Source organism: Eschrichtius robustus, chromosome 8 (assembly GCF_028021215.1).
Source record: "Eschrichtius robustus isolate mEscRob2 chromosome 8, mEscRob2.pri, whole genome shotgun sequence".
NCBI lineage: Eukaryota > Metazoa > Chordata > Mammalia > Artiodactyla > Eschrichtiidae > Eschrichtius > Eschrichtius robustus.
The window spans coordinates 32,065,464-32,353,821 of NC_090831.1; positions in this window are offsets into that span (position 1 = coordinate 32,065,464).

Here is a 288,358-nt window from a genome sequence, read left to right on the forward strand (position 1 = left end):
TCTACGGGTAGCAGCTTTCTTTGTCCACCCATCTGTCGTTGGACTTTTTGGTTACTTCCATATCTTGGCTATTGTAATACTATGTAATGCAGATTTGCGTGCCTGTGTCCTTCCAATTCTGTCTTCTTTGTTTATAGGTCCAGGAATAGGTCTGCTGGATCATATGGTAGCTCAATGTTTACCTTTTCAAGGCACCTCTATTTTGTTCTCCTTAGTGGCTCTTTCCAGGTTACGTCCCACTTAAAGTGGAGGGTATGTATTTCTTCCCAGCACCTTCAGCATTTATTCTTTGTAGTTTTTGCTGATGGTTATTCTGAGTGGTGTGAGCTGATACCTCTTTGTGGTTGAATTTGCATGTGTCTCATAATGCGTTGAAATTGAGCTTTAAGACACGTCCTTTTTATTTTTCCAGCTGTGATTAGAGCTTATTTCTTCAAAGTGTTTTCTTAAAGTATGTGTCACCATTTGAAATATTTTGGCCGTTATCTCCCTCAAGACATTTTGAGGGCAGGTTTCATTTACAGCCCTGCAGTACTTGTTCACATGAAGTGACCGTTCGCTCAGGCTTTAAACCTGCTTTTGCAGGTAACAGCCAGAGAGCGGCAGCCTTTCTACGTTCCCCATGCTGGTACTAGGGAAACAGACCTACCGGCCAGGGGTGTTCTTCGGTTATAAATTAGAGTGCAATGTGCCCGGGTAAACCCACAAATGTTGATGTCTCCTTGCTTTTGTTTGTTTTTAAATTTAATTTATATTTATTATTAGAGTAATAGTCCATTGTGTACGTGGACCACTTCTTCTTGGTGCATTCCTCTGTTGATGGACATTTTCATGGCTTCCAAGTGCTGGCTGTGGTAAATCTTGCTGGCGTACAGGTTTGCCAGCCTGTGACTTTTTGATTCTCATTTTCTCAGGTGATAGGCCAAGCAGCGGTTGTGATTGATTGACTGGTAGCTCAATGTTTCCCTTTTCAAAGCACCTACATTGTGTTTTCATTAGTGGCTCTTTACATGCCCCCGCTTACAACTGAGGGTACGCATTTCTCCACACTCCCTTCACCATTTATTTTTTGCAGCATTTTTCCTAATGGCCATTCTGACTGCTGTGAGCTGATAGGTTTTTGTAATATGGGTATGCATGTCATTAAAATTTTTAAAATTCATCATATTCCTACGCCTTTTTCTTTTCTCTTAAAGGAAAAAATCGTGAGTACAATAGAGCTCTTGAAATTGTCTTCTTCAAAGGTTGCCCTCTTTTGAAATTTTTGGTCGATTTTTGACCCCAGACATTTTCTGGAGGGCTGGTGTCATTTACAGAACTGCAAGTTGGTGAAAATTTAGTGACCTTTTGCAGTGGGTTCAAAGCTGCTGTTGTGGGAAACGGCCACAAGGAGGTAGCATTTCTCCATGCCCCAATCTGGGTACTAGGGCAGCAGAGCCTTTCTGGAAGTCATTGTCCTAGGTTGTAAATTAGAATGGAATTTGCCAGGAGAAATCCCCATAAGTTTATGTCTCATTACTTCTTCTTGGTTTTTAAAATTTTTTTAATCTGGGTAAAGTTTAGAATATTGTTTGTCCTAGGTGTACACAATCTGGTTCATTTGTACATCATGTATGTCTATTAACGTACAGATCCTCTTCCCATGTAAAATATACCAGTGTTCCGTCGACCTCCCTTGCTATATGTTCGGTCTTTTTGATACATGTATATAATATGTATTTGTATATGTATAGTAACACTAATCTTCATTTCTCAATTTCCCCCCCTCCTTTCCTTTTAGATGAGCATAGTTTGTTTTCTAAGCCTGTGAGTGTCTTTCTCTTTGGAAATCTGTTCATCTGTGTCAGTTATTAGATAATGCCATAAGTGATAATATAGGCTGTAGGCCTTTTGCTTTCCGACCTACTTCATGTTCTGTGATTATCTCCAGGCTCATCTATGGTGCCTCAAAGAGCAGTGCTTCAATGTTTTCCATGGCTAATATTCCATTGTGTACATGGACCACTTCTTCTTGGTGCATTCCTCTGTTGATGGACATTTTCGTTGCTTCCAAGTGTTGCCTATGGTAAATATTGCTGGAGTGCAGGATTGCCAGCCTGTGATTTTTGATTTTCATTTTCTCAGGTGATAGACCCAGCAGTGGGTATGATTGATTGACTGGTATGGTAGCTCAACGTTTACCTTTTCAAGGCACCTCAATTGTGCTTTCATTAGTGGCTCTTACCACGTCCCCCTTAGAATCGAGGGTACGCATTTCTCCACAATCACGTCAGCATTTATTGTTTGCAGCATTTTTGTTGATGGCCATTCTGACTGGTGTGAGCTGATAGGTTTTTGTAATTTGGGTTTACGTGTCTGTAAAAATTCCTACAATTCATCATTTTTCCACGCCTTTTTCTTTTCTGTTAAAAGAAAAAAGAAAAAAAGTGTGAGTATAATATACCTCTTCAAATTTCCTTTTTGGAAGGTTGCACTCTAGAATTTTTTGGTCGATTTTCGACCTCAGTATTTTTTGGAGGGCAGGTGTCATTTACAGCACTGCAATTGGTGAATATTTAGTGACCTTTTGCAGTGGGTTTAAAGCTGCTGTTGTGGGAAACGGCCACAAGGATGCAGCATTTCTCCATTCCCAAATCTGGGTACTAGGGCAGCAGAGCCGTTCTGGAAGTCGTTTGCCTAGGTTGTAAATTTGAATGGAATGGGCCAGGAAAACCCCCCATAAGTTCATGTCTCATTACTCCTAGTTCGTGGTTTTAATTTTTTCAATTGGGGTAATGGTTAGAATGTTGCTTGTCCAAGGTATACGCACTCTGGTTCATCTACATATTCTATATACCTATTTATGTAGAGATCCTCTTCCCGTGTAAATTATTACAGAGTGTTGCGTAAACCTTCCTTGCTGTATGGTCGGTCTTTTTGATATATGTGTATAATATGTGTTTGTATACATATGGTAATGCTAATCTTCATTTATCCATTCCCCCCACCTTTCCTTTTAGATAAGCATAGTATTTTTTTTAATAAGTCTGTGATTGACTTTCTCTGTGGAAATATGTTCCTTTGTGTCAGTTATTAGATAACGCCTCTAAGTGATATCATAGGATATAGGACTTTTGCTTTCCGACTTACCTCATGTTCTGTGATTATCTCCAAGATCATCTATGGTGCCTCAAAGAGCAGTGTTTCATTGTTTTCCATGGCTAGTATTCATTGTGTACATGGACCACTTCTTCTTTATCCTTTCATCTGTTGATGGACATTTTGGTTGCTTCACTGTCCTGTCTATTGTGAATAAGGCTGCAGTGCAGCTTTGGCAGCCCTGGTCTTCTTCATTCTGGTCTTCTCAGGTGAGAGGCCCATTGGTGCGCCTGCTGGATTGAATGGTACCTCAATTTTTCCTTTTAAACGCAGCTCCTTTCTGTTCTCATTATTAGCGTTTAACCCTTTTACATCTCACCAGCAGCTAGAGGGTACACAGTTCTCTAAAACCTCTTCAGCATTTATTGTTTGTAGACTTTTTGCCAATGGTCAGTCGACTGGTGCGAGTTGAAAACTTTTTGTAGATTAGATTGCATGAGTCTAATAATTCCTGAGGTTGAGCTTTTATCCATTTTCCTTTCTTTAAAAAGAGAGTGAGTAAAACTTACCTCTTCATACTATCTTCTTGAAAATTTTGCCTGTTTTGAATTTTTTTTATCCATTCCCTATCTCAGCACAATTTTGAGGGCAGGTGTCCTTTACAGCCCTGAGTCCTTGTGAATGGTAAGTGACCATTAGCTGTGGGTTAAAAGCTGCTCTTGCGGGAATCGGCCACAAGGCGGCAGCATTTCTCCTTTACCAAATCTGGTTACTAGGGCAACAGAGCCTTACTGGAAGTGGTGTTCTAGGTTGTAAATTAGAATGGAATGTGCGAGGAAAAAGCCCTTTAATTTATGTCTCATTACTTCTTGTTGGTATTTTTAACTTAATTTTTATTTTTTACCACAGCAAACTTGATTACAATGTTTTGTTTGTTCTAGGTGTGCAAGATGTGGTTCTTTCACACATATACATATATCTGTTCTTCTTCGGATCCTTTTCCCATGTAGGTTATGACACAATGTTGAGTAGTCTTCTCTTGGTATTGCGTAGGTCTTTGGTGATTATATATTTCATATGTGTATGTATCTCTCTGTTAACCTCAATATGGTAATGTATCCAATCCTCACACCATTCCATATGGTGAACCATAAGTTTTTTTAATGAATCTATGATAGTGTTTCTCTGTGGAAATATCTTTGTTTGTATCATTTTTTAGGTAACACCTATATGTGATATGATAGGATATGTGTCTTTCGTTTTCTCACTTACTCCAAGTTGCGTGATTACTTCTAGACTCATCTATGGTGCTGCAAATGGCATTGTTTCATTTTTTCACTAGCTCATATTCCATCTGTACGGGTAGCAGCTTTCTTTGTCCACCCATCTGTCGTTGGACTTTTTGGTTACTTCCATATCTTGGCTATTGTAATACTATGTAATGCAGATTTGCGTGCCTGTGTCCTTCCAATTCTGTCTTCTTAGTTTATAGGTCCAGGAATAGGTCTGCTGGATCATATGGTAGCTCAATGTTTACCTTTTCAAGGCACCTCTATTTTGTTCTCCTTAGTGGCTCTTTCCAGGTTACGTCCCACTTAAAGTGGAGGGTATGTATTTCTTCCCAGCACCTTCAGCATTTATTCTTTGTAGTTTTTGCTGATGGTTATTCTGAGTGGTGTGAGCTGATACCTCTTTGTGGTTGAATTTGCATGTGTCTCATAATGCGTTGAAATTGAGCTTTAAGACACGTCCTTTTTATTTTTCCAGCTGTGATTAGAGCTTATTTCTTCAAAGTGTTTTCTTAAAGTATGTGTCACCATTTGAAATATTTTGGCCGTTATCTCCCTCAAGACATTTTGAGGGCAGGTTTCATTTACAGCCCTGCAGTACTTGTTCACATGAAGTGACCGTTCGCTCAGGCTTTAAACCTGCTTTTGCAGGTAACGGCCAGAGAGCGGCAGCCTTTCTACGTTCCCCATGCTGGTACTAGGGAAACAGACCTACCGGCCAGGGGTATTCTTCGGTTATAAATTAGAGTGCAATGTGCCCGGGTAAACCCACAAATGTTGATGTCTCCTTGCTTTTGTTTGTTTTTAAATTTAATTTATATTTATTATTAGAGTAATAGTCCATTGTGTACGTGGACCACTTCTTCTTGGTGCATTCCTCTGTTGATGGACATTTTCATGGCTTCCAAGTGCTGGCTGTGGTAAATCTTGCTGGCGTACAGGTTTGCCAGCCTGTGACTTTTTGATTCTCATTTTCTCAGGTGATAGGCCAAGCAGCGGTTGTGATTGATTGACTGGTAGCTCAATGTTTCCCTTTTCAAAGCACCTACATTGTGTTTTCATTAGTGGCTCTTTACATGCCCCCGCTTACAACCGAGGGTACGCATTTCTCCACACTCCCTTCACCATTTATTTTTTGCAGCATTTTTCCTAATGGCCATTCTGACTGCTGTGAGCTGATAGGTTTTTGTAATATGGGTATGCATGTCATTAAAATTTTTAAAATTCATCATATTCCTACGCCTTTTTCTTTTCTCTTAAAGGAAAAAATCGTGAGTACAATAGAGCTCTTGAAATTGTCTTCTTCAAAGGTTGCCCTCTTTTGAAATTTTTGGTCGATTTTTGACCCCAGACATTTTCTGGAGGGCTGGTGTCATTTACAGAACTGCAAGTTGGTGAAAATTTAGTGACCTTTTGCAGTGGGTTCAAAGCTGCTGTTGTGGGAAACGGCCACAAGGAGGTAGCATTTCTCCATGCCCCAATCTGGGTACTAGGGCAGCAGAGCCTTTCTGGAAGTCATTGTCCTAGGTTGTAAATTAGAATGGAATTTGCCAGGAGAAATCCCCATAAGTTTATGTCTCATTACTTCTTCTTGGTTTTTAAAATTTTTTTAATCTGGGTAAAGTTTAGAATATTGTTTGTCCTAGGTGTACACAATCTGGTTCATTTGTACATCATGTATGTCTATTAACGTACAGATCCTCTTCCCATGTAAAATATACCAGTGTTCCGTCGACCTCCCTTGCTATATGTTCGGTCTTTTTGATACATGTATATAATATGTATTTGTATATGTATAGTAACACTAATCTTCATTTCTCAATTTCCCCCCCTCCTTTCCTTTTAGATGAGCATAGTTTGTTTTCTAAGCCTGTGAGTGTCTTTCTCTTTGGAAATCTGTTCATCTGTGTCAGTTATTAGATAATGCCATAAGTGATAATATAGGCTGTAGGCCTTTTGCTTTCCGACCTACTTCATGTTCTGTGATTATCTCCAGGCTCATCTATGGTGCCTCAAAGAGCAGTGCTTCAATGTTTTCCATGGCTAATATTCCATTGTGTACATGGACCACTTCTTCTTGGTGCATTCCTCTGTTGATGGACATTTTCGTTGCTTCCAAGTGTTGCCTATGGTAAATATTGCTGGAGTGCAGGATTGCCAGCCTGTGATTTTTGATTTTCATTTTCTCAGGTGATAGACCCAGCAGTGGGTATGATTGATTGACTGGTATGGTAGCTCAACGTTTACCTTTTCAAGGCACCTCAATTGTGCTTTCATTAGTGGCTCTTACCACGTCCCCCTTAGAATCGAGGGTACGCATTTCTCCACAATCACGTCAGCATTTATTGTTTGCAGCATTTTTGTTGATGGCCATTCTGACTGGTGTGAGCTGATAGGTTTTTGTAATTTGGGTTTACGTGTCTGTAAAAATTCCTACAATTCATCATTTTTCCACGCCTTTTTCTTTTCTGTTAAAAGAAAAAAGAAAAAAAGTGTGAGTATAATATACCTCTTCAAATTTCCTTTTTGGAAGGTTGCACTCTAGAATTTTTTGGTCGATTTTCGACCTCAGTATTTTTTGGAGGGCAGGTGTCATTTACAGCACTGCAATTGGTGAATATTTAGTGACCTTTTGCAGTGGGTTTAAAGCTGCTGTTGTGGGAAACGGCCACAAGGATGCAGCATTTCTCCATTCCCAAATCTGGGTACTAGGGCAGCAGAGCCGTTCTGGAAGTCGTTTGCCTAGGTTGTAAATTTGAATGGAATGGGCCAGGAAAACCCCCCATAAGTTCATGTCTCATTACTCCTAGTTCGTGGTTTTAATTTTTTCAATTGGGGTAATGGTTAGAATGTTGCTTGTCCAAGGTATACGCACTCTGGTTCATCTACATATTCTATATACCTATTTATGTAGAGATCCTCTTCCCGTGTAAATTATTACAGAGTGTTGCGAAAACCTTCCTTGCTGTATGGTCGGTCTTTTTGATATATGTGTATAATACGTGTTTGTATACATATGATAACGCTAATCTTCATTTATCCATTCCCCACACCTTTCCTTTTAGATAAGCATAGTATTTTTTTTAATAAGTCTGTGATTGACTTTCTCTGTGGAAATATGTTCCTTTGTGTCAGTTATTAGATAACGCCTCTAAGTGATATCATAGGATATAGGACTTTTGCTTTCCGACTTACCTCATGTTCTGTGATTATCTCCAAGATCATCTATGGTGCCTCAAAGAGCAGTGTTTCATTGTTTTCCATGGCTAGTATTCATTGTGTACATGGACCACTTCTTCTTTATCTTTTCATCTGTTGATGGACATTTTGGTTGCTTCACTGTCCTGTCTATTGTGAATAAGGCTGCAGTGCAGCTTTGGCAGCCCGGGTCTTCTTCATTCTGGTCTTCTCAGGTGAGAGGCCCATTGGTGCGCCTGCTGGATTGAATGGTACCTCAATTTTTCCTTTTAAACGCAGCTCCTTTCTGTTCTCATTATTAGCGTTTAACCCTTTTACATCTCACCAGCAGCTAGAGGGTACACAGTTCTCTAAAACCTCTTCAGCATTATTGTTTGTAGACTTTTTGCCAATGGTCAGTCGACTGGTGCGAGTTGAAAACTTTTTGTAGATTAGATTGCATGAGTCTAATAATTCCTGAGGTTGAGCTTTTATCCATTTTCCTTTCTTTAAAAAGAGAGTGAGTAAAACTTACCTCTTCATACTATCTTCTTGAAAATTTTGCCTGTTTTGAATTTTTTTTATCCATTCCCTATCTCAGCACAATTTTGAGGGCAGGTGTCCTTTACAGCCCTGAGTCCTTGTGAATGGTAAGTGACCATTAGCTGTGGGTTAAAAGCTGCTCTTGCGGGAATCGGCCACAAGGCGGCAGCATTTCTCCTTTACCAAATCTGTTTACTAGGGCAACAGAGCCTTACTGGAAGTGGTGTTCTAGGTTGTAAATTAGAATGGAATGTGCGAGGAAAAAGCCCTTTAATTTATGTCTCATTACTTCTTGTTGGTATTTTTAACTTAATTTTTATTTTTTACCACAGCAAACTTGATTACAATGTTTTGTTTGTTCTAGGTGTGCAAGATGTGGTTCTTTCACACATATACATATATCTGTTCTTCTTCGGATCCTTTTCCCATGTAGGTTATGACACAATGTTGAGTAGTCTTCTCTTGGTATTGCGTAGGTCTTTGGTGATTATATATTTCATATGTGTATGTATCTCTCTGTTAACCTCAATATGGTAATGTATCCAATCCTCACACCATTCCATATGGTGAACCATAAGTTTTTTTAATGAATCTATGATAGTGTTTCTCTGTGGAAATATCTTTGTTTGTATCATTTTTTAGGTAACACCTATATGTGATATGATAGGATATGTGTCTTTCGTTTTCTCACTTACTCCAAGTTGCGTGATTACTTCTAGACTCATCTATGGTGCTGCAAATGGCATTGTTTCATTTTTTCACTAGCTCATATTCCATCTGTACGGGTAGCAGCTTTCTTTGTCCACCCATCTGTCGTTGGACTTTTTGGTTACTTCCATATCTTGGCTATTGTAATACTATGTAATGCAGATTTGCGTGCCTGTGTCCTTCCAATTCTGTCTTCTTAGTTTATAGGTCCAGGAATAGGTCTGCTGGATCATATGGTAGCTCAATGTTTACCTTTTCAAGGCACCTCTATTTTGTTCTCCTTAGTGGCTCTTTCCAGGTTACGTCCCACTTAAAGTGGAGGGTATGTATTTCTTCCCAGCACCTTCAGCATTTATTCTTTGTAGTTTTTGCTGATGGTTATTCTGAGTGGTGTGAGCTGATACCTCTTTGTGGTTGAATTTGCATGTGTCTCATAATGCGTTGAAATTGAGCTTTAAGACACGTCCTTTTTATTTTTCCAGCTGTGATTAGAGCTTATTTCTTCAAAGTGTTTTCTTAAAGTATGTGTCACCATTTGAAATATTTTAGCCGTTATCTCCCTCAAGACATTTTGAGGGCAGGTTTCATTTACAGCCCTGCAGTACTTGTTCACATGAAGTGACCGTTCGCTCAGGCTTTAAACCTGCTTTTGCAGGTAACGGCCAGAGAGCGGCAGCCTTTCTACGTTCCCCATGCTGGTACTAGGGAAACAGACCTACCGGCCAGGGGTGTTCTTCGGTTATAAATTAGAGTGCAATGTGCCCGGGTAAACCCACAAATGTTGATGTCTCCTTGCTTTTGTTTGTTTTTAAATTTAATTTATATTTATTATTAGAGTAATAGTCCATTGTGTACGTGGACCACTTCTTCTTGGTGCATTCCTCTGTTGATGGACATTTTCATGGCTTCCAAGTGCTGGCTGTGGTAAATCTTGCTGGCGTACAGGTTTGCCAGCCTGTGACTTTTTGATTCTCATTTTCTCAGGTGATAGGCCAAGCAGCGGTTGTGATTGATTGACTGGTAGCTCAATGTTTCCCTTTTCAAAGCACCTACATTGTGTTTTCATTAGTGGCTCTTTACATGCCCCCCCTTACAACCGAGGGTACGCATTTCTCCACACTCCCTTCACCATTTATTTTTTGCAGCATTTATCCTAATGGCCATTCTGACTGCTGTGAGCTGATAGGTTTTTGTAATATGGGTATGCATGTCATTAAAATTTTTAAAATTCATCATATTCCTACGCCTTTTTCTTTTCTCTTAAAAGAAAAAACCGTGAGTACAATAGAGCTCTTGAAATTGTCTTCTTCGAAGGTTGCCCTCTTTTGAATTTTTTGGTCGATTTTTGACCCCAGACATTTTCTGGAGGGCTGGTGTCATTTACAGAACTGCAAGTTGGTGAAAATTTAGTGACCTTATGCAGTGGGTTCAAAGCTGCTGTTGTGGGAAACGGCCACAAGGAGGTAGCATTTCTCCATGCCCCAATCTGGGTACTAGGGCAGCAGAGCCTTTCTGGAAGTCATTGTCCTAGGTTGTAAATTAGAATGGAATTTGCCAGGAGAAATCCCCATAAGTTTATGTCTCATTACTTCTTCTTGGTTTTTAAAATTTTTTTAATCTGGGTAAAGTTTAGAATATTGTTTGTCCTAGGTGTACACAATCTGGTTCATTTGTACATCATGTATGTCTATTAACGTACAGATCCTCTTCCCATGTAAAATATACCAGTGTTCCGTCGACCTCCCTTGCTATATGTTCGGTCTTTTTGATACATGTATATAATATGTATTTGTATATGTATAGTAACACTAATCTTCATTTCTCAATTTCCCCCCCTCCTTTCCTTTTAGATGAGCATAGTTTGTTTTCTAAGCCTGTGAGTGTCTTTCTCTTTGGAAATCTGTTCATCTGTGTCAGTTATTAGATAATGCCATAAGTGATAATATAGGCTGTAGGCCTTTTGCTTTCCGACCTACTTCATGTTCTGTGATTATCTCCAGGCTCATCTATGGTGCCTCAAAGAGCAGTGCTTCAATGTTTTCCATGGCTAATATTCCATTGTGTACATGGACCACTTCTTCTTGGTGCATTCCTCTGTTGATGGACATTTTCGTTGCTTCCAAGTGTTGCCTATGGTAAATATTGCTGGAGTGCAGGATTGCCAGCCTGTGATTTTTGATTTTCATTTTCTCAGGTGATAGACCCAGCAGTGGGTATGATTGATTGACTGGTATGGTAGCTCAACGTTTACCTTTTCAAGGCACCTCAATTGTGCTTTCATTAGTGGCTCTTACCACGTCCCCCTTAGAATCGAGGGTACGCATTTCTCCACAATCACGTCAGCATTTATTGTTTGCAGCATTTTTGTTGATGGCCATTCTGACTGGTGTGAGCTGATAGGTTTTTGTAATTTGGGTTTACGTGTCTGTAAAAATTCCTACAATTCATCATTTTTCCACGCCTTTTTCTTTTCTGTTAAAAGAAAAAAGAAAAAAAGTGTGAGTATAATATACCTCTTCAAATTTCCTTTTTGGAAGGTTGCACTCTAGAATTTTTTGGTCGATTTTCGACCTCAGTATTTTTTGGAGGGCAGGTGTCATTTACAGCACTGCAATTGGTGAATATTTAGTGACCTTTTGCAGTGGGTTTAAAGCTGCTGTTGTGGGAAACGGCCACAAGGATGCAGCATTTCTCCATTCCCAAATCTGGGTACTAGGGCAGCAGAGCCGTTCTGGAAGTCGTTTGCCTAGGTTGTAAATTTGAATGGAATGGGCCAGGAAAACCCCCCATAAGTTCATGTCTCATTACTCCTAGTTCGTGGTTTTAATTTTTTCAATTGGGGTAATGGTTAGAATGTTGCTTGTCCAAGGTATACGCACTCTGGTTCATCTACATATTCTATATACCTATTTATGTAGAGATCCTCTTCCCGTGTAAATTATTACAGAGTGTTGCGAAAACCTTCCTTGCTGTATGGTCGGTCTTTTTGATATATGTGTATAATACGTGTTTGTATACATATGATAACGCTAATCTTCATTTATCCATTCCCCACACCTTTCCTTTTAGATAAGCATAGTATTTTTTTTAATAAGTCTGTGATTGACTTTCTCTGTGGAAATATGTTCCTTTGTGTCAGTTATTAGATAACGCCTCTAAGTGATATCATAGGATATAGGACTTTTGCTTTCCGACTTACCTCATGTTCTGTGATTATCTCCAAGATCATCTATGGTGCCTCAAAGAGCAGTGTTTCATTGTTTTCCATGGCTAGTATTCATTGTGTACATGGACCACTTCTTCTTTATCTTTTCATCTGTTGATGGACATTTTGGTTGCTTCACTGTCCTGTCTATTGTGAATAAGGCTGCAGTGCAGCTTTGGCAGCCCGGGTCTTCTTCATTCTGGTCTTCTCAGGTGAGAGGCCCATTGGTGCGCCTGCTGGATTGAATGGTACCTCAATTTTTCCTTTTAAACGCAGCTCCTTTCTGTTCTCATTATTAGCGTTTAACCCTTTTACATCTCACCAGCAGCTAGAGGGTACACAGTTCTCTAAAACCTCTTCAGCATTATTGTTTGTAGACTTTTTGCCAATGGTCAGTCGACTGGTGCGAGTTGAAAACTTTTTGTAGATTAGATTGCATGAGTCTAATAATTCCTGAGGTTGAGCTTTTATCCATTTTCCTTTCTTTAAAAAGAGAGTGAGTAAAACTTACCTCTTCATACTATCTTCTTGAAAATTTTGCCTGTTTTGAATTTTTTTTATCCATTCCCTATCTCAGCACAATTTTGAGGGCAGGTGTCCTTTACAGCCCTGAGTCCTTGTGAATGGTAAGTGACCATTAGCTGTGGGTTAAAAGCTGCTCTTGCGGGAATCGGCCACAAGGCGGCAGCATTTCTCCTTTACCAAATCTGTTTACTAGGGCAACAGAGCCTTACTGGAAGTGGTGTTCTAGGTTGTAAATTAGAATGGAATGTGCGAGGAAAAAGCCCTTTAATTTATGTCTCATTACTTCTTGTTGGTATTTTTAACTTAATTTTTATTTTTTACCACAGCAAACTTGATTACAATGTTTTGTTTGTTCTAGGTGTGCAAGATGTGGTTCTTTCACACATATACATATATCTGTTCTTCTTCGGATCCTTTTCCCATGTAGGTTATGACACAATGTTGAGTAGTCTTCTCTTGGTATTGCGTAGGTCTTTGGTGATTATATATTTCATATGTGTATGTATCTCTCTGTTAACCTCAATATGGTAATGTATCCAATCCTCACACCATTCCATATGGTGAACCATAAGTTTTTTTAATGAATCTATGATAGTGTTTCTCTGTGGAAATATCTTTGTTTGTATCATTTTTTAGGTAACACCTATATGTGATATGATAGGATATGTGTCTTTCGTTTTCTCACTTACTCCAAGTTGCGTGATTACTTCTAGACTCATCTATGGTGCTGCAAATGGCATTGTTTCATTTTTTCACTAGCTCATATTCCATCTGTACGGGTAGCAGCTTTCTTTGTCCACCCATCTGTCGTTGGACTTTTTGGTTACTTCCATATCTTGGCTATTGTAATACTATGTAATGCAGATTTGCGTGCCTGTGTCCTTCCAATTCTGTCTTCTTAGTTTATAGGTCCAGGAATAGGTCTGCTGGATCATATGGTAGCTCAATGTTTACCTTTTCAAGGCACCTCTATTTTGTTCTCCTTAGTGGCTCTTTCCAGGTTACGTCCCACTTAAAGTGGAGGGTATGTATTTCTTCCCAGCACCTTCAGCATTTATTCTTTGTAGTTTTTGCTGATGGTTATTCTGAGTGGTGTGAGCTGATACCTCTTTGTGGTTGAATTTGCATGTGTCTCATAATGCGTTGAAATTGAGCTTTAAGACACGTCCTTTTTATTTTTCCAGCTGTGATTAGAGCTTATTTCTTCAAAGTGTTTTCTTAAAGTATGTGTCACCATTTGAAATATTTTAGCCGTTATCTCCCTCAAGACATTTTGAGGGCAGGTTTCATTTACAGCCCTGCAGTACTTGTTCACATGAAGTGACCGTTCGCTCAGGCTTTAAACCTGCTTTTGCAGGTAACGGCCAGAGAGCGGCAGCCTTTCTACGTTCCCCATGCTGGTACTAGGGAAACAGACCTACCGGCCAGGGGTGTTCTTCGGTTATAAATTAGAGTGCAATGTGCCCGGGTAAACCCACAAATGTTGATGTCTCCTTGCTTTTGTTTGTTTTTAAATTTAATTTATATTTATTATTAGAGTAATAGTCCATTGTGTACGTGGACCACTTCTTCTTGGTGCATTCCTCTGTTGATGGACATTTTCATGGCTTCCAAGTGCTGGCTGTGGTAAATCTTGCTGGCGTACAGGTTTGCCAGCCTGTGACTTTTTGATTCTCATTTTCTCAGGTGATAGGCCAAGCAGCGGTTGTGATTGATTGACTGGTAGCTCAATGTTTCCCTTTTCAAAGCACCTACATTGTGTTTTCATTAGTGGCTCTTTACATGCCCCCCCTTACAACCGAGGGTACGCATTTCTCCACACTCCCTTCACCATTTATTTTTTGCAGCATTTATCCTAATGGCCATTCTGACTGCTGTGAGCTGATAGGTTTTTGTAATATGGGTATGCATGTCATTAAAATTTTTAAAATTCATCATATTCCTACGCCTTTTTCTTTTCTCTTAAAAGAAAAAACCGTGAGTACAATAGAGCTCTTGAAATTGTCTTCTTCGAAGGTTGCCCTCTTTTGAATTTTTTGGTCGATTTTTGACCCCAGACATTTTCTGGAGGGCTGGTGTCATTTACAGAACTGCAAGTTGGTGAAAATTTAGTGACCTTATGCAGTGGGTTCAAAGCTGCTGTTGTGGGAAACGGCCACAAGGAGGTAGCATTTCTCCATGCCCCAATCTGGGTACTAGGGCAGCAGAGCCTTTCTGGAAGTCATTGTCCTAGGTTGTAAATTAGAATGGAATTTGCCAGGAGAAATCCCCATAAGTTTATGTCTCATTACTTCTTCTTGGTTTTTAAAATTTTTTTAATCTGGGTAAAGTTTAGAATATTGTTTGTCCTAGGTGTACACAATCTGGTTCATTTGTACATCATGTATGTCTATTAACGTACAGATCCTCTTCCCATGTAAAATATACCAGTGTTCCGTCGACCTCCCTTGCTATATGTTCGGTCTTTTTGATACATGTATATAATATGTATTTGTATATGTATAGTAACACTAATCTTCATTTCTCAATTTCCCCCCCTCCTTTCCTTTTAGATGAGCATAGTTTGTTTTCTAAGCCTGTGAGTGTCTTTCTCTTTGGAAATCTGTTCATCTGTGTCAGTTATTAGATAATGCCATAAGTGATAATATAGGCTGTAGGCCTTTTGCTTTCCGACCTACTTCATGTTCTGTGATTATCTCCAGGCTCATCTATGGTGCCTCAAAGAGCAGTGCTTCAATGTTTTCCATGGCTAATATTCCATTGTGTACATGGACCACTTCTTCTTGGTGCATTCCTCTGTTGATGGACATTTTCGTTGCTTCCAAGTGTTGCCTATGGTAAATATTGCTGGAGTGCAGGATTGCCAGCCTGTGATTTTTGATTTTCATTTTCTCAGGTGATAGACCCAGCAGTGGGTATGATTGATTGACTGGTATGGTAGCTCAACGTTTACCTTTTCAAGGCACCTCAATTGTGCTTTCATTAGTGGCTCTTACCACGTCCCCCTTAGAATCGAGGGTACGCGTTTCTCCACAATCACGTCAGCATTTATTGTTTGCAGCATTTTTGTTGATGGCCATTCTGACTGGTGTGAGCTGATAGGTTTTTGTAATTTGGGTTTACGTGTCTGTAAAAATTCCTACAATTCATCATTTTTCCACGCCTTTTTCTTTTCTGTTAAAAGAAAAAAGAAAAAAAGTGTGAGTATAATATACCTCTTCAAATTTCCTTTTTGGAAGGTTGCACTCTAGAATTTTTTGGTCGATTTTCGACCTCAGTATTTTTTGGAGGGCAGGTGTCATTTACAGCACTGCAATTGGTGAATATTTAGTGACCTTTTGCAGTGGGTTTAAAGCTGCTGTTGTGGGAAACGGCCACAAGGATGCAGCATTTCTCCATTCCCAAATCTGGGTACTAGGGCAGCAGAGCCGTTCTGGAAGTCGTTTGCCTAGGTTGTAAATTTGAATGGAATGGGCCAGGAAAACCCCCCATAAGTTCATGTCTCATTACTCCTAGTTCGTGGTTTTAATTTTTTCAATTGGGGTAAAGGTTAGAATGTTGCTTATCCAAGGTGTACGCACTCTGGTTCATCTACATATTCTATATACCTATTTATGTAGAGATCCTCTTCCCGTGTAAATTATTACAGAGTGTTGCGTAAACCCTCCTTGCTGTATGGTCGGTCTTTTTGATATATGTGTATAATATGTGTTTGTATACATATGGTAACGCTAATCTTCATTTATCCATTCCCCCTACCTTTCCTTTTAGATAAGCATAGTATTTTTTTAATAAGTCTGTGATTGACTTTCTCTGTGGAAATATGTTCATTTTTGTCAGTTATTAGATAACGCCTCTAAGTGATATCATAGGATATAGGACTTTTGCTTTCCGACTTACCTCATGTTCTGTGATTATCTCCAAGATCATCTATGGTGCCTCAAAGAGCAGTGTTTCATTGTTTTCCATGGCTAGTATTCATTGTGTACATGGACCACTTCTTCTTTATCCTTTCATCTGTTGATGGACATTTTGGTTGCTTCACTGTCCTGTCTATTGTGAATAAGGCTGCAGTGCAGCTTTGGCAGCCCGGGTCTTCTTCATTCTGGTCTTCTCAGGTGAGAGGCCCATTGGTGCGCCTGCTGGATTGAATGGTACCTCAATTTTTCCTTTTAAACGCAGCTCCTTTCCGTTCTCATTATTAGCGTTTAACCCTTTTACATCTCACCAGCAGCTAGAGGGTACACAGTTCTCTAAAACCTCTTCAGCATTTATTGTTTGTAGACTTTTTGCCAATGGTCAGTCGACTGGTGCGAGTTGAAAACTTTTTGTAGATTAGATTGCATGAGTCTACTAATTCCTGAGGTTGAGCTTTTATCCATTTTCCTTTCTTTAAAAAGAGAGTGAGTAAAACTTACCTCTTCATACTATCTTCTTGAAAATTTTGCCTGTTTTGAATTTTTTTTATCCATTCCCTATCTGAGCACAATTTTGAGGGCAGGTGTCCTTTACAGCCCTGAGTCCTTGTGAATGGTAAGTGACCATTAGCTGTGGGTTAAAAGCTGCTCTTGCGGGAATCGGCCACAAGGCGGCAGCATTTCTCCTTTACCAAATCTGGTTACTAGGGCAACAGAGCCTTACTGGAAGTGGTGTTCTAGGTTGTAAATTAGAATGGAATGTGCGAGGAAAAAGCCCTTTAATTTATGTCTCATTACTTCTTGTTGGTATTTTTAACTTAATTTTTATTTTTTACCACAGCAAACTTGATTACAATGTTTTGTTTGTTCTAGGTGTGCAAGAAGTGGTTCTTTCACACATATACATATATCTGTTCTTCTTCGAATCCTTTTCCCATGTAGGTTATGACACAATGTTGAGTAGTCTTCTCTTGGTATTGCGTAGGTCTTTGGTGATTATATATTTCATATGTGTATGTATCTCTCTGTTAACCTCAATATGGTAATGTATCCAATCCTCACACCATTCCATATGGTGAACCATAAGTTTTTTTAATGAATCTATGATAGTGTTTCTCTGTGGAAATATCTTTGTTTGTATCATTTTTTAGGTAACACCTATATGTGATATGATAGGATATGTGTCTTTCGTTTTCTCACTTACTCCAAGTTGTGTGATTACTTCTAGACTCATCTATGGTGCTGCAAATGGCATTGTTTCATTTTTTCACTAGCTCATATTCCATCTGTACGGGTAGCAGCTTTCTTTGTCCACCCATCTGTCGTTGGACTTTTTGGTTACTTCCATATCTTGGCTATTGTAATACTATGTAATGCAGATTTGCGTGCCTGTGTCCTTCCAATTCTGTCTTCTTAGTTTATAGGTCCAGGAATAGGTCTGCTGGATCATATGGTAGCTCAATGTTTACCTTTTCAAGGCACCTCTATTTTGTTCTCCTTAGTGGCTCTTTCCAGGTTATGTCCCACTTAAAGTGGAGGGTATGTATTTCTTCCCAGCACCTTCAGCATTTATTCTTTGTAGTTTTTGCTGATGGTTATTCTGAGTGGTGTGAGCTGATACCTCTTTGTGGTTGAATTTGCATGTGTCTCATAATGCGTTGAAATTGAGCTTTAAGACACGTCCTTTTTATTTTTCCAGCTGTGATTAGAGCTTATTTCTTCAAAGTGTTTTCTTAAAGTATGTGTCACCATTTGAAATATTTTGGCCGTTATCTCCCTCAAGACATTTTGAGGGCAGGTTTCATTTACAGCCCTGCAGTACTTGTTCACATGAAGTGACCGTTCGCTCAGGCTTTAAACCTGCTTTTGCAGGTAACGGCCAGAGAGCGGCAGCCTTTCTACGTTCCCCATGCTGGTACTAGGGAAACAGACCTACCGGCCAGGGGTGTTCTTCGGTTATAAATTAGAGTGCAATGTGCCCGGGTAAACCCACAAATGTTGATGTCTCCTTGCTTTTGTTTGTTTTTAAATTTAATTTATATTTATTATTAGAGTAATAGTCCATTGTGTACGTGGACCACTTCTTCTTGGTGCATTCCTCTGTTGATGGACATTTTCATGGCTTCCAAGTGCTGGCTGTGGTAAATCTTGCTGGCGTACAGGTTTGCCAGCCTGTGACTTTTTGATTCTCATTTTCTCAGGTGATAGGCCAAGCAGCGGTTGTGATTGATTGACTGGTAGCTCAATGTTTCCCTTTTCAAAGCACCTACATTGTGTTTTCATTAGTGGCTCTTTGCATGCCCCCCCTTACAACCGAGGGTACGCATTTCTCCACACTCCGTTCACCATTTATTTTTTGCAGCATTTATCCTAATGGCCATTCTGACTGCTGTGAGCTGATAGGTTTTTGTAATATGGGTATGCATGTCATTAAAATTTTTAAAATTCATCATATTCCTACGCCTTTTTCTTTTCTCTTAAAAGAAAAAACCGTGAGTACAATAGAGCTCTTGAAATTTCTTCTTCGAAGGTTGCCCTCTTTTGAATTTTTTGGTCGATTTTTGACCCCAGACATTTTCTGGAGGGCTGGTGTCATTTACAGAACTGCAAGTTGGTGAAAATTTAGTGACCTTTTGCAGTGGGTTCAAAGCTGCTGTTGTGGGAAACGGCCACAAGGAGGTAGCATTTCTCCATGCCCCAATCTGGGTACTAGGGCAGCAGAGCCTTTCTGGAAGTCATTGTCCTAGGTTGTAAATTAGAATGGAATTTGCCAGGAGAAGTCCCCATAAGTTTATGTCTCATTACTTCTTCTTGGTTTTTAAAATTTTTTTAATCTGGGTAAACTTTAGAATATTGTTTGTCCTAGGTGTACACAATCTGGTTCATTTGTACATCATGTATGTCTATTAACGTACAGATCCTCTTCCCATGTAAAATATACCAGTGTTCCGTCGACCTCCCTTGCTATATGTTCGGTCTTTTTGATACATGTATATAATATGTATTTGTATATGTATAGTAACACTAATCTTCATTTCTCAATTTCCCCCCCTCCTTTCCTTTTAGATGAGCATAGTTTCTTTTCTAAGCCTGTGAGTGTCTTTCTCTTTGGAAATCTGTTCATCTGTGTCAGTTATTAGATAATGCCATAAGTGATAATATAGGCTGTAGGCCTTTTGCTTTCCGACCTACTTCATGTTTTGTGATTATCTCCAGGCTCATCTATGGTGCCTCAAAGAGCAGAGCTTCAATGTTTTCCATGGCTAATATTCCATTGTGTACATGGACCACTTCTTCTTGGTGCATTCCTCTGTTGATGGACATTTTCGTTGCTTCCAAGTGTTGCCTATGGTAAATATTGCTGGAGTGCAGGATTGCCAGCCTGTGATTTTTGATTTTCATTTTCTCAGGTGATAGACCCAGCAGTGGGTATGATTGATTGACTGGTATGGTAGCTCAACGTTTACCTTTTCAAGGCACCTCAATTGTGCTTTCATTAGTGGCTCTTACCACGTCCCCCTTAGAATCGAGGGTACGCATTTCTCCACAATCACGTCAGCATTTATTGTTTGCAGCATTTTTGTTGATGGCCATTCTGACTGGTGTGAGCTGATAGGTTTTTGTAATTTGGGTTTACGTGTCTGTAAAAATTCCTACAATTCATCATTTTTCCACGCCTTTTTCTTTTCTGTTAAAAGAAAAAAGAAAAAAAGTGTGAGTATAATATACCTCTTCAAATTTCCTTTTTGGAAGGTTGCACTCTAGAATTTTTTGGTCGATTTTCGACCTCAGTATTTTTTGGAGGGCAGGTGTCATTTACAGCACTGCAATTGGTGAATATTTAGTGACCTTTTGCAGTGGGTTTAAAGCTGCTGTTGTGGGAAACGGCCACAAGGATGCAGCATTTCTCCATTCCCAAATCTGGGTACTAGGGCAGCAGAGCCGTTCTGGAAGTCGTTTGCCTAGGTTGTAAATTTGAATGGAATGGGCCAGGAAAACCCCCCATAAGTTCATGTCTCATTACTCCTAGTTCGTGGTTTTAATTTTTTCAATTGGGGTAATGGTTAGAATGTTGCTTGTCCAAGGTATACGCACTCTGGTTCATCTACATATTCTATATACCTATTTATGTAGAGATCCTCTTCCCGTGTAAATTATTACAGAGTGTTGCGAAAACCTTCCTTGCTGTATGGTCGGTCTTTTTGATATATGTGTATAATACGTGTTTGTATACATATGATAACGCTAATCTTCATTTATCCATTCCCCACACCTTTCCTTTTAGATAAGCATAGTATTTTTTTTAATAAGTCTGTGATTGACTTTCTCTGTGGAAATATGTTCCTTTGTGTCAGTTATTAGATAACGCCTCTAAGTGATATCATAGGATATAGGACTTTTGCTTTCCGACTTACCTCATGTTCTGTGATTATCTCCAAGATCATCTATGGTGCCTCAAAGAGCAGTGTTTCATTGTTTTCCATGGCTAGTATTCATTGTGTACATGGACCACTTCTTCTTTATCTTTTCATCTGTTGATGGACATTTTGGTTGCTTCACTGTCCTGTCTATTGTGAATAAGGCTGCAGTGCAGCTTTGGCAGCCCGGGTCTTCTTCATTCTGGTCTTCTCAGGTGAGAGGCCCATTGGTGCGCCTGCTGGATTGAATGGTACCTCAATTTTTCCTTTTAAACGCAGCTCCTTTCTGTTCTCATTATTAGCGTTTAACCCTTTTACATCTCACCAGCAGCTAGAGGGTACACAGTTCTCTAAAACCTCTTCAGCATTATTGTTTGTAGACTTTTTGCCAATGGTCAGTCGACTGGTGCGAGTTGAAAACTTTTTGTAGATTAGATTGCATGAGTCTAATAATTCCTGAGGTTGAGCTTTTATCCATTTTCCTTTCTTTAAAAAGAGAGTGAGTAAAACTTACCTCTTCATACTATCTTCTTGAAAATTTTGCCTGTTTTGAATTTTTTTTATCCATTCCCTATCTGAGCACAATTTTGAGGGCAGGTGTCCTTTACAGCCCTGAGTCCTTGTGAATGGTAAGTGACCATTAGCTGTGGGTTAAAAGCTGCTCTTGCGGGAATCGGCCACAAGGCGGCAGCATTTCTCCTTTACCAAATCTGTTTACTAGGGCAACAGAGCCTTACTGGAAGTGGTGTTCTAGGTTGTAAATTAGAATGGAATGTGCGAGGAAAAAGCCCTTTAATTTATGTCTCATTACTTCTTGTTGGTATTTTTAACTTAATTTTTATTTTTTACCACAGCAAACTTGATTACAATGTTTTGTTTGTTCTAGGTGTGCAAGATGTGGTTCTTTCACACATATACATATATCTGTTCTTCTTCGGATCCTTTTCCCATGTAGGTTATGACACAATGTTGAGTAGTCTTCTCTTGGTATTGCGTAGGTCTTTGGTGATTATATATTTCATATGTGTATGTATCTCTCTGTTAACCTCAATATGGTAATGTATCCAATCCTCACACCATTCCATATGGTGAACCATAAGTTTTTTTAATGAATCTATGATAGTGTTTCTCTGTGGAAATATCTTTGTTTGTATCATTTTTTAGGTAACACCTATATGTGATATGATAGGATATGTGTCTTTCGTTTTCTCACTTACTCCAAGTTGCGTGATTACTTCTAGACTCATCTATGGTGCTGCAAATGGCATTGTTTCATTTTTTCACTAGCTCATATTCCATCTGTACGGGTAGCAGCTTTCTTTGTCCACCCATCTGTCGTTGGACTTTTTGGTTACTTCCATATCTTGGCTATTGTAATACTATGTAATGCAGATTTGCGTGCCTGTGTCCTTCCAATTCTGTCTTCTTAGTTTATAGGTCCAGGAATAGGTCTGCTGGATCATATGGTAGCTCAATGTTTACCTTTTCAAGGCACCTCTATTTTGTTCTCCTTAGTGGCTCTTTCCAGGTTACGTCCCACTTAAAGTGGAGGGTATGTATTTCTTCCCAGCACCTTCAGCATTTATTCTTTGTAGTTTTTGCTGATGGTTATTCTGAGTGGTGTGAGCTGATACCTCTTTGTGGTTGAATTTGCATGTGTCTCATAATGCGTTGAAATTGAGCTTTAAGACACGTCCTTTTTATTTTTCCAGCTGTGATTAGAGCTTATTTCTTCAAAGTGTTTTCTTAAAGTATGTGTCACCATTTGAAATATTTTGGCCGTTATCTCCCTCAAGACATTTTGAGGGCAGGTTTCATTTACAGCCCTGCAGTACTTGTTCACATGAAGTGACCGTTCGCTCAGGCTTTAAACCTGCTTTTGCAGGTAACGGCCAGAGAGCGGCAGCCTTTCTACGTTCCCCATGCTGGTACTAGGGAAACAGACCTACCGGCCAGGGGTGTTTTTCGGTTATAAATTAGAGTGCAATGTGCCTGGGTAAACCCACAAATGTTGATGTCTCCTTGCTTTTGTTTGTTTTTAAATTTAATTTATATTTATTATTAGAGTAATAGTCCATTGTGTACGTGGACCACTTCTTCTTGGTGCATTCCTCTGTTGATGGACATTTTCATGGCTTCCAAGTGCTGGCTGTGGTAAATCTTGCTGGCGTACAGGTTTGCCAGCCTGTGACTTTTTGATTCTCATTTTCTCAGGTGATAGGCCAAGCAGCGGTTGTGATTGATTGACTGGTAGCTCAATGTTTCCCTTTTCAAAGCACCTACATTGTGTTTTCATTAGTGGCTCTTTACATGCCCCCCCTTACAACCGAGGGTACGCATTTCTCCACACTCCCTTCACCATTTATTTTTTGCAGCATTTATCCTAATGGCCATTCTGACTGCTGTGAGCTGATAGGTTTTTGTAATATGGGTATGCATGTCATTAAAATTTTTAAAATTCATCATATTCCTACGCCTTTTTCTTTTCTCTTAAAAGAAAAAACCGTGAGTACAATAGAGCTCTTGAAATTGTCTTCTTCGAAGGTTGCCCTCTTTTGAATTTTTTGGTCGATTTTTGACCCCAGACATTTTCTGGAGGGCTGGTGTCATTTACAGAACTGCAAGTTGGTGAAAATTTAGTGACCTTTTGCAGTGGGTTCAAAGCTGCTGTTGTGGGAAACGGCCACAAGGAGGTAGCATTTCTCCATGCCCCAATCTGGGTACTAGGGCAGCAGAGCCTTTCTGGAAGTCATTGTCCTAGGTTGTAAATTAGAATGGAATTTTCCAGGAGAAATCCCCATAAGTTTATGTCTCATTACTTCTTCTTGGTTTTTAAAATTTTTTTAATCTGGGTAAAGTTTAGAATATTGTTTGTCCTAGGTGTACACAATCTGGTTCATTTGTACATCATGTATGTCTATTAACGTACAGATCCTCTTCCCATGTAAAATATACCAGTGTTCCGTCGACCTCCCTTGCTATATGTTCGGTCTTTTTGATACATGTATATAATATGTATTTGTATATGTATAGTAACACTAATCTTCATTTCTCAATTTCCCCCCCTCCTTTCCTTTTAGATGAGCATAGTTTGTTTTCTAAGCCTGTGAGTGTCTTTCTCTTTGGAAATCTGTTCATCTGTGTCAGTTATTAGATAATGCCATAAGTGATAATATAGGCTGTAGGCCTTTTGCTTTCCGACCTACTTCATGTTCTGTGATTATCTCCAGGCTCATCTATGGTGCCTCAAAGAGCAGTGCTTCAATGTTTTCCATGGCTAATATTCCATTGTGTACATGGACCACTTCTTCTTGGTGCATTCCTCTGTTGATGGACATTTTTGTTGCTTCCAAGTGTTGCCTATGGTAAATATTGCTGGAGTGCAGGATTGCCAGCCTGTGATTTTTGATTTTCATTTTCTCAGGTGATAGACCCAGCAGTGGGTATGATTGATTGACTGGTATGGTAGCTCAACGTTTACCTTTTCAAGGCACCTCAATTGTGCTTTCATTAGTGGCTCTTACCACGTCCCCCTTAGAATCGAGGGTACGCGTTTCTCCACAATCACGTCAGCATTTATTGTTTGCAGCATTTTTGTTGATGGCCATTCTGACTGGTGTGAGCTGATAGGTTTTTGTAATTTGGGTTTACGTGTCTGTAAAAATTCCTACAATTCATCATTTTTCCACGCCTTTTTCTTTTCTGTTAAAAGAAAAAAGAAAAAAAGTGTGAGTATAATATACCTCTTCAAATTTCCTTTTTGGAAGGTTGCACTCTAGAATTTTTTGGTCGATTTTCGACCTCAGTATTTTTTGGAGGGCAGGTGTCATTTACAGCACTGCAATTGGTGAATATTTAGTGACCTTTTGCAGTGGGTTTAAAGCTGCTGTTGTGGGAAACGGCCACAAGGATGCAGCATTTCTCCATTCCCAAATCTGGGTACTAGGGCAGCAGAGCCGTTCTGGAAGTCGTTTGCCTAGGTTGTAAATTTGAATGGAATGGGCCAGGAAAACCCCCCATAAGTTCATGTCTCATTACTCCTAGTTCGTGGTTTTAATTTTTTCAATTGGGGTAATGGTTAGAATGTTGCTTGTCCAAGGTGTACGCACTCTGGTTCATCTACATATTCTATATACCTATTTATGTAGAGATCCTCTTCCCGTGTAAATTATTACAGAGTGTTGCGTAAACCTTCCTTGCTGTATGGTCGGTCTTTTTGATATATGTGTATAATATGTGTTTGTATACATATGGTAATGCTAATCTTCATTTATCCATTCCCCCCACCTTTCCTTTTAGATAAGCATAGTATTTTTTTTAATAAGTCTGTGATTGACTTTCTCTGTGGAAATATGTTCCTTTGTGTCAGTTATTAGATAACGCCTCTAAGTGATATCATAGGATATAGGACTTTTGCTTTCCGACTTACCTCATGTTCTGTGATTATCTCCAAGATCATCTATGGTGCCTCAAAGAGCAGTGTTTCATTGTTTTCCATGGCTAGTATTCATTGTGTACATGGACCACTTCTTCTTTATCCTTTCATCTGTTGATGGACATTTTGGTTGCTTCACTGTCCTGTCTATTGTGAATAAGGCTGCAGTGCAGCTTTGGCAGCCCTGGTCTTCTTCATTCTGGTCTTCTCAGGTGAGAGGCCCATTGGTGCGCCTGCTGGATTGAATGGTACCTCAATTTTTCCTTTTAAACGCAGCTCCTTTCTGTTCTCATTATTAGCGTTTAACCCTTTTACATCTCACCAGCAGCTAGAGGGTACACAGTTCTCTAAAACCTCTTCAGCATTTATTGTTTGTAGACTTTTTGCCAATGGTCAGTCGACTGGTGCGAGTTGAAAACTTTTTGTAGATTAGATTGCATGAGTCTAATAATTCCTGAGGTTGAGCTTTTATCCATTTTCCTTTCTTTAAAAAGAGAGTGAGTAAAACTTACCTCTTCATACTATCTTCTTGAAAATTTTGCCTGTTTTGAATTTTTTTTATCCATTCCCTATCTGAGCACAATTTTGAGGGCAGGTGTCCTTTACAGCCCTGAGTCCTTGTGAATGGTAAGTGACCATTAGCTGTGGGTTAAAAGCTGCTCTTGCGGGAATCGGCCACAAGGCGGCAGCATTTCTCCTTTACCAAATCTGTTTACTAGGGCAACAGAGCCTTACTGGAAGTGGTGTTCTAGGTTGTAAATTAGAATGGAATGTGCGAGGAAAAAGCCCTTTAATTTATGTCTCATTACTTCTTGTTGGTATTTTTAACTTAATTTTTATTTTTTACCACAGCAAACTTGATTACAATGTTTTGTTTGTTCTAGGTGTGCAAGATGTGGTTCTTTCACACATATACATATATCTGTTCTTCTTCGGATCCTTTTCCCATGTAGGTTATGACACAATGTTGAGTAGTCTTCTCTTGGTATTGCGTAGGTCTTTGGTGATTATATATTTCATATGTGTATGTATCTCTCTGTTAACCTCAATATGGTAATGTATCCAATCCTCACACCATTCCATATGGTGAACCATAAGTTTTTTTAATGAATCTATGATAGTGTTTCTCTGTGGAAATATCTTTGTTTGTATCATTTTTTAGGTAACACCTATATGTGATATGATAGGATATGTGTCTTTCGTTTTCTCACTTACTCCAAGTTGCGTGATTACTTCTAGACTCATCTATGGTGCTGCAAATGGCATTGTTTCATTTTTTCACTAGCTCATATTCCATCTGTACGGGTAGCAGCTTTCTTTGTCCACCCATCTGTCGTTGGACTTTTTGGTTACTTCCATATCTTGGCTATTGTAATACTATGTAATGCAGATTTGCGTGCCTGTGTCCTTCCAATTCTGTCTTCTTAGTTTATAGGTCCAGGAATAGGTCTGCTGGATCATATGGTAGCTCAATGTTTACCTTTTCAAGGCACCTCTATTTTGTTCTCCTTAGTGGCTCTTTCCAGGTTACGTCCCACTTAAAGTGGAGGGTATGTATTTCTTCCCAGCACCTTCAGCATTTATTCTTTGTAGTTTTTGCTGATGGTTATTCTGAGTGGTGTGAGCTGATACCTCTTTGTGGTTGAATTTGCATGTGTCTCATAATGCGTTGAAATTGAGCTTTAAGACACGTCCTTTTTATTTTTCCAGCTGTGATTAGAGCTTATTTCTTCAAAGTGTTTTCTTAAAGTATGTGTCACCATTTGAAATATTTTGGCCGTTATCTCCCTCAAGACATTTTGAGGGCAGGTTTCATTTACAGCCCTGCAGTACTTGTTCACATGAAGTGACCGTTCACTCAGGCTTTAAACCTGCTTTTGCAGGTAACGGCCAGAGAGCGGCAGCCTTTCTACGTTCCCCATGCTGGTACTAGGGAAACAGACCTACCGGCCAGGGGTGTTCTTCGGTTATAAATTAGAGTGCAAAGTGCCCGGGTAAACCCACAAATGTTGATGTCTCCTTGCTTTTGTTTGTTTTTAAATTTAATTTATATTTATTATTAGAGTAATAGTCCATTGTGTACGTGGACCACTTCTTCTTGGTGCATTCCTCTGTTGATGGACATTTTCATGGCTTCCAAGTGCTGGCTGTGGTAAATCTTGCTGGCGTACAGGTTTGCCAGCCTGTGACTTTTTGATTCTCATTTTCTCAGGTGATAGGCCAAGCAGCGGTTGTGATTGATTGACTGGTAGCTCAATGTTTCCCTTTTCAAAGCACCTACATTGTGTTTTCATTAGTGGCTCTTTACATGCCCCCCCTTACAACCGAGGGTACGCATTTCTCCACACACCCTTCACCATTTATTTTTTGCAGCATTTTTCCTAATGGCCATTCTGACTGCTGTGAGCTGATAGGTTTTTGTAATATGGGTATGCATGTCATTAAAATTTTTAAAATTCATCATATTCCTACGCCTTTTTCTTTTCTCTTAAAAGAAAAAACCGTGAGTACAATAGAGCTCTTGAAATTGTCTTCTTCGAAGGTTGCCCTCTTTTGAATTTTTTGGTCGATTTTTGACCCCAGACATTTTCTGGAGGGCTGGTGTCATTTACAGAACTGCAAGTTGGTGAAAATTTAGTGACCTTATGCAGTGGGTTCAAAGCTGCTGTTGTGGGAAACGGCCACAATGAGGTAGCATTTCTCCATGCCCCAATCTGGGTACTAGGGCAGCAGAGCCTTTCTGGAAGTCATTGTCCTAGGTTGTAAATTAGAATGGAATTTGCCAGGAGAAATCCCCATAAGTTTATGTCTCATTACTTCTTCTTGGTTTTTAAAATTTTTTTAATCTGGGTAAAGTTTAGAATATTGTTTGTCCTAGGTGTACACAATCTGGTTCATTTGTACATCATGTATGTCTATTAACGTACAGATCCTCTTCCCATGTAAAATATACCAGTGTTCCGTCGACCTCCCTTGCTATATGTTCGGTCTTTTTGATACATGTATATAATATGTATTTGTATATGTATAGTAACACTAATCTTCATTTCTCAATTTCCCCCCCTCCTTTCCTTTTAGATGAGCATAGTTTGTTTTCTAAGCCTGTGAGTGTCTTTCTCTTTGGAAATCTGTTCATCTGTGTCAGTTATTAGATAATGCCATAAGTGATAATATAGGCTGTAGGCCTTTTGCTTTCCGACCTACTTCATGTTCTGTGATTATCTCCAGGCTCATCTATGGTGCCTCAAAGAGCAGTGCTTCAATGTTTTCCATGGCTAATATTCCATTGTGTACATGGACCACTTCTTCTTGGTGCATTCCTCTGTTGATGGACATTTTCGTTGCTTCCAAGTGTTGCCTATGGTAAATATTGCTGGAGTGCAGGATTGCCAGCCTGTGATTTTTGATTTTCATTTTCTCAGGTGATAGACCCAGCAGTGGGTATGATTGATTGACTGGTATGGTAGCTCAACGTTTACCTTTTCAAGGCACCTCAATTGTGCTTTCATTAGTGGCTCTTACCACGTCCCCCTTAGAATCGAGGGTACGCATTTCTCCACAATCACGTCAGCATTTATTGTTTGCAGCATTTTTGTTGATGGCCATTCTGACTGGTGTGAGCTGATAGGTTTTTGTAATTTGGGTTTACGTGTCTGTAAAAATTCCTACAATTCATCATTTTTCCACGCCTTTTTCTTTTCTGTTAAAAGAAAAAAGAAAAAAAGTGTGAGTATAATATACCTCTTCAATTTTCCTTTTTGGAAGGTTGCACTCTAGAATTTTTTGGTCGATTTTAGACCTCAGTATTTTTTGGAGGGCAGGTGTCATTTACAGCACTGCAATTGGTGAATATTTAGTGACCTTTTGCAGTGGGTTTAAAGCTGCTGTTGTGGGAAACGGCCACAAGGATGCAGCATTTCTCCATTCCCAAATCTGGGTACTAGGGCAGCAGAGCCGTTCTGGAAGTCGTTTGCCTAGGTTGTAAATTTGAATGGAATGGGCCAGGAAAACCCCCCATAAGTTCATGTCTCATTACTCCTAGTTCGTGGTTTTAATTTTTTCAATTGGGGTAATGGTTAGAATGTTGCTTGTCCAAGGTATACGCACTCTGGTTCATCTACATATTCTATATACCTATTTATGTAGAGATCCTCTTCCCGTGTAAATTATTACAGAGTGTTGCGTAAACCTTCCTTGCTGTATGGTCGGTCTTTTTGATATATGTGTATAATATGTGTTTGTATACATATGGTAATGCTAATCTTCATTTATCCATTCCCCCCACCTTTCCTTTTAGATAAGCATAGTATTTTTTTTAATAAGTCTGTGATTGACTTTCTCTGTGGAAATATGTTCCTTTGTGTCAGTTATTAGATAACGCCTCTAAGTGATATCATAGGATATAGGACTTTTGCTTTCCGACTTACCTCATGTTCTGTGATTATCTCCAAGATCATCTATGGTGCCTCAAAGAGCAGTGTTTCATTGTTTTCCATGGCTAGTATTCATTGTGTACATGGACCACTTCTTCTTTATCCTTTCATCTGTTGATGGACATTTTGGTTGCTTCACTGTCCTGTCTATTGTGAATAAGGCTGCAGTGCAGCTTTGGCAGCCCGGGTCTTCTTCATTCTGGTCTTCTCAGGTGAGAGGCCCATTGGTGCGCCTGCTGGATTGAATGGTACCTCAATTTTTCCTTTTAAACGCAGCTCCTTTCTGTTCTCATTATTAGCGTTTAACCCTTTTACATCTCACCAGCAGCTAGAGGGTACACAGTTCTCTAAAACCTCTTCAGCATTTATTGTTTGTAGACTTTTTGCCAATGGTCAGTCGACTGGTGCGAGTTGAAAACTTTTTGTAGATTAGATTGCATGAGTCTAATAATTCCTGAGGTTGAGCTTTTATCCATTTTCCTTTCTTTAAAAAGAGAGTGAGTAAAACTTACCTCTTCATACTATCTTCTTGAAAATTTTGCCTGTTTTGAATTTTTTTTATCCATTCCCTATCTCAGCACAATTTTGAGGGCAGGTGTCCTTTACAGCCCTGAGTCCTTGTGAATGGTAAGTGACCATTAGCTGTGGGTTAAAAGCTGCTCTTGCGGGAATCGGCCACAAGGCGGCAGCATTTCTCCTTTACCAAATCTGGTTACTAGGGCAACAGAGCCTTACTGGAAGTGGTGTTCTAGGTTGTAAATTAGAATGGAATGTGCGAGGAAAAAGCCCTTTAATTTATGTCTCATTACTTCTTGTTGGTATTTTTAACTTAATTTTTATTTTTTACCACAGCAAACTTGATTACAATGTTTTGTTTGTTCTAGGTGTGCAAGATGTGGTTCTTTCACACATATACATATATCTGTTCTTCTTCGGATCCTTTTCCCATGTAGGTTATGACACAATGTTGAGTAGTCTTCTCTTGGTATTGCGTAGGTCTTTGGTGATTATATATTTCATATGTGTATGTATCTCTCTGTTAACCTCAATATGGTAATGTATCCAATCCTCACACCATTCCATATGGTGAACCATAAGTTTTTTTAATGAATCTATGATAGTGTTTCTCTGTGGAAATATCTTTGTTTGTATCATTTTTTAGGTAACACCTATATGTGATATGATAGGATATGTGTCTTTCGTTTTCTCACTTACTCCAAGTTGCGTGATTACTTCTAGACTCATCTATGGTGCTGCAAATGGCATTGTTTCATTTTTTCACTAGCTCATATTCCATCTCTACGGGTAGCAGCTTTCTTTGTCCACCCATCTGTCGTTGGACTTTTTGGTTACTTCCATATCTTGGCTATTGTAATACTATGTAATGCAGATTTGCGTGCCTGTGTCCTTCCAATTCTGTCTTCTTTGTTTATAGGTCCAGGAATAGGTCTGCTGGATCATATGGTAGCTCAATGTTTACCTTTTCAAGGCACCTCTATTTTGTTCTCCTTAGTGGCTCTTTCCAGGTTACGTCCCACTTAAAGTGGAGGGTATGTATTTCTTCCCAGCACCTTCAGCATTTATTCTTTGTAGTTTTTGCTGATGGTTATTCTGAGTGGTGTGAGCTGATACCTCTTTGTGGTTGAATTTGCATGTGTCTCATAATGCGTTGAAATTGAGCTTTAAGACACGTCCTTTTTATTTTTCCAGCTGTGATTAGAGCTTATTTCTTCAAAGTGTTTTCTTAAAGTATGTGTCACCATTTGAAATATTTTGGCCGTTATCTCCCTCAAGACATTTTGAGGGCAGGTTTCATTTACAGCCCTGCAGTACTTGTTCACATGAAGTGACCGTTCGCTCAGGCTTTAAACCTGCTTTTGCAGGTAACGGCCAGAGAGCGGCAGCCTTTCTACGTTCCCCATGCTGGTACTAGGGAAACAGACCTACCGGCCAGGGGTGTTTTTCGGTTATAAATTAGAGTGCAATGTGCCTGGGTAAACCCACAAATGTTGATGTCTCCTTGCTTTTGTTTGTTTTTAAATTTAATTTATATTTATTATTAGAGTAATAGTCCATTGTGTACGTGGACCACTTCTTCTTGGTGCATTCCTCTGTTGATGGACATTTTCATGGCTTCCAAGTGCTGGCTGTGGTAAATCTTGCTGGCGTACAGGTTTGCCAGCCTGTGACTTTTTGATTCTCATTTTCTCAGGTGATAGGCCAAGCAGCGGTTGTGATTGATTGACTGGTAGCTCAATGTTTCCCTTTTCAAAGCACCTACATTGTGTTTTCATTAGTGGCTCTTTACATGCCCCCCCTTACAACCGAGGGTACGCATTTCTCCACACTCCCTTCACCATTTATTTTTTGCAGCATTTATCCTAATGGCCATTCTGACTGCTGTGAGCTGATAGGTTTTTGTAATATGGGTATGCATGTCATTAAAATTTTTAAAATTCATCATATTCCTACGCCTTTTTCTTTTCTCTTAAAAGAAAAAACCGTGAGTACAATAGAGCTCTTGAAATTGTCTTCTTCGAAGGTTGCCCTCTTTTGAATTTTTTGGTCGATTTTTGACCCCAGACATTTTCTGGAGGGCTGGTGTCATTTACAGAACTGCAAGTTGGTGAAAATTTAGTGACCTTATGCAGTGGGTTCAAAGCTGCTGTTGTGGGAAACGGCCACAAGGAGGTAGCATTTCTCCATGCCCCAATCTGGGTACTAGGGCAGCAGAGCCTTTCTGGAAGTCATTGTCCTAGGTTGTAAATTAGAATGGAATTTGCCAGGAGAAATCCCCATAAGTTTATGTCTCATTACTTCTTCTTGGTTTTTAAAATTTTTTTAATCTGGGTAAAGTTTAGAATATTGTTTGTCCTAGGTGTACACAATCTGGTTCATTTGTACATCATGTATGTCTATTAACGTACAGATCCTCTTCCCATGTAAAATATACCAGTGTTCCGTCGACCTCCCTTGCTATATGTTCGGTCTTTTTGATACATGTATATAATATGTATTTGTATATGTATAGTAACACTAATCTTCATTTCTCAATTTCCCCCCCTCCTTTCCTTTTAGATGAGCATAGTTTGTTTTCTAAGCCTGTGAGTGTCTTTCTCTTTGGAAATCTGTTCATCTGTGTCAGTTATTAGATAATGCCATAAGTGATAATATAGGCTGTAGGCCTTTTGCTTTCCGACCTACTTCATGTTCTGTGATTATCTCCAGGCTCATCTATGGTGCCTCAAAGAGCAGTGCTTCAATGTTTTCCATGGCTAATATTCCATTGTGTACATGGACCACTTCTTCTTGGTGCATTCCTCTGTTGATGGACATTTTCGTTGCTTCCAAGTGTTGCCTATGGTAAATATTGCTGGAGTGCAGGATTGCCAGCCTGTGATTTTTGATTTTCATTTTCTCAGGTGATAGACCCAGCAGTGGGTATGATTGATTGACTGGTATGGTAGCTCAACGTTTACCTTTTCAAGGCACCTCAATTGTGCTTTCATTAGTGGCTCTTACCACGTCCCCCTTAGAATCGAGGGTACGCATTTCTCCACAATCACGTCAGCATTTATTGTTTGCAGCATTTTTGTTGATGGCCATTCTGACTGGTGTGAGCTGATAGGTTTTTGTAATTTGGGTTTACGTGTCTGTAAAAATTCCTACAATTCATCATTTTTCCACGCCTTTTTCTTTTCTGTTAAAAGAAAAAAGAAAAAAAGTGTGAGTATAATATACCTCTTCAATTTTCCTTTTTGGAAGGTTGCACTCTAGAATTTTTTGGTCGATTTTCGACCTCAGTATTTTTTGGAGGGCAGGTGTCATTTACAGCACTGCAATTGGTGAATATTTAGTGACCTTTTGCAGTGGGTTTAAAGCTGCTGTTGTGGGAAACGGCCACAAGGATGCAGCATTTCTCCATTCCCAAATCTGGGTACTAGGGCAGCAGAGCCGTTCTGGAAGTCGTTTGCCTAGGTTGTAAATTTGAATGGAATGGGCCAGGAAAACCCCCCATAAGTTCATGTCTCATTACTCCTAGTTCGTGGTTTTAATTTTTTCAATTGGGGTAATGGTTAGAATGTTGCTTGTCCAAGGTATACGCACTCTGGTTCATCTACATATTCTATATACCTATTTATGTAGAGATCCTCTTCCCGTGTAAATTATTACAGAGTGTTGCGTAAACCTTCCTTGCTGTATGGTCGGTCTTTTTGATATATGTGTATAATATGTGTTTGTATACATATGGTAATGCTAATCTTCATTTATCCATTCCCCCCACCTTTCCTTTTAGATAAGCATAGTATTTTTTTTAATAAGTCTGTGATTGACTTTCTCTGTGGAAATATGTTCCTTTGTGTCAGTTATTAGATAACGCCTCTAAGTGATATCATAGGATATAGGACTTTTGCTTTCCGACTTACCTCATGTTCTGTGATTATCTCCAAGATCATCTATGGTGCCTCAAAGAGCAGTGTTTCATTGTTTTCCATGGCTAGTATTCATTGTGTACATGGACCACTTCTTCTTTATCCTTTCATCTGTTGATGGACATTTTGGTTGCTTCACTGTCCTGTCTATTGTGAATAAGGCTGCAGTGCAGCTTTGGCAGCCCTGGTCTTCTTCATTCTGGTCTTCTCAGGTGAGAGGCCCATTGGTGCGCCTGCTGGATTGAATGGTACCTCAATTTTTCCTTTTAAACGCAGCTCCTTTCTGTTCTCATTATTAGCGTTTAACCCTTTTACATCTCACCAGCAGCTAGAGGGTACACAGTTCTCTAAAACCTCTTCAGCATTTATTGTTTGTAGACTTTTTGCCAATGGTCAGTCGACTGGTGCGAGTTGAAAACTTTTTGTAGATTAGATTGCATGAGTCTAATAATTCCTGAGGTTGAGCTTTTATCCATTTTCCTTTCTTTAAAAAGAGAGTGAGTAAAACTTACCTCTTCATACTATCTTCTTGAAAATTTTGCCTGTTTTGAATTTTTTTTATCCATTCCCTATCTCAGCACAATTTTGAGGGCAGGTGTCCTTTACAGCCCTGAGTCCTTGTGAATGGTAAGTGACCATTAGCTGTGGGTTAAAAGCTGCTCTTGCGGGAATCGGCCACAAGGCGGCAGCATTTCTCCTTTACCAAATCTGGTTACTAGGGCAACAGAGCCTTACTGGAAGTGGTGTTCTAGGTTGTAAATTAGAATGGAATGTGCGAGGAAAAAGCCCTTTAATTTATGTCTCATTACTTCTTGTTGGTATTTTTAACTTAATTTTTATTTTTTACCACAGCAAACTTGATTACAATGTTTTGTTTGTTCTAGGTGTGCAAGATGTGGTTCTTTTACACATATACATATATCTGTTCTTCTTCGGATCCTTTTCCCATGTAGGTTATGACACAATGTTGAGTAGTCTTCTCTTGGTATTGCGTAGGTCTTTGGTGATTATATATTTCATATGTGTATGTATCTCTCTGTTAACCTCAATATGGTAATGTATCCAATCCTCACACCATTCCATATGGTGAACCATAAGTTTTTTTAATGAATCTATGATAGTGTTTCTCTGTGGAAATATCTTTGTTTGTATCATTTTTTAGGTAACATCTATATGTGATATGATAGGATATGTGTCTTTCGTTTTCTCACTTACTCCAAGTTGCGTGATTACTTCTAGACTCATCTATGGTGCTGCAAATGGCATTGTTTCATTTTTTCACTAGCTCATATTCCATCTGTACGGGTAGCAGCTTTCTTTGTCCACCCATCTGTCGTTGGACTTTTTGGTTACTTCCATATCTTGGCTATTGTAATACTATGTAATGCAGATTTGCGTGCCTGTGTCCTTCCAATTCTGTCTTCTTAGTTTATAGGTCCAGGAATAGGTCTGCTGGATCATATGGTAGCTCAATGTTTACCTTTTCAAGGCACCTCTATTTTGTTCTCCTTAGTGGCTCTTTCCAGGTTACGTCCCACTTAAAGTGGAGGGTATGTATTTCTTCCCAGCACCTTCAGCATTTATTCTTTGTAGTTTTTGCTGATGGTTATTCTGAGTGGTGTGAGCTGATACCTCTTTGTGGTTGAATTTGCATGTGTCTCATAATGCGTTGAAATTGAGCTTTAAGACACGTCCTTTTTATTTTTCCAGCTGTGATTAGAGCTTATTTCTTCAAAGTGTTTTCTTAAAGTATGTGTCACCATTTGAAATATTTTGGCCGTTATCTCCCTCAAGACATTTTGAGGGCAGGTTTCATTTACAGCCCTGCAGTACTTGTTCACATGAAGTGACCGTTCGCTCAGGCTTTAAACCTGCTTTTGCAGGTAACGGCCAGAGAGCGGCAGCCTTTCTACGTTCCCCATGCTGGTACTAGGGAAACAGACCTACCGGCCAGGGGTATTCTTCGGTTATAAATTAGAGTGCAATGTGCCCGGGTAAACCCACAAATGTTGATGTCTCCTTGCTTTTGTTTGTTTTTAAATTTAATTTATATTTATTATTAGAGTAATAGTCCATTGTGTACGTGGACCACTTCTTCTTGGTGCATTCCTCTGTTGATGGACATTTTCATGGCTTCCAAGTGCTGGCTGTGGTAAATCTTGCTGGCGTACAGGTTTGCCAGCCTGTGACTTTTTGATTCTCATTTTCTCAGGTGATAGGCCAAGCAGCGGTTGTGATTGATTGACTGGTAGCTCAATGTTTCCCTTTTCAAAGCACCTACATTGTGTTTTCATTAGTGGCTCTTTACATGCCCCCGCTTACAACCGAGGGTACGCATTTCTCCACACTCCCTTCACCATTTATTTTTTGCAGCATTTTTCCTAATGGCCATTCTGACTGCTGTGAGCTGATAGGTTTTTGTAATATGGGTATGCATGTCATTAAAATTTTTAAAATTCATCATATTCCTACGCCTTTTTCTTTTCTCTTAAAGGAAAAAATCGTGAGTACAATAGAGCTCTTGAAATTGTCTTCTTCAAAGGTTGCCCTCTTTTGAAATTTTTGGTCGATTTTTGACCCCAGACATTTTCTGGAGGGCTGGTGTCATTTACAGAACTGCAAGTTGGTGAAAATTTAGTGACCTTTTGCAGTGGGTTCAAAGCTGCTGTTGTGGGAAACGGCCACAAGGAGGTAGCATTTCTCCATGCCCCAATCTGGGTACTAGGGCAGCAGAGCCTTTCTGGAAGTCATTGTCCTAGGTTGTAAATTAGAATGGAATTTGCCAGGAGAAATCCCCATAAGTTTATGTCTCATTACTTCTTCTTGGTTTTTAAAATTTTTTTAATCTGGGTAAAGTTTAGAATATTGTTTGTCCTAGGTGTACACAATCTGGTTCATTTGTACATCATGTATGTCTATTAACGTACAGATCCTCTTCCCATGTAAAATATACCAGTGTTCCGTCGACCTCCCTTGCTATATGTTCGGTCTTTTTGATACATGTATATAATATGTATTTGTATATGTATAGTAACACTAATCTTCATTTCTCAATTTCCCCCCCTCCTTTCCTTTTAGATGAGCATAGTTTGTTTTCTAAGCCTGTGAGTGTCTTTCTCTTTGGAAATCTGTTCATCTGTGTCAGTTATTAGATAATGCCATAAGTGATAATATAGGCTGTAGGCCTTTTGCTTTCCGACCTACTTCATGTTCTGTGATTATCTCCAGGCTCATCTATGGTGCCTCAAAGAGCAGTGCTTCAATGTTTTCCATGGCTAATATTCCATTGTGTACATGGACCACTTCTTCTTGGTGCATTCCTCTGTTGATGGACATTTTCGTTGCTTCCAAGTGTTGCCTATGGTAAATATTGCTGGAGTGCAGGATTGCCAGCCTGTGATTTTTGATTTTCATTTTCTCAGGTGATAGACCCAGCAGTGGGTATGATTGATTGACTGGTATGGTAGCTCAACGTTTACCTTTTCAAGGCACCTCAATTGTGCTTTCATTAGTGGCTCTTACCACGTCCCCCTTAGAATCGAGGGTACGCATTTCTCCACAATCACGTCAGCATTTATTGTTTGCAGCATTTTTGTTGATGGCCATTCTGACTGGTGTGAGCTGATAGGTTTTTGTAATTTGGGTTTACGTGTCTGTAAAAATTCCTACAATTCATCATTTTTCCACGCCTTTTTCTTTTCTGTTAAAAGAAAAAAGAAAAAAAGTGTGAGTATAATATACCTCTTCAATTTTCCTTTTTGGAAGGTTGCACTCTAGAATTTTTTGGTCGATTTTCGACCTCAGTATTTTTTGGAGGGCAGGTGTCATTTACAGCACTGCAATTGGTGAATATTTAGTGACCTTTTGCAGTGGGTTTAAAGCTGCTGTTGTGGGAAACGGCCACAAGGATGCAGCATTTCTCCATTCCCAAATCTGGGTACTAGGGCAGCAGAGCCGTTCTGGAAGTCGTTTGCCTAGGTTGTAAATTTGAATGGAATGGGCCAGGAAAACCCCCCATAAGTTCATGTCTCATTACTCCTAGTTCGTGGTTTTAATTTTTTCAATTGGGGTAATGGTTAGAATGTTGCTTGTCCAAGGTATACGCACTCTGGTTCATCTACATATTCTATATACCTATTTATGTAGAGATCCTCTTCCCGTGTAAATTATTACAGAGTGTTGCGAAAACCTTCCTTGCTGTATGGTCGGTCTTTTTGATATATGTGTATAATACGTGTTTGTATACATATGATAACGCTAATCTTCATTTATCCATTCCCCACACCTTTCCTTTTGGATAAGCATAGTATTTTTTTTAATAAGTCTGTGATTGACTTTCTCTGTGGAAATATGTTCCTTTGTGTCAGTTATTAGATAACGCCTCTAAGTGATATCATAGGATATAGGACTTTTGCTTTCCGACTTACCTCATGTTCTGTGATTATCTCCAAGATCATCTATGGTGCCTCAAAGAGCAGTGTTTCATTGTTTTCCATGGCTAGTATTCATTGTGTACATGGACCACTTCTTCTTTATCTTTTCATCTGTTGATGGACATTTTGGTTGCTTCACTGTCCTGTCTATTGTGAATAAGGCTGCAGTGCAGCTTTGGCAGCCCGGGTCTTCTTCATTCTGGTCTTCTCAGGTGAGAGGCCCATTGGTGCGCCTGCTGGATTGAATGGTACCTCAATTTTTCCTTTTAAACGCAGCTCCTTTCTGTTCTCATTATTAGCGTTTAACCCTTTTACATCTCACCAGCAGCTAGAGGGTACACAGTTCTCTAAAACCTCTTCAGCATTTATTGTTTGTAGACTTTTTGCCAATGGTCAGTCGACTGGTGTGAGTTGAAAACTTTTTGTAGATTAGATTGCATGAGTCTAATAATTCCTGAGGTTGAGCTTTTATCCATTTTCCTTTCTTTAAAAAGAGAGTGAGTAAAACTTACCTCTTCATACTATCTTCTTGAAAATTTTGCCTGTTTTGAATTTTTTTTATCCATTCCCTATCTCAGCACAATTTTGAGGGCAGGTGTCCTTTACAGCCCTGAGTCCTTGTGAATGGTAAGTGACCATTAGCTGTGGGTTAAAAGCTGCTCTTGCGGGAATCGGCCACAAGGCGGCAGCATTTCTCCTTTACCAAATCTGGTTACTAGGGCAACAGAGCCTTACTGGAAGTGGTGTTCTAGGTTGTAAATTAGAATGGAATGTGCGAGGAAAAAGCCCTTTAATTTATGTCTCATTACTTCTTGTTGGTATTTTTAACTTAATTTTTATTTTTTACCACAGCAAACTTGATTACAATGTTTTGTTTGTTCTAGGTGTGCAAGATGTGGTTCTTTCACACATATACATATATCTGTTCTTCTTCGGATCCTTTTCCCATGTAGGTTATGACACAATGTTGAGTAGTCTTCTCTTGGTATTGCGTAGGTCTTTGGTGATTATATATTTCATATGTGTATGTATCTCTCTGTTAACCTCAATATGGTAATGTATCCAATCCTCACACCATTCCATATGGTGAACCATAAGTTTTTTTAATGAACCTATGATAGTGTTTCTCTGTGGAAATATCTTTGTTTGTATCATTTTTTAGGTAACACCTATATGTGATATGATAGGATATGTGTCTTTCGTTTTCTCACTTACTCCAAGTTGCGTGATTACTTCTAGACTCATCTATGGTGCTGCAAATGGCATTGTTTCATTTTTTCACTAGCTCATATTCCATCTGTATGGGTAGCAGCTTTCTTTGTCCACCCATCTGTCGTTGGACTTTTTGGTTACTTCCATATCTTGGCTATTGTAATACTATGTAATGCAGATTTGCGTGCCTGTGTCCTTCCAATTCTGTCTTCTTAGTTTATAGGTCCAGGAATAGGTCTGCTGGATCATATGGTAGCTCAATGTTTACCTTTTCAAGGCACCTCTATTTTGTTCTCCTTAGTGGCTCTTTCCAGGTTACGTCCCACTTAAAGTGGAGGGTATGTATTTCTTCCCAGCACCTTCAGCATTTATTCTTTGTAGTTTTTGCTGATGGTTATTCTGAGTGGTGTGAGCTGATACCTCTTTGTGGTTGAATTTGCATGTGTCTCATAATGCGTTGAAATTGAGCTTTAAGACACGTCCTTTTTATTTTTCCAGCTGTGATTAGAGCTTATTTCTTCAAAGTGTTTTCTTAAAGTATGTGTCACCATTTGAAATATTTTGGCCGTTATCTCCCTCAAGACATTTTGAGGGCAGGTTTCATTTACAGCCCTGCAGTACTTGTTCACATGAAGTGACCGTTCGCTCAGGCTTTAAACCTGCTTTTGCAGGTAACGGCCAGAGAGCGGCAGCCTTTCTACGTTCCCCATGCTGGTACTAGGGAAACAGACCTACCGGCCAGGGGTGTTCTTCGGTTATAAATTAGAGTGCAATGTGCCCGGGTAAACCCACAAATGTTGATGTCTCCTTGCTTTTGTTTGTTTTTAAATTTAATTTATATTTATTATTAGAGTAATAGTCCATTGTGTACGTGGACCACTTCTTCTTGGTGCATTCCTCTGTTGATGGACATTTTCATGGCTTCCAAGTGCTGGCTGTGGTAAATCTTGCTGGCGTACAGGTTTGCCAGCCTGTGACTTTTTGATTCTCATTTTCTCAGGTGATAGGCCAAGCAGCGGTTGTGATTGATTGACTGGTAGCTCAATGTTTCCCTTTTCAAAGCACCTACATTGTGTTTTCATTAGTGGCTCTTTACATGCCCCCGCTTACAACCGAGGGTACGCATTTCTCCACACTCCCTTCACCATTTATTTTTTGCAGCATTTTTCCTAATGGCCATTCTGACTGCTGTGAGCTGATAGGTTTTTGTAATATGGGTATGCATGTCATTAAAATTTTTAAAATTCATCATATTCCTACGCCTTTTTCTTTTCTCTTAAAGGAAAAAATCGTGAGTACAATAGAGCTCTTGAAATTGTCTTCTTCAAAGGTTGCCCTCTTTTGAAATTTTTGGTCGATTTTTGACCCCAGACATTTTCTGGAGGGCTGGTGTCATTTACAGAACTGCAAGTTGGTGAAAATTTAGTGACCTTTTGCAGTGGGTTCAAAGCTGCTGTTGTGGGAAACGGCCACAAGGAGGTAGCATTTCTCCATGCCCCAATCTGGGTACTAGGGCAGCAGAGCCTTTCTGGAAGTCATTGTCCTAGGTTGTAAATTAGAATGGAATTTGCCAGGAGAAATCCCCATAAGTTTATGTCTCATTACTTCTTCTTGGTTTTTAAAATTTTTTTAATCTGGGTAAAGTTTAGAATATTGTTTGTCCTAGGTGTACACAATCTGGTTCATTTGTACATCATGTATGTCTATTAACGTACAGATCCTCTTCCCATGTAAAATATACCAGTGTTCCGTCGACCTCCCTTGCTATATGTTCGGTCTTTTTGATACATGTATATAATATGTATTTGTATATGTATAGTAACACTAATCTTCATTTCTCAATTTCCCCCCCTCCTTTCCTTTTAGATGAGCATAGTTTGTTTTCTAAGCCTGTGAGTGTCTTTCTCTTTGGAAATCTGTTCATCTGTGTCAGTTATTAGATAATGCCATAAGTGATAATATAGGCTGTAGGCCTTTTGCTTTCCGACCTACTTCATGTTCTGTGATTATCTCCAGGCTCATCTATGGTGCCTCAAAGAGCAGTGCTTCAATGTTTTCCATGGCTAATATTCCATTGTGTACATGGACCACTTCTTCTTGGTGCATTCCTCTGTTGATGGACATTTTCGTTGCTTCCAAGTGTTGCCTATGGTAAATATTGCTGGAGTGCAGGATTGCCAGCCTGTGATTTTTGATTTTCATTTTCTCAGGTGATAGACCCAGCAGTGGGTATGATTGATTGACTGGTATGGTAGCTCAACGTTTACCTTTTCAAGGCACCTCAATTGTGCTTTCATTAGTGGCTCTTACCACGTCCCCCTTAGAATCGAGGGTACGCATTTCTCCACAATCACGTCAGCATTTATTGTTTGCAGCATTTTTGTTGATGGCCATTCTGACTGGTGTGAGCTGATAGGTTTTTGTAATTTGGGTTTCCGTGTCTGTAAAAATTCCTACAATTCATCATTTTTCCACGCCTTTTTCTTTTCTGTTAAAAGAAAAAAGAAAAAAAGTGTGAGTATAATATACCTCTTCAAATTTCCTTTTTGGAAGGTTGCACTCTAGAATTTTTTGGTCGATTTTCGACCTCAGTATTTTTTGGAGGGCAGGTGTCATTTACAGCACTGCAATTGGTGAATATTTAGTGACCTTTTGCAGTGGGTTTAAAGCTGCTGTTGTGGGAAACGGCCACAAGGATGCAGCATTTCTCCATTCCCAAATCTGGGTACTAGGGCAGCAGAGCCGTTCTGGAAGTCATTTGCCTAGGTTGTAAATTTGAATGGAATGGGCCAGGAAAACCCCCCATAAGTTCATGTCTCATTACTCCTAGTTCGTGGTTTTAATTTTTTCAATTGGGGTAATGGTTAGAATGTTGCTTGTCCAAGGTATACGCACTCTGGTTCATCTACATATTCTATATACCTATTTATGTAGAGATCCTCTTCCCGTGTAAATTATTACAGAGTGTTGCGTAAACCTTCCTTGCTGTATGGTCGGTCTTTTTGATATATGTGTATAATATGTGTTTGTATACATATGGTAATGCTAATCTTCATTTATCCATTCCCCCCACCTTTCCTTTTAGATAAGCATAGTATTTTTTTTAATAAGTCTGTGATTGACTTTCTCTGTGGAAATATGTTCCTTTGTGTCAGTTATTAGATAACGCCTCTAAGTGATATCATAGGATATAGGACTTTTGCTTTCCGACTTACCTCATGTTCTGTGATTATCTCCAAGATCATCTATGGTGCCTCAAAGAGCAGTGTTTCATTGTTTTCCATGGCTAGTATTCATTGTGTACATGGACCACTTCTTCTTTATCCTTTCATCTGTTGATGGACATTTTGGTTGCTTCACTGTCCTGTCTATTGTGAATAAGGCTGCAGTGCAGCTTTGGCAGCCCGGGTCTTCTTCATTCTGGTCTTCTCAGGTGAGAGGCCCATTGGTGCGCCTGCTGGATTGAATGGTACCTCAATTTTTCCTTTTAAACGCAGCTCCTTTCTGTTCTCATTATTAGCGTTTAACCCTTTTACATCTCACCAGCAGCTAGAGGGTACACAGTTCTCTAAAACCTCTTCAGCATTTATTGTTTGTAGACTTTTTGCCAATGGTCAGTCGACTGGTGCGAGTTGAAAACTTTTTGTAGATTAGATTGCATGAGTCTAATAATTCCTGAGGTTGAGCTTTTATCCATTTTCCTTTCTTTAAAAAGAGAGTGAGTAAAACTTACCTCTTCATACTATCTTCTTGAAAATTTTGCCTGTTTTGAATTTTTTTTATCCATTCCCTATCTCAGCACAATTTTGAGGGCAGGTGTCCTTTACAGCCCTGAGTCCTTGTGAATGGTAAGTGACCATTAGCTGTGGGTTAAAAGCTGCTCTTGCGGGAATCGGCCACAAGGCGGCAGCATTTCTCCTTTACCAAATCTGGTTACTAGGGCAACAGAGCCTTACTGGAAGTGGTGTTCTAGGTTGTAAATTAGAATGGAATGTGCGAGGAAAAAGCCCTTTAATTTATGTCTCATTACTTCTTGTTGGTATTTTTAACTTAATTTTTATTTTTTACCACAGCAAACTTGATTACAATGTTTTGTTTGTTCTAGGTGTGCAAGATGTGGTTCTTTCACACATATACATATATCTGTTCTTCTTCGGATCCTTTTCCCATGTAGGTTATGACACAATGTTGAGTAGTCTTCTCTTGGTATTGCGTAGGTCTTTGGTGATTATATATTTCATATGTGTATGTATCTCTCTGTTAACCTCAATATGGTAATGTATCCAATCCTCACACCATTCCATATGGTGAACCATAAGTTTTTTTAATGAATCTATGATAGTGTTTCTCTGTGGAAATATCTTTGTTTGTATCATTTTTTAGGTAACACCTATATGTGATATGATAGGATATGTGTCTTTCGTTTTCTCACTTACTCCAAGTTGCGTGATTACTTCTAGACTCATCTATGGTGCTGCAAATGGCATTGTTTCATTTTTTCACTAGCTCATATTCCATCTCTACGGGTAGCAGCTTTCTTTGTCCACCCATCTGTCGTTGGACTTTTTGGTTACTTCCATATCTTGGCTATTGTAATACTATGTAATGCAGATTTGCGTGCCTGTGTCCTTCCAATTCTGTCTTCTTAGTTTATAGGTCCAGGAATAGGTCTGCTGGATCATATGGTAGCTCAATGTTTACCTTTTCAAGGCACCTCTATTTTGTTCTCCTTAGTGGCTCTTTCCAGGTTACGTCCCACTTAAAGTGGAGGGTATGTATTTCTTCCCAGCACCTTCAGCATTTATTCTTTGTAGTTTTTGCTGATGGTTATTCTGAGTGGTGTGAGCTGATACCTCTTTGTGGTTGAATTTGCATGTGTCTCATAATGCGTTGAAATTGAGCTTTAAGACACGTCCTTTTTATTTTTCCAGCTGTGATTAGAGCTTATTTCTTCAAAGTGTTTTCTTAAAGTATGTGTCACCATTTGAAATATTTTGGCCGTTATCTCCCTCAAGACATTTTGAGGGCAGGTTTCATTTACAGCCCTGCAGTACTTGTTCACATGAAGTGACCGTTCGCTCAGGCTTTAAACCTGCTTTTGCAGGTAACGGCCAGAGAGCGGCAGCCTTTCTACGTTCCCCATGCTGGTACTAGGGAAACAGACCTACCGGCCAGGGGTGTTCTTCGGTTATAAATTAGAGTGCAATGTGCCCGGGTAAACCCACAAATGTTGATGTCTCCTTGCTTTTGTTTGTTTTTAAATTTAATTTATATTTATTATTAGAGTAATAGTCCATTGTGTACGTGGACCACTTCTTCTTGGTGCATTCCTCTGTTGATGGACATTTTCATGGCTTCCAAGTGCTGGCTGTGGTAAATCTTGCTGGCGTACAGGTTTGCCAGCCTGTGACTTTTTGATTCTCATTTTCTCAGGTGATAGGCCAAGCAGCGGTTGTGATTGATTGACTGGTAGCTCAATGTTTCCCTTTTCAAAGCACCTACATTGTGTTTTCATTAGTGGCTCTTTACATGCCCCCGCTTACAACCGAGGGTACGCATTTCTCCACACTCCCTTCACCATTTATTTTTTGCAGCATTTTTCCTAATGGCCATTCTGACTGCTGTGAGCTGATAGGTTTTTGTAATATGGGTATGCATGTCATTAAAATTTTTAAAATTCATCATATTCCTACGCCTTTTTCTTTTCTCTTAAAGGAAAAAATCGTGAGTACAACAGAGCTCTTGAAATTGTCTTCTTCAAAGGTTGCCCTCTTTTGAAATTTTTGGTCGATTTTTGACCCCAGACATTTTCTGGAGGGCTGGTGTCATTTACAGAACTGCAAGTTGGTGAAAATTTAGTGACCTTTTGCAGTGGGTTCAAAGCTGCTGTTGTGGGAAACGGCCACAAGGAGGTAGCATTTCTCCATGCCCCAATCTGGGTACTAGGGCAGCAGAGCCTTTCTGGAAGTCATTGTCCTAGGTTGTAAATTAGAATGGAATTTTCCAGGAGAAATCCCCATAAGTTTATGTCTCATTACTTCTTCTTGGTTTTTAAAATTTTTTTAATCTGGGTAAAGTTTAGAATATTGTTTGTCCTAGGTGTACACAATCTGGTTCATTTGTACATCATGTATGTCTATTAACGTACAGATCCTCTTCCCATGTAAAATATACCAGTGTTCCGTCGACCTCCCTTGCTATATGTTCGGTCTTTTTGATACATGTATATAATATGTATTTGTATATGTATAGTAACACTAATCTTCATTTCTCAATTTCCCCCCCTCCTTTCCTTTTAGATGAGCATAGTTTGTTTTCTAAGCCTGTGAGTGTCTTTCTCTTTGGAAATCTGTTCATCTGTGTCAGTTATTAGATAATGCCATAAGTGATAATATAGGCTGTAGGCCTTTTGCTTTCCGACCTACTTCATGTTCTGTGATTATCTCCAGGCTCATCTATGGTGCCTCAAAGAGCAGTGCTTCAATGTTTTCCATGGCTAATATTCCATTGTGTACATGGACCACTTCTTCTTGGTGCATTCCTCTGTTGATGGACATTTTCGTTGCTTCCAAGTGTTGCCTATGGTAAATATTGCTGGAGTGCAGGATTGCCAGCCTGTGATTTTTGATTTTCATTTTCTCAGGTGATAGACCCAGCAGTGGGTATGATTGATTGACTGGTATGGTAGCTCAACGTTTACCTTTTCAAGGCACCTCAATTGTGCTTTCATTAGTGGCTCTTACCACGTCCCCCTTAGAATCGAGGGTACGCATTTCTCCACAATCACGTCAGCATTTATTGTTTGCAGCATTTTTGTTGATGGCCATTCTGACTGGTGTGAGCTGATAGGTTTTTGTAATTTGGGTTTACGTGTCTGTAAAAATTCCTACAATTCATCATTTTTCCACGCCTTTTTCTTTTCTGTTAAAAGAAAAAAGAAAAAAAGTGTGAGTATAATATACCTCTTCAAATTTCCTTTTTGGAAGGTTGCACTCTAGAATTTTTTGGTCGATTTTCGACCTCAGTATTTTTTGGAGGGCAGGTGTCATTTACAGCACTGCAATTGGTGAATATTTAGTGACCTTTTGCAGTGGGTTTAAAGCTGCTGTTGTGGGAAACGGCCACAAGGATGCAGCATTTCTCCATTCCCAAATCTGGGTACTAGGGCAGCAGAGCCGTTCTGGAAGTCGTTTGCCTAGGTTGTAAATTTGAATGGAATGGGCCAGGAAAACCCCCCATAAGTTCATGTCTCATTACTCCTAGTTCGTGGTTTTAATTTTTTCAATTGGGGTAATGGTTAGAATGTTGCTTGTCCAAGGTATACGCACTCTGGTTCATCTACATATTCTATATACCTATTTATGTAGAGATCCTCTTCCCGTGTAAATTATTACAGAGTGTTGCGTAAACCTTCCTTGCTGTATGGTCGGTCTTTTTGATATATGTGTATAATATGTGTTTGTATACATATGGTAATGCTAATCTTCATTTATCCATTCCCCCCACCTTTCCTTTTAGATAAGCATAGTATTTTTTTTAATAAGTCTGTGATTGACTTTCTCTGTGGAAATATGTTCCTTTGTGTCAGTTATTAGATAACGCCTCTAAGTGATATCATAGGATATAGGACTTTTGCTTTCCGACTTACCTCATGTTCTGTGATTATCTCCAAGATCATCTATGGTGCCTCAAAGAGCAGTGTTTCATTGTTTTCCATGGCTAGTATTCATTGTGTACATGGACCACTTCTTCTTTATCCTTTCATCTGTTGATGGACATTTTGGTTGCTTCACTGTCCTGTCTATTGTGAATAAGGCTGCAGTGCAGCTTTGGCAGCCCTGGTCTTCTTCATTCTGGTCTTCTCAGGTGAGAGGCCCATTGGTGCGCCTGCTGGATTGAATGGTACCTCAATTTTTCCTTTTAAACGCAGCTCCTTTCTGTTCTCATTATTAGCGTTTAACCCTTTTACATCTCACCAGCAGCTAGAGGGTACACAGTTCTCTAAAACCTCTTCAGCATTTATTGTTTGTAGACTTTTTGCCAATGGTCAGTCGACTGGTGCGAGTTGAAAACTTTTTGTAGATTAGATTGCATGAGTCTAATAATTCCTGAGGTTGAGCTTTTATCCATTTTCCTTTCTTTAAAAAGAGAGTGAGTAAAACTTACCTCTTCATACTATCTTCTTGAAAATTTTGCCTGTTTTGAATTTTTTTTATCCATTCCCTATCTCAGCACAATTTTGAGGGCAGGTGTCCTTTACAGCCCTGAGTCCTTGTGAATGGTAAGTGACCATTAGCTGTGGGTTAAAAGCTGCTCTTGCGGGAATCGGCCACAAGGCGGCAGCATTTCTCCTTTACCAAATCTGGTTACTAGGGCAACAGAGCCTTACTGGAAGTGGTGTTCTAGGTTGTAAATTAGAATGGAATGTGCGAGGAAAAAGCCCTTTAATTTATGTCTCATTACTTCTTGTTGGTATTTTTAACTTAATTTTTATTTTTTACCACAGCAAACTTGATTACAATGTTTTGTTTGTTCTAGGTGTGCAAGATGTGGTTCTTTCACACATATACATATATCTGTTCTTCTTCGGATCCTTTTCCCATGTAGGTTATGACACAATGTTGAGTAGTCTTCTCTTGGTATTGCGTAGGTCTTTGGTGATTATATATTTCATATGTGTATGTATCTCTCTGTTAACCTCAATATGGTAATGTATCCAATCCTCACACCATTCCATATGGTGAACCATAAGTTTTTTTAATGAATCTATGATAGTGTTTCTCTGTGGAAATATCTTTGTTTGTATCATTTTTTAGGTAACACCTATATGTGATATGATAGGATATGTGTCTTTCGTTTTCTCACTTACTCCAAGTTGCGTGATTACTTCTAGACTCATCTATGGTGCTGCAAATGGCATTGTTTCATTTTTTCACTAGCTCATATTCCATCTGTACGGGTAGCAGCTTTCTTTGTCCACCCATCTGTCGTTGGACTTTTTGGTTACTTCCATATCTTGGCTATTGTAATACTATGTAATGCAGATTTGCGTGCCTGTGTCCTTCCAATTCTGTCTTCTTAGTTTATAGGTCCAGGAATAGGTCTGCTGGATCATATGGTAGCTCAATGTTTACCTTTTCAAGGCACCTCTATTTTGTTCTCCTTAGTGGCTCTTTCCAGGTTACGTCCCACTTAAAGTGGAGGGTATGTATTTCTTCCCAGCACCTTCAGCATTTATTCTTTGTAGTTTTTGCTGATGGTTATTCTGAGTGGTGTGAGCTGATACCTCTTTGTGGTTGAATTTGCATGTGTCTCATAATGCGTTGAAATTGAGCTTTAAGACACGTCCTTTTTATTTTTCCAGCTGTGATTAGAGCTTATTTCTTCAAAGTGTTTTCTTAAAGTATGTGTCACCATTTGAAATATTTTGGCCGTTATCTCCCTCAAGACATTTTGAGGGCAGGTTTCATTTACAGCCCTGCAGTACTTGTTCACATGAAGTGACCGTTCGCTCAGGCTTTAAACCTGCTTTTGCAGGTAACGGCCAGAGAGCGGCAGCCTTTCTACGTTCCCCATGCTGGTACTAGGGAAACAGACCTACCGGCCAGGGGTGTTCTTCGGTTATAAATTAGAGTGCAATGTGCCCGGGTAAACCCACAAATGTTGATGTCTCCTTGCTTTTGTTTGTTTTTAAATTTAATTTATATTTATTATTAGAGTAATAGTCCATTGTGTACGTGGACCACTTCTTCTTGGTGCATTCCTCTGTTGATGGACATTTTCATGGCTTCCAAGTGCTGGCTGTGGTAAATCTTGCTGGCGTACAGGTTTGCCAGCCTGTGACTTTTTGATTCTCATTTTCTCAGGTGATAGGCCAAGCAGCGGTTGTGATTGATTGACTGGTAGCTCAATGTTTCCCTTTTCAAAGCACCTACATTGTGTTTTCATTAGTGGCTCTTTACATGCCCCCCCTTACAACCGAGGGTACGCATTTCTCCACACTCCCTTCACCATTTATTTTTTGCAGCATTTATCCTAATGGCCATTCTGACTGCTGTGAGCTGATAGGTTTTTGTAATATGGGTATGCATGTCATTAAAATTTTTAAAATTCATCATATTCCTACGCCTTTTTCTTTTCTCTTAAAAGAAAAAACCGTGAGTACAATAGAGCTCTTGAAATTGTCTTCTTCGAAGGTTGCCCTCTTTTGAATTTTTTGGTCGATTTTTGACCCCAGACATTTTCTGGAGGGCTGGTGTCATTTACAGAACTGCAAGTTGGTGAAAATTTAGTGACCTTATGCAGTGGGTTCAAAGCTGCTGTTGTGGGAAACGGCCACAAGGAGGTAGCATTTCTCCATGCCCCAATCTGGGTACTAGGGCAGCAGAGCCTTTCTGGAAGTCATTGTCCTAGGTTGTAAATTAGAATGGAATTTGCCAGGAGAAATCCCCATAAGTTTATGTCTCATTACTTCTTCTTGGTTTTTAAAATTTTTTTAATCTGGGTAAAGTTTAGAATATTGTTTGTCCTAGGTGTACACAATCTGGTTCATTTGTACATCATGTATGTCTATTAACGTACAGATCCTCTTCCCATGTAAAATATACCAGTGTTCCGTCGACCTCCCTTGCTATATGTTCGGTCTTTTTGATACATGTATATAATATGTATTTGTATATGTATAGTAACACTAATCTTCATTTCTCAATTTCCCCCCCTCCTTTCCTTTTAGATGAGCATAGTTTGTTTTCTAAGCCTGTGAGTGTCTTTCTCTTTGGAAATCTGTTCATCTGTGTCAGTTATTAGATAATGCCATAAGTGATAATATAGGCTGTAGGCCTTTTGCTTTCCGACCTACTTCATGTTCTGTGATTATCTCCAGGCTCATCTATGGTGCCTCAAAGAGCAGTGCTTCAATGTTTTCCATGGCTAATATTCCATTGTGTACATGGACCACTTCTTCTTGGTGCATTCCTCTGTTGATGGACATTTTCGTTGCTTCCAAGTGTTGCCTATGGTAAATATTGCTGGAGTGCAGGATTGCCAGCCTGTGATTTTTGATTTTCATTTTCTCAGGTGATAGACCCAGCAGTGGGTATGATTGATTGACTGGTATGGTAGCTCAACGTTTACCTTTTCAAGGCACCTCAATTGTGCTTTCATTAGTGGCTCTTACCACGTCCCCCTTAGAATCGAGGGTACGCATTTCTCCACAATCACGTCAGCATTTATTGTTTGCAGCATTTTTGTTGATGGCCATTCTGACTGGTGTGAGCTGATAGGTTTTTGTAATTTGGGTTTACGTGTCTGTAAAAATTCCTACAATTCATCATTTTTCCACGCCTTTTTCTTTTCTGTTAAAAGAAAAAAGAAAAAAAGTGTGAGTATAATATACCTCTTCAAATTTCCTTTTTGGAAGGTTGCACTCTAGAATATTTTGGTCGATTTTCGACCTCAGTATTTTTTGGAGGGCAGGTGTCATTTACAGCACTGCAATTGGTGAATATTTAGTGACCTTTTGCAGTGGGTTTAAAGCTGCTGTTGTGGGAAACGGCCACAAGGATGCAGCATTTCTCCATTCCCAAATCTGGGTACTAGGGCAGCAGAGCCGTTCTGGAAGTCGTTTGCCTAGGTTGTAAATTTGAATGGAATGGGCCAGGAAAACCCCCCATAAGTTCATGTCTCATTACTCCTAGTTCGTGGTTTTAATTTTTTCAATTGGGGTAATGGTTAGAATGTTGCTTGTCCAAGGTATACGCACTCTGGTTCATCTACATATTCTATATACCTATTTATGTAGAGATCCTCTTCCCGTGTAAATTATTACAGAGTGTTGCGTAAACCTTCCTTGCTGTATGGTCGGTCTTTTTGATATATGTGTATAATATGTGTTTGTATACATATGGTAATGCTAATCTTCATTTATCCATTCCCCCCACCTTTCCTTTTAGATAAGCATAGTATTTTTTTTAATAAGTCTGTGATTGACTTTCTCTGTGGAAATATGTTCCTTTGTGTCAGTTATTAGATAACGCCTCTAAGTGATATCATAGGATATAGGACTTTTGCTTTCCGACTTACCTCATGTTCTGTGATTATCTCCAAGATCATCTATGGTGCCTCAAAGAGCAGTGTTTCATTGTTTTCCATGGCTAGTATTCATTGTGTACATGGACCACTTCTTCTTTATCCTTTCATCTGTTGATGGACATTTTGGTTGCTTCACTGTCCTGTCTATTGTGAATAAGGCTGCAGTGCAGCTTTGGCAGCCCTGGTCTTCTTCATTCTGGTCTTCTCAGGTGAGAGGCCCATTGGTGCGCCTGCTGGATTGAATGGTACCTCAATTTTTCCTTTTAAACGCAGCTCCTTTCTGTTCTCATTATTAGCGTTTAACCCTTTTACATCTCACCAGCAGCTAGAGGGTACACAGTTCTCTAAAACCTCTTCAGCATTTATTGTTTGTAGACTTTTTGCCAATGGTCAGTCGACTGGTGCGAGTTGAAAACTTTTTGTAGATTAGATTGCATGAGTCTAATAATTCCTGAGGTTGAGCTTTTATCCATTTTCCTTTCTTTAAAAAGAGAGTGAGTAAAACTTACCTCTTCATACTATCTTCTTGAAAATTTTGCCTGTTTTGAATTTTTTTTATCCATTCCCTATCTCAGCACAATTTTGAGGGCAGGTGTCCTTTACAGCCCTGAGTCCTTGTGAATGGTAAGTGACCATTAGCTGTGGGTTAAAAGCTGCTCTTGCGGGAATCGGCCACAAGGCGGCAGCATTTCTCCTTTACCAAATCTGGTTACTAGGGCAACAGAGCCTTACTGGAAGTGGTGTTCTAGGTTGTAAATTAGAATGGAATGTGCGAGGAAAAAGCCCTTTAATTTATGTCTCATTACTTCTTGTTGGTATTTTTAACTTAATTTTTATTTTTTACCACAGCAAACTTGATTACAATGTTTTGTTTGTTCTAGGTGTGCAAGATGTGGTTCTTTTACACATATACATATATCTGTTCTTCTTCGGATCCTTTTCCCATGTAGGTTATGACACAATGTTGAGTAGTCTTCTCTTGGTATTGCGTAGGTCTTTGGTGATTATATATTTCATATGTGTATGTATCTCTCTGTTAACCTCAATATGGTAATGTATCCAATCCTCACACCATTCCATATGGTGAACCATAAGTTTTTTTAATGAATCTATGATAGTGTTTCTCTGTGGAAATATCTTTGTTTGTATCATTTTTTAGGTAACACCTATATGTGATATGATAGGATATGTGTCTTTCGTTTTCTCACTTACTCCAAGTTGCGTGATTACTTCTAGACTCATCTATGGTGCTGCAAATGGCATTGTTTCATTTTTTCACTAGCTCATATTCCATCTGTACGGGTAGCAGCTTTCTTTGTCCACCCATCTGTCGTTGGACTTTTTGGTTACTTCCATATCTTGGCTATTGTAATACTATGTAATGCAGATTTGCGTGCCTGTGTCCTTCCAATTCTGTCTTCTTAGTTTATAGGTCCAGGAATAGGTCTGCTGGATCATATGGTAGCTCAATGTTTACCTTTTCAAGGCACCTCTATTTTGTTCTCCTTAGTGGCTCTTTCCAGGTTACGTCCCACTTAAAGTGGAGGGTATGTATTTCTTCCCAGCACCTTCAGCATTTATTCTTTGTAGTTTTTGCTGATGGTTATTCTGAGTGGTGTGAGCTGATACCTCTTTGTGGTTGAATTTGCATGTGTCTCATAATGCGTTGAAATTGAGCTTTAAGACACGTCCTTTTTATTTTTCCAGCTGTGATTAGAGCTTATTTCTTCAAAGTGTTTTCTTAAAGTATGTGTCACCATTTGAAATATTTTGGCCGTTATCTCCCTCAAGACATTTTGAGGGCAGGTTTCATTTACAGCCCTGCAGTACTTGTTCACATGAAGTGACCGTTCGCTCAGGCTTTAAACCTGCTTTTGCAGGTAACGGCCAGAGAGCGGCAGCCTTTCTACGTTCCCCATGCTGGTACTAGGGAAACAGACCTACCGGCCAGGGGTGTTCTTCGGTTATAAATTAGAGTGCAATGTGCCCGGGTAAACCCACAAATGTTGATGTCTCCTTGCTTTTGTTTGTTTTTAAATTTAATTTATATTTATTATTAGAGTAATAGTCCATTGTGTACGTGGACCACTTCTTCTTGGTGCATTCCTCTGTTGATGGACATTTTCATGGCTTCCAAGTGCTGGCTGTGGTAAATCTTGCTGGCGTACAGGTTTGCCAGCCTGTGACTTTTTGATTCTCATTTTCTCAGGTGATAGGCCAAGCAGCGGTTGTGATTGATTGACTGGTAGCTCAATGTTTCCCTTTTCAAAGCACCTACATTGTGTTTTCATTAGTGGCTCTTTACATGCCCCCCCTTACAACCGAGGGTACGCATTTCTCCACACACCCTTCACCATTTATTTTTTGCAGCATTTTTCCTAATGGCCATTCTGACTGCTGTGAGCTGATAGGTTTTTGTAATATGGGTATGCATGTCATTAAAATTTTTAAAATTCATCATATTCCTACGCCTTTTTCTTTTCTCTTAAAAGAAAAAACCGTGAGTACAATAGAGCTCTTGAAATTGTCTTCTTCGAAGGTTGCCCTCTTTTGAATTTTTTGGTCGATTTTTGACCCCAGACATTTTCTGGAGGGCTGGTGTCATTTACAGAACTGCAAGTTGGTGAAAATTTAGTGACCTTATGCAGTGGGTTCAAAGCTGCTGTTGTGGGAAACGGCCACAAGGAGGTAGCATTTCTCCATGCCCCAATCTGGGTACTAGGGCAGCAGAGCCTTTCTGGAAGTCATTGTCCTAGGTTGTAAATTAGAATGGAATTTGCCAGGAGAAATCCCCATAAGTTTATGTCTCATTACTTCTTCTTGGTTTTTAAAATTTTTTTAATCTGGGTAAAGTTTAGAATATTGTTTGTCCTAGGTGTACACAATCTGGTTCATTTGTACATCATGTATGTCTATTAACGTACAGATCCTCTTCCCATGTAAAATATACCAGTGTTCCGTCGACCTCCCTTGCTATATGTTCGGTCTTTTTGATACATGTATATAATATGTATTTGTATATGTATAGTAACACTAATCTTCATTTCTCAATTTCCCCCCCTCCTTTCCTTTTAGATGAGCATAGTTTGTTTTCTAAGCCTGTGAGTGTCTTTCTCTTTGGAAATCTGTTCATCTGTGTCAGTTATTAGATAATGCCATAAGTGATAATATAGGCTGTAGGCCTTTTGCTTTCCGACCTACTTCATGTTCTGTGATTATCTCCAGGCTCATCTATGGTGCCTCAAAGAGCAGTGCTTCAATGTTTTCCATGGCTAATATTCCATTGTGTACATGGACCACTTCTTCTTGGTGCATTCCTCTGTTGATGGACATTTTCGTTGCTTCCAAGTGTTGCCTATGGTAAATATTGCTGGAGTGCAGGATTGCCAGCCTGTGATTTTTGATTTTCATTTTCTCAGGTGATAGACCCAGCAGTGGGTATGATTGATTGACTGGTATGGTAGCTCAACGTTTACCTTTTCAAGGCACCTCAATTGTGCTTTCATTAGTGGCTCTTACCACGTCCCCCTTAGAATCGAGGGTACGCATTTCTCCACAATCACGTCAGCATTTATTGTTTGCAGCATTTTTGTTGATGGCCATTCTGACTGGTGTGAGCTGATAGGTTTTTGTAATTTGGGTTTACGTGTCTGTAAAAATTCCTACAATTCATCATTTTTCCACGCCTTTTTCTTTTCTGTTAAAAGAAAAAAGAAAAAAAGTGTGAGTATAATATACCTCTTCAAATTTCCTTTTTGGAAGGTTGCACTCTAGAATATTTTGGTCGATTTTCGACCTCAGTATTTTTTGGAGGGCAGGTGTCATTTACAGCACTGCAATTGGTGAATATTTAGTGACCTTTTGCAGTGGGTTTAAAGCTGCTGTTGTGGGAAACGGCCACAAGGATGCAGCATTTCTCCATTCCCAAATCTGGGTACTAGGGCAGCAGAGCCGTTCTGGAAGTCGTTTGCCTAGGTTGTAAATTTGAATGGAATGGGCCAGGAAAACCCCCCATAAGTTCATGTCTCATTACTCCTAGTTCGTGGTTTTAATTTTTTCAATTGGGGTAATGGTTAGAATGTTGCTTGTCCAAGGTATACGCACTCTGGTTCATCTACATATTCTATATACCTATTTATGTAGAGATCCTCTTCCCGTGTAAATTATTACAGAGTGTTGCGTAAACCTTCCTTGCTGTATGGTCGGTCTTTTTGATATATGTGTATAATATGTGTTTGTATACATATGGTAATGCTAATCTTCATTTATCCATTCCCCCCACCTTTCCTTTTAGATAAGCATAGTATTTTTTTTAATAAGTCTGTGATTGACTTTCTCTGTGGAAATATGTTCCTTTGTGTCAGTTATTAGATAACGCCTCTAAGTGATATCATAGGATATAGGACTTTTGCTTTCCGACTTACCTCATGTTCTGTGATTATCTCCAAGATCATCTATGGTGCCTCAAAGAGCAGTGTTTCATTGTTTTCCATGGCTAGTATTCATTGTGTACATGGACCACTTCTTCTTTATCTTTTCATCTGTTGATGGACATTTTGGTTGCTTCACTGTCCTGTCTATTGTGAATAAGGCTGCAGTGCAGCTTTGGCAGCCCGGGTCTTCTTCATTCTGGTCTTCTCAGGTGAGAGGCCCATTGGTGCGCCTGCTGGATTGAATGGTACCTCAATTTTTCCTTTTAAACGCAGCTCCTTTCTGTTCTCATTATTAGCGTTTAACCCTTTTACATCTCACCAGCAGCTAGAGGGTACACAGTTCTCTAAAACCTCTTCAGCATTATTGTTTGTAGACTTTTTGCCAATGGTCAGTCGACTGGTGCGAGTTGAAAACTTTTTGTAGATTAGATTGCATGAGTCTAATAATTCCTGAGGTTGAGCTTTTATCCATTTTCCTTTCTTTAAAAAGAGAGTGAGTAAAACTTACCTCTTCATACTATCTTCTTGAAAATTTTGCCTGTTTTGAATTTTTTTTATCCATTCCCTATCTCAGCACAATTTTGAGGGCAGGTGTCCTTTACAGCCCTGAGTCCTTGTGAATGGTAAGTGACCATTAGCTGTGGGTTAAAAGCTGCTCTTGCGGGAATCGGCCACAAGGCGGCAGCATTTCTCCTTTACCAAATCTGGTTACTAGGGCAACAGAGCCTTACTGGAAGTGGTGTTCTAAGTTGTAAATTAGAATGGAATGTGCGAGGAAAAAGCCCTTTAATTTATGTCTCATTACTTCTTGTTGGTATGTTTAACTTAATTTTTATTTTTTACCACAGCAAACTTGATTACAATGTTTTGTTTGTTCTAGGTGTGCAAGATGTGGTTCTTTCACACATATACATATATCTGTTCTTCTTCGGATCCTTTTCCCATGTAGGTTATGACACAATGTTGAGTAGTCTTCTCTTGGTATTGCGTAGGTCTTTGGTGATTATATATTTCATATGTGTATGTATCTCTCTGTTAACCTCAATATGGTAATGTATCCAATCCTCACACCATTCCATATGGTGAACCATAAGTTTTTTTAATGAATCTATGATAGTGTTTCTCTGTGGAAATATCTTTGTTTGTATCATTTTTTAGGTAACACCTATATGTGATATGATAGGATATGTGTCTTTCGTTTTCTCACTTACTCCAAGTTGCGTGATTACTTCTAGACTCATCTATGGTGCTGCAAATGGCATTGTTTCATTTTTTCACTAGCTCATATTCCATCTGTACGGGTAGCAGCTTTCTTTGTCCACCCATCTGTCGTTGGACTTTTTGGTTACTTCCATATCTTGGCTATTGTAATACTATGTAATGCAGATTTCCGTGCCTGTGTCCTTCCAATTCTGTCTTCTTAGTTTATAGGTCCAGGAATAGGTCTGCTGGATCATATGGTAGCTCAATGTTTACCTTTTCAAGGCACCTCTATTTTGTTCTCCTTAGTGGCTCTTTCCAGGTTACGTCCCACTTAAAGTGGAGGGTATGTATTTCTTCCCAGCACCTTCAGCATTTATTCTTTGTAGTTTTTGCTGATGGTTATTCTGAGTGGTGTGAGCTGATACCTCTTTGTGGTTGAATTTGCATGTGTCTCATAATGCGTTGAAATTGAGCTTTAAGACACGTCCTTTTTATTTTTCCAGCTGTGATTAGAGCTTATTTCTTCAAAGTGTTTTCTTAAAGTATGTGTCACCATTTGAAATATTTTGGCCGTTATCTCCCTCAAGACATTTTGAGGGCAGGTTTCATTTACAGCCCTGCAGTACTTGTTCACATGAAGTGACTGTTCGCTCAGGCTTTAAACCTGCTTTTGCAGGTAACGGCCAGAGAGCGGCAGCCTTTCTACGTTCCCCATGCTGGTACTAGGGAAACAGACCTACCGGCCAGGGGTGTTCTTCGGTTATAAATTAGAGTGCAATGTGCCCGGGTAAACCCACAAATGTTGATGTCTCCTTGCTTTTGTTTGTTTTTAAATTTAATTTATATTTATTATTAGAGTAATAGTCCATTGTGTACGTGGACCACTTCTTCTTGGTGCATTCCTCTGTTGATGGACATTTTCATGGCTTCCAAGTGCTGGCTGTGGTAAATCTTGCTGGCGTACAGGTTTGCCAGCCTGTGACTTTTTGATTCTCATTTTCTCAGGTGATAGGCCAAGCAGCGGTTGTGATTGATTGACTGGTAGCTCAATGTTTCCCTTTTCAAAGCACCTACATTGTGTTTTCATTAGTGGCTCTTTACATGCCCCCGCTTACAACCGAGGGTACGCATTTCTCCACACTCCCTTCACCATTTATTTTTTGCAGCATTTTTCCTAATGGCCATTCTGACTGCTGTGAGCTGATAGGTTTTTGTAATATGGGTATGCATGTCATTAAAATTTTTAAAATTCATCATATTCCTACGCCTTTTTCTTTTCTCTTAAAGGAAAAAATCGTGAGTACAATAGAGCTCTTGAAATTGTCTTCTTCAAAGGTTGCCCTCTTTTGAAATTTTTGGTCGATTTTTGACCCCAGACATTTTCTGGAGGGCTGGTGTCATTTACAGAACTGCAAGTTGGTGAAAATTTAGTGACCTTATGCAGTGGGTTCAAAGCTGCTGTTGTGGGAAACGGCCACAAGGAGGTAGCATTTCTCCATGCCCCAATCTGGGTACTAGGGCAGCAGAGCCTTTCTGGAAGTCATTGTCCTAGGTTGTAAATTAGAATGGAATTTGCCAGGAGAAATCCCCATAAGTTTATGTCTCATTACTTCTTCTTGGTTTTTAAAATTTTTTTAATCTGGGTAAAGTTTAGAATATTGTTTGTCCTAGGTGTACACAATCTGGTTCATTTGTACATCATGTATGTCTATTAACGTACAGATCCTCTTCCCATGTAAAATATACCAGTGTTCCGTCGACCTCCCTTGCTATATGTTCGGTCTTTTTGATACATGTATATAATATGTATTTGTATATGTATAGTAACACTAATCTTCATTTCTCAATTTCCCCCCCTCCTTTCCTTTTAGATGAGCATAGTTTGTTTTCTAAGCCTGTGAGTGTCTTTCTCTTTGGAAATCTGTTCATCTGTGTCAGTTATTAGATAATGCCATAAGTGATAATATAGGCTGTAGGCCTTTTGCTTTCCGACCTACTTCATGTTCTGTGATTATCTCCAGGCTCATCTATGGTGCCTCAAAGAGCAGTGCTTCAATGTTTTCCATGGCTAATATTCCATTGTGTACATGGACCACTTCTTCTTGGTGCATTCCTCTGTTGATGGACATTTTCGTTGCTTCCAAGTGTTGCCTATGGTAAATATTGCTGGAGTGCAGGATTGCCAGCCTGTGATTTTTGATTTTCATTTTCTCAGGTGATAGACCCAGCAGTGGGTATGATTGATTGACTGGTATGGTAGCTCAACGTTTACCTTTTCAAGGCACCTCAATTGTGCTTTCATTAGTGGCTCTTACCACGTCCCCCTTAGAATCGAGGGTACGCATTTCTCCACAATCACGTCAGCATTTATTGTTTGCAGCATTTTTGTTGATGGCCATTCTGACTGGTGTGAGCTGATAGGTTTTTGTAATTTGGGTTTACGTGTCTGTAAAAATTCCTACAATTCATCATTTTTCCACGCCTTTTTCTTTTCTGTTAAAAGAAAAAAGAAAAAAAGTGTGAGTATAATATACCTCTTCAAATTTCCTTTTTGGAAGGTTGCACTCTAGAATTTTTTGGTCGATTTTCGACCTCAGTATTTTTTGGAGGGCAGGTGTCATTTACAGCACTGCAATTGGTGAATATTTAGTGACCTTTTGCAGTGGGTTTAAAGCTGCTGTTGTGGGAAACGGCCACAAGGATGCAGCATTTCTCCATTCCCAAATCTGGGTACTAGGGCAGCAGAGCCGTTCTGGAAGTCGTTTGCCTAGGTTGTAAATTTGAATGGAATGGGCCAGGAAAACCCCCCATAAGTTCATGTCTCATTACTCCTAGTTCGTGGTTTTAATTTTTTCAATTGGGGTAATGGTTAGAATGTTGCTTGTCCAAGGTATACGCACTCTGGTTCATCTACATATTCTATATACCTATTTATGTAGAGATCCTCTTCCCGTGTAAATTATTACAGAGTGTTGCGTAAACCTTCCTTGCTGTATGGTCGGTCTTTTTGATATATGTGTATAATATGTGTTTGTATACATATGGTAATGCTAATCTTCATTTATCCATTCCCCCCACCTTTCCTTTTAGATAAGCATAGTATTTTTTTTAATAAGTCTGTGATTGACTTTCTCTGTGGAAATATGTTCCTTTGTGTCAGTTATTAGATAACGCCTCTAAGTGATATCATAGGATATAGGACTTTTGCTTTCCGACTTACCTCATGTTCTGTGATTATCTCCAAGATCATCTATGGTGCCTCAAAGAGCAGTGTTTCATTGTTTTCCATGGCTAGTATTCATTGTGTACATGGACCACTTCTTCTTTATCTTTTCATCTGTTGATGGACATTTTGGTTGCTTCACTGTCCTGTCTATTGTGAATAAGGCTGCAGTGCAGCTTTGGCAGCCCGGGTCTTCTTCATTCTGGTCTTCTCAGGTGAGAGGCCCATTGGTGCGCCTGCTGGATTGAATGGTACCTCAATTTTTCCTTTTAAACGCAGCTCCTTTCTGTTCTCATTATTAGCGTTTAACCCTTTTACATCTCACCAGCAGCTAGAGGGTACACAGTTCTCTAAAACCTCTTCAGCATTATTGTTTGTAGACTTTTTGCCAATGGTCAGTCGACTGGTGCGAGTTGAAAACTTTTTGTAGATTAGATTGCATGAGTCTAATAATTCCTGAGGTTGAGCTTTTATCCATTTTCCTTTCTTTAAAAAGAGAGTGAGTAAAACTTACCTCTTCATACTATCTTCTTGAAAATTTTGCCTGTTTTGAATTTTTTTTATCCATTCCCTATCTCAGCACAATTTTGAGGGCAGGTGTCCTTTACAGCCCTGAGTCCTTGTGAATGGTAAGTGACCATTAGCTGTGGGTTAAAAGCTGCTCTTGCGGGAATCGGCCACAAGGCGGCAGCATTTCTCCTTTACCAAATCTGGTTACTAGGGCAACAGAGCCTTACTGGAAGTGGTGTTCTAGGTTGTAAATTAGAATGGAATGTGCGAGGAAAAAGCCCTTTAATTTATGTCTCATTACTTCTTGTTGGTATGTTTAACTTAATTTTTATTTTTTACCACAGCAAACTTGATTACAATGTTTTGTTTGTTCTAGGTGTGCAAGATGTGGTTCTTTCACACATATACATATATCTGTTCTTCTTCGGATCCTTTTCCCATGTAGGTTATGACACAATGTTGAGTAGTCTTCTCTTGGTATTGCGTAGGTCTTTGGTGATTATATATTTCATATGTGTATGTATCTCTCTGTTAACCTCAATATGGTAATGTATCCAATCCTCACACCATTCCATATGGTGAACCATAAGTTTTTTTAATGAATCTATGATAGTGTTTCTCTGTGGAAATATCTTTGTTTGTATCATTTTTTAGGTAACACCTATATGTGATATGATAGGATATGTGTCTTTCGTTTTCTCACTTACTCCAAGTTGCGTGATTACTTCTAGACTCATCTATGGTGCTGCAAATGGCATTGTTTCATTTTTTCACTAGCTCATATTCCATCTGTACGGGTAGCAGCTTTCTTTGTCCACCCATCTGTCGTTGGACTTTTTGGTTACTTCCATATCTTGGCTATTGTAATACTATGTAATGCAGATTTCCGTGCCTGTGTCCTTCCAATTCTGTCTTCTTAGTTTATAGGTCCAGGAATAGGTCTGCTGGATCATATGGTAGCTCAATGTTTACCTTTTCAAGGCACCTCTATTTTGTTCTCCTTAGTGGCTCTTTCCAGGTTACGTCCCACTTAAAGTGGAGGGTATGTATTTCTTCCCAGCACCTTCAGCATTTATTCTTTGTAGTTTTTGCTGATGGTTATTCTGAGTGGTGTGAGCTGATACCTCTTTGTGGTTGAATTTGCATGTGTCTCATAATGCGTTGAAATTGAGCTTTAAGACACGTCCTTTTTATTTTTCCAGCTGTGATTAGAGCTTATTTCTTCAAAGTGTTTTCTTAAAGTATGTGTCACCATTTGAAATATTTTGGCCGTTATCTCCCTCAAGACATTTTGAGGGCAGGTTTCATTTACAGCCCTGCAGTACTTGTTCACATGAAGTGACCGTTCGCTCAGGCTTTAAACCTGCTTTTGCAGGTAACGGCCAGAGAGCGGCAGCCTTTCTACGTTCCCCATGCTGGTACTAGGGAAACAGACCTACCGGCCAGGGGTGTTCTTCGGTTATAAATTAGAGTGCAATGTGCCCGGGTAAACCCACAAATGTTGATGTCTCCTTGCTTTTGTTTGTTTTTAAATTTAATTTATATTTATTATTAGAGTAATAGTCCATTGTGTACGTGGACCACTTCTTCTTGGTGCATTCCTCTGTTGATGGACATTTTCATGGCTTCCAAGTGCTGGCTGTGGTAAATCTTGCTGGCGTACAGGTTTGCCAGCCTGTGACTTTTTGATTCTCATTTTCTCAGGTGATAGGCCAAGCAGCGGTTGTGATTGATTGACTGGTAGCTCAATGTTTCCCTTTTCAAAGCACCTACATTGTGTTTTCATTAGTGGCTCTTTACATGCCCCCGCTTACAACCGAGGGTACGCATTTCTCCACACTCCCTTCACCATTTATTTTTTGCAGCATTTTTCCTAATGGCCATTCTGACTGCTGTGAGCTGATAGGTTTTTGTAATATGGGTATGCATGTCATTAAAATTTTTAAAATTCATCATATTCCTACGCCTTTTTCTTTTCTCTTAAAGGAAAAAATCGTGAGTACAATAGAGCTCTTGAAATTGTCTTCTTCAAAGGTTGCCCTCTTTTGAAATTTTTGGTCGATTTTTGACCCCAGACATTTTCTGGAGGGCTGGTGTCATTTACAGAACTGCAAGTTGGTGAAAATTTAGTGACCTTTTGCAGTGGGTTCAAAGCTGCTGTTGTGGGAAACGGCCACAAGGAGGTAGCATTTCTCCATGCCCCAATCTGGGTACTAGGGCAGCAGAGCCTTTCTGGAAGTCATTGTCCTAGGTTGTAAATTAGAATGGAATTTGCCAGGAGAAATCCCCATAAGTTTATGTCTCATTACTTCTTCTTGGTTTTTAAAATTTTTTTAATCTGGGTAAAGTTTAGAATATTGTTTGTCCTAGGTGTACACAATCTGGTTCATTTGTACATCATGTATGTCTATTAACGTACAGATCCTCTTCCCATGTAAAATATACCAGTGTTCCGTCGACCTCCCTTGCTATATGTTCGGTCTTTTTGATACATGTATATAATATGTATTTGTATATGTATAGTAACACTAATCTTCATTTCTCAATTTCCCCCCCTCCTTTCCTTTTAGATGAGCATAGTTTGTTTTCTAAGCCTGTGAGTGTCTTTCTCTTTGGAAATCTGTTCATCTGTGTCAGTTATTAGATAATGCCATAAGTGATAATATAGGCTGTAGGCCTTTTGCTTTCCGACCTACTTCATGTTCTGTGATTATCTCCAGGCTCATCTATGGTGCCTCAAAGAGCAGTGCTTCAATGTTTTCCATGGCTAATATTCCATTGTGTACATGGACCACTTCTTCTTGGTGCATTCCTCTGTTGATGGACATTTTCGTTGCTTCCAAGTGTTGCCTATGGTAAATATTGCTGGAGTGCAGGATTGCCAGCCTGTGATTTTTGATTTTCATTTTCTCAGGTGATAGACCCAGCAGTGGGTATGATTGATTGACTGGTATGGTAGCTCAACGTTTACCTTTTCAAGGCACCTCAATTGTGCTTTCATTAGTGGCTCTTACCACGTCCCCCTTAGAATCGAGGGTACGCATTTCTCCACAATCACGTCAGCATTTATTGTTTGCAGCATTTTTGTTGATGGCCATTCTGACTGGTGTGAGCTGATAGGTTTTTGTAATTTGGGTTTACGTGTCTGTAAAAATTCCTACAATTCATCATTTTTCCACGCCTTTTTCTTTTCTGTTAAAAGAAAAAAGAAAAAAAGTGTGAGTATAATATACCTCTTCAAATTTCCTTTTTGGAAGGTTGCACTCTAGAATTTTTTGGTCGATTTTCGACCTCAGTATTTTTTGGAGGGCAGGTGTCATTTACAGCACTGCAATTGGTGAATATTTAGTGACCTTTTGCAGTGGGTTTAAAGCTGCTGTTGTGGGAAACGGCCACAAGGATGCAGCATTTCTCCATTCCCAAATCTGGGTACTAGGGCAGCAGAGCCGTTCTGGAAGTCGTTTGCCTAGGTTGTAAATTTGAATGGAATGGGCCAGGAAAACCCCCCATAAGTTCATGTCTCATTACTCCTAGTTCGTGGTTTTAATTTTTTCAATTGGGGTAATGCTTAGAATGTTGCTTGTCCAAGGTATACGCACTCTGGTTCATCTACATATTCTATATACCTATTTATGTAGAGATCCTCTTCCCGTGTAAATTATTACAGAGTGTTGCGTAAACCTTCCTTGCTGTATGGTCGGTCTTTTTGATATATGTGTATAATATGTGTTTGTATACATATGGTAATGCTAATCTTCATTTATCCATTCCCCCCACCTTTCCTTTTAGATAAGCATAGTATTTTTTTTAATAAGTCTGTGATTGACTTTCTCTGTGGAAATATGTTCCTTTGTGTCAGTTATTAGATAACGCCTCTAAGTGATATCATAGGATATAGGACTTTTGCTTTCCGACTTACCTCATGTTCTGTGATTATCTCCAAGATCATCTATGGTGCCTCAAAGAGCAGTGTTTCATTGTTTTCCATGGCTAGTATTCATTGTGTACATGGACCACTTCTTCTTTATCTTTTCATCTGTTGATGGACATTTTGGTTGCTTCACTGTCCTGTCTATTGTGAATAAGGCTGCAGTGCAGCTTTGGCAGCCCGGGTCTTCTTCATTCTGGTCTTCTCAGGTGAGAGGCCCATTGGTGCGCCTGCTGGATTGAATGGTACCTCAATTTTTCCTTTTAAACGCAGCTCCTTTCTGTTCTCATTATTAGCGTTTAACCCTTTTACATCTCACCAGCAGCTAGAGGGTACACAGTTCTCTAAAACCTCTTCAGCATTATTGTTTGTAGACTTTTTGCCAATGGTCAGTCGACTGGTGCGAGTTGAAAACTTTTTGTAGATTAGATTGCATGAGTCTAATAATTCCTGAGGTTGAGCTTTTATCCATTTTCCTTTCTTTAAAAAGAGAGTGAGTAAAACTTACCTCTTCATACTATCTTCTTGAAAATTTTGCCTGTTTTGAATTTTTTTTATCCATTCCCTATCTCAGCACAATTTTGAGGGCAGGTGTCCTTTACAGCCCTGAGTCCTTGTGAATGGTAAGTGACCATTAGCTGTGGGTTAAAAGCTGCTCTTGCGGGAATCGGCCACAAGGCGGCAGCATTTCTCCTTTACCAAATCTGGTTACTAGGGCAACAGAGCCTTACTGGAAGTGGTGTTCTAGGTTGTAAATTAGAATGGAATGTGCGAGGAAAAAGCCCTTTAATTTATGTCTCATTACTTCTTGTTGGTATTTTTAACTTAATTTTTATTTTTTACCACAGCAAACTTGATTACAATGTTTTGTTTGTTCTAGGTGTGCAAGATGTGGTTCTTTCACACATATACATATATCTGTTCTTCTTCGGATCCTTTTCCCATGTAGGTTATGACACAATGTTGAGTAGTCTTCTCTTGGTATTGCGTAGGTCTTTGGTGATTATATATTTCATATGTGTATGTATCTCTCTGTTAACCTCAATATGGTAATGTATCCAATCCTCACACCATTCCATATGGTGAACCATAAGTTTTTTTAATGAATCTATGATAGTGTTTCTCTGTGGAAATATCTTTGTTTGTATCATTTTTTAGGTAACACCTATATGTGATATGATAGGATATGTGTCTTTCGTTTTCTCACTTACTCCAAGTTGCGTGATTACTTCTAGACTCATCTATGGTGCTGCAAATGGCATTGTTTCATTTTTTCACTAGCTCATATTCCATCTCTACGGGTAGCAGCTTTCTTTGTCCACCCATCTGTCGTTGGACTTTTTGGTTACTTCCATATCTTGGCTATTGTAATACTATGTAATGCAGATTTGCGTGCCTGTGTCCTTCCAATTCTGTCTTCTTAGTTTATAGGTCCAGGAATAGGTCTGCTGGATCATATGGTAGCTCAATGTTTACCTTTTCAAGGCACCTCTATTTTGTTCTCCTTAGTGGCTCTTTCCAGGTTACGTCCCACTTAAAGTGGAGGGTATGTATTTCTTCCCAGCACCTTCAGCATTTATTCTTTGTAGTTTTTGCTGATGGTTATTCTGAGTGGTGTGAGCTGATACCTCTTTGTGGTTGAATTTGCATGTGTCTCATAATGCGTTGAAATTGAGCTTTAAGACACGTCCTTTTTATTTTTCCAGCTGTGATTAGAGCTTATTTCTTCAAAGTGTTTTCTTAAAGTATGTGTCACCATTTGAAATATTTTGGCCGTTATCTCCCTCAAGACATTTTGAGGGCAGGTTTCATTTACAGCCCTGCAGTACTTGTTCACATGAAGTGACCGTTCGCTCAGGCTTTAAACCTGCTTTTGCAGGTAACAGCCAGAGAGCGGCAGCCTTTCTACGTTCCCCATGCTGGTACTAGGGAAACAGACCTACCGGCCAGGGGTGTTCTTCGGTTATAAATTAGAGTGCAATGTGCCCGGGTAAACCCACAAATGTTGATGTCTCCTTGCTTTTGTTTGTTTTTAAATTTAATTTATATTTATTATTAGAGTAATAGTCCATTGTGTACGTGGACCACTTCTTCTTGGTGCATTCCTCTGTTGATGGACATTTTCATGGCTTCCAAGTGCTGGCTGTGGTAAATCTTGCTGGCGTACAGGTTTGCCAGCCTGTGACTTTTTGATTCTCATTTTCTCAGGTGATAGGCCAAGCAGCGGTTGTGATTGATTGACTGGTAGCTCAATGTTTCCCTTTTCAAAGCACCTACATTGTGTTTTCATTAGTGGCTCTTTACATGCCCCCGCTTACAACCGAGGGTACGCATTTCTCCACACTCCCTTCACCATTTATTTTTTGCAGCATTTTTCCTAATGGCCATTCTGACTGCTGTGAGCTGATAGGTTTTTGTAATATGGGTATGCATGTCATTAAAATTTTTAAAATTCATCATATTCCTACGCCTTTTTCTTTTCTCTTAAAGGAAAAAATCGTGAGTACAATAGAGCTCTTGAAATTGTCTTCTTCAAAGGTTGCCCTCTTTTGAAATTTTTGGTCGATTTTTGACCCCAGACATTTTCTGGAGGGCTGGTGTCATTTACAGAACTGCAAGTTGGTGAAAATTTAGTGACCTTTTGCAGTGGGTTCAAAGCTGCTGTTGTGGGAAACGGCCACAAGGAGGTAGCATTTCTCCATGCCCCAATCTGGGTACTAGGGCAGCAGAGCCTTTCTGGAAGTCATTGTCCTAGGTTGTAAATTAGAATGGAATTTGCCAGGAGAAATCCCCATAAGTTTATGTCTCATTACTTCTTCTTGGTTTTTAAAATTTTTTTAATCTGGGTAAAGTTTAGAATATTGTTTGTCCTAGGTGTACACAATCTGGTTCATTTGTACATCATGTATGTCTATTAACGTACAGATCCTCTTCCCATGTAAAATATACCAGTGTTCCGTCGACCTCCCTTGCTATATGTTCGGTCTTTTTGATACATGTATATAATATGTATTTGTATATGTATAGTAACACTAATCTTCATTTCTCAATTTCCCCCCCTCCTTTCCTTTTAGATGAGCATAGTTTGTTTTCTAAGCCTGTGAGTGTCTTTCTCTTTGGAAATCTGTTCATCTGTGTCAGTTATTAGATAATGCCATAAGTGATAATATAGGCTGTAGGCCTTTTGCTTTCCGACCTACTTCATGTTCTGTGATTATCTCCAGGCTCATCTATGGTGCCTCAAAGAGCAGTGCTTCAATGTTTTCCATGGCTAATATTCCATTGTGTACATGGACCACTTCTTCTTGGTGCATTCCTCTGTTGATGGACATTTTCGTTGCTTCCAAGTGTTGCCTATGGTAAATATTGCTGGAGTGCAGGATTGCCAGCCTGTGATTTTTGATTTTCATTTTCTCAGGTGATAGACCCAGCAGTGGGTATGATTGATTGACTGGTATGGTAGCTCAACGTTTACCTTTTCAAGGCACCTCAATTGTGCTTTCATTAGTGGCTCTTACCACGTCCCCCTTAGAATCGAGGGTACGCATTTCTCCACAATCACGTCAGCATTTATTGTTTGCAGCATTTTTGTTGATGGCCATTCTGACTGGTGTGAGCTGATAGGTTTTTGTAATTTGGGTTTACGTGTCTGTAAAAATTCCTACAATTCATCATTTTTCCACGCCTTTTTCTTTTCTGTTAAAAGAAAAAAGAAAAAAAGTGTGAGTATAATATACCTCTTCAAATTTCCTTTTTGGAAGGTTGCACTCTAGAATTTTTTGGTCGATTTTCGACCTCAGTATTTTTTGGAGGGCAGGTGTCATTTACAGCACTGCAATTGGTGAATATTTAGTGACCTTTTGCAGTGGGTTTAAAGCTGCTGTTGTGGGAAACGGCCACAAGGATGCAGCATTTCTCCATTCCCAAATCTGGGTACTAGGGCAGCAGAGCCGTTCTGGAAGTCGTTTGCCTAGGTTGTAAATTTGAATGGAATGGGCCAGGAAAACCCCCCATAAGTTCATGTCTCATTACTCCTAGTTCGTGGTTTTAATTTTTTCAATTGGGGTAATGGTTAGAATGTTGCTTGTCCAAGGTATACGCACTCTGGTTCATCTACATATTCTATATACCTATTTATGTAGAGATCCTCTTCCCGTGTAAATTATTACAGAGTGTTGCGTAAACCTTCCTTGCTGTATGGTCGGTCTTTTTGATATATGTGTATAATATGTGTTTGTATACATATGGTAATGCTAATCTTCATTTATCCATTCCCCCCACCTTTCCTTTTAGATAAGCATAGTATTTTTTTTAATAAGTCTGTGATTGACTTTCTCTGTGGAAATATGTTCCTTTGTGTCAGTTATTAGATAACGCCTCTAAGTGATATCATAGGATATAGGACTTTTGCTTTCCGACTTACCTCATGTTCTGTGATTATCTCCAAGATCATCTATGGTGCCTCAAAGAGCAGTGTTTCATTGTTTTCCATGGCTAGTATTCATTGTGTACATGGACCACTTCTTCTTTATCTTTTCATCTGTTGATGGACATTTTGGTTGCTTCACTGTCCTGTCTATTGTGAATAAGGCTGCAGTGCAGCTTTGGCAGCCCGGGTCTTCTTCATTCTGGTCTTCTCAGGTGAGAGGCCCATTGGTGCGCCTGCTGGATTGAATGGTACCTCAATTTTTCCTTTTAAACGCAGCTCCTTTCTGTTCTCATTATTAGCGTTTAACCCTTTTACATCTCACCAGCAGCTAGAGGGTACACAGTTCTCTAAAACCTCTTCAGCATTATTGTTTGTAGACTTTTTGCCAATGGTCAGTCGACTGGTGCGAGTTGAAAACTTTTTGTAGATTAGATTGCATGAGTCTAATAATTCCTGAGGTTGAGCTTTTATCCATTTTCCTTTCTTTAAAAAGAGAGTGAGTAAAACTTACCTCTTCATACTATCTTCTTGAAAATTTTGCCTGTTTTGAATTTTTTTTATCCATTCCCTATCTCAGCACAATTTTGAGGGCAGGTGTCCTTTACAGCCCTGAGTCCTTGTGAATGGTAAGTGACCATTAGCTGTGGGTTAAAAGCTGCTCTTGCGGGAATCGGCCACAAGGCGGCAGCATTTCTCCTTTACCAAATCTGGTTACTAGGGCAACAGAGCCTTACTGGAAGTGGTGTTCTAGGTTGTAAATTAGAATGGAATGTGCGAGGAAAAAGCCCTTTAATTTATGTCTCATTACTTCTTGTTGGTATTTTTAACTTAATTTTTATTTTTTACCACAGCAAACTTGATTACAATGTTTTGTTTGTTCTAGGTGTGCAAGATGTGGTTCTTTCACACATATACATATATCTGTTCTTCTTCGGATCCTTTTCCCATGTAGGTTATGACACAATGTTGAGTAGTCTTCTCTTGGTATTGCGTAGGTCTTTGGTGATTATATATTTCATATGTGTATGTATCTCTCTGTTAACCTCAATATGGTAATGTATCCAATCCTCACACCATTCCATATGGTGAACCATAAGTTTTTTTAATGAATCTATGATAGTGTTTCTCTGTGGAAATATCTTTGTTTGTATCATTTTTTAGGTAACACCTATATGTGATATGATAGGATATGTGTCTTTCGTTTTCTCACTTACTCCAAGTTGCGTGATTACTTCTAGACTCATCTATGGTGCTGCAAATGGCATTGTTTCATTTTTTCACTAGCTCATATTCCATCTGTACGGGTAGCAGCTTTCTTTGTCCACCCATCTGTCGTTGGACTTTTTGGTTACTTCCATATCTTGGCTATTGTAATACTATGTAATGCAGATTTGCGTGCCTGTGTCCTTCCAATTCTGTCTTCTTAGTTTATAGGTCCAGGAATAGGTCTGCTGGATCATATGGTAGCTCAATGTTTACCTTTTCAAGGCACCTCTATTTTGTTCTCCTTAGTGGCTCTTTCCAGGTTACGTCCCACTTAAAGTGGAGGGTATGTATTTCTTCCCAGCACCTTCAGCATTTATTCTTTGTAGTTTTTGCTGATGGTTATTCTGAGTGGTGTGAGCTGATACCTCTTTGTGGTTGAATTTGCATGTGTCTCATAATGCGTTGAAATTGAGCTTTAAGACACGTCCTTTTTATTTTTCCAGCTGTGATTAGAGCTTATTTCTTCAAAGTGTTTTCTTAAAGTATGTGTCACCATTTGAAATATTTTGGCCGTTATCTCCCTCAAGACATTTTGAGGGCAGGTTTCATTTACAGCCCTGCAGTACTTGTTCACATGAAGTGACCGTTCGCTCAGGCTTTAAACCTGCTTTTGCAGGTAACGGCCAGAGAGCGGCAGCCTTTCTACGTTCCCCATGCTGGTACTAGGGAAACAGACCTACCGGCCAGGGGTGTTCTTCGGTTATAAATTAGAGTGCAATGTGCCCGGGTAAACCCACAAATGTTGATGTCTCCTTGCTTTTGTTTGTTTTTAAATTTAATTTATATTTATTATTAGAGTAATAGTCCATTGTGTACGTGGACCACTTCTTCTTGGTGCATTCCTCTGTTGATGGACATTTTCATGGCTTCCAAGTGCTGGCTGTGGTAAATCTTGCTGGCGTACAGGTTTGCCAGCCTGTGACTTTTTGATTCTCATTTTCTCAGGTGATAGGCCAAGCAGCGGTTGTGATTGATTGACTGGTAGCTCAATGTTTCCCTTTTCAAAGCACCTACATTGTGTTTTCATTAGTGGCTCTTTACATGCCCCCCCTTACAACCGAGGGTACGCATTTCTCCACACACCCTTCACCATTTAATTTTTGCAGCATTTTTCCTAATGGCCATTCTGACTGCTGTGAGCTGATAGGTTTTTGTAATATGGGTATGCATGTCATTAAAATTTTTAAAATTCATCATATTCCTACGCCTTTTTCTTTTCTCTTAAAAGAAAAAACCGTGAGTACAATAGAGCTCTTGAAATTGTCTTCTTCGAAGGTTGCCCTCTTTTGAATTTTTTGGTCGATTTTTGACCCCAGACATTTTCTGGAGGGCTGGTGTCATTTACAGAACTGCAAGTTGGTGAAAATTTAGTGACCTTTTGCAGTGGGTTCAAAGCTGCTGTTGTGGGAAACGGCCACAAGGAGGTAGCATTTCTCCATGCCCCAATCTGGGTACTAGGGCAGCAGAGCCTTTCTGGAAGTCATTGTCCTAGGTTGTAAATTAGAATGGAATTTTCCAGGAGAAATCCCCATAAGTTTATGTCTCATTACTTCTTCTTGGTTTTTAAAATTTTTTTAATCTGGGTAAAGTTTAGAATATTGTTTGTCCTAGGTGTACACAATCTGGTTCATTTGTACATCATGTATGTCTATTAACGTACAGATCCTCTTCCCATGTAAAATATACCAGTGTTCCGTCGACCTCCCTTGCTATATGTTCGGTCTTTTTGATACATGTATATAATATGTATTTGTATATGTATAGTAACACTAATCTTCATTTCTCAATTTCCCCCCCTCCTTTCCTTTTAGATGAGCATAGTTTGTTTTCTAAGCCTGTGAGTGTCTTTCTCTTTGGAAATCTGTTCATCTGTGTCAGTTATTAGATAATGCCATAAGTGATAATATAGGCTGTAGGCCTTTTGCTTTCCGACCTACTTCATGTTCTGTGATTATCTCCAGGCTCATCTATGGTGCCTCAAAGAGCAGTGCTTCAATGTTTTCCATGGCTAATATTCCATTGTGTACATGGACCACTTCTTCTTGGTGCATTCCTCTGTTGATGGACATTTTCGTTGCTTCCAAGTGTTGCCTATGGTAAATATTGCTGGAGTGCAGGATTGCCAGCCTGTGATTTTTGATTTTCATTTTCTCAGGTGATAGACCCAGCAGTGGGTATGATTGATTGACTGGTATGGTAGCTCAACGTTTACCTTTTCAAGGCACCTCAATTGTGCTTTCATTAGTGGCTCTTACCACGTCCCCCTTAGAATCGAGGGTACGCATTTCTCCACAATCACGTCAGCATTTATTGTTTGCAGCATTTTTGTTGATGGCCATTCTGACTGGTGTGAGCTGATAGGTTTTTGTAATTTGGGTTTACGTGTCTGTAAAAATTCCTACAATTCATCATTTTTCCACGCCTTTTTCTTTTCTGTTAAAAGAAAAAAGAAAAAAAGTGTGAGTATAATATACCTCTTCAAATTTCCTTTTTGGAAGGTTGCACTCTAGAATTTTTTGGTCGATTTTCGACCTCAGTATTTTTTGGAGGGCAGGTGTCATTTACAGCACTGCAATTGGTGAATATTTAGTGACCTTTTGCAGTGGGTTTAAAGCTGCTGTTGTGGGAAACGGCCACAAGGATGCAGCATTTCTCCATTCCCAAATCTGGGTACTAGGGCAGCAGAGCCGTTCTGGAAGTCGTTTGCCTAGGTTGTAAATTTGAATGGAATGGGCCAGGAAAACCCCCCATAAGTTCATGTCTCATTACTCCTAGTTCGTGGTTTTAATTTTTTCAATTGGGGTAATGGTTAGAATGTTGCTTGTCCAAGGTATACGCACTCTGGTTCATCTACATATTCTATATACCTATTTATGTAGAGATCCTCTTCCCGTGTAAATTATTACAGAGTGTTGCGTAAACCTTCCTTGCTGTATGGTCGGTCTTTTTGATATATGTGTATAATATGTGTTTGTATACATATGGTAATGCTAATCTTCATTTATCCATTCCCCCCACCTTTCCTTTTAGATAAGCATAGTATTTTTTTTAATAAGTCTGTGATTGACTTTCTCTGTGGAAATATGTTCCTTTGTGTCAGTTATTAGATAACGCCTCTAAGTGATATCATAGGATATAGGACTTTTGCTTTCCGACTTACCTCATGTTCTGTGATTATCTCCAAGATCATCTATGGTGCCTCAAAGAGCAGTGTTTCATTGTTTTCCATGGCTAGTATTCATTGTGTACATGGACCACTTCTTCTTTATCTTTTCATCTGTTGATGGACATTTTGGTTGCTTCACTGTCCTGTCTATTGTGAATAAGGCTGCAGTGCAGCTTTGGCAGCCCGGGTCTTCTTCATTCTGGTCTTCTCAGGTGAGAGGCCCATTGGTGCGCCTGCTGGATTGAATGGTACCTCAATTTTTCCTTTTAAACGCAGCTCCTTTCTGTTCTCATTATTAGCGTTTAACCCTTTTACATCTCACCAGCAGCTAGAGGGTACACAGTTCTCTAAAACCTCTTCAGCATTATTGTTTGTAGACTTTTTGCCAATGGTCAGTCGACTGGTGCGAGTTGAAAACTTTTTGTAGATTAGATTGCATGAGTCTAATAATTCCTGAGGTTGAGCTTTTATCCATTTTCCTTTCTTTAAAAAGAGAGTGAGTAAAACTTACCTCTTCATACTATCTTCTTGAAAATTTTGCCTGTTTTGAATTTTTTTTATCCATTCCCTATCTCAGCACAATTTTGAGGGCAGGTGTCCTTTACAGCCCTGAGTCCTTGTGAATGGTAAGTGACCATTAGCTGTGGGTTAAAAGCTGCTCTTGCGGGAATCGGCCACAAGGCGGCAGCATTTCTCCTTTACCAAATCTGGTTACTAGGGCAACAGAGCCTTACTGGAAGTGGTGTTCTAGGTTGTAAATTAGAATGGAATGTGCGAGGAAAAAGCCCTTTAATTTATGTCTCATTACTTCTTGTTGGTATTTTTAACTTAATTTTTATTTTTTACCACAGCAAACTTGATTACAATGTTTTGTTTGTTCTAGGTGTGCAAGATGTGGTTCTTTCACACATATACATATATCTGTTCTTCTTCGGATCCTTTTCCCATGTAGGTTATGACACAATGTTGAGTAGTCTTCTCTTGGTATTGCGTAGGTCTTTGGTGATTATATATTTCATATGTGTATGTATCTCTCTGTTAACCTCAATATGGTAATGTATCCAATCCTCACACCATTCCATATGGTGAACCATAAGTTTTTTTAATGAATCTATGATAGTGTTTCTCTGTGGAAATATCTTTGTTTGTATCATTTTTTAGGTAACACCTATATGTGATATGATAGGATATGTGTCTTTCGTTTTCTCACTTACTCCAAGTTGCGTGATTACTTCTAGACTCATCTATGGTGCTGCAAATGGCATTGTTTCATTTTTTCACTAGCTCATATTCCATCTCTACGGGTAGCAGCTTTCTTTGTCCACCCATCTGTCGTTGGACTTTTTGGTTACTTCCATATCTTGGCTATTGTAATACTATGTAATGCAGATTTGCGTGCCTGTGTCCTTCCAATTCTGTCTTCTTAGTTTATAGGTCCAGGAATAGGTCTGCTGGATCATATGGTAGCTCAATGTTTACCTTTTCAAGGCACCTCTATTTTGTTCTCCTTAGTGGCTCTTTCCAGGTTACGTCCCACTTAAAGTGGAGGGTATGTATTTCTTCCCAGCACCTTCAGCATTTATTCTTTGTAGTTTTTGCTGATGGTTATTCTGAGTGGTGTGAGCTGATACCTCTTTGTGGTTGAATTTGCATGTGTCTCATAATGCGTTGAAATTGAGCTTTAAGACACGTCCTTTTTATTTTTCCAGCTGTGATTAGAGCTTATTTCTTCAAAGTGTTTTCTTAAAGTATGTGTCACCATTTGAAATATTTTGGCCGTTATCTCCCTCAAGACATTTTGAGGGCAGGTTTCATTTACAGCCCTGCAGTACTTGTTCACATGAAGTGACCGTTCGCTCAGGCTTTAAACCTGCTTTTGCAGGTAACGGCCAGAGAGCGGCAGCCTTTCTACGTTCCCCATGCTGGTACTAGGGAAACAGACCTACCGGCCAGGGGTGTTCTTCGGTTATAAATTAGAGTGCAATGTGCCCGGGTAAACCCACAAATGTTGATGTCTCCTTGCTTTTGTTTGTTTTTAAATTTAATTTATATTTATTATTAGAGTAATAGTCCATTGTGTACGTGGACCACTTCTTCTTGGTGCATTCCTCTGTTGATGGACATTTTCATGGCTTCCAAGTGCTGGCTGTGGTAAATCTTGCTGGCGTACAGGTTTGCCAGCCTGTGACTTTTTGATTCTCATTTTCTCAGGTGATAGGCCAAGCAGCGGTTGTGATTGATTGACTGGTAGCTCAATGTTTCCCTTTTCAAAGCACCTACATTGTGTTTTCATTAGTGGCTCTTTACATGCCCCCCCTTACAACCGAGGGTACGCATTTCTCCACACACCCTTCACCATTTAATTTTTGCAGCATTTTTCCTAATGGCCATTCTGACTGCTGTGAGCTGATAGGTTTTTGTAATATGGGTATGCATGTCATTAAAATTTTTAAAATTCATCATATTCCTACGCCTTTTTCTTTTCTCTTAAAAGAAAAAACCGTGAGTACAATAGAGCTCTTGAAATTGTCTTCTTCGAAGGTTGCCCTCTTTTGAATTTTTTGGTCGATTTTTGACCCCAGACATTTTCTGGAGGGCTGGTGTCATTTACAGAACTGCAAGTTGGTGAAAATTTAGTGACCTTTTGCAGTGGGTTCAAAGCTGCTGTTGTGGGAAACGGCCACAAGGAGGTAGCATTTCTCCATGCCCCAATCTGGGTACTAGGGCAGCAGAGCCTTTCTGGAAGTCATTGTCCTAGGTTGTAAATTAGAATGGAATTTTCCAGGAGAAATCCCCATAAGTTTATGTCTCATTACTTCTTCTTGGTTTTTAAAATTTTTTTAATCTGGGTAAAGTTTAGAATATTGTTTGTCCTAGGTGTACACAATCTGGTTCATTTGTACATCATGTATGTCTATTAACGTACAGATCCTCTTCCCATGTAAAATATACCAGTGTTCCGTCGACCTCCCTTGCTATATGTTCGGTCTTTTTGATACATGTATATAATATGTATTTGTATATGTATAGTAACACTAATCTTCATTTCTCAATTTCCCCCCCTCCTTTCCTTTTAGATGAGCATAGTTTGTTTTCTAAGCCTGTGAGTGTCTTTCTCTTTGGAAATCTGTTCATCTGTGTCAGTTATTAGATAATGCCATAAGTGATAATATAGGCTGTAGGCCTTTTGCTTTCCGACCTACTTCATGTTCTGTGATTATCTCCAGGCTCATCTATGGTGCCTCAAAGAGCAGTGCTTCAATGTTTTCCATGGCTAATATTCCATTGTGTACATGGACCACTTCTTCTTGGTGCATTCCTCTGTTGATGGACATTTTCGTTGCTTCCAAGTGTTGCCTATGGTAAATATTGCTGGAGTGCAGGATTGCCAGCCTGTGATTTTTGATTTTCATTTTCTCAGGTGATAGACCCAGCAGTGGGTATGATTGATTGACTGGTATGGTAGCTCAACGTTTACCTTTTCAAGGCACCTCAATTGTGCTTTCATTAGTGGCTCTTACCACGTCCCCCTTAGAATCGAGGGTACGCATTTCTCCACAATCACGTCAGCATTTATTGTTTGCAGCATTTTTGTTGATGGCCATTCTGACTGGTGTGAGCTGATAGGTTTTTGTAATTTGGGTTTACGTGTCTGTAAAAATTCCTACAATTCATCATTTTTCCACGCCTTTTTCTTTTCTGTTAAAAGAAAAAAGAAAAAAAGTGTGAGTATAATATACCTCTTCAAATTTCCTTTTTGGAAGGTTGCACTCTAGAATTTTTTGGTCGATTTTCGACCTCAGTATTTTTTGGAGGGCAGGTGTCATTTACAGCACTGCAATTGGTGAATATTTAGTGACCTTTTGCAGTGGGTTTAAAGCTGCTGTTGTGGGAAACGGCCACAAGGATGCAGCATTTCTCCATTCCCAAATCTGGGTACTAGGGCAGCAGAGCCGTTCTGGAAGTCGTTTGCCTAGGTTGTAAATTTGAATGGAATGGGCCAGGAAAACCCCCCATAAGTTCATGTCTCATTACTCCTAGTTCGTGGTTTTAATTTTTTCAATTGGGGTAATGGTTAGAATGTTGCTTGTCCAAGGTATACGCACTCTGGTTCATCTACATATTCTATATACCTATTTATGTAGAGATCCTCTTCCCGTGTAAATTATTACAGAGTGTTGCGTAAACCTTCCTTGCTGTATGGTCGGTCTTTTTGATATATGTGTATAATATGTGTTTGTATACATATGGTAATGCTAATCTTCATTTATCCATTCCCCCCACCTTTCCTTTTAGATAAGCATAGTATTTTTTTTAATAAGTCTGTGATTGACTTTCTCTGTGGAAATATGTTCCTTTGTGTCAGTTATTAGATAACGCCTCTAAGTGATATCATAGGATATAGGACTTTTGCTTTCCGACTTACCTCATGTTCTGTGATTATCTCCAAGATCATCTATGGTGCCTCAAAGAGCAGTGTTTCATTGTTTTCCATGGCTAGTATTCATTGTGTACATGGACCACTTCTTCTTTATCTTTTCATCTGTTGATGGACATTTTGGTTGCTTCACTGTCCTGTCTATTGTGAATAAGGCTGCAGTGCAGCTTTGGCAGCCCGGGTCTTCTTCATTCTGGTCTTCTCAGGTGAGAGGCCCATTGGTGCGCCTGCTGGATTGAATGGTACCTCAATTTTTCCTTTTAAACGCAGCTCCTTTCTGTTCTCATTATTAGCGTTTAACCCTTTTACATCTCACCAGCAGCTAGAGGGTACACAGTTCTCTAAAACCTCTTCAGCATTATTGTTTGTAGACTTTTTGCCAATGGTCAGTCGACTGGTGCGAGTTGAAAACTTTTTGTAGATTAGATTGCATGAGTCTAATAATTCCTGAGGTTGAGCTTTTATCCATTTTCCTTTCTTTAAAAAGAGAGTGAGTAAAACTTACCTCTTCATACTATCTTCTTGAAAATTTTGCCTGTTTTGAATTTTTTTTATCCATTCCCTATCTCAGCACAATTTTGAGGGCAGGTGTCCTTTACAGCCCTGAGTCCTTGTGAATGGTAAGTGACCATTAGCTGTGGGTTAAAAGCTGCTCTTGCGGGAATCGGCCACAAGGCGGCAGCATTTCTCCTTTACCAAATCTGGTTACTAGGGCAACAGAGCCTTACTGGAAGTGGTGTTCTAGGTTGTAAATTAGAATGGAATGTGCGAGGAAAAAGCCCTTTAATTTATGTCTCATTACTTCTTGTTGGTATTTTTAACTTAATTTTTATTTTTTACCACAGCAAACTTGATTACAATGTTTTGTTTGTTCTAGGTGTGCAAGATGTGGTTCTTTCACACATATACATATATCTGTTCTTCTTCGGATCCTTTTCCCATGTAGGTTATGACACAATGTTGAGTAGTCTTCTCTTGGTATTGCGTAGGTCTTTGGTGATTATATATTTCATATGTGTATGTATCTCTCTGTTAACCTCAATATGGTAATGTATCCAATCCTCACACCATTCCATATGGTGAACCATAAGTTTTTTTAATGAATCTATGATAGTGTTTCTCTGTGGAAATATCTTTGTTTGTATCATTTTTTAGGTAACACCTATATGTGATATGATAGGATATGTGTCTTTCGTTTTCTCACTTACTCCAAGTTGCGTGATTACTTCTAGACTCATCTATGGTGCTGCAAATGGCATTGTTTCATTTTTTCACTAGCTCATATTCCATCTCTACGGGTAGCAGCTTTCTTTGTCCACCCATCTGTCGTTGGACTTTTTGGTTACTTCCATATCTTGGCTATTGTAATACTATGTAATGCAGATTTGCGTGCCTGTGTCCTTCCAATTCTGTCTTCTTAGTTTATAGGTCCAGGAATAGGTCTGCTGGATCATATGGTAGCTCAATGTTTACCTTTTCAAGGCACCTCTATTTTGTTCTCCTTAGTGGCTCTTTCCAGGTTACGTCCCACTTAAAGTGGAGGGTATGTATTTCTTCCCAGCACCTTCAGCATTTATTCTTTGTAGTTTTTGCTGATGGTTATTCTGAGTGGTGTGAGCTGATACCTCTTTGTGGTTGAATTTGCATGTGTCTCATAATGCGTTGAAATTGAGCTTTAAGACACGTCCTTTTTATTTTTCCAGCTGTGATTAGAGCTTATTTCTTCAAAGTGTTTTCTTAAAGTATGTGTCACCATTTGAAATATTTTGGCCGTTATCTCCCTCAAGACATTTTGAGGGCAGGTTTCATTTACAGCCCTGCAGTACTTGTTCACATGAAGTGACCGTTCGCTCAGGCTTTAAACCTGCTTTTGCAGGTAACGGCCAGAGAGCGGCAGCCTTTCTACGTTCCCCATGCTGGTACTAGGGAAACAGACCTACCGGCCAGGGGTGTTCTTCGGTTATAAATTAGAGTGCAATGTGCCCGGGTAAACCCACAAATGTTGATGTCTCCTTGCTTTTGTTTGTTTTTAAATTTAATTTATATTTATTATTAGAGTAATAGTCCATTGTGTACGTGGACCACTTCTTCTTGGTGCATTCCTCTGTTGATGGACATTTTCATGGCTTCCAAGTGCTGGCTGTGGTAAATCTTGCTGGCGTACAGGTTTGCCAGCCTGTGACTTTTTGATTCTCATTTTCTCAGGTGATAGGCCAAGCAGCGGTTGTGATTGATTGACTGGTAGCTCAATGTTTCCCTTTTCAAAGCACCTACATTGTGTTTTCATTAGTGGCTCTTTACATGCCCCCGCTTACAACCGAGGGTACGCATTTCTCCACACTCCCTTCACCATTTATTTTTTGCAGCATTTTTCCTAATGGCCATTCTGACTGCTGTGAGCTGATAGGTTTTTGTAATATGGGTATGCATGTCATTAAAATTTTTAAAATTCATCATATTCCTACGCCTTTTTCTTTTCTCTTAAAGGAAAAAATCGTGAGTACAATAGAGCTCTTGAAATTGTCTTCTTCAAAGGTTGCCCTCTTTTGAAATTTTTGGTCGATTTTTGACCCCAGACATTTTCTGGAGGGCTGGTGTCATTTACAGAACTGCAAGTTGGTGAAAATTTAGTGACCTTTTGCAGTGGGTTCAAAGCTGCTGTTGTGGGAAACGGCCACAAGGAGGTAGCATTTCTCCATGCCCCAATCTGGGTACTAGGGCAGCAGAGCCTTTCTGGAAGTCATTGTCCTAGGTTGTAAATTAGAATGGAATTTGCCAGGAGAAATCCCCATAAGTTTATGTCTCATTACTTCTTCTTGGTTTTTAAAATTTTTTTAATCTGGGTAAAGTTTAGAATATTGTTTGTCCTAGGTGTACACAATCTGGTTCATTTGTACATCATGTATGTCTATTAACGTACAGATCCTCTTCCCATGTAAAATATACCAGTGTTCCGTCGACCTCCCTTGCTATATGTTCGGTCTTTTTGATACATGTATATAATATGTATTTGTATATGTATAGTAACACTAATCTTCATTTCTCAATTTCCCCCCCTCCTTTCCTTTTAGATGAGCATAGTTTGTTTTCTAAGCCTGTGAGTGTCTTTCTCTTTGGAAATCTGTTCATCTGTGTCAGTTATTAGATAATGCCATAAGTGATAATATAGGCTGTAGGCCTTTTGCTTTCCGACCTACTTCATGTTCTGTGATTATCTCCAGGCTCATCTATGGTGCCTCAAAGAGCAGTGCTTCAATGTTTTCCATGGCTAATATTCCATTGTGTACATGGACCACTTCTTCTTGGTGCATTCCTCTGTTGATGGACATTTTCGTTGCTTCCAAGTGTTGCCTATGGTAAATATTGCTGGAGTGCAGGATTGCCAGCCTGTGATTTTTGATTTTCATTTTCTCAGGTGATAGACCCAGCAGTGGGTATGATTGATTGACTGGTATGGTAGCTCAACGTTTACCTTTTCAAGGCACCTCAATTGTGCTTTCATTAGTGGCTCTTACCACGTCCCCCTTAGAATCGAGGGTACGCATTTCTCCACAATCACGTCAGCATTTATTGTTTGCAGCATTTTTGTTGATGGCCATTCTGACTGGTGTGAGCTGATAGGTTTTTGTAATTTGGGTTTACGTGTCTGTAAAAATTCCTACAATTCATCATTTTTCCACGCCTTTTTCTTTTCTGTTAAAAGAAAAAAGAAAAAAAGTGTGAGTATAATATACCTCTTCAAATTTCCTTTTTGGAAGGTTGCACTCTAGAATTTTTTGGTCGATTTTCGACCTCAGTATTTTTTGGAGGGCAGGTGTCATTTACAGCACTGCAATTGGTGAATATTTAGTGACCTTTTGCAGTGGGTTTAAAGCTGCTGTTGTGGGAAACGGCCACAAGGATGCAGCATTTCTCCATTCCCAAATCTGGGTACTAGGGCAGCAGAGCCGTTCTGGAAGTCGTTTGCCTAGGTTGTAAATTTGAATGGAATGGGCCAGGAAAACCCCCCATAAGTTCATGTCTCATTACTCCTAGTTCGTGGTTTTAATTTTTTCAATTGGGGTAATGGTTAGAATGTTGCTTGTCCAAGGTATACGCACTCTGGTTCATCTACATATTCTATATACCTATTTATGTAGAGATCCTCTTCCCGTGTAAATTATTACAGAGTGTTGCGTAAACCTTCCTTGCTGTATGGTCGGTCTTTTTGATATATGTGTATAATATGTGTTTGTATACATATGGTAATGCTAATCTTCATTTATCCATTCCCCCCACCTTTCCTTTTAGATAAGCATAGTATTTTTTTTAATAAGTCTGTGATTGACTTTCTCTGTGGAAATATGTTCCTTTGTGTCAGTTATTAGATAACGCCTCTAAGTGATATCATAGGATATAGGACTTTTGCTTTCCGACTTACCTCATGTTCTGTGATTATCTCCAAGATCATCTATGGTGCCTCAAAGAGCAGTGTTTCATTGTTTTCCATGGCTAGTATTCATTGTGTACATGGACCACTTCTTCTTTATCTTTTCATCTGTTGATGGACATTTTGGTTGCTTCACTGTCCTGTCTATTGTGAATAAGGCTGCAGTGCAGCTTTGGCAGCCCGGGTCTTCTTCATTCTGGTCTTCTCAGGTGAGAGGCCCATTGGTGCGCCTGCTGGATTGAATGGTACCTCAATTTTTCCTTTTAAACGCAGCTCCTTTCTGTTCTCATTATTAGCGTTTAACCCTTTTACATCTCACCAGCAGCTAGAGGGTACACAGTTCTCTAAAACCTCTTCAGCATTATTGTTTGTAGACTTTTTGCCAATGGTCAGTCGACTGGTGCGAGTTGAAAACTTTTTGTAGATTAGATTGCATGAGTCTAATAATTCCTGAGGTTGAGCTTTTATCCATTTTCCTTTCTTTAAAAAGAGAGTGAGTAAAACTTACCTCTTCATACTATCTTCTTGAAAATTTTGCCTGTTTTGAATTTTTTTTATCCATTCCCTATCTCAGCACAATTTTGAGGGCAGGTGTCCTTTACAGCCCTGAGTCCTTGTGAATGGTAAGTGACCATTAGCTGTGGGTTAAAAGCTGCTCTTGCGGGAATCGGCCACAAGGCGGCAGCATTTCTCCTTTACCAAATCTGGTTACTAGGGCAACAGAGCCTTACTGGAAGTGGTGTTCTAGGTTGTAAATTAGAATGGAATGTGCGAGGAAAAAGCCCTTTAATTTATGTCTCATTACTTCTTGTTGGTATGTTTAACTTAATTTTTATTTTTTACCACAGCAAACTTGATTACAATGTTTTGTTTGTTCTAGGTGTGCAAGATGTGGTTCTTTCACACATATACATATATCTGTTCTTCTTCGGATCCTTTTCCCATGTAGGTTATGACACAATGTTGAGTAGTCTTCTCTTGGTATTGCGTAGGTCTTTGGTGATTATATATTTCATATGTGTATGTATCTCTCTGTTAACCTCAATATGGTAATGTATCCAATCCTCACACCATTCCATATGGTGAACCATAAGTTTTTTTAATGAATCTATGATAGTGTTTCTCTGTGGAAATATCTTTGTTTGTATCATTTTTTAGGTAACACCTATATGTGATATGATAGGATATGTGTCTTTCGTTTTCTCACTTACTCCAAGTTGCGTGATTACTTCTAGACTCATCTATGGTGCTGCAAATGGCATTGTTTCATTTTTTCACTAGCTCATATTCCATCTGTACGGGTAGCAGCTTTCTTTGTCCACCCATCTGTCGTTGGACTTTTTGGTTACTTCCATATCTTGGCTATTGTAATACTATGTAATGCAGATTTCCGTGCCTGTGTCCTTCCAATTCTGTCTTCTTAGTTTATAGGTCCAGGAATAGGTCTGCTGGATCATATGGTAGCTCAATGTTTACCTTTTCAAGGCACCTCTATTTTGTTCTCCTTAGTGGCTCTTTCCAGGTTACGTCCCACTTAAAGTGGAGGGTATGTATTTCTTCCCAGCACCTTCAGCATTTATTCTTTGTAGTTTTTGCTGATGGTTATTCTGAGTGGTGTGAGCTGATACCTCTTTGTGGTTGAATTTGCATGTGTCTCATAATGCGTTGAAATTGAGCTTTAAGACACGTCCTTTTTATTTTTCCAGCTGTGATTAGAGCTTATTTCTTCAAAGTGTTTTCTTAAAGTATGTGTCACCATTTGAAATATTTTGGCCGTTATCTCCCTCAAGACATTTTGAGGGCAGGTTTCATTTACAGCCCTGCAGTACTTGTTCACATGAAGTGACCGTTCGCTCAGGCTTTAAACCTGCTTTTGCAGGTAACGGCCAGAGAGCGGCAGCCTTTCTACGTTCCCCATGCTGGTACTAGGGAAACAGACCTACCAGCCAGGGGTGTTCTTCGGTTATAAATTAGAGTGCAATGTGCCCGGGTAAACCCACAAATGTTGATGTCTCCTTGCTTTTGTTTGTTTTTAAATTTAATTTATATTTATTATTAGAGTAATAGTCCATTGTGTACGTGGACCACTTCTTCTTGGTGCATTCCTCTGTTGATGGACATTTTCATGGCTTCCAAGTGCTGGCTGTGGTAAATCTTGCTGGCGTACAGGTTTGCCAGCCTGTGACTTTTTGATTCTCATTTTCTCAGGTGATAGGCCAAGCAGCGGTTGTGATTGATTGACTGGTAGCTCAATGTTTCCCTTTTCAAAGCACCTACATTGTGTTTTCATTAGTGGCTCTTTACATGCCCCCGCTTACAACCGAGGGTACGCATTTCTCCACACTCCCTTCACCATTTATTTTTTGCAGCATTTTTCCTAATGGCCATTCTGACTGCTGTGAGCTGATAGGTTTTTGTAATATGGGTATGCATGTCATTAAAATTTTTAAAATTCATCATATTCCTACGCCTTTTTCTTTTCTCTTAAAGGAAAAAATCGTGAGTACAATAGAGCTCTTGAAATTGTCTTCTTCAAAGGTTGCCCTCTTTTGAAATTTTTGGTCGATTTTTGACCCCAGACATTTTCTGGAGGGCTGGTGTCATTTACAGAACTGCAAGTTGGTGAAAATTTAGTGACCTTTTGCAGTGGGTTCAAAGCTGCTGTTGTGGGAAACGGCCACAAGGAGGTAGCATTTCTCCATGCCCCAATCTGGGTACTAGGGCAGCAGAGCCTTTCTGGAAGTCATTGTCCTAGGTTGTAAATTAGAATGGAATTTGCCAGGAGAAATCCCCATAAGTTTATGTCTCATTACTTCTTCTTGGTTTTTAAAATTTTTTTAATCTGGGTAAAGTTTAGAATATTGTTTGTCCTAGGTGTACACAATCTGGTTCATTTGTACATCATGTATGTCTATTAACGTACAGATCCTCTTCCCATGTAAAATATACCAGTGTTCCGTCGACCTCCCTTGCTATATGTTCGGTCTTTTTGATACATGTATATAATATGTATTTGTATATGTATAGTAACACTAATCTTCATTTCTCAATTTCCCCCCCTCCTTTCCTTTTAGATGAGCATAGTTTGTTTTCTAAGCCTGTGAGTGTCTTTCTCTTTGGAAATCTGTTCATCTGTGTCAGTTATTAGATAATGCCATAAGTGATAATATAGGCTGTAGGCCTTTTGCTTTCCGACCTACTTCATGTTCTGTGATTATCTCCAGGCTCATCTATGGTGCCTCAAAGAGCAGTGCTTCAATGTTTTCCATGGCTAATATTCCATTGTGTACATGGACCACTTCTTCTTGGTGCATTCCTCTGTTGATGGACATTTTCGTTGCTTCCAAGTGTTGCCTATGGTAAATATTGCTGGAGTGCAGGATTGCCAGCCTGTGATTTTTGATTTTCATTTTCTCAGGTGATAGACCCAGCAGTGGGTATGATTGATTGACTGGTATGGTAGCTCAACGTTTACCTTTTCAAGGCACCTCAATTGTGCTTTCATTAGTGGCTCTTACCACGTCCCCCTTAGAATCGAGGGTACGCATTTCTCCACAATCACGTCAGCATTTATTGTTTGCAGCATTTTTGTTGATGGCCATTCTGACTGGTGTGAGCTGATAGGTTTTTGTAATTTGGGTTTACGTGTCTGTAAAAATTCCTACAATTCATCATTTTTCCACGCCTTTTTCTTTTCTGTTAAAAGAAAAAAGAAAAAAAGTGTGAGTATAATATACCTCTTCAAATTTCCTTTTTGGAAGGTTGCACTCTAGAATTTTTTGGTCGATTTTCGACCTCAGTATTTTTTGGAGGGCAGGTGTCATTTACAGCACTGCAATTGGTGAATATTTAGTGACCTTTTGCAGTGGGTTTAAAGCTGCTGTTGTGGGAAACGGCCACAAGGATGCAGCATTTCTCCATTCCCAAATCTGGGTACTAGGGCAGCAGAGCCGTTCTGGAAGTCGTTTGCCTAGGTTGTAAATTTGAATGGAATGGGCCAGGAAAACCCCCCATAAGTTCATGTCTCATTACTCCTAGTTCGTGGTTTTAATTTTTTCAATTGGGGTAATGCTTAGAATGTTGCTTGTCCAAGGTATACGCACTCTGGTTCATCTACATATTCTATATACCTATTTATGTAGAGATCCTCTTCCCGTGTAAATTATTACAGAGTGTTGCGTAAACCTTCCTTGCTGTATGGTCGGTCTTTTTGATATATGTGTATAATATGTGTTTGTATACATATGGTAATGCTAATCTTCATTTATCCATTCCCCCCACCTTTCCTTTTAGATAAGCATAGTATTTTTTTTAATAAGTCTGTGATTGACTTTCTCTGTGGAAATATGTTCCTTTGTGTCAGTTATTAGATAACGCCTCTAAGTGATATCATAGGATATAGGACTTTTGCTTTCCGACTTACCTCATGTTCTGTGATTATCTCCAAGATCATCTATGGTGCCTCAAAGAGCAGTGTTTCATTGTTTTCCATGGCTAGTATTCATTGTGTACATGGACCACTTCTTCTTTATCTTTTCATCTGTTGATGGACATTTTGGTTGCTTCACTGTCCTGTCTATTGTGAATAAGGCTGCAGTGCAGCTTTGGCAGCCCGGGTCTTCTTCATTCTGGTCTTCTCAGGTGAGAGGCCCATTGGTGCGCCTGCTGGATTGAATGGTACCTCAATTTTTCCTTTTAAACGCAGCTCCTTTCTGTTCTCATTATTAGCGTTTAACCCTTTTACATCTCACCAGCAGCTAGAGGGTACACAGTTCTCTAAAACCTCTTCAGCATTATTGTTTGTAGACTTTTTGCCAATGGTCAGTCGACTGGTGCGAGTTGAAAACTTTTTGTAGATTAGATTGCATGAGTCTAATAATTCCTGAGGTTGAGCTTTTATCCATTTTCCTTTCTTTAAAAAGAGAGTGAGTAAAACTTACCTCTTCATACTATCTTCTTGAAAATTTTGCCTGTTTTGAATTTTTTTTATCCATTCCCTATCTCAGCACAATTTTGAGGGCAGGTGTCCTTTACAGCCCTGAGTCCTTGTGAATGGTAAGTGACCATTAGCTGTGGGTTAAAAGCTGCTCTTGCGGGAATCGGCCACAAGGCGGCAGCATTTCTCCTTTACCAAATCTGGTTACTAGGGCAACAGAGCCTTACTGGAAGTGGTGTTCTAGGTTGTAAATTAGAATGGAATGTGCGAGGAAAAAGCCCTTTAATTTATGTCTCAATACTTCTTGTTGGTATTTTTAACTTAATTTTTATTTTTTACCACAGCAAACTTGATTACAATGTTTTGTTTGTTCTAGGTGTGCAAGATGTGGTTCTTTCACACATATACATATATCTGTTCTTCTTCGGATCCTTTTCCCATGTAGGTTATGACACAATGTTGAGTAGTCTTCTCTTGGTATTGCGTAGGTCTTTGGTGATTATATATTTCATATGTGTATGTATCTCTCTGTTAACCTCAATATGGTAATGTATCCAATCCTCACACCATTCCATATGGTGAACCATAAGTTTTTTTAATGAATCTATGATAGTGTTTCTCTGTGGAAATATCTTTGTTTGTATCATTTTTTAGGTAACACCTATATGTGATATGATAGGATATGTGTCTTTCGTTTTCTCACTTACTCCAAGTTGCGTGATTACTTCTAGACTCATCTATGGTGCTGCAAATGGCATTGTTTCATTTTTTCACTAGCTCATATTCCATCTCTACGGGTAGCAGCTTTCTTTGTCCACCCATCTGTCGTTGGACTTTTTGGTTACTTCCATATCTTGGCTATTGTAATACTATGTAATGCAGATTTGCGTGCCTGTGTCCTTCCAATTCTGTCTTCTTAGTTTATAGGTCCAGGAATAGGTCTGCTGGATCATATGGTAGCTCAATGTTTACCTTTTCAAGGCACCTCTATTTTGTTCTCCTTAGTGGCTCTTTCCAGGTTACGTCCCACTTAAAGTGGAGGGTATGTATTTCTTCCCAGCACCTTCAGCATTTATTCTTTGTAGTTTTTGCTGATGGTTATTCTGAGTGGTGTGAGCTGATACCTCTTTGTGGTTGAATTTGCATGTGTCTCATAATGCGTTGAAATTGAGCTTTAAGACACGTCCTTTTTATTTTTCCAGCTGTGATTAGAGCTTATTTCTTCAAAGTGTTTTCTTAAAGTATGTGTCACCATTTGAAATATTTTGGCCGTTATCTCCCTCAAGACATTTTGAGGGCAGGTTTCATTTACAGCCCTGCAGTACTTGTTCACATGAAGTGACCGTTCGCTCAGGCTTTAAACCTGCTTTTGCAGGTAACAGCCAGAGAGCGGCAGCCTTTCTACGTTCCCCATGCTGGTACTAGGGAAACAGACCTACCGGCCAGGGGTGTTCTTCGGTTATAAATTAGAGTGCAATGTGCCCGGGTAAACCCACAAATGTTGATGTCTCCTTGCTTTTGTTTGTTTTTAAATTTAATTTATATTTATTATTAGAGTAATAGTCCATTGTGTACGTGGACCACTTCTTCTTGGTGCATTCCTCTGTTGATGGACATTTTCATGGCTTCCAAGTGCTGGCTGTGGTAAATCTTGCTGGCGTACAGGTTTGCCAGCCTGTGACTTTTTGATTCTCATTTTCTCAGGTGATAGGCCAAGCAGCGGTTGTGATTGATTGACTGGTAGCTCAATGTTTCCCTTTTCAAAGCACCTACATTGTGTTTTCATTAGTGGCTCTTTACATGCCCCCGCTTACAACCGAGGGTACGCATTTCTCCACACTCCCTTCACCATTTATTTTTTGCAGCATTTTTCCTAATGGCCATTCTGACTGCTGTGAGCTGATAGGTTTTTGTAATATGGGTATGCATGTCATTAAAATTTTTAAAATTCATCATATTCCTACGCCTTTTTCTTTTCTCTTAAAGGAAAAAATCGTGAGTACAATAGAGCTCTTGAAATTGTCTTCTTCAAAGGTTGCCCTCTTTTGAAATTTTTGGTCGATTTTTGACCCCAGACATTTTCTGGAGGGCTGGTGTCATTTACAGAACTGCAAGTTGGTGAAAATTTAGTGACCTTTTGCAGTGGGTTCAAAGCTGCTGTTGTGGGAAACGGCCACAAGGAGGTAGCATTTCTCCATGCCCCAATCTGGGTACTAGGGCAGCAGAGCCTTTCTGGAAGTCATTGTCCTAGGTTGTAAATTAGAATGGAATTTGCCAGGAGAAATCCCCATAAGTTTATGTCTCATTACTTCTTCTTGGTTTTTAAAATTTTTTTAATCTGGGTAAAGTTTAGAATATTGTTTGTCCTAGGTGTACACAATCTGGTTCATTTGTACATCATGTATGTCTATTAACGTACAGATCCTCTTCCCATGTAAAATATACCAGTGTTCCGTCGACCTCCCTTGCTATATGTTCGGTCTTTTTGATACATGTATATAATATGTATTTGTATATGTATAGTAACACTAATCTTCATTTCTCAATTTCCCCCCCTCCTTTCCTTTTAGATGAGCATAGTTTGTTTTCTAAGCCTGTGAGTGTCTTTCTCTTTGGAAATCTGTTCATCTGTGTCAGTTATTAGATAATGCCATAAGTGATAATATAGGCTGTAGGCCTTTTGCTTTCCGACCTACTTCATGTTCTGTGATTATCTCCAGGCTCATCTATGGTGCCTCAAAGAGCAGTGCTTCAATGTTTTCCATGGCTAATATTCCATTGTGTACATGGACCACTTCTTCTTGGTGCATTCCTCTGTTGATGGACATTTTCGTTGCTTCCAAGTGTTGCCTATGGTAAATATTGCTGGAGTGCAGGATTGCCAGCCTGTGATTTTTGATTTTCATTTTCTCAGGTGATAGACCCAGCAGTGGGTATGATTGATTGACTGGTATGGTAGCTCAACGTTTACCTTTTCAAGGCACCTCAATTGTGCTTTCATTAGTGGCTCTTACCACGTCCCCCTTAGAATCGAGGGTACGCATTTCTCCACAATCACGTCAGCATTTATTGTTTGCAGCATTTTTGTTGATGGCCATTCTGACTGGTGTGAGCTGATAGGTTTTTGTAATTTGGGTTTACGTGTCTGTAAAAATTCCTACAATTCATCATTTTTCCACGCCTTTTTCTTTTCTGTTAAAAGAAAAAAGAAAAAAAGTGTGAGTATAATATACCTCTTCAAATTTCCTTTTTGGAAGGTTGCACTCTAGAATTTTTTGGTCGATTTTCGACCTCAGTATTTTTTGGAGGGCAGGTGTCATTTACAGCACTGCAATTGGTGAATATTTAGTGACCTTTTGCAGTGGGTTTAAAGCTGCTGTTGTGGGAAACGGCCACAAGGATGCAGCATTTCTCCATTCCCAAATCTGGGTACTAGGGCAGCAGAGCCGTTCTGGAAGTCGTTTGCCTAGGTTGTAAATTTGAATGGAATGGGCCAGGAAAACCCCCCATAAGTTCATGTCTCATTACTCCTAGTTCGTGGTTTTAATTTTTTCAATTGGGGTAATGCTTAGAATGTTGCTTGTCCAAGGTATACGCACTCTGGTTCATCTACATATTCTATATACCTATTTATGTAGAGATCCTCTTCCCGTGTAAATTATTACAGAGTGTTGCGTAAACCTTCCTTGCTGTATGGTCGGTCTTTTTGATATATGTGTATAATATGTGTTTGTATACATATGGTAATGCTAATCTTCATTTATCCATTCCCCCCACCTTTCCTTTTAGATAAGCATAGTATTTTTTTTAATAAGTCTGTGATTGACTTTCTCTGTGGAAATATGTTCCTTTGTGTCAGTTATTAGATAACGCCTCTAAGTGATATCATAGGATATAGGACTTTTGCTTTCCGACTTACCTCATGTTCTGTGATTATCTCCAAGATCATCTATGGTGCCTCAAAGAGCAGTGTTTCATTGTTTTCCATGGCTAGTATTCATTGTGTACATGGACCACTTCTTCTTTATCTTTTCATCTGTTGATGGACATTTTGGTTGCTTCACTGTCCTGTCTATTGTGAATAAGGCTGCAGTGCAGCTTTGGCAGCCCGGGTCTTCTTCATTCTGGTCTTCTCAGGTGAGAGGCCCATTGGTGCGCCTGCTGGATTGAATGGTACCTCAATTTTTCCTTTTAAACGCAGCTCCTTTCTGTTCTCATTATTAGCGTTTAACCCTTTTACATCTCACCAGCAGCTAGAGGGTACACAGTTCTCTAAAACCTCTTCAGCATTATTGTTTGTAGACTTTTTGCCAATGGTCAGTCGACTGGTGCGAGTTGAAAACTTTTTGTAGATTAGATTGCATGAGTCTAATAATTCCTGAGGTTGAGCTTTTATCCATTTTCCTTTCTTTAAAAAGAGAGTGAGTAAAACTTACCTCTTCATACTATCTTCTTGAAAATTTTGCCTGTTTTGAATTTTTTTTATCCATTCCCTATCTCAGCACAATTTTGAGGGCAGGTGTCCTTTACAGCCCTGAGTCCTTGTGAATGGTAAGTGACCATTAGCTGTGGGTTAAAAGCTGCTCTTGCGGGAATCGGCCACAAGGCGGCAGCATTTCTCCTTTACCAAATCTGGTTACTAGGGCAACAGAGCCTTACTGGAAGTGGTGTTCTAGGTTGTAAATTAGAATGGAATGTGCGAGGAAAAAGCCCTTTAATTTATGTCTCATTACTTCTTGTTGGTATTTTTAACTTAATTTTTATTTTTTACCACAGCAAACTTGATTACAATGTTTTGTTTGTTCTAGGTGTGCAAGATGTGGTTCTTTCACACATATACATATATCTGTTCTTCTTCGGATCCTTTTCCCATGTAGGTTATGACACAATGTTGAGTAGTCTTCTCTTGGTATTGCGTAGGTCTTTGGTGATTATATATTTCATATGTGTATGTATCTCTCTGTTAACCTCAATATGGTAATGTATCCAATCCTCACACCATTCCATATGGTGAACCATAAGTTTTTTTAATGAATCTATGATAGTGTTTCTCTGTGGAAATATCTTTGTTTGTATCATTTTTTAGGTAACACCTATATGTGATATGATAGGATATGTGTCTTTCGTTTTCTCACTTACTCCAAGTTGCGTGATTACTTCTAGACTCATCTATGGTGCTGCAAATGGCATTGTTTCATTTTTTCACTAGCTCATATTCCATCTGTACGGGTAGCAGCTTTCTTTGTCCACCCATCTGTCGTTGGACTTTTTGGTTACTTCCATATCTTGGCTATTGTAATACTATGTAATGCAGATTTGCGTGCCTGTGTCCTTCCAATTCTGTCTTCTTAGTTTATAGGTCCAGGAATAGGTCTGCTGGATCATATGGTAGCTCAATGTTTACCTTTTCAAGGCACCTCTATTTTGTTCTCCTTAGTGGCTCTTTCCAGGTTACGTCCCACTTAAAGTGGAGGGTATGTATTTCTTCCCAGCACCTTCAGCATTTATTCTTTGTAGTTTTTGCTGATGGTTATTCTGAGTGGTGTGAGCTGATACCTCTTTGTGGTTGAATTTGCATGTGTCTCATAATGCGTTGAAATTGAGCTTTAAGACACGTCCTTTTTATTTTTCCAGCTGTGATTAGAGCTTATTTCTTCAAAGTGTTTTCTTAAAGTATGTGTCACCATTTGAAATATTTTGGCCGTTATCTCCCTCAAGACATTTTGAGGGCAGGTTTCATTTACAGCCCTGCAGTACTTGTTCACATGAAGTGACCGTTCGCTCAGGCTTTAAACCTGCTTTTGCAGGTAACGGCCAGAGAGCGGCAGCCTTTCTACGTTCCCCATGCTGGTACTAGGGAAACAGACCTACCGGCCAGGGGTGTTCTTCGGTTATAAATTAGAGTGCAATGTGCCCGGGTAAACCCACAAATGTTGATGTCTCCTTGCTTTTGTTTGTTTTTAAATTTAATTTATATTTATTATTAGAGTAATAGTCCATTGTGTACGTGGACCACTTCTTCTTGGTGCATTCCTCTGTTGATGGACATTTTCATGGCTTCCAAGTGCTGGCTGTGGTAAATCTTGCTGGCGTACAGGTTTGCCAGCCTGTGACTTTTTGATTCTCATTTTCTCAGGTGATAGGCCAAGCAGCGGTTGTGATTGATTGACTGGTAGCTCAATGTTTCCCTTTTCAAAGCACCTACATTGTGTTTTCATTAGTGGCTCTTTACATGCCCCCCCTTACAACCGAGGGTACGCATTTCTCCACACACCCTTCACCATTTAATTTTTGCAGCATTTTTCCTAATGGCCATTCTGACTGCTGTGAGCTGATAGGTTTTTGTAATATGGGTATGCATGTCATTAAAATTTTTAAAATTCATCATATTCCTACGCCTTTTTCTTTTCTCTTAAAAGAAAAAACCGTGAGTACAATAGAGCTCTTGAAATTGTCTTCTTCGAAGGTTGCCCTCTTTTGAATTTTTTGGTCGATTTTTGACCCCAGACATTTTCTGGAGGGCTGGTGTCATTTACAGAACTGCAAGTTGGTGAAAATTTAGTGACCTTTTGCAGTGGGTTCAAAGCTGCTGTTGTGGGAAACGGCCACAAGGAGGTAGCATTTCTCCATGCCCCAATCTGGGTACTAGGGCAGCAGAGCCTTTCTGGAAGTCATTGTCCTAGGTTGTAAATTAGAATGGAATTTGCCAGGAGAAATCCCCATAAGTTTATGTCTCATTACTTCTTCTTGGTTTTTAAAATTTTTTTAATCTGGGTAAAGTTTAGAATATTGTTTGTCCTAGGTGTACACAATCTGGTTCATTTGTACATCATGTATGTCTATTAACGTACAGATCCTCTTCCCATGTAAAATATACCAGTGTTCCGTCGACCTCCCTTGCTATATGTTCGGTCTTTTTGATACATGTATATAATATGTATTTGTATATGTATAGTAACACTAATCTTCATTTCTCAATTTCCCCCCCTCCTTTCCTTTTAGATGAGCATAGTTTGTTTTCTAAGCCTGTGAGTGTCTTTCTCTTTGGAAATCTGTTCATCTGTGTCAGTTATTAGATAATGCCATAAGTGATAATATAGGCTGTAGGCCTTTTGCTTTCCGACCTACTTCATGTTCTGTGATTATCTCCAGGCTCATCTATGGTGCCTCAAAGAGCAGTGCTTCAATGTTTTCCATGGCTAATATTCCATTGTGTACATGGACCACTTCTTCTTGGTGCATTCCTCTGTTGATGGACATTTTCGTTGCTTCCAAGTGTTGCCTATGGTAAATATTGCTGGAGTGCAGGATTGCCAGCCTGTGATTTTTGATTTTCATTTTCTCAGGTGATAGACCCAGCAGTGGGTATGATTGATTGACTGGTATGGTAGCTCAACGTTTACCTTTTCAAGGCACCTCAATTGTGCTTTCATTAGTGGCTCTTACCACGTCCCCCTTAGAATCGAGGGTACGCATTTCTCCACAATCACGTCAGCATTTATTGTTTGCAGCATTTTTGTTGATGGCCATTCTGACTGGTGTGAGCTGATAGGTTTTTGTAATTTGGGTTTACGTGTCTGTAAAAATTCCTACAATTCATCATTTTTCCACGCCTTTTTCTTTTCTGTTAAAAGAAAAAAGAAAAAAAGTGTGAGTATAATATACCTCTTCAAATTTCCTTTTTGGAAGGTTGCACTCTAGAATTTTTTGGTCGATTTTCGACCTCAGTATTTTTTGGAGGGCAGGTGTCATTTACAGCACTGCAATTGGTGAATATTTAGTGACCTTTTGCAGTGGGTTTAAAGCTGCTGTTGTGGGAAACGGCCACAAGGATGCAGCATTTCTCCATTCCCAAATCTGGGTACTAGGGCAGCAGAGCCGTTCTGGAAGTCGTTTGCCTAGGTTGTAAATTTGAATGGAATGGGCCAGGAAAACCCCCCATAAGTTCATGTCTCATTACTCCTAGTTCGTGGTTTTAATTTTTTCAATTGGGGTAATGGTTAGAATGTTGCTTGTCCAAGGTATACGCACTCTGGTTCATCTACATATTCTATATACCTATTTATGTAGAGATCCTCTTCCCGTGTAAATTATTACAGAGTGTTGCGTAAACCTTCCTTGCTGTATGGTCGGTCTTTTTGATATATGTGTATAATATGTGTTTGTATACATATGGTAATGCTAATCTTCATTTATCCATTCCCCCCACCTTTCCTTTTAGATAAGCATAGTATTTTTTTTAATAAGTCTGTGATTGACTTTCTCTGTGGAAATATGTTCCTTTGTGTCAGTTATTAGATAACGCCTCTAAGTGATATCATAGGATATAGGACTTTTGCTTTCCGACTTACCTCATGTTCTGTGATTATCTCCAAGATCATCTATGGTGCCTCAAAGAGCAGTGTTTCATTGTTTTCCATGGCTAGTATTCATTGTGTACATGGACCACTTCTTCTTTATCTTTTCATCTGTTGATGGACATTTTGGTTGCTTCACTGTCCTGTCTATTGTGAATAAGGCTGCAGTGCAGCTTTGGCAGCCCGGGTCTTCTTCATTCTGGTCTTCTCAGGTGAGAGGCCCATTGGTGCGCCTGCTGGATTGAATGGTACCTCAATTTTTCCTTTTAAACGCAGCTCCTTTCTGTTCTCATTATTAGCGTTTAACCCTTTTACATCTCACCAGCAGCTAGAGGGTACACAGTTCTCTAAAACCTCTTCAGCATTATTGTTTGTAGACTTTTTGCCAATGGTCAGTCGACTGGTGCGAGTTGAAAACTTTTTGTAGATTAGATTGCATGAGTCTAATAATTCCTGAGGTTGAGCTTTTATCCATTTTCCTTTCTTTAAAAAGAGAGTGAGTAAAACTTACCTCTTCATACTATCTTCTTGAAAATTTTGCCTGTTTTGAATTTTTTTTATCCATTCCCTATCTCAGCACAATTTTGAGGGCAGGTGTCCTTTACAGCCCTGAGTCCTTGTGAATGGTAAGTGACCATTAGCTGTGGGTTAAAAGCTGCTCTTGCGGGAATCGGCCACAAGGCGGCAGCATTTCTCCTTTACCAAATCTGGTTACTAGGGCAACAGAGCCTTACTGGAAGTGGTGTTCTAGGTTGTAAATTAGAATGGAATGTGCGAGGAAAAAGCCCTTTAATTTATGTCTCATTACTTCTTGTTGGTATTTTTAACTTAATTTTTATTTTTTACCACAGCAAACTTGATTACAATGTTTTGTTTGTTCTAGGTGTGCAAGATGTGGTTCTTCCACACATATACATATATCTGTTCTTCTTCGGATCCTTTTCCCATGTAGGTTATGACACAATGTTGAGTAGTCTTCTCTTGGTATTGCGTAGGTCTTTGGTGATTATATATTTCATATGTGTATGTATCTCTCTGTTAACCTCAATATGGTAATGTATCCAATCCTCACACCATTCCATATGGTGAACCATAAGTTTTTTTAATGAATCTATGATAGTGTTTCTCTGTGGAAATATCTTTGTTTGTATCATTTTTTAGGTAACACCTATATGTGATATGATAGGATATGTGTCTTTCGTTTTCTCACTTACTCCAAGTTGCGTGATTACTTCTAGACTCATCTATGGTGCTGCAAATGGCATTGTTTCATTTTTTCACTAGCTCATATTCCATCTCTACGGGTAGCAGCTTTCTTTGTCCACCCATCTGTCGTTGGACTTTTTGGTTACTTCCATATCTTGGCTATTGTAATACTATGTAATGCAGATTTGCGTGCCTGTGTCCTTCCAATTCTGTCTTCTTAGTTTATAGGTCCAGGAATAGGTCTGCTGGATCATATGGTAGCTCAATGTTTACCTTTTCAAGGCACCTCTATTTTGTTCTCCTTAGTGGCTCTTTCCAGGTTACGTCCCACTTAAAGTGGAGGGTATGTATTTCTTCCCAGCACCTTCAGCATTTATTCTTTGTAGTTTTTGCTGATGGTTATTCTGAGTGGTGTGAGCTGATACCTCTTTGTGGTTGAATTTGCATGTGTCTCATAATGCGTTGAAATTGAGCTTTAAGACACGTCCTTTTTATTTTTCCAGCTGTGATTAGAGCTTATTTCTTCAAAGTGTTTTCTTAAAGTATGTGTCACCATTTGAAATATTTTGGCCGTTATCTCCCTCAAGACATTTTGAGGGCAGGTTTCATTTACAGCCCTGCAGTACTTGTTCACATGAAGTGACCGTTCGCTCAGGCTTTAAACCTGCTTTTGCAGGTAACGGCCAGAGAGCGGCAGCCTTTCTACGTTCCCCATGCTGGTACTAGGGAAACAGACCTACCGGCCAGGGGTGTTCTTCGGTTATAAATTAGAGTGCAATGTGCCCGGGTAAACCCACAAATGTTGATGTCTCCTTGCTTTTGTTTGTTTTTAAATTTAATTTATATTTATTATTAGAGTAATAGTCCATTGTGTACGTGGACCACTTCTTCTTGGTGCATTCCTCTGTTGATGGACATTTTCATGGCTTCCAAGTGCTGGCTGTGGTAAATCTTGCTGGCGTACAGGTTTGCCAGCCTGTGACTTTTTGATTCTCATTTTCTCAGGTGATAGGCCAAGCAGCGGTTGTGATTGATTGACTGGTAGCTCAATGTTTCCCTTTTCAAAGCACCTACATTGTGTTTTCATTAGTGGCTCTTTACATGCCCCCCCTTACAACCGAGGGTACGCATTTCTCCACACACCCTTCACCATTTAATTTTTGCAGCATTTTTCCTAATGGCCATTCTGACTGCTGTGAGCTGATAGGTTTTTGTAATATGGGTATGCATGTCATTAAAATTTTTAAAATTCATCATATTCCTACGCCTTTTTCTTTTCTCTTAAAAGAAAAAACCGTGAGTACAATAGAGCTCTTGAAATTGTCTTCTTCGAAGGTTGCCCTCTTTTGAATTTTTTGGTCGATTTTTGACCCCAGACATTTTCTGGAGGGCTGGTGTCATTTACAGAACTGCAAGTTGGTGAAAATTTAGTGACCTTTTGCAGTGGGTTCAAAGCTGCTGTTGTGGGAAACGGCCACAAGGAGGTAGCATTTCTCCATGCCCCAATCTGGGTACTAGGGCAGCAGAGCCTTTCTGGAAGTCATTGTCCTAGGTTGTAAATTAGAATGGAATTTTCCAGGAGAAATCCCCATAAGTTTATGTCTCATTACTTCTTCTTGGTTTTTAAAATTTTTTTAATCTGGGTAAAGTTTAGAATATTGTTTGTCCTAGGTGTACACAATCTGGTTCATTTGTACATCATGTATGTCTATTAACGTACAGATCCTCTTCCCATGTAAAATATACCAGTGTTCCGTCGACCTCCCTTGCTATATGTTCGGTCTTTTTGATACATGTATATAATATGTATTTGTATATGTATAGTAACACTAATCTTCATTTCTCAATTTCCCCCCCTCCTTTCCTTTTAGATGAGCATAGTTTGTTTTCTAAGCCTGTGAGTGTCTTTCTCTTTGGAAATCTGTTCATCTGTGTCAGTTATTAGATAATGCCATAAGTGATAATATAGGCTGTAGGCCTTTTGCTTTCCGACCTACTTCATGTTCTGTGATTATCTCCAGGCTCATCTATGGTGCCTCAAAGAGCAGTGCTTCAATGTTTTCCATGGCTAATATTCCATTGTGTACATGGACCACTTCTTCTTGGTGCATTCCTCTGTTGATGGACATTTTCGTTGCTTCCAAGTGTTGCCTATGGTAAATATTGCTGGAGTGCAGGATTGCCAGCCTGTGATTTTTGATTTTCATTTTCTCAGGTGATAGACCCAGCAGTGGGTATGATTGATTGACTGGTATGGTAGCTCAACGTTTACCTTTTCAAGGCACCTCAATTGTGCTTTCATTAGTGGCTCTTACCACGTCCCCCTTAGAATCGAGGGTACGCATTTCTCCACAATCACGTCAGCATTTATTGTTTGCAGCATTTTTGTTGATGGCCATTCTGACTGGTGTGAGCTGATAGGTTTTTGTAATTTGGGTTTACGTGTCTGTAAAAATTCCTACAATTCATCATTTTTCCACGCCTTTTTCTTTTCTGTTAAAAGAAAAAAGAAAAAAAGTGTGAGTATAATATACCTCTTCAAATTTCCTTTTTGGAAGGTTGCACTCTAGAATTTTTTGGTCGATTTTCGACCTCAGTATTTTTTGGAGGGCAGGTGTCATTTACAGCACTGCAATTGGTGAATATTTAGTGACCTTTTGCAGTGGGTTTAAAGCTGCTGTTGTGGGAAACGGCCACAAGGATGCAGCATTTCTCCATTCCCAAATCTGGGTACTAGGGCAGCAGAGCCGTTCTGGAAGTCGTTTGCCTAGGTTGTAAATTTGAATGGAATGGGCCAGGAAAACCCCCCATAAGTTCATGTCTCATTACTCCTAGTTCGTGGTTTTAATTTTTTCAATTGGGGTAATGGTTAGAATGTTGCTTGTCCAAGGTATACGCACTCTGGTTCATCTACATATTCTATATACCTATTTATGTAGAGATCCTCTTCCCGTGTAAATTATTACAGAGTGTTGCGTAAACCTTCCTTGCTGTATGGTCGGTCTTTTTGATATATGTGTATAATATGTGTTTGTATACATATGGTAATGCTAATCTTCATTTATCCATTCCCCCCACCTTTCCTTTTAGATAAGCATAGTATTTTTTTTAATAAGTCTGTGATTGACTTTCTCTGTGGAAATATGTTCCTTTGTGTCAGTTATTAGATAACGCCTCTAAGTGATATCATAGGATATAGGACTTTTGCTTTCCGACTTACCTCATGTTCTGTGATTATCTCCAAGATCATCTATGGTGCCTCAAAGAGCAGTGTTTCATTGTTTTCCATGGCTAGTATTCATTGTGTACATGGACCACTTCTTCTTTATCTTTTCATCTGTTGATGGACATTTTGGTTGCTTCACTGTCCTGTCTATTGTGAATAAGGCTGCAGTGCAGCTTTGGCAGCCCGGGTCTTCTTCATTCTGGTCTTCTCAGGTGAGAGGCCCATTGGTGCGCCTGCTGGATTGAATGGTACCTCAATTTTTCCTTTTAAACGCAGCTCCTTTCTGTTCTCATTATTAGCGTTTAACCCTTTTACATCTCACCAGCAGCTAGAGGGTACACAGTTCTCTAAAACCTCTTCAGCATTATTGTTTGTAGACTTTTTGCCAATGGTCAGTCGACTGGTGCGAGTTGAAAACTTTTTGTAGATTAGATTGCATGAGTCTAATAATTCCTGAGGTTGAGCTTTTATCCATTTTCCTTTCTTTAAAAAGAGAGTGAGTAAAACTTACCTCTTCATACTATCTTCTTGAAAATTTTGCCTGTTTTGAATTTTTTTTATCCATTCCCTATCTCAGCACAATTTTGAGGGCAGGTGTCCTTTACAGCCCTGAGTCCTTGTGAATGGTAAGTGACCATTAGCTGTGGGTTAAAAGCTGCTCTTGCGGGAATCGGCCACAAGGCGGCAGCATTTCTCCTTTACCAAATCTGGTTACTAGGGCAACAGAGCCTTACTGGAAGTGGTGTTCTAGGTTGTAAATTAGAATGGAATGTGCGAGGAAAAAGCCCTTTAATTTATGTCTCATTACTTCTTGTTGGTATTTTTAACTTAATTTTTATTTTTTACCACAGCAAACTTGATTACAATGTTTTGTTTGTTCTAGGTGTGCAAGATGTGGTTCTTTCACACATATACATATATCTGTTCTTCTTCGGATCCTTTTCCCATGTAGGTTATGACACAATGTTGAGTAGTCTTCTCTTGGTATTGCGTAGGTCTTTGGTGATTATATATTTCATATGTGTATGTATCTCTCTGTTAACCTCAATATGGTAATGTATCCAATCCTCACACCATTCCATATGGTGAACCATAAGTTTTTTTAATGAATCTATGATAGTGTTTCTCTGTGGAAATATCTTTGTTTGTATCATTTTTTAGGTAACACCTATATGTGATATGATAGGATATGTGTCTTTCGTTTTCTCACTTACTCCAAGTTGCGTGATTACTTCTAGACTCATCTATGGTGCTGCAAATGGCATTGTTTCATTTTTTCACTAGCTCATATTCCATCTCTACGGGTAGCAGCTTTCTTTGTCCACCCATCTGTCGTTGGACTTTTTGGTTACTTCCATATCTTGGCTATTGTAATACTATGTAATGCAGATTTGCGTGCCTGTGTCCTTCCAATTCTGTCTTCTTAGTTTATAGGTCCAGGAATAGGTCTGCTGGATCATATGGTAGCTCAATGTTTACCTTTTCAAGGCACCTCTATTTTGTTCTCCTTAGTGGCTCTTTCCAGGTTACGTCCCACTTAAAGTGGAGGGTATGTATTTCTTCCCAGCACCTTCAGCATTTATTCTTTGTAGTTTTTGCTGATGGTTATTCTGAGTGGTGTGAGCTGATACCTCTTTGTGGTTGAATTTGCATGTGTCTCATAATGCGTTGAAATTGAGCTTTAAGACACGTCCTTTTTATTTTTCCAGCTGTGATTAGAGCTTATTTCTTCAAAGTGTTTTCTTAAAGTATGTGTCACCATTTGAAATATTTTGGCCGTTATCTCCCTCAAGACATTTTGAGGGCAGGTTTCATTTACAGCCCTGCAGTACTTGTTCACATGAAGTGACCGTTCGCTCAGGCTTTAAACCTGCTTTTGCAGGTAACGGCCAGAGAGCGGCAGCCTTTCTACGTTCCCCATGCTGGTACTAGGGAAACAGACCTACCGGCCAGGGGTGTTCTTCGGTTATAAATTAGAGTGCAATGTGCCCGGGTAAACCCACAAATGTTGATGTCTCCTTGCTTTTGTTTGTTTTTAAATTTAATTTATATTTATTATTAGAGTAATAGTCCATTGTGTACGTGGACCACTTCTTCTTGGTGCATTCCTCTGTTGATGGACATTTTCATGGCTTCCAAGTGCTGGCTGTGGTAAATCTTGCTGGCGTACAGGTTTGCCAGCCTGTGACTTTTTGATTCTCATTTTCTCAGGTGATAGGCCAAGCAGCGGTTGTGATTGATTGACTGGTAGCTCAATGTTTCCCTTTTCAAAGCACCTACATTGTGTTTTCATTAGTGGCTCTTTACATGCCCCCGCTTACAACCGAGGGTACGCATTTCTCCACACTCCCTTCACCATTTATTTTTTGCAGCATTTTTCCTAATGGCCATTCTGACTGCTGTGAGCTGATAGGTTTTTGTAATATGGGTATGCATGTCATTAAAATTTTTAAAATTCATCATATTCCTACGCCTTTTTCTTTTCTCTTAAAGGAAAAAATCGTGAGTACAATAGAGCTCTTGAAATTGTCTTCTTCAAAGGTTGCCCTCTTTTGAAATTTTTGGTCGATTTTTGACCCCAGACATTTTCTGGAGGGCTGGTGTCATTTACAGAACTGCAAGTTGGTGAAAATTTAGTGACCTTTTGCAGTGGGTTCAAAGCTGCTGTTGTGGGAAACGGCCACAAGGAGGTAGCATTTCTCCATGCCCCAATCTGGGTACTAGGGCAGCAGAGCCTTTCTGGAAGTCATTGTCCTAGGTTGTAAATTAGAATGGAATTTGCCAGGAGAAATCCCCATAAGTTTATGTCTCATTACTTCTTCTTGGTTTTTAAAATTTTTTTAATCTGGGTAAAGTTTAGAATATTGTTTGTCCTAGGTGTACACAATCTGGTTCATTTGTACATCATGTATGTCTATTAACGTACAGATCCTCTTCCCATGTAAAATATACCAGTGTTCCGTCGACCTCCCTTGCTATATGTTCGGTCTTTTTGATACATGTATATAATATGTATTTGTATATGTATAGTAACACTAATCTTCATTTCTCAATTTCCCCCCCTCCTTTCCTTTTAGATGAGCATAGTTTGTTTTCTAAGCCTGTGAGTGTCTTTCTCTTTGGAAATCTGTTCATCTGTGTCAGTTATTAGATAATGCCATAAGTGATAATATAGGCTGTAGGCCTTTTGCTTTCCGACCTACTTCATGTTCTGTGATTATCTCCAGGCTCATCTATGGTGCCTCAAAGAGCAGTGCTTCAATGTTTTCCATGGCTAATATTCCATTGTGTACATGGACCACTTCTTCTTGGTGCATTCCTCTGTTGATGGACATTTTCGTTGCTTCCAAGTGTTGCCTATGGTAAATATTGCTGGAGTGCAGGATTGCCAGCCTGTGATTTTTGATTTTCATTTTCTCAGGTGATAGACCCAGCAGTGGGTATGATTGATTGACTGGTATGGTAGCTCAACGTTTACCTTTTCAAGGCACCTCAATTGTGCTTTCATTAGTGGCTCTTACCACGTCCCCCTTAGAATCGAGGGTACGCATTTCTCCACAATCACGTCAGCATTTATTGTTTGCAGCATTTTTGTTGATGGCCATTCTGACTGGTGTGAGCTGATAGGTTTTTGTAATTTGGGTTTACGTGTCTGTAAAAATTCCTACAATTCATCATTTTTCCACGCCTTTTTCTTTTCTGTTAAAAGAAAAAAGAAAAAAAGTGTGAGTATAATATACCTCTTCAAATTTCCTTTTTGGAAGGTTGCACTCTAGAATTTTTTGGTCGATTTTCGACCTCAGTATTTTTTGGAGGGCAGGTGTCATTTACAGCACTGCAATTGGTGAATATTTAGTGACCTTTTGCAGTGGGTTTAAAGCTGCTGTTGTGGGAAACGGCCACAAGGATGCAGCATTTCTCCATTCCCAAATCTGGGTACTAGGGCAGCAGAGCCGTTCTGGAAGTCGTTTGCCTAGGTTGTAAATTTGAATGGAATGGGCCAGGAAAACCCCCCATAAGTTCATGTCTCATTACTCCTAGTTCGTGGTTTTAATTTTTTCAATTGGGGTAATGGTTAGAATGTTGCTTGTCCAAGGTATACGCACTCTGGTTCATCTACATATTCTATATACCTATTTATGTAGAGATCCTCTTCCCGTGTAAATTATTACAGAGTGTTGCGTAAACCTTCCTTGCTGTATGGTCGGTCTTTTTGATATATGTGTATAATATGTGTTTGTATACATATGGTAATGCTAATCTTCATTTATCCATTCCCCCCACCTTTCCTTTTAGATAAGCATAGTATTTTTTTTAATAAGTCTGTGATTGACTTTCTCTGTGGAAATATGTTCCTTTGTGTCAGTTATTAGATAACGCCTCTAAGTGATATCATAGGATATAGGACTTTTGCTTTCCGACTTACCTCATGTTCTGTGATTATCTCCAAGATCATCTATGGTGCCTCAAAGAGCAGTGTTTCATTGTTTTCCATGGCTAGTATTCATTGTGTACATGGACCACTTCTTCTTTATCTTTTCATCTGTTGATGGACATTTTGGTTGCTTCACTGTCCTGTCTATTGTGAATAAGGCTGCAGTGCAGCTTTGGCAGCCCGGGTCTTCTTCATTCTGGTCTTCTCAGGTGAGAGGCCCATTGGTGCGCCTGCTGGATTGAATGGTACCTCAATTTTTCCTTTTAAACGCAGCTCCTTTCTGTTCTCATTATTAGCGTTTAACCCTTTTACATCTCACCAGCAGCTAGAGGGTACACAGTTCTCTAAAACCTCTTCAGCATTATTTTTTGTAGACTTTTTGCCAATGGTCAGTCGACTGGTGCGAGTTGAAAACTTTTTGTAGATTAGATTGCATGAGTCTAATAATTCCTGAGGTTGAGCTTTTATCCATTTTCCTTTCTTTAAAAAGAGAGTGAGTAAAACTTACCTCTTCATACTATCTTCTTGAAAATTTTGCCTGTTTTGAATTTTTTTTATCCATTCCCTATCTCAGCACAATTTTGAGGGCAGGTGTCCTTTACAGCCCTGAGTCCTTGTGAATGGTAAGTGACCATTAGCTGTGGGTTAAAAGCTGCTCTTGCGGGAATCGGCCACAAGGCGGCAGCATTTCTCCTTTACCAAATCTGGTTACTAGGGCAACAGAGCCTTACTGGAAGTGGTGTTCTAGGTTGTAAATTAGAATGGAATGTGCGAGGAAAAAGCCCTTTAATTTATGTCTCATTACTTCTTGTTGGTATTTTTAACTTAATTTTTATTTTTTACCACAGCAAACTTGATTACAATGTTTTGTTTGTTCTAGGTGTGCAAGATGTGGTTCTTTCACACATATACATATATCTGTTCTTCTTCGGATCCTTTTCCCATGTAGGTTATGACACAATGTTGAGTAGTCTTCTCTTGGTATTGCGTAGGTCTTTGGTGATTATATATTTCATATGTGTATGTATCTCTCTGTTAACCTCAATATGGTAATGTATCCAATCCTCACACCATTCCATATGGTGAACCATAAGTTTTTTTAATGAATCTATGATAGTGTTTCTCTGTGGAAATATCTTTGTTTGTATCATTTTTTAGGTAACACCTATATGTGATATGATAGGATATGTGTCTTTCGTTTTCTCACTTACTCCAAGTTGCGTGATTACTTCTAGACTCATCTATGGTGCTGCAAATGGCATTGTTTCATTTTTTCACTAGCTCATATTCCATCTCTACGGGTAGCAGCTTTCTTTGTCCACCCATCTGTCGTTGGACTTTTTGGTTACTTCCATATCTTGGCTATTGTAATACTATGTAATGCAGATTTGCGTGCCTGTGTCCTTCCAATTCTGTCTTCTTAGTTTATAGGTCCAGGAATAGGTCTGCTGGATCATATGGTAGCTCAATGTTTACCTTTTCAAGGCACCTCTATTTTGTTCTCCTTAGTGGCTCTTTCCAGGTTACGTCCCACTTAAAGTGGAGGGTATGTATTTCTTCCCAGCACCTTCAGCATTTATTCTTTGTAGTTTTTGCTGATGGTTATTCTGAGTGGTGTGAGCTGATACCTCTTTGTGGTTGAATTTGCATGTGTCTCATAATGCGTTGAAATTGAGCTTTAAGACACGTCCTTTTTATTTTTCCAGCTGTGATTAGAGCTTATTTCTTCAAAGTGTTTTCTTAAAGTATGTGTCACCATTTGAAATATTTTGGCCGTTATCTCCCTCAAGACATTTTGAGGGCAGGTTTCATTTACAGCCCTGCAGTACTTGTTCACATGAAGTGACCGTTCGCTCAGGCTTTAAACCTGCTTTTGCAGGTAACGGCCAGAGAGCGGCAGCCTTTCTACGTTCCCCATGCTGGTACTAGGGAAACAGACCTACCGGCCAGGGGTGTTCTTCGGTTATAAATTAGAGTGCAATGTGCCCGGGTAAACCCACAAATGTTGATGTCTCCTTGCTTTTGTTTGTTTTTAAATTTAATTTATATTTATTATTAGAGTAATAGTCCATTGTGTACGTGGACCACTTCTTCTTGGTGCATTCCTCTGTTGATGGACATTTTCATGGCTTCCAAGTGCTGGCTGTGGTAAATCTTGCTGGCGTACAGGTTTGCCAGCCTGTGACTTTTTGATTCTCATTTTCTCAGGTGATAGGCCAAGCAGCGGTTGTGATTGATTGACTGGTAGCTCAATGTTTCCCTTTTCAAAGCACCTACATTGTGTTTTCATTAGTGGCTCTTTACATGCCCCCGCTTACAACCGAGGGTACGCATTTCTCCACACTCCCTTCACCATTTATTTTTTGCAGCATTTTTCCTAATGGCCATTCTGACTGCTGTGAGCTGATAGGTTTTTGTAATATGGGTATGCATGTCATTAAAATTTTTAAAATTCATCATATTCCTACGCCTTTTTCTTTTCTCTTAAAGGAAAAAATCGTGAGTACAATAGAGCTCTTGAAATTGTCTTCTTCAAAGGTTGCCCTCTTTTGAAATTTTTGGTCGATTTTTGACCCCAGACATTTTCTGGAGGGCTGGTGTCATTTACAGAACTGCAAGTTGGTGAAAATTTAGTGACCTTTTGCAGTGGGTTCAAAGCTGCTGTTGTGGGAAACGGCCACAAGGAGGTAGCATTTCTCCATGCCCCAATCTGGGTACTAGGGCAGCAGAGCCTTTCTGGAAGTCATTGTCCTAGGTTGTAAATTAGAATGGAATTTGCCAGGAGAAATCCCCATAAGTTTATGTCTCATTACTTCTTCTTGGTTTTTAAAATTTTTTTAATCTGGGTAAAGTTTAGAATATTGTTTGTCCTAGGTGTACACAATCTGGTTCATTTGTACATCATGTATGTCTATTAACGTACAGATCCTCTTCCCATGTAAAATATACCAGTGTTCCGTCGACCTCCCTTGCTATATGTTCGGTCTTTTTGATACATGTATATAATATGTATTTGTATATGTATAGTAACACTAATCTTCATTTCTCAATTTCCCCCCCTCCTTTCCTTTTAGATGAGCATAGTTTGTTTTCTAAGCCTGTGAGTGTCTTTCTCTTTGGAAATCTGTTCATCTGTGTCAGTTATTAGATAATGCCATAAGTGATAATATAGGCTGTAGGCCTTTTGCTTTCCGACCTACTTCATGTTCTGTGATTATCTCCAGGCTCATCTATGGTGCCTCAAAGAGCAGTGCTTCAATGTTTTCCATGGCTAATATTCCATTGTGTACATGGACCACTTCTTCTTGGTGCATTCCTCTGTTGATGGACATTTTCGTTGCTTCCAAGTGTTGCCTATGGTAAATATTGCTGGAGTGCAGGATTGCCAGCCTGTGATTTTTGATTTTCATTTTCTCAGGTGATAGACCCAGCAGTGGGTATGATTGATTGACTGGTATGGTAGCTCAACGTTTACCTTTTCAAGGCACCTCAATTGTGCTTTCATTAGTGGCTCTTACCACGTCCCCCTTAGAATCGAGGGTACGCATTTCTCCACAATCACGTCAGCATTTATTGTTTGCAGCATTTTTGTTGATGGCCATTCTGACTGGTGTGAGCTGATAGGTTTTTGTAATTTGGGTTTACGTGTCTGTAAAAATTCCTACAATTCATCATTTTTCCACGCCTTTTTCTTTTCTGTTAAAAGAAAAAAGAAAAAAAGTGTGAGTATAATATACCTCTTCAAATTTCCTTTTTGGAAGGTTGCACTCTAGAATTTTTTGGTCGATTTTCGACCTCAGTATTTTTTGGAGGGCAGGTGTCATTTACAGCACTGCAATTGGTGAATATTTAGTGACCTTTTGCAGTGGGTTTAAAGCTGCTGTTGTGGGAAACGGCCACAAGGATGCAGCATTTCTCCATTCCCAAATCTGGGTACTAGGGCAGCAGAGCCGTTCTGGAAGTCGTTTGCCTAGGTTGTAAATTTGAATGGAATGGGCCAGGAAAACCCCCCATAAGTTCATGTCTCATTACTCCTAGTTCGTGGTTTTAATTTTTTCAATTGGGGTAATGGTTAGAATGTTGCTTGTCCAAGGTATACGCACTCTGGTTCATCTACATATTCTATATACCTATTTATGTAGAGATCCTCTTCCCGTGTAAATTATTACAGAGTGTTGCGTAAACCTTCCTTGCTGTATGGTCGGTCTTTTTGATATATGTGTATAATATGTGTTTGTATACATATGGTAATGCTAATCTTCATTTATCCATTCCCCCCACCTTTCCTTTTAGATAAGCATAGTATTTTTTTTAATAAGTCTGTGATTGACTTTCTCTGTGGAAATATGTTCCTTTGTGTCAGTTATTAGATAACGCCTCTAAGTGATATCATAGGATATAGGACTTTTGCTTTCCGACTTACCTCATGTTCTGTGATTATCTCCAAGATCATCTATGGTGCCTCAAAGAGCAGTGTTTCATTGTTTTCCATGGCTAGTATTCATTGTGTACATGGACCACTTCTTCTTTATCTTTTCATCTGTTGATGGACATTTTGGTTGCTTCACTGTCCTGTCTATTGTGAATAAGGCTGCAGTGCAGCTTTGGCAGCCCGGGTCTTCTTCATTCTGGTCTTCTCAGGTGAGAGGCCCATTGGTGCGCCTGCTGGATTGAATGGTACCTCAATTTTTCCTTTTAAACGCAGCTCCTTTCTGTTCTCATTATTAGCGTTTAACCCTTTTACATCTCACCAGCAGCTAGAGGGTACACAGTTCTCTAAAACCTCTTCAGCATTATTGTTTGTAGACTTTTTGCCAATGGTCAGTCGACTGGTGCGAGTTGAAAACTTTTTGTAGATTAGATTGCATGAGTCTAATAATTCCTGAGGTTGAGCTTTTATCCATTTTCCTTTCTTTAAAAAGAGAGTGAGTAAAACTTACCTCTTCATACTATCTTCTTGAAAATTTTGCCTGTTTTGAATTTTTTTTATCCATTCCCTATCTCAGCACAATTTTGAGGGCAGGTGTCCTTTACAGCCCTGAGTCCTTGTGAATGGTAAGTGACCATTAGCTGTGGGTTAAAAGCTGCTCTTGCGGGAATCGGCCACAAGGCGGCAGCATTTCTCCTTTACCAAATCTGGTTACTAGGGCAACAGAGCCTTACTGGAAGTGGTGTTCTAGGTTGTAAATTAGAATGGAATGTGCGAGGAAAAAGCCCTTTAATTTATGTCTCATTACTTCTTGTTGGTATTTTTAACTTAATTTTTATTTTTTACCACAGCAAACTTGATTACAATGTTTTGTTTGTTCTAGGTGTGCAAGATGTGGTTCTTTCACACATATACATATATCTGTTCTTCTTCGGATCCTTTTCCCATGTAGGTTATGACACAATGTTGAGTAGTCTTCTCTTGGTATTGCGTAGGTCTTTGGTGATTATATATTTCATATGTGTATGTATCTCTCTGTTAACCTCAATATGGTAATGTATCCAATCCTCACACCATTCCATATGGTGAACCATAAGTTTTTTTAATGAATCTATGATAGTGTTTCTCTGTGGAAATATCTTTGTTTGTATCATTTTTTAGGTAACACCTATATGTGATATGATAGGATATGTGTCTTTCGTTTTCTCACTTACTCCAAGTTGCGTGATTACTTCTAGACTCATCTATGGTGCTGCAAATGGCATTGTTTCATTTTTTCACTAGCTCATATTCCATCTCTACGGGTAGCAGCTTTCTTTGTCCACCCATCTGTCGTTGGACTTTTTGGTTACTTCCATATCTTGGCTATTGTAATACTATGTAATGCAGATTTGCGTGCCTGTGTCCTTCCAATTCTGTCTTCTTAGTTTATAGGTCCAGGAATAGGTCTGCTGGATCATATGGTAGCTCAATGTTTACCTTTTCAAGGCACCTCTATTTTGTTCTCCTTAGTGGCTCTTTCCAGGTTACGTCCCACTTAAAGTGGAGGGTATGTATTTCTTCCCAGCACCTTCAGCATTTATTCTTTGTAGTTTTTGCTGATGGTTATTCTGAGTGGTGTGAGCTGATACCTCTTTGTGGTTGAATTTGCATGTGTCTCATAATGCGTTGAAATTGAGCTTTAAGACACGTCCTTTTTATTTTTCCAGCTGTGATTAGAGCTTATTTCTTCAAAGTGTTTTCTTAAAGTATGTGTCACCATTTGAAATATTTTGGCCGTTATCTCCCTCAAGACATTTTGAGGGCAGGTTTCATTTACAGCCCTGCAGTACTTGTTCACATGAAGTGACCGTTCGCTCAGGCTTTAAACCTGCTTTTGCAGGTAACGGCCAGAGAGCGGCAGCCTTTCTACGTTCCCCATGCTGGTACTAGGGAAACAGACCTACCGGCCAGGGGTGTTCTTCGGTTATAAATTAGAGTGCAATGTGCCCGGGTAAACCCACAAATGTTGATGTCTCCTTGCTTTTGTTTGTTTTTAAATTTAATTTCTATTTATTATTAGAGTAATAGTCCATTGTGTACGTGGACCACTTCTTCTTGGTGCATTCCTCTGTTGATGGACATTTTCATGGCTTCCAAGTGCTGGCTGTGGTAAATCTTGCTGGCGTACAGGTTTGCCAGCCTGTGACTTTTTGATTCTCATTTTCTCAGGTGATAGGCCAAGCAGCGGTTGTGATTGATTGACTGGTAGCTCAATGTTTCCCTTTTCAAAGCACCTACATTGTGTTTTCATTAGTGGCTCTTTACATGCCCCCGCTTACAACCGAGGGTACGCATTTCTCCACACTCCCTTCACCATTTATTTTTTGCAGCATTTTTCCTAATGGCCATTCTGACTGCTGTGAGCTGATAGGTTTTTGTAATATGGGTATGCATGTCATTAAAATTTTTAAAATTCATCATATTCCTACGCCTTTTTCTTTTCTCTTAAAGGAAAAAATCGTGAGTACAATAGAGCTCTTGAAATTGTCTTCTTCGAAGGTTGCCCTCTTTTGAAATTTTTGGTCGATTTTTGACCCCAGACATTTTCTGGAGGGCTGGTGTCATTTACAGAACTGCAAGTTGGTGAAAATTTAGTGACCTTTTGCAGTGGGTTCAAAGCTGCTGTTGTGGGAAACGGCCACAAGGAGGTAGCATTTCTCCATGCCCCAATCTGGGTACTAGGGCAGCAGAGCCTTTCTGGAAGTCATTGTCCTAGGTTGTAAATTAGAATGGAATTTGCCAGGAGAAATCCCCATAAGTTTATGTCTCATTACTTCTTCTTGGTTTTTAAAATTTTTTTAATCTGGGTAAAGTTTAGAATATTGTTTGTCCTAGGTGTACACAATCTGGTTCATTTGTACATCATGTATGTCTATTAACGTACAGATCCTCTTCCCATGTAAAATATACCAGTGTTCCGTCGACCTCCCTTGCTATATGTTCGGTCTTTTTGATACATGTATATAATATGTATTTGTATATGTATAGTAACACTAATCTTCATTTCTCAATTTCCCCCCCTCCTTTCCTTTTAGATGAGCATAGTTTGTTTTCTAAGCCTGTGAGTGTCTTTCTCTTTGGAAATCTGTTCATCTGTGTCAGTTATTAGATAATGCCATAAGTGATAATATAGGCTGTAGGCCTTTTGCTTTCCGACCTACTTCATGTTCTGTGATTATCTCCAGGCTCATCTATGGTGCCTCAAAGAGCAGTGCTTCAATGTTTTCCATGGCTAATATTCCATTGTGTACATGGACCACTTCTTCTTGGTGCATTCCTCTGTTGATGGACATTTTCGTTGCTTCCAAGTGTTGCCTATGGTAAATATTGCTGGAGTGCAGGATTGCCAGCCTGTGATTTTTGATTTTCATTTTCTCAGGTGATAGACCCAGCAGTGGGTATGATTGATTGACTGGTATGGTAGCTCAACGTTTACCTTTTCAAGGCACCTCAATTGTGCTTTCATTAGTGGCTCTTACCACGTCCCCCTTAGAATCGAGGGTACGCATTTCTCCACAATCACGTCAGCATTTATTGTTTGCAGCATTTTTGTTGATGGCCATTCTGACTGGTGTGAGCTGATAGGTTTTTGTAATTTGGGTTTACGTGTCTGTAAAAATTCCTACAATTCATCATTTTTCCACGCCTTTTTCTTTTCTGTTAAAAGAAAAAAGAAAAAAAGTGTGAGTATAATATACCTCTTCAAATTTCCTTTTTGGAAGGTTGCACTCTAGAATTTTTTGGTCGATTTTCGACCTCAGTATTTTTTGGAGGGCAGGTGTCATTTACAGCACTGCAATTGGTGAATATTTAGTGACCTTTTGCAGTGGGTTTAAAGCTGCTGTTGTGGGAAACGGCCACAAGGATGCAGCATTTCTCCATTCCCAAATCTGGGTACTAGGGCAGCAGAGCCGTTCTGGAAGTCGTTTGCCTAGGTTGTAAATTTGAATGGAATGGGCCAGGAAAACCCCCCATAAGTTCATGTCTCATTACTCCTAGTTCGTGGTTTTAATTTTTTCAATTGGGGTAATGGTTAGAATGTTGCTTGTCCAAGGTATACGCACTCTGGTTCATCTACATATTCTATATACCTATTTATGTAGAGATCCTCTTCCCGTGTAAATTATTACAGAGTGTTGCGTAAACCTTCCTTGCTGTATGGTCGGTCTTTTTGATATATGTGTATAATATGTGTTTGTATACATATGGTAATGCTAATCTTCATTTATCCATTCCCCCCACCTTTCCTTTTAGATAAGCATAGTATTTTTTTTAATAAGTCTGTGATTGACTTTCTCTGTGGAAATATGTTCCTTTGTGTCAGTTATTAGATAACGCCTCTAAGTGATATCATAGGATATAGGACTTTTGCTTTCCGACTTACCTCATGTTCTGTGATTATCTCCAAGATCATCTATGGTGCCTCAAAGAGCAGTGTTTCATTGTTTTCCATGGCTAGTATTCATTGTGTACATGGACCACTTCTTCTTTATCTTTTCATCTGTTGATGGACATTTTGGTTGCTTCACTGTCCTGTCTATTGTGAATAAGGCTGCAGTGCAGCTTTGGCAGCCCGGGTCTTCTTCATTCTGGTCTTCTCAGGTGAGAGGCCCATTGGTGCGCCTGCTGGATTGAATGGTACCTCAATTTTTCCTTTTAAACGCAGCTCCTTTCTGTTCTCATTATTAGCGTTTAACCCTTTTACATCTCACCAGCAGCTAGAGGGTACACAGTTCTCTAAAACCTCTTCAGCATTATTTTTTGTAGACTTTTTGCCAATGGTCAGTCGACTGGTGCGAGTTGAAAACTTTTTGTAGATTAGATTGCATGAGTCTAATAATTCCTGAGGTTGAGCTTTTATCCATTTTCCTTTCTTTAAAAAGAGAGTGAGTAAAACTTACCTCTTCATACTATCTTCTTGAAAATTTTGCCTGTTTTGAATTTTTTTTATCCATTCCCTATCTCAGCACAATTTTGAGGGCAGGTGTCCTTTACAGCCCTGAGTCCTTGTGAATGGTAAGTGACCATTAGCTGTGGGTTAAAAGCTGCTCTTGCGGGAATCGGCCACAAGGCGGCAGCATTTCTCCTTTACCAAATCTGGTTACTAGGGCAACAGAGCCTTACTGGAAGTGGTGTTCTAGGTTGTAAATTAGAATGGAATGTGCGAGGAAAAAGCCCTTTAATTTATGTCTCATTACTTCTTGTTGGTATTTTTAACTTAATTTTTATTTTTTACCACAGCAAACTTGATTACAATGTTTTGTTTGTTCTAGGTGTGCAAGATGTGGTTCTTTCACACATATACATATATCTGTTCTTCTTCGGATCCTTTTCCCATGTAGGTTATGACACAATGTTGAGTAGTCTTCTCTTGGTATTGCGTAGGTCTTTGGTGATTATATATTTCATATGTGTATGTATCTCTCTGTTAACCTCAATATGGTAATGTATCCAATCCTCACACCATTCCATATGGTGAACCATAAGTTTTTTTAATGAATCTATGATAGTGTTTCTCTGTGGAAATATCTTTGTTTGTATCATTTTTTAGGTAACACCTATATGTGATATGATAGGATATGTGTCTTTCGTTTTCTCACTTACTCCAAGTTGCGTGATTACTTCTAGACTCATCTATGGTGCTGCAAATGGCATTGTTTCATTTTTTCACTAGCTCATATTCCATCTCTACGGGTAGCAGCTTTCTTTGTCCACCCATCTGTCGTTGGACTTTTTGGTTACTTCCATATCTTGGCTATTGTAATACTATGTAATGCAGATTTGCGTGCCTGTGTCCTTCCAATTCTGTCTTCTTAGTTTATAGGTCCAGGAATAGGTCTGCTGGATCATATGGTAGCTCAATGTTTACCTTTTCAAGGCACCTCTATTTTGTTCTCCTTAGTGGCTCTTTCCAGGTTACGTCCCACTTAAAGTGGAGGGTATGTATTTCTTCCCAGCACCTTCAGCATTTATTCTTTGTAGTTTTTGCTGATGGTTATTCTGAGTGGTGTGAGCTGATACCTCTTTGTGGTTGAATTTGCATGTGTCTCATAATGCGTTGAAATTGAGCTTTAAGACACGTCCTTTTTATTTTTCCAGCTGTGATTAGAGCTTATTTCTTCAAAGTGTTTTCTTAAAGTATGTGTCACCATTTGAAATATTTTGGCCGTTATCTCCCTCAAGACATTTTGAGGGCAGGTTTCATTTACAGCCCTGCAGTACTTGTTCACATGAAGTGACCGTTCGCTCAGGCTTTAAACCTGCTTTTGCAGGTAACGGCCAGAGAGCGGCAGCCTTTCTACGTTCCCCATGCTGGTACTAGGGAAACAGACCTACCGGCCAGGGGTGTTCTTCGGTTATAAATTAGAGTGCAATGTGCCCGGGTAAACCCACAAATGTTGATGTCTCCTTGCTTTTGTTTGTTTTTAAATTTAATTTATATTTATTATTAGAGTAATAGTCCATTGTGTACGTGGACCACTTCTTCTTGGTGCATTCCTCTGTTGATGGACATTTTCATGGCTTCCAAGTGCTGGCTGTGGTAAATCTTGCTGGCGTACAGGTTTGCCAGCCTGTGACTTTTTGATTCTCATTTTCTCAGGTGATAGGCCAAGCAGCGGTTGTGATTGATTGACTGGTAGCTCAATGTTTCCCTTTTCAAAGCACCTACATTGTGTTTTCATTAGTGGCTCTTTACATGCCCCCGCTTACAACCGAGGGTACGCATTTCTCCACACTCCCTTCACCATTTATTTTTTGCAGCATTTTTCCTAATGGCCATTCTGACTGCTGTGAGCTGATAGGTTTTTGTAATATGGGTATGCATGTCATTAAAATTTTTAAAATTCATCATATTCCTACGCCTTTTTCTTTTCTCTTAAAGGAAAAAATCGTGAGTACAATAGAGCTCTTGAAATTGTCTTCTTCAAAGGTTGCCCTCTTTTGAAATTTTTGGTCGATTTTTGACCCCAGACATTTTCTGGAGGGCTGGTGTCATTTACAGAACTGCAAGTTGGTGAAAATTTAGTGACCTTTTGCAGTGGGTTCAAAGCTGCTGTTGTGGGAAACGGCCACAAGGAGGTAGCATTTCTCCATGCCCCAATCTGGGTACTAGGGCAGCAGAGCCTTTCTGGAAGTCATTGTCCTAGGTTGTAAATTAGAATGGAATTTGCCAGGAGAAATCCCCATAAGTTTATGTCTCATTACTTCTTCTTGGTTTTTAAAATTTTTTTAATCTGGGTAAAGTTTAGAATATTGTTTGTCCTAGGTGTACACAATCTGGTTCATTTGTACATCATGTATGTCTATTAACGTACAGATCCTCTTCCCATGTAAAATATACCAGTGTTCCGTCGACCTCCCTTGCTATATGTTCGGTCTTTTTGATACATGTATATAATATGTATTTGTATATGTATAGTAACACTAATCTTCATTTCTCAATTTCCCCCCCTCCTTTCCTTTTAGATGAGCATAGTTTGTTTTCTAAGCCTGTGAGTGTCTTTCTCTTTGGAAATCTGTTCATCTGTGTCAGTTATTAGATAATGCCATAAGTGATAATATAGGCTGTAGGCCTTTTGCTTTCCGACCTACTTCATGTTCTGTGATTATCTCCAGGCTCATCTATGGTGCCTCAAAGAGCAGTGCTTCAATGTTTTCCATGGCTAATATTCCATTGTGTACATGGACCACTTCTTCTTGGTGCATTCCTCTGTTGATGGACATTTTCGTTGCTTCCAAGTGTTGCCTATGGTAAATATTGCTGGAGTGCAGGATTGCCAGCCTGTGATTTTTGATTTTCATTTTCTCAGGTGATAGACCCAGCAGTGGGTATGATTGATTGACTGGTATGGTAGCTCAACGTTTACCTTTTCAAGGCACCTCAATTGTGCTTTCATTAGTGGCTCTTACCACGTCCCCCTTAGAATCGAGGGTACGCATTTCTCCACAATCACGTCAGCATTTATTGTTTGCAGCATTTTTGTTGATGGCCATTCTGACTGGTGTGAGCTGATAGGTTTTTGTAATTTGGGTTTACGTGTCTGTAAAAATTCCTACAATTCATCATTTTCCACGCCTTTTTCTTTTCTGTTAAAAGAAAAAAGAAAAAAAGTGTGAGTATAATATACCTCTTCAAATTTCCTTTTTGGAAGGTTGCACTCTAGAATTTTTTGGTCGATTTTCGACCTCAGTATTTTTTGGAGGGCAGGTGTCATTTACAGCACTGCAATTGGTGAATATTTAGTGACCTTTTGCAGTGGGTTTAAAGCTGCTGTTGTGGGAAACGGCCACAAGGATGCAGCATTTCTCCATTCCCAAATCTGGGTACTAGGGCAGCAGAGCCGTTCTGGAAGTCGTTTGCCTAGGTTGTAAATTTGAATGGAATGGGCCAGGAAAACCCCCCATAAGTTCATGTCTCATTACTCCTAGTTCGTGGTTTTAATTTTTTCAATTGGGGTAATGGTTAGAATGTTGCTTGTCCAAGGTATACGCACTCTGGTTCATCTACATATTCTATATACCTATTTATGTAGAGATCCTCTTCCCGTGTAAATTATTACAGAGTGTTGCGTAAACCTTCCTTGCTGTATGGTCGGTCTTTTTGATATATGTGTATAATATGTGTTTGTATACATATGGTAATGCTAATCTTCATTTATCCATTCCCCCCACCTTTCCTTTTAGATAAGCATAGTATTTTTTTTAATAAGTCTGTGATTGACTTTCTCTGTGGAAATATGTTCCTTTGTGTCAGTTATTAGATAACGCCTCTAAGTGATATCATAGGATATAGGACTTTTGCTTTCCGACTTACCTCATGTTCTGTGATTATCTCCAAGATCATCTATGGTGCCTCAAAGAGCAGTGTTTCATTGTTTTCCATGGCTAGTATTCATTGTGTACATGGACCACTTCTTCTTTATCTTTTCATCTGTTGATGGACATTTTGGTTGCTTCACTGTCCTGTCTATTGTGAATAAGGCTGCAGTGCAGCTTTGGCAGCCCGGGTCTTCTTCATTCTGGTCTTCTCAGGTGAGAGGCCCATTGGTGCGCCTGCTGGATTGAATGGTACCTCAATTTTTCCTTTTAAACGCAGCTCCTTTCTGTTCTCATTATTAGCGTTTAACCCTTTTACATCTCACCAGCAGCTAGAGGGTACACAGTTCTCTAAAACCTCTTCAGCATTATTGTTTGTAGACTTTTTGCCAATGGTCAGTCGACTGGTGCGAGTTGAAAACTTTTTGTAGATTAGATTGCATGAGTCTAATAATTCCTGAGGTTGAGCTTTTATCCATTTTCCTTTCTTTAAAAAGAGAGTGAGTAAAACTTACCTCTTCATACTATCTTCTTGAAAATTTTGCCTGTTTTGAATTTTTTTTATCCATTCCCTATCTCAGCACAATTTTGAGGGCAGGTGTCCTTTACAGCCCTGAGTCCTTGTGAATGGTAAGTGACCATTAGCTGTGGGTTAAAAGCTGCTCTTGCGGGAATCGGCCACAAGGCGGCAGCATTTCTCCTTTACCAAATCTGGTTACTAGGGCAACAGAGCCTTACTGGAAGTGGTGTTCTAGGTTGTAAATTAGAATGGAATGTGCGAGGAAAAAGCCCTTTAATTTATGTCTCATTACTTCTTGTTGGTATTTTTAACTTAATTTTTATTTTTTACCACAGCAAACTTGATTACAATGTTTTGTTTGTTCTAGGTGTGCAAGATGTGGTTCTTTCACACATATACATATATCTGTTCTTCTTCGGATCCTTTTCCCATGTAGGTTATGACACAATGTTGAGTAGTCTTCTCTTGGTATTGCGTAGGTCTTTGGTGATTATATATTTCATATGTGTATGTATCTCTCTGTTAACCTCAATATGGTAATGTATCCAATCCTCACACCATTCCATATGGTGAACCATAAGTTTTTTTAATGAATCTATGATAGTGTTTCTCTGTGGAAATATCTTTGTTTGTATCATTTTTTAGGTAACACCTATATGTGATATGATAGGATATGTGTCTTTCGTTTTCTCACTTACTCCAAGTTGCGTGATTACTTCTAGACTCATCTATGGTGCTGCAAATGGCATTGTTTCATTTTTTCACTAGCTCATATTCCATCTCTACGGGTAGCAGCTTTCTTTGTCCACCCATCTGTCGTTGGACTTTTTGGTTACTTCCATATCTTGGCTATTGTAATACTATGTAATGCAGATTTGCGTGCCTGTGTCCTTCCAATTCTGTCTTCTTAGTTTATAGGTCCAGGAATAGGTCTGCTGGATCATATGGTAGCTCAATGTTTACCTTTTCAAGGCACCTCTATTTTGTTCTCCTTAGTGGCTCTTTCCAGGTTACGTCCCACTTAAAGTGGAGGGTATGTATTTCTTCCCAGCACCTTCAGCATTTATTCTTTGTAGTTTTTGCTGATGGTTATTCTGAGTGGTGTGAGCTGATACCTCTTTGTGGTTGAATTTGCATGTGTCTCATAATGCGTTGAAATTGAGCTTTAAGACACGTCCTTTTTATTTTTCCAGCTGTGATTAGAGCTTATTTCTTCAAAGTGTTTTCTTAAAGTATGTGTCACCATTTGAAATATTTTGGCCGTTATCTCCCTCAAGACATTTTGAGGGCAGGTTTCATTTACAGCCCTGCAGTACTTGTTCACATGAAGTGACCGTTCGCTCAGGCTTTAAACCTGCTTTTGCAGGTAACGGCCAGAGAGCGGCAGCCTTTCTACGTTCCCCATGCTGGTACTAGGGAAACAGACCTACCGGCCAGGGGTGTTCTTCGGTTATAAATTAGAGTGCAATGTGCCCGGGTAAACCCACAAATGTTGATGTCTCCTTGCTTTTGTTTGTTTTTAAATTTAATTTATATTTATTATTAGAGTAATAGTCCATTGTGTACGTGGACCACTTCTTCTTGGTGCATTCCTCTGTTGATGGACATTTTCATGGCTTCCAAGTGCTGGCTGTGGTAAATCTTGCTGGCGTACAGGTTTGCCAGCCTGTGACTTTTTGATTCTCATTTTCTCAGGTGATAGGCCAAGCAGCGGTTGTGATTGATTGACTGGTAGCTCAATGTTTCCCTTTTCAAAGCACCTACATTGTGTTTTCATTAGTGGCTCTTTACATGCCCCCCCTTACAACCGAGGGTACGCATTTCTCCACACACCCTTCACCATTTAATTTTTGCAGCATTTTTCCTAATGGCCATTCTGACTGCTGTGAGCTGATAGGTTTTTGTAATATGGGTATGCATGTCATTAAAATTTTTAAAATTCATCATATTCCTACGCCTTTTTCTTTTCTCTTAAAAGAAAAAACCGTGAGTACAATAGAGCTCTTGAAATTGTCTTCTTCGAAGGTTGCCCTCTTTTGAATTTTTTGGTCGATTTTTGACCCCAGACATTTTCTGGAGGGCTGGTGTCATTTACAGAACTGCAAGTTGGTGAAAATTTAGTGACCTTTTGCAGTGGGTTCAAAGCTGCTGTTGTGGGAAACGGCCACAAGGAGGTAGCATTTCTCCATGCCCCAATCTGGGTACTAGGGCAGCAGAGCCTTTCTGGAAGTCATTGTCCTAGGTTGTAAATTAGAATGGAATTTGCCAGGAGAAATCCCCATAAGTTTATGTCTCATTACTTCTTCTTGGTTTTTAAAATTTTTTTAATCTGGGTAAAGTTTAGAATATTGTTTGTCCTAGGTGTACACAATCTGGTTCATTTGTACATCATGTATGTCTATTAACGTACAGATCCTCTTCCCATGTAAAATATACCAGTGTTCCGTCGACCTCCCTTGCTATATGTTCGGTCTTTTTGATACATGTATATAATATGTATTTGTATATGTATAGTAACACTAATCTTCATTTCTCAATTTCCCCCCCTCCTTTCCTTTTAGATGAGCATAGTTTGTTTTCTAAGCCTGTGAGTGTCTTTCTCTTTGGAAATCTGTTCATCTGTGTCAGTTATTAGATAATGCCATAAGTGATAATATAGGCTGTAGGCCTTTTGCTTTCCGACCTACTTCATGTTCTGTGATTATCTCCAGGCTCATCTATGGTGCCTCAAAGAGCAGTGCTTCAATGTTTTCCATGGCTAATATTCCATTGTGTACATGGACCACTTCTTCTTGGTGCATTCCTCTGTTGATGGACATTTTCGTTGCTTCCAAGTGTTGCCTATGGTAAATATTGCTGGAGTGCAGGATTGCCAGCCTGTGATTTTTGATTTTCATTTTCTCAGGTGATAGACCCAGCAGTGGGTATGATTGATTGACTGGTATGGTAGCTCAACGTTTACCTTTTCAAGGCACCTCAATTGTGCTTTCATTAGTGGCTCTTACCACGTCCCCCTTAGAATCGAGGGTACGCATTTCTCCACAATCACGTCAGCATTTATTGTTTGCAGCATTTTTGTTGATGGCCATTCTGACTGGTGTGAGCTGATAGGTTTTTGTAATTTGGGTTTACGTGTCTGTAAAAATTCCTACAATTCATCATTTTTCCACGCCTTTTTCTTTTCTGTTAAAAGAAAAAAGAAAAAAAGTGTGAGTATAATATACCTCTTCAAATTTCCTTTTTGGAAGGTTGCACTCTAGAATTTTTTGGTCGATTTTCGACCTCAGTATTTTTTGGAGGGCAGGTGTCATTTACAGCACTGCAATTGGTGAATATTTAGTGACCTTTTGCAGTGGGTTTAAAGCTGCTGTTGTGGGAAACGGCCACAAGGATGCAGCATTTCTCCATTCCCAAATCTGGGTACTAGGGCAGCAGAGCCGTTCTGGAAGTCGTTTGCCTAGGTTGTAAATTTGAATGGAATGGGCCAGGAAAACCCCCCATAAGTTCATGTCTCATTACTCCTAGTTCGTGGTTTTAATTTTTTCAATTGGGGTAATGGTTAGAATGTTGCTTGTCCAAGGTATACGCACTCTGGTTCATCTACATATTCTATATACCTATTTATGTAGAGATCCTCTTCCCGTGTAAATTATTACAGAGTGTTGCGTAAACCTTCCTTGCTGTATGGTCGGTCTTTTTGATATATGTGTATAATATGTGTTTGTATACATATGGTAATGCTAATCTTCATTTATCCATTCCCCCCACCTTTCCTTTTAGATAAGCATAGTATTTTTTTTAATAAGTCTGTGATTGACTTTCTCTGTGGAAATATGTTCCTTTGTGTCAGTTATTAGATAACGCCTCTAAGTGATATCATAGGATATAGGACTTTTGCTTTCCGACTTACCTCATGTTCTGTGATTATCTCCAAGATCATCTATGGTGCCTCAAAGAGCAGTGTTTCATTGTTTTCCATGGCTAGTATTCATTGTGTACATGGACCACTTCTTCTTTATCTTTTCATCTGTTGATGGACATTTTGGTTGCTTCACTGTCCTGTCTATTGTGAATAAGGCTGCAGTGCAGCTTTGGCAGCCCGGGTCTTCTTCATTCTGGTCTTCTCAGGTGAGAGGCCCATTGGTGCGCCTGCTGGATTGAATGGTACCTCAATTTTTCCTTTTAAACGCAGCTCCTTTCTGTTCTCATTATTAGCGTTTAACCCTTTTACATCTCACCAGCAGCTAGAGGGTACACAGTTCTCTAAAACCTCTTCAGCATTATTGTTTGTAGACTTTTTGCCAATGGTCAGTCGACTGGTGCGAGTTGAAAACTTTTTGTAGATTAGATTGCATGAGTCTAATAATTCCTGAGGTTGAGCTTTTATCCATTTTCCTTTCTTTAAAAAGAGAGTGAGTAAAACTTACCTCTTCATACTATCTTCTTGAAAATTTTGCCTGTTTTGAATTTTTTTTATCCATTCCCTATCTCAGCACAATTTTGAGGGCAGGTGTCCTTTACAGCCCTGAGTCCTTGTGAATGGTAAGTGACCATTAGCTGTGGGTTAAAAGCTGCTCTTGCGGGAATCGGCCACAAGGCGGCAGCATTTCTCCTTTACCAAATCTGGTTACTAGGGCAACAGAGCCTTACTGGAAGTGGTGTTCTAGGTTGTAAATTAGAATGGAATGTGCGAGGAAAAAGCCCTTTAATTTATGTCTCATTACTTCTTGTTGGTATTTTTAACTTAATTTTTATTTTTTACCACAGCAAACTTGATTACAATGTTTTGTTTGTTCTAGGTGTGCAAGATGTGGTTCTTTCACACATATACATATATCTGTTCTTCTTCGGATCCTTTTCCCATGTAGGTTATGACACAATGTTGAGTAGTCTTCTCTTGGTATTGCGTAGGTCTTTGGTGATTATATATTTCATATGTGTATGTATCTCTCTGTTAACCTCAATATGGTAATGTATCCAATCCTCACACCATTCCATATGGTGAACCATAAGTTTTTTTAATGAATCTATGATAGTGTTTCTCTGTGGAAATATCTTTGTTTGTATCATTTTTTAGGTAACACCTATATGTGATATGATAGGATATGTGTCTTTCGTTTTCTCACTTACTCCAAGTTGCGTGATTACTTCTAGACTCATCTATGGTGCTGCAAATGGCATTGTTTCATTTTTTCACTAGCTCATATTCCATCTCTACGGGTAGCAGCTTTCTTTGTCCACCCATCTGTCGTTGGACTTTTTGGTTACTTCCATATCTTGGCTATTGTAATACTATGTAATGCAGATTTGCGTGCCTGTGTCCTTCCAATTCTGTCTTCTTAGTTTATAGGTCCAGGAATAGGTCTGCTGGATCATATGGTAGCTCAATGTTTACCTTTTCAAGGCACCTCTATTTTGTTCTCCTTAGTGGCTCTTTCCAGGTTACGTCCCACTTAAAGTGGAGGGTATGTATTTCTTCCCAGCACCTTCAGCATTTATTCTTTGTAGTTTTTGCTGATGGTTATTCTGAGTGGTGTGAGCTGATACCTCTTTGTGGTTGAATTTGCATGTGTCTCATAATGCGTTGAAATTGAGCTTTAAGACACGTCCTTTTTATTTTTCCAGCTGTGATTAGAGCTTATTTCTTCAAAGTGTTTTCTTAAAGTATGTGTCACCATTTGAAATATTTTGGCCGTTATCTCCCTCAAGACATTTTGAGGGCAGGTTTCATTTACAGCCCTGCAGTACTTGTTCACATGAAGTGACCGTTCGCTCAGGCTTTAAACCTGCTTTTGCAGGTAACGGCCAGAGAGCGGCAGCCTTTCTACGTTCCCCATGCTGGTACTAGGGAAACAGACCTACCGGCCAGGGGTGTTCTTCGGTTATAAATTAGAGTGCAATGTGCCCGGGTAAACCCACAAATGTTGATGTCTCCTTGCTTTTGTTTGTTTTTAAATTTAATTTATATTTATTATTAGAGTAATAGTCCATTGTGTACGTGGACCACTTCTTCTTGGTGCATTCCTCTGTTGATGGACATTTTCATGGCTTCCAAGTGCTGGCTGTGGTAAATCTTGCTGGCGTACAGGTTTGCCAGCCTGTGACTTTTTGATTCTCATTTTCTCAGGTGATAGGCCAAGCAGCGGTTGTGATTGATTGACTGGTAGCTCAATGTTTCCCTTTTCAAAGCACCTACATTGTGTTTTCATTAGTGGCTCTTTACATGCCCCCCCTTACAACCGAGGGTACGCATTTCTCCACACACCCTTCACCATTTAATTTTTGCAGCATTTTTCCTAATGGCCATTCTGACTGCTGTGAGCTGATAGGTTTTTGTAATATGGGTATGCATGTCATTAAAATTTTTAAAATTCATCATATTCCTACGCCTTTTTCTTTTCTCTTAAAAGAAAAAACCGTGAGTACAATAGAGCTCTTGAAATTGTCTTCTTCGAAGGTTGCCCTCTTTTGAATTTTTTGGTCGATTTTTGACCCCAGACATTTTCTGGAGGGCTGGTGTCATTTACAGAACTGCAAGTTGGTGAAAATTTAGTGACCTTTTGCAGTGGGTTCAAAGCTGCTGTTGTGGGAAACGGCCACAAGGAGGTAGCATTTCTCCATGCCCCAATCTGGGTACTAGGGCAGCAGAGCCTTTCTGGAAGTCATTGTCCTAGGTTGTAAATTAGAATGGAATTTGCCAGGAGAAATCCCCATAAGTTTATGTCTCATTACTTCTTCTTGGTTTTTAAAATTTTTTTAATCTGGGTAAAGTTTAGAATATTGTTTGTCCTAGGTGTACACAATCTGGTTCATTTGTACATCATGTATGTCTATTAACGTACAGATCCTCTTCCCATGTAAAATATACCAGTGTTCCGTCGACCTCCCTTGCTATATGTTCGGTCTTTTTGATACATGTATATAATATGTATTTGTATATGTATAGTAACACTAATCTTCATTTCTCAATTTCCCCCCCTCCTTTCCTTTTAGATGAGCATAGTTTGTTTTCTAAGCCTGTGAGTGTCTTTCTCTTTGGAAATCTGTTCATCTGTGTCAGTTATTAGATAATGCCATAAGTGATAATATAGGCTGTAGGCCTTTTGCTTTCCGACCTACTTCATGTTCTGTGATTATCTCCAGGCTCATCTATGGTGCCTCAAAGAGCAGTGCTTCAATGTTTTCCATGGCTAATATTCCATTGTGTACATGGACCACTTCTTCTTGGTGCATTCCTCTGTTGATGGACATTTTCGTTGCTTCCAAGTGTTGCCTATGGTAAATATTGCTGGAGTGCAGGATTGCCAGCCTGTGATTTTTGATTTTCATTTTCTCAGGTGATAGACCCAGCAGTGGGTATGATTGATTGACTGGTATGGTAGCTCAACGTTTACCTTTTCAAGGCACCTCAATTGTGCTTTCATTAGTGGCTCTTACCACGTCCCCCTTAGAATCGAGGGTACGCATTTCTCCACAATCACGTCAGCATTTATTGTTTGCAGCATTTTTGTTGATGGCCATTCTGACTGGTGTGAGCTGATAGGTTTTTGTAATTTGGGTTTACGTGTCTGTAAAAATTCCTACAATTCATCATTTTTCCACGCCTTTTTCTTTTCTGTTAAAAGAAAAAAGAAAAAAAGTGTGAGTATAATATACCTCTTCAAATTTCCTTTTTGGAAGGTTGCACTCTAGAATTTTTTGGTCGATTTTCGACCTCAGTATTTTTTGGAGGGCAGGTGTCATTTACAGCACTGCAATTGGTGAATATTTAGTGACCTTTTGCAGTGGGTTTAAAGCTGCTGTTGTGGGAAACGGCCACAAGGATGCAGCATTTCTCCATTCCCAAATCTGGGTACTAGGGCAGCAGAGCCGTTCTGGAAGTCGTTTGCCTAGGTTGTAAATTTGAATGGAATGGGCCAGGAAAACCCCCCATAAGTTCATGTCTCATTACTCCTAGTTCGTGGTTTTAATTTTTTCAATTGGGGTAATGGTTAGAATGTTGCTTGTCCAAGGTATACGCACTCTGGTTCATCTACATATTCTATATACCTATTTATGTAGAGATCCTCTTCCCGTGTAAATTATTACAGAGTGTTGCGTAAACCTTCCTTGCTGTATGGTCGGTCTTTTTGATATATGTGTATAATATGTGTTTGTATACATATGGTAATGCTAATCTTCATTTATCCATTCCCCCCACCTTTCCTTTTAGATAAGCATAGTATTTTTTTTAATAAGTCTGTGATTGACTTTCTCTGTGGAAATATGTTCCTTTGTGTCAGTTATTAGATAACGCCTCTAAGTGATATCATAGGATATAGGACTTTTGCTTTCCGACTTACCTCATGTTCTGTGATTATCTCCAAGATCATCTATGGTGCCTCAAAGAGCAGTGTTTCATTGTTTTCCATGGCTAGTATTCATTGTGTACATGGACCACTTCTTCTTTATCTTTTCATCTGTTGATGGACATTTTGGTTGCTTCACTGTCCTGTCTATTGTGAATAAGGCTGCAGTGCAGCTTTGGCAGCCCGGGTCTTCTTCATTCTGGTCTTCTCAGGTGAGAGGCCCATTGGTGCGCCTGCTGGATTGAATGGTACCTCAATTTTTCCTTTTAAACGCAGCTCCTTTCTGTTCTCATTATTAGCGTTTAACCCTTTTACATCTCACCAGCAGCTAGAGGGTACACAGTTCTCTAAAACCTCTTCAGCATTATTGTTTGTAGACTTTTTGCCAATGGTCAGTCGACTGGTGCGAGTTGAAAACTTTTTGTAGATTAGATTGCATGAGTCTAATAATTCCTGAGGTTGAGCTTTTATCCATTTTCCTTTCTTTAAAAAGAGAGTGAGTAAAACTTACCTCTTCATACTATCTTCTTGAAAATTTTGCCTGTTTTGAATTTTTTTTATCCATTCCCTATCTCAGCACAATTTTGAGGGCAGGTGTCCTTTACAGCCCTGAGTCCTTGTGAATGGTAAGTGACCATTAGCTGTGGGTTAAAAGCTGCTCTTGCGGGAATCGGCCACAAGGCGGCAGCATTTCTCCTTTACCAAATCTGGTTACTAGGGCAACAGAGCCTTACTGGAAGTGGTGTTCTAGGTTGTAAATTAGAATGGAATGTGCGAGGAAAAAGCCCTTTAATTTATGTCTCATTACTTCTTGTTGGTATTTTTAACTTAATTTTTATTTTTTACCACAGCAAACTTGATTACAATGTTTTGTTTGTTCTAGGTGTGCAAGATGTGGTTCTTTCACACATATACATATATCTGTTCTTCTTCGGATCCTTTTCCCATGTAGGTTATGACACAATGTTGAGTAGTCTTCTCTTGGTATTGCGTAGGTCTTTGGTGATTATATATTTCATATGTGTATGTATCTCTCTGTTAACCTCAATATGGTAATGTATCCAATCCTCACACCATTCCATATGGTGAACCATAAGTTTTTTTAATGAATCTATGATAGTGTTTCTCTGTGGAAATATCTTTGTTTGTATCATTTTTTAGGTAACACCTATATGTGATATGATAGGATATGTGTCTTTCGTTTTCTCACTTACTCCAAGTTGCGTGATTACTTCTAGACTCATCTATGGTGCTGCAAATGGCATCGTTTCATTTTTTCACTAGCTCATATTCCATCTCTACGGGTAGCAGCTTTCTTTGTCCACCCATCTGTCGTTGGACTTTTTGGTTACTTCCATATCTTGGCTATTGTAATACTATGTAATGCAGATTTGCGTGCCTGTGTCCTTCCAATTCTGTCTTCTTAGTTTATAGGTCCAGGAATAGGTCTGCTGGATCATATGGTAGCTCAATGTTTACCTTTTCAAGGCACCTCTATTTTGTTCTCCTTAGTGGCTCTTTCCAGGTTACGTCCCACTTAAAGTGGAGGGTATGTATTTCTTCCCAGCACCTTCAGCATTTATTCTTTGTAGTTTTTGCTGATGGTTATTCTGAGTGGTGTGAGCTGATACCTCTTTGTGGTTGAATTTGCATGTGTCTCATAATGCGTTGAAATTGAGCTTTAAGACACGTCCTTTTTATTTTTCCAGCTGTGATTAGAGCTTATTTCTTCAAAGTGTTTTCTTAAAGTATGTGTCACCATTTGAAATATTTTGGCCGTTATCTCCCTCAAGACATTTTGAGGGCAGGTTTCATTTACAGCCCTGCAGTACTTGTTCACATGAAGTGACCGTTCGCTCAGGCTTTAAACCTGCTTTTGCAGGTAACGGCCAGAGAGCGGCAGCCTTTCTACGTTCCCCATGCTGGTACTAGGGAAACAGACCTACCGGCCAGGGGTGTTCTTCGGTTATAAATTAGAGTGCAATGTGCCCGGGTAAACCCACAAATGTTGATGTCTCCTTGCTTTTGTTTGTTTTTAAATTTAATTTATATTTATTATTAGAGTAATAGTCCATTGTGTACGTGGACCACTTCTTCTTGGTGCATTCCTCTGTTGATGGACATTTTCATGGCTTCCAAGTGCTGGCTGTGGTAAATCTTGCTGGCGTACAGGTTTGCCAGCCTGTGACTTTTTGATTCTCATTTTCTCAGGTGATAGGCCAAGCAGCGGTTGTGATTGATTGACTGGTAGCTCAATGTTTCCCTTTTCAAAGCACCTACATTGTGTTTTCATTAGTGGCTCTTTACATGCCCCCGCTTACAACCGAGGGTACGCATTTCTCCACACTCCCTTCACCATTTATTTTTTGCAGCATTTTTCCTAATGGCCATTCTGACTGCTGTGAGCTGATAGGTTTTTGTAATATGGGTATGCATGTCATTAAAATTTTTAAAATTCATCATATTCCTACGCCTTTTTCTTTTCTCTTAAAGGAAAAAATCGTGAGTACAATAGAGCTCTTGAAATTGTCTTCTTCAAAGGTTGCCCTCTTTTGAAATTTTTGGTCGATTTTTGACCCCAGACATTTTCTGGAGGGCTGGTGTCATTTACAGAACTGCAAGTTGGTGAAAATTTAGTGACCTTTTGCAGTGGGTTCAAAGCTGCTGTTGTGGGAAACGGCCACAAGGAGGTAGCATTTCTCCATGCCCCAATCTGGGTACTAGGGCAGCAGAGCCTTTCTGGAAGTCATTGTCCTAGGTTGTAAATTAGAATGGAATTTGCCAGGAGAAATCCCCATAAGTTTATGTCTCATTACTTCTTCTTGGTTTTTAAAATTTTTTTAATCTGGGTAAAGTTTAGAATATTGTTTGTCCTAGGTGTACACAATCTGGTTCATTTGTACATCATGTATGTCTATTAACGTACAGATCCTCTTCCCATGTAAAATATACCAGTGTTCCGTCGACCTCCCTTGCTATATGTTCGGTCTTTTTGATACATGTATATAATATGTATTTGTATATGTATAGTAACACTAATCTTCATTTCTCAATTTCCCCCCCTCCTTTCCTTTTAGATGAGCATAGTTTGTTTTCTAAGCCTGTGAGTGTCTTTCTCTTTGGAAATCTGTTCATCTGTGTCAGTTATTAGATAATGCCATAAGTGATAATATAGGCTGTAGGCCTTTTGCTTTCCGACCTACTTCATGTTCTGTGATTATCTCCAGGCTCATCTATGGTGCCTCAAAGAGCAGTGCTTCAATGTTTTCCATGGCTAATATTCCATTGTGTACATGGACCACTTCTTCTTGGTGCATTCCTCTGTTGATGGACATTTTCGTTGCTTCCAAGTGTTGCCTATGGTAAATATTGCTGGAGTGCAGGATTGCCAGCCTGTGATTTTTGATTTTCATTTTCTCAGGTGATAGACCCAGCAGTGGGTATGATTGATTGACTGGTATGGTAGCTCAACGTTTACCTTTTCAAGGCACCTCAATTGTGCTTTCATTAGTGGCTCTTACCACGTCCCCCTTAGAATCGAGGGTACGCATTTCTCCACAATCACGTCAGCATTTATTGTTTGCAGCATTTTTGTTGATGGCCATTCTGACTGGTGTGAGCTGATAGGTTTTTGTAATTTGGGTTTACGTGTCTGTAAAAATTCCTACAATTCATCATTTTTCCACGCCTTTTTCTTTTCTGTTAAAAGAAAAAAGAAAAAAAGTGTGAGTATAATATACCTCTTCAAATTTCCTTTTTGGAAGGTTGCACTCTAGAATTTTTTGGTCGATTTTCGACCTCAGTATTTTTTGGAGGGCAGGTGTCATTTACAGCACTGCAATTGGTGAATATTTAGTGACCTTTTGCAGTGGGTTTAAAGCTGCTGTTGTGGGAAACGGCCACAAGGATGCAGCATTTCTCCATTCCCAAATCTGGGTACTAGGGCAGCAGAGCCGTTCTGGAAGTCGTTTGCCTAGGTTGTAAATTTGAATGGAATGGGCCAGGAAAACCCCCCATAAGTTCATGTCTCATTACTCCTAGTTCGTGGTTTTAATTTTTTCAATTGGGGTAATGGTTAGAATGTTGCTTGTCCAAGGTATACGCACTCTGGTTCATCTACATATTCTATATACCTATTTATGTAGAGATCCTCTTCCCGTGTAAATTATTACAGAGTGTTGCGTAAACCTTCCTTGCTGTATGGTCGGTCTTTTTGATATATGTGTATAATATGTGTTTGTATACATATGGTAATGCTAATCTTCATTTATCCATTCCCCCCACCTTTCCTTTTAGATAAGCATAGTATTTTTTTTAATAAGTCTGTGATTGACTTTCTCTGTGGAAATATGTTCCTTTGTGTCAGTTATTAGATAACGCCTCTAAGTGATATCATAGGATATAGGACTTTTGCTTTCCGACTTACCTCATGTTCTGTGATTATCTCCAAGATCATCTATGGTGCCTCAAAGAGCAGTGTTTCATTGTTTTCCATGGCTAGTATTCATTGTGTACATGGACCACTTCTTCTTTATCTTTTCATCTGTTGATGGACATTTTGGTTGCTTCACTGTCCTGTCTATTGTGAATAAGGCTGCAGTGCAGCTTTGGCAGCCCGGGTCTTCTTCATTCTGGTCTTCTCAGGTGAGAGGCCCATTGGTGCGCCTGCTGGATTGAATGGTACCTCAATTTTTCCTTTTAAACGCAGCTCCTTTCTGTTCTCATTATTAGCGTTTAACCCTTTTACATCTCACCAGCAGCTAGAGGGTACACAGTTCTCTAAAACCTCTTCAGCATTATTGTTTGTAGACTTTTTGCCAATGGTCAGTCGACTGGTGCGAGTTGAAAACTTTTTGTAGATTAGATTGCATGAGTCTAATAATTCCTGAGGTTGAGCTTTTATCCATTTTCCTTTCTTTAAAAAGAGAGTGAGTAAAACTTACCTCTTCATACTATCTTCTTGAAAATTTTGCCTGTTTTGAATTTTTTTTATCCATTCCCTATCTCAGCACAATTTTGAGGGCAGGTGTCCTTTACAGCCCTGAGTCCTTGTGAATGGTAAGTGACCATTAGCTGTGGGTTAAAAGCTGCTCTTGCGGGAATCGGCCACAAGGCGGCAGCATTTCTCCTTTACCAAATCTGGTTACTAGGGCAACAGAGCCTTACTGGAAGTGGTGTTCTAGGTTGTAAATTAGAATGGAATGTGCGAGGAAAAAGCCCTTTAATTTATGTCTCATTACTTCTTGTTGGTATTTTTAACTTAATTTTTATTTTTTACCACAGCAAACTTGATTACAATGTTTTGTTTGTTCTAGGTGTGCAAGATGTGGTTCTTTCACACATATACATATATCTGTTCTTCTTCGGATCCTTTTCCCATGTAGGTTATGACACAATGTTGAGTAGTCTTCTCTTGGTATTGCGTAGGTCTTTGGTGATTATATATTTCATATGTGTATGTATCTCTCTGTTAACCTCAATATGGTAATGTATCCAATCCTCACACCATTCCATATGGTGAACCATAAGTTTTTTTAATGAATCTATGATAGTGTTTCTCTGTGGAAATATCTTTGTTTGTATCATTTTTTAGGTAACACCTATATGTGATATGATAGGATATGTGTCTTTCGTTTTCTCACTTACTCCAAGTTGCGTGATTACTTCTAGACTCATCTATGGTGCTGCAAATGGCATTGTTTCATTTTTTCACTAGCTCATATTCCATCTCTACGGGTAGCAGCTTTCTTTGTCCACCCATCTGTCGTTGGACTTTTTGGTTACTTCCATATCTTGGCTATTGTAATACTATGTAATGCAGATTTGCGTGCCTGTGTCCTTCCAATTCTGTCTTCTTAGTTTATAGGTCCAGGAATAGGTCTGCTGGATCATATGGTAGCTCAATGTTTACCTTTTCAAGGCACCTCTATTTTGTTCTCCTTAGTGGCTCTTTCCAGGTTACGTCCCACTTAAAGTGGAGGGTATGTATTTCTTCCCAGCACCTTCAGCATTTATTCTTTGTAGTTTTTGCTGATGGTTATTCTGAGTGGTGTGAGCTGATACCTCTTTGTGGTTGAATTTGCATGTGTCTCATAATGCGTTGAAATTGAGCTTTAAGACACGTCCTTTTTATTTTTCCAGCTGTGATTAGAGCTTATTTCTTCAAAGTGTTTTCTTAAAGTATGTGTCACCATTTGAAATATTTTGGCCGTTATCTCCCTCAAGACATTTTGAGGGCAGGTTTCATTTACAGCCCTGCAGTACTTGTTCACATGAAGTGACCGTTCGCTCAGGCTTTAAACCTGCTTTTGCAGGTAACGGCCAGAGAGCGGCAGCCTTTCTACGTTCCCCATGCTGGTACTAGGGAAACAGACCTACCGGCCAGGGGTGTTCTTCGGTTATAAATTAGAGTGCAATGTGCCCGGGTAAACCCACAAATGTTGATGTCTCCTTGCTTTTGTTTGTTTTTAAATTTAATTTATATTTATTATTAGAGTAATAGTCCATTGTGTACGTGGACCACTTCTTCTTGGTGCATTCCTCTGTTGATGGACATTTTCATGGCTTCCAAGTGCTGGCTGTGGTAAATCTTGCTGGCGTACAGGTTTGCCAGCCTGTGACTTTTTGATTCTCATTTTCTCAGGTGATAGGCCAAGCAGCGGTTGTGATTGATTGACTGGTAGCTCAATGTTTCCCTTTTCAAAGCACCTACATTGTGTTTTCATTAGTGGCTCTTTACATGCCCCCGCTTACAACCGAGGGTACGCATTTCTCCACACTCCCTTCACCATTTATTTTTTGCAGCATTTTTCCTAATGGCCATTCTGACTGCTGTGAGCTGATAGGTTTTTGTAATATGGGTATGCATGTCATTAAAATTTTTAAAATTCATCATATTCCTACGCCTTTTTCTTTTCTCTTAAAGGAAAAAATCGTGAGTACAATAGAGCTCTTGAAATTGTCTTCTTCAAAGGTTGCCCTCTTTTGAAATTTTTGGTCGATTTTTGACCCCAGACATTTTCTGGAGGGCTGGTGTCATTTACAGAACTGCAAGTTGGTGAAAATTTAGTGACCTTTTGCAGTGGGTTCAAAGCTGCTGTTGTGGGAAACGGCCACAAGGAGGTAGCATTTCTCCATGCCCCAATCTGGGTACTAGGGCAGCAGAGCCTTTCTGGAAGTCATTGTCCTAGGTTGTAAATTAGAATGGAATTTGCCAGGAGAAATCCCCATAAGTTTATGTCTCATTACTTCTTCTTGGTTTTTAAAATTTTTTTAATCTGGGTAAAGTTTAGAATATTGTTTGTCCTAGGTGTACACAATCTGGTTCATTTGTACATCATGTATGTCTATTAACGTACAGATCCTCTTCCCATGTAAAATATACCAGTGTTCCGTCGACCTCCCTTGCTATATGTTCGGTCTTTTTGATACATGTATATAATATGTATTTGTATATGTATAGTAACACTAATCTTCATTTCTCAATTTCCCCCCCTCCTTTCCTTTTAGATGAGCATAGTTTGTTTTCTAAGCCTGTGAGTGTCTTTCTCTTTGGAAATCTGTTCATCTGTGTCAGTTATTAGATAATGCCATAAGTGATAATATAGGCTGTAGGCCTTTTGCTTTCCGACCTACTTCATGTTCTGTGATTATCTCCAGGCTCATCTATGGTGCCTCAAAGAGCAGTGCTTCAATGTTTTCCATGGCTAATATTCCATTGTGTACATGGACCACTTCTTCTTGGTGCATTCCTCTGTTGATGGACATTTTCGTTGCTTCCAAGTGTTGCCTATGGTAAATATTGCTGGAGTGCAGGATTGCCAGCCTGTGATTTTTGATTTTCATTTTCTCAGGTGATAGACCCAGCAGTGGGTATGATTGATTGACTGGTATGGTAGCTCAACGTTTACCTTTTCAAGGCACCTCAATTGTGCTTTCATTAGTGGCTCTTACCACGTCCCCCTTAGAATCGAGGGTACGCATTTCTCCACAATCACGTCAGCATTTATTGTTTGCAGCATTTTTGTTGATGGCCATTCTGACTGGTGTGAGCTGATAGGTTTTTGTAATTTGGGTTTACGTGTCTGTAAAAATTCCTACAATTCATCATTTTTCCACGCCTTTTTCTTTTCTGTTAAAAGAAAAAAGAAAAAAAGTGTGAGTATAATATACCTCTTCAAATTTCCTTTTTGGAAGGTTGCACTCTAGAATTTTTTGGTCGATTTTCGACCTCAGTATTTTTTGGAGGGCAGGTGTCATTTACAGCACTGCAATTGGTGAATATTTAGTGACCTTTTGCAGTGGGTTTAAAGCTGCTGTTGTGGGAAACGGCCACAAGGATGCAGCATTTCTCCATTCCCAAATCTGGGTACTAGGGCAGCAGAGCCGTTCTGGAAGTCGTTTGCCTAGGTTGTAAATTTGAATGGAATGGGCCAGGAAAACCCCCCATAAGTTCATGTCTCATTACTCCTAGTTCGTGGTTTTAATTTTTTCAATTGGGGTAATGGTTAGAATGTTGCTTGTCCAAGGTATACGCACTCTGGTTCATCTACATATTCTATATACCTATTTATGTAGAGATCCTCTTCCCGTGTAAATTATTACAGAGTGTTGCGTAAACCTTCCTTGCTGTATGGTCGGTCTTTTTGATATATGTGTATAATATGTGTTTGTATACATATGGTAATGCTAATCTTCATTTATCCATTCCCCCCACCTTTCCTTTTAGATAAGCATAGTATTTTTTTTAATAAGTCTGTGATTGACTTTCTCTGTGGAAATATGTTCCTTTGTGTCAGTTATTAGATAACGCCTCTAAGTGATATCATAGGATATAGGACTTTTGCTTTCCGACTTACCTCATGTTCTGTGATTATCTCCAAGATCATCTATGGTGCCTCAAAGAGCAGTGTTTCATTGTTTTCCATGGCTAGTATTCATTGTGTACATGGACCACTTCTTCTTTATCTTTTCATCTGTTGATGGACATTTTGGTTGCTTCACTGTCCTGTCTATTGTGAATAAGGCTGCAGTGCAGCTTTGGCAGCCCGGGTCTTCTTCATTCTGGTCTTCTCAGGTGAGAGGCCCATTGGTGCGCCTGCTGGATTGAATGGTACCTCAATTTTTCCTTTTAAACGCAGCTCCTTTCTGTTCTCATTATTAGCGTTTAACCCTTTTACATCTCACCAGCAGCTAGAGGGTACACAGTTCTCTAAAACCTCTTCAGCATTATTGTTTGTAGACTTTTTGCCAATGGTCAGTCGACTGGTGCGAGTTGAAAACTTTTTGTAGATTAGATTGCATGAGTCTAATAATTCCTGAGGTTGAGCTTTTATCCATTTTCCTTTCTTTAAAAAGAGAGTGAGTAAAACTTACCTCTTCATACTATCTTCTTGAAAATTTTGCCTGTTTTGAATTTTTTTTATCCATTCCCTATCTCAGCACAATTTTGAGGGCAGGTGTCCTTTACAGCCCTGAGTCCTTGTGAATGGTAAGTGACCATTAGCTGTGGGTTAAAAGCTGCTCTTGCGGGAATCGGCCACAAGGCGGCAGCATTTCTCCTTTACCAAATCTGGTTACTAGGGCAACAGAGCCTTACTGGAAGTGGTGTTCTAGGTTGTAAATTAGAATGGAATGTGCGAGGAAAAAGCCCTTTAATTTATGTCTCATTACTTCTTGTTGGTATGTTTAACTTAATTTTTATTTTTTACCACAGCAAACTTGATTACAATGTTTTGTTTGTTCTAGGTGTGCAAGATGTGGTTCTTTCACACATATACATATATCTGTTCTTCTTCGGATCCTTTTCCCATGTAGGTTATGACACAATGTTGAGTAGTCTTCTCTTGGTATTGCGTAGGTCTTTGGTGATTATATATTTCATATGTGTATGTATCTCTCTGTTAACCTCAATATGGTAATGTATCCAATCCTCACACCATTCCATATGGTGAACCATAAGTTTTTTTAATGAATCTATGATAGTGTTTCTCTGTGGAAATATCTTTGTTTGTATCATTTTTTAGGTAACACCTATATGTGATATGATAGGATATGTGTCTTTCGTTTTCTCACTTACTCCAAGTTGCGTGATTACTTCTAGACTCATCTATGGTGCTGCAAATGGCATTGTTTCATTTTTTCACTAGCTCATATTCCATCTCTACGGGTAGCAGCTTTCTTTGTCCACCCATCTGTCGTTGGACTTTTTGGTTACTTCCATATCTTGGCTATTGTAATACTATGTAATGCAGATTTCCGTGCCTGTGTCCTTCCAATTCTGTCTTCTTAGTTTATAGGTCCAGGAATAGGTCTGCTGGATCATATGGTAGCTCAATGTTTACCTTTTCAAGGCACCTCTATTTTGTTCTCCTTAGTGGCTCTTTCCAGGTTACGTCCCACTTAAAGTGGAGGGTATGTATTTCTTCCCAGCACCTTCAGCATTTATTCTTTGTAGTTTTTGCTGATGGTTATTCTGAGTGGTGTGAGCTGATACCTCTTTGTGGTTGAATTTGCATGTGTCTCATAATGCGTTGAAATTGAGCTTTAAGACACGTCCTTTTTATTTTTCCAGCTGTGATTAGAGCTTATTTCTTCAAAGTGTTTTCTTAAAGTATGTGTCACCATTTGAAATATTTTGGCCGTTATCTCCCTCAAGACATTTTGAGGGCAGGTTTCATTTACAGCCCTGCAGTACTTGTTCACATGAAGTGACCGTTCGCTCAGGCTTTAAACCTGCTTTTGCAGGTAACGGCCAGAGAGCGGCAGCCTTTCTACGTTCCCCATGCTGGTACTAGGGAAACAGACCTACCGGCCAGGGGTGTTCTTCGGTTATAAATTAGAGTGCAATGTGCCCGGGTAAACCCACAAATGTTGATGTCTCCTTGCTTTTGTTTGTTTTTAAATTTAATTTATATTTATTATTAGAGTAATAGTCCATTGTGTACGTGGACCACTTCTTCTTGGTGCATTCCTCTGTTGATGGACATTTTCATGGCTTCCAAGTGCTGGCTGTGGTAAATCTTGCTGGCGTACAGGTTTGCCAGCCTGTGACTTTTTGATTCTCATTTTCTCAGGTGATAGGCCAAGCAGCGGTTGTGATTGATTGACTGGTAGCTCAATGTTTCCCTTTTCAAAGCACCTACATTGTGTTTTCATTAGTGGCTCTTTACATGCCCCCGCTTACAACCGAGGGTACGCATTTCTCCACACTCCCTTCACCATTTATTTTTTGCAGCATTTTTCCTAATGGCCATTCTGACTGCTGTGAGCTGATAGGTTTTTGTAATATGGGTATGCATGTCATTAAAATTTTTAAAATTCATCATATTCCTACGCCTTTTTCTTTTCTCTTAAAGGAAAAAATCGTGAGTACAATAGAGCTCTTGAAATTGTCTTCTTCAAAGGTTGCCCTCTTTTGAAATTTTTGGTCGATTTTTGACCCCAGACATTTTCTGGAGGGCTGGTGTCATTTACAGAACTGCAAGTTGGTGAAAATTTAGTGACCTTTTGCAGTGGGTTCAAAGCTGCTGTTGTGGGAAACGGCCACAAGGAGGTAGCATTTCTCCATGCCCCAATCTGGGTACTAGGGCAGCAGAGCCTTTCTGGAAGTCATTGTCCTAGGTTGTAAATTAGAATGGAATTTGCCAGGAGAAATCCCCATAAGTTTATGTCTCATTACTTCTTCTTGGTTTTTAAAATTTTTTTAATCTGGGTAAAGTTTAGAATATTGTTTGTCCTAGGTGTACACAATCTGGTTCATTTGTACATCATGTATGTCTATTAACGTACAGATCCTCTTCCCATGTAAAATATACCAGTGTTCCGTCGACCTCCCTTGCTATATGTTCGGTCTTTTTGATACATGTATATAATATGTATTTGTATATGTATAGTAACACTAATCTTCATTTCTCAATTTCCCCCCCTCCTTTCCTTTTAGATGAGCATAGTTTGTTTTCTAAGCCTGTGAGTGTCTTTCTCTTTGGAAATCTGTTCATCTGTGTCAGTTATTAGATAATGCCATAAGTGATAATATAGGCTGTAGGCCTTTTGCTTTCCGACCTACTTCATGTTCTGTGATTATCTCCAGGCTCATCTATGGTGCCTCAAAGAGCAGTGCTTCAATGTTTTCCATGGCTAATATTCCATTGTGTACATGGACCACTTCTTCTTGGTGCATTCCTCTGTTGATGGACATTTTCGTTGCTTCCAAGTGTTGCCTATGGTAAATATTGCTGGAGTGCAGGATTGCCAGCCTGTGATTTTTGATTTTCATTTTCTCAGGTGATAGACCCAGCAGTGGGTATGATTGATTGACTGGTATGGTAGCTCAACGTTTACCTTTTCAAGGCACCTCAATTGTGCTTTCATTAGTGGCTCTTACCACGTCCCCCTTAGAATCGAGGGTACGCATTTCTCCACAATCACGTCAGCATTTATTGTTTGCAGCATTTTTGTTGATGGCCATTCTGACTGGTGTGAGCTGATAGGTTTTTGTAATTTGGGTTTACGTGTCTGTAAAAATTCCTACAATTCATCATTTTTCCACGCCTTTTTCTTTTCTGTTAAAAGAAAAAAGAAAAAAAGTGTGAGTATAATATACCTCTTCAAATTTCCTTTTTGGAAGGTTGCACTCTAGAATTTTTTGGTCGATTTTCGACCTCAGTATTTTTTGGAGGGCAGGTGTCATTTACAGCACTGCAATTGGTGAATATTTAGTGACCTTTTGCAGTGGGTTTAAAGCTGCTGTTGTGGGAAACGGCCACAAGGATGCAGCATTTCTCCATTCCCAAATCTGGGTACTAGGGCAGCAGAGCCGTTCTGGAAGTCGTTTGCCTAGGTTGTAAATTTGAATGGAATGGGCCAGGAAAACCCCCCATAAGTTCATGTCTCATTACTCCTAGTTCGTGGTTTTAATTTTTTCAATTGGGGTAATGCTTAGAATGTTGCTTGTCCAAGGTATACGCACTCTGGTTCATCTACATATTCTATATACCTATTTATGTAGAGATCCTCTTCCCGTGTAAATTATTACAGAGTGTTGCGTAAACCTTCCTTGCTGTATGGTCGGTCTTTTTGATATATGTGTATAATATGTGTTTGTATACATATGGTAATGCTAATCTTCATTTATCCATTCCCCCCACCTTTCCTTTTAGATAAGCATAGTATTTTTTTTAATAAGTCTGTGATTGACTTTCTCTGTGGAAATATGTTCCTTTGTGTCAGTTATTAGATAACGCCTCTAAGTGATATCATAGGATATAGGACTTTTGCTTTCCGACTTACCTCATGTTCTGTGATTATCTCCAAGATCATCTATGGTGCCTCAAAGAGCAGTGTTTCATTGTTTTCCATGGCTAGTATTCATTGTGTACATGGACCACTTCTTCTTTATCTTTTCATCTGTTGATGGACATTTTGGTTGCTTCACTGTCCTGTCTATTGTGAATAAGGCTGCAGTGCAGCTTTGGCAGCCCGGGTCTTCTTCATTCTGGTCTTCTCAGGTGAGAGGCCCATTGGTGCGCCTGCTGGATTGAATGGTACCTCAATTTTTCCTTTTAAACGCAGCTCCTTTCTGTTCTCATTATTAGCGTTTAACCCTTTTACATCTCACCAGCAGCTAGAGGGTACACAGTTCTCTAAAACCTCTTCAGCATTATTGTTTGTAGACTTTTTGCCAATGGTCAGTCGACTGGTGCGAGTTGAAAACTTTTTGTAGATTAGATTGCATGAGTCTAATAATTCCTGAGGTTGAGCTTTTATCCATTTTCCTTTCTTTAAAAAGAGAGTGAGTAAAACTTACCTCTTCATACTATCTTCTTGAAAATTTTGCCTGTTTTGAATTTTTTTTATCCATTCCCTATCTCAGCACAATTTTGAGGGCAGGTGTCCTTTACAGCCCTGAGTCCTTGTGAATGGTAAGTGACCATTAGCTGTGGGTTAAAAGCTGCTCTTGCGGGAATCGGCCACAAGGCGGCAGCATTTCTCCTTTACCAAATCTGGTTACTAGGGCAACAGAGCCTTACTGGAAGTGGTGTTCTAGGTTGTAAATTAGAATGGAATGTGCGAGGAAAAAGCCCTTTAATTTATGTCTCAATACTTCTTGTTGGTATTTTTAACTTAATTTTTATTTTTTACCACAGCAAACTTGATTACAATGTTTTGTTTGTTCTAGGTGTGCAAGATGTGGTTCTTTCACACATATACATATATCTGTTCTTCTTCGGATCCTTTTCCCATGTAGGTTATGACACAATGTTGAGTAGTCTTCTCTTGGTATTGCGTAGGTCTTTGGTGATTATATATTTCATATGTGTATGTATCTCTCTGTTAACCTCAATATGGTAATGTATCCAATCCTCACACCATTCCATATGGTGAACCATAAGTTTTTTTAATGAATCTATGATAGTGTTTCTCTGTGGAAATATCTTTGTTTGTATCATTTTTTAGGTAACACCTATATGTGATATGATAGGATATGTGTCTTTCGTTTTCTCACTTACTCCAAGTTGCGTGATTACTTCTAGACTCATCTATGGTGCTGCAAATGGCATTGTTTCATTTTTTCACTAGCTCATATTCCATCTCTACGGGTAGCAGCTTTCTTTGTCCACCCATCTGTCGTTGGACTTTTTGGTTACTTCCATATCTTGGCTATTGTAATACTATGTAATGCAGATTTGCGTGCCTGTGTCCTTCCAATTCTGTCTTCTTAGTTTATAGGTCCAGGAATAGGTCTGCTGGATCATATGGTAGCTCAATGTTTACCTTTTCAAGGCACCTCTATTTTGTTCTCCTTAGTGGCTCTTTCCAGGTTACGTCCCACTTAAAGTGGAGGGTATGTATTTCTTCCCAGCACCTTCAGCATTTATTCTTTGTAGTTTTTGCTGATGGTTATTCTGAGTGGTGTGAGCTGATACCTCTTTGTGGTTGAATTTGCATGTGTCTCATAATGCGTTGAAATTGAGCTTTAAGACACGTCCTTTTTATTTTTCCAGCTGTGATTAGAGCTTATTTCTTCAAAGTGTTTTCTTAAAGTATGTGTCACCATTTGAAATATTTTGGCCGTTATCTCCCTCAAGACATTTTGAGGGCAGGTTTCATTTACAGCCCTGCAGTACTTGTTCACATGAAGTGACCGTTCGCTCAGGCTTTAAACCTGCTTTTGCAGGTAACAGCCAGAGAGCGGCAGCCTTTCTACGTTCCCCATGCTGGTACTAGGGAAACAGACCTACCGGCCAGGGGTGTTCTTCGGTTATAAATTAGAGTGCAATGTGCCCGGGTAAACCCACAAATGTTGATGTCTCCTTGCTTTTGTTTGTTTTTAAATTTAATTTATATTTATTATTAGAGTAATAGTCCATTGTGTACGTGGACCACTTCTTCTTGGTGCATTCCTCTGTTGATGGACATTTTCATGGCTTCCAAGTGCTGGCTGTGGTAAATCTTGCTGGCGTACAGGTTTGCCAGCCTGTGACTTTTTGATTCTCATTTTCTCAGGTGATAGGCCAAGCAGCGGTTGTGATTGATTGACTGGTAGCTCAATGTTTCCCTTTTCAAAGCACCTACATTGTGTTTTCATTAGTGGCTCTTTACATGCCCCCGCTTACAACCGAGGGTACGCATTTCTCCACACTCCCTTCACCATTTATTTTTTGCAGCATTTTTCCTAATGGCCATTCTGACTGCTGTGAGCTGATAGGTTTTTGTAATATGGGTATGCATGTCATTAAAATTTTTAAAATTCATCATATTCCTACGCCTTTTTCTTTTCTCTTAAAGGAAAAAATCGTGAGTACAATAGAGCTCTTGAAATTGTCTTCTTCAAAGGTTGCCCTCTTTTGAAATTTTTGGTCGATTTTTGACCCCAGACATTTTCTGGAGGGCTGGTGTCATTTACAGAACTGCAAGTTGGTGAAAATTTAGTGACCTTTTGCAGTGGGTTCAAAGCTGCTGTTGTGGGAAACGGCCACAAGGAGGTAGCATTTCTCCATGCCCCAATCTGGGTACTAGGGCAGCAGAGCCTTTCTGGAAGTCATTGTCCTAGGTTGTAAATTAGAATGGAATTTGCCAGGAGAAATCCCCATAAGTTTATGTCTCATTACTTCTTCTTGGTTTTTAAAATTTTTTTAATCTGGGTAAAGTTTAGAATATTGTTTGTCCTAGGTGTACACAATCTGGTTCATTTGTACATCATGTATGTCTATTAACGTACAGATCCTCTTCCCATGTAAAATATACCAGTGTTCCGTCGACCTCCCTTGCTATATGTTCGGTCTTTTTGATACATGTATATAATATGTATTTGTATATGTATAGTAACACTAATCTTCATTTCTCAATTTCCCCCCCTCCTTTCCTTTTAGATGAGCATAGTTTGTTTTCTAAGCCTGTGAGTGTCTTTCTCTTTGGAAATCTGTTCATCTGTGTCAGTTATTAGATAATGCCATAAGTGATAATATAGGCTGTAGGCCTTTTGCTTTCCGACCTACTTCATGTTCTGTGATTATCTCCAGGCTCATCTATGGTGCCTCAAAGAGCAGTGCTTCAATGTTTTCCATGGCTAATATTCCATTGTGTACATGGACCACTTCTTCTTGGTGCATTCCTCTGTTGATGGACATTTTCGTTGCTTCCAAGTGTTGCCTATGGTAAATATTGCTGGAGTGCAGGATTGCCAGCCTGTGATTTTTGATTTTCATTTTCTCAGGTGATAGACCCAGCAGTGGGTATGATTGATTGACTGGTATGGTAGCTCAACGTTTACCTTTTCAAGGCACCTCAATTGTGCTTTCATTAGTGGCTCTTACCACGTCCCCCTTAGAATCGAGGGTACGCATTTCTCCACAATCACGTCAGCATTTATTGTTTGCAGCATTTTTGTTGATGGCCATTCTGACTGGTGTGAGCTGATAGGTTTTTGTAATTTGGGTTTACGTGTCTGTAAAAATTCCTACAATTCATCATTTTTCCACGCCTTTTTCTTTTCTGTTAAAAGAAAAAAGAAAAAAAGTGTGAGTATAATATACCTCTTCAAATTTCCTTTTTGGAAGGTTGCACTCTAGAATTTTTTGGTCGATTTTCGACCTCAGTATTTTTTGGAGGGCAGGTGTCATTTACAGCACTGCAATTGGTGAATATTTAGTGACCTTTTGCAGTGGGTTTAAAGCTGCTGTTGTGGGAAACGGCCACAAGGATGCAGCATTTCTCCATTCCCAAATCTGGGTACTAGGGCAGCAGAGCCGTTCTGGAAGTCGTTTGCCTAGGTTGTAAATTTGAATGGAATGGGCCAGGAAAACCCCCCATAAGTTCATGTCTCATTACTCCTAGTTCGTGGTTTTAATTTTTTCAATTGGGGTAATGCTTAGAATGTTGCTTGTCCAAGGTATACGCACTCTGGTTCATCTACATATTCTATATACCTATTTATGTAGAGATCCTCTTCCCGTGTAAATTATTACAGAGTGTTGCGTAAACCTTCCTTGCTGTATGGTCGGTCTTTTTGATATATGTGTATAATATGTGTTTGTATACATATGGTAATGCTAATCTTCATTTATCCATTCCCCCCACCTTTCCTTTTAGATAAGCATAGTATTTTTTTTAATAAGTCTGTGATTGACTTTCTCTGTGGAAATATGTTCCTTTGTGTCAGTTATTAGATAACGCCTCTAAGTGATATCATAGGATATAGGACTTTTGCTTTCCGACTTACCTCATGTTCTGTGATTATCTCCAAGATCATCTATGGTGCCTCAAAGAGCAGTGTTTCATTGTTTTCCATGGCTAGTATTCATTGTGTACATGGACCACTTCTTCTTTATCTTTTCATCTGTTGATGGACATTTTGGTTGCTTCACTGTCCTGTCTATTGTGAATAAGGCTGCAGTGCAGCTTTGGCAGCCCGGGTCTTCTTCATTCTGGTCTTCTCAGGTGAGAGGCCCATTGGTGCGCCTGCTGGATTGAATGGTACCTCAATTTTTCCTTTTAAACGCAGCTCCTTTCTGTTCTCATTATTAGCGTTTAACCCTTTTACATCTCACCAGCAGCTAGAGGGTACACAGTTCTCTAAAACCTCTTCAGCATTATTGTTTGTAGACTTTTTGCCAATGGTCAGTCGACTGGTGCGAGTTGAAAACTTTTTGTAGATTAGATTGCATGAGTCTAATAATTCCTGAGGTTGAGCTTTTATCCATTTTCCTTTCTTTAAAAAGAGAGTGAGTAAAACTTACCTCTTCATACTATCTTCTTGAAAATTTTGCCTGTTTTGAATTTTTTTTATCCATTCCCTATCTCAGCACAATTTTGAGGGCAGGTGTCCTTTACAGCCCTGAGTCCTTGTGAATGGTAAGTGACCATTAGCTGTGGGTTAAAAGCTGCTCTTGCGGGAATCGGCCACAAGGCGGCAGCATTTCTCCTTTACCAAATCTGGTTACTAGGGCAACAGAGCCTTACTGGAAGTGGTGTTCTAGGTTGTAAATTAGAATGGAATGTGCGAGGAAAAAGCCCTTTAATTTATGTCTCATTACTTCTTGTTGGTATTTTTAACTTAATTTTTATTTTTTACCACAGCAAACTTGATTACAATGTTTTGTTTGTTCTAGGTGTGCAAGATGTGGTTCTTTCACACATATACATATATCTGTTCTTCTTCGGATCCTTTTCCCATGTAGGTTATGACACAATGTTGAGTAGTCTTCTCTTGGTATTGCGTAGGTCTTTGGTGATTATATATTTCATATGTGTATGTATCTCTCTGTTAACCTCAATATGGTAATGTATCCAATCCTCACACCATTCCATATGGTGAACCATAAGTTTTTTTAATGAATCTATGATAGTGTTTCTCTGTGGAAATATCTTTGTTTGTATCATTTTTTAGGTAACACCTATATGTGATATGATAGGATATGTGTCTTTCGTTTTCTCACTTACTCCAAGTTGCGTGATTACTTCTAGACTCATCTATGGTGCTGCAAATGGCATTGTTTCATTTTTTCACTAGCTCATATTCCATCTGTACGGGTAGCAGCTTTCTTTGTCCACCCATCTGTCGTTGGACTTTTTGGTTACTTCCATATCTTGGCTATTGTAATACTATGTAATGCAGATTTGCGTGCCTGTGTCCTTCCAATTCTGTCTTCTTAGTTTATAGGTCCAGGAATAGGTCTGCTGGATCATATGGTAGCTCAATGTTTACCTTTTCAAGGCACCTCTATTTTGTTCTCCTTAGTGGCTCTTTCCAGGTTACGTCCCACTTAAAGTGGAGGGTATGTATTTCTTCCCAGCACCTTCAGCATTTATTCTTTGTAGTTTTTGCTGATGGTTATTCTGAGTGGTGTGAGCTGATACCTCTTTGTGGTTGAATTTGCATGTGTCTCATAATGCGTTGAAATTGAGCTTTAAGACACGTCCTTTTTATTTTTCCAGCTGTGATTAGAGCTTATTTCTTCAAAGTGTTTTCTTAAAGTATGTGTCACCATTTGAAATATTTTGGCCGTTATCTCCCTCAAGACATTTTGAGGGCAGGTTTCATTTACAGCCCTGCAGTACTTGTTCACATGAAGTGACCGTTCGCTCAGGCTTTAAACCTGCTTTTGCAGGTAACGGCCAGAGAGCGGCAGCCTTTCTACGTTCCCCATGCTGGTACTAGGGAAACAGACCTACCGGCCAGGGGTGTTCTTCGGTTATAAATTAGAGTGCAATGTGCCCGGGTAAACCCACAAATGTTGATGTCTCCTTGCTTTTGTTTGTTTTTAAATTTAATTTCTATTTATTATTAGAGTAATAGTCCATTGTGTACGTGGACCACTTCTTCTTGGTGCATTCCTCTGTTGATGGACATTTTCATGGCTTCCAAGTGCTGGCTGTGGTAAATCTTGCTGGCGTACAGGTTTGCCAGCCTGTGACTTTTTGATTCTCATTTTCTCAGGTGATAGGCCAAGCAGCGGTTGTGATTGATTGACTGGTAGCTCAATGTTTCCCTTTTCAAAGCACCTACATTGTGTTTTCATTAGTGGCTCTTTACATGCCCCCCCTTACAACCGAGGGTACGCATTTCTCCACACACCCTTCACCATTTAATTTTTGCAGCATTTTTCCTAATGGCCATTCTGACTGCTGTGAGCTGATAGGTTTTTGTAATATGGGTATGCATGTCATTAAAATTTTTAAAATTCATCATATTCCTACGCCTTTTTCTTTTCTCTTAAAAGAAAAAACCGTGAGTACAATAGAGCTCTTGAAATTGTCTTCTTCGAAGGTTGCCCTCTTTTGAATTTTTTGGTCGATTTTTGACCCCAGACATTTTCTGGAGGGCTGGTGTCATTTACAGAACTGCAAGTTGGTGAAAATTTAGTGACCTTTTGCAGTGGGTTCAAAGCTGCTGTTGTGGGAAACGGCCACAAGGAGGTAGCATTTCTCCATGCCCCAATCTGGGTACTAGGGCAGCAGAGCCTTTCTGGAAGTCATTGTCCTAGGTTGTAAATTAGAATGGAATTTGCCAGGAGAAATCCCCATAAGTTTATGTCTCATTACTTCTTCTTGGTTTTTAAAATTTTTTTAATCTGGGTAAAGTTTAGAATATTGTTTGTCCTAGGTGTACACAATCTGGTTCATTTGTACATCATGTATGTCTATTAACGTACAGATCCTCTTCCCATGTAAAATATACCAGTGTTCCGTCGACCTCCCTTGCTATATGTTCGGTCTTTTTGATACATGTATATAATATGTATTTGTATATGTATAGTAACACTAATCTTCATTTCTCAATTTCCCCCCCTCCTTTCCTTTTAGATGAGCATAGTTTGTTTTCTAAGCCTGTGAGTGTCTTTCTCTTTGGAAATCTGTTCATCTGTGTCAGTTATTAGATAATGCCATAAGTGATAATATAGGCTGTAGGCCTTTTGCTTTCCGACCTACTTCATGTTCTGTGATTATCTCCAGGCTCATCTATGGTGCCTCAAAGAGCAGTGCTTCAATGTTTTCCATGGCTAATATTCCATTGTGTACATGGACCACTTCTTCTTGGTGCATTCCTCTGTTGATGGACATTTTCGTTGCTTCCAAGTGTTGCCTATGGTAAATATTGCTGGAGTGCAGGATTGCCAGCCTGTGATTTTTGATTTTCATTTTCTCAGGTGATAGACCCAGCAGTGGGTATGATTGATTGACTGGTATGGTAGCTCAACGTTTACCTTTTCAAGGCACCTCAATTGTGCTTTCATTAGTGGCTCTTACCACGTCCCCCTTAGAATCGAGGGTACGCATTTCTCCACAATCACGTCAGCATTTATTGTTTGCAGCATTTTTGTTGATGGCCATTCTGACTGGTGTGAGCTGATAGGTTTTTGTAATTTGGGTTTACGTGTCTGTAAAAATTCCTACAATTCATCATTTTTCCACGCCTTTTTCTTTTCTGTTAAAAGAAAAAAGAAAAAAAGTGTGAGTATAATATACCTCTTCAAATTTCCTTTTTGGAAGGTTGCACTCTAGAATTTTTTGGTCGATTTTCGACCTCAGTATTTTTTGGAGGGCAGGTGTCATTTACAGCACTGCAATTGGTGAATATTTAGTGACCTTTTGCAGTGGGTTTAAAGCTGCTGTTGTGGGAAACGGCCACAAGGATGCAGCATTTCTCCATTCCCAAATCTGGGTACTAGGGCAGCAGAGCCGTTCTGGAAGTCGTTTGCCTAGGTTGTAAATTTGAATGGAATGGGCCAGGAAAACCCCCCATAAGTTCATGTCTCATTACTCCTAGTTCGTGGTTTTAATTTTTTCAATTGGGGTAATGGTTAGAATGTTGCTTGTCCAAGGTATACGCACTCTGGTTCATCTACATATTCTATATACCTATTTATGTAGAGATCCTCTTCCCGTGTAAATTATTACAGAGTGTTGCGTAAACCTTCCTTGCTGTATGGTCGGTCTTTTTGATATATGTGTATAATATGTGTTTGTATACATATGGTAATGCTAATCTTCATTTATCCATTCCCCCCACCTTTCCTTTTAGATAAGCATAGTATTTTTTTTAATAAGTCTGTGATTGACTTTCTCTGTGGAAATATGTTCCTTTGTGTCAGTTATTAGATAACGCCTCTAAGTGATATCATAGGATATAGGACTTTTGCTTTCCGACTTACCTCATGTTCTGTGATTATCTCCAAGATCATCTATGGTGCCTCAAAGAGCAGTGTTTCATTGTTTTCCATGGCTAGTATTCATTGTGTACATGGACCACTTCTTCTTTATCTTTTCATCTGTTGATGGACATTTTGGTTGCTTCACTGTCCTGTCTATTGTGAATAAGGCTGCAGTGCAGCTTTGGCAGCCCGGGTCTTCTTCATTCTGGTCTTCTCAGGTGAGAGGCCCATTGGTGCGCCTGCTGGATTGAATGGTACCTCAATTTTTCCTTTTAAACGCAGCTCCTTTCTGTTCTCATTATTAGCGTTTAACCCTTTTACATCTCACCAGCAGCTAGAGGGTACACAGTTCTCTAAAACCTCTTCAGCATTATTGTTTGTAGACTTTTTGCCAATGGTCAGTCGACTGGTGCGAGTTGAAAACTTTTTGTAGATTAGATTGCATGAGTCTAATAATTCCTGAGGTTGAGCTTTTATCCATTTTCCTTTCTTTAAAAAGAGAGTGAGTAAAACTTACCTCTTCATACTATCTTCTTGAAAATTTTGCCTGTTTTGAATTTTTTTTATCCATTCCCTATCTCAGCACAATTTTGAGGGCAGGTGTCCTTTACAGCCCTGAGTCCTTGTGAATGGTAAGTGACCATTAGCTGTGGGTTAAAAGCTGCTCTTGCGGGAATCGGCCACAAGGCGGCAGCATTTCTCCTTTACCAAATCTGGTTACTAGGGCAACAGAGCCTTACTGGAAGTGGTGTTCTAGGTTGTAAATTAGAATGGAATGTGCGAGGAAAAAGCCCTTTAATTTATGTCTCATTACTTCTTGTTGGTATTTTTAACTTAATTTTTATTTTTTACCACAGCAAACTTGATTACAATGTTTTGTTTGTTCTAGGTGTGCAAGATGTGGTTCTTTCACACATATACATATATCTGTTCTTCTTCGGATCCTTTTCCCATGTAGGTTATGACACAATGTTGAGTAGTCTTCTCTTGGTATTGCGTAGGTCTTTGGTGATTATATATTTCATATGTGTATGTATCTCTCTGTTAACCTCAATATGGTAATGTATCCAATCCTCACACCATTCCATATGGTGAACCATAAGTTTTTTTAATGAATCTATGATAGTGTTTCTCTGTGGAAATATCTTTGTTTGTATCATTTTTTAGGTAACACCTATATGTGATATGATAGGATATGTGTCTTTCGTTTTCTCACTTACTCCAAGTTGCGTGATTACTTCTAGACTCATCTATGGTGCTGCAAATGGCATTGTTTCATTTTTTCACTAGCTCATATTCCATCTCTACGGGTAGCAGCTTTCTTTGTCCACCCATCTGTCGTTGGACTTTTTGGTTACTTCCATATCTTGGCTATTGTAATACTATGTAATGCAGATTTGCGTGCCTGTGTCCTTCCAATTCTGTCTTCTTAGTTTATAGGTCCAGGAATAGGTCTGCTGGATCATATGGTAGCTCAATGTTTACCTTTTCAAGGCACCTCTATTTTGTTCTCCTTAGTGGCTCTTTCCAGGTTACGTCCCACTTAAAGTGGAGGGTATGTATTTCTTCCCAGCACCTTCAGCATTTATTCTTTGTAGTTTTTGCTGATGGTTATTCTGAGTGGTGTGAGCTGATACCTCTTTGTGGTTGAATTTGCATGTGTCTCATAATGCGTTGAAATTGAGCTTTAAGACACGTCCTTTTTATTTTTCCAGCTGTGATTAGAGCTTATTTCTTCAAAGTGTTTTCTTAAAGTATGTGTCACCATTTGAAATATTTTGGCCGTTATCTCCCTCAAGACATTTTGAGGGCAGGTTTCATTTACAGCCCTGCAGTACTTGTTCACATGAAGTGACCGTTCGCTCAGGCTTTAAACCTGCTTTTGCAGGTAACGGCCAGAGAGCGGCAGCCTTTCTACGTTCCCCATGCTGGTACTAGGGAAACAGACCTACCGGCCAGGGGTGTTCTTCGGTTATAAATTAGAGTGCAATGTGCCCGGGTAAACCCACAAATGTTGATGTCTCCTTGCTTTTGTTTGTTTTTAAATTTAATTTATATTTATTATTAGAGTAATAGTCCATTGTGTACGTGGACCACTTCTTCTTGGTGCATTCCTCTGTTGATGGACATTTTCATGGCTTCCAAGTGCTGGCTGTGGTAAATCTTGCTGGCGTACAGGTTTGCCAGCCTGTGACTTTTTGATTCTCATTTTCTCAGGTGATAGGCCAAGCAGCGGTTGTGATTGATTGACTGGTAGCTCAATGTTTCCCTTTTCAAAGCACCTACATTGTGTTTTCATTAGTGGCTCTTTACATGCCCCCCCTTACAACCGAGGGTACGCATTTCTCCACACACCCTTCACCATTTAATTTTTGCAGCATTTTTCCTAATGGCCATTCTGACTGCTGTGAGCTGATAGGTTTTTGTAATATGGGTATGCATGTCATTAAAATTTTTAAAATTCATCATATTCCTACGCCTTTTTCTTTTCTCTTAAAAGAAAAAACCGTGAGTACAATAGAGCTCTTGAAATTGTCTTCTTCGAAGGTTGCCCTCTTTTGAATTTTTTGGTCGATTTTTGACCCCAGACATTTTCTGGAGGGCTGGTGTCATTTACAGAACTGCAAGTTGGTGAAAATTTAGTGACCTTTTGCAGTGGGTTCAAAGCTGCTGTTGTGGGAAACGGCCACAAGGAGGTAGCATTTCTCCATGCCCCAATCTGGGTACTAGGGCAGCAGAGCCTTTCTGGAAGTCATTGTCCTAGGTTGTAAATTAGAATGGAATTTTCCAGGAGAAATCCCCATAAGTTTATGTCTCATTACTTCTTCTTGGTTTTTAAAATTTTTTTAATCTGGGTAAAGTTTAGAATATTGTTTGTCCTAGGTGTACACAATCTGGTTCATTTGTACATCATGTATGTCTATTAACGTACAGATCCTCTTCCCATGTAAAATATACCAGTGTTCCGTCGACCTCCCTTGCTATATGTTCGGTCTTTTTGATACATGTATATAATATGTATTTGTATATGTATAGTAACACTAATCTTCATTTCTCAATTTCCCCCCCTCCTTTCCTTTTAGATGAGCATAGTTTGTTTTCTAAGCCTGTGAGTGTCTTTCTCTTTGGAAATCTGTTCATCTGTGTCAGTTATTAGATAATGCCATAAGTGATAATATAGGCTGTAGGCCTTTTGCTTTCCGACCTACTTCATGTTCTGTGATTATCTCCAGGCTCATCTATGGTGCCTCAAAGAGCAGTGCTTCAATGTTTTCCATGGCTAATATTCCATTGTGTACATGGACCACTTCTTCTTGGTGCATTCCTCTGTTGATGGACATTTTCGTTGCTTCCAAGTGTTGCCTATGGTAAATATTGCTGGAGTGCAGGATTGCCAGCCTGTGATTTTTGATTTTCATTTTCTCAGGTGATAGACCCAGCAGTGGGTATGATTGATTGACTGGTATGGTAGCTCAACGTTTACCTTTTCAAGGCACCTCAATTGTGCTTTCATTAGTGGCTCTTACCACGTCCCCCTTAGAATCGAGGGTACGCATTTCTCCACAATCACGTCAGCATTTATTGTTTGCAGCATTTTTGTTGATGGCCATTCTGACTGGTGTGAGCTGATAGGTTTTTGTAATTTGGGTTTACGTGTCTGTAAAAATTCCTACAATTCATCATTTTTCCACGCCTTTTTCTTTTCTGTTAAAAGAAAAAAGAAAAAAAGTGTGAGTATAATATACCTCTTCAAATTTCCTTTTTGGAAGGTTGCACTCTAGAATTTTTTGGTCGATTTTCGACCTCAGTATTTTTTGGAGGGCAGGTGTCATTTACAGCACTGCAATTGGTGAATATTTAGTGACCTTTTGCAGTGGGTTTAAAGCTGCTGTTGTGGGAAACGGCCACAAGGATGCAGCATTTCTCCATTCCCAAATCTGGGTACTAGGGCAGCAGAGCCGTTCTGGAAGTCGTTTGCCTAGGTTGTAAATTTGAATGGAATGGGCCAGGAAAACCCCCCATAAGTTCATGTCTCATTACTCCTAGTTCGTGGTTTTAATTTTTTCAATTGGGGTAATGGTTAGAATGTTGCTTGTCCAAGGTATACGCACTCTGGTTCATCTACATATTCTATATACCTATTTATGTAGAGATCCTCTTCCCGTGTAAATTATTACAGAGTGTTGCGTAAACCTTCCTTGCTGTATGGTCGGTCTTTTTGATATATGTGTATAATATGTGTTTGTATACATATGGTAATGCTAATCTTCATTTATCCATTCCCCCCACCTTTCCTTTTAGATAAGCATAGTATTTTTTTTAATAAGTCTGTGATTGACTTTCTCTGTGGAAATATGTTCCTTTGTGTCAGTTATTAGATAACGCCTCTAAGTGATATCATAGGATATAGGACTTTTGCTTTCCGACTTACCTCATGTTCTGTGATTATCTCCAAGATCATCTATGGTGCCTCAAAGAGCAGTGTTTCATTGTTTTCCATGGCTAGTATTCATTGTGTACATGGACCACTTCTTCTTTATCTTTTCATCTGTTGATGGACATTTTGGTTGCTTCACTGTCCTGTCTATTGTGAATAAGGCTGCAGTGCAGCTTTGGCAGCCCGGGTCTTCTTCATTCTGGTCTTCTCAGGTGAGAGGCCCATTGGTGCGCCTGCTGGATTGAATGGTACCTCAATTTTTCCTTTTAAACGCAGCTCCTTTCTGTTCTCATTATTAGCGTTTAACCCTTTTACATCTCACCAGCAGCTAGAGGGTACACAGTTCTCTAAAACCTCTTCAGCATTATTGTTTGTAGACTTTTTGCCAATGGTCAGTCGACTGGTGCGAGTTGAAAACTTTTTGTAGATTAGATTGCATGAGTCTAATAATTCCTGAGGTTGAGCTTTTATCCATTTTCCTTTCTTTAAAAAGAGAGTGAGTAAAACTTACCTCTTCATACTATCTTCTTGAAAATTTTGCCTGTTTTGAATTTTTTTTATCCATTCCCTATCTCAGCACAATTTTGAGGGCAGGTGTCCTTTACAGCCCTGAGTCCTTGTGAATGGTAAGTGACCATTAGCTGTGGGTTAAAAGCTGCTCTTGCGGGAATCGGCCACAAGGCGGCAGCATTTCTCCTTTACCAAATCTGGTTACTAGGGCAACAGAGCCTTACTGGAAGTGGTGTTCTAGGTTGTAAATTAGAATGGAATGTGCGAGGAAAAAGCCCTTTAATTTATGTCTCATTACTTCTTGTTGGTATTTTTAACTTAATTTTTATTTTTTACCACAGCAAACTTGATTACAATGTTTTGTTTGTTCTAGGTGTGCAAGATGTGGTTCTTTCACACATATACATATATCTGTTCTTCTTCGGATCCTTTTCCCATGTAGGTTATGACACAATGTTGAGTAGTCTTCTCTTGGTATTGCGTAGGTCTTTGGTGATTATATATTTCATATGTGTATGTATCTCTCTGTTAACCTCAATATGGTAATGTATCCAATCCTCACACCATTCCATATGGTGAACCATAAGTTTTTTTAATGAATCTATGATAGTGTTTCTCTGTGGAAATATCTTTGTTTGTATCATTTTTTAGGTAACACCTATATGTGATATGATAGGATATGTGTCTTTCGTTTTCTCACTTACTCCAAGTTGCGTGATTACTTCTAGACTCATCTATGGTGCTGCAAATGGCATTGTTTCATTTTTTCACTAGCTCATATTCCATCTCTACGGGTAGCAGCTTTCTTTGTCCACCCATCTGTCGTTGGACTTTTTGGTTACTTCCATATCTTGGCTATTGTAATACTATGTAATGCAGATTTGCGTGCCTGTGTCCTTCCAATTCTGTCTTCTTAGTTTATAGGTCCAGGAATAGGTCTGCTGGATCATATGGTAGCTCAATGTTTACCTTTTCAAGGCACCTCTATTTTGTTCTCCTTAGTGGCTCTTTCCAGGTTACGTCCCACTTAAAGTGGAGGGTATGTATTTCTTCCCAGCACCTTCAGCATTTATTCTTTGTAGTTTTTGCTGATGGTTATTCTGAGTGGTGTGAGCTGATACCTCTTTGTGGTTGAATTTGCATGTGTCTCATAATGCGTTGAAATTGAGCTTTAAGACACGTCCTTTTTATTTTTCCAGCTGTGATTAGAGCTTATTTCTTCAAAGTGTTTTCTTAAAGTATGTGTCACCATTTGAAATATTTTGGCCGTTATCTCCCTCAAGACATTTTGAGGGCAGGTTTCATTTACAGCCCTGCAGTACTTGTTCACATGAAGTGACCGTTCGCTCAGGCTTTAAACCTGCTTTTGCAGGTAACGGCCAGAGAGCGGCAGCCTTTCTACGTTCCCCATGCTGGTACTAGGGAAACAGACCTACCGGCCAGGGGTGTTCTTCGGTTATAAATTAGAGTGCAATGTGCCCGGGTAAACCCACAAATGTTGATGTCTCCTTGCTTTTGTTTGTTTTTAAATTTAATTTCTATTTATTATTAGAGTAATAGTCCATTGTGTACGTGGACCACTTCTTCTTGGTGCATTCCTCTGTTGATGGACATTTTCATGGCTTCCAAGTGCTGGCTGTGGTAAATCTTGCTGGCGTACAGGTTTGCCAGCCTGTGACTTTTTGATTCTCATTTTCTCAGGTGATAGGCCAAGCAGCGGTTGTGATTGATTGACTGGTAGCTCAATGTTTCCCTTTTCAAAGCACCTACATTGTGTTTTCATTAGTGGCTCTTTACATGCCCCCGCTTACAACCGAGGGTACGCATTTCTCCACACTCCCTTCACCATTTATTTTTTGCAGCATTTTTCCTAATGGCCATTCTGACTGCTGTGAGCTGATAGGTTTTTGTAATATGGGTATGCATGTCATTAAAATTTTTAAAATTCATCATATTCCTACGCCTTTTTCTTTTCTCTTAAAGGAAAAAATCGTGAGTACAATAGAGCTCTTGAAATTGTCTTCTTCAAAGGTTGCCCTCTTTTGAAATTTTTGGTCGATTTTTGACCCCAGACATTTTCTGGAGGGCTGGTGTCATTTACAGAACTGCAAGTTGGTGAAAATTTAGTGACCTTTTGCAGTGGGTTCAAAGCTGCTGTTGTGGGAAACGGCCACAAGGAGGTAGCATTTCTCCATGCCCCAATCTGGGTACTAGGGCAGCAGAGCCTTTCTGGAAGTCATTGTCCTAGGTTGTAAATTAGAATGGAATTTGCCAGGAGAAATCCCCATAAGTTTATGTCTCATTACTTCTTCTTGGTTTTTAAAATTTTTTTAATCTGGGTAAAGTTTAGAATATTGTTTGTCCTAGGTGTACACAATCTGGTTCATTTGTACATCATGTATGTCTATTAACGTACAGATCCTCTTCCCATGTAAAATATACCAGTGTTCCGTCGACCTCCCTTGCTATATGTTCGGTCTTTTTGATACATGTATATAATATGTATTTGTATATGTATAGTAACACTAATCTTCATTTCTCAATTTCCCCCCCTCCTTTCCTTTTAGATGAGCATAGTTTGTTTTCTAAGCCTGTGAGTGTCTTTCTCTTTGGAAATCTGTTCATCTGTGTCAGTTATTAGATAATGCCATAAGTGATAATATAGGCTGTAGGCCTTTTGCTTTCCGACCTACTTCATGTTCTGTGATTATCTCCAGGCTCATCTATGGTGCCTCAAAGAGCAGTGCTTCAATGTTTTCCATGGCTAATATTCCATTGTGTACATGGACCACTTCTTCTTGGTGCATTCCTCTGTTGATGGACATTTTCGTTGCTTCCAAGTGTTGCCTATGGTAAATATTGCTGGAGTGCAGGATTGCCAGCCTGTGATTTTTGATTTTCATTTTCTCAGGTGATAGACCCAGCAGTGGGTATGATTGATTGACTGGTATGGTAGCTCAACGTTTACCTTTTCAAGGCACCTCAATTGTGCTTTCATTAGTGGCTCTTACCACGTCCCCCTTAGAATCGAGGGTACGCATTTCTCCACAATCACGTCAGCATTTATTGTTTGCAGCATTTTTGTTGATGGCCATTCTGACTGGTGTGAGCTGATAGGTTTTTGTAATTTGGGTTTACGTGTCTGTAAAAATTCCTACAATTCATCATTTTTCCACGCCTTTTTCTTTTCTGTTAAAAGAAAAAAGAAAAAAAGTGTGAGTATAATATACCTCTTCAAATTTCCTTTTTGGAAGGTTGCACTCTAGAATTTTTTGGTCGATTTTCGACCTCAGTATTTTTTGGAGGGCAGGTGTCATTTACAGCACTGCAATTGGTGAATATTTAGTGACCTTTTGCAGTGGGTTTAAAGCTGCTGTTGTGGGAAACGGCCACAAGGATGCAGCATTTCTCCATTCCCAAATCTGGGTACTAGGGCAGCAGAGCCGTTCTGGAAGTCGTTTGCCTAGGTTGTAAATTTGAATGGAATGGGCCAGGAAAACCCCCCATAAGTTCATGTCTCATTACTCCTAGTTCGTGGTTTTAATTTTTTCAATTGGGGTAATGGTTAGAATGTTGCTTGTCCAAGGTATACGCACTCTGGTTCATCTACATATTCTATATACCTATTTATGTAGAGATCCTCTTCCCGTGTAAATTATTACAGAGTGTTGCGTAAACCTTCCTTGCTGTATGGTTGGTCTTTTTGATATATGTGTATAATATGTGTTTGTATACATATGGTAATGCTAATCTTCATTTATCCATTCCCCCCACCTTTCCTTTTAGATAAGCATAGTATTTTTTTTAATAAGTCTGTGATTGACTTTCTCTGTGGAAATATGTTCCTTTGTGTCAGTTATTAGATAACGCCTCTAAGTGATATCATAGGATATAGGACTTTTGCTTTCCGACTTACCTCATGTTCTGTGATTATCTCCAAGATCATCTATGGTGCCTCAAAGAGCAGTGTTTCATTGTTTTCCATGGCTAGTATTCATTGTGTACATGGACCACTTCTTCTTTATCTTTTCATCTGTTGATGGACATTTTGGTTGCTTCACTGTCCTGTCTATTGTGAATAAGGCTGCAGTGAAGCTTTGGCAGCCCGGGTCTTCTTCATTCTGGTCTTCTCAGGTGAGAGGCCCATTGGTGCGCCTGCTGGATTGAATGGTACCTCAATTTTTCCTTTTAAACGCAGCTCCTTTCTGTTCTCATTATTAGCGTTTAACCCTTTTACATCTCACCAGCAGCTAGAGGGTACACAGTTCTCTAAAACCTCTTCAGCATTATTTTTTGTAGACTTTTTGCCAATGGTCAGTCGACTGGTGCGAGTTGAAAACTTTTTGTAGATTAGATTGCATGAGTCTAATAATTCCTGAGGTTGAGCTTTTATCCATTTTCCTTTCTTTAAAAAGAGAGTGAGTAAAACTTACCTCTTCATACTATCTTCTTGAAAATTTTGCCTGTTTTGAATTTTTTTTATCCATTCCCTATCTCAGCACAATTTTGAGGGCAGGTGTCCTTTACAGCCCTGAGTCCTTGTGAATGGTAAGTGACCATTAGCTGTGGGTTAAAAGCTGCTCTTGCGGGAATCGGCCACAAGGCGGCAGCATTTCTCCTTTACCAAATCTGGTTACTAGGGCAACAGAGCCTTACTGGAAGTGGTGTTCTAGGTTGTAAATTAGAATGGAATGTGCGAGGAAAAAGCCCTTTAATTTATGTCTCATTACTTCTTGTTGGTATTTTTAACTTAATTTTTATTTTTTACCACAGCAAACTTGATTACAATGTTTTGTTTGTTCTAGGTGTGCAAGATGTGGTTCTTTCACACATATACATATATCTGTTCTTCTTCGGATCCTTTTCCCATGTAGGTTATGACACAATGTTGAGTAGTCTTCTCTTGGTATTGCGTAGGTCTTTGGTGATTATATATTTCATATGTGTATGTATCTCTCTGTTAACCTCAATATGGTAATGTATCCAATCCTCACACCATTCCATATGGTGAACCATAAGTTTTTTTAATGAATCTATGATAGTGTTTCTCTGTGGAAATATCTTTGTTTGTATCATTTTTTAGGTAACACCTATATGTGATATGATAGGATATGTGTCTTTCGTTTTCTCACTTACTCCAAGTTGCGTGATTACTTCTAGACTCATCTATGGTGCTGCAAATGGCATTGTTTCATTTTTTCACTAGCTCATATTCCATCTCTACGGGTAGCAGCTTTCTTTGTCCACCCATCTGTCGTTGGACTTTTTGGTTACTTCCATATCTTGGCTATTGTAATACTATGTAATGCAGATTTGCGTGCCTGTGTCCTTCCAATTCTGTCTTCTTAGTTTATAGGTCCAGGAATAGGTCTGCTGGATCATATGGTAGCTCAATGTTTACCTTTTCAAGGCACCTCTATTTTGTTCTCCTTAGTGGCTCTTTCCAGGTTACGTCCCACTTAAAGTGGAGGGTATGTATTTCTTCCCAGCACCTTCAGCATTTATTCTTTGTAGTTTTTGCTGATGGTTATTCTGAGTGGTGTGAGCTGATACCTCTTTGTGGTTGAATTTGCATGTGTCTCATAATGCGTTGAAATTGAGCTTTAAGACACGTCCTTTTTATTTTTCCAGCTGTGATTAGAGCTTATTTCTTCAAAGTGTTTTCTTAAAGTATGTGTCACCATTTGAAATATTTTGGCCGTTATCTCCCTCAAGACATTTTGAGGGCAGGTTTCATTTACAGCCCTGCAGTACTTGTTCACATGAAGTGACCGTTCGCTCAGGCTTTAAACCTGCTTTTGCAGGTAACGGCCAGAGAGCGGCAGCCTTTCTACGTTCCCCATGCTGGTACTAGGGAAACAGACCTACCGGCCAGGGGTGTTCTTCGGTTATAAATTAGAGTGCAATGTGCCCGGGTAAACCCACAAATGTTGATGTCTCCTTGCTTTTGTTTGTTTTTAAATTTAATTTCTATTTATTATTAGAGTAATAGTCCATTGTGTACGTGGACCACTTCTTCTTGGTGCATTCCTCTGTTGATGGACATTTTCATGGCTTCCAAGTGCTGGCTGTGGTAAATCTTGCTGGCGTACAGGTTTGCCAGCCTGTGACTTTTTGATTCTCATTTTCTCAGGTGATAGGCCAAGCAGCGGTTGTGATTGATTGACTGGTAGCTCAATGTTTCCCTTTTCAAAGCACCTACATTGTGTTTTCATTAGTGGCTCTTTACATGCCCCCGCTTACAACCGAGGGTACGCATTTCTCCACACTCCCTTCACCATTTATTTTTTGCAGCATTTTTCCTAATGGCCATTCTGACTGCTGTGAGCTGATAGGTTTTTGTAATATGGGTATGCATGTCATTAAAATTTTTAAAATTCATCATATTCCTACGCCTTTTTCTTTTCTCTTAAAGGAAAAAATCGTGAGTACAATAGAGCTCTTGAAATTGTCTTCTTCAAAGGTTGCCCTCTTTTGAAATTTTTGGTCGATTTTTGACCCCAGACATTTTCTGGAGGGCTGGTGTCATTTACAGAACTGCAAGTTGGTGAAAATTTAGTGACCTTTTGCAGTGGGTTCAAAGCTGCTGTTGTGGGAAACGGCCACAAGGAGGTAGCATTTCTCCATGCCCCAATCTGGGTACTAGGGCAGCAGAGCCTTTCTGGAAGTCATTGTCCTAGGTTGTAAATTAGAATGGAATTTGCCAGGAGAAATCCCCATAAGTTTATGTCTCATTACTTCTTCTTGGTTTTTAAAATTTTTTTAATCTGGGTAAAGTTTAGAATATTGTTTGTCCTAGGTGTACACAATCTGGTTCATTTGTACATCATGTATGTCTATTAACGTACAGATCCTCTTCCCATGTAAAATATACCAGTGTTCCGTCGACCTCCCTTGCTATATGTTCGGTCTTTTTGATACATGTATATAATATGTATTTGTATATGTATAGTAACACTAATCTTCATTTCTCAATTTCCCCCCCTCCTTTCCTTTTAGATGAGCATAGTTTGTTTTCTAAGCCTGTGAGTGTCTTTCTCTTTGGAAATCTGTTCATCTGTGTCAGTTATTAGATAATGCCATAAGTGATAATATAGGCTGTAGGCCTTTTGCTTTCCGACCTACTTCATGTTCTGTGATTATCTCCAGGCTCATCTATGGTGCCTCAAAGAGCAGTGCTTCAATGTTTTCCATGGCTAATATTCCATTGTGTACATGGACCACTTCTTCTTGGTGCATTCCTCTGTTGATGGACATTTTCGTTGCTTCCAAGTGTTGCCTATGGTAAATATTGCTGGAGTGCAGGATTGCCAGCCTGTGATTTTTGATTTTCATTTTCTCAGGTGATAGACCCAGCAGTGGGTATGATTGATTGACTGGTATGGTAGCTCAACGTTTACCTTTTCAAGGCACCTCAATTGTGCTTTCATTAGTGGCTCTTACCACGTCCCCCTTAGAATCGAGGGTACGCATTTCTCCACAATCACGTCAGCATTTATTGTTTGCAGCATTTTTGTTGATGGCCATTCTGACTGGTGTGAGCTGATAGGTTTTTGTAATTTGGGTTTACGTGTCTGTAAAAATTCCTACAATTCATCATTTTTCCACGCCTTTTTCTTTTCTGTTAAAAGAAAAAAGAAAAAAAGTGTGAGTATAATATACCTCTTCAAATTTCCTTTTTGGAAGGTTGCACTCTAGAATTTTTTGGTCGATTTTCGACCTCAGTATTTTTTGGAGGGCAGGTGTCATTTACAGCACTGCAATTGGTGAATATTTAGTGACCTTTTGCAGTGGGTTTAAAGCTGCTGTTGTGGGAAACGGCCACAAGGATGCAGCATTTCTCCATTCCCAAATCTGGGTACTAGGGCAGCAGAGCCGTTCTGGAAGTCGTTTGCCTAGGTTGTAAATTTGAATGGAATGGGCCAGGAAAACCCCCCATAAGTTCATGTCTCATTACTCCTAGTTCGTGGTTTTAATTTTTTCAATTGGGGTAATGGTTAGAATGTTGCTTGTCCAAGGTATACGCACTCTGGTTCATCTACATATTCTATATACCTATTTATGTAGAGATCCTCTTCCCGTGTAAATTATTACAGAGTGTTGCGTAAACCTTCCTTGCTGTATGGTCGGTCTTTTTGATATATGTGTATAATATGTGTTTGTATACATATGGTAATGCTAATCTTCATTTATCCATTCCCCCCACCTTTCCTTTTAGATAAGCATAGTATTTTTTTTAATAAGTCTGTGATTGACTTTCTCTGTGGAAATATGTTCCTTTGTGTCAGTTATTAGATAACGCCTCTAAGTGATATCATAGGATATAGGACTTTTGCTTTCCGACTTACCTCATGTTCTGTGATTATCTCCAAGATCATCTATGGTGCCTCAAAGAGCAGTGTTTCATTGTTTTCCATGGCTAGTATTCATTGTGTACATGGACCACTTCTTCTTTATCTTTTCATCTGTTGATGGACATTTTGGTTGCTTCACTGTCCTGTCTATTGTGAATAAGGCTGCAGTGCAGCTTTGGCAGCCCGGGTCTTCTTCATTCTGGTCTTCTCAGGTGAGAGGCCCATTGGTGCGCCTGCTGGATTGAATGGTACCTCAATTTTTCCTTTTAAACGCAGCTCCTTTCTGTTCTCATTATTAGCGTTTAACCCTTTTACATCTCACCAGCAGCTAGAGGGTACACAGTTCTCTAAAACCTCTTCAGCATTATTGTTTGTAGACTTTTTGCCAATGGTCAGTCGACTGGTGCGAGTTGAAAACTTTTTGTAGATTAGATTGCATGAGTCTAATAATTCCTGAGGTTGAGCTTTTATCCATTTTCCTTTCTTTAAAAAGAGAGTGAGTAAAACTTACCTCTTCATACTATCTTCTTGAAAATTTTGCCTGTTTTGAATTTTTTTTATCCATTCCCTATCTCAGCACAATTTTGAGGGCAGGTGTCCTTTACAGCCCTGAGTCCTTGTGAATGGTAAGTGACCATTAGCTGTGGGTTAAAAGCTGCTCTTGCGGGAATCGGCCACAAGGCGGCAGCATTTCTCCTTTACCAAATCTGGTTACTAGGGCAACAGAGCCTTACTGGAAGTGGTGTTCTAGGTTGTAAATTAGAATGGAATGTGCGAGGAAAAAGCCCTTTAATTTATGTCTCATTACTTCTTGTTGGTATTTTTAACTTAATTTTTATTTTTTACCACAGCAAACTTGATTACAATGTTTTGTTTGTTCTAGGTGTGCAAGATGTGGTTCTTTCACACATATACATATATCTGTTCTTCTTCGGATCCTTTTCCCATGTAGGTTATGACACAATGTTGAGTAGTCTTCTCTTGGTATTGCGTAGGTCTTTGGTGATTATATATTTCATATGTGTATGTATCTCTCTGTTAACCTCAATATGGTAATGTATCCAATCCTCACACCATTCCATATGGTGAACCATAAGTTTTTTTAATGAATCTATGATAGTGTTTCTCTGTGGAAATATCTTTGTTTGTATCATTTTTTAGGTAACACCTATATGTGATATGATAGGATATGTGTCTTTCGTTTTCTCACTTACTCCAAGTTGCGTGATTACTTCTAGACTCATCTATGGTGCTGCAAATGGCATTGTTTCATTTTTTCACTAGCTCATATTCCATCTCTACGGGTAGCAGCTTTCTTTGTCCACCCATCTGTCGTTGGACTTTTTGGTTACTTCCATATCTTGGCTATTGTAATACTATGTAATGCAGATTTGCGTGCCTGTGTCCTTCCAATTCTGTCTTCTTAGTTTATAGGTCCAGGAATAGGTCTGCTGGATCATATGGTAGCTCAATGTTTACCTTTTCAAGGCACCTCTATTTTGTTCTCCTTAGTGGCTCTTTCCAGGTTACGTCCCACTTAAAGTGGAGGGTATGTATTTCTTCCCAGCACCTTCAGCATTTATTCTTTGTAGTTTTTGCTGATGGTTATTCTGAGTGGTGTGAGCTGATACCTCTTTGTGGTTGAATTTGCATGTGTCTCATAATGCGTTGAAATTGAGCTTTAAGACACGTCCTTTTTATTTTTCCAGCTGTGATTAGAGCTTATTTCTTCAAAGTGTTTTCTTAAAGTATGTGTCACCATTTGAAATATTTTGGCCGTTATCTCCCTCAAGACATTTTGAGGGCAGGTTTCATTTACAGCCCTGCAGTACTTGTTCACATGAAGTGACCGTTCGCTCAGGCTTTAAACCTGCTTTTGCAGGTAACGGCCAGAGAGCGGCAGCCTTTCTACGTTCCCCATGCTGGTACTAGGGAAACAGACCTACCGGCCAGGGGTGTTCTTCGGTTATAAATTAGAGTGCAATGTGCCCGGGTAAACCCACAAATGTTGATGTCTCCTTGCTTTTGTTTGTTTTTAAATTTAATTTCTATTTATTATTAGAGTAATAGTCCATTGTGTACGTGGACCACTTCTTCTTGGTGCATTCCTCTGTTGATGGACATTTTCATGGCTTCCAAGTGCTGGCTGTGGTAAATCTTGCTGGCGTACAGGTTTGCCAGCCTGTGACTTTTTGATTCTCATTTTCTCAGGTGATAGGCCAAGCAGCGGTTGTGATTGATTGACTGGTAGCTCAATGTTTCCCTTTTCAAAGCACCTACATTGTGTTTTCATTAGTGGCTCTTTACATGCCCCCGCTTACAACCGAGGGTACGCATTTCTCCACACTCCCTTCACCATTTATTTTTTGCAGCATTTTTCCTAATGGCCATTCTGACTGCTGTGAGCTGATAGGTTTTTGTAATATGGGTATGCATGTCATTAAAATTTTTAAAATTCATCATATTCCTACGCCTTTTTCTTTTCTCTTAAAGGAAAAAATCGTGAGTACAATAGAGCTCTTGAAATTGTCTTCTTCGAAGGTTGCCCTCTTTTGAAATTTTTGGTCGATTTTTGACCCCAGACATTTTCTGGAGGGCTGGTGTCATTTACAGAACTGCAAGTTGGTGAAAATTTAGTGACCTTTTGCAGTGGGTTCAAAGCTGCTGTTGTGGGAAACGGCCACAAGGAGGTAGCATTTCTCCATGCCCCAATCTGGGTACTAGGGCAGCAGAGCCTTTCTGGAAGTCATTGTCCTAGGTTGTAAATTAGAATGGAATTTGCCAGGAGAAATCCCCATAAGTTTATGTCTCATTACTTCTTCTTGGTTTTTAAAATTTTTTTAATCTGGGTAAAGTTTAGAATATTGTTTGTCCTAGGTGTACACAATCTGGTTCATTTGTACATCATGTATGTCTATTAACGTACAGATCCTCTTCCCATGTAAAATATACCAGTGTTCCGTCGACCTCCCTTGCTATATGTTCGGTCTTTTTGATACATGTATATAATATGTATTTGTATATGTATAGTAACACTAATCTTCATTTCTCAATTTCCCCCCCTCCTTTCCTTTTAGATGAGCATAGTTTGTTTTCTAAGCCTGTGAGTGTCTTTCTCTTTGGAAATCTGTTCATCTGTGTCAGTTATTAGATAATGCCATAAGTGATAATATAGGCTGTAGGCCTTTTGCTTTCCGACCTACTTCATGTTCTGTGATTATCTCCAGGCTCATCTATGGTGCCTCAAAGAGCAGTGCTTCAATGTTTTCCATGGCTAATATTCCATTGTGTACATGGACCACTTCTTCTTGGTGCATTCCTCTGTTGATGGACATTTTCGTTGCTTCCAAGTGTTGCCTATGGTAAATATTGCTGGAGTGCAGGATTGCCAGCCTGTGATTTTTGATTTTCATTTTCTCAGGTGATAGACCCAGCAGTGGGTATGATTGATTGACTGGTATGGTAGCTCAACGTTTACCTTTTCAAGGCACCTCAATTGTGCTTTCATTAGTGGCTCTTACCACGTCCCCCTTAGAATCGAGGGTACGCATTTCTCCACAATCACGTCAGCATTTATTGTTTGCAGCATTTTTGTTGATGGCCATTCTGACTGGTGTGAGCTGATAGGTTTTTGTAATTTGGGTTTACGTGTCTGTAAAAATTCCTACAATTCATCATTTTTCCACGCCTTTTTCTTTTCTGTTAAAAGAAAAAAGAAAAAAAGTGTGAGTATAATATACCTCTTCAAATTTTCTTTTTGGAAGGTTGCACTCTAGAATTTTTTGGTCGATTTTCGACCTCAGTATTTTTTGGAGGGCAGGTGTCATTTACAGCACTGCAATTGGTGAATATTTAGTGACCTTTTGCAGTGGGTTTAAAGCTGCTGTTGTGGGAAACGGCCACAAGGATGCAGCATTTCTCCATTCCCAAATCTGGGTACTAGGGCAGCAGAGCCGTTCTGGAAGTCGTTTGCCTAGGTTGTAAATTTGAATGGAATGGGCCAGGAAAACCCCCCATAAGTTCATGTCTCATTACTCCTAGTTCGTGGTTTTAATTTTTTCAATTGGGGTAATGGTTAGAATGTTGCTTGTCCAAGGTATACGCACTCTGGTTCATCTACATATTCTATATACCTATTTATGTAGAGATCCTCTTCCCGTGTAAATTATTACAGAGTGTTGCGTAAACCTTCCTTGCTGTATGGTCGGTCTTTTTGATATATGTGTATAATATGTGTTTGTATACATATGGTAATGCTAATCTTCATTTATCCATTCCCCCCACCTTTCCTTTTAGATAAGCATAGTATTTTTTTTAATAAGTCTGTGATTGACTTTCTCTGTGGAAATATGTTCCTTTGTGTCAGTTATTAGATAACGCCTCTAAGTGATATCATAGGATATAGGACTTTTGCTTTCCGACTTACCTCATGTTCTGTGATTATCTCCAAGATCATCTATGGTGCCTCAAAGAGCAGTGTTTCATTGTTTTCCATGGCTAGTATTCATTGTGTACATGGACCACTTCTTCTTTATCTTTTCATCTGTTGATGGACATTTTGGTTGCTTCACTGTCCTGTCTATTGTGAATAAGGCTGCAGTGCAGCTTTGGCAGCCCGGGTCTTCTTCATTCTGGTCTTCTCAGGTGAGAGGCCCATTGGTGCGCCTGCTGGATTGAATGGTACCTCAATTTTTCCTTTTAAACGCAGCTCCTTTCTGTTCTCATTATTAGCGTTTAACCCTTTTACATCTCACCAGCAGCTAGAGGGTACACAGTTCTCTAAAACCTCTTCAGCATTATTTTTTGTAGACTTTTTGCCAATGGTCAGTCGACTGGTGCGAGTTGAAAACTTTTTGTAGATTAGATTGCATGAGTCTAATAATTCCTGAGGTTGAGCTTTTATCCATTTTCCTTTCTTTAAAAAGAGAGTGAGTAAAACTTACCTCTTCATACTATCTTCTTGAAAATTTTGCCTGTTTTGAATTTTTTTTATCCATTCCCTATCTCAGCACAATTTTGAGGGCAGGTGTCCTTTACAGCCCTGAGTCCTTGTGAATGGTAAGTGACCATTAGCTGTGGGTTAAAAGCTGCTCTTGCGGGAATCGGCCACAAGGCGGCAGCATTTCTCCTTTACCAAATCTGGTTACTAGGGCAACAGAGCCTTACTGGAAGTGGTGTTCTAGGTTGTAAATTAGAATGGAATGTGCGAGGAAAAAGCCCTTTAATTTATGTCTCATTACTTCTTGTTGGTATTTTTAACTTAATTTTTATTTTTTACCACAGCAAACTTGATTACAATGTTTTGTTTGTTCTAGGTGTGCAAGATGTGGTTCTTTCACACATATACATATATCTGTTCTTCTTCGGATCCTTTTCCCATGTAGGTTATGACACAATGTTGAGTAGTCTTCTCTTGGTATTGCGTAGGTCTTTGGTGATTATATATTTCATATGTGTATGTATCTCTCTGTTAACCTCAATATGGTAATGTATCCAATCCTCACACCATTCCATATGGTGAACCATAAGTTTTTTTAATGAATCTATGATAGTGTTTCTCTGTGGAAATATCTTTGTTTGTATCATTTTTTAGGTAACACCTATATGTGATATGATAGGATATGTGTCTTTCGTTTTCTCACTTACTCCAAGTTGCGTGATTACTTCTAGACTCATCTATGGTGCTGCAAATGGCATTGTTTCATTTTTTCACTAGCTCATATTCCATCTCTACGGGTAGCAGCTTTCTTTGTCCACCCATCTGTCGTTGGACTTTTTGGTTACTTCCATATCTTGGCTATTGTAATACTATGTAATGCAGATTTGCGTGCCTGTGTCCTTCCAATTCTGTCTTCTTAGTTTATAGGTCCAGGAATAGGTCTGCTGGATCATATGGTAGCTCAATGTTTACCTTTTCAAGGCACCTCTATTTTGTTCTCCTTAGTGGCTCTTTCCAGGTTACGTCCCACTTAAAGTGGAGGGTATGTATTTCTTCCCAGCACCTTCAGCATTTATTCTTTGTAGTTTTTGCTGATGGTTATTCTGAGTGGTGTGAGCTGATACCTCTTTGTGGTTGAATTTGCATGTGTCTCATAATGCGTTGAAATTGAGCTTTAAGACACGTCCTTTTTATTTTTCCAGCTGTGATTAGAGCTTATTTCTTCAAAGTGTTTTCTTAAAGTATGTGTCACCATTTGAAATATTTTGGCCGTTATCTCCCTCAAGACATTTTGAGGGCAGGTTTCATTTACAGCCCTGCAGTACTTGTTCACATGAAGTGACCGTTCGCTCAGGCTTTAAACCTGCTTTTGCAGGTAACGGCCAGAGAGCGGCAGCCTTTCTACGTTCCCCATGCTGGTACTAGGGAAACAGACCTACCGGCCAGGGGTGTTCTTCGGTTATAAATTAGAGTGCAATGTGCCCGGGTAAACCCACAAATGTTGATGTCTCCTTGCTTTTGTTTGTTTTTAAATTTAATTTCTATTTATTATTAGAGTAATAGTCCATTGTGTACGTGGACCACTTCTTCTTGGTGCATTCCTCTGTTGATGGACATTTTCATGGCTTCCAAGTGCTGGCTGTGGTAAATCTTGCTGGCGTACAGGTTTGCCAGCCTGTGACTTTTTGATTCTCATTTTCTCAGGTGATAGGCCAAGCAGCGGTTGTGATTGATTGACTGGTAGCTCAATGTTTCCCTTTTCAAAGCACCTACATTGTGTTTTCATTAGTGGCTCTTTACATGCCCCCGCTTACAACCGAGGGTACGCATTTCTCCACACTCCCTTCACCATTTATTTTTTGCAGCATTTTTCCTAATGGCCATTCTGACTGCTGTGAGCTGATAGGTTTTTGTAATATGGGTATGCATGTCATTAAAATTTTTAAAATTCATCATATTCCTACGCCTTTTTCTTTTCTCTTAAAGGAAAAAATCGTGAGTACAATAGAGCTCTTGAAATTGTCTTCTTCAAAGGTTGCCCTCTTTTGAAATTTTTGGTCGATTTTTGACCCCAGACATTTTCTGGAGGGCTGGTGTCATTTACAGAACTGCAAGTTGGTGAAAATTTAGTGACCTTTTGCAGTGGGTTCAAAGCTGCTGTTGTGGGAAACGGCCACAAGGAGGTAGCATTTCTCCATGCCCCAATCTGGGTACTAGGGCAGCAGAGCCTTTCTGGAAGTCATTGTCCTAGGTTGTAAATTAGAATGGAATTTGCCAGGAGAAATCCCCATAAGTTTATGTCTCATTACTTCTTCTTGGTTTTTAAAATTTTTTTAATCTGGGTAAAGTTTAGAATATTGTTTGTCCTAGGTGTACACAATCTGGTTCATTTGTACATCATGTATGTCTATTAACGTACAGATCCTCTTCCCATGTAAAATATACCAGTGTTCCGTCGACCTCCCTTGCTATATGTTCGGTCTTTTTGATACATGTATATAATATGTATTTGTATATGTATAGTAACACTAATCTTCATTTCTCAATTTCCCCCCCTCCTTTCCTTTTAGATGAGCATAGTTTGTTTTCTAAGCCTGTGAGTGTCTTTCTCTTTGGAAATCTGTTCATCTGTGTCAGTTATTAGATAATGCCATAAGTGATAATATAGGCTGTAGGCCTTTTGCTTTCCGACCTACTTCATGTTCTGTGATTATCTCCAGGCTCATCTATGGTGCCTCAAAGAGCAGTGCTTCAATGTTTTCCATGGCTAATATTCCATTGTGTACATGGACCACTTCTTCTTGGTGCATTCCTCTGTTGATGGACATTTTCGTTGCTTCCAAGTGTTGCCTATGGTAAATATTGCTGGAGTGCAGGATTGCCAGCCTGTGATTTTTGATTTTCATTTTCTCAGGTGATAGACCCAGCAGTGGGTATGATTGATTGACTGGTATGGTAGCTCAACGTTTACCTTTTCAAGGCACCTCAATTGTGCTTTCATTAGTGGCTCTTACCACGTCCCCCTTAGAATCGAGGGTACGCATTTCTCCACAATCACGTCAGCATTTATTGTTTGCAGCATTTTTGTTGATGGCCATTCTGACTGGTGTGAGCTGATAGGTTTTTGTAATTTGGGTTTACGTGTCTGTAAAAATTCCTACAATTCATCATTTTTCCACGCCTTTTTCTTTTCTGTTAAAAGAAAAAAGAAAAAAAGTGTGAGTATAATATACCTCTTCAAATTTCCTTTTTGGAAGGTTGCACTCTAGAATTTTTTGGTCGATTTTCGACCTCAGTATTTTTTGGAGGGCAGGTGTCATTTACAGCACTGCAATTGGTGAATATTTAGTGACCTTTTGCAGTGGGTTTAAAGCTGCTGTTGTGGGAAACGGCCACAAGGATGCAGCATTTCTCCATTCCCAAATCTGGGTACTAGGGCAGCAGAGCCGTTCTGGAAGTCGTTTGCCTAGGTTGTAAATTTGAATGGAATGGGCCAGGAAAACCCCCCATAAGTTCATGTCTCATTACTCCTAGTTCGTGGTTTTAATTTTTTCAATTGGGGTAATGGTTAGAATGTTGCTTGTCCAAGGTATACGCACTCTGGTTCATCTACATATTCTATATACCTATTTATGTAGAGATCCTCTTCCCGTGTAAATTATTACAGAGTGTTGCGTAAACCTTCCTTGCTGTATGGTCGGTCTTTTTGATATATGTGTATAATATGTGTTTGTATACATATGGTAATGCTAATCTTCATTTATCCATTCCCCCCACCTTTCCTTTTAGATAAGCATAGTATTTTTTTTAATAAGTCTGTGATTGACTTTCTCTGTGGAAATATGTTCCTTTGTGTCAGTTATTAGATAACGCCTCTAAGTGATATCATAGGATATAGGACTTTTGCTTTCCGACTTACCTCATGTTCTGTGATTATCTCCAAGATCATCTATGGTGCCTCAAAGAGCAGTGTTTCATTGTTTTCCATGGCTAGTATTCATTGTGTACATGGACCACTTCTTCTTTATCTTTTCATCTGTTGATGGACATTTTGGTTGCTTCACTGTCCTGTCTATTGTGAATAAGGCTGCAGTGCAGCTTTGGCAGCCCGGGTCTTCTTCATTCTGGTCTTCTCAGGTGAGAGGCCCATTGGTGCGCCTGCTGGATTGAATGGTACCTCAATTTTTCCTTTTAAACGCAGCTCCTTTCTGTTCTCATTATTAGCGTTTAACCCTTTTACATCTCACCAGCAGCTAGAGGGTACACAGTTCTCTAAAACCTCTTCAGCATTATTGTTTGTAGACTTTTTGCCAATGGTCAGTCGACTGGTGCGAGTTGAAAACTTTTTGTAGATTAGATTGCATGAGTCTAATAATTCCTGAGGTTGAGCTTTTATCCATTTTCCTTTCTTTAAAAAGAGAGTGAGTAAAACTTACCTCTTCATACTATCTTCTTGAAAATTTTGCCTGTTTTGAATTTTTTTTATCCATTCCCTATCTCAGCACAATTTTGAGGGCAGGTGTCCTTTACAGCCCTGAGTCCTTGTGAATGGTAAGTGACCATTAGCTGTGGGTTAAAAGCTGCTCTTGCGGGAATCGGCCACAAGGCGGCAGCATTTCTCCTTTACCAAATCTGGTTACTAGGGCAACAGAGCCTTACTGGAAGTGGTGTTCTAGGTTGTAAATTAGAATGGAATGTGCGAGGAAAAAGCCCTTTAATTTATGTCTCATTACTTCTTGTTGGTATTTTTAACTTAATTTTTATTTTTTACCACAGCAAACTTGATTACAATGTTTTGTTTGTTCTAGGTGTGCAAGATGTGGTTCTTTCACACATATACATATATCTGTTCTTCTTCGGATCCTTTTCCCATGTAGGTTATGACACAATGTTGAGTAGTCTTCTCTTGGTATTGCGTAGGTCTTTGGTGATTATATATTTCATATGTGTATGTATCTCTCTGTTAACCTCAATATGGTAATGTATCCAATCCTCACACCATTCCATATGGTGAACCATAAGTTTTTTTAATGAATCTATGATAGTGTTTCTCTGTGGAAATATCTTTGTTTGTATCATTTTTTAGGTAACACCTATATGTGATATGATAGGATATGTGTCTTTCGTTTTCTCACTTACTCCAAGTTGCGTGATTACTTCTAGACTCATCTATGGTGCTGCAAATGGCATTGTTTCATTTTTTCACTAGCTCATATTCCATCTCTACGGGTAGCAGCTTTCTTTGTCCACCCATCTGTCGTTGGACTTTTTGGTTACTTCCATATCTTGGCTATTGTAATACTATGTAATGCAGATTTGCGTGCCTGTGTCCTTCCAATTCTGTCTTCTTAGTTTATAGGTCCAGGAATAGGTCTGCTGGATCATATGGTAGCTCAATGTTTACCTTTTCAAGGCACCTCTATTTTGTTCTCCTTAGTGGCTCTTTCCAGGTTACGTCCCACTTAAAGTGGAGGGTATGTATTTCTTCCCAGCACCTTCAGCATTTATTCTTTGTAGTTTTTGCTGATGGTTATTCTGAGTGGTGTGAGCTGATACCTCTTTGTGGTTGAATTTGCATGTGTCTCATAATGCGTTGAAATTGAGCTTTAAGACACGTCCTTTTTATTTTTCCAGCTGTGATTAGAGCTTATTTCTTCAAAGTGTTTTCTTAAAGTATGTGTCACCATTTGAAATATTTTGGCCGTTATCTCCCTCAAGACATTTTGAGGGCAGGTTTCATTTACAGCCCTGCAGTACTTGTTCACATGAAGTGACCGTTCGCTCAGGCTTTAAACCTGCTTTTGCAGGTAACGGCCAGAGAGCGGCAGCCTTTCTACGTTCCCCATGCTGGTACTAGGGAAACAGACCTACCGGCCAGGGGTGTTCTTCGGTTATAAATTAGAGTGCAATGTGCCCGGGTAAACCCACAAATGTTGATGTCTCCTTGCTTTTGTTTGTTTTTAAATTTAATTTCTATTTATTATTAGAGTAATAGTCCATTGTGTACGTGGACCACTTCTTCTTGGTGCATTCCTCTGTTGATGGACATTTTCATGGCTTCCAAGTGCTGGCTGTGGTAAATCTTGCTGGCGTACAGGTTTGCCAGCCTGTGACTTTTTGATTCTCATTTTCTCAGGTGATAGGCCAAGCAGCGGTTGTGATTGATTGACTGGTAGCTCAATGTTTCCCTTTTCAAAGCACCTACATTGTGTTTTCATTAGTGGCTCTTTACATGCCCCCGCTTACAACCGAGGGTACGCATTTCTCCACACTCCCTTCACCATTTATTTTTTGCAGCATTTTTCCTAATGGCCATTCTGACTGCTGTGAGCTGATAGGTTTTTGTAATATGGGTATGCATGTCATTAAAATTTTTAAAATTCATCATATTCCTACGCCTTTTTCTTTTCTCTTAAAGGAAAAAATCGTGAGTACAATAGAGCTCTTGAAATTGTCTTCTTCGAAGGTTGCCCTCTTTTGAAATTTTTGGTCGATTTTTGACCCCAGACATTTTCTGGAGGGCTGGTGTCATTTACAGAACTGCAAGTTGGTGAAAATTTAGTGACCTTTTGCAGTGGGTTCAAAGCTGCTGTTGTGGGAAACGGCCACAAGGAGGTAGCATTTCTCCATGCCCCAATCTGGGTACTAGGGCAGCAGAGCCTTTCTGGAAGTCATTGTCCTAGGTTGTAAATTAGAATGGAATTTGCCAGGAGAAATCCCCATAAGTTTATGTCTCATTACTTCTTCTTGGTTTTTAAAATTTTTTTAATCTGGGTAAAGTTTAGAATATTGTTTGTCCTAGGTGTACACAATCTGGTTCATTTGTACATCATGTATGTCTATTAACGTACAGATCCTCTTCCCATGTAAAATATACCAGTGTTCCGTCGACCTCCCTTGCTATATGTTCGGTCTTTTTGATACATGTATATAATATGTATTTGTATATGTATAGTAACACTAATCTTCATTTCTCAATTTCCCCCCCTCCTTTCCTTTTAGATGAGCATAGTTTGTTTTCTAAGCCTGTGAGTGTCTTTCTCTTTGGAAATCTGTTCATCTGTGTCAGTTATTAGATAATGCCATAAGTGATAATATAGGCTGTAGGCCTTTTGCTTTCCGACCTACTTCATGTTCTGTGATTATCTCCAGGCTCATCTATGGTGCCTCAAAGAGCAGTGCTTCAATGTTTTCCATGGCTAATATTCCATTGTGTACATGGACCACTTCTTCTTGGTGCATTCCTCTGTTGATGGACATTTTCGTTGCTTCCAAGTGTTGCCTATGGTAAATATTGCTGGAGTGCAGGATTGCCAGCCTGTGATTTTTGATTTTCATTTTCTCAGGTGATAGACCCAGCAGTGGGTATGATTGATTGACTGGTATGGTAGCTCAACGTTTACCTTTTCAAGGCACCTCAATTGTGCTTTCATTAGTGGCTCTTACCACGTCCCCCTTAGAATCGAGGGTACGCATTTCTCCACAATCACGTCAGCATTTATTGTTTGCAGCATTTTTGTTGATGGCCATTCTGACTGGTGTGAGCTGATAGGTTTTTGTAATTTGGGTTTACGTGTCTGTAAAAATTCCTACAATTCATCATTTTTCCACGCCTTTTTCTTTTCTGTTAAAAGAAAAAAGAAAAAAAGTGTGAGTATAATATACCTCTTCAAATTTCCTTTTTGGAAGGTTGCACTCTAGAATTTTTTGGTCGATTTTCGACCTCAGTATTTTTTGGAGGGCAGGTGTCATTTACAGCACTGCAATTGGTGAATATTTAGTGACCTTTTGCAGTGGGTTTAAAGCTGCTGTTGTGGGAAACGGCCACAAGGATGCAGCATTTCTCCATTCCCAAATCTGGGTACTAGGGCAGCAGAGCCGTTCTGGAAGTCGTTTGCCTAGGTTGTAAATTTGAATGGAATGGGCCAGGAAAACCCCCCATAAGTTCATGTCTCATTACTCCTAGTTCGTGGTTTTAATTTTTTCAATTGGGGTAATGGTTAGAATGTTGCTTGTCCAAGGTATACGCACTCTGGTTCATCTACATATTCTATATACCTATTTATGTAGAGATCCTCTTCCCGTGTAAATTATTACAGAGTGTTGCGTAAACCTTCCTTGCTGTATGGTCGGTCTTTTTGATATATGTGTATAATATGTGTTTGTATACATATGGTAATGCTAATCTTCATTTATCCATTCCCCCCACCTTTCCTTTTAGATAAGCATAGTATTTTTTTTAATAAGTCTGTGATTGACTTTCTCTGTGGAAATATGTTCCTTTGTGTCAGTTATTAGATAACGCCTCTAAGTGATATCATAGGATATAGGACTTTTGCTTTCCGACTTACCTCATGTTCTGTGATTATCTCCAAGATCATCTATGGTGCCTCAAAGAGCAGTGTTTCATTGTTTTCCATGGCTAGTATTCATTGTGTACATGGACCACTTCTTCTTTATCTTTTCATCTGTTGATGGACATTTTGGTTGCTTCACTGTCCTGTCTATTGTGAATAAGGCTGCAGTGCAGCTTTGGCAGCCCGGGTCTTCTTCATTCTGGTCTTCTCAGGTGAGAGGCCCATTGGTGCGCCTGCTGGATTGAATGGTACCTCAATTTTTCCTTTTAAACGCAGCTCCTTTCTGTTCTCATTATTAGCGTTTAACCCTTTTACATCTCACCAGCAGCTAGAGGGTACACAGTTCTCTAAAACCTCTTCAGCATTATTGTTTGTAGACTTTTTGCCAATGGTCAGTCGACTGGTGCGAGTTGAAAACTTTTTGTAGATTAGATTGCATGAGTCTAATAATTCCTGAGGTTGAGCTTTTATCCATTTTCCTTTCTTTAAAAAGAGAGTGAGTAAAACTTACCTCTTCATACTATCTTCTTGAAAATTTTGCCTGTTTTGAATTTTTTTTATCCATTCCCTATCTCAGCACAATTTTGAGGGCAGGTGTCCTTTACAGCCCTGAGTCCTTGTGAATGGTAAGTGACCATTAGCTGTGGGTTAAAAGCTGCTCTTGCGGGAATCGGCCACAAGGCGGCAGCATTTCTCCTTTACCAAATCTGGTTACTAGGGCAACAGAGCCTTACTGGAAGTGGTGTTCTAGGTTGTAAATTAGAATGGAATGTGCGAGGAAAAAGCCCTTTAATTTATGTCTCATTACTTCTTGTTGGTATTTTTAACTTAATTTTTATTTTTTACCACAGCAAACTTGATTACAATGTTTTGTTTGTTCTAGGTGTGCAAGATGTGGTTCTTTCACACATATACATATATCTGTTCTTCTTCGGATCCTTTTCCCATGTAGGTTATGACACAATGTTGAGTAGTCTTCTCTTGGTATTGCGTAGGTCTTTGGTGATTATATATTTCATATGTGTATGTATCTCTCTGTTAACCTCAATATGGTAATGTATCCAATCCTCACACCATTCCATATGGTGAACCATAAGTTTTTTTAATGAATCTATGATAGTGTTTCTCTGTGGAAATATCTTTGTTTGTATCATTTTTTAGGTAACACCTATATGTGATATGATAGGATATGTGTCTTTCGTTTTCTCACTTACTCCAAGTTGCGTGATTACTTCTAGACTCATCTATGGTGCTGCAAATGGCATTGTTTCATTTTTTCACTAGCTCATATTCCATCTCTACGGGTAGCAGCTTTCTTTGTCCACCCATCTGTCGTTGGACTTTTTGGTTACTTCCATATCTTGGCTATTGTAATACTATGTAATGCAGATTTGCGTGCCTGTGTCCTTCCAATTCTGTCTTCTTAGTTTATAGGTCCAGGAATAGGTCTGCTGGATCATATGGTAGCTCAATGTTTACCTTTTCAAGGCACCTCTATTTTGTTCTCCTTAGTGGCTCTTTCCAGGTTACGTCCCACTTAAAGTGGAGGGTATGTATTTCTTCCCAGCACCTTCAGCATTTATTCTTTGTAGTTTTTGCTGATGGTTATTCTGAGTGGTGTGAGCTGATACCTCTTTGTGGTTGAATTTGCATGTGTCTCATAATGCGTTGAAATTGAGCTTTAAGACACGTCCTTTTTATTTTTCCAGCTGTGATTAGAGCTTATTTCTTCAAAGTGTTTTCTTAAAGTATGTGTCACCATTTGAAATATTTTGGCCGTTATCTCCCTCAAGACATTTTGAGGGCAGGTTTCATTTACAGCCCTGCAGTACTTGTTCACATGAAGTGACCGTTCGCTCAGGCTTTAAACCTGCTTTTGCAGGTAACGGCCAGAGAGCGGCAGCCTTTCTACGTTCCCCATGCTGGTACTAGGGAAACAGACCTACCGGCCAGGGGTGTTCTTCGGTTATAAATTAGAGTGCAATGTGCCCGGGTAAACCCACAAATGTTGATGTCTCCTTGCTTTTGTTTGTTTTTAAATTTAATTTATATTTATTATTAGAGTAATAGTCCATTGTGTACGTGGACCACTTCTTCTTGGTGCATTCCTCTGTTGATGGACATTTTCATGGCTTCCAAGTGCTGGCTGTGGTAAATCTTGCTGGCGTACAGGTTTGCCAGCCTGTGACTTTTTGATTCTCATTTTCTCAGGTGATAGGCCAAGCAGCGGTTGTGATTGATTGACTGGTAGCTCAATGTTTCCCTTTTCAAAGCACCTACATTGTGTTTTCATTAGTGGCTCTTTACATGCCCCCGCTTACAACCGAGGGTACGCATTTCTCCACACTCCCTTCACCATTTATTTTTTGCAGCATTTTTCCTAATGGCCATTCTGACTGCTGTGAGCTGATAGGTTTTTGTAATATGGGTATGCATGTCATTAAAATTTTTAAAATTCATCATATTCCTACGCCTTTTTCTTTTCTCTTAAAGGAAAAAATCGTGAGTACAATAGAGCTCTTGAAATTGTCTTCTTCGAAGGTTGCCCTCTTTTGAAATTTTTGGTCGATTTTTGACCCCAGACATTTTCTGGAGGGCTGGTGTCATTTACAGAACTGCAAGTTGGTGAAAATTTAGTGACCTTTTGCAGTGGGTTCAAAGCTGCTGTTGTGGGAAACGGCCACAAGGAGGTAGCATTTCTCCATGCCCCAATCTGGGTACTAGGGCAGCAGAGCCTTTCTGGAAGTCATTGTCCTAGGTTGTAAATTAGAATGGAATTTGCCAGGAGAAATCCCCATAAGTTTATGTCTCATTACTTCTTCTTGGTTTTTAAAATTTTTTTAATCTGGGTAAAGTTTAGAATATTGTTTGTCCTAGGTGTACACAATCTGGTTCATTTGTACATCATGTATGTCTATTAACGTACAGATCCTCTTCCCATGTAAAATATACCAGTGTTCCGTCGACCTCCCTTGCTATATGTTCGGTCTTTTTGATACATGTATATAATATGTATTTGTATATGTATAGTAACACTAATCTTCATTTCTCAATTTCCCCCCCTCCTTTCCTTTTAGATGAGCATAGTTTGTTTTCTAAGCCTGTGAGTGTCTTTCTCTTTGGAAATCTGTTCATCTGTGTCAGTTATTAGATAATGCCATAAGTGATAATATAGGCTGTAGGCCTTTTGCTTTCCGACCTACTTCATGTTCTGTGATTATCTCCAGGCTCATCTATGGTGCCTCAAAGAGCAGTGCTTCAATGTTTTCCATGGCTAATATTCCATTGTGTACATGGACCACTTCTTCTTGGTGCATTCCTCTGTTGATGGACATTTTCGTTGCTTCCAAGTGTTGCCTATGGTAAATATTGCTGGAGTGCAGGATTGCCAGCCTGTGATTTTTGATTTTCATTTTCTCAGGTGATAGACCCAGCAGTGGGTATGATTGATTGACTGGTATGGTAGCTCAACGTTTACCTTTTCAAGGCACCTCAATTGTGCTTTCATTAGTGGCTCTTACCACGTCCCCCTTAGAATCGAGGGTACGCATTTCTCCACAATCACGTCAGCATTTATTGTTTGCAGCATTTTTGTTGATGGCCATTCTGACTGGTGTGAGCTGATAGGTTTTTGTAATTTGGGTTTACGTGTCTGTAAAAATTCCTACAATTCATCATTTTTCCACGCCTTTTTCTTTTCTGTTAAAAGAAAAAAGAAAAAAAGTGTGAGTATAATATACCTCTTCAAATTTCCTTTTTGGAAGGTTGCACTCTAGAATTTTTTGGTCGATTTTCGACCTCAGTATTTTTTGGAGGGCAGGTGTCATTTACAGCACTGCAATTGGTGAATATTTAGTGACCTTTTGCAGTGGGTTTAAAGCTGCTGTTGTGGGAAACGGCCACAAGGATGCAGCATTTCTCCATTCCCAAATCTGGGTACTAGGGCAGCAGAGCCGTTCTGGAAGTCGTTTGCCTAGGTTGTAAATTTGAATGGAATGGGCCAGGAAAACCCCCCATAAGTTCATGTCTCATTACTCCTAGTTCGTGGTTTTAATTTTTTCAATTGGGGTAATGGTTAGAATGTTGCTTGTCCAAGGTATACGCACTCTGGTTCATCTACATATTCTATATACCTATTTATGTAGAGATCCTCTTCCCGTGTAAATTATTACAGAGTGTTGCGTAAACCTTCCTTGCTGTATGGTCGGTCTTTTTGATATATGTGTATAATATGTGTTTGTATACATATGGTAATGCTAATCTTCATTTATCCATTCCCCCCACCTTTCCTTTTAGATAAGCATAGTATTTTTTTTAATAAGTCTGTGATTGACTTTCTCTGTGGAAATATGTTCCTTTGTGTCAGTTATTAGATAACGCCTCTAAGTGATATCATAGGATATAGGACTTTTGCTTTCCGACTTACCTCATGTTCTGTGATTATCTCCAAGATCATCTATGGTGCCTCAAAGAGCAGTGTTTCATTGTTTTCCATGGCTAGTATTCATTGTGTACATGGACCACTTCTTCTTTATCTTTTCATCTGTTGATGGACATTTTGGTTGCTTCACTGTCCTGTCTATTGTGAATAAGGCTGCAGTGCAGCTTTGGCAGCCCGGGTCTTCTTCATTCTGGTCTTCTCAGGTGAGAGGCCCATTGGTGCGCCTGCTGGATTGAATGGTACCTCAATTTTTCCTTTTAAACGCAGCTCCTTTCTGTTCTCATTATTAGCGTTTAACCCTTTTACATCTCACCAGCAGCTAGAGGGTACACAGTTCTCTAAAACCTCTTCAGCATTATTGTTTGTAGACTTTTTGCCAATGGTCAGTCGACTGGTGCGAGTTGAAAACTTTTTGTAGATTAGATTGCATGAGTCTAATAATTCCTGAGGTTGAGCTTTTATCCATTTTCCTTTCTTTAAAAAGAGAGTGAGTAAAACTTACCTCTTCATACTATCTTCTTGAAAATTTTGCCTGTTTTGAATTTTTTTTATCCATTCCCTATCTCAGCACAATTTTGAGGGCAGGTGTCCTTTACAGCCCTGAGTCCTTGTGAATGGTAAGTGACCATTAGCTGTGGGTTAAAAGCTGCTCTTGCGGGAATCGGCCACAAGGCGGCAGCATTTCTCCTTTACCAAATCTGGTTACTAGGGCAACAGAGCCTTACTGGAAGTGGTGTTCTAGGTTGTAAATTAGAATGGAATGTGCGAGGAAAAAGCCCTTTAATTTATGTCTCATTACTTCTTGTTGGTATTTTTAACTTAATTTTTATTTTTTACCACAGCAAACTTGATTACAATGTTTTGTTTGTTCTAGGTGTGCAAGATGTGGTTCTTTCACACATATACATATATCTGTTCTTCTTCGGATCCTTTTCCCATGTAGGTTATGACACAATGTTGAGTAGTCTTCTCTTGGTATTGCGTAGGTCTTTGGTGATTATATATTTCATATGTGTATGTATCTCTCTGTTAACCTCAATATGGTAATGTATCCAATCCTCACACCATTCCATATGGTGAACCATAAGTTTTTTTAATGAATCTATGATAGTGTTTCTCTGTGGAAATATCTTTGTTTGTATCATTTTTTAGGTAACACCTATATGTGATATGATAGGATATGTGTCTTTCGTTTTCTCACTTACTCCAAGTTGCGTGATTACTTCTAGACTCATCTATGGTGCTGCAAATGGCATTGTTTCATTTTTTCACTAGCTCATATTCCATCTCTACGGGTAGCAGCTTTCTTTGTCCACCCATCTGTCGTTGGACTTTTTGGTTACTTCCATATCTTGGCTATTGTAATACTATGTAATGCAGATTTGCGTGCCTGTGTCCTTCCAATTCTGTCTTCTTAGTTTATAGGTCCAGGAATAGGTCTGCTGGATCATATGGTAGCTCAATGTTTACCTTTTCAAGGCACCTCTATTTTGTTCTCCTTAGTGGCTCTTTCCAGGTTACGTCCCACTTAAAGTGGAGGGTATGTATTTCTTCCCAGCACCTTCAGCATTTATTCTTTGTAGTTTTTGCTGATGGTTATTCTGAGTGGTGTGAGCTGATACCTCTTTGTGGTTGAATTTGCATGTGTCTCATAATGCGTTGAAATTGAGCTTTAAGACACGTCCTTTTTATTTTTCCAGCTGTGATTAGAGCTTATTTCTTCAAAGTGTTTTCTTAAAGTATGTGTCACCATTTGAAATATTTTGGCCGTTATCTCCCTCAAGACATTTTGAGGGCAGGTTTCATTTACAGCCCTGCAGTACTTGTTCACATGAAGTGACCGTTCGCTCAGGCTTTAAACCTGCTTTTGCAGGTAACGGCCAGAGAGCGGCAGCCTTTCTACGTTCCCCATGCTGGTACTAGGGAAACAGACCTACCGGCCAGGGGTGTTCTTCGGTTATAAATTAGAGTGCAATGTGCCCGGGTAAACCCACAAATGTTGATGTCTCCTTGCTTTTGTTTGTTTTTAAATTTAATTTATATTTATTATTAGAGTAATAGTCCATTGTGTACGTGGACCACTTCTTCTTGGTGCATTCCTCTGTTGATGGACATTTTCATGGCTTCCAAGTGCTGGCTGTGGTAAATCTTGCTGGCGTACAGGTTTGCCAGCCTGTGACTTTTTGATTCTCATTTTCTCAGGTGATAGGCCAAGCAGCGGTTGTGATTGATTGACTGGTAGCTCAATGTTTCCCTTTTCAAAGCACCTACATTGTGTTTTCATTAGTGGCTCTTTACATGCCCCCCCTTACAACCGAGGGTACGCATTTCTCCACACACCCTTCACCATTTAATTTTTGCAGCATTTTTCCTAATGGCCATTCTGACTGCTGTGAGCTGATAGGTTTTTGTAATATGGGTATGCATGTCATTAAAATTTTTAAAATTCATCATATTCCTACGCCTTTTTCTTTTCTCTTAAAAGAAAAAACCGTGAGTACAATAGAGCTCTTGAAATTGTCTTCTTCGAAGGTTGCCCTCTTTTGAATTTTTTGGTCGATTTTTGACCCCAGACATTTTCTGGAGGGCTGGTGTCATTTACAGAACTGCAAGTTGGTGAAAATTTAGTGACCTTTTGCAGTGGGTTCAAAGCTGCTGTTGTGGGAAACGGCCACAAGGAGGTAGCATTTCTCCATGCCCCAATCTGGGTACTAGGGCAGCAGAGCCTTTCTGGAAGTCATTGTCCTAGGTTGTAAATTAGAATGGAATTTGCCAGGAGAAATCCCCATAAGTTTATGTCTCATTACTTCTTCTTGGTTTTTAAAATTTTTTTAATCTGGGTAAAGTTTAGAATATTGTTTGTCCTAGGTGTACACAATCTGGTTCATTTGTACATCATGTATGTCTATTAACGTACAGATCCTCTTCCCATGTAAAATATACCAGTGTTCCGTCGACCTCCCTTGCTATATGTTCGGTCTTTTTGATACATGTATATAATATGTATTTGTATATGTATAGTAACACTAATCTTCATTTCTCAATTTCCCCCCCTCCTTTCCTTTTAGATGAGCATAGTTTGTTTTCTAAGCCTGTGAGTGTCTTTCTCTTTGGAAATCTGTTCATCTGTGTCAGTTATTAGATAATGCCATAAGTGATAATATAGGCTGTAGGCCTTTTGCTTTCCGACCTACTTCATGTTCTGTGATTATCTCCAGGCTCATCTATGGTGCCTCAAAGAGCAGTGCTTCAATGTTTTCCATGGCTAATATTCCATTGTGTACATGGACCACTTCTTCTTGGTGCATTCCTCTGTTGATGGACATTTTCGTTGCTTCCAAGTGTTGCCTATGGTAAATATTGCTGGAGTGCAGGATTGCCAGCCTGTGATTTTTGATTTTCATTTTCTCAGGTGATAGACCCAGCAGTGGGTATGATTGATTGACTGGTATGGTAGCTCAACGTTTACCTTTTCAAGGCACCTCAATTGTGCTTTCATTAGTGGCTCTTACCACGTCCCCCTTAGAATCGAGGGTACGCATTTCTCCACAATCACGTCAGCATTTATTGTTTGCAGCATTTTTGTTGATGGCCATTCTGACTGGTGTGAGCTGATAGGTTTTTGTAATTTGGGTTTACGTGTCTGTAAAAATTCCTACAATTCATCATTTTTCCACGCCTTTTTCTTTTCTGTTAAAAGAAAAAAGAAAAAAAGTGTGAGTATAATATACCTCTTCAAATTTCCTTTTTGGAAGGTTGCACTCTAGAATTTTTTGGTCGATTTTCGACCTCAGTATTTTTTGGAGGGCAGGTGTCATTTACAGCACTGCAATTGGTGAATATTTAGTGACCTTTTGCAGTGGGTTTAAAGCTGCTGTTGTGGGAAACGGCCACAAGGATGCAGCATTTCTCCATTCCCAAATCTGGGTACTAGGGCAGCAGAGCCGTTCTGGAAGTCGTTTGCCTAGGTTGTAAATTTGAATGGAATGGGCCAGGAAAACCCCCCATAAGTTCATGTCTCATTACTCCTAGTTCGTGGTTTTAATTTTTTCAATTGGGGTAATGGTTAGAATGTTGCTTGTCCAAGGTATACGCACTCTGGTTCATCTACATATTCTATATACCTATTTATGTAGAGATCCTCTTCCCGTGTAAATTATTACAGAGTGTTGCGTAAACCTTCCTTGCTGTATGGTCGGTCTTTTTGATATATGTGTATAATATGTGTTTGTATACATATGGTAATGCTAATCTTCATTTATCCATTCCCCCCACCTTTCCTTTTAGATAAGCATAGTATTTTTTTTAATAAGTCTGTGATTGACTTTCTCTGTGGAAATATGTTCCTTTGTGTCAGTTATTAGATAACGCCTCTAAGTGATATCATAGGATATAGGACTTTTGCTTTCCGACTTACCTCATGTTCTGTGATTATCTCCAAGATCATCTATGGTGCCTCAAAGAGCAGTGTTTCATTGTTTTCCATGGCTAGTATTCATTGTGTACATGGACCACTTCTTCTTTATCTTTTCATCTGTTGATGGACATTTTGGTTGCTTCACTGTCCTGTCTATTGTGAATAAGGCTGCAGTGCAGCTTTGGCAGCCCGGGTCTTCTTCATTCTGGTCTTCTCAGGTGAGAGGCCCATTGGTGCGCCTGCTGGATTGAATGGTACCTCAATTTTTCCTTTTAAACGCAGCTCCTTTCTGTTCTCATTATTAGCGTTTAACCCTTTTACATCTCACCAGCAGCTAGAGGGTACACAGTTCTCTAAAACCTCTTCAGCATTATTGTTTGTAGACTTTTTGCCAATGGTCAGTCGACTGGTGCGAGTTGAAAACTTTTTGTAGATTAGATTGCATGAGTCTAATAATTCCTGAGGTTGAGCTTTTATCCATTTTCCTTTCTTTAAAAAGAGAGTGAGTAAAACTTACCTCTTCATACTATCTTCTTGAAAATTTTGCCTGTTTTGAATTTTTTTTATCCATTCCCTATCTCAGCACAATTTTGAGGGCAGGTGTCCTTTACAGCCCTGAGTCCTTGTGAATGGTAAGTGACCATTAGCTGTGGGTTAAAAGCTGCTCTTGCGGGAATCGGCCACAAGGCGGCAGCATTTCTCCTTTACCAAATCTGGTTACTAGGGCAACAGAGCCTTACTGGAAGTGGTGTTCTAGGTTGTAAATTAGAATGGAATGTGCGAGGAAAAAGCCCTTTAATTTATGTCTCATTACTTCTTGTTGGTATTTTTAACTTAATTTTTATTTTTTACCACAGCAAACTTGATTACAATGTTTTGTTTGTTCTAGGTGTGCAAGATGTGGTTCTTTCACACATATACATATATCTGTTCTTCTTCGGATCCTTTTCCCATGTAGGTTATGACACAATGTTGAGTAGTCTTCTCTTGGTATTGCGTAGGTCTTTGGTGATTATATATTTCATATGTGTATGTATCTCTCTGTTAACCTCAATATGGTAATGTATCCAATCCTCACACCATTCCATATGGTGAACCATAAGTTTTTTTAATGAATCTATGATAGTGTTTCTCTGTGGAAATATCTTTGTTTGTATCATTTTTTAGGTAACACCTATATGTGATATGATAGGATATGTGTCTTTCGTTTTCTCACTTACTCCAAGTTGCGTGATTACTTCTAGACTCATCTATGGTGCTGCAAATGGCATTGTTTCATTTTTTCACTAGCTCATATTCCATCTCTACGGGTAGCAGCTTTCTTTGTCCACCCATCTGTCGTTGGACTTTTTGGTTACTTCCATATCTTGGCTATTGTAATACTATGTAATGCAGATTTGCGTGCCTGTGTCCTTCCAATTCTGTCTTCTTAGTTTATAGGTCCAGGAATAGGTCTGCTGGATCATATGGTAGCTCAATGTTTACCTTTTCAAGGCACCTCTATTTTGTTCTCCTTAGTGGCTCTTTCCAGGTTACGTCCCACTTAAAGTGGAGGGTATGTATTTCTTCCCAGCACCTTCAGCATTTATTCTTTGTAGTTTTTGCTGATGGTTATTCTGAGTGGTGTGAGCTGATACCTCTTTGTGGTTGAATTTGCATGTGTCTCATAATGCGTTGAAATTGAGCTTTAAGACACGTCCTTTTTATTTTTCCAGCTGTGATTAGAGCTTATTTCTTCAAAGTGTTTTCTTAAAGTATGTGTCACCATTTGAAATATTTTGGCCGTTATCTCCCTCAAGACATTTTGAGGGCAGGTTTCATTTACAGCCCTGCAGTACTTGTTCACATGAAGTGACCGTTCGCTCAGGCTTTAAACCTGCTTTTGCAGGTAACGGCCAGAGAGCGGCAGCCTTTCTACGTTCCCCATGCTGGTACTAGGGAAACAGACCTACCGGCCAGGGGTGTTCTTCGGTTATAAATTAGAGTGCAATGTGCCCGGGTAAACCCACAAATGTTGATGTCTCCTTGCTTTTGTTTGTTTTTAAATTTAATTTATATTTATTATTAGAGTAATAGTCCATTGTGTACGTGGACCACTTCTTCTTGGTGCATTCCTCTGTTGATGGACATTTTCATGGCTTCCAAGTGCTGGCTGTGGTAAATCTTGCTGGCGTACAGGTTTGCCAGCCTGTGACTTTTTGATTCTCATTTTCTCAGGTGATAGGCCAAGCAGCGGTTGTGATTGATTGACTGGTAGCTCAATGTTTCCCTTTTCAAAGCACCTACATTGTGTTTTCATTAGTGGCTCTTTACATGCCCCCGCTTACAACCGAGGGTACGCATTTCTCCACACTCCCTTCACCATTTATTTTTTGCAGCATTTTTCCTAATGGCCATTCTGACTGCTGTGAGCTGATAGGTTTTTGTAATATGGGTATGCATGTCATTAAAATTTTTAAAATTCATCATATTCCTACGCCTTTTTCTTTTCTCTTAAAGGAAAAAATCGTGAGTACAATAGAGCTCTTGAAATTGTCTTCTTCAAAGGTTGCCCTCTTTTGAAATTTTTGGTCGATTTTTGACCCCAGACATTTTCTGGAGGGCTGGTGTCATTTACAGAACTGCAAGTTGGTGAAAATTTAGTGACCTTTTGCAGTGGGTTCAAAGCTGCTGTTGTGGGAAACGGCCACAAGGAGGTAGCATTTCTCCATGCCCCAATCTGGGTACTAGGGCAGCAGAGCCTTTCTGGAAGTCATTGTCCTAGGTTGTAAATTAGAATGGAATTTGCCAGGAGAAATCCCCATAAGTTTATGTCTCATTACTTCTTCTTGGTTTTTAAAATTTTTTTAATCTGGGTAAAGTTTAGAATATTGTTTGTCCTAGGTGTACACAATCTGGTTCATTTGTACATCATGTATGTCTATTAACGTACAGATCCTCTTCCCATGTAAAATATACCAGTGTTCCGTCGACCTCCCTTGCTATATGTTCGGTCTTTTTGATACATGTATATAATATGTATTTGTATATGTATAGTAACACTAATCTTCATTTCTCAATTTCCCCCCCTCCTTTCCTTTTAGATGAGCATAGTTTGTTTTCTAAGCCTGTGAGTGTCTTTCTCTTTGGAAATCTGTTCATCTGTGTCAGTTATTAGATAATGCCATAAGTGATAATATAGGCTGTAGGCCTTTTGCTTTCCGACCTACTTCATGTTCTGTGATTATCTCCAGGCTCATCTATGGTGCCTCAAAGAGCAGTGCTTCAATGTTTTCCATGGCTAATATTCCATTGTGTACATGGACCACTTCTTCTTGGTGCATTCCTCTGTTGATGGACATTTTCGTTGCTTCCAAGTGTTGCCTATGGTAAATATTGCTGGAGTGCAGGATTGCCAGCCTGTGATTTTTGATTTTCATTTTCTCAGGTGATAGACCCAGCAGTGGGTATGATTGATTGACTGGTATGGTAGCTCAACGTTTACCTTTTCAAGGCACCTCAATTGTGCTTTCATTAGTGGCTCTTACCACGTCCCCCTTAGAATCGAGGGTACGCATTTCTCCACAATCACGTCAGCATTTATTGTTTGCAGCATTTTTGTTGATGGCCATTCTGACTGGTGTGAGCTGATAGGTTTTTGTAATTTGGGTTTACGTGTCTGTAAAAATTCCTACAATTCATCATTTTTCCACGCCTTTTTCTTTTCTGTTAAAAGAAAAAAGAAAAAAAGTGTGAGTATAATATACCTCTTCAAATTTCCTTTTTGGAAGGTTGCACTCTAGAATTTTTTGGTCGATTTTCGACCTCAGTATTTTTTGGAGGGCAGGTGTCATTTACAGCACTGCAATTGGTGAATATTTAGTGACCTTTTGCAGTGGGTTTAAAGCTGCTGTTGTGGGAAACGGCCACAAGGATGCAGCATTTCTCCATTCCCAAATCTGGGTACTAGGGCAGCAGAGCCGTTCTGGAAGTCGTTTGCCTAGGTTGTAAATTTGAATGGAATGGGCCAGGAAAACCCCCCATAAGTTCATGTCTCATTACTCCTAGTTCGTGGTTTTAATTTTTTCAATTGGGGTAATGGTTAGAATGTTGCTTGTCCAAGGTATACGCACTCTGGTTCATCTACATATTCTATATACCTATTTATGTAGAGATCCTCTTCCCGTGTAAATTATTACAGAGTGTTGCGTAAACCTTCCTTGCTGTATGGTCGGTCTTTTTGATATATGTGTATAATATGTGTTTGTATACATATGGTAATGCTAATCTTCATTTATCCATTCCCCCCACCTTTCCTTTTAGATAAGCATAGTATTTTTTTTAATAAGTCTGTGATTGACTTTCTCTGTGGAAATATGTTCCTTTGTGTCAGTTATTAGATAACGCCTCTAAGTGATATCATAGGATATAGGACTTTTGCTTTCCGACTTACCTCATGTTCTGTGATTATCTCCAAGATCATCTATGGTGCCTCAAAGAGCAGTGTTTCATTGTTTTCCATGGCTAGTATTCATTGTGTACATGGACCACTTCTTCTTTATCTTTTCATCTGTTGATGGACATTTTGGTTGCTTCACTGTCCTGTCTATTGTGAATAAGGCTGCAGTGCAGCTTTGGCAGCCCGGGTCTTCTTCATTCTGGTCTTCTCAGGTGAGAGGCCCATTGGTGCGCCTGCTGGATTGAATGGTACCTCAATTTTTCCTTTTAAACGCAGCTCCTTTCTGTTCTCATTATTAGCGTTTAACCCTTTTACATCTCACCAGCAGCTAGAGGGTACACAGTTCTCTAAAACCTCTTCAGCATTATTGTTTGTAGACTTTTTGCCAATGGTCAGTCGACTGGTGCGAGTTGAAAACTTTTTGTAGATTAGATTGCATGAGTCTAATAATTCCTGAGGTTGAGCTTTTATCCATTTTCCTTTCTTTAAAAGGAGAGTGAGTAAAACTTACCTCTTCATACTATCTTCTTGAAAATTTTGCCTGTTTTGAATTTTTTTTATCCATTCCCTATCTCAGCACAATTTTGAGGGCAGGTGTCCTTTACAGCCCTGAGTCCTTGTGAATGGTAAGTGACCATTAGCTGTGGGTTAAAAGCTGCTCTTGCGGGAATCGGCCACAAGGCGGCAGCATTTCTCCTTTACCAAATCTGGTTACTAGGGCAACAGAGCCTTACTGGAAGTGGTGTTCTAGGTTGTAAATTAGAATGGAATGTGCGAGGAAAAAGCCCTTTAATTTATGTCTCATTACTTCTTGTTGGTATTTTTAACTTAATTTTTATTTTTTACCACAGCAAACTTGATTACAATGTTTTGTTTGTTCTAGGTGTGCAAGATGTGGTTCTTTCACACATATACATATATCTGTTCTTCTTCGGATCCTTTTCCCATGTAGGTTATGACACAATGTTGAGTAGTCTTCTCTTGGTATTGCGTAGGTCTTTGGTGATTATATATTTCATATGTGTATGTATCTCTCTGTTAACCTCAATATGGTAATGTATCCAATCCTCACACCATTCCATATGGTGAACCATAAGTTTTTTTAATGAATCTATGATAGTGTTTCTCTGTGGAAATATCTTTGTTTGTATCATTTTTTAGGTAACACCTATATGTGATATGATAGGATATGTGTCTTTCGTTTTCTCACTTACTCCAAGTTGCGTGATTACTTCTAGACTCATCTATGGTGCTGCAAATGGCATTGTTTCATTTTTTCACTAGCTCATATTCCATCTCTACGGGTAGCAGCTTTCTTTGTCCACCCATCTGTCGTTGGACTTTTTGGTTACTTCCATATCTTGGCTATTGTAATACTATGTAATGCAGATTTGCGTGCCTGTGTCCTTCCAATTCTGTCTTCTTAGTTTATAGGTCCAGGAATAGGTCTGCTGGATCATATGGTAGCTCAATGTTTACCTTTTCAAGGCACCTCTATTTTGTTCTCCTTAGTGGCTCTTTCCAGGTTACGTCCCACTTAAAGTGGAGGGTATGTATTTCTTCCCAGCACCTTCAGCATTTATTCTTTGTAGTTTTTGCTGATGGTTATTCTGAGTGGTGTGAGCTGATACCTCTTTGTGGTTGAATTTGCATGTGTCTCATAATGCGTTGAAATTGAGCTTTAAGACACGTCCTTTTTATTTTTCCAGCTGTGATTAGAGCTTATTTCTTCAAAGTGTTTTCTTAAAGTATGTGTCACCATTTGAAATATTTTGGCCGTTATCTCCCTCAAGACATTTTGAGGGCAGGTTTCATTTACAGCCCTGCAGTACTTGTTCACATGAAGTGACCGTTCGCTCAGGCTTTAAACCTGCTTTTGCAGGTAACGGCCAGAGAGCGGCAGCCTTTCTACGTTCCCCATGCTGGTACTAGGGAAACAGACCTACCGGCCAGGGGTGTTCTTCGGTTATAAATTAGAGTGCAATGTGCCCGGGTAAACCCACAAATGTTGATGTCTCCTTGCTTTTGTTTGTTTTTAAATTTAATTTATATTTATTATTAGAGTAATAGTCCATTGTGTACGTGGACCACTTCTTCTTGGTGCATTCCTCTGTTGATGGACATTTTCATGGCTTCCAAGTGCTGGCTGTGGTAAATCTTGCTGGCGTACAGGTTTGCCAGCCTGTGACTTTTTGATTCTCATTTTCTCAGGTGATAGGCCAAGCAGCGGTTGTGATTGATTGACTGGTAGCTCAATGTTTCCCTTTTCAAAGCACCTACATTGTGTTTTCATTAGTGGCTCTTTACATGCCCCCGCTTACAACCGAGGGTACGCATTTCTCCACACTCCCTTCACCATTTATTTTTTGCAGCATTTTTCCTAATGGCCATTCTGACTGCTGTGAGCTGATAGGTTTTTGTAATATGGGTATGCATGTCATTAAAATTTTTAAAATTCATCATATTCCTACGCCTTTTTCTTTTCTCTTAAAGGAAAAAATCGTGAGTACAATAGAGCTCTTGAAATTGTCTTCTTCAAAGGTTGCCCTCTTTTGAAATTTTTGGTCGATTTTTGACCCCAGACATTTTCTGGAGGGCTGGTGTCATTTACAGAACTGCAAGTTGGTGAAAATTTAGTGACCTTTTGCAGTGGGTTCAAAGCTGCTGTTGTGGGAAACGGCCACAAGGAGGTAGCATTTCTCCATGCCCCAATCTGGGTACTAGGGCAGCAGAGCCTTTCTGGAAGTCATTGTCCTAGGTTGTAAATTAGAATGGAATTTGCCAGGAGAAATCCCCATAAGTTTATGTCTCATTACTTCTTCTTGGTTTTTAAAATTTTTTTAATCTGGGTAAAGTTTAGAATATTGTTTGTCCTAGGTGTACACAATCTGGTTCATTTGTACATCATGTATGTCTATTAACGTACAGATCCTCTTCCCATGTAAAATATACCAGTGTTCCGTCGACCTCCCTTGCTATATGTTCGGTCTTTTTGATACATGTATATAATATGTATTTGTATATGTATAGTAACACTAATCTTCATTTCTCAATTTCCCCCCCTCCTTTCCTTTTAGATGAGCATAGTTTGTTTTCTAAGCCTGTGAGTGTCTTTCTCTTTGGAAATCTGTTCATCTGTGTCAGTTATTAGATAATGCCATAAGTGATAATATAGGCTGTAGGCCTTTTGCTTTCCGACCTACTTCATGTTCTGTGATTATCTCCAGGCTCATCTATGGTGCCTCAAAGAGCAGTGCTTCAATGTTTTCCATGGCTAATATTCCATTGTGTACATGGACCACTTCTTCTTGGTGCATTCCTCTGTTGATGGACATTTTCGTTGCTTCCAAGTGTTGCCTATGGTAAATATTGCTGGAGTGCAGGATTGCCAGCCTGTGATTTTTGATTTTCATTTTCTCAGGTGATAGACCCAGCAGTGGGTATGATTGATTGACTGGTATGGTAGCTCAACGTTTACCTTTTCAAGGCACCTCAATTGTGCTTTCATTAGTGGCTCTTACCACGTCCCCCTTAGAATCGAGGGTACGCATTTCTCCACAATCACGTCAGCATTTATTGTTTGCAGCATTTTTGTTGATGGCCATTCTGACTGGTGTGAGCTGATAGGTTTTTGTAATTTGGGTTTACGTGTCTGTAAAAATTCCTACAATTCATCATTTTTCCACGCCTTTTTCTTTTCTGTTAAAAGAAAAAAGAAAAAAAGTGTGAGTATAATATACCTCTTCAAATTTCCTTTTTGGAAGGTTGCACTCTAGAATTTTTTGGTCGATTTTCGACCTCAGTATTTTTTGGAGGGCAGGTGTCATTTACAGCACTGCAATTGGTGAATATTTAGTGACCTTTTGCAGTGGGTTTAAAGCTGCTGTTGTGGGAAACGGCCACAAGGATGCAGCATTTCTCCATTCCCAAATCTGGGTACTAGGGCAGCAGAGCCGTTCTGGAAGTCGTTTGCCTAGGTTGTAAATTTGAATGGAATGGGCCAGGAAAACCCCCCATAAGTTCATGTCTCATTACTCCTAGTTCGTGGTTTTAATTTTTTCAATTGGGGTAATGGTTAGAATGTTGCTTGTCCAAGGTATACGCACTCTGGTTCATCTACATATTCTATATACCTATTTATGTAGAGATCCTCTTCCCGTGTAAATTATTACAGAGTGTTGCGTAAACCTTCCTTGCTGTATGGTCGGTCTTTTTGATATATGTGTATAATATGTGTTTGTATACATATGGTAATGCTAATCTTCATTTATCCATTCCCCCCACCTTTCCTTTTAGATAAGCATAGTATTTTTTTTAATAAGTCTGTGATTGACTTTCTCTGTGGAAATATGTTCCTTTGTGTCAGTTATTAGATAACGCCTCTAAGTGATATCATAGGATATAGGACTTTTGCTTTCCGACTTACCTCATGTTCTGTGATTATCTCCAAGATCATCTATGGTGCCTCAAAGAGCAGTGTTTCATTGTTTTCCATGGCTAGTATTCATTGTGTACATGGACCACTTCTTCTTTATCTTTTCATCTGTTGATGGACATTTTGGTTGCTTCACTGTCCTGTCTATTGTGAATAAGGCTGCAGTGCAGCTTTGGCAGCCCGGGTCTTCTTCATTCTGGTCTTCTCAGGTGAGAGGCCCATTGGTGCGCCTGCTGGATTGAATGGTACCTCAATTTTTCCTTTTAAACGCAGCTCCTTTCTGTTCTCATTATTAGCGTTTAACCCTTTTACATCTCACCAGCAGCTAGAGGGTACACAGTTCTCTAAAACCTCTTCAGCATTATTGTTTGTAGACTTTTTGCCAATGGTCAGTCGACTGGTGCGAGTTGAAAACTTTTTGTAGATTAGATTGCATGAGTCTAATAATTCCTGAGGTTGAGCTTTTATCCATTTTCCTTTCTTTAAAAAGAGAGTGAGTAAAACTTACCTCTTCATACTATCTTCTTGAAAATTTTGCCTGTTTTGAATTTTTTTTATCCATTCCCTATCTCAGCACAATTTTGAGGGCAGGTGTCCTTTACAGCCCTGAGTCCTTGTGAATGGTAAGTGACCATTAGCTGTGGGTTAAAAGCTGCTCTTGCGGGAATCGGCCACAAGGCGGCAGCATTTCTCCTTTACCAAATCTGGTTACTAGGGCAACAGAGCCTTACTGGAAGTGGTGTTCTAGGTTGTAAATTAGAATGGAATGTGCGAGGAAAAAGCCCTTTAATTTATGTCTCATTACTTCTTGTTGGTATTTTTAACTTAATTTTTATTTTTTACCACAGCAAACTTGATTACAATGTTTTGTTTGTTCTAGGTGTGCAAGATGTGGTTCTTTCACACATATACATATATCTGTTCTTCTTCGGATCCTTTTCCCATGTAGGTTATGACACAATGTTGAGTAGTCTTCTCTTGGTATTGCGTAGGTCTTTGGTGATTATATATTTCATATGTGTATGTATCTCTCTGTTAACCTCAATATGGTAATGTATCCAATCCTCACACCATTCCATATGGTGAACCATAAGTTTTTTTAATGAATCTATGATAGTGTTTCTCTGTGGAAATATCTTTGTTTGTATCATTTTTTAGGTAACACCTATATGTGATATGATAGGATATGTGTCTTTCGTTTTCTCACTTACTCCAAGTTGCGTGATTACTTCTAGACTCATCTATGGTGCTGCAAATGGCATTGTTTCATTTTTTCACTAGCTCATATTCCATCTCTACGGGTAGCAGCTTTCTTTGTCCACCCATCTGTCGTTGGACTTTTTGGTTACTTCCATATCTTGGCTATTGTAATACTATGTAATGCAGATTTGCGTGCCTGTGTCCTTCCAATTCTGTCTTCTTAGTTTATAGGTCCAGGAATAGGTCTGCTGGATCATATGGTAGCTCAATGTTTACCTTTTCAAGGCACCTCTATTTTGTTCTCCTTAGTGGCTCTTTCCAGGTTACGTCCCACTTAAAGTGGAGGGTATGTATTTCTTCCCAGCACCTTCAGCATTTATTCTTTGTAGTTTTTGCTGATGGTTATTCTGAGTGGTGTGAGCTGATACCTCTTTGTGGTTGAATTTGCATGTGTCTCATAATGCGTTGAAATTGAGCTTTAAGACACGTCCTTTTTATTTTTCCAGCTGTGATTAGAGCTTATTTCTTCAAAGTGTTTTCTTAAAGTATGTGTCACCATTTGAAATATTTTGGCCGTTATCTCCCTCAAGACATTTTGAGGGCAGGTTTCATTTACAGCCCTGCAGTACTTGTTCACATGAAGTGACCGTTCGCTCAGGCTTTAAACCTGCTTTTGCAGGTAACGGCCAGAGAGCGGCAGCCTTTCTACGTTCCCCATGCTGGTACTAGGGAAACAGACCTACCGGCCAGGGGTGTTCTTCGGTTATAAATTAGAGTGCAATGTGCCCGGGTAAACCCACAAATGTTGATGTCTCCTTGCTTTTGTTTGTTTTTAAATTTAATTTATATTTATTATTAGAGTAATAGTCCATTGTGTACGTGGACCACTTCTTCTTGGTGCATTCCTCTGTTGATGGACATTTTCATGGCTTCCAAGTGCTGGCTGTGGTAAATCTTGCTGGCGTACAGGTTTGCCAGCCTGTGACTTTTTGATTCTCATTTTCTCAGGTGATAGGCCAAGCAGCGGTTGTGATTGATTGACTGGTAGCTCAATGTTTCCCTTTTCAAAGCACCTACATTGTGTTTTCATTAGTGGCTCTTTACATGCCCCCGCTTACAACCGAGGGTACGCATTTCTCCACACTCCCTTCACCATTTATTTTTTGCAGCATTTTTCCTAATGGCCATTCTGACTGCTGTGAGCTGATAGGTTTTTGTAATATGGGTATGCATGTCATTAAAATTTTTAAAATTCATCATATTCCTACGCCTTTTTCTTTTCTCTTAAAGGAAAAAATCGTGAGTACAATAGAGCTCTTGAAATTGTCTTCTTCAAAGGTTGCCCTCTTTTGAAATTTTTGGTCGATTTTTGACCCCAGACATTTTCTGGAGGGCTGGTGTCATTTACAGAACTGCAAGTTGGTGAAAATTTAGTGACCTTTTGCAGTGGGTTCAAAGCTGCTGTTGTGGGAAACGGCCACAAGGAGGTAGCATTTCTCCATGCCCCAATCTGGGTACTAGGGCAGCAGAGCCTTTCTGGAAGTCATTGTCCTAGGTTGTAAATTAGAATGGAATTTTCCAGGAGAAATCCCCATAAGTTTATGTCTCATTACTTCTTCTTGGTTTTTAAAATTTTTTTAATCTGGGTAAAGTTTAGAATATTGTTTGTCCTAGGTGTACACAATCTGGTTCATTTGTACATCATGTATGTCTATTAACGTACAGATCCTCTTCCCATGTAAAATATACCAGTGTTCCGTCGACCTCCCTTGCTATATGTTCGGTCTTTTTGATACATGTATATAATATGTATTTGTATATGTATAGTAACACTAATCTTCATTTCTCAATTTCCCCCCCTCCTTTCCTTTTAGATGAGCATAGTTTGTTTTCTAAGCCTGTGAGTGTCTTTCTCTTTGGAAATCTGTTCATCTGTGTCAGTTATTAGATAATGCCATAAGTGATAATATAGGCTGTAGGCCTTTTGCTTTCCGACCTACTTCATGTTCTGTGATTATCTCCAGGCTCATCTATGGTGCCTCAAAGAGCAGTGCTTCAATGTTTTCCATGGCTAATATTCCATTGTGTACATGGACCACTTCTTCTTGGTGCATTCCTCTGTTGATGGACATTTTCGTTGCTTCCAAGTGTTGCCTATGGTAAATATTGCTGGAGTGCAGGATTGCCAGCCTGTGATTTTTGATTTTCATTTTCTCAGGTGATAGACCCAGCAGTGGGTATGATTGATTGACTGGTATGGTAGCTCAACGTTTACCTTTTCAAGGCACCTCAATTGTGCTTTCATTAGTGGCTCTTACCACGTCCCCCTTAGAATCGAGGGTACGCATTTCTCCACAATCACGTCAGCATTTATTGTTTGCAGCATTTTTGTTGATGGCCATTCTGACTGGTGTGAGCTGATAGGTTTTTGTAATTTGGGTTTACGTGTCTGTAAAAATTCCTACAATTCATCATTTTTCCACGCCTTTTTCTTTTCTGTTAAAAGAAAAAAGAAAAAAAGTGTGAGTATAATATACCTCTTCAAATTTCCTTTTTGGAAGGTTGCACTCTAGAATTTTTTGGTCGATTTTCGACCTCAGTATTTTTTGGAGGGCAGGTGTCATTTACAGCACTGCAATTGGTGAATATTTAGTGACCTTTTGCAGTGGGTTTAAAGCTGCTGTTGTGGGAAACGGCCACAAGGATGCAGCATTTCTCCATTCCCAAATCTGGGTACTAGGGCAGCAGAGCCGTTCTGGAAGTCGTTTGCCTAGGTTGTAAATTTGAATGGAATGGGCCAGGAAAACCCCCCATAAGTTCATGTCTCATTACTCCTAGTTCGTGGTTTTAATTTTTTCAATTGGGGTAATGGTTAGAATGTTGCTTGTCCAAGGTATACGCACTCTGGTTCATCTACATATTCTATATACCTATTTATGTAGAGATCCTCTTCCCGTGTAAATTATTACAGAGTGTTGCGTAAACCTTCCTTGCTGTATGGTCGGTCTTTTTGATATATGTGTATAATATGTGTTTGTATACATATGGTAATGCTAATCTTCATTTATCCATTCCCCCCACCTTTCCTTTTAGATAAGCATAGTATTTTTTTTAATAAGTCTGTGATTGACTTTCTCTGTGGAAATATGTTCCTTTGTGTCAGTTATTAGATAACGCCTCTAAGTGATATCATAGGATATAGGACTTTTGCTTTCCGACTTACCTCATGTTCTGTGATTATCTCCAAGATCATCTATGGTGCCTCAAAGAGCAGTGTTTCATTGTTTTCCATGGCTAGTATTCATTGTGTACATGGACCACTTCTTCTTTATCTTTTCATCTGTTGATGGACATTTTGGTTGCTTCACTGTCCTGTCTATTGTGAATAAGGCTGCAGTGCAGCTTTGGCAGCCCGGGTCTTCTTCATTCTGGTCTTCTCAGGTGAGAGGCCCATTGGTGCGCCTGCTGGATTGAATGGTACCTCAATTTTTCCTTTTAAACGCAGCTCCTTTCTGTTCTCATTATTAGCGTTTAACCCTTTTACATCTCACCAGCAGCTAGAGGGTACACAGTTCTCTAAAACCTCTTCAGCATTATTGTTTGTAGACTTTTTGCCAATGGTCAGTCGACTGGTGCGAGTTGAAAACTTTTTGTAGATTAGATTGCATGAGTCTAATAATTCCTGAGGTTGAGCTTTTATCCATTTTCCTTTCTTTAAAAAGAGAGTGAGTAAAACTTACCTCTTCATACTATCTTCTTGAAAATTTTGCCTGTTTTGAATTTTTTTTATCCATTCCCTATCTCAGCACAATTTTGAGGGCAGGTGTCCTTTACAGCCCTGAGTCCTTGTGAATGGTAAGTGACCATTAGCTGTGGGTTAAAAGCTGCTCTTGCGGGAATCGGCCACAAGGCGGCAGCATTTCTCCTTTACCAAATCTGGTTACTAGGGCAACAGAGCCTTACTGGAAGTGGTGTTCTAGGTTGTAAATTAGAATGGAATGTGCGAGGAAAAAGCCCTTTAATTTATGTCTCATTACTTCTTGTTGGTATTTTTAACTTAATTTTTATTTTTTACCACAGCAAACTTGATTACAATGTTTTGTTTGTTCTAGGTGTGCAAGATGTGGTTCTTTCACACATATACATATATCTGTTCTTCTTCGGATCCTTTTCCCATGTAGGTTATGACACAATGTTGAGTAGTCTTCTCTTGGTATTGCGTAGGTCTTTGGTGATTATATATTTCATATGTGTATGTATCTCTCTGTTAACCTCAATATGGTAATGTATCCAATCCTCACACCATTCCATATGGTGAACCATAAGTTTTTTTAATGAATCTATGATAGTGTTTCTCTGTGGAAATATCTTTGTTTGTATCATTTTTTAGGTAACACCTATATGTGATATGATAGGATATGTGTCTTTCGTTTTCTCACTTACTCCAAGTTGCGTGATTACTTCTAGACTCATCTATGGTGCTGCAAATGGCATTGTTTCATTTTTTCACTAGCTCATATTCCATCTCTACGGGTAGCAGCTTTCTTTGTCCACCCATCTGTCGTTGGACTTTTTGGTTACTTCCATATCTTGGCTATTGTAATACTATGTAATGCAGATTTGCGTGCCTGTGTCCTTCCAATTCTGTCTTCTTAGTTTATAGGTCCAGGAATAGGTCTGCTGGATCATATGGTAGCTCAATGTTTACCTTTTCAAGGCACCTCTATTTTGTTCTCCTTAGTGGCTCTTTCCAGGTTACGTCCCACTTAAAGTGGAGGGTATGTATTTCTTCCCAGCACCTTCAGCATTTATTCTTTGTAGTTTTTGCTGATGGTTATTCTGAGTGGTGTGAGCTGATACCTCTTTGTGGTTGAATTTGCATGTGTCTCATAATGCGTTGAAATTGAGCTTTAAGACACGTCCTTTTTATTTTTCCAGCTGTGATTAGAGCTTATTTCTTCAAAGTGTTTTCTTAAAGTATGTGTCACCATTTGAAATATTTTGGCCGTTATCTCCCTCAAGACATTTTGAGGGCAGGTTTCATTTACAGCCCTGCAGTACTTGTTCACATGAAGTGACCGTTCGCTCAGGCTTTAAACCTGCTTTTGCAGGTAACGGCCAGAGAGCGGCAGCCTTTCTACGTTCCCCATGCTGGTACTAGGGAAACAGACCTACCGGCCAGGGGTGTTCTTCGGTTATAAATTAGAGTGCAATGTGCCCGGGTAAACCCACAAATGTTGATGTCTCCTTGCTTTTGTTTGTTTTTAAATTTAATTTATATTTATTATTAGAGTAATAGTCCATTGTGTACGTGGACCACTTCTTCTTGGTGCATTCCTCTGTTGATGGACATTTTCATGGCTTCCAAGTGCTGGCTGTGGTAAATCTTGCTGGCGTACAGGTTTGCCAGCCTGTGACTTTTTGATTCTCATTTTCTCAGGTGATAGGCCAAGCAGCGGTTGTGATTGATTGACTGGTAGCTCAATGTTTCCCTTTTCAAAGCACCTACATTGTGTTTTCATTAGTGGCTCTTTACATGCCCCCCCTTACAACCGAGGGTACGCATTTCTCCACACACCCTTCACCATTTAATTTTTGCAGCATTTTTCCTAATGGCCATTCTGACTGCTGTGAGCTGATAGGTTTTTGTAATATGGGTATGCATGTCATTAAAATTTTTAAAATTCATCATATTCCTACGCCTTTTTCTTTTCTCTTAAAAGAAAAAACCGTGAGTACAATAGAGCTCTTGAAATTGTCTTCTTCGAAGGTTGCCCTCTTTTGAATTTTTTGGTCGATTTTTGACCCCAGACATTTTCTGGAGGGCTGGTGTCATTTACAGAACTGCAAGTTGGTGAAAATTTAGTGACCTTTTGCAGTGGGTTCAAAGCTGCTGTTGTGGGAAACGGCCACAAGGAGGTAGCATTTCTCCATGCCCCAATCTGGGTACTAGGGCAGCAGAGCCTTTCTGGAAGTCATTGTCCTAGGTTGTAAATTAGAATGGAATTTTCCAGGAGAAATCCCCATAAGTTTATGTCTCATTACTTCTTCTTGGTTTTTAAAATTTTTTTAATCTGGGTAAAGTTTAGAATATTGTTTGTCCTAGGTGTACACAATCTGGTTCATTTGTACATCATGTATGTCTATTAACGTACAGATCCTCTTCCCATGTAAAATATACCAGTGTTCCGTCGACCTCCCTTGCTATATGTTCGGTCTTTTTGATACATGTATATAATATGTATTTGTATATGTATAGTAACACTAATCTTCATTTCTCAATTTCCCCCCCTCCTTTCCTTTTAGATGAGCATAGTTTGTTTTCTAAGCCTGTGAGTGTCTTTCTCTTTGGAAATCTGTTCATCTGTGTCAGTTATTAGATAATGCCATAAGTGATAATATAGGCTGTAGGCCTTTTGCTTTCCGACCTACTTCATGTTCTGTGATTATCTCCAGGCTCATCTATGGTGCCTCAAAGAGCAGTGCTTCAATGTTTTCCATGGCTAATATTCCATTGTGTACATGGACCACTTCTTCTTGGTGCATTCCTCTGTTGCTGGACATTTTCGTTGCTTCCAAGTGTTGCCTATGGTAAATATTGCTGGAGTGCAGGATTGCCAGCCTGTGATTTTTGATTTTCATTTTCTCAGGTGATAGACCCAGCAGTGGGTATGATTGATTGACTGGTATGGTAGCTCAACGTTTACCTTTTCAAGGCACCTCAATTGTGCTTTCATTAGTGGCTCTTACCACGTCCCCCTTAGAATCGAGGGTACGCATTTCTCCACAATCACGTCAGCATTTATTGTTTGCAGCATTTTTGTTGATGGCCATTCTGACTGGTGTGAGCTGATAGGTTTTTGTAATTTGGGTTTACGTGTCTGTAAAAATTCCTACAATTCATCATTTTTCCACGCCTTTTTCTTTTCTGTTAAAAGAAAAAAGAAAAAAAGTGTGAGTATAATATACCTCTTCAAATTTCCTTTTTGGAAGGTTGCACTCTATAATTTTTTGGTCGATTTTCGACCTCAGTATTTTTTGGAGGGCAGGTGTCATTTACAGCACTGCAATTGGTGAATATTTAGTGACCTTTTGCAGTGGGTTTAAAGCTGCTGTTGTGGGAAACGGCCACAAGGATGCAGCATTTCTCCATTCCCAAATCTGGGTACTAGGGCAGCAGAGCCGTTCTGGAAGTCGTTTGCCTAGGTTGTAAATTTGAATGGAATGGGCCAGGAAAACCCCCCATAAGTTCATGTCTCATTACTCCTAGTTCGTGGTTTTAATTTTTTCAATTGGGGTAATGGTTAGAATGTTGCTTGTCCAAGGTATACGCACTCTGGTTCATCTACATATTCTATATACCTATTTATGTAGAGATCCTCTTCCCGTGTAAATTATTACAGAGTGTTGCGTAAACCTTCCTTGCTGTATGGTCGGTCTTTTTGATATATGTGTATAATATGTGTTTGTATACATATGGTAATGCTAATCTTCATTTATCCATTCCCCCCACCTTTCCTTTTAGATAAGCATAGTATTTTTTTTAATAAGTCTGTGATTGACTTTCTCTGTGGAAATATGTTCCTTTGTGTCAGTTATTAGATAACGCCTCTAAGTGATATCATAGGATATAGGACTTTTGCTTTCCGACTTACCTCATGTTCTGTGATTATCTCCAAGATCATCTATGGTGCCTCAAAGAGCAGTGTTTCATTGTTTTCCATGGCTAGTATTCATTGTGTACATGGACCACTTCTTCTTTATCTTTTCATCTGTTGATGGACATTTTGGTTGCTTCACTGTCCTGTCTATTGTGAATAAGGCTGCAGTGCAGCTTTGGCAGCCCGGGTCTTCTTCATTCTGGTCTTCTCAGGTGAGAGGCCCATTGGTGCGCCTGCTGGATTGAATGGTACCTCAATTTTTCCTTTTAAACGCAGCTCCTTTCTGTTCTCATTATTAGCGTTTAACCCTTTTACATCTCACCAGCAGCTAGAGGGTACACAGTTCTCTAAAACCTCTTCAGCATTATTGTTTGTAGACTTTTTGCCAATGGTCAGTCGACTGGTGCGAGTTGAAAACTTTTTGTAGATTAGATTGCATGAGTCTAATAATTCCTGAGGTTGAGCTTTTATCCATTTTCCTTTCTTTAAAAAGAGAGTGAGTAAAACTTACCTCTTCATACTATCTTCTTGAAAATTTTGCCTGTTTTGAATTTTTTTTATCCATTCCCTATCTCAGCACAATTTTGAGGGCAGGTGTCCTTTACAGCCCTGAGTCCTTGTGAATGGTAAGTGACCATTAGCTGTGGGTTAAAAGCTGCTCTTGCGGGAATCGGCCACAAGGCGGCAGCATTTCTCCTTTACCAAATCTGGTTACTAGGGCAACAGAGCCTTACTGGAAGTGGTGTTCTAGGTTGTAAATTAGAATGGAATGTGCGAGGAAAAAGCCCTTTAATTTATGTCTCATTACTTCTTGTTGGTATTTTTAACTTAATTTTTATTTTTTACCACAGCAAACTTGATTACAATGTTTTGTTTGTTCTAGGTGTGCAAGATGTGGTTCTTTCACACATATACATATATCTGTTCTTCTTCGGATCCTTTTCCCATGTAGGTTATGACACAATGTTGAGTAGTCTTCTCTTGGTATTGCGTAGGTCTTTGGTGATTATATATTTCATATGTGTATGTATCTCTCTGTTAACCTCAATATGGTAATGTATCCAATCCTCACACCATTCCATATGGTGAACCATAAGTTTTTTTAATGAATCTATGATAGTGTTTCTCTGTGGAAATATCTTTGTTTGTATCATTTTTTTAGGTAACACCTATATGTGATATGATAGGATATGTGTCTTTCGTTTTCTCACTTACTCCAAGTTGCGTGATTACTTCTAGACTCATCTATGGTGCTGCAAATGGCATTGTTTCATTTTTTCACTAGCTCATATTCCATCTGTATGGGTAGCAGCTTTCTTTGTCCACCCATCTGTCGTTGGACTTTTTGGTTACTTCCATATCTTGGCTATTGTAATACTATGTAATGCAGATTTGCGTGCCTGTGTCCTTCCAATTCTGTCTTCTTAGTTTATAGGTCCAGGAATAGGTCTGCTGGATCATATGGTAGCTCAATGTTTACCTTTTCAAGGCACCTCTATTTTGTTCTCCTTAGTGGCTCTTTCCAGGTTACGTCCCACTTAAAGTGGAGGGTATGTATTTCTTCCCAGCACCTTCAGCATTTATTCTTTGTAGTTTTTGCTGATGGTTATTCTGAGTGGTGTGAGCTGATACCTCTTTGTGGTTGAATTTGCATGTGTCTCATAATGCGTTGAAATTGAGCTTTAAGACACGTCCTTTTTATTTTTCCAGCTGTGATTAGAGCTTATTTCTTCAAAGTGTTTTCTTAAAGTATGTGTCACCATTTGAAATATTTTGGCCGTTATCTCCCTCAAGACATTTTGAGGGCAGGTTTCATTTACAGCCCTGCAGTACTTGTTCACATGAAGTGACCGTTCGCTCAGGCTTTAAACCTGCTTTTGCAGGTAACGGCCAGAGAGCGGCAGCCTTTCTACGTTCCCCATGCTGGTACTAGGGAAACAGACCTACCGGCCAGGGGTGTTCTTCGGTTATAAATTAGAGTGCAATGTGCCCGGGTAAACCCACAAATGTTGATGTCTCCTTGCTTTTGTTTGTTTTTAAATTTAATTTCTATTTATTATTAGAGTAATAGTCCATTGTGTACGTGGACCACTTCTTCCTGGTGCATTCCTCTGTTGATGGACATTTTCATGGCTTCCAAGTGCTGGCTGTGGTAAATCTTGCTGGCGTACAGGTTTGCCAGCCTGTGACTTTTTGATTCTCATTTTCTCAGGTGATAGGCCAAGCAGCGGTTGTGATTGATTGACTGGTAGCTTAATGTTTCCCTTTTCAAAGCACCTACATTGTGTTTTCATTAGTGGCTCTTTACATGCCCCCCCTTACAACCGAGGGTACGCATTTCTCCACACTCCCTTCACCATTTATTTTTTGCAGCATTTATCCTAATGGCCATTCTGACTGCTGTGAGCTGATAGGTTTTTGTAATATGGGTATGCATGTCATTAAAATTTTTAAAATTCATCATATTCCTACGCCTTTTTCTTTTCTCTTAAAAGAAAAAATCGTGAGTACAATAGAGCTCTTGAAATTGTCTTCTTCAAAGGTTGCCCTCTTTTGAAATTTTTGGTCGATTTTTGACCCCAGACATTTTCTGGAGGACTGGTGTCATTTACAGAACTGCAAGTTGGTGAAAATTTAGTGACCTTTTGCAGTGGGTTCAAAGCTGCTGTTGTGGGAAACGGCCACAAGGAGGTAGCATTTCTCCATGCCCCAATCTGGGTACTAGGGCAGCAGAGCCTTTCTGGAAGTCATTGTCCTAGGTTGTAAATTAGAATGGAATTTGCCAGGAGAAATCCCCATAAGTTTATGTCTCATTACTTCTTCTTGGTTTTTAAAATTTTTTTAATCTGGGTAAAGTTTAGAATATTGTTTGTCCTAGGTGTACACAATCTGGTTCATTTGTACATCATGTATGTCTATTAACGTACAGATCCTCTTCCCATGTAAAATATACCAGTGTTCCGTCGACCTCCCTTGCTATATGTTCGGTCTTTTTGATACATGTATATAATATGTATTTGTATATGTATAGTAACACTAATCTTCATTTCTCAATTTCCCCCCCTCCTTTCCTTTTAGATGAGCATAGTTTGTTTTCTAAGCCTGTGAGTGTCTTTCTCTTTGGAAATCTGTTCATCTGTGTCAGTTATTAGATAATGCCATAAGTGATAATATAGGCTGTAGGCCTTTTGCTTTCCGACCTACTTCATGTTTTGTGATTATCTCCAGGCTCATCTATGGTGCCTCAAAGAGCAGTGCTTCAATGTTTTCCATGGCTAATATTCCATTGTGTACATGGACCACTTCTTCTTGGTGCATTCCTCTGTTGCTGGACATTTTCGTTGCTTCCAAGTGTTGCCTATGGTAAATATTGCTGGAGTGCAGGATTGCCAGCCTGTGATTTTTGATTTTCATTTTCTCAGGTGATAGACCCAGCAGTGGGTATGATTGATTGACTGGTATGGTAGCTCAACGTTTACCTTTTCAAGGCACCTCAATTGTGCTTTCATTAGTGGCTCTTACCACGTCCCCCTTAGAATCGAGGGTACGCATTTCTCCACAATCACGTCAGCATTTATTGTTTGCAGCATTTTTGTTGATGGCCATTCTGACTGGTGTGAGCTGATAGGTTTTTGTAATTTGGGTTTACGTGTCTGTAAAAATTCCTACAATTCATCATTTTTCCACGCCTTTTTCTTTTCTGTTAAAAGAAAAAAGAAAAAAAGTGTGAGTATAATATACCTCTTCAAATTTCCTTTTTGGAAGGTTGCACTCTATAATTTTTTGGTCGATTTTCGACCTCAGTATTTTTTGGAGGGCAGGTGTCATTTACAGCACTGCAATTGGTGAATATTTAGTGACCTTTTGCAGTGGGTTTAAAGCTGCTGTTGTGGGAAACGGCCACAAGGATGCAGCATTTCTCCATTCCCAAATCTGGGTACTAGGGCAGCAGAGCCGTTCTGGAAGTCGTTTGCCTAGGTTGTAAATTTGAATGGAATGGGCCAGGAAAACCCCCCATAAGTTCATGTCTCATTACTCCTAGTTCGTGGTTTTAATTTTTTCAATTGGGGTAATGGTTAGAATGTTGCTTGTCCAAGGTATACGCACTCTGGTTCATCTACATATTCTATATACCTATTTATGTAGAGATCCTCTTCCCGTGTAAATTATTACAGAGTGTTGCGTAAACCTTCCTTGCTGTATGGTCGGTCTTTTTGATATATGTGTATAATATGTGTTTGTATACATATGGTAATGCTAATCTTCATTTATCCATTCCCCCCACCTTTCCTTTTAGATAAGCATAGTATTTTTTTTAATAAGTCTGTGATTGACTTTCTCTGTGGAAATATGTTCCTTTGTGTCAGTTATTAGATAACGCCTCTAAGTGATATCATAGGATATAGGACTTTTGCTTTCCGACTTACCTCATGTTCTGTGATTATCTCCAAGATCATCTATGGTGCCTCAAAGAGCAGTGTTTCATTGTTTTCCATGGCTAGTATTCATTGTGTACATGGACCACTTCTTCTTTATCCTTTCATCTGTTGATGGACATTTTGGTTGCTTCACTGTCCTGTCTATTGTGAATAAGGCTGCAGTGCAGCTTTGGCAGCCCTGGTCTTCTTCATTCTGGTCTTCTCAGGTGAGAGGCCCATTGGTGCGCCTGCTGGATTGAATGGTACCTCAATTTTTCCTTTTAAACGCAGCTCCTTTCTGTTCTCATTATTAGCATTTAACCCTTTTACATCTCACCAGCAGCTAGAGGGTACACAATTCTCTAAAACCTCTTCAGCATTTATTGTTTGTAGACTTTTTGCCAATGGTCAGTTGACTGGTGCGAGTTGAAAACTTTTTGTAGATTAGATTGCATGAGTCTACTAATTCCTGAGGTTGAGCTTTTATCCATTTTCCTTTCTTTAAAAAGAGAGTGAGTAAAACTTACCTCTTCATACTATCTTCTTGAAAATTTTGCCTGTTTTGAATTTTTTTATCCATTCCCTATCTCAGCACAATTTTGAGGGCAGGTGTCCTTTACAGCCCTGAGTCCTTGTGAATGGTAAGTGACCATTAGCTGTGGGTTAAAAGCTGCTCTTGCGGGAATCGGCCACAAGGCGGCAGCATTTCTCCTTTACCAAATCTGGTTACTAGGGCAACAGAGCCTTACTGGAAGTGGTGTTCTAGGTTGTAAATTAGAATGGAATGTGCGAGGAAAAAGCCCTTTAATTTATGTCTCATTACTTCTTGTTGGTATTTTTAACTTAATTTTTATTTTTTACCACAGCAAACTTGATTACAATGTTTTGTTTGTTCTAGGTGTGCAAGATGTGGTTCTTTCACACATATACATATATCTGTTCTTCTTCGGATCCTTTTCCCATGTAGGTTATGACACAATGTTGAGTAGTCTTCTCTTGGTATTGCGTAGGTCTTTGGTGATTATATATTTCATATGTGTATGTATCTCTCTGTTAACCTCAATATGGTAATGTATCCAATCCTCACACCATTCCATATGGTGAACCATAAGTTTTTTTAATGAATCTATGATAGTGTTTCTCTGTGGAAATATCTTTGTTTGTATCATTTTTTAGGTAACACCTATATGTGATATGATAGGATATGTGTCTTTCGTTTTCTCACTTACTCCAAGTTGCGTGATTACTTCTAGACTCATCTATGGTGCTGCAAATGGCATTGTTTCATTTTTTCACTAGCTCATATTCCATCTGTATGGGTAGCAGCTTTCTTTGTCCACCCATCTGTCGTTGGACTTTTTGGTTACTTCCATATCTTGGCTATTGTAATACTATGTAATGCAGATTTGCGTGCCTGTGTCCTTCCAATTCTGTCTTCTTAGTTTATAGGTCCAGGAATAGGTCTGCTGGATCATATGGTAGCTCAATGTTTACCTTTTCAAGGCACCTCTATTTTGTTCTCCTTAGTGGCTCTTTCCAGGTTACGTCCCACTTAAAGTGGAGGGTATGTATTTCTTCCCAGCACCTTCAGCATTTATTCTTTGTAGTTTTTGCTGATGGTTATTCTGAGTGGTGTGAGCTGATACCTCTTTGTGGTTGAATTTGCATGTGTCTCATAATGCGTTGAAATTGAGCTTTAAGACACGTCCTTTTTATTTTTCCAGCTGTGATTAGAGCTTATTTCTTCAAAGTGTTTTCTTAAAGTATGTGTCACCATTTGAAATATTTTGGCCGTTATCTCCCTCAAGACATTTTGAGGGCAGGTTTCATTTACAGCCCTGCAGTACTTGTTCACATGAAGTGACCGTTCGCTCAGGCTTTAAACCTGCTTTTGCAGGTAACGGCCAGAGAGCGGCAGCCTTTCTACGTTCCCCATGCTGGTACTAGGGAAACAGACCTACCGGCCAGGGGTGTTCTTCGGTTATAAATTAGAGTGCAATGTGCCCGGGTAAACCCACAAATGTTGATGTCTCCTTGCTTTTGTTTGTTTTTAAATTTAATTTCTATTTATTATTAGAGTAATAGTCCATTGTGTACGTGGACCACTTCTTCCTGGTGCATTCCTCTGTTGATGGACATTTTCATGGCTTCCAAGTGCTGGCTGTGGTAAATCTTGCTGGCGTACAGGTTTGCCAGCCTGTGACTTTTTGATTCTCATTTTCTCAGGTGATAGGCCAAGCAGCGGTTGTGATTGATTGACTGGTAGCTCAATGTTTCCCTTTTCAAAGCACCTACATTGTGTTTTCATTAGTGGCTCTTTACATGCCCCCCCTTACAACCGAGGGTACGCATTTCTCCACACTCCCTTCACCATTTATTTTTTGCAGCATTTATCCTAATGGCCATTCTGACTGCTGTGAGCTGATAGGTTTTTGTAATATGGGTATGCATGTCATTAAAATTTTTAAAATTCATCATATTCCTACGCCTTTTTCTTTTCTCTTAAAAGAAAAAATCGTGAGTACAATAGAGCTCTTGAAATTGTCTTCTTCAAAGGTTGCCCTCTTTTGAAATTTTTGGTCGATTTTTGACCCCAGACATTTTCTGGAGGGCTGGTGTCATTTACAGAACTGCAAGTTGGTGAAAATTTAGTGACCTTTTGCAGTGGGTTCAAAGCTGCTGTTGTGGGAAACGGCCACAAGGAGGTAGCATTTCTCCATGCCCCAATCTGGGTACTAGGGCAGCAGAGCCTTTCTGGAAGTCATTGTCCTAGGTTGTAAATTAGAATGGAATTTGCCAGGAGAAATCCCCATAAGTTTATGTCTCATTACTTCTTCTTGGTTTTTAAAATTTTTTTAATCTGGGTAAAGTTTAGAATATTGTTTGTCCTAGGTGTACACAATCTGGTTCATTTGTACATCATGTATGTCTATTAACGTACAGATCCTCTTCCCATGTAAAATATACCAGTGTTCCGTCGACCTCCCTTGCTATATGTTCGGTCTTTTTGATACATGTATATAATATGTATTTGTATATGTATAGTAACACTAATCTTCATTTCTCAATTTCCCCCCCTCCTTTCCTTTTAGATGAGCATAGTTTGTTTTCTAAGCCTGTGAGTGTCTTTCTCTTTGGAAATCTGTTCATCTGTGTCAGTTATTAGATAATGCCATAAGTGATAATATAGGCTGTAGGCCTTTTGCTTTCCGACCTACTTCATGTTTTGTGATTATCTCCAGGCTCCTCTATGGTGCCTCAAAGAGCAGTGCTTCAATGTTTTCCATGGCTAATATTCCATTGTGTACATGGACCACTTCTTCTTGGTGCATTCCTCTGTTGCTGGACATTTTCGTTGCTTCCAAGTGTTGCCTATGGTAAATATTGCTGGAGTGCAGGATTGCCAGCCTGTGATTTTTGATTTTCATTATCTCAGGTGATAGACCCAGCAGTGGGTATGATTGATTGACTGGTATGGTAGCTCAACGTTTACCTTTTCAAGGCACCTCAATTGTGCTTTCATTAGTGGCTCTTACCACGTCCCCCTTAGAATCGAGGGTACGCATTTCTCCACAATCACGTCAGCATTTATTGTTTGCAGCATTTTTGTTGATGGCCATTCTGACTGGTGTGAGCTGATAGGTTTTTGTAATTTGGGTTTACGTGTCTGTAAAAATTCCTACAATTCATCATTTTTCCACGCCTTTTTCTTTTCTGTTAAAAGAAAAAAGAAAAAAAGTGTGAGTATAATATACCTCTTCAAATTTCCTTTTTGGAAGGTTGCACTCTAGAATTTTTTGGTCGATTTTCGACCTCAGTATTTTTTGGAGGGCAGGTGTCATTTACAGCACTGCAATTGGTGAATATTTAGTGACCTTTTGCAGTGGGTTTAAAGCTGCTGTTGTGGGAAACGGCCACAAGGATGCAGCATTTCTCCATTCCCAAATCTGGGTACTAGGGCAGCAGAGCCGTTCTGGAAGTCGTTTGCCTAGGTTGTAAATTTGAATGGAATGGGCCAGGAAAACCCCCCATAAGTTCATGTCTCATTACTCCTAGTTCGTGGTTTTAATTTTTTCAATTGGGGTAATGGTTAGAATGTTGCTTGTCCAAGGTATACGCACTCTGGTTCATCTACATATTCTATATACCTATTTATGTAGAGATCCTCTTCCCGTGTAAATTATTACAGAGTGTTGCGTAAACCTTCCTTGCTGTATGGTCGGTCTTTTTGATATATGTGTATAATACGTGTTTGTATACATATGATAACGCTAATCTTCATTTATCCATTCCCCACACGTTTCCTTTTAGATAAGCATAGTATTTTTTTTAATAAGTCTGTGATTGACTTTCTCTGTGGAAATATGTTCCTTTGTGTCAGTTATTAGATAACGCCTCTAAGTGATATCATAGGATATAGGACTTTTGCTTTCCGACTTACCTCATGTTCTGTGATTATCTCCAAGATCATCTATGGTGCCTCAAAGAGCAGTGTTTCATTGTTTTCCATGGCTAGTATTCATTGTGTACATGGACCACTTCTTCTTTATCTTTTCATCTGTTGATGGACATTTTGGTTGCTTCACTGTCCTGTCTATTGTGAATAAGGCTGCAGTGCAGCTTTGGCAGCCCGGGTCTTCTTCATTCTGGTCTTCTCAGGTGAGAGGCCCATTGGTGCGCCTGCTGGATTGAATGGTACCTCAATTTTTCCTTTTAAACGCAGCTCCTTTCTGTTCTCATTATTAGCGTTTAACCCTTTTACATCTCACCAGCAGCTAGAGGGTACACAGTTCTCTAAAACCTCTTCAGCATTATTGTTTGTAGACTTTTTGCCAATGGTCAGTCGACTGGTGCGAGTTGAAAACTTTTTGTAGATTAGATTGCATGAGTCTAATAATTCCTGAGGTTGAGCTTTTATCCATTTTCCTTTCTTTAAAAAGAGAGTGAGTAAAACTTACCTCTTCATACTATCTTCTTGAAAATTTTGCCTGTTTTGAATTTTTTTTATCCATTCCCTATCTCAGCACAATTTTGAGGGCAGGTGTCCTTTACAGCCCTGAGTCCTTGTGAATGGTAAGTGACCATTAGCTGTGGGTTAAAAGCTGCTCTTGCGGGAATCGGCCACAAGGCGGCAGCATTTCTCCTTTACCAAATCTGGTTACTAGGGCAACAGAGCCTTACTGGAAGTGGTGTTCTAGGTTGTAAATTAGAATGGAATGTGCGAGGAAAAAGCCCTTTAATTTATGTCTCATTACTTCTTGTTGGTATTTTTAACTTAATTTTTATTTTTTACCACAGCAAACTTGATTACAATGTTTTGTTTGTTCTAGGTGTGCAAGATGTGGTTCTTTCACACATATACATATATCTGTTCTTCTTCGGATCCTTTTCCCATGTAGGTTATGACACAATGTTGAGTAGTCTTCTCTTGGTATTGCGTAGGTCTTTGGTGATTATATATTTCATATGTGTATGTATCTCTCTGTTAACCTCAATATGGTAATGTATCCAATCCTCACACCATTCCATATGGTGAACCATAAGTTTTTTTAATGAATCTATGATAGTGTTTCTCTGTGGAAATATCTTTGTTTGTATCATTTTTTAGGTAACACCTATATGTGATATGATAGGATATGTGTCTTTCGTTTTCTCACTTACTCCAAGTTGCGTGATTACTTCTAGACTCATCTATGGTGCTGCAAATGGCATTGTTTCATTTTTTCACTAGCTCATATTCCATCTCTACGGGTAGCAGCTTTCTTTGTCCACCCATCTGTCGTTGGACTTTTTGGTTACTTCCATATCTTGGCTATTGTAATACTATGTAATGCAGATTTGCGTGCCTGTGTCCTTCCAATTCTGTCTTCTTAGTTTATAGGTCCAGGAATAGGTCTGCTGGATCATATGGTAGCTCAATGTTTACCTTTTCAAGGCACCTCTATTTTGTTCTCCTTAGTGGCTCTTTCCAGGTTACGTCCCACTTAAAGTGGAGGGTATGTATTTCTTCCCAGCACCTTCAGCATTTATTCTTTGTAGTTTTTGCTGATGGTTATTCTGAGTGGTGTGAGCTGATACCTCTTTGTGGTTGAATTTGCATGTGTCTCATAATGCGTTGAAATTGAGCTTTAAGACACGTCCTTTTTATTTTTCCAGCTGTGATTAGAGCTTATTTCTTCAAAGTGTTTTCTTAAAGTATGTGTCACCATTTGAAATATTTTGGCCGTTATCTCCCTCAAGACATTTTGAGGGCAGGTTTCATTTACAGCCCTGCAGTACTTGTTCACATGAAGTGACCGTTCGCTCAGGCTTTAAACCTGCTTTTGCAGGTAACGGCCAGAGAGCGGCAGCCTTTCTACGTTCCCCATGCTGGTACTAGGGAAACAGACCTACCGGCCAGGGGTGTTCTTCGGTTATAAATTAGAGTGCAATGTGCCCGGGTAAACCCACAAATGTTGATGTCTCCTTGCTTTTGTTTGTTTTTAAATTTAATTTATATTTATTATTAGAGTAATAGTCCATTGTGTACGTGGACCACTTCTTCTTGGTGCATTCCTCTGTTGATGGACATTTTCATGGCTTCCAAGTGCTGGCTGTGGTAAATCTTGCTGGCGTACAGGTTTGCCAGCCTGTGACTTTTTGATTCTCATTTTCTCAGGTGATAGGCCAAGCAGCGGTTGTGATTGATTGACTGGTAGCTCAATGTTTCCCTTTTCAAAGCACCTACATTGTGTTTTCATTAGTGGCTCTTTACATGCCCCCGCTTACAACCGAGGGTACGCATTTCTCCACACTCCCTTCACCATTTATTTTTTGCAGCATTTTTCCTAATGGCCATTCTGACTGCTGTGAGCTGATAGGTTTTTGTAATATGGGTATGCATGTCATTAAAATTTTTAAAATTCATCATATTCCTACGCCTTTTTCTTTTCTCTTAAAGGAAAAAACCGTGAGTACAATAGAGCTCTTGAAATTGTCTTCTTCAAAGGTTGCCCTCTTTTGAAATTTTTGGTCGATTTTTGACCCCAGACATTTTCTGGAGGGCTGGTGTCATTTACAGAACTGCAAGTTGGTGAAAATTTAGTGACCTTTTGCAGTGGGTTCAAAGCTGCTGTTGTGGGAAACGGCCACAAGGAGGTAGCATTTCTCCATGCCCCAATCTGGGTACTAGGGCAGCAGAGCCTTTCTGGAAGTCATTGTCCTAGGTTGTAAATTAGAATGGAATTTGCCAGGAGAAATCCCCATAAGTTTATGTCTCATTACTTCTTCTTGGTTTTTAAAATTTTTTTAATCTGGGTAAAGTTTAGAATATTGTTTGTCCTAGGTGTACACAATCTGGTTCATTTGTACATCATGTATGTCTATTAACGTACAGATCCTCTTCCCATGTAAAATATACCAGTGTTCCGTCGACCTCCCTTGCTATATGTTCGGTCTTTTTGATACATGTATATAATATGTATTTGTATATGTATAGTAACACTAATCTTCATTTCTCAATTTCTCCCCCTCCTTTCCTTTTAGATGAGCATAGTTTGTTTTCTAAGCCTGTGAGTGTCTTTCTCTTTGGAAATCTGTTCATCTGTGTCAGTTATTAGATAATGCCATAAGTGATAATATAGGCTGTAGGCCTTTTGCTTTCCGACCTACTTCATGTTCTGTGATTATCTCCAGGCTCATCTATGGTGCCTCAAAGAGCAGTGCTTCAATGTTTTCCATGGCTAATATTCCATTGTGTACATGGACCACTTCTTCTTGGTGCATTCCTCTGTTGATGGACATTTTCGTTGCTTCCAAGTGTTGCCTATGGTAAATATTGCTGGAGTGCAGGATTGCCAGCCTGTGATTTTTGATTTTCATTTTCTCAGGTGATAGACCCAGCAGTGGGTATGATTGATTGACTGGTATGGTAGCTCAACGTTTACCTTTTCAAGGCACCTCAATTGTGCTTTCATTAGTGGCTCTTACCACGTCCCCCTTAGAATCGAGGGTACGCATTTCTCCACAATCACGTCAGCATTTATTGTTTGCAGCATTTTTGTTGATGGCCATTCTGACTGGTGTGAGCTGATAGGTTTTTGTAATTTGGGTTTACGTGTCTGTAAAAATTCCTACAATTCATCATTTTTCCACGCCTTTTTCTTTTCTGTTAAAAGAAAAAAGAAAAAAAGTGTGAGTATAATATACCTCTTCAAATTTCCTTTTTGGAAGGTTGCACTCTAGAATTTTTTGGTCGATTTTCGACCTCAGTATTTTTTGGAGGGCAGGTGTCATTTACAGCACTGCAATTGGTGAATATTTAGTGACCTTTTGCAGTGGGTTTAAAGCTGCTGTTGTGGGAAACGGCCACAAGGATGCAGCATTTCTCCATTCCCAAATCTGGGTACTAGGGCAGCAGAGCCGTTCTGGAAGTCGTTTGCCTAGGTTGTAAATTTGAATGGAATGGGCCAGGAAAACCCCCCATAAGTTCATGTCTCATTACTCCTAGTTCGTGGTTTTAATTTTTTCAATTGGGGTAATGCTTAGAATGTTGCTTGTCCAAGGTATACGCACTCTGGTTCATCTACATATTCTATATACCTATTTATGTAGAGATCCTCTTCCCGTGTAAATTATTACAGAGTGTTGCGTAAACCTTCCTTGCTGTATGGTCGGTCTTTTTGATATATGTGTATAATATGTGTTTGTATACATATGGTAATGCTAATCTTCATTTATCCATTCCCCCCACCTTTCCTTTTAGATAAGCATAGTATTTTTTTTAATAAGTCTGTGATTGACTTTCTCTGTGGAAATATGTTCCTTTGTGTCAGTTATTAGATAACGCCTCTAAGTGATATCATAGGATATAGGACTTTTGCTTTCCGACTTACCTCATGTTCTGTGATTATCTCCAAGATCATCTATGGTGCCTCAAAGAGCAGTGTTTCATTGTTTTCCATGGCTAGTATTCATTGTGTACATGGACCACTTCTTCTTTATCTTTTCATCTGTTGATGGACATTTTGGTTGCTTCACTGTCCTGTCTATTGTGAATAAGGCTGCAGTGCAGCTTTGGCAGCCCGGGTCTTCTTCATTCTGGTCTTCTCAGGTGAGAGGCCCATTGGTGCGCCTGCTGGATTGAATGGTACCTCAATTTTTCCTTTTAAACGCAGCTCCTTTCTGTTCTCATTATTAGCGTTTAACCCTTTTACATCTCACCAGCAGCTAGAGGGTACACAGTTCTCTAAAACCTCTTCAGCATTATTGTTTGTAGACTTTTTGCCAATGGTCAGTCGACTGGTGCGAGTTGAAAACTTTTTGTAGATTAGATTGCATGAGTCTAATAATTCCTGAGGTTGAGCTTTTATCCATTTTCCTTTCTTTAAAAAGAGAGTGAGTAAAACTTACCTCTTCATACTATCTTCTTGAAAATTTTGCCTGTTTTGAATTTTTTTTATCCATTCCCTATCTCAGCACAATTTTGAGGGCAGGTGTCCTTTACAGCCCTGAGTCCTTGTGAATGGTAAGTGACCATTAGCTGTGGGTTAAAAGCTGCTCTTGCGGGAATCGGCCACAAGGCGGCAGCATTTCTCCTTTACCAAATCTGGTTACTAGGGCAACAGAGCCTTACTGGAAGTGGTGTTCTAGGTTGTAAATTAGAATGGAATGTGCGAGGAAAAAGCCCTTTAATTTATGTCTCATTACTTCTTGTTGGTATTTTTAACTTAATTTTTATTTTTTACCACAGCAAACTTGATTACAATGTTTTGTTTGTTCTAGGTGTGCAAGATGTGGTTCTTTCACACATATACATATATCTGTTCTTCTTCGGATCCTTTTCCCATGTAGGTTATGACACAATGTTGAGTAGTCTTCTCTTGGTATTGCGTAGGTCTTTGGTGATTATATATTTCATATGTGTATGTATCTCTCTGTTAACCTCAATATGGTAATGTATCCAATCCTCACACCATTCCATATGGTGAACCATAAGTTTTTTTAATGAATCTATGATAGTGTTTCTCTGTGGAAATATCTTTGTTTGTATCATTTTTTAGGTAACACCTATATGTGATATGATAGGATATGTGTCTTTCGTTTTCTCACTTACTCCAAGTTGCGTGATTACTTCTAGACTCATCTATGGTGCTGCAAATGGCATTGTTTCATTTTTTCACTAGCTCATATTCCATCTCTACGGGTAGCAGCTTTCTTTGTCCACCCATCTGTCGTTGGACTTTTTGGTTACTTCCATATCTTGGCTATTGTAATACTATGTAATGCAGATTTGCGTGCCTGTGTCCTTCCAATTCTGTCTTCTTAGTTTATAGGTCCAGGAATAGGTCTGCTGGATCATATGGTAGCTCAATGTTTACCTTTTCAAGGCACCTCTATTTTGTTCTCCTTAGTGGCTCTTTCCAGGTTACGTCCCACTTAAAGTGGAGGGTATGTATTTCTTCCCAGCACCTTCAGCATTTATTCTTTGTAGTTTTTGCTGATGGTTATTCTGAGTGGTGTGAGCTGATACCTCTTTGTGGTTGAATTTGCATGTGTCTCATAATGCGTTGAAATTGAGCTTTAAGACACGTCCTTTTTATTTTTCCAGCTGTGATTAGAGCTTATTTCTTCAAAGTGTTTTCTTAAAGTATGTGTCACCATTTGAAATATTTTGGCCGTTATCTCCCTCAAGACATTTTGAGGGCAGGTTTCATTTACAGCCCTGCAGTACTTGTTCACATGAAGTGACCGTTCGCTCAGGCTTTAAACCTGCTTTTGCAGGTAACGGCCAGAGAGCGGCAGCCTTTCTACGTTCCCCATGCTGGTACTAGGGAAACAGACCTACCGGCCAGGGGTGTTCTTCGGTTATAAATTAGAGTGCAATGTGCCCGGGTAAACCCACAAATGTTGATGTCTCCTTGCTTTTGTTTGTTTTTAAATTTAATTTATATTTATTATTAGAGTAATAGTCCATTGTGTACGTGGACCACTTCTTCTTGGTGCATTCCTCTGTTGATGGACATTTTCATGGCTTCCAAGTGCTGGCTGTGGTAAATCTTGCTGGCGTACAGGTTTGCCAGCCTGTGACTTTTTGATTCTCATTTTCTCAGGTGATAGGCCAAGCAGCGGTTGTGATTGATTGACTGGTAGCTCAATGTTTCCCTTTTCAAAGCACCTACATTGTGTTTTCATTAGTGGCTCTTTACATGCCCCCCCTTACAACCGAGGGTACGCATTTCTCCACACACCCTTCACCATTTAATTTTTGCAGCATTTTTCCTAATGGCCATTCTGACTGCTGTGAGCTGATAGGTTTTTGTAATATGGGTATGCATGTCATTAAAATTTTTAAAATTCATCATATTCCTACGCCTTTTTCTTTTCTCTTAAAAGAAAAAACCGTGAGTACAATAGAGCTCTTGAAATTGTCTTCTTCGAAGGTTGCCCTCTTTTGAATTTTTTGGTCGATTTTTGACCCCAGACATTTTCTGGAGGGCTGGTGTCATTTACAGAACTGCAAGTTGGTGAAAATTTAGTGACCTTTTGCAGTGGGTTCAAAGCTGCTGTTGTGGGAAACGGCCACAAGGAGGTAGCATTTCTCCATGCCCCAATCTGGGTATAGGGCAGCAGAGCCTTTCTGGAAGTCATTGTCCTAGGTTGTAAATTAGAATGGAATTTGCCAGGAGAAATCCCCATAAGTTTATGTCTCATTACTTCTTCTTGGTTTTTAAAATTTTTTTAATCTGGGTAAAGTTTAGAATATTGTTTGTCCTAGGTGTACACAATCTGGTTCATTTGTACATCATGTATGTCTATTAACGTACAGATCCTCTTCCCATGTAAAATATACCAGTGTTCCGTCGACCTCCCTTGCTATATGTTCGGTCTTTTTGATACATGTATATAATATGTATTTGTATATGTATAGTAACACTAATCTTCATTTCTCAATTTCCCCCCCTCCTTTCCTTTTAGATGAGCATAGTTTGTTTTCTAAGCCTGTGAGTGTCTTTCTCTTTGGAAATCTGTTCATCTGTGTCAGTTATTAGATAATGCCATAAGTGATAATATAGGCTGTAGGCCTTTTGCTTTCCGACCTACTTCATGTTTTGTGATTATCTCCAGGCTCATCTATGGTGCCTCAAAGAGCAGTGCTTCAATGTTTTCCATGGCTAATATTCCATTGTGTACATGGACCACTTCTTCTTGGTGCATTCCTCTGTTGCTGGACATTTTCGTTGCTTCCAAGTGTTGCCTATGGTAAATATTGCTGGAGTGCAGGATTGCCAGCCTGTGATTTTTGATTTTCATTTTCTCAGGTGATAGACCCAGCAGTGGGTATGATTGATTGACTGGTATGGTAGCTCAACGTTTACCTTTTCAAGGCACCTCAATTGTGCTTTCATTAGTGGCTCTTACCACGTCCCCCTTAGAATCGAGGGTACGCATTTCTCCACAATCACGTCAGCATCTATTGTTTGCAGCATTTTTGTTGATGGCCATTCTGACTGGTGTGAGCTGATAGGTTTTTGTAATTTGGGTTTACGTGTCTGTAAAAATTCCTACAATTCATCATTTTTCCACGCCTTTTTCTTTTCTGTTAAAAGAAAAAAGAAAAAAAGTGTGAGTATAATATACCTCTTCAAATTTCCTTTTTGGAAGGTTGCACTCTAGAATTTTTTGGTCGATTTTCGACCTCAGTATTTTTTGGAGGGCAGGTGTCATTTACAGCACTGCAATTGGTGAATATTTAGTGACCTTTTGCAGTGGGTTTAAAGCTGCTGTTGTGGGAAACGGCCACAAGGATGCAGCATTTCTCCATTCCCAAATCTGGGTACTAGGGCAGCAGAGCCGTTCTGGAAGTCGTTTGCCTAGGTTGTAAATTTGAATGGAATGGGCCAGGAAAACCCCCCATAAGTTCATGTCTCATTACTCCTAGTTCGTGGTTTTAATTTTTTCAATTGGGGTAATGGTTAGAATGTTGCTTGTCCAAGGTATACGCACTCTGGTTCATCTACATATTCTATATACCTATTTATGTAGAGATCCTCTTCCCGTGTAAATTATTACAGAGTGTTGCGTAAACCTTCCTTGCTGTATGGTCGGTCTTTTTGATATATGTGTATAATACGTGTTTGTATACATATGATAACGCTAATCTTCATTTATCCATTCCCCACACGTTTCCTTTTAGATAAGCATAGTATTTTTTTTAATAAGTCTGTGATTGACTTTCTCTGTGGAAATATGTTCCTTTGTGTCAGTTATTAGATAACGCCTCTAAGTGATATCATAGGATATAGGACTTTTGCTTTCCGACTTACCTCATGTTCTGTGATTATCTCCAAGATCATCTATGGTGCCTCAAAGAGCAGTGTTTCATTGTTTTCCATGGCTAGTATTCATTGTGTACATGGACCACTTCTTCTTTATCTTTTCATCTGTTGATGGACATTTTGGTTGCTTCACTGTCCTGTCTATTGTGAATAAGGCTGCAGTGCAGCTTTGGCAGCCCGGGTCTTCTTCATTCTGGTCTTCTCAGGTGAGAGGCCCATTGGTGCGCCTGCTGGATTGAATGGTACCTCAATTTTTCCTTTTAAACGCAGCTCCTTTCTGTTCTCATTATTAGCGTTTAACCCTTTTACATCTCACCAGCAGCTAGAGGGTACACAGTTCTCTAAAACCTCTTCAGCATTTATTGTTTGTAGACTTTTTGCCAATGGTCAGTCGACTGGTGCGAGTTGAAAACTTTTTGTAGATTAGATTGCATGAGTCTAATAATTCCTGAGGTTGAGCTTTTATCCATTTTCCTTTCTTTAAAAAGAGAGTGAGTAAAACTTACCTCTTCATACTATCTTCTTGAAAATTTTGCCTGTTTTGAATTTTTTTTATCCATTCCCTATCTCAGCACAATTTTGAGGGCAGGTGTCCTTTACAGCCCTGAGTCCTTGTGAATGGTAAGTGACCATTAGCTGTGGGTTAAAAGCTGCTCTTGCGGGAATCGGCCACAAGGCGGCAGCATTTCTCCTTTACCAAATCTGGTTACTAGGGCAACAGAGCCTTACTGGAAGTGGTGTTCTAGGTTGTAAATTAGAATGGAATGTGCGAGGAAAAAGCCCTTTAATTTATGTCTCATTACTTCTTGTTGGTATTTTTAACTTAATTTTTATTTTTTACCACAGCAAACTTGATTACAATGTTTTGTTTGTTCTAGGTGTGCAAGATGTGGTTCTTTCACACATATACATATATCTGTTCTTCTTCGGATCCTTTTCCCATGTAGGTTATGACACAATGTTGAGTAGTCTTCTCTTGGTATTGCGTAGGTCTTTGGTGATTATATATTTCATATGTGTATGTATCTCTCTGTTAACCTCAATATGGTAATGTATCCAATCCTCACACCATTCCATATGGTGAACCATAAGTTTTTTTAATGAATCTATGATAGTGTTTCTCTGTGGAAATATCTTTGTTTGTATCATTTTTTAGGTAACACCTATATGTGATATGATAGGATATGTGTCTTTCGTTTTCTCACTTACTCCAAGTTGCGTGATTCCTTCTAGACTCATCTATGGTGCTGCAAATGGCATTGTTTCATTTTTTCACTAGCTCATATTCCATCTGTACGGGTAGCAGCTTTCTTTGTCCACCCATCTGTCGTTGGACTTTTTGGTTACTTCCATATCTTGGCTATTGTAATACTATGTAATGCAGATTTGCGTGCCTGTGTCCTTCCAATTCTGTCTTCTTAGTTTATAGGTCCAGGAATAGGTCTGCTGGATCATATGGTAGCTCAATGTTTACCTTTTCAAGGCACCTCTATTTTGTTCTCCTTAGTGGCTCTTTCCAGGTTACGTCCCACTTAAAGTGGAGGGTATGTATTTCTTCCCAGCACCTTCAGCATTTATTCTTTGTAGTTTTTGCTGATGGTTATTCTGAGTGGTGTGAGCTGATACCTCTTTGTGGTTGAATTTGCATGTGTCTCATAATGCGTTGAAATTGAGCTTTAAGACACGTCCTTTTTATTTTTCCAGCTGTGATTAGAGCTTATTTCTTCAAAGTGTTTTCTTAAAGTATGTGTCACCATTTGAAATATTTTGGCCGTTATCTCCCTCAAGACATTTTGAGGGCAGGTTTCATTTACAGCCCTGCAGTACTTGTTCACATGAAGTGACCGTTCGCTCAGGCTTTAAACCTGCTTTTGCAGGTAACGGCCAGAGAGCGGCAGCCTTTCTACGTTCCCCATGCTGGTACTAGGGAAACAGACCTACCGGCCAGGGGTGTTCTTCGGTTATAAATTAGAGTGCAATGTGCCCGGGTAAACCCACAAATGTTGATGTCTCCTTGCTTTTGTTTGTTTTTAAATTTAATTTCTATTTATTATTAGAGTAATAGTCCATTGTGTACGTGGACCACTTCTTCTTGGTGCATTTCTCTGGTGATGCACATATTCATTGCTTCCAAATATTGGCTGTGGCAAATGTTGCTTGAGTGCAGGATTGCCAACTCTTGTCTTTTTGATCCTCATCTTCTCAGGTGATAGCCCCAGCAGTGGGCATGGAAAAATGCTCAACCTCTTGAATTAATAAAGACATGCTAATCCAATCTACAGAAACATTTACCTCACAACAGTCAGAATGATCATCACCAAAAAATCTACAAACGATAAATGCTGAACAGGTATTAGAGAACTGTGTACCCTCTAGCAGCTGATTGGATGTAAACTGGTAACAGTCAGTAGTGAGAACATAATGGAGGTGAGTTTAAAGGTAAACACTGAGCTACTATATGATCTGGAAAGCCCACTGCTGGGACTACCACCTCAGAAGACCAGAATCAGAAAGAAACAGGCTGGCAATCCTGCACTGAAGCAATATTTACCATAGCCAAAGTTGGAAACAACCAAAATGTCCTTCAACAGATGAATGCACAAAGAAGAAGTTTTCATTGTACACAGTCGAATATTAGCCATGGAAAAGAATGAAACAGTGACGTTTGCAACACCATAGAAAGACCTAGAGATAATCACACAACTTGAAGTAACGAAGAAACTGAAAGACAGATATCGTATGATATCACTTTTAGGTTTTACCTAAAAATTGATACACATGAACTTATTTCCAAGACAAGGGCCCTAATGGATGAAGAAAACAAAATTATATTTAACCAAATGGAAAGGAGTGAGGCATGTATAAATTAGGATATGCTGGATGACAGACCTATACTAATACATATGAAAAATATAAATCACCAAAACCTAGGCTATACCTACAGAGGTCTACTCAACACCCTGTAATAACCTACGTGGGATAGGATCCAAAGATCTATAGATACATATATAGAATGAACCAGATTCTGTACACCTAGAAGAAACACAACATTTTAATCAAATTTGCTCTAATAAAAAATAAATTTAAAAATCAAACAGAAAGTAAGGAGATATAAGCTGTTGGGTGTTGTCTTGGCACATTCCACTCTAATTTTCAGCCTACTAACACGATTTCCAGGAAGGCTCTTTTGCCCAAGTGCCGAGAGTTGGAAATGTAGAAATGCTGCCTCCTTGTGGCCATTTAACGCAAGACCAGCTTTAACCCCACAGCTAATGGTCAGTTAATATTCACAAGGACTCAGGGCTGTAAAGGACACCTGCCCTCAAAAAATGTCCTGAGGCAGGGAATGGGCAAAAAACTCAACACACAAAAATTTTTCAAGAAGATCATAGGTAAGTTTTACTCATTTTTTAAGGGGTAAGTTTTACTCACTTTTTTTTAAAAAGGAAAATGGATATAAACTAAACATAAAGAATTATTAGACTAATGCAAATCTAATCTACACAAAGTTTCAACTCGCACCAGTCAAATAACCATTAGAAAAACGTCTACGAACAATAAATGCTGAAGGGGTTTTAGCCAACTCTGTGCCCTGTAGCGGCTGGTGAGATGTAAAGTGGTAAGAGGCAATAATGAGAAGAGAAAGGAGCTGAGTTTAAAAGTAAAAATTGAGCCACCATTTGATCCAGCAGGCCCAGAGCTGGGCCTATCACCAGAGAAGAGCAGAATCGAGAAGACAGAGGCTGCAAAAGCTGCACTGCAGCAGTATTCACAATAGACAAGACAAGGAAACAACAAAAATGCCCATCAACATGAATAGACAAAGAAGAAGTGGTCGGGGTACACAATGGAATATTTGCCATGGAAACAATGAAACACTGCTCTTTGCAGCACCATAGATGAGTCTAGATATAATCACAGAACATGAGGTAATTCAGAAAGCAAAAGAAAAATATACTATGATATTATTTATAGGTATTATCTAACAACTGACACAAATGAACATATTTCCACAGAGAAAGACCCAGAGTTAGAAGAAAAACTATGCTTATGTTTAATATAACAGTGAGCATACGTAAAGAAATACATATTAAATACATATACCAAAAAGACCGACCATATAGAAATGGAGGTCTATGGAACACTCTAAATAATTTACATGAGAAGGTGATCTGTACATGAAGAAATATATGTAATGTACAATTGAAACAGAATGTGTACACCTGAGAAAAAACATATTCTAAAAATTAAAATAATGAACAAGAAGTAATGAGACATAAACTTCAGGGTCTTCTTCCTGGCACATTCCATTCTAATTTACAACCTAGAACACCACTTCCAGTAAGCCTCTGTTTCCCTAGTAACCAAATTTGGTAAAGGAGAAATGCTGCCACCTTGTGGCCGTTTCCTGCAAGAGCAGCTTTAAACTCACAGCTAATGGTCACTTAACACTCACAAGGACTCAGGGCTGTAAAGGACACCTGCCCTAAAAAAACTGTGCTGAAGTAGGGAATGGACAAAAAAATTCAAAACAGGCAAATGTTTCAAGAGGAGAGTATGAAGAGTGAAGTTTTATTCACACTCTTTTTAAAAAAAAGGAAAATGGATAAAAGCTCAACCTCAGGGAGTGTTAGACCCATGCAATCTAATCTACAAAAAGTTTCAACTTACACCAGTCGACTGACCATCAGCAAAAAGTCTACAAACAATAAATGCTGAATGGTGTTTTAGAGAACTGTGTACCCTCTACCTGCTGGTGAGACGTAAAGGGGTAACAGCCAATAATGAGAACAGAAAGGAGCTGTGTTTCAAAGTAAAAATGGAGGTACCGTTCAATCCAGCAGGCGCACCATTGGACCTCTCACCTGAGAAGACAAGAATCGAGAAGACACAGGCCGCAAAAGCGGCAGAGCAGCCTTATTCACAATAGCCAAGACAGTAAAGCAATCAAAATGTCCAACAACAGGTGAATGGATAAAGAAGAAGTGGTCCATATACACAATGGAATATTAGCTATGGAAAACAATGAACCATTGTTCTCTGAGGCACCACAAATGAGTCTGGAGATAATCAGGAAACATGAGGTAGGTCGGAAAGCAAAAGACCTATACACTATGATATCACTTATAGGCGTTACCTAATAACTGACACAAATGAACATATTTCCACAGAGAAAGACGCTCACAGAGTTAGAAAACAAACTATGCTCATCTAAAAGGAAAGGTGGGGGGAATGGATAAATTAAGATTAGTGTTACTATATGTATACAAACACATATTATATACATATCTCAAAAAGACCGACAATATAGCAAGGGAGGTCTGCGGAACCCTCTGTAACATTTTACAAGGGAAGAGGATCTGTACTTGAATAGACATGTGTAATGTACAAATGAACCAGATTGTGTACACCTAGGACAAACAATATGCTAAGCTTTACCCCAATTTAAAAAAAAAAATTAAAACCAAGAAGAAATAATGAGACATAAACTTATGGGGGTTTCTCCATGCACATTCCAATGTAATTTACAACCTAGGAACACGACTTCCAGAAAGGCTCTGCTGCCCTAGTACCCACATTTGGGAATGGAGAAATGCTGCCTGCTTGAGGCCTCTTCCCACAACAGCAGCTTTAAACCCATTGCTAAAGGTCACTAAATATTCACCACACTTGCAGTTCGGTAAATGACACCTGCTCTCTAAAAAAATTCTGGGGTGGAAAATCGACCAAAAATTTCAAAAGAGGGCAACCTTCCAAGAGGACAATTTCAAGAGTTATACTGTACTGCCAACTGTTTCCTTCTTTGGACAGAAAAGAAAACGGCGGAGAAAAATAATGAGTTTTACGAATTTTCAACGACATGCAAACCCAAATTACAAAATCCTATCAGCTCACAGCAGCCAGAAGGGCCATTAGCATACAGGCTGCAAACAATAAATGCTGAAGCGATTGTGGAGAAATGCGTACCCTCGATTCTAAGGGGGACGTGGTAAGTGCCACTAATGAAAACGCAAAGAAGGTGCTTTGAAAAGGGAAACACGGTGCTACCAGTCAGTCAATCACACCCACTGCTGGGCCTATCACCTGAGAACATGAGAATCAAAAAGTCACAGGCTGGCAATCCTGCACTCCAACAATATTTACCATCGCCAACGCTTGGAAGCAATGAAAATGTCCATCAACCGAGGAGTGCACAAAGTAGAAGTGGTCCACGTACACAGTGGAAAATTACTCCAATAAGAAATAAAAATTAAGTTTAAAAATCCAACAAAAGTAAGGAGACATCAGATTGTGTGGGTGTGTCCGGGCACACTCCACTCTAATTTATAACCGAGAAACACCACAGGCCGCAAGGGCTTTTCCCTAGGTACCAGGGTGGGGAACATAGAAAGGCTGCCACCCTCTGGCAGTTACCTGCACAAGCAGCTTTAAAGCCTGTGCTAATGGTCATTGCATAGGAACAAGTACTGCAGAACTGTAAATGAAACCTGCCCTCAAAATGTCTTGAGGGAGGTAATGGCCAAAACATTTCAAAATGTGACACATACTTTAAGAGAACCCTCTGAAGAACGAAGGGGTAATCACAGCTTGAAAAATAAAAAGGACATGTCTTAAAGCTCAATTTCAACGGATTATGAGGCACGTGCAAATTCAACCACAAAGCGGTATCAGCTCACAAGTGGCAGAATAACCATCAGCAAGAAAACTACAAACAATAAATGCTGAAGGTGTTGTGGAGAAATGCCTACCCTCAACTTCAAGGGGGACGTAACTTGGAAAGGGCCACGAACGAGAACAGAAGGGAGGTGCCTTAAAAAGGTAAACATTGAGCTACCATATGATCCAGCAGGCCCACTCCTCGACCTATAATCTAAGAAGAGAGAATTGGAAAGACACAGGCAGGCAATTCTGCATGGCACAGTATTACAATAGCCAAGATATGGAAGTAACCAAGAAGTCCACCAACAGACGGGTGGACACAGAAGAACTCCTCCATGTACAGATGGAATAGTCGCTAGTGAAAAAAATGAAACAATGCCATTTGCAGCACCATAGATGAGTCTAGACGTAATCACGCCACCTGTAGTAAGTGAGAAAGCAAAAGACACATATCCTATCATATCACTTTCAGGAGTTACTTCAAAATTGATACCAGTGAAGATATTGCCACAGAGAAAGGCAATCACAGATTCATTAAAAAACTTATGGTTCACCAAATAGAAAGGGATGAGGATTGGACACACTACCATATTGGGGTTAACAGAGATATACAAACCATGTGAAATATATAATCACCAAAGATGTACGGAAGGCCAGGAGAAGACTACTCAACATTGTGTCATAACCTACATGGGAAAAGGATGCGAGGAAGAATAGATACACGTATATGTGTGAAAGAACCACATCTTGCACACCTAGAACAAACAAGGCATTGTAATCAAATGTGCTGGGATAAAAAATAAAAAGTAAATTACAAATATGAACAAGAAGTAATGAGACATAACCTTAAAGGGCTTTTTCCTGGCACATTCCATTCTAATTTACAACCTAGAACACCACTTCCATTAAGCCTCTGTTTCCCTAGTAACCAAATTTGGTAAAGGAGAAATGCTGCCACCTTGTGGCCGTTTCCTGCAAGAGCAGCTTTAAACTCACAGCTAATGGTCACTTAACACTCAGAAGGACTGAGGGCTGTAAAGGACACCTGCCCTAAAAAAGTGTGCTGAAGTAGGGAGTGGACAAAAAAATTCAAAACAGGCAAATGTTTCAAGAGGAGGGTATGAAGAGTTAAGTTTTATTCACACTCTTTTTAAAAAGAAGGAAAATGGATAAAAGCTCAACCTCAGGGAGTGTTAGACCCATGCAATCTAATCTACAAAAAGTTTCAACTTACACCAGTCGACTGACCATCAGCAAAAAGTCTACAAACAATAAATGCTGAAGGGGTTTTAGAGAACTGTGTACCCTCTACCTGCTGGTGAGACGTAAAGGGGTCACAGCCAATAATGAGAACAGAAAGGAGCTCTGTTTCAAAGTAAAAATGGAGGTACCGTTCAATCCAGCAGGCGCACCATTGGACCTCTCACCTGAGAAGACAAGAATCGAGAAGACACAGGCCGCAAAAGCTGCAGAGCAGCCTTATTCACAATAGCCAAGAGAGTAAAGCAATCAAAATGTACAACAACAGGTGAATGGATAAAGAAGAAGTGGTCCATGTACACAATGGAATATTAGCTATGGAAAACAATGAACCATTGCTCTCTGAGGCACCACAAATGAGTCTGGAGATAATCATGAAACATGAGGTAGGTCGGAAAGCAAAAGACCTATACTCTATGATATCACTTATAGGCGTTATCTAATAACTGACACAAATGAACATATTTCCACAGAGAAAGACACTCACAGAGTTAGAAAACAAACTATGCTCATCTAAAAGGAAAGGTGGGGGGAATGGATAAATTAAGATTAGTGTTACTATATGTATACAAACACATATTATATACATATCTCAAAAAGACCGACAATATAGCAAGGGAGGTCTGCGGAACCCTCTGTAACATTTTACAAGGGAAGAGGATCTGTACTTGAATAGACATATGTAATGTACAAATGAACCAGATTGTGTACACCTAGGACAAACAATATGCTAAGCTTTGCCCCAATTAAAAAAAAAATTTAAAACCAAGAAGAAATAATGAGACATAAACTTATGGGGGTTTCTCCATGCACATTCCAATGTAATTTACAACCTAGGAACACGACTTCCAGAAAGGCTCTGCTGCCCTAGTACCCAGATTTGGGAATGGAGAAATGCTGCCTGCTTGACGCCTCTTCCCACAACAGCAGCTTTAAACCCATTGCTAAAGGTCACTAAATATTCACCACACTTGCAGTTCGGTAAATGACACCTGCTCTCTAAAAAAATTCTGGGGTGGAAAATCGACCAAAAATTTCAAAAGAGGGCAACCTTTCCAGAGGACAATTTCAAGAGTTATACTGTACGCCCAACTGTTTCCTTTTTTGAACAGAAAAGAAAACGGCGGAGAAAAATAATGAGTTTTACGAATTTTCAACGACATGCAAACCCAAATTACAAAATCCTATCAGCTCACAGCAGCCAGAAGGGCCATTAGCATACAGGCTGCAAACAATAAATGCTGAAGCGATTGTGGAGAAATGCGTACCCTCGATTCTAAGGGGGACGTGGTAAGTGCCACTAATGAAAACGCAAAGAAGGTGCTTTGAAAAGGGAAACACGGTGCTACCAGTCAGTCAATCACACCCACTGCTGGGCCTATCACCTGAGAACATGAGAATCAAAAAGTCACAGGCTGGCAATCCTGCACTCCAACAATATTTACCATCGCCAACGCTTGGAAGCAATGAAAATGTCCATCAACCGAGGAATGCACAAAGTAGAAGCGGTCCACGTACACAGTGGAAAATTACTCCAATAAGAAATAAAAATTAAGTTTAAAAATCCAACAAAAGTAAGGAGACATCAGATTGTGTGGGTGTGTCCGGGCACACTCCACTCTAATTTATAACCGAGAAACACCACAGGCCGCAAGGGCTGTTCCCTAGGTACCAGGGTGGGGAACATAGAAAGGCTGCCACCCTCTGGCAGTTACCTGCACAAGCAGCTTTAAAGCCTGTGCTAATGGTCATTGCATAGGAACAAGTACTGCAGAACTGTAAATGAAACCTGCCCTCAAAATGTCTTGAGGGAGGTAATGGCCAAAACATTTCAAAATGTGACACATACTTTAAGAGAACCCTCTGAAGAACGAAGGGGTAATCACAGCTTCAAAAATAAAAAGGACATGTCTTAAAGCTCAATTTCAACGGATTATGAGGCACGTGTGAATTCAACCACAAAGCGGTATCAGCTCACAAGTGGCAGAATAACCATCAGCAAGAAAACTACAAACAATAAATGCTGAAGGTGTTGTGGAGAAATGCCTACCCTCAACTTCAAGGGGGACGTAACTTGGAAAGGGCCACGGACGAGAACAGAAGGGAGGTGCCTTAAAAAGGTAAACATTGAGCTACCATATGATCCAGCAGGCCCACTCCTCGACCTATAATCTAAGAAGAGAGAATTGGAAAGACACAGGCAGGCAAATCTGCATGGCACAGTATTACAATAGCCAAGATATGGAAGTAACCAAGAAGTCCAACAACAGACGGGTGGACACAGAAGAACTCCTCCATGTACAGATGGAATATTCGCTAGTGAAAAAAATGAAACAATGCCATTTGCAGCACCATAGATGAGTCTAGACGTAATCACGCCACCTGTAGTAAGTGAGAAAGCAAAAGACACATATCCTATCATATCACTTTCAGGAGTTACTTCAAAATTGATACCAGTGAAGATATTTCCACAGAGAAAGGCAATCACAGATTCATTAAAAAACTTATGGTTCACCAAATAGAAAGGGATGAGGATTGGATACACTACCATATTGGGGTTAACAGAGATATACAAACCATGTGAAATATATAATCACCAAAGATGTACGGAAGACCAGGAGAAGACTACTCAACATTGTGTCATAACCTACATGGGAAAAGGATGCGAGGAAGAATAGATACACGTCTATGTGTGAAAGAAGCACATCTTGCACACCTAGAACAAACAAGGCATTGTAATCAAATGTGCTGGGATAAAAAATAAAAAGTAAATTACAAATATGAACAAGAAGTAATGAGACATAACCTTAAAGGGCTTTTTCCTGGCACATTCCATTCTAATTTACAACCTAGAACACCACTTCCATTAAGCCTCTGTTTCCCTAGTAACCAAATTTGGTAAAGGAGAAATGCTGCCACCTTGTGGCCGTTTCCTGCAAGAGCAGCTTTAAACTCACAGCTAATGGTCACTTAACACTCAGAAGGACTGAGGGCTGTAAAGGACACCTGCCCTAAAAAAGTGTGCTGAAGTAGGGAGTGGACAAAAAAATTCAAAACAGGCAAATGTTTCAAGAGGAGGGTATGAAGAGTTAAGTTTTATTCACACTCTTTTTAAAAAGAAGGAAAATGGATAAAAGCTCAACCTCAGGGAGTGTTAGACCCATGCAATCTAATCTACAAAAAGTTTCAACTTACACCAGTCGACTGACCATCAGCAAAAAGTCTACAAACAATAAATGCTGAAGGGGTTTTAGAGAACTGTGTACCCTCTACCTGCTGGTGAGAAGTAAAGGGGTCACAGCCAATAATGAGAACAGAAAGGAGCTCTGTTTCAAAGTAAAAATGGAGGTACCGTTCAATCCAGCAGGCGCACCATTGGACCTCTCACCTGAGAAGACAAGAATCGAGAAGACACAGGCCGCAAAAGCTGCAGAGCAGCCTTATTCACAAGAGCCAAGAGAGTAAAGCAATCAAAATGTACAACAACAGGTGAATGGATAAAGAAGAAGTGGTCCATGTACACAATGGAATATTAGCTATGGAAAACAATGAACCATTGCTCTCTGAGGCACCACAAATGAGTCTGGAGATAATCATGAAACATGAGGTAGGTCGGAAAGCAAAAGACCTATACTCTATGATATCACTTATAGGCGTTATCTAATAACTGACACAAATGAACATATTTCCACAGAGAAAGACACTCACAGAGTTAGAAAACAAACTATGCTCATCTAAAAGGAAAGGTGGGGGGAATGGATAAATTAAGATTAGTGTTACTATATGGATACAAACACATATTATATACATATCTCAAAAAGACCGACAATATAGCAAGGGAGGTCTGCGGAACCCTCTGTAACATTTTACAAGGGAAGAGGATCTGTACTTGAATAGACATATGTAATGTACAAATGAACCAGATTGTGTACACCTAGGACAAACGATATGCTAAGCTTTGCCCCAATTAAAAAAAAATTTTAAAACCAAGAAGAAATAATGAGACATAAACTTATGGGGGTTTCTCCATGCACATTCCAATGTAATTTACAACCTAGGAACACGACTTCCAGAAAGGCTCTGCTGCCCTAGTACCCAGATTTGGGAATGGAGAAATGCTGCCTGCTTGACGCCTCTTCCCACAACAGCAGCTTTAAACCCATTGCTAAAGGTCACTAAATATTCACCACACTTGCAGTTCGGTAAATGACACCTGCTCTCTAAAAAAATTCTGGGGTGGAAAATCGACCAAAAATTTCAAAAGAGGACAACCTTCCAAGAGGACAATTTCAAGAGTTATACTGTACTCCCAATTGTTTCCTTTTTTGAACAGAAAAGAAAACGGCAGAGAAAAATAATGAGTTTTACGAATTTTCAACGACATGCAAACCCAAATTACAAAATCCTATCAGCTCACAGCAGCCAGAAGGGCCATTAGCATAAATGCTGCAAACAATAAATGCTGAAGCGATTGTGGAGAAATGCGTACCCTCGATTCTAAGGGGGACGTGGTAAGTGCCACTAATGAAAACGCAAAGAAGGTGCTTTGAAAAGGGAAACACGGTGCTACCAGTCAGTCAATCACACCCACTGCTGGGCCTATCACCTGAGAACATGAGAATCAAAAAGTCACAGTCTGGCAATCCTGCACTCCAACAATATTTACCATAGCCAACACTTGAAAGCAATGAAAATGTCCATCAACCGAGGAATGCACAAAGTAGAAGCGGTCCACGTACACAGTGGAAAATTACTCCAATAAGAAATAAAAATTAAGTTTAAAAATCCAACAAAAGTAAGGAGACATCAGATTGTGTGGGTGTGTCCGGGCACACTCCACTCTAATTTATAACCGAGAAACACCACAGGCCGCAAGGGCTTTTCCCTAGGTACCAGGGTGGGGAACATAGAAAGGCTGCCACCCTCTGGCAGTTACCTGCACAAGCAGCTTTAAAGCCTGTGCTAATGGTCATTGCATAGGAACAAGTACTGCAGAACTGTAAATGAAACCTGCCCTCAAAATGTCTTGAGGGAGGTAATGGCCAAAACATTTCAAAATGTGACACATACTTTAAGAGAACCCTCTGAAGAACGAAGGGGTAATCACAGCTTGAAAAATAAAAAGGACATGTCTTAAAGCTCAATTTCAACGGATTATGAGGCACGTGTGAATTCAACCACAAAGAGGTATCAGCTCACAATTGTCAGAATAACCATCAGCAAGAAAACTACAAACAATAAATGCTGAAGGTGTTGTGGAGAAATGCCTACCCTCAACTTCAAGGGGGACGTAACTTGGAAAGGGCCACGGACGAGAACAGAATGGAGGTGCCTTAAAAAGGTAAACATTGAGCTACCATATGATCCAGCAGGCCCACTCCTCGACCTATAATCTAAGAAGAGAGAATTGGAAAGACACAGGCAGGTAAATCTGCATGGCACAGTATTAGAATAGCCAAGATATGGAAGTAACCAAAAAGTCCACCAACAGACGGGTGGACACAGAAGAATTCCTCCATGTACAGATGGAATATTCGCTAGTGAAAAAAATGAAACAATGCCATTTGCAGCACCATAGATGAGTCTAGACGTAATCACGCCACCTGTAGTAAGTGAGAAAGCAAAAGACACATATCCTATCATATCACTTTCAGGAGTTACTTCAAAATTGATACCATTGAAGATATTGCCACAGAGAAAGGCAATCACAGATTCATTAAAAAACTTATGGTTCACCAAATAGAAAGGGATGAGGATTGGATACACTACCATATTGGGGTTAACAGAGATATACAAACCATGTGAAATATATAATCACCAAAGATGTACGGAAGACCAGGAGAAGACTACTCAACATTGTGTCATAACCTACATGGGAAAAGGATGCGAGGAAGAATAGATACATGTATATGTGTGAAAGAAGCACATCTTGCACACCTAGAACAAACAAGGCATTGTAATCAAATTTGCTGGGATAAAAAATAAAAAGTAAATTACAAATATGAACAAGAAGTAATGAGACATAACCTTAAAGGGCTTTTTCCTGGCACATTCCATTCTAATTTACAACCTAGAACACCACTTCCATTAAGCCTCTGTTTCCCTAGTAACCAAATTTGGTAAAGGAGAAATGCTGCCACCTTGTGGCCGTTTCCTGCAAGAGCAGCTTTAAACTCACAGCTAATGGTCACTTAACACTCACAAGGACTCAGGGCTGTAAAGGACACCTGCCCTAAAAAAACTGTGCTGAAGTAGGGAATGGACAAAAAAATTCAAAACAGGCAAATGTTTCAAGAGGAGAGTATGAAGAGTGATGTTTTATTCACACTCTTTTTAAAAAAAAGGAAAATGGATAAAAGCTCAACCTCAGGGAGTGTTAGACCCATGCAATCTAATCTACAAAAAGTTTCAACTTACACCAGTCGACTGACCATCAGCAAAAAGTCTACAAACAATAAATGCTGAATGGTGTTTTAGAGAACTGTGTACCCTCAACCTGCTGGTGAGACGTAAAGGGGTAACAGCCAATAATGAGAACAGAAAGGAGCTGTGTTTCAAAGTAAAAATGGAGGTACCGTTCAATCCAGCAGGCGCACCATTGGACCTCTCACCTGAGAAGACAAGAATCGAGAAGACACAGGCCGCAAAAGCGGCAGAGCAGCCTTATTCACAATAGCCAAGACAGTAAAGCAATCAAAATGTCCAACAACAGGTGAATGGATAAAGAAGAAGTGGTCCATATACACAATGGAATATTAGCTATGGAAAACAATGAACCATTGTTCTCTGAGGCACCACAAATGAGTCTGGAGATAATCAGGAAACATGAGGTAGGTCGGAAAGCAAAAGACCTATACACTATGATATCACTTATAGGCGTTACCTAATAACTGACACAAATGAACATATTTCCACAGAGAAAGACGCTCACAGAGTTAGAAAACAAACTATGCTCATCTAAAAGGAAAGGTGGGGGGAATGGATAAATTAAGATTAGTGTTACTATATGTATACAAACACATATTATATACATATCTCAAAAAGACCGACAATATAGCAAGGGAGGTCTGCGGAACCCTCTGTAACATTTTACAAGGGAAGAGGATCTGTACTTGAATAGACATGTGTAATGTACAAATGAACCAGATTGTGTACACCTAGGACAAACAATATGCTAAGCTTTACCCCAATTTAAAAAAAAAAATTAAAACCAAGAAGAAATAATGAGACATAAACTTATGGGGGTTTCTCCATGCACATTCCAATGTAATTTACAACCTAGGAACACGACTTCCAGAAAGGCTCTGCTGCCCTAGTACCCACATTTGGGAATGGAGAAATGCTGCCTGCTTGAGGCCTCTTCCCACAACAGCAGCTTTAAACCCATTGCTAAAGGTCACTAAATATTCACCACACTTGCAGTTCGGTAAATGACACCTGCTCTCTAAAAAAATTCTGGGGTGGAAAATCGACCAAAAATTTCAAAAGAGGGCAACCTTCCAAGAGGACAATTTCAAGAGTTATACTGTACTGCCAACTGTTTCCTTCTTTGGACAGAAAAGAAAACGGCAGAGAAAAATAATGAGTTTTACGAATTTTCAACGACATGCAAACCCAAATTACAAAATCCTATCAGCTCACAGCAGCCAGAAGGGCCATTAGCATACAGGCTGCAAACAATAAATGCTGAAGCGATTGTGGAGAAATGCGTACCCTCGATTCTAAGGGGGACGTGGTAAGTGCCACTAATGAAAACGCAAAGAAGGTGCTTTGAAAAGGGAAACACGGTGCTACCAGTCAGTCAATCACACCCACTGCTGGGCCTATCACCTGAGAACATGAGAATCAAAAAGTCACAGGCTGGCAATCCTGCACTCCAACAATATTTACCATCGCCAACGCTTGGAAGCAATGAAAATGTCCATCAACCGAGGAATGCACAAAGTAGAAGTGGTCCACGTACACAGTGGAAAATTACTCCAATAAGAAATAAAAATTAAGTTTAAAAATCCAACAAAAGTAAGGAGACATCAGATTGTGTGGGTGTGTCCGGGCACACTCCACTCTAATTTATAACCGAGAAACACCACAGGCCGCAAGGGCTTTTCCCTAGGTACCAGGGTGGGGAACATAGAAAGGCTGCCACCCTCTGGCAGTTACCTGCACAAGCAGCTTTAAAGCCTGTGCTAATGGTCATTGCATAGGAACAAGTACTGCAGAACTGTAAATGAAACCTGCCCTCAAAATGTCTTGAGGGAGGTAATGGCCAAAACATTTCAAAATGTGACACATACTTTAAGAGAACCCTCTGAAGAACGAAGGGGTAATCACAGCTTGAAAAATAAAAAGGACATGTCTTAAAGCTCAATTTCAACGGATTATGAGGCACGTGCAAATTCAACCACAAAGCGGTATCAGCTCACAAGTGGCAGAATAACCATCAGCAAGAAAACTACAAACAATAAATGCTGAAGGTGTTGTGGAGAAATGCCTACCCTCAACTTCAAGGGGGACGTAACTTGGAAAGGGCCACGAACGAGAACAGAAGGGAGGTGCCTTAAAAAGGTAAACATTGAGCTACCATATGATCCAGCAGGCCCACTCCTCGACCTATAATCTAAGAAGAGAGAATTGGAAAGACACAGGCAGGCAAATCTGCATGGCACAGTATTACAATAGCCAAGATATGGAAGTAACCAAGAAGTCCACCAACAGACGGGTGGACACAGAAGAACTCCTCCATGTACAGATGGAATAGTCGCTAGTGAAAAAAATGAAACAATGCCATTTGCAGCACCATAGATGAGTCTAGACGTAATCACGCCACCTGTAGTAAGTGAGAAAGCAAAAGACACATATCCTATCATATCACTTTCAGGAGTTACTTCAAAATTGATACCAGTGAAGATATTGCCACAGAGAAAGGCAATCACAGATTCATTAAAAAACTTATGGTTCACCAAATAGAAAGGGATGAGGATTGGACACACTACCATATTGGGGTTAACAGAGATATACAAACCATGTGAAATATATAATCACCAAAGATGTACGGAAGGCCAGGAGAAGACTACTCAACATTGTGTCATAACCTACATGGGAAAAGGATGCGAGGAAGAATAGATACACGTATATGTGTGAAAGAAGCACATCTTGCACACCTAGAACAAACAAGGCATTGTAATCAAATGTGCTGGGATAAAAAATAAAAAGTAAATTACAAATATGAACAAGAAGTAATGAGACATAACCTTAAAGGGCTTTTTCCTGGCACATTCCATTCTAATTTACAACCTAGAACACCACTTCCATTAAGCCTCTGTTTCCCTAGTAACCAAATTTGGTAAAGGAGAAATGCTGCCACCTTGTGGCCGTTTCCTGCAAGAGCAGCTTTAAACTCACAGCTAATGGTCACTTAACACTCAGAAGGACTGAGGGCTGTAAAGGACACCTGCCCTAAAAAAGTGTGCTGAAGTAGGGAGTGGACAAAAAAATTCAAAACAGGCAAATGTTTCAAGAGGAGGGTATGAAGAGTTAAGTTTTATTCACACTCTTTTTAAAAAGAAGGAAAATGGATAAAAGCTCAACCTCAGGGAGTGTTAGACCCATGCAATCTAATCTACAAAAAGTTTCAACTTACACCAGTCGACTGACCATCAGCAAAAAGTCTACAAACAATAAATGCTGAAGGGGTTTTAGAGAACTGTGTACCCTCTACCTGCTGGTGAGACGTAAAGGGGTCACAGCCAATAATGAGAACAGAAAGGAGCTCTGTTTCAAAGTAAAAATGGAGGTACCGTTCAATCCAGCAGGCGCACCATTGGACCTCTCACCTGAGAAGACAAGAATCGAGAAGACACAGGCCGCAAAAGCTGCAGAGCAGCCTTATTCACAATAGCCAAGAGAGTAAAGCAATCAAAATGTACAACAACAGGTGAATGGATAAAGAAGAAGTGGTCCATGTACACAATGGAATATTAGCTATGGAAAACAATGAACCATTGCTCTCTGAGGCACCACAAATGAGTCTGGAGATAATCATGAAACATGAGGTAGGTCGGAAAGCAAAAGACCTATACTCTATGATATCACTTATAGGCGTTATCTAATAACTGACACAAATGAACATATTTCCACAGAGAAAGACACTCACAGAGTTAGAAAACAAACTATGCTCATCTAAAAGGAAAGGTGGGGGGGAATGGATAAATTAAGATTAGTGTTACTATATGTATACAAACACATATTATATACATATCTCAAAAAGACCGACAATATAGCAAGGGAGGTCTGCGGAACCCTCTGTAACATTTTACAAGGGAAGAGGATCTGTACTTGAATAGACATATGTAATGTACAAATGAACCAGATTGTGTACACCTAGGACAAACAATATGCTAAGCTTTGCCCCAATTAAAAAAAAATTTTAAAACCAAGAAGAAATAATGAGACATAAACTTATGGGGGTTTCTCCATGCACATTCCAATGTAATTTACAACCTAGGAACACGACTTCCAGAAAGGCTCTGCTGCCCTAGTACCCAGATTTGGGAATGGAGAAATGCTGCCTGCTTGACGCCTCTTCCCACAACAGCAGCTTTAAACCCATTGCTAAAGGTCACTAAATATTCACCACACTTGCAGTTCGGTAAATGACACCTGCTCTCTAAAAAAATTCTGGGGTGGAAAATCGACCAAAAATTTCAAAAGAGGGCAACCTTCCAAGAGGACAATTTCAAGAGTTATACTGTACGCCCAACTGTTTCCTTTTTTGAACAGAAAAGAAAACGGCGGAGAAAAATAATGAGTTTTACGAATTTTCAACGACATGCAAACCCAAATTACAAAATCCTATCAGCTCACAGCAGCCAGAAGGGCCATTAGCATACAGGCTGCAAACAATAAATGCTGAAGCGATTGTGGAGAAATGCGTACCCTCGATTCTAAGGGGGACGTGGTAAGTGCCACTAATGAAAACGCAAAGAAGGTGCTTTGAAAAGGGAAACACGGTGCTACCAGTCAGTCAATCACACCCACTGCTGGGCCTATCACCTGAGAACATGAGAATCAAAAAGTCACAGGCTGGCAATCCTGCACTCCAACAATATTTACCATCGCCAACGCTTGGAAGCAATGAAAATGTCCATCAACCGAGGAATGCACAAAGTAGAAGTGGTCCACGTACACAGTGGAAAATTACTCCAATAAGAAATAAAAATTAAGTTTAAAAATCCAACAAAAGTAAGGAGACATCAGATTGTGTGGGTGTGTCCGGGCACACTCCACTCTAATTTATAACCGAGAAACACCACAGGCCGCAAGGGCTTTTCCCTAGGTACCAGGGTGGGGAACATAGAAAGGCTGCCACCCTCTGGCAGTTACCTGCACAAGCAGCTTTAAAGCCTGTGCTAATGGTCATTGCATAGGAACAAGTACTGCAGAACTGTAAATGAAACCTGCCCTCAAAATGTCTTGAGGGAGGTAATGGCCAAAACATTTCAAAATGTGACACATACTTTAAGAGAACCCTCTGAAGAACGAAGGGGTAATCACAGCTTCAAAAATAAAAAGGACATGTCTTAAAGCTCAATTTCAACGGATTATGAGGCACGTGTGAATTCAACCACAAAGCGGTATCAGCTCACAAGTGGCAGAATAACCATCAGCAAGAAAACTACAAACAATAAATGCTGAAGGTGTTGTGGAGAAATGCCTACCCTCAACTTCAAGGGGGACGTAACTTGGAAAGGGCCACGAACGAGAACAGAAGGGAGGTGCCTTAAAAAGGTAAACATTGAGCTACCATATGATCCAGCAGGCCCACTCCTCGACCTATAATCTAAGAAGAGAGAATTGGAAAGACACAGGCAGGCAAATCTGCATGGCACAGTATTACAATAGCCAAGATATGGAAGTAACCAAGAAGTCCACCAACAGACGGGTGGACACAGAAGAACTCCTCCATGTACAGATGGAATATTCGCTAGTGAAAAAAATGAAACAATGCCATTTGCAGCACCATAGATGAGTCTAGACGTAATCACGCCACCTGTAGTAAGTGAGAAAGCAAAAGACACATATCCTATCATATCACTTTCAGGAGTTACTTCAAAATTGATACCAGTGAAGATATTTCCACAGAGAAAGGCAATCACAGATTCATTAAAAAACTTATGGTTCACCAAATAGAAAGGGATGAGGATTGGATACACTACCATATTGGGGTTAACAGAGATATACAAACCATGTGAAATATATAATCACCAAAGATGTACGGAAGACCAGGAGAAGACTACTCAACATTGTGTCATAACCTACATGGGAAAAGGATGCGAGGAAGAATAGATACACGTCTATGTGTGAAAGAAGCACATCTTGCACACCTAGAACAAACAAGGCATTGTAATCAAATGTGCTGGGATAAAAAATAAAAAGTAAATTACAAATATGAACAAGAAGTAATGAGACATAACCTTAAAGGGCTTTTTCCTGGCACATTCCATTCTAATTTACAACCTAGAACACCACTTCCATTAAGCCTCTGTTTCCCTAGTAACCAAATTTGGTAAAGGAGAAATGCTGCCACCTTGTGGCCGTTTCCTGCAAGAGCAGCTTTAAACTCACAGCTAATGGTCACTTAACACTCAGAAGGACTGAGGGCTGTAAAGGACACCTGCCCTAAAAAAGTGTGCTGAAGTAGGGAGTGGACAAAAAAATTCAAAACAGGCAAATGTTTCAAGAGGAGGGTATGAAGAGTTAAGTTTTATTCACACTCTTTTTAAAAAGAAGGAAAATGGATAAAAGCTCAACCTCAGGGAGTGTTAGACCCATGCAATCTAATCTACAAAAAGTTTCAACTTACACCAGTCGACTGACCATCAGCAAAAAGTCTACAAACAATAAATGCTGAAGGGGTTTTAGAGAACTGTGTACCCTCTACCTGCTGGTGAGAAGTAAAGGGGTCACAGCCAATAATGAGAACAGAAAGGAGCTCTGTTTCAAAGTAAAAATGGAGGTACCGTTCAATCCAGCAGGCGCACCATTGGACCTCTCACCTGAGAAGACAAGAATCGAGAAGACACAGGCCGCAAAAGCTGCAGAGCAGCCTTATTCACAAGAGCCAAGAGAGTAAAGCAATCAAAATGTACAACAACAGGTGAATGGATAAAGAAGAAGTGGTCCATGTACACAATGGAATATTAGCTATGGAAAACAATGAACCATTGCTCTCTGAGGCACCACAAATGAGTCTGGAGATAATCATGAAACATGAGGTAGGTCGGAAAGCAAAAGACCTATACTCTATGATATCACTTATAGGCGTTATCTAATAACTGACACAAATGAACATATTTCCACAGAGAAAGACACTCACAGAGTTAGAAAACAAACTATGCTCATCTAAAAGGAAAGGTGGGGGGAATGGATAAATTAAGATTAGTGTTACTATATGTATACAAACACATATTATATACATATCTCAAAAAGACCGACAATATAGCAAGGGAGGTCTGCGGAACCCTCTGTAACATTTTACAAGGGAAGAGGATCTGTACTTGAATAGACATATGTAATGTACAAATGAACCAGATTGTGTACACCTAGGACAAACAATATGCTAAGCTTTGCCCCAATTAAAAAAAAATTTTAAAACCAAGAAGAAATAATGAGACATAAACTTATGGGGGTTTCTCCATGCACATTCCAATGTAATTTACAACCTAGGAACACGACTTCCAGAAAGGCTCTGCTGCCCTAGTACCCAGATTTGGGAATGGAGAAATGCTGCCTGCTTGACGCCTCTTCCCACAACAGCAGCTTTAAACCCATTGCTAAAGGTCACTAAATATTCACCACACTTGCAGTTCGGTAAATGACACCTGCTCTCTAAAAAAATTCTGGGGTGGAAAATCGACCAAAAATTTCAAAAGAGGACAACCTTCCAAGAGGACAATTTCAAGAGTTATACTGTACTCCCAATTGTTTCCTTTTTTGAACAGAAAAGAAAACGGCAGAGAAAAATAATGAGTTTTACGAATTTTCAACGACATGCAAACCCAAATTACAAAATCCTATCAGCTCACAGCAGCCAGAAGGGCCATTAGCATAAATGCTGCAAACAATAAATGCTGAAGCGATTGTGGAGAAATGCGTACCCTCGATTCTAAGGGGGACGTGGTAAGTGCCACTAATGAAAACGCAAAGAAGGTGCTTTGAAAAGGGAAACACGGTGCTACCAGTCAGTCAATCACACCCACTGCTGGGCCTATCACCTGAGAACATGAGAATCAAAAAGTCACAGTCTGGCAATCCTGCACTCCAACAATATTTACCATAGCCAACACTTGAAAGAAATGAAAATGTCCATCAACCGAGGAATGCACAAAGTAGAAGCGGTCCACGTACACAGTGGAAAATTACTCCAATAAGAAATAAAAATTAAGTTTAAAAATCCAACAAAAGTAAGGAGACATCAGATTGTGTGGGTGTGTCCGGGCACACTCCACTCTAATTTATAACCGAGAAACACCACAGGCCGCAAGGGCTTTTCCCTAGGTACCAGGGTGGGGAACATAGAAAGGCTGCCACCCTCTGGCAGTTACCTGCACAAGCAGCTTTAAAGCCTGTGCTAATGGTCATTGCATAGGAACAAGTACTGCAGAACTGTAAATGAAACCTGCCCTCAAAATGTCTTGAGGGAGGTAATGGCCAAAACATTTCAAAATGTGACACATACTTTAAGAGAACCCTCTGAAGAACGAAGGGGTAATCACAGCTTGAAAAATAAAAAGGACATGTCTTAAAGCTCAATTTCAACGGATTATGAGGCACGTGTGAATTCAACCACAAAGAGGTATCAGCTCACAATTGTCAGAATAACCATCAGCAAGAAAACTACAAACAATAAATGCTGAAGGTGTTGTGGAGAAATGCCTACCCTCAACTTCAAGGGGGACGTAACTTGGAAAGGGCCACGGACGAGAACAGAATGGAGGTGCCTTAAAAAGGTAAACATTGAGCTACCATATGATCCAGCAGGCCCACTCCTCGACCTATAATCTAAGAAGAGAGAATTGGAAAGACACAGGCAGGTAAATCTGCATGGCACAGTATTAGAATAGCCAAGATATGGAAGTAACCAAAAAGTCCACCAACAGACGGGTGGACACAGAAGAATTCCTCCATGTACAGATGGAATATTCGCTAGTGAAAAAAATGAAACAATGCCATTTGCAGCACCATAGATGAGTCTAGACGTAATCACGCCACCTGTAGTAAGTGAGAAAGCAAAAGACACATATCCTATCATATCACTTTCAGGAGTTACTTCAAAATTGATACCATTGAAGATATTGCCACAGAGAAAGGCAATCACAGATTCATTAAAAAACTTATGGTTCACCAAATAGAAAGGGATGAGGATTGGATACACTACCATATTGGGGTTAACAGAGATATACAAACCATGTGAAATATATAATCACCAAAGATGTACGGAAGACCAGGAGAAGACTACTCAACATTGTGTCATAACCTACATGGGAAAAGGATGCGAGGAAGAATAGATACATGTATATGTGTGAAAGAACCACATCTTGCACACCTAGAACAAACAAGGCATTGTAATCAAATTTGCTGGGATAAAAAATAAAAAGTAAATTACAAATATGAACAAGAAGTAATGAGACATAACCTTAAAGGGCTTTTTCCTGGCACATTCCATTCTAATTTACAACCTAGAACACCACTTCCATTAAGCCTCTGTTTCCCTAGTAACCAAATTTGGTAAAGGAGAAATGCTGCCACCTTGTGGCCGTTTCCTGCAAGAGCAGCTTTAAACTCACAGCTAATGGTCACTTAACACTCACAAGGACTCAGGGCTGTAAAGGACACCTGCCCTAAAAAAACTGTGCTGAAGTAGGGAATGGACAAAAAAAATTCAAAACAGGCAAATGTTTCAAGAGGAGAGTATGAAGAGTGATGTTTTATTCACACTCTTTTTAAAAAAAAGGAAAATGGATAAAAGCTCAACCTCAGGGAGTGTTAGACCCATGCAATCTAATCTACAAAAAGTTTCAACTTACACCAGTCGACTGACCATCAGCAAAAAGTCTACAAACAATAAATGCTGAATGGTGTTTTAGAGAACTGTGTACCCTCTACCTGCTGGTGAGACGTAAAGGGGTAACAGCCAATAATGAGAACAGAAAGGAGCTGTGTTTCAAAGTAAAAATGGAGGTACCGTTCAATCCAGCAGGCGCACCATTGGACCTCTCACCTGAGAAGACAAGAATCGAGAAGACACAGGCCGCAAAAGCGGCAGAGCAGCCTTATTCACAATAGCCAAGACAGTAAAGCAATCAAAATGTCCAACAACAGGTGAATGGATAAAGAAGAAGTGGTCCATATACACAATGGAATATTAGCTATGGAAAACAATGAACCATTGCTCTCTGAGGCACCACAAATGAGTCTGGAGATAATCAGGAAACATGAGGTAGGTCGGAAAGCAAAAGACCTATACACTATGATATCACTTATAGGCGTTACCTAATAACTGACACAAATGAACATATTTCCACAGAGAAAGACGCTCACAGAGTTAGAAAACAAACTATGCTCATCTAAAAGGAAAGGTGGGGGGAATGGATAAATTAAGATTAGTGTTACTATATGTATACAAACACATATTATATACATATCTCAAAAAGACCGACAATATAGCAAGGGAGGTCTGCGGAACCCTCTGTAACATTTTACAAGGGAAGAGGATCTGTACTTGAATAGACATGTGTAATGTACAAATGAACCAGATTGTGTACACCTAGGACAAACAATATGCTAAGCTTTACCCCAATTTAAAAAAAAAAATTAAAACCAAGAAGAAATAATGAGACATAAACTTATGGGGGTTTCTCCATGCACATTCCAATGTAATTTACAACCTAGGAACACGACTTCCAGAAAGGCTCTGCTGCCCTAGTACCCAGATTTGGGAATGGAGAAATGCTGCCTGCTTGAGGCCTCTTCCCACAACAGCAGCTTTAAACCCATTGCTAAAGGTCACTAAATATTCACCACACTTGCAGTTCGGTAAATGACACCTGCTCTCTAAAAAAATTCTGGGGTGGAAAATCGACCAAAAATTTCAAAAGAGGGCAACCTTCCAAGAGGACAATTTCAAGAGTTATACTGTACTGCCAACTGTTTCCTTTTTTGGACAGAAAAGAAAACGGCGGAGAAAAATAATGAGTTTTACGAATTTTCAACGACATGCAAACCCAAATTACAAAATCCTATCAGCTCACAGCAGCCAGAAGGGCCATTAGCATACAGGCTGCAAACAATAAATGCTGAAGCGATTGTGGAGAAATGCGTACCCTCGATTCTAAGGGGGACGTGGTAAGTGCCACTAATGAAAACGCAAAGAAGGTGCTTTGAAAAGGGAAACACGGTGCTACCAGTCAGTCAATCACACCCACTGCTGGGCCTATCACCTGAGAACATGAGAATCAAAAAGTCACAGGCTGGCAATCCTGCACTCCAACAATATTTACCATCGCCAACGCTTGGAAGCAATGAAAATGTCCATCAACCGAGGAATGCACAAAGTAGAAGTGGTCCACGTACACAGTGGAAAATTACTCCAATAAGAAATAAAAATTAAGTTTAAAAATCCAACAAAAGTAAGGAGACATCAGATTGTGTGGGTGTGTCCGGGCACACTCCACTCTAATTTATAACCGAGAAACACCACAGGCCGCAAGGGCTTTTCCCTAGGTACCAGGGTGGGGAACATAGAAAGGCTGCCCCCCTCTGGCAGTTACCTGCACAAAAAGCTTTAAAACCTGTGCTAATGGTCATTGCATAGGAACAAGTACTGCAGAACTGTAAATGAAACCTGCCCTCAAAATGTCTTGAGGGAGGTAATGGCCAAAACATTTCAAAATGTGACACATACTTTAAGAGAACCCTCTGAAGAACGAAGGGGTAATCACAGCTTGAAAAATAAAAAGGACATGTCTTAAAGCTCAATTTCAACGGATTATGAGGCACGTGCGAATTCAACCACAAATCGGTATCAGCTCACAAGTGGCAGAATAACCATCAGCAAGAAAACTACAAACAATAAATGCTGAAGGTGTTGTGGAGAAATGCCTACCCTCAACTTCAAGGGGGACGTAACTTGGAAAGGGCCACGAACGAGAACAGAAGGGAGGTGCCTTGAAAAGGTAAACATTGAGCTACCATATGATCCAGCAGGCCCACTCCTCGACCTATAATCTAAGAAGAGAGAATTGGAAAGACACAGGCAGGCAAATCTGCATGGCACAGTATTACAATAGCCAAGATATGGAAGTAACCAAGAAGTCCACCAACAGACGGGTGGACACAGAAGAACTCCTCCATGTACAGATGGAATATTCGCTAGTGAAAAAAATGAAACAATGCCATTTGCAGCACCATAGATGAGTCTAGACGTAATCACGCCACCTGTAGTAAGTGAGAAAGCAAAAGACACATATCCTATCATATCACTTTCAGGAGTTACTTCAAAATTGATACCAGTGAAGATATTTCCACAGAGAAAGGCAATCACAGATTCATTAAAAAACTTACGGTTCACCAAATAGAAAGGGATGAGGATTGGACACACTACCATATTGGGGTTAACAGAGATATACAAACCATGTGAAATATATAATCACCAAAGATGTACGGAAGGCCAGGAGAAGACTACTCAACATTGTGTCATAACCTACATGGGAAAAGGATGCGAGGAAGAATAGATACACGTATATGTGTGAAAGAAGCACATCTTGCACACCTAGAACAAACAAGGCATTGTAATCAAATGTGCTGGGATAAAAAATAAAAAGTAAATTACAAATATGAACAAGAAGTAATGAGACATAACCTTAAAGGGCTTTTTCCTGGCACATTCCATTCTAATTTACAACCTAGAACACCACTTCCATTAAGCCTCTGTTTCCCTAGTAACCAAATTTGGTAAAGGAGAAATGCTGCCACCTTGTGGCCGTTTCCTGCAAGAGCAGCTTTAAACTCACAGCTAATGGTCACTTAACACTCAGAAGGACTGAGGGCTGTAAAGGACACCTGCCCTAAAAAAGTGTGCTGAAGTAGGGAGTGGACAAAAAAATTCAAAACAGGCAAATGTTTCAAGAGGAGGGTATGAAGAGTTAAGTTTTATTCACACTCTTTTTAAAAAGAAGGAAAATGGATAAAAGCTCAACCTCAGGGAGTGTTAGACCCATGCAATCTAATCTACAAAAAGTTTCAACTTACACCAGTCGACTGACCATCAGCAAAAAGTCTACAAACAATAAATGCTGAAGGGGTTTTAGAGAACTGTGTACCCTCTACCTGCTGGTGAGACGTAAAGGGGTCACAGCCAATAATGAGAACAGAAACGAGCTCTGTTTCAAAGTAAAAATGGAGGTACCGTTCAATCCAGCAGGCGCACCATTGGACCTCTCACCTGAGAAGACAAGAATCGAGAAGACACAGGCCGCAAAAGCTGCAGAGCAGCCTTATTCACAAGAGCCAAGAGAGTAAAGCAATCAAAATGTACAACAACAGGTGAATGGATAAAGAAGAAGTGGTCCATGTACACAATGGAATATTAGCTATGGAAAACAATGAACCATTGCTCTCTGAGGCACCACAAATGAGTCTGGAGATAATCATGAAACATGAGGTAGGTCGGAAAGCAAAAGACCTATACTCTATGATATCACTTATAGGCGTTATCTAATGACTGACACAAATGAACATATTTCCACAGAGAAAGACACTCACAGAGTTAGAAAACAAACTATGCTCATCTAAAAGGAAAGGTGGGGGGAATGGATAAATTAAGATTAGTGTTACTATATGTATACAAACACATATTATATACATATCTCAAAAAGACCGACAATATAGCAAGGGAGGTCTGCGGAACCCTCTGTAACATTTTACAAGGGAAGAGGATCTGTACTTGAATAGACATATGTAATGTACAAATGAACCAGATTGTGTACACCTAGGACAAACAATATGCTAAGCTTTGCCCCAATTAAAAAAAAAATTTAAAACCAAGAAGAAATAATGAGACATAAACTTATGGGGGTTTCTCCATGCACATTCCAATGTAATTTACAACCTAGGAACACGACTTCCAGAAAGGCTCTGCTGCCCTAGTACCCAGATTTGGGAATGGAGAAATGCTGCCTGCTTGACGCCTCTTCCCACAACAGCAGCTTTAAACCCATTGCTAAAGGTCACTAAATATTCACCACACTTGCAGTTCGGTAAATGACACCTGCTCTCTAAAAAAATTCTGGGGTGGAAAATCGACCAAAAATTTCAAAAGAGGGCAACCTTCCAAGAGGACAATTTCAAGAGTTATACTGTACGCCCAACTGTTTCCTTTTTTGAACAGAAAAGAAAACGGCGGAGAAAAATAATGAGTTTTACGAATTTTCAACGACATGCAAACCCAAATTACAAAATCCTATCAGCTCACAGCAGCCAGAAGGGCCATTAGCATACAGGCTGCAAACAATAAATGCTGAAGCGATTGTGGAGAAATGCGTACCCTCGATTCTAAGGGGGACGTGGTAAGTGCCACTAATGAAAACGCAAAGAAGGTGCTTTGAAAAGGGAAACACGGTGCTACCAGTCAGTCAATCACACCCACTGCTGGGCCTATCACCTGAGAACATGAGAATCAAAAAGTCACAGGCTGGCAATCCTGCACTCCAACAATATTTACCATCGCCAACGCTTGGAAGCAATGAAAATGTCCATCAACCGAGGAATGCACAAAGTAGAAGTGGTCCACGTACACAGTGGAAAATTACTCCAATAAGAAATAAAAATTAAGTTTAAAAATCCAACAAAAGTAAGGAGACATCAGATTGTGTGGGTGTGTCCGGGCACACTCCACTCTAATTTATAACCGAGAAACACCACAGGCCGCAAGGGCTTTTCCCTAGGTACCAGGGTGGGGAACATAGAAAGGCTGCCCCCCTCTGGCAGTTACCTGCACAAAAAGCTTTAAAACCTGTGCTAATGGTCATTGCATAGGAACAAGTACTGCAGAACTGTAAATGAAACCTGCCCTCAAAATGTCTTGAGGGAGGTAATGGCCAAAACATTTCAAAATGTGACACATACTTTAAGAGAACCCTCTGAAGAACGAAGGGGTAATCACAGCTTCAAAAATAAAAAGGACATGTCTTAAAGCTCAATTTCAACGGATTATGAGGCACGTGTGAATTCAACCACAAAGCGGTATCAGCTCACAAGTGGCAGAATAACCATCAGCAAGAAAACTACAAACAATAAATGCTGAAGGTGTTGTGGAGAAATGCCTACCCTCAACTTCAAGGGGGACGTAACTTGGAAAGGGCCACGAACGAGAACAGAAGGGAGGTGCCTTAAAAAGGTAAACATTGAGCTACCATATGATCCAGCAGGCCCACTCCTCGACCTATAATCTAAGAAGAGAGAATTGGAAAGACACAGGCAGGCAAAGCTGCATGGCACAGTATTACAATAGCCAAGATATGGAAGTAACCAAGAAGTCCACCAACAGACGGGTGGACACAGAAGAACTCCTCCATGTACAGATGGAATATTCGCTAGTGAAAAAAATGAAACAATGCCATTTGCAGCACCATAGATGAGTCTAGACGTAATCACGCCACCTGTAGTAAGTGAGAAAGCAAAAGACACATATCCTATCATATCACTTTCAGGAGTTACTTCAAAATTGATACCAGTGAAGATATTTCCACAGAGAAAGGCAATCACAGATTCATTAAAAAACTTACGGTTCACCAAATAGAAAGGGATGAGGATTGGATACACTACCATTTTGGGGTTAACAGAGATATACAAACCATGTGAAATATATAATCACCAAAGATGTACGGAAGGCCAGGAGAAGACTACTCAACATTGTGTCATAACCTACATGGGAAAAGGATGCGAGGAAGAATAGATACACGTATATGTGTGAAAGAACCACATCTTGCACACCTAGAACAAACAAGGCATTGTAATCAAATGTGCTGGGATAAAAAATAAAAAGTAAATTACAAATATGAACAAGAAGTAATGAGACATAACCTTAAAGGGCTTTTTCCTGGCACATTCCATTCTAATTTACAACCTAGAACACCACTTCCATTAAGCCTCTGTTTCCCTAGTAACCAAATTTGGTAAAGGAGAAATGCTGCCACCTTGTGGCCGTTTCCTGCAAGAGCAGCTTTAAACTCACAGCTAATGGTCACTTAACACTCAGAAGGACTGAGGGCTGTAAAGGACACCTGCCCTAAAAAAGTGTGCTGAAGTAGTGAGTGGACAAAAAAATTCAAAACAGGCAAATGTTTCAAGAGGAGGGTATGAAGAGTTAAGTTTTATTCACACTCTTTTTAAAAAGAAGGAAAATGGATAAAAGCTCAACCTCAGGGAGTGTTAGACCCATGCAATCTAATCTACAAAAAGTTTCAACTTACACCAGTCGACTGACCATCAGCAAAAAGTCTACAAACAATAAATGCTGAAGGGGTTTTAGAGAACTGTGTACCCTCTACCTGCTGGTGAGACGTAAAGGGGTCACAGCCAATAATGAGAACAGAAAGGAGCTCTGTTTCAAAGTAAAAATGGAGGTACCGTTCAATCCAGCAGGTGCACCATTGGACCTCTCACCTGAGAAGACAAGAATCGAGAAGACACAGGCCGCAAAAGCTGCAGAGCAGCCTTATTCACAAGAGCCAAGAGAGTAAAGCAATCAAAATGTACAACAACAGGTGAATGGATAAAGAAGAAGTGGTCCATGTACACAATGGAATATTAGCTATGGAAAACAATGAACCATTGCTCTCTGAGGCACCACAAATGAGTCTGGAGATAATCATGAACCATGAGGTAGGTCGGAAAGCAAAAGACCTATACTCTATGATATCACTTATAGGCGTTATCTAATAACTGACACCAATGAACATATTTCCACAGAGAAAGACACTCACAGAGTTAGAAAACAAACTATGCTCATCTAAAAGGAAAGGTGGGGGGAATGGATAAATTAAGATTAGTGTTACTATATGTATACAAACACATATTATATACATATCTCAAAAAGACCGACAATATAGCAAGGGAGGTCTGCGGAACCCTCTGTAACATTTTACAAGGGAAGAGGATCTGTACTTGAATAGACATATGTAATGTACAAATGAACCAGATTGTGTACACCTAGGACAAACAATATGCTAAGCTTTGCCCCAATTAAAAAAAAAATTTAAAACCAAGAAGAAATAATGAGACATAAACTTATGGGGGTTTCTCCATGCACATTCCAATGTAATTTACAACCTAGGAACACGACTTCCAGAAAGGCTCTGCTGCCCTAGTACCCAGATTTGGGAATGGAGAAATGCTGCCTGCTTGACGCCTCTTCCCACAACAGCAGCTTTAAACCCATTGCTAAAGGTCACTAAATATTCACCACACTTGCAGTTCGGTAAATGACACCTGCTCTCTAAAAAAATTCTGGGGTGGAAAATCGACCAAAAATTTCAAAAGAGGGCAACCTTCCAAGAGGACAATTTCAAGAGTTATACTGTACGCCCAACTGTTTCCTTTTTTGAACAGAAAAGAAAACGGCGGAGAAAAATAATGAGTTTTACGAATTTTCAACGACATGCAAACCCAAATTACAAAATCCTATCAGCTCACAGCAGCCAGAAGGGCCATTAGCATACAGGCTGCAAACAATAAATGCTGAAGCGATTGTGGAGAAATGCGTACCCTCGATTCTAAGGGGGACGTGGTAAGTGCCACTAATGAAAACGCAAAGAAGGTGCTTTGAAAAGGGAAACACGGTGCTACCAGTCAGTCAATCACACCCACTGCTGGGCCTATCACCTGAGAACATGAGAATCAAAAAGTCACAGGCTGGCAATCCTGCACTCCAACAATATTTACCATCGCCAACGCTTGGAAGCAATGAAAATGTCCATCAACCGAGGAATGCACAAAGTAGAAGTGGTCCACGTACACAGTGGAAAATTACTCCAATAAGAAATAAAAATTAAGTTTAAAAATCCAACAAAAGTAAGGAGACATCAGATTGTGTGGGTGTGTCCGGGCACACTCCACTCTAATTTATAACCGAGAAACACCACAGGCCGCAAGGGCTTTTCCCTAGGTACCAGGGTGGGGAACATAGAAAGGCTGCCCCCCTCTGGCAGTTACCTGCACAAAAAGCTTTAAAACCTGTGCTAATGGTCATTGCATAGGAACAAGTACTGCAGAACTGTAAATGAAACCTGCCCTCAAAATGTCTTGAGGGAGGTAATGGCCAAAACATTTCAAAATGTGACACATACTTTAAGAGAACCCTCTGAAGAACGAAGGGGTAATCACAGCTTCAAAAATAAAAAGGACATGTCTTAAAGCTCAATTTCAACGGATTATGAGGCACGTGTGAATTCAACCACAAAGCGGTATCAGCTCACAAGTGGCAGAATAACCATCAGCAAGAAAACTACAAACAATAAATGCTGAAGGTGTTGTGGAGAAATGCCTACCCTCAACTTCAAGGGGGACGTAACTTGGAAAGGGCCACGAACGAGAACAGAAGGGAGGTGCCTTAAAAAGGTAAACATTGAGCTACCATATGATCCAGCAGGCCCACTCCTCGACCTATAATCTAAGAAGAGAGAATTGGAAAGACACAGGCAGGCAAATCTGCATGGCACAGTATTACAATAGCCAAGATATGGAAGTAACCAAGAAGTCCACCAACAGACGGGTGGACACAGAAGAACTCCTCCATGTACAGATGGAATATTCGCTAGTGAAAAAAATGAAACAATGCCATTTGCAGCACCATAGATGAGTCTAGACGTAATCACGCCACCTGTAGTAAGTGAGAAAGCAAAAGACACATATCCTATCATATCACTTTCAGGAGTTACTTCAAAATTGATACCAGTGAAGATATTTCCACAGAGAAAGGCAATCACAGATTCATTAAAAAACTTACGGTTCACCAAATAGAAAGGGATGAGGATTGGATACACTACCATTTTGGGGTTAACAGAGATATACAAACCATGTGAAATATATAATCACCAAAGATGTACGGAAGGCCAGGAGAAGACTACTCAACATTGTGTCATAACCTACATGGGAAAAGGATGCGAGGAAGAATAGATACACGTATATGTGTGAAAGAACCACATCTTGCACACCTAGAACAAACAAGGCATTGTAATCAAATGTGCTGGGATAAAAAATAAAAAGTAAATTACAAATATGAACAAGAAGTAATGAGACATAACCTTAAAGGGCTTTTTCCTGGCACATTCCATTCTAATTTACAACCTAGAACACCACTTCCATTAAGCCTCTGTTTCCCTAGTAACCAAATTTGGTAAAGGAGAAATGCTGCCACCTTGTGGCCGTTTCCTGCAAGAGCAGCTTTAAACTCACAGCTAATGGTCACTTAACACTCAGAAGGACTGAGGGCTGTAAAGGACACCTGCCCTAAAAAAGTGTGCTGAAGTAGTGAGTGGACAAAAAAATTCAAAACAGGCAAATGTTTCAAGAGGAGGGTATGAAGAGTTAAGTTTTATTCACACTCTTTTTAAAAAGAAGGAAAATGGATAAAAGCTCAACCTCAGGGAGTGTTAGACCCATGCAATCTAATCTACAAAAAGTTTCAACTTACACCAGTCGACTGACCATCAGCAAAAAGTCTACAAACAATAAATGCTGAAGGGGTTTTAGAGAACTGTGTACCCTCTACCTGCTGGTGAGACGTAAAGGGGTCACAGCCAATAATGAGAACAGAAAGGAGCTCTGTTTCAAAGTAAAAATGGAGGTACCGTTCAATCCAGCAGGCGCACCATTGGACCTCTCACCTGAGAAGACAAGAATCGAGAAGACACAGGCCGCAAAAGCTGCAGAGCAGCCTTATTCACAATAGCCAAGAGAGTAAAGCAATCAAAATGTACAACAACAGGTGAATGGATAAAGAAGAAGTGGTCCATGTACACAATGGAATATTAGCTATGGAAAACAATGAACCATTGCTCTCTGAGGCACCACAAATGAGTCTGGAGATAATCATGAAACATGAGGTAGGTCGGAAAGCAAAAGACCTATACTCTATGATATCACTTATAGGCGTTATCTAATAACTGACACCAATGAACATATTTCCACAGAGAAAGACACTCACAGAGTTAGAAAACAAACTATGCTCATCTAAAAGGAAAGGTGGGGGGAATGGATAAATTAAGATTAGTGTTACTATATGTATACAAACACATATTATATACATATCTCAAAAAGACCGACAATATAGCAAGGGAGGTCTGCGGAACCCTCTGTAACATTTTACAAGGGAAGAGGATCTGTACTTGAATAGACATATGTAATGTACAAATGAACCAGATTGTGTACACCTAGGACAAACAATATGCTAAGCTTTGCCCCAATTAAAAAAAAATTTTAAAACCAAGAAGAAATAATGAGACATAAACTTATGGGGGTTTCTCCATGCACATTCCAATGTAATTTACAACCTAGGAACACGACTTCCAGAAAGGCTCTGCTGCCCTAGTACCCAGATTTGGGAATGGAGAAATGCTGCCTGCTTGACGCCTCTTCCCACAACAGCAGCTTTAAACCCATTGCTAAAGGTCACTAAATATTCACCACACTTGCAGTTCGGTAAATGACACCTGCTCTCTAAAAAATTTCTGGGGTGGAAAATCGACCAAAAATTTCAAAAGAGGGCAACCTTCCAAGAGGACAATTTCAAGAGTTATACTGTACGCCCAACTGTTTCCTTTTTTGAACAGAAAAGAAAACGGCGGAGAAAAATAATGAGTTTTACGAATTTTCAACGACATGCAAACCCAAATTACAAAATCCTATCAGCTCACAGCAGCCAGAAGGGCCATTAGCATACAGGCTGCAAACAATAAATGCTGAAGCGATTGTGGAGAAATGCGTACCCTCGATTCTAAGGGGGACGTGGTAAGTGCCACTAATGAAAACGCAAAGAAGGTGCTTTGAAAAGGGAAACACGGTGCTACCAGTCAGTCAATCACACCCACTGCTGGGCCTATCACCTGAGAACATGAGAATCAAAAAGTCACAGGCTGGCAATCCTGCACTCCAACAATATTTACCATCGCCAACGCTTGGAAGCAATGAAAATGTCCATCAACCGAGGAATGCACAAAGTAGAAGTGGTCCACGTACACAGTCGAAAATTACTCCAATAAGAAATAAAAATTAAGTTTAAAAATCCAACAAAAGTAAGGAGACATCAGATTGTGTGGGTGTGTCCGGGCACACTCCACTCTAATTTATAACCGAGAAACACCACAGGCCTCAAGGGCTTTTCCCTAGGTACCAGGGTGGGGAACATAGAAAGGCTGCCCCCCTCTGGCAGTTACCTGCACAAGCAGCTTTAAAGCCTGTGCTAATGGTCATTGCATAGGAACAAGTACTGCAGAACTGTAAATGAAACCTGCCCTCAAAATGTCTTGAGGGAGGTAATGGCCAAAACATTTCAAAATGTGACACATACTTTAAGAGAACCCTCTGAAGAACGAAGGGGTAATCACAGCTTCAAAAATAAAAAGGACATGTCTTAAAGCTCAATTTCAACGGATTATGAGGCACGTGTGAATTCAACCACAAAGCGGTATCAGCTCACAAGTGGCAGAATAACCATCAGCAAGAAAACTACAAACAATAAATGCTGAAGGTGTTGTGGAGAAATGCCTACCCTCAACTTCAAGGGGGACGTAACTTGGAAAGGGCCACGAACGAGAACAGAAGGGAGGTGCCTTAAAAAGGTAAACATTGAGCTACCATATGATCCAGCAGGCCCACTCCTCGACCTATAATCTAAGAAGAGAGAATTGGAAAGACACAGGCAGGCAAATCTGCATGGCACAGTATTACAATAGCCAAGATATGGAAGTAACCAAGAAGTCCACCAACAGACGGGTGGACACAGAAGAACTCCTCCATGTACAGATGGAATATTCGCTAGTGAAAAAAATGAAACAATGCCATTTGCAGCACCATAGATGAGTCTAGACGTAATCACGCCACCTGTAGTAAGTGAGAAAACAAAAGACACATATCCTATCATATCACTTTCAGGAGTTACTTCAAAATTGATACCAGTGAAGATATTTCCACAGAGAAAGGCAATCACAGATTCATTAAAAAACTTACGGTTCACCAAATAGAAAGGGATGAGGATTGGACACACTACCATATTGGGGTTAACAGAGATATACAAACCATGTGAAATATATAATCACCAAAGATGTACGGAAGACCAGGAGAAGACTACTCAACATTGTGTCATAACCTACATGGGAAAAGGATGCGAGGAAGAATAGATACACGTATATGTGTGAAAGAAGCACATCTTGCACACCTAGAACAAACAAGGCATTGTAATCAAATGTGCTGGGATAAAAAATAAAAAGTAAATTACAAATATGAACAAGAAGTAATGAGACATAACCTTAAAGGGCTTTTTCCTGGCACATTCCATTCTAATTTACAACCTAGAACACCACTTCCATTAAGCCTCTGTTTCCCTAGTAACCAAATTTGGTAAAGGAGAAATGCTGCCACCTTGTGGCCGTTTCCTGCAAGAGCAGCTTTAAACTCACAGCTAATGGTCACTTAACACTCAGAAGGACTGAGGGCTGTAAAGGACACCTGCCCTAAAAAAGTGTGCTGAAGTAGGGAGTGGACAAAAAAATTCAAAACAGGCAAATGTTTCAAGAGGAGGGTATGAAGAGTTAAGTTTTATTCACACTCTTTTTAAAAAGAAGGAAAATGGATAAAAGCTCAACCTCAGGGAGTGTTAGACCCATGCAATCTAATCTACAAAAAGTTTCAACTTACACCAGTCGACTGACCATCAGCAAAAAGTCTACAAACAATAAATGCTGAAGGGGTTTTAGAGAACTGTGTACCCTCTACCTGCTGGTGAGACGTAAAGGGGTCACAGCCAATAATGAGAACAGAAAGGAGCTCTGTTTCAAAGTAAAAATGGAGGTACCGTTCAATCCAGCAGGCGCACCATTGGACCTCTCACCTGAGAAGACAAGAATCGAGAAGACACAGGCCGCAAAAGCTGCAGAGCAGCCTTATTCACAAGAGCCAAGAGAGTAAAGCAATCAAAATGTACAACAACAGGTGAATGGATAAAGAAGAAGTGGTCCATGTACACAATGGAATATTAGCTATGGAAAACAATGAACCATTGCTCTCTGAGGCACCACAAATGAGTCTGGAGATAATCATGAAACATGAGGTAGGTCGGAAAGCAAAAGACCTATACTCTATGATATCACTTATAGGCGTTATCTAATGACTGACACAAATGAACATATTTCCACAGAGAAAGACACTCACAGAGTTAGAAAACAAACTATGCTCATCTAAAAGGAAAGGTGGGGGGAATGGATAAATTAAGATTAGTGTTACTATATGTATACAAACACATATTATATACAAATCTCAAAAAGACCGACAATATAGCAAGGGAGGTCTGCGGAACCCTCTGTAACATTTTACAAGGGAAGAGGATCTGTACTTGAATAGACATATGTAATGTACAAATGAACCAGATTGTGTACACCTAGGACAAACAATATGCTAAGCTTTGCCCCAATTAAAAAAAAAATTTAAAACCAAGAAGAAATAATGAGACATAAACTTATGGGGGTTTCTCCATGCACATTCCAATGTAATTTACAACCTAGGAACACGACTTCCAGAAAGGCTCTGCTGCCCTAGTACCCAGATTTGGGAATGGAGAAATGCTGCCTGCTTGACGCCTCTTCCCACAACAGCAGCTTTAAACCCATTGCTAAAGGTCACTAAATATTCACCACACTTGCAGTTCGGTAAATGACACCTGCTCTCTAAAAAAATTCTGGGGTGGAAAATCGACCAAAAATTTCAAAAGAGGGCAACCTTCCAAGAGGACAATTTCAAGAGTTATACTGTACGCCCAACTGTTTCCTTTTTTGAACAGAAAAGAAAACGGCGGAGAAAAATAATGAGTTTTACGAATTTTCAACGACATGCAAACCCAAATTACAAAATCCTATCAGCTCACAGCAGCCAGAAGGGCCATTAGCATACAGGCTGCAAACAATAAATGCTGAAGCGATTGTGGAGAAATGCGTACCCTCGATTCTAAGGGGGACGTGGTAAGTGCCACTAATGAAAACGCAAAGAAGGTGCTTTGAAAAGGGAAACACGGTGCTACCAGTCAGTCAATCACACCCACTGCTGGGCCTATCACCTGAGAACATGAGAATCAAAAAGTCACAGGCTGGCAATCCTGCACTCCAACAATATTTACCATCGCCAACGCTTGGAAGCAATGAAAATGTCCATCAACCGAGGAATGCACAAAGTAGAAGTGGTCCACGTACACAGTGGAAAATTACTCCAATAAGAAATAAAAATTAAGTTTAAAAATCCAACAAAAGTAAGGAGACATCAGATTGTGTGGGTGTGTCCGGGCACACTCCACTCTAATTTATAACCGAGAAACACCACAGGCCGCAAGGGCTTTTCCCTAGGTACCAGGGTGGGGAACATAGAAAGGCTGCCCCCCTCTGGCAGTTACCTGCACAAAAAGCTTTAAAACCTGTGCTAATGGTCATTGCATAGGAACAAGTACTGCAGAACTGTAAATGAAACCTGCCCTCAAAATGTCTTGAGGGAGGTAATGGCCAAAACATTTCAAAATGTGACACATACTTTAAGAGAACCCTCTGAAGAACGAAGGGGTAATCACAGCTTCAAAAATAAAAAGGACATGTCTTAAAGCTCAATTTCAACGGATTATGAGGCACGTGTGAATTCAACCACAAAGCGGTATCAGCTCACAAGTGGCAGAATAACCATCAGCAAGAAAACTACAAACAATAAATGCTGAAGGTGTTGTGGAGAAATGCCTACCCTCAACTTCAAGGGGGACGTAACTTGGAAAGGGCCACGAACGAGAACAGAAGGGAGGTGCCTTAAAAAGGTAAACATTGAGCTACCATATGATCCAGCAGGCCCACTCCTCGACCTATAATCTAAGAAGAGAGAATTGGAAAGACACAGGCAGGCAAATCTGCATGGCACAGTATTACAATAGCCAAGATATGGAAGTAACCAAGAAGTCCACCAACAGACGGGTGGACACAGAAGAACTCCTCCATGTACAGATGGAATATTCGCTAGTGAAAAAAATGAAACAATGCCATTTGCAGCACCATAGATGAGTCTAGACGTAATCACGCCACCTGTAGTAAGTGAGAAAGCAAAAGACACATATCCTATCATATCACTTTCAGGAGTTACTTCAAAATTGATACCAGTGAAGATATTTCCACAGAGAAAGGCAATCACAGATTCATTAAAAAACTTACGGTTCACCAAATAGAAAGGGATGAGGATTGGATACACTACCATTTTGGGGTTAACAGAGATATACAAACCATGTGAAATATATAATCACCAAAGATGTACGGAAGGCCAGGAGAAGACTACTCAACATTGTGTCATAACCTACATGGGAAAAGGATGCGAGGAAGAATAGATACACGTATATGTGTGAAAGAAGCACATCTTGCACACCTAGAACAAACAAGGCATTGTAATCAAATGTGCTGGGATAAAAAATAAAAAGTAAATTACAAATATGAACAAGAAGTAATGAGACATAACCTTAAAGGGCTTTTTCCTGGCACATTCCATTCTAATTTACAACCTAGAACACCACTTCCATTAAGCCTCTGTTTCCCTAGTAACCAAATTTGGTAAAGGAGAAATGCTGCCACCTTGTGGCCGTTTCCTGCAAGAGCAGCTTTAAACTCACAGCTAATGGTCACTTAACACTCAGAAGGACTGAGGGCTGTAAAGGACACCTGCCCTAAAAAAGTGTGCTGAAGTAGGGAGTGGACAAAAAAATTCAAAACAGGCAAATGTTTCAAGAGGAGGGTATGAAGAGTTAAGTTTTATTCACACTCTTTTTAAAAAGAAGGAAAATGGATAAAAGCTCAACCTCAGGGAGTGTTAGACCCATGCAATCTAATCTACAAAAAGTTTCAACTTACACCAGTCGACTGACCATCAGCAAAAAGTCTACAAACAATAAATGCTGAAGGGGTTTTAGAGAACTGTGTACCCTCTACCTGCTGGTGAGACGTAAAGGGGTCACAGCCAATAATGAGAACAGAAAGGAGCTCTGTTTCAAAGTAAAAATGGAGGTACCGTTCAATCCAGCAGGCGCACCATTGGACCTCTCACCTGAGAAGACAAGAATCGAGAAGACACAGGCCGCAAAAGCTGCAGAGCAGCCTTATTCACAATAGCCAAGAGAGTAAAGCAATCAAAATGTACAACAACAGGTGAATGGATAAAGAAGAAGTGGTCCATGTACACAATGGAATATTAGCTATGGAAAACAATGAACCATTGCTCTCTGAGGCACCACAAATGAGTCTGGAGATAATCATGAAACATGAGGTAGGTCGGAAAGCAAAAGACCTATACTCTATGATATCACTTATAGGCGTTATCTAATAACTGACACCAATGAACATATTTCCACAGAGAAAGACACTCACAGAGTTAGAAAACAAACTATGCTCATCTAAAAGGAAAGGTGGGGGGAATGGATAAATTTAGATTAGTGTTACTATATGTATACAAACACATATTATATACATATCTCAAAAAGACCGACAATATAGCAAGGGAGGTCTGCGGAACCCTCTGTAACATTTTACAAGGGAAGAGGATCTGTACTTGAATAGACATATGTAATGTACAAATGAACCAGATTGTGTACACCTAGGACAAACAATATGCTAAGCTTTGCCCCAATTAAAAAAAAATTTTAAAACCAAGAAGAAATAATGAGACATAAACTTATGGGGGTTTCTCCATGCACATTCCAATGTAATTTACAACCTAGGAACACGACTTCCAGAAAGGCTCTGCTGCCCTAGTACCCAGATTTGGGAATGGAGAAATGCTGCCTGCTTGACGCCTCTTCCCACAACAGCAGCTTTAAACCCATTGCTAAAGGTCACTAAATATTCACCACACTTGCAGTTCGGTAAATGACACCTGCTCTCTAAAAAAATTCTGGGGTGGAAAATCGACCAAAAATTTCAAAAGAGGGCAACCTTCCAAGAGGACAATTTCAAGAGTTATACTGTACGCCCAACTGTTTCCTTTTTTGAACAGAAAAGAAAACGGCGGAGAAAAATAATGAGTTTTACGAATTTTCAACGACATGCAAACCCAAATTACAAAATCCTATCAGCTCACAGCAGCCAGAAGGGCCATTAGCATACAGGCTGCAAACAATAAATGCTGAAGCGATTGTGGAGAAATGCGTACCCTCGATTCTAAGGGGGACGTGGTAAGTGCCACTAATGAAAACGCAAAGAAGGTGCTTTGAAAAGGGAAACACGGTGCTACCAGTCAGTCAATCACACCCACTGCTGGGCCTATCACCTGAGAACATGAGAATCAAAAAGTCACAGGCTGGCAATCCTGCACTCCAACAATATTTACCATCGCCAACGCTTGGAAGCAATGAAAATGTCCATCAACCGAGGAATGCACAAAGTAGAAGTGGTCCACGTACACAGTGGAAAATTACTCCAATAAGAAATAAAAATTAAGTTTAAAAATCCAACAAAAGTAAGGAGACATCAGATTGTGTGGGTGTGTCCGGGCACACTCCACTCTAATTTATAACCGAGAAACACCACAGGCCGCAAGGGCTTTTCCCTAGGTACCAGGGTGGGGAACATAGAAAGGCTGCCCCCCTCTGGCAGTTACCTGCACAAAAAGCTTTAAAACCTGTGCTAATGGTCATTGCATAGGAACAAGTACTGCAGAACTGTAAATGAAACCTGCCCTCAAAATGTCTTGAGGGAGGTAATGGCCAAAACATTTCAAAATGTGACACATACTTTAAGAGAACCCTCTGAAGAACGAAGGGGTAATCACAGCTTCAAAAATAAAAAGGACATGTCTTAAAGCTCAATTTCAACGGATTATGAGGCACGTGTGAATTCAACCACAAAGAGGTATCAGCTCACAAGTGGCAGAATAACCATCAGCAAGAAAACTACAAACAATAAATGCTGAAGGTGTTGTGGAGAAATGCCTACCCTCAACTTCAAGGGGGACGTAACTTGGAAAGGGCCACGAACGAGAACAGAAGGGAGGTGCCTTAAAAAGGTAAACATTGAGCTACCATATGATCCAGCAGGCCCACTCCTCGACCTATAATCTAAGAAGAGAGAATTGGAAAGACACAGGCAGGCAAATCTGCATGGCACAGTATTACAATAGCCAAGATATGGAAGTAACCAAGAAGTCCACCAACAGACGGGTGGACACAGAAGAACTCCTCCATGTACAGATGGAATATTCGCTAGTGAAAAAAATGAAACAATGCCATTTGCAGCACCATAGATGAGTCTAGACGTAATCACGCCACCTGTAGTAAGTGAGAAAGCAAAAGACACATATCCTATCATATCACTTTCAGGAGTTACTTCAAAATTGATACCAGTGAAGATATTTCCACAGAGAAAGGCAATCACAGATTCATTAAAAAACTTACGGTTCACCAAATAGAAAGGGATGAGGATTGGATACACTACCATTTTGGGGTTAACAGAGATATACAAACCATGTGAAATATATAATCACCAAAGATGTACGGAAGGCCAGGAGAAGACTACTCAACATTGTGTCATAACCTACATGGGAAAAGGATGCGAGGAAGAATAGATACACGTATATGTGTGAAAGAAGCACATCTTGCACACCTAGAACAAACAAGGCATTGTAATCAAATGTGCTGGGATAAAAAATAAAAAGTAAATTACAAATATGAACAAGAAGTAATGAGACATAACCTTAAAGGGCTTTTTCCTGGCACATTCCATTCTAATTTACAACCTAGAACACCACTTCCATTAAGCCTCTGTTTCCCTAGTAACCAAATTTGGTAAAGGACAAATGCTGCCACCTTGTGGCCGTTTCCTGCAAGAGCAGCTTTAAACTCACAGCTAATGGTCACTTAACACTCAGAAGGACTCAGGGCTGTAAAGGACACCTGCCCTAAAAAAGTGTTCTGAAGTAGTGAGTGGACAAAAAAAATCAAAACAGGCAAATGTTTCAAGAGGAGGGTATGAAGAGTTAAGTTTTATTCACACTCTTTTTAAAAAGAAGGAAAATGGATAAAAGCTCAACCTCAGGGAGTGTTAGACCCATGCAATCTAATCTACAAAAAGTTTCAACTTACACCAGTCGACTGACCATCAGCAAAAAGTCTACAAACAATAAATGCTGAAGGGGTTTTAGAGAACTGTGTACCCTCTACCTGCTGGTGAGACGTAAAGGGGTCACAGCCAATAATGAGAACAGAAAGGAGCTCTGTTTCAAAGTAAAAATGGAGGTACCGTTCAATCCAGCAGGCGCACCATTGGACCTCTCACCTGAGAAGACAAGAATCGAGAAGACACAGGCCGCAAAATCTGCAGAGCAGCCTTATTCACAATAGCCAAGAGAGTAAAGCAATCAAAATGTACAACAACAGGTGAATGGATAAAGAAGAAGTGGTCCATGTACACAATGGAATATTAGCTATGGAAAACAATGAACCATTGCTCTCTGAGGCACCACAAATGAGTCTGGAGATAATCATGAAACATGAGGTAGGTCGGAAAGCAAAAGACCTATACTCTATGATATCACTTATAGGCGTTATCTAATAACTGACACCAATGAACATATTTCCACAGAGAAAGACACTCACAGAGTTAGAAAACAAACTATGCTCATCTAAAAGGAAAGGTGGGGGGAATGGATAAATTAAGATTAGTGTTACTATATGTATACAAACACATATTATATACATATCTCAAAAAGACCGACAATATAGCAAGGGAGGTCTGCGGAACCCTCTGTAACATTTTACAAGGGAAGAGGATCTGTACTTGAATAGACATATGTAATGTACAAATGAACCAGATTGTGTACACCTAGGACAAACAATATGCTAAGCTTTGCCCCAATTAAAAAAAAATTTTAAAACCAAGAAGAAATAATGAGACATAAACTTATGGGGGTTTCTCCATGCACATTCCAATGTAATTTACAACCTAGGAACACGACTTCCAGAAAGGCTCTGCTGCCCTAGTACCCAGATTTGGGAATGGAGAAATGCTGCCTGCTTGACGCCTCTTCCCACAACAGCAGCTTTAAACCCATTGCTAAAGGTCACTAAATATTCACCACACTTGCAGTTCGGTAAATGACACCTGCTCTCTAAAAAAATTCTGGGGTGGAAAATCGACCAAAAATTTCAAAAGAGGGCAACCTTCCAAGAGGACAATTTCAAGAGTTATACTGTACGCCCAACTGTTTCCTTTTTTGAACAGAAAAGAAAACGGCGGAGAAAAATAATGAGTTTTACGAATTTTCAACGACATGCAAACCCAAATTACAAAATCCTATCAGCTCACAGCAGCCAGAAGGGCCATTAGCATACAGGCTGCAAACAATAAATGCTGAAGCGATTGTGGAGAAATGCGTACCCTCGATTCTAAGGGGGACGTGGTAAGTGCCACTAATGAAAACGCAAAGAAGGTGCTTTGAAAAGGGAAACACGGTGCTACCAGTCAGTCAATCACACCCACTGCTGGGCCTATCACCTGAGAACATGAGAATCAAAAAGTCACAGGCTGGCAATCCTGCACTCCAACAATATTTACCATCGCCAACGCTTGGAAGCAATGAAAATGTCCATCAACCGAGGAATGCACAAAGTAGAAGTGGTCCACGTACACAGTCGAAAATTACTCCAATAAGAAATAAAAATTAAGTTTAAAAATCCAACAAAAGTAAGGAGACATCAGATTGTGTGGGTGTGTCCGGGCACACTCCACTCTAATTTATAACCGAGAAACACCACAGGCCTCAAGGGCTTTTCCCTAGGTACCAGGGTGGGGAACATAGAAAGGCTGCCCCCCTCTGGCAGTTACCTGCACAAGCAGCTTTAAAGCCTGTGCTAATGGTCATTGCATAGGAACAAGTACTGCAGAACTGTAAATGAAACCTGCCCTCAAAATGTCTTGAGGGAGGTAATGGCCAAAACATTTCAAAATGTGACACATACTTTAAGAGAACCCTCTGAAGAACGAAGGGGTAATCACAGCTTCAAAAATAAAAAGGACATGTCTTAAAGCTCAATTTCAACGGATTATGAGGCACGTGTGAATTCAACCACAAAGCGGTATCAGCTCACAAGTGGCAGAATAACCATCAGCAAGAAAACTACAAACAATAAATGCTGAAGGTGTTGTGGAGAAATGCCTACCCTCAACTTCAAGGGGGACGTAACTTGGAAAGGGCCACGAACGAGAACAGAAGGGAGGTGCCTTAAAAAGGTAAACATTGAGCTACCATATGATCCAGCAGGCCCACTCCTCGACCTATAATCTAAGAAGAGAGAATTGGAAAGACACAGGCAGGCAAATCTGCATGGCACAGTATTACAATAGCCAAGATATGGAAGTAACCAAGAAGTCCACCAACAGACGGGTGGACACAGAAGAACTCCTCCATGTACAGATGGAATATTCGCTAGTGAAAAAAATGAAACAATGCCATTTGCAGCACCATAGATGAGTCTAGACGTAATCACGCCACCTGTAGTAAGTGAGAAAGCAAAAGACACATATCCTATCATATCACTTTCAGGAGTTACTTCAAAATTGATACCAGTGAAGATATTTCCACAGAGAAAGGCAATCACAGATTCATTAAAAAACTTATGGTTCACCAAATAGAAAGGGATGAGGATTGGATACACTACCATATTGGGGTTAACAGAGATATACAAACCATGTGAAATATATAATCACCAAAGATGTACGGAAGACCAGGAGAAGACTACTCAACATTGTGTCATAACCTACATGGGAAAAGGATGCGAGGAAGAATAGATACACGTATATGTGTGAAAGAAGCACATCTTGCACACCTAGAACAAACAAGGCATTGTAATCAAATGTGCTGGGATAAAAAATAAAAAGTAAATTACAAATATGAACAAGAAGTAATGAGACATAACCTTAAAGGGCTTTTTCCTGGCACATTCCATTCTAATTTACAACCTAGAACACCACTTCCATTAAGCCTCTGTTTCCCTAGTAACCAAATTTGGTAAAGGAGAAATGCTGCCACCTTGTGGCCGTTTCCTGCAAGAGCAGCTTTAAACTCACAGCTAATGGTCACTTAACACTCAGAAGGACTGAGGGCTGTAAAGGACACCTGCCCTAAAAAAGTGTGCTGAAGTAGGGAGTGGACAAAAAAATTCAAAACAGGCAAATGTTTCAAGAGGAGGGTATGAAGAGTTAAGTTTTATTCACACTCTTTTTAAAAAGAAGGAAAATGGATAAAAGCTCAACCTCAGGGAGTGTTAGACCCATGCAATCTAATCTACAAAAAGTTTCAACTTACACCAGTCGACTGACCATCAGCAAAAAGTCTACAAACAATAAATGCTGAAGGGGTTTTAGAGAACTGTGTACCCTCTACCTGCTGGTGAGAAGTAAAGGGGTCACAGCCAATAATGAGAACAGAAAGGAGCTCTGTTTCAAAGTAAAAATGGAGGTACCGTTCAATCCAGCAGGCGCACCATTGGACCTCTCACCTGAGAAGACAAGAATCGAGAAGACACAGGCCGCAAAAGCTGCAGAGCAGCCTTATTCACAAGAGCCAAGAGAGTAAAGCAATCAAAATGTACAACAACAGGTGAATGGATAAAGAAGAAGTGGTCCATGTACACAATGGAATATTAGCTATGGAAAACAATGAACCATTGCTCTCTGAGGCACCACAAATGAGTCTGGAGATAATCATGAAACATGAGGTAGGTCGGAAAGCAAAAGACCTATACTCTATGATATCACTTATAGGCGTTATCTAATAACTGACACAAATGAACATATTTCCACAGAGAAAGACACTCACAGAGTTAGAAAACAAACTATGCTCATCTAAAAGGAAAGGTGGGGGGAATGGATAAATTAAGATTAGTGTTACTATATGGATACAAACACATATTATATACATATCTCAAAAAGACCGACAATATAGCAAGGGAGGTCTGCGGAACCCTCTGTAACATTTTACAAGGGAAGAGGATCTGTACTTGAATAGACATATGTAATGTACAAATGAACCAGATTGTGTACACCTAGGACAAACGATATGCTAAGCTTTGCCCCAATTAAAAAAAAATTTTAAAACCAAGAAGAAATAATGAGACATAAACTTATGGGGGTTTCTCCATGCACATTCCAATGTAATTTACAACCTAGGAACACGACTTCCAGAAAGGCTCTGCTGCCCTAGTACCCAGATTTGGGAATGGAGAAATGCTGCCTGCTTGACGCCTCTTCCCACAACAGCAGCTTTAAACCCATTGCTAAAGGTCACTAAATATTCACCACACTTGCAGTTCGGTAAATGACACCTGCTCTCTAAAAAAATTCTGGGGTGGAAAATCGACCAAAAATTTCAAAAGAGGACAACCTTCCAAGAGGACAATTTCAAGAGTTATACTGTACTCCCAATTGTTTCCTTTTTTGAACAGAAAAGAAAACGGCAGAGAAAAATAATGAGTTTTACGAATTTTCAACGACATGCAAACCCAAATTACAAAATCCTATCAGCTCACAGCAGCCAGAAGGGCCATTAGCATAAATGCTGCAAACAATAAATGCTGAAGCGATTGTGGAGAAATGCGTACCCTCGATTCTAAGGGGGACATGGTAAGTGCCACTAATGAAAATGCGAAGAAGGTGCTTTGAAAAGGGAAACACGGTGCTACCAGTCAGTCAATCACTCCCACAGCTGGGCCTATCACCTGAGAACATGAGAATCAAAAAGTCACAGGCTGGCAATCCTGCACTCCAACAATATTTACCATAGCCAACGCTTGGAAGCAATGAAAATGTCCATCAACCGAGGAATGCACAAAGTAGAAGTGGTCCACGTACACAGTGGAAAATTACTCCAATAAAAAATAAAAATTAAATTTAAAAATCCAACAAAAGAAAGGAGACATCAGATTGTGTGGGTGTGTCCGGGCACACTCCACTCTAATTTATAACCGAGAAACACCACAGGCCGCAAGGGCTTTTCCCTAGGTACCAGGGTGGGGAACATAGAAAGGCTGCCCCCCTCTGGCAGTTACCTGCAAAAGCAGCTTTAAAGCCTGTGCTAATGGTCATTTCATAGGAACAAGTGCTGCAGAACTGTAAATGAAACCTGCCCTCAAAATGTCTTGAGGGAGGTAATGGCCAAAACATTTCAAAATGTGACACATACTTTAAGAGAACCCTCTGAAGAACGAAGGGGTAATCACAGCTTCAAAAATAAAAAGGACATGTCTTAAAGCTCAATTTCAACGGATTATGAGGCACGTGTGAATTCAACCACAAAGAGGTATCAGCTCACAATTGTCAGAATAACCATCAGCAAGAAAACTACAAACAATAAATGCTGAAGGTGTTGTGGAGAAATGCCTACCCTCAACTTCAAGGGGGACGTAACTTGGAAAGGGCCACGGACGAGAACAGAATGGAGGTGCCTTAAAAAGGTAAACATTGAGCTACCATATGATCCAGCAGGCCCACTCCTCGACCTAAAATCTAAGAAGAGAGAATTGGAAAGACACAGGCAGGTAAATCTGCATGGCACAGTATTAGAATAGCCAAGATATGGAAGTAACCAAAAAGTCCACCAACAGACGGGTGGACACAGAAGAATTCCTCCATGTACAGATGGAATATTCGCTAGTGAAAAAAATGAAACAATGCCATTTGCAGCACCATAGATGAGTCTAGACGTAATCACGCCACCTGTAGTAAGTGAGAAAGCAAAAGACACATATCCTATCATATCACTTTCAGGAGTTACTTCAAAATTGATACCATTGAAGATATTGCCACAGAGAAAGGCAATCACAGATTCATTAAAAAACTTATGGTTCACCAAATAGAAAGGGATGAGGATTGGATACACTACCATATTGGGGTTAACAGAGATATACAAACCATGTGAAATATATAATCACCAAAGATGTACGGAAGACCAGGAGAAGACTACTCAACATTGTGTCATAACCTACATGGGAAAAGGATGCGAGGAAGAATAGATACATGTATATGTGTGAAAGAACCACATCTTGCACACCTAGAACAAACAAGGCATTGTAATCAAATTTGCTGGGATAAAAAATAAAAAGTAAATTACAAATATGAACAAGAAGTAATGAGACATAACCTTAAAGGGCTTTTTCCTGGCACATTCCATTCTAATTTACAACCTAGAACACCACTTCCATTAAGCCTCTGTTTCCCTAGTAACCAAATTTGGTAAAGGAGAAATGCTGCCACCTTGTGGCCGTTTCCTGCAAGAGCAGCTTTAAACTCACAGCTAATGGTCACTTAACACTCACAAGGACTCAGGGCTGTAAAGGACACCTGCCCTAAAAAAACTGTGCTGAAGTAGGGAATGGACAAAAAAATTCAAAACAGGCAAATGTTTCAAGAGGAGAGTATGAAGAGTGAAGTTTTATTCACACTCTTTTTAAAAAAAAGGAAAATGGATAAAAGCTCAACCTCAGGGAGTGTTAGACCCATGCAATCTAATCTACAAAAAGTTTCAACTTACACCAGTCGACTGACCATCAGCAAAAAGTCTACAAACAATAAATGCTGAATGGTGTTTTAGAGAACTGTGTACCCTCTACCTGCTGGTGAGACGTAAAGGGGTAACAGCCAATAATGAGAACAGAAAGGAGCTGTGTTTCAAAGTAAAAATGGAGGTACCGTTCAATCCAGCAGGCGCACCATTGGACCTCTCACCTGAGAAGACAAGAATCGAGAAGACACAGGCCGCAAAAGCGGCAGAGCAGCCTTATTCACAATAGCCAAGACAGTAAAGCAATCAAAATGTCCAACAACAGGTGAATGGATAAAGAAGAAGTGGTCCATATACACAATGGAATATTAGCTATGGAAAACAATGAACCATTGCTCTCTGAGGCACCACAAATGAGTCTGGAGATAATCAGGAAACATGAGGTAGGTCGGAAAGCAAAAGACCTATACACTATGATATCACTTATATGCGTTACCTAATAACTGACACAAATGAACATATTTCCACAGAGAAAGACGCTCACAGAGTTAGAAAACAAACTATGCTCATCTAAAAGGAAAGGTGGGGGGAATGGATAAATTAAGATTAGTGTTACTATATGTATACAAACACATATTATATACATATCTCAAAAAGACCGACAATATAGCAAGGGAGGTCTGCGGAACCCTCTGTAACACTTTACAAGGGAAGAGGATCTGTACTTGAATAGACATGTGTAATGTACAAATGAACCAGATTGTGTACACCTAGGACAAACAATATGCTAAGCTTTACCCCAATTTAAAAAAAAAAATTAAAACCAAGAAGAAATAATGAGACATAAACTTATGGGGGTTTCTCCATGCACATTCCAATGTAATTTACAACCTAGGAACACGACTTCCAGAAAGGCTCTGCTGCCCTAGTACCCAGATTTGGGAATGGAGAAATGCTGCCTGCTTGAGGCCTCTTCCCACAACAGCAGCTTTAAACCCATTGCTAAAGGTCACTAAATATTCACCACACTTGCAGTTCGGTAAATGACACCTGCTCTCTAAAAAAATTCTGGGGTGGAAAATCGACCAAAAATTTCAAAAGAGGGCAACCTTCCAAGAGGACAATTTCAAGAGTTATACTGTACTGCCAACTGTTTCCTTTTTTGGACAGAAAAGAAAACGGCGGAGAAAAATAATGAGTTTTACGAATTTTCAACGACATGCAAACCCAAATTACAAAATCCTATCAGCTCACAGCAGCCAGAAGGGCCATTAGCATACAGGCTGCAAACAATAAATGCTGAAGCGATTGTGGAGAAATGCGTACCCTCGATTCTAAGGGGGACGTGGTAAGTGCCACTAATGAAAACGCAAAGAAGGTGCTTTGAAAAGGGAAACACGGTGCTACCAGTCAGTCAATCACACCCACTGCTGGGCCTATCACCTGAGAACATGAGAATCAAAAAGTCACAGGCTGGCAATCCTGCACTCCAACAATATTTACCATCGCCAACGCTTGGAAGCAATGAAAATGTCCATCAACCGAGGAATGCACAAAGTAGAAGTGGTCCACGTACACAGTGGAAAATTACTCCAATAAGAAATAAAAATTAAGTTTAAAAATCCAACAAAAGTAAGGAGACATCAGATTGTGTGGGTGTGTCCGGGCACACTCCACTCTAATTTATAACCGAGAAACACCACAGGCCTCAAGGGCTTTTCCCTAGGTACCAGGGTGGGGAACATAGAAAGGCTGCCCCCCTCTGGCAGTTACCTGCACAAGCAGCTTTAAAGCCTGTGCTAATGGTCATTGCATAGGAACAAGTACTGCAGAACTGTAAATGAAACCTGCCCTCAAAATGTCTTGAGGGAGGTAATGGCCAAAACATTTCAAAATGTGACACATACTTTAAGAGAACCCTCTGAAGAACGAAGGGGTAATCACAGCTTCAAAAATAAAAAGGACATGTCTTAAAGCTCAATTTCAACGGATTATGAGGCACGTGCAAATTCAACCACAAAGCGGTATCAGCTCACAAGTGGCAGAATAACCATCAGCAAGAAAACTACAAACAATAAATGCTGAAGGTGTTGTGGAGAAATGCCTACCCTCAACTTCAAGGGGGACGTAACTTGGAAAGGGCCACGAACGAGAACAGAAGGGAGGTGCCTTAAAAAGGTAAACATTGAGCTACCATATGATCCAGCAGGCCCACTCCTCGACCTATAATCTAAGAAGAGAGAATTGGAAAGACACAGGCAGGCAAATCTGCATGGCACAGTATTACAATAGCCAAGATATGGAAGTAACCAAGAAGTCCACCAACAGACGGGTGGACACAGAAGAACTCCTCCATGTACAGATGGAATATTCGCTAGTGAAAAAAATGAAACAATGCCATTTGCAGCACCATAGATGAGTCTAGACGTAATCACGCCACCTGTAGTAAGTGAGAAAGCAAAAGACACATATCCTATCATATCACTTTCAGGAGTTACTTCAAAATTGATACCAGTGAAGATATTGCCACAGAGAAAGGCAATCACAGATTCATTAAAAAACTTATGGTTCACCAAATAGAAAGGGATGAGGATTGGACACACTACCATATTGGGGTTAACAGAGATATACAAACCATGTGAAATATATAATCACCAAAGATGTACGGAAGGCCAGGAGAAGACTACTCAACATTGTGTCATAACCTACATGGGAAAAGGATGCGAGGAAGAATAGATACACGTATATGTGTGAAAGAACCACATCTTGCACACCTAGAACAAAGAAGGCATTGTAATCAAATGTGCTGGGATAAAAAATAAAAAGTAAATTACAAATATGAACAAGAAGTAATGAGACATAACCTTAAAGGGCTTTTTCCTGGCACATTCCATTCTAATTTACAACCTAGAACACCACTTCCATTAAGCCTCTGTTTCCCTAGTAACCAAATTTGGTAAAGGAGAAATGCTGCCACCTTGTGGCCGTTTCCTGCAAGAGCAGCTTTAAACTCACAGCTAATGGTCACTTAACACTCAGAAGGACTGAGGGCTGTAAAGGACACCTGCCCTAAAAAAGTGTGCTGAAGTAGTGAGTGGACAAAAAAATTCAAAACAGGCAAATGTTTCAAGAGGAGGGTATGAAGACTTAAGTTTTATTCACACTCTTTTTAAAAAGAAGGAAAATGGATAAAAGCTCAACCTCAGGGAGTGTTAGACCCATGCAATCTAATCTACAAAAAGTTTCAATATACACCAGTCGACTGACCATCAGCAAAAAGTCTACAAACAATAAATGCTGAAGGGGTTTTAGAGAACTGTGTACCCTCTACCTGCTGGTGAGACGTAAAGGGGTCACAGCCAATAATGAGAACAGAAAGGAGCTCTGTTTCAAAGTAAAAATGGAGGTACCGTTCAATCCAGCAGGCGCACCATTGGACCTCTCACCTGAGAAGACAAGAATCGAGAAGACACAGGCCGCAAAAGCTGCAGAGCAGCCTTATTCACAATAGCCAAGAGAGTAAAGCAATCAAAATGTACAACAACAGGTGAATGGATAAAGAAGAAGTGGTCCATGTACACAATGGAATATTAGCTATGGAAAACAATGAACCATTGCTCTCTGAGGCACCACAAATGAGTCTGGAGATAATCATGAAACATGAGGTAGGTCGGAAAGCAAAAGACCTATACTCTATGATATCACTTATAGGCGTTATCTAATAACTGACACCAATGAACATATTTCCACAGAGAAAGACACTCACAGAGTTAGAAAACAAACTATGCTCATCTAAAAGGAAAGGTGGGGGGAATGGATAAATTAAGATTAGTGTTACTATATGTATACAAACACATATTATATACATATCTCAAAAAGACCGACAATATAGCAACGGAGGTCTGCGGAACCCTCTGTAACATTTTACAAGGGAAGAGGATCTGTACTTGAATAGACATATGTAATGTACAAATGAACCAGATTGTGTACACCTAGGACAAACAATATGCTAAGCTTTGCCCCAATTAAAAAAAAATTTTAAAACCAAGAAGAAATAATGAGACATAAACTTATGGGGGTTTCTCCATGCACATTCCAATGTAATTTACAACCTAGGAACACGACTTCCAGAAAGGCTCTGCTGCCCTAGTACCCAGATTTGGGAATGGAGAAATGCTGCCTGCTTGACGCCTCTTCCCACAACAGCAGCTTTAAACCCATTGCTAAAGGTCACTAAATATTCACCACACTTGCAGTTCGGTAAATGACACCTGCTCTCTAAAAAAATTCTGGGGTGGAAAATCGACCAAAAATTTCAAAAGAGGGCAACCTTCCAAGAGGACAATTTCAAGAGTTCTACTGTACGCCCAACTGTTTCCTTTTTTGAACAGAAAAGAAAACGGCGGAGAAAAATAATGAGTTTTACGAATTTTCAACGACATGCAAACCCAAATTACAAAATCCTATCAGCTCACAGCAGCCAGAAGGGCCATTAGCATACAGGCTGCAAACAATAAATGCTGAAGCGATTGTGGAGAAATGCGTACCCTCGATTCTAAGGGGGACGTGGTAAGTGCCACTAATGAAAACGCAAAGAAGGTGCTTTGAAAAGGGAAACACGGTGCTACCAGTCAGTCAATCACACCCACTGCTGGGCCTATCACCTGAGAACATGAGAATCAAAAAGTCACAGGCTGGCAATCCTGCACTCCAACAATATTTACCATCGCCAACGCTTGGAAGCAATGAAAATGTCCATCAACCGAGGAATGCACAAAGTAGAAGTGGTCCACGTACACAGTGGAAAATTACTCCAATAAGAAATAAAAATTAAGTTTAAAAATCCAACAAAAGTAAGGAGACATCAGATTGTGTGGGTGTGTCCGGGCACACTCCACTCTAATTTATAACCGAGAAACACCACAGGCCGCAAGGGCTTTTCCCTAGGTACCAGGGTGGGGAACATAGAAAGGCTGCCCCCCTCTGGCAGTTACCTGCACAAAAAGCTTTAAAACCTGTGCTAATGGTCATTGCATAGGAACAAGTACTGCAGAACTGTAAATGAAACCTGCCCTCAAAATGTCTTGAGGGAGGTAATGGCCAAAACATTTCAAAATGTGACACATACTTTAAGAGAACCCTCTGAAGAACGAAGGGGTAATCACAGCTTCAAAAATAAAAAGGACATGTCTTAAAGCTCAATTTCAACGGATTATGAGGCACGTGTGAATTCAACCACAAAGCGGTATCAGCTCACAAGTGGCAGAATAACCATCAGCAAGAAAACTACAAACAATAAATGCTGAAGGTGTTGTGGAGAAATGCCTACCCTCAACTTCAAGGGGGACGTAACTTGGAAAGGGCCACGAACGAGAACAGAAGGGAGGTGCCTTAAAAAGGTAAACATTGAGCTACCATATGATCCAGCAGGCCCACTCCTCGACCTATAATCTAAGAAGAGAGAATTGGAAAGACACAGGCAGGCAAATCTGCATGGCACAGTATTACAATAGCCAAGATATGGAAGTAACCAAGAAGTCCACCAACAGACGGGTGGACACAGAAGAACTCCTCCATGTACAGATGGAATATTCGCTAGTGAAAAAAATGAAACAATGCCATTTGCAGCACCATAGATGAGTCTAGACGTAATCACGCCACCTGTAGTAAGTGAGAAAGCAAAAGACACATATCCTATCATATCACTTTCAGGAGTTACTTCAAAATTGATACCAGTGAAGATATTTCCACAGAGAAAGGCAATCACAGATTCATTAAAAAACTTACGGTTCACCAAATAGAAAGGGATGAGGATTGGACACACTACCATATTGGGGTTAACAGAGATATACAAACCATGTGAAATATATAATCACCAAAGATGTACGGAAGACCAGGAGAAGACTACTCAACATTGTGTCATAACCTACATGGGAAAAGGATGCGAGGAAGAATAGATACACGTATATGTGTGAAAGAAGCACATCTTGCACACCTAGAACAAACAAGGCATTGTAATCAAATGTGCTGGGATAAAAAATAAAAAGTAAATTACAAATATGAACAAGAAGTAATGAGACATAACCTTAAAGGGCTTTTTCCTGGCACATTCCATTCTAATTTACAACCTAGAACACCACTTCCATTAAGCCTCTGTTTCCCTAGTAACCAAATTTGGTAAAGGAGAAATGCTGCCACCTTGTGGCCGTTTCCTGCAAGAGCAGCTTTAAACTCACAGCTAATGGTCACTTAACACTCAGAAGGACTGAGGGCTGTAAAGGACACCTGCCCTAAAAAAGTGTGCTGAAGTAGGGAGTGGACAAAAAAATTCAAAACAGGCAAATGTTTCAAGAGGAGGGTATGAAGAGTTAAGTTTTATTCACACTCTTTTTAAAAAGAAGGAAAATGGATAAAAGCTCAACCTCAGGGAGTGTTAGACCCATGCAATCTAATCTACAAAAAGTTTCAACTTACACCAGTCGACTGACCATCAGCAAAAAGTCTACAAACAATAAATGCTGAAGGGGTTTTAGAGAACTGTGTACCCTCTACCTGCTGGTGAGACGTAAAGGGGTCACAGCCAATAATGAGAACAGAAAGGAGCTCTGTTTCAAAGTAAAAATGGAGGTACCGTTCAATCCAGCAGGCGCACCATTGGACCTCTCACCTGAGAAGACAAGAATCGAGAAGACACAGGCCGCAAAAGCTGCAGAGCAGCCTTATTCACAAGAGCCAAGAGAGTAAAGCAATCAAAATGTACAACAACAGGTGAATGGATAAAGAAGAAGTGGTCCATGTACACAATGGAATATTAGCTATGGAAAACAATGAACCATTGCTCTCTGAGGCACCACAAATGAGTCTGGAGATAATCATGAAACATGAGGTAGGTCGGAAAGCAAAAGACCTATACTCTATGATATCACTTATAGGCGTTATCTAATGACTGACACAAATGAACATATTTCCACAGAGAAAGACACTCACAGAGTTAGAAAACAAACTATGCTCATCTAAAAGGAAAGGTGGGGGGAATGGATAAATTAAGATTAGTGTTACTATATGTATACAAACACATATTATATACATATCTCAAAAAGACCGACAATATAGCAAGGGAGGTCTGCGGAACCCTCTGTAACATTTTACAAGGGAAGAGGATCTGTACTTGAATAGACATATGTAATGTACAAATGAACCAGATTGTGTACACCTAGGACAAACAATATGCTAAGCTTTGCCCCAATTAAAAAAAAAAATTTAAAACCAAGAAGAAATAATGAGACATAAACTTATGGGGGTTTCTCCATGCACATTCCAATGTAATTTACAACCTAGGAACACGACTTCCAGAAAGGCTCTGCTGCCCTAGTACCCAGATTTGGGAATGGAGAAATGCTGCCTGCTTGACGCCTCTTCCCACAACAGCAGCTTTAAACCCATTGCTAAAGGTCACTAAATATTCACCACACTTGCAGTTCGGTAAATGACACCTGCTCTCTAAAAAAATTCTGGGGTGGAAAATCGACCAAAAATTTCAAAAGAGGGCAACCTTCCAAGAGGACAATTTCAAGAGTTATACTGTACGCCCAACTGTTTCCTTTTTTGAACAGAAAAGAAAACGGCGGAGAAAAATAATGAGTTTTACGAATTTTCAACGACATGCAAACCCAAATTACAAAATCCTATCAGCTCACAGCAGCCAGAAGGGCCATTAGCATACAGGCTGCAAACAATAAATGCTGAAGCGATTGTGGAGAAATGCGTACCCTCGATTCTAAGGGGGACGTGGTAAGTGCCACTAATGAAAACGCAAAGAAGGTGCTTTGAAAAGGGAAACACGGTGCTACCAGTCAGTCAATCACACCCACTGCTGGGCCTATCACCTGAGAACATGAGAATCAAAAAGTCACAGGCTGGCAATCCTGCACTCCAACAATATTTACCATCGCCAACGCTTGGAAGCAATGAAAATGTCCATCAACCGAGGAATGCACAAAGTAGAAGTGGTCCACGTACACAGTGGAAAATTACTCCAATAAGAAATAAAAATTAAGTTTAAAAATCCAACAAAAGTAAGGAGACATCAGATTGTGTGGGTGTGTCCGGGCACACTCCACTCTAATTTATAACCGAGAAACACCACAGGCCGCAAGGGCTTTTCCCTAGGTACCAGGGTGGGGAACATAGAAAGGCTGCCCCCCTCTGGCAGTTACCTGCACAAAAAGCTTTAAAACCTGTGCTAATGGTCATTGCATAGGAACAAGTACTGCAGAACTGTAAATGAAACCTGCCCTCAAAATGTCTTGAGGGAGGTAATGGCCAAAACATTTCAAAATGTGACACATACTTTAAGAGAACCCTCTGAAGAACGAAGGGGTAATCACAGCTTCAAAAATAAAAAGGACATGTCTTAAAGCTCAATTTCAACGGATTATGAGGCACGTGTGAATTCAACCACAAAGCGGTATCAGCTCACAAGTGGCAGAATAACCATCAGCAAGAAAACTACAAACAATAAATGCTGAAGGTGTTGTGGAGAAATGCCTACCCTCAACTTCAAGGGGGACGTAACTTGGAAAGGGCCACGAACGAGAACAGAAGGGAGGTGCCTTAAAAAGGTAAACATTGAGCTACCATATGATCCAGCAGGCCCACTCCTCGACCTATAATCTAAGAAGAGAGAATTGGAAAGACACAGGCAGGCAAATCTGCATGGCACAGTATTACAATAGCCAAGATATGGAAGTAACCAAGAAGTCCACCAACAGACGGGTGGACACAGAAGAACTCCTCCATGTACAGATGGAATATTCGCTAGTGAAAAAAATGAAACAATGCCATTTGCAGCACCATAGATGAGTCTAGACGTAATCACGCCACCTGTAGTAAGTGAGAAAGCAAAAGACACATATCCTATCATATCACTTTCAGGAGTTACTTCAAAATTGATACCAGTGAAGATATTTCCACAGAGAAAGGCAATCACAGATTCATTAAAAAACTTACGGTTCACCAAATAGAAAGGGATGAGGATTGGATACACTACCATTTTGGGGTTAACAGAGATATACAAACCATGTGAAATATATAATCACCAAAGATGTACGGAAGGCCAGGAGAAGACTACTCAACATTGTGTCATAACCTACATGGGAAAAGGATGCGAGGAAGAATAGATACACGTATATGTGTGAAAGAAGCACATCTTGCACACCTAGAACAAACAAGGCATTGTAATCAAATGTGCTGGGATAAAAAATAAAAAGTAAATTACAAATATGAACAAGAAGTAATGAGACATAACCTTAAAGGGCTTTTTCCTGGCACATTCCATTCTAATTTACAACCTAGAACACCACTTCCATTAAGCCTCTGTTTCCCTAGTAACCAAATTTGGTAAAGGAGAAATGCTGCCACCTTGTGGCCGTTTCCTGCAAGAGCAGCTTTAAACTCACAGCTAATGGTCACTTAACACTCAGAAGGACTGAGGGCTGTAAAGGACACCTGCCCTAAAAAAGTGTGCTGAAGTAGGGAGTGGACAAAAAAATTCAAAACAGGCAAATGTTTCAAGAGGAGGGTATGAAGAGTTAAGTTTTATTCACACTCTTTTTAAAAAGAAGGAAAATGGATAAAAGCTCAACCTCAGGGAGTGTTAGACCCATGCAATCTAATCTACAAAAAGTTTCAACTTACACCAGTCGACTGACCATCAGCAAAAAGTCTACAAACAATAAATGCTGAAGGGGTTTTAGAGAACTGTGTACCCTCTACCTGCTGGTGAGACGTAAAGGGGTCACAGCCAATAATGAGAACAGAAAGGAGCTCTGTTTCAAAGTAAAAATGGAGGTACCGTTCAATCCAGCAGGCGCACCATTGGACCTCTCACCTGAGAAGACAAGAATCGAGAAGACACAGGCCGCAAAAGCTGCAGAGCAGCCTTATTCACAATAGCCAAGAGAGTAAAGCAATCAAAATGTACAACAACAGGTGAATGGATAAAGAAGAAGTGGTCCATGTACACAATGGAATATTAGCTATGGAAAACAATGAACCATTGCTCTCTGAGGCACCACAAATGAGTCTGGAGATAATCATGAAACATGAGGTAGGTCGGAAAGCAAAAGACCTATACTCTATGATATCACTTATAGGCGTTATCTAATAACTGACACCAATGAACATATTTCCACAGAGAAAGACACTCACAGAGTTAGAAAACAAACTATGCTCATCTAAAAGGAAAGGTGGGGGGAATGGATAAATTTAGATTAGTGTTACTATATGTATACAAACACATATTATATACATATCTCAAAAAGACCGACAATATAGCAAGGGAGGTCTGCGGAACCCTCTGTAACATTTTACAAGGGAAGAGGATCTGTACTTGAATAGACATATGTAATGTACAAATGAACCAGATTGTGTACACCTAGGACAAACAATATGCTAAGCTTTGCCCCAATTAAAAAAAAATTTTAAAACCAAGAAGAAATAATGAGACATAAACTTATGGGGGTTTCTCCATGCACATTCCAATGTAATTTACAACCTAGGAACACGACTTCCAGAAAGGCTCTGCTGCCCTAGTACCCAGATTTGGGAATGGAGAAATGCTGCCTGCTTGACGCCTCTTCCCACAACAGCAGCTTTAAACCCATTGCTAAAGGTCACTAAATATTCACCACACTTGCAGTTCGGTAAATGACACCTGCTCTCTAAAAAAATTCTGGGGTGGAAAATCGACCAAAAATTTCAAAAGAGGGCAACCTTCCAAGAGGACAATTTCAAGAGTTATACTGTACGCCCAACTGTTTCCTTTTTTGAACAGAAAAGAAAACGGCGGAGAAAAATAATGAGTTTTACGAATTTTCAACGACATGCAAACCCAAATTACAAAATCCTATCAGCTCACAGCAGCCAGAAGGGCCATTAGCATACAGGCTGCAAACAATAAATGCTGAAGCGATTGTGGAGAAATGCGTACCCTCGATTCTAAGGGGGACGTGGTAAGTGCCACTAATGAAAACGCAAAGAAGGTGCTTTGAAAAGGGAAACACGGTGCTACCAGTCAGTCAATCACACCCACTGCTGGGCCTATCACCTGAGAACATGAGAATCAAAAAGTCACAGGCTGGCAATCCTGCACTCCAACAATATTTACCATCGCCAACGCTTGGAAGCAATGAAAATGTCCATCAACCGAGGAATGCACAAAGTAGAAGTGGTCCACGTACACAGTGGAAAATTACTCCAATAAGAAATAAAAATTAAGTTTAAAAATCCAACAAAAGTAAGGAGACATCAGATTGTGTGGGTGTGTCCGGGCACACTCCACTCTAATTTATAACCGAGAAACACCACAGGCCTCAAGGGCTTTTCCCTAGGTACCAGGGTGGGGAACATAGAAAGGCTGCCCCCCTCTGGCAGTTACCTGCACAAGCAGCTTTAAAGCCTGTGCTAATGGTCATTGCATAGGAACAAGTACTGCAGAACTGTAAATGAAACCTGCCCTCAAAATGTCTTGAGGGAGGTAATGGCCAAAACATTTCAAAATGTGACACATACTTTAAGAGAACCCTCTGAAGAACGAAGGGGTAATCACAGCTTCAAAAATAAAAAGGACATGTCTTAAAGCTCAATTTCAACGGATTATGAGGCACGTGTGAATTCAACCACAAAGCGGTATCAGCTCACAAGTGGCAGAATAACCATCAGCAAGAAAACTACAAACAATAAATGCTGAAGGTGTTGTGGAGAAATGCCTACCCTCAACTTCAAGGGGGACGTAACTTGGAAAGGGCCACGAACGAGAACAGAAGGGAGGTGCCTTAAAAAGGTAAACATTGAGCTACCATATGATCCAGCAGGCCCACTCCTCGACCTATAATCTAAGAAGAGAGAATTGGAAAGACACAGGCAGGCAAATCTGCATGGCACAGTATTACAATAGCCAAGATATGGAAGTAACCAAGAAGTCCACCAACAGACGGGTGGACACAGAAGAACTCCTCCATGTACAGATGGAATATTCGCTAGTGAAAAAAATGAAACAATGCCATTTGCAGCACCATAGATGAGTCTAGACGTAATCACGCCACCTGTAGTAAGTGAGAAAGCAAAAGACACATATCCTATCATATCACTTTCAGGAGTTACTTCAAAATTGATACCAGTGAAGATATTTCCACAGAGAAAGGCAATCACAGATTCATTAAAAAACTTATGGTTCACCAAATAGAAAGGGATGAGGATTGGATACACTACCATATTGGGGTTAACAGAGATATACAAACCATGTGAAATATATAATCACCAAAGATGTACGGAAGACCAGGAGAAGACTACTCAACATTGTGTCATAACCTACATGGGAAAAGGATGCGAGGAAGAATAGATACACGTATATGTGTGAAAGAAGCACATCTTGCACACCTAGAACAAACAAGGCATTGTAATCAAATGTGCTGGGATAAAAAATAAAAAGTAAATTACAAATATGAACAAGAAGTAATGAGACATAACCTTAAAGGGCTTTTTCCTGGCACATTCCATTCTAATTTACAACCTAGAACACCACTTCCATTAAGCCTCTGTTTCCCTAGTAACCAAATTTGGTAAAGGAGAAATGCTGCCACCTTGTGGCCGTTTCCTGCAAGAGCAGCTTTAAACTCACAGCTAATGGTCACTTAACACTCAGAAGGACTGAGGGCTGTAAAGGACACCTGCCCTAAAAAAGTGTGCTGAAGTAGGGAGTGGACAAAAAAATTCAAAACAGGCAAATGTTTCAAGAGGAGGGTATGAAGAGTTAAGTTTTATTCACACTCTTTTTAAAAAGAAGGAAAATGGATAAAAGCTCAACCTCAGGGAGTGTTAGACCCATGCAATCTAATCTACAAAAAGTTTCAACTTACACCAGTCGACTGACCATCAGCAAAAAGTCTACAAACAATAAATGCTGAAGGGGTTTTAGAGAACTGTGTACCCTCTACCTGCTGGTGAGAAGTAAAGGGGTCACAGCCAATAATGAGAACAGAAAGGAGCTCTGTTTCAAAGTAAAAATGGAGGTACCGTTCAATCCAGCAGGCGCACCATTGGACCTCTCACCTGAGAAGACAAGAATCGAGAAGACACAGGCCGCAAAAGCTGCAGAGCAGCCTTATTCACAAGAGCCAAGAGAGTAAAGCAATCAAAATGTACAACAACAGGTGAATGGATAAAGAAGAAGTGGTCCATGTACACAATGGAATATTAGCTATGGAAAACAATGAACCATTGCTCTCTGAGGCACCACAAATGAGTCTGGAGATAATCATGAAACATGAGGTAGGTCGGAAAGCAAAAGACCTATACTCTATGATATCACTTATAGGCGTTATCTAATAACTGACACAAATGAACATATTTCCACAGAGAAAGACACTCACAGAGTTAGAAAACAAACTATGCTCATCTAAAAGGAAAGGTGGGGGGAATGGATAAATTAAGATTAGTGTTACTATATGGATACAAACACATATTATATACATATCTCAAAAAGACCGACAATATAGCAAGGGAGGTCTGCGGAACCCTCTGTAACATTTTACAAGGGAAGAGGATCTGTACTTGAATAGACATATGTAATGTACAAATGAACCAGATTGTGTACACCTAGGACAAACGATATGCTAAGCTTTGCCCCAATTAAAAAAAAATTTTAAAACCAAGAAGAAATAATGAGACATAAACTTATGGGGGTTTCTCCATGCACATTCCAATGTAATTTACAACCTAGGAACACGACTTCCAGAAAGGCTCTGCTGCCCTAGTACCCAGATTTGGGAATGGAGAAATGCTGCCTGCTTGACGCCTCTTCCCACAACAGCAGCTTTAAACCCATTGCTAAAGGTCACTAAATATTCACCACACTTGCAGTTCGGTAAATGACACCTGCTCTCTAAAAAAATTCTGGGGTGGAAAATCGACCAAAAATTTCAAAAGAGGACAACCTTCCAAGAGGACAATTTCAAGAGTTATACTGTACTCCCAATTGTTTCCTTTTTTGAACAGAAAAGAAAACGGCAGAGAAAAATAATGAGTTTTACGAATTTTCAACGACATGCAAACCCAAATTACAAAATCCTATCAGCTCACAGCAGCCAGAAGGGCCATTAGCATAAATGCTGCAAACAATAAATGCTGAAGCGATTGTGGAGAAATGCGTACCCTCGATTCTAAGGGGGACATGGTAAGTGCCACTAATGAAAATGCGAAGAAGGTGCTTTGAAAAGGGAAACACGGTGCTACCAGTCAGTCAATCACTCCCACAGCTGGGCCTATCACCTGAGAACATGAGAATCAAAAAGTCACAGGCTGGCAATCCTGCACTCCAACAATATTTACCATAGCCAACGCTTGGAAGCAATGAAAATGTCCATCAACCGAGGAATGCACAAAGTAGAAGTGGTCCACGTACACAGTGGAAAATTACTCCAATAAAAAATAAAAATTAAATTTAAAAATCCAACAAAAGAAAGGAGACATCAGATTGTGTGGGTGTGTCCGGGCACACTCCACTCTAATTTATAACCGAGAAACACCACAGGCCGCAAGGGCTTTTCCCTAGGTACCAGGGTGGGGAACATAGAAAGGCTGCCCCCCTCTGGCAGTTACCTGCAAAAGCAGCTTTAAAGCCTGTGCTAATGGTCATTTCATAGGAACAAGTACTGCAGAACTGTAAATGAAACCTGCCCTCAAAATGTCTTGAGGGAGGTAATGGCCAAAACATTTCAAAATGTGACACATACTTTAAGAGAACCCTCTGAAGAACGAAGGGGTAATCACAGCTTCAAAAATAAAAAGGACATGTCTTAAAGCTCAATTTCAACGGATTATGAGGCACGTGTGAATTCAACCACAAAGAGGTATCAGCTCACAATTGTCAGAATAACCATCAGCAAGAAAACTACAAACAATAAATGCTGAAGGTGTTGTGGAGAAATGCCTACCCTCAACTTCAAGGGGGACGTAACTTGGAAAGGGCCACGGACGAGAACAGAATGGAGGTGCCTTAAAAAGGTAAACATTGAGCTACCATATGATCCAGCAGGCCCACTCCTCGACCTAAAATCTAAGAAGAGAGAATTGGAAAGACACAGGCAGGTAAATCTGCATGGCACAGTATTAGAATAGCCAAGATATGGAAGTAACCAAAAAGTCCACCAACAGACGGGTGGACACAGAAGAATTCCTCCATGTACAGATGGAATATTCGCTAGTGAAAAAAATGAAACAATGCCATTTGCAGCACCATAGATGAGTCTAGACGTAATCACGCCACCTGTAGTAAGTGAGAAAGCAAAAGACACATATCCTATCATATCACTTTCAGGAGTTACTTCAAAATTGATACCATTGAAGATATTGCCACAGAGAAAGGCAATCACAGATTCATTAAAAAACTTATGGTTCACCAAATAGAAAGGGATGAGGATTGGATACACTACCATATTGGGGTTAACAGAGATATACAAACCATGTGAAATATATAATCACCAAAGATGTACGGAAGACCAGGAGAAGACTACTCAACATTGTGTCATAACCTACATGGGAAAAGGATGCGAGGAAGAATAGATACATGTATATGTGTGAAAGAACCACATCTTGCACACCTAGAACAAACAAGGCATTGTAATCAAATTTGCTGGGATAAAAAATAAAAAGTAAATTACAAATATGAACAAGAAGTAATGAGACATAACCTTAAAGGGCTTTTTCCTGGCACATTCCATTCTAATTTACAACCTAGAACACCACTTCCATTAAGCCTCTGTTTCCCTAGTAACCAAATTTGGTAAAGGAGAAATGCTGCCACCTTGTGGCCGTTTCCTGCAAGAGCAGCTTTAAACTCACAGCTAATGGTCACTTAACACTCACAAGGACTCAGGGCTGTAAAGGACACCTGCCCTAAAAAAACTGTGCTGAAGTAGGGAATGGACAAAAAAATTCAAAACAGGCAAATGTTTCAAGAGGAGAGTATGAAGAGTGAAGTTTTATTCACACTCTTTTTAAAAAAAAGGAAAATGGATAAAAGCTCAACCTCAGGGAGTGTTAGACCCATGCAATCTAATCTACAAAAAGTTTCAACTTACACCAGTCGACTGACCATCAGCAAAAAGTCTACAAACAATAAATGCTGAATGGTGTTTTAGAGAACTGTGTACCCTCTACCTGCTGGTGAGACGTAAAGGGGTAACAGCCAATAATGAGAACAGAAAGGAGCTGTGTTTCAAAGTAAAAATGGAGGTACCGTTCAATCCAGCAGGCGCACCATTGGACCTCTCACCTGAGAAGACAAGAATCGAGAAGACACAGGCCGCAAAAGCGGCAGAGCAGCCTTATTCACAATAGCCAAGACAGTAAAGCAATCAAAATGTCCAACAACAGGTGAATGGATAAAGAAGAAGTGGTCCATATACACAATGGAATATTAGCTATGGAAAACAATGAACCATTGCTCTCTGAGGCACCACAAATGAGTCTGGAGATAATCAGGAAACATGAGGTAGGTCGGAAAGCAAAAGACCTATACACTATGATATCACTTATATGCGTTACCTAATAACTGACACAAATGAACATATTTCCACAGAGAAAGACGCTCACAGAGTTAGAAAACAAACTATGCTCATCTAAAAGGAAAGGTGGGGGGAATGGATAAATTAAGATTAGTGTTACTATATGTATACAAACACATATTATATACATATCTCAAAAAGACCGACAATATAGCAAGGGAGGTCTGCGGAACCCTCTGTAACACTTTACAAGGGAAGAGGATCTGTACTTGAATAGACATGTGTAATGTACAAATGAACCAGATTGTGTACACCTAGGACAAACAATATGCTAAGCTTTACCCCAATTTAAAAAAAAAAATTAAAACCAAGAAGAAATAATGAGACATAAACTTATGGGGGTTTCTCCATGCACATTCCAATGTAATTTACAACCTAGGAACACGACTTCCAGAAAGGCTCTGCTGCCCTAGTACCCAGATTTGGGAATGGAGAAATGCTGCCTGCTTGAGGCCTCTTCCCACAACAGCAGCTTTAAACCCATTGCTAAAGGTCACTAAATATTCACCACACTTGCAGTTCGGTAAATGACACCTGCTCTCTAAAAAAATTCTGGGGTGGAAAATCGACCAAAAATTTCAAAAGAGGGCAACCTTCCAAGAGGACAATTTCAAGAGTTATACTGTACTGCCAACTGTTTCCTTTTTTGGACAGAAAAGAAAACGGCGGAGAAAAATAATGAGTTTTACGAATTTTCAACGACATGCAAACCCAAATTACAAAATCCTATCAGCTCACAGCAGCCAGAAGGGCCATTAGCATACAGGCTGCAAACAATAAATGCTGAAGCGATTGTGGAGAAATGCGTACCCTCGATTCTAAGGGGGACGTGGTAAGTGCCACTAATGAAAACGCAAAGAAGGTGCTTTGAAAAGGGAAACACGGTGCTACCAGTCAGTCAATCACACCCACTGCTGGGCCTATCACCTGAGAACATGAGAATCAAAAAGTCACAGGCTGGCAATCCTGCACTCCAACAATATTTACCATCGCCAACGCTTGGAAGCAATGAAAATGTCCATCAACCGAGGAATGCACAAAGTAGAAGTGGTCCACGTACACAGTGGAAAATTACTCCAATAAGAAATAAAAATTAAGTTTAAAAATCCAACAAAAGTAAGGAGACATCAGATTGTGTGGGTGTGTCCGGGCACACTCCACTCTAATTTATAACCGAGAAACACCACAGGCCTCAAGGGCTTTTCCCTAGGTACCAGGGTGGGGAACATAGAAAGGCTGCCCCCCTCTGGCAGTTACCTGCACAAGCAGCTTTAAAGCCTGTGCTAATGGTCATTGCATAGGAACAAGTACTGCAGAACTGTAAATGAAACCTGCCCTCAAAATGTCTTGAGGGAGGTAATGGCCAAAACATTTCAAAATGTGACACATACTTTAAGAGAACCCTCTGAAGAACGAAGGGGTAATCACAGCTTCAAAAATAAAAAGGACATGTCTTAAAGCTCAATTTCAACGGATTATGAGGCACGTGCAAATTCAACCACAAAGCGGTATCAGCTCACAAGTGGCAGAATAACCATCAGCAAGAAAACTACAAACAATAAATGCTGAAGGTGTTGTGGAGAAATGCCTACCCTCAACTTCAAGGGGGACGTAACTTGGAAAGGGCCACGAACGAGAACAGAAGGGAGGTGCCTTAAAAAGGTAAACATTG